The 230,777-nt window shown below is 30.9% G+C and overlaps 20 protein-coding genes, 7 long non-coding RNA genes, 1 other non-coding gene and 2 pseudogenes across 51 annotated transcripts in view; 11 read left to right on the top strand and 19 right to left on the bottom strand.

Moving 5' to 3' along the window:
• Nucleotides 1-3,565: 3,565 nt before the first annotated feature.
• On the bottom strand, nt 3,566-5,243 carry LOC112703899 (uncharacterized). Of its 2 annotated transcripts, none has more exons than XR_011863402.1 (3): nt 5,089-5,243; nt 4,142-4,420; nt 3,566-3,778 (listed from the first exon to the last, which is right to left on the bottom strand). It is a non-coding gene; the product is annotated as an uncharacterized lncRNA (long non-coding RNA). The 2 variants fall into 2 exon arrangements; XR_011863403.1 differs by having other exon boundaries at nt 4,142-4,405.
• A 2,185-nt stretch (nt 5,244-7,428) lies between these two features.
• LOC140174186 (uncharacterized) lies at nt 7,429-10,705 on the bottom strand. Its single transcript, XR_011863401.1, has 2 exons — nt 10,584-10,705; nt 7,429-7,884 (listed from the first exon to the last, which is right to left on the bottom strand). It is a non-coding gene; the product is annotated as an uncharacterized lncRNA (long non-coding RNA).
• A 2,189-nt stretch (nt 10,706-12,894) lies between these two features.
• On the bottom strand, nt 12,895-15,819 carry LOC112703898 (uncharacterized). Of its 2 annotated transcripts, none has more exons than XR_011863400.1 (2): nt 15,499-15,819; nt 12,895-13,525 (listed from the first exon to the last, which is right to left on the bottom strand). It is a non-coding gene; the product is annotated as an uncharacterized lncRNA (long non-coding RNA). The 2 variants fall into 2 exon arrangements; XR_003154705.2 differs by lacking the exon at nt 15,499-15,819 and adding an exon at nt 13,890-14,680.
• Nucleotides 15,820-18,474: 2,655 nt separating this feature from the next.
• On the bottom strand, nt 18,475-19,521 carry LOC112703897 (uncharacterized). Its single transcript, XR_003154704.3, has 2 exons — nt 19,400-19,521; nt 18,475-18,761 (listed from the first exon to the last, which is right to left on the bottom strand). It is a non-coding gene; the product is annotated as an uncharacterized lncRNA (long non-coding RNA).
• Nucleotides 19,522-21,289: 1,768 nt separating this feature from the next.
• On the bottom strand, nt 21,290-23,223 carry LOC112701974 (uncharacterized). Its single transcript, XM_025752805.3, has 3 exons — nt 23,043-23,223; nt 22,575-22,901; nt 21,290-21,659 (listed from the first exon to the last, which is right to left on the bottom strand). The coding sequence occupies exons 1-3, from the start codon at nt 23,128-23,130 to the stop codon at nt 21,475-21,477; spliced, it is 600 nt and encodes a 199-aa protein (XP_025608590.1). The 5' UTR covers nt 23,131-23,223; the 3' UTR covers nt 21,290-21,474.
• Nucleotides 23,224-25,761: 2,538 nt separating this feature from the next.
• On the top strand, nt 25,762-27,420 carry LOC112701975 (signal peptidase complex subunit 1). The gene is made up of 3 exons (XM_025752806.3): nt 25,762-25,959; nt 26,200-26,258; nt 26,943-27,420. The coding sequence occupies exons 2-3, from the start codon at nt 26,220-26,222 to the stop codon at nt 27,222-27,224; spliced, it is 321 nt and encodes a 106-aa protein (XP_025608591.1). The 5' UTR covers nt 25,762-25,959; nt 26,200-26,219; the 3' UTR covers nt 27,225-27,420.
• Nucleotides 27,421-27,942: 522 nt separating this feature from the next.
• LOC112701972 (uncharacterized) lies at nt 27,943-29,735 on the top strand. Its single transcript, XM_025752803.3, has one exon. It carries the CDS (start codon nt 28,059-28,061, stop codon nt 29,448-29,450), a length of 1,392 nt encoding a protein of 463 aa, XP_025608588.1. The 5' UTR covers nt 27,943-28,058; the 3' UTR covers nt 29,451-29,735.
• A 36-nt stretch (nt 29,736-29,771) lies between these two features.
• On the bottom strand, nt 29,772-32,625 carry LOC112701973 (purple acid phosphatase 18). The gene is made up of 5 exons (XM_025752804.3): nt 32,222-32,625; nt 31,002-31,670; nt 30,579-30,767; nt 30,402-30,490; nt 29,772-30,316 (listed from the first exon to the last, which is right to left on the bottom strand). Exons 1-5 carry the CDS (start codon nt 32,378-32,380, stop codon nt 30,097-30,099), a joined length of 1,326 nt encoding a protein of 441 aa, XP_025608589.1. The 5' UTR covers nt 32,381-32,625; the 3' UTR covers nt 29,772-30,096.
• Nucleotides 32,626-35,238: 2,613 nt separating this feature from the next.
• Nucleotides 35,239-49,706, top strand: LOC112701970 (uncharacterized protein At3g06530). Its single transcript, XM_025752800.3, has 39 exons — nt 35,239-35,651; nt 35,761-35,974; nt 36,184-36,279; nt 36,376-36,493; nt 36,576-36,749; nt 37,042-37,212; nt 37,545-37,600; nt 37,695-37,784; nt 37,878-38,026; nt 38,321-38,403; nt 38,494-38,622; nt 38,731-38,805; nt 39,243-39,411; nt 40,164-40,303; nt 40,450-40,539; nt 40,904-41,084; nt 41,308-41,402; nt 41,507-41,659; nt 41,784-41,940; nt 42,182-42,315; nt 42,517-42,598; nt 42,685-42,847; nt 43,088-43,163; nt 43,341-43,514; nt 43,600-43,665; nt 43,755-43,859; nt 44,035-44,124; nt 44,304-44,518; nt 44,639-44,792; nt 44,899-45,081; nt 45,407-45,502; nt 45,601-45,668; nt 45,756-46,101; nt 46,636-46,851; nt 47,137-47,799; nt 47,894-48,297; nt 48,544-48,799; nt 48,896-49,066; nt 49,207-49,706. The coding sequence occupies exons 1-39, from the start codon at nt 35,492-35,494 to the stop codon at nt 49,441-49,443; spliced, it is 6,399 nt and encodes a 2,132-aa protein (XP_025608585.1). The 5' UTR covers nt 35,239-35,491; the 3' UTR covers nt 49,444-49,706.
• A 642-nt stretch (nt 49,707-50,348) lies between these two features.
• Nucleotides 50,349-54,639, bottom strand: LOC112701971 (DEAD-box ATP-dependent RNA helicase 32). The gene is made up of 8 exons (XM_025752802.3): nt 54,152-54,639; nt 53,386-53,661; nt 52,706-53,029; nt 52,226-52,417; nt 51,964-52,119; nt 51,335-51,765; nt 51,020-51,177; nt 50,349-50,878 (listed from the first exon to the last, which is right to left on the bottom strand). The coding sequence occupies exons 1-8, from the start codon at nt 54,518-54,520 to the stop codon at nt 50,526-50,528; spliced, it is 2,259 nt and encodes a 752-aa protein (XP_025608587.1). The 5' UTR covers nt 54,521-54,639; the 3' UTR covers nt 50,349-50,525.
• Nucleotides 54,640-58,295: 3,656 nt separating this feature from the next.
• Nucleotides 58,296-61,827, top strand: LOC112701969 (1-acyl-sn-glycerol-3-phosphate acyltransferase). Of its 4 annotated transcripts, XM_025752799.3 has the most exons (7): nt 58,321-58,621; nt 59,173-59,540; nt 59,838-59,871; nt 59,962-59,987; nt 60,209-60,307; nt 60,383-60,475; nt 61,111-61,827. In XM_025752799.3, the coding sequence occupies exons 2-7, from the start codon at nt 59,220-59,222 to the stop codon at nt 61,345-61,347; spliced, it is 810 nt and encodes a 269-aa protein (XP_025608584.1). In that variant the 5' UTR covers nt 58,321-58,621; nt 59,173-59,219; the 3' UTR covers nt 61,348-61,827. The 4 variants fall into 4 exon arrangements, with proteins under 4 accessions (XP_025608583.1, XP_072055066.1, XP_025608584.1 ...); XM_025752798.2 differs by having other exon boundaries at nt 58,296-58,621; nt 59,838-59,987; XM_072198966.1 differs by having other exon boundaries at nt 60,209-60,475.
• Nucleotides 61,828-69,776: 7,949 nt separating this feature from the next.
• Nucleotides 69,777-73,294, top strand: LOC112701967 (uncharacterized). The gene is made up of 2 exons (XR_011863586.1): nt 69,777-70,624; nt 73,096-73,294. It is a non-coding gene; the product is annotated as an uncharacterized lncRNA (long non-coding RNA).
• Nucleotides 73,295-74,203: 909 nt separating this feature from the next.
• LOC112701965 (serine/threonine-protein phosphatase 7 long form homolog) lies at nt 74,204-77,178 on the bottom strand. Its single transcript, XM_025752795.2, has 4 exons — nt 76,971-77,178; nt 75,652-76,376; nt 75,466-75,547; nt 74,204-75,390 (listed from the first exon to the last, which is right to left on the bottom strand). The coding sequence occupies exons 1-4, from the start codon at nt 77,031-77,033 to the stop codon at nt 74,488-74,490; spliced, it is 1,773 nt and encodes a 590-aa protein (XP_025608580.1). The 5' UTR covers nt 77,034-77,178; the 3' UTR covers nt 74,204-74,487.
• Nucleotides 77,179-77,183: 5 nt separating this feature from the next.
• LOC112703910 (heat shock 70 kDa protein 16-like) lies at nt 77,184-81,356 on the top strand (annotated as a pseudogene).
• LOC112703909 (heat shock 70 kDa protein 16-like) lies at nt 80,885-82,637 on the top strand (annotated as a pseudogene).
• Nucleotides 82,638-83,080: 443 nt separating this feature from the next.
• LOC112701966 (uncharacterized) lies at nt 83,081-85,757 on the bottom strand. The gene is made up of 6 exons (XM_025752796.3): nt 85,144-85,757; nt 84,509-85,017; nt 84,136-84,395; nt 83,684-84,053; nt 83,547-83,609; nt 83,081-83,461 (listed from the first exon to the last, which is right to left on the bottom strand). Exons 1-6 carry the CDS (start codon nt 85,478-85,480, stop codon nt 83,378-83,380), a joined length of 1,623 nt encoding a protein of 540 aa, XP_025608581.1. The 5' UTR covers nt 85,481-85,757; the 3' UTR covers nt 83,081-83,377.
• A 675-nt stretch (nt 85,758-86,432) lies between these two features.
• Nucleotides 86,433-90,364, bottom strand: LOC112701963 (uncharacterized). Its single transcript, XM_025752794.3, has 3 exons — nt 89,604-90,364; nt 88,947-89,075; nt 86,433-88,436 (listed from the first exon to the last, which is right to left on the bottom strand). Exons 1-3 carry the CDS (start codon nt 89,994-89,996, stop codon nt 86,874-86,876), a joined length of 2,085 nt encoding a protein of 694 aa, XP_025608579.1. The 5' UTR covers nt 89,997-90,364; the 3' UTR covers nt 86,433-86,873.
• A 5,568-nt stretch (nt 90,365-95,932) lies between these two features.
• On the bottom strand, nt 95,933-98,836 carry LOC112701962 (peptide methionine sulfoxide reductase). 5 transcript variants are annotated; one of them, XM_025752791.2, is made up of 4 exons: nt 98,641-98,836; nt 98,392-98,419; nt 96,691-97,214; nt 95,933-96,394 (listed from the first exon to the last, which is right to left on the bottom strand). In XM_025752791.2, exons 2-4 carry the CDS (start codon nt 98,408-98,410, stop codon nt 96,143-96,145), a joined length of 795 nt encoding a protein of 264 aa, XP_025608576.1. In that variant the 5' UTR covers nt 98,411-98,419; nt 98,641-98,836; the 3' UTR covers nt 95,933-96,142. The 5 variants fall into 5 exon arrangements, with proteins under 5 accessions (XP_025608576.1, XP_029143670.1, XP_072055068.1 ...); XM_029287837.2 differs by having other exon boundaries at nt 96,691-97,267; nt 98,641-98,763; XM_072198967.1 differs by lacking the exon at nt 98,392-98,419 and having other exon boundaries at nt 96,691-97,247; nt 98,641-98,829.
• A 14,530-nt stretch (nt 98,837-113,366) lies between these two features.
• LOC112701959 (OVARIAN TUMOR DOMAIN-containing deubiquitinating enzyme 2) lies at nt 113,367-117,760 on the bottom strand. Of its 5 annotated transcripts, none has more exons than XM_025752786.2 (9): nt 117,596-117,760; nt 116,932-117,023; nt 116,771-116,816; nt 115,210-115,318; nt 114,826-114,917; nt 114,656-114,718; nt 114,134-114,252; nt 113,951-114,026; nt 113,367-113,697 (listed from the first exon to the last, which is right to left on the bottom strand). In XM_025752786.2, exons 2-9 carry the CDS (start codon nt 116,994-116,996, stop codon nt 113,641-113,643), a joined length of 627 nt encoding a protein of 208 aa, XP_025608571.1. In that variant the 5' UTR covers nt 116,997-117,023; nt 117,596-117,760; the 3' UTR covers nt 113,367-113,640. The 5 variants fall into 5 exon arrangements, with proteins under 5 accessions (XP_025608571.1, XP_025608569.1, XP_025608570.1 ...); XM_025752784.2 differs by having other exon boundaries at nt 116,932-116,997; nt 117,596-117,705; XM_025752785.2 differs by having other exon boundaries at nt 117,462-117,686.
• A 1,736-nt stretch (nt 117,761-119,496) lies between these two features.
• LOC112701958 (reactive Intermediate Deaminase A, chloroplastic) lies at nt 119,497-122,305 on the bottom strand. The gene is made up of 6 exons (XM_025752783.3): nt 121,953-122,305; nt 121,676-121,791; nt 121,273-121,317; nt 120,771-120,844; nt 120,505-120,554; nt 119,497-119,907 (listed from the first exon to the last, which is right to left on the bottom strand). The coding sequence occupies exons 1-6, from the start codon at nt 122,140-122,142 to the stop codon at nt 119,813-119,815; spliced, it is 570 nt and encodes a 189-aa protein (XP_025608568.1). The 5' UTR covers nt 122,143-122,305; the 3' UTR covers nt 119,497-119,812.
• A 2,464-nt stretch (nt 122,306-124,769) lies between these two features.
• On the bottom strand, nt 124,770-128,185 carry LOC112701957 (NEP1-interacting protein-like 1). Its single transcript, XM_025752782.3, has 5 exons — nt 127,866-128,185; nt 127,631-127,782; nt 126,800-126,880; nt 126,304-126,468; nt 124,770-124,992 (listed from the first exon to the last, which is right to left on the bottom strand). Exons 1-5 carry the CDS (start codon nt 127,960-127,962, stop codon nt 124,846-124,848), a joined length of 642 nt encoding a protein of 213 aa, XP_025608567.1. The 5' UTR covers nt 127,963-128,185; the 3' UTR covers nt 124,770-124,845.
• A 14,403-nt stretch (nt 128,186-142,588) lies between these two features.
• On the top strand, nt 142,589-147,405 carry LOC114924201 (calcium-dependent protein kinase 2). Of its 3 annotated transcripts, none has more exons than XM_072198961.1 (9): nt 142,589-142,975; nt 143,083-143,951; nt 144,786-144,929; nt 145,055-145,207; nt 145,345-145,460; nt 145,808-145,975; nt 146,065-146,192; nt 146,502-146,601; nt 146,997-147,405. In XM_072198961.1, the coding sequence occupies exons 2-9, from the start codon at nt 143,156-143,158 to the stop codon at nt 147,069-147,071; spliced, it is 1,680 nt and encodes a 559-aa protein (XP_072055062.1). In that variant the 5' UTR covers nt 142,589-142,975; nt 143,083-143,155; the 3' UTR covers nt 147,072-147,405. The 3 variants fall into 3 exon arrangements, with proteins under 3 accessions (XP_072055062.1, XP_029143668.1, XP_072055063.1); XM_072198962.1 differs by having other exon boundaries at nt 142,621-142,975; nt 146,676-147,405; XM_029287835.2 differs by having other exon boundaries at nt 142,598-143,951; nt 146,676-147,275.
• A 466-nt stretch (nt 147,406-147,871) lies between these two features.
• On the top strand, nt 147,872-152,128 carry LOC112703908 (calcium-dependent protein kinase 2). Of its 2 annotated transcripts, XM_029287836.2 has the most exons (9): nt 147,872-148,014; nt 148,898-149,545; nt 149,849-149,992; nt 150,125-150,277; nt 150,615-150,736; nt 150,839-151,006; nt 151,124-151,251; nt 151,412-151,511; nt 151,612-152,128. In XM_029287836.2, exons 2-9 carry the CDS (start codon nt 148,951-148,953, stop codon nt 151,657-151,659), a joined length of 1,458 nt encoding a protein of 485 aa, XP_029143669.1. In that variant the 5' UTR covers nt 147,872-148,014; nt 148,898-148,950; the 3' UTR covers nt 151,660-152,128. The 2 variants fall into 2 exon arrangements, with proteins under 2 accessions (XP_029143669.1, XP_072055064.1); XM_072198963.1 differs by lacking the exon at nt 147,872-148,014 and having other exon boundaries at nt 148,812-149,545.
• Nucleotides 152,129-152,212: 84 nt separating this feature from the next.
• LOC112701956 (AUGMIN subunit 4-like) lies at nt 152,213-155,851 on the bottom strand. 2 transcript variants are annotated; one of them, XM_025752781.3, is made up of 13 exons: nt 155,677-155,851; nt 155,534-155,581; nt 155,279-155,398; nt 154,593-154,943; nt 154,401-154,506; nt 154,243-154,291; nt 153,948-154,041; nt 153,726-153,797; nt 153,594-153,652; nt 153,266-153,334; nt 153,128-153,179; nt 152,727-152,804; nt 152,213-152,520 (listed from the first exon to the last, which is right to left on the bottom strand). In XM_025752781.3, the coding sequence occupies exons 1-13, from the start codon at nt 155,794-155,796 to the stop codon at nt 152,455-152,457; spliced, it is 1,284 nt and encodes a 427-aa protein (XP_025608566.1). In that variant the 5' UTR covers nt 155,797-155,851; the 3' UTR covers nt 152,213-152,454. The 2 variants fall into 2 exon arrangements, with proteins under 2 accessions (XP_025608566.1, XP_072054699.1); XM_072198598.1 differs by having other exon boundaries at nt 152,213-152,804.
• Nucleotides 155,852-159,966: 4,115 nt separating this feature from the next.
• On the top strand, nt 159,967-175,617 carry LOC112701955 (uncharacterized). Of its 4 annotated transcripts, none has more exons than XR_011863585.1 (5): nt 159,967-160,393; nt 161,552-161,718; nt 161,900-161,959; nt 162,040-162,124; nt 173,311-175,617. It is a non-coding gene; the product is annotated as an uncharacterized lncRNA (long non-coding RNA). The 4 variants fall into 4 exon arrangements; XR_011863582.1 differs by lacking the exon at nt 173,311-175,617 and adding an exon at nt 166,581-168,078; XR_011863584.1 differs by lacking the exon at nt 173,311-175,617 and adding an exon at nt 162,213-162,477.
• A 1,282-nt stretch (nt 175,618-176,899) lies between these two features.
• On the bottom strand, nt 176,900-179,733 carry LOC112701954 (uncharacterized). Of its 3 annotated transcripts, none has more exons than XR_011863581.1 (4): nt 179,598-179,733; nt 178,547-179,006; nt 178,338-178,435; nt 176,900-178,157 (listed from the first exon to the last, which is right to left on the bottom strand). It is a non-coding gene; the product is annotated as an uncharacterized lncRNA (long non-coding RNA). The 3 variants fall into 3 exon arrangements; XR_011863580.1 differs by lacking the exon at nt 179,598-179,733 and having other exon boundaries at nt 176,900-177,954; nt 178,060-178,157; nt 178,547-179,417; XR_011863579.1 differs by lacking the exon at nt 179,598-179,733 and having other exon boundaries at nt 178,547-179,413.
• Nucleotides 179,734-186,036: 6,303 nt separating this feature from the next.
• LOC112701953 (syntaxin-61) lies at nt 186,037-189,035 on the bottom strand. Of its 2 annotated transcripts, none has more exons than XM_025752780.3 (7): nt 188,830-189,035; nt 188,260-188,370; nt 187,738-187,855; nt 187,368-187,561; nt 187,103-187,193; nt 186,869-186,934; nt 186,037-186,461 (listed from the first exon to the last, which is right to left on the bottom strand). In XM_025752780.3, the coding sequence occupies exons 4-7, from the start codon at nt 187,550-187,552 to the stop codon at nt 186,351-186,353; spliced, it is 453 nt and encodes a 150-aa protein (XP_025608565.1). In that variant the 5' UTR covers nt 187,553-187,561; nt 187,738-187,855; nt 188,260-188,370; nt 188,830-189,035; the 3' UTR covers nt 186,037-186,350. The 2 variants fall into 2 exon arrangements, with proteins under 2 accessions (XP_025608565.1, XP_025608563.1); XM_025752778.3 differs by having other exon boundaries at nt 187,738-187,851; nt 188,830-189,003.
• Nucleotides 189,036-198,536: 9,501 nt separating this feature from the next.
• On the bottom strand, nt 198,537-202,229 carry LOC112703896 (aconitate hydratase 1). The gene is made up of 5 exons (XM_025755522.3): nt 201,731-202,229; nt 200,318-200,412; nt 199,761-199,910; nt 199,620-199,687; nt 198,537-198,770 (listed from the first exon to the last, which is right to left on the bottom strand). The coding sequence occupies exons 2-5, from the start codon at nt 200,384-200,386 to the stop codon at nt 198,668-198,670; spliced, it is 390 nt and encodes a 129-aa protein (XP_025611307.1). The 5' UTR covers nt 200,387-200,412; nt 201,731-202,229; the 3' UTR covers nt 198,537-198,667.
• Nucleotides 202,230-217,348: 15,119 nt separating this feature from the next.
• Nucleotides 217,349-217,456, bottom strand: LOC112704853 (small nucleolar RNA R71). The gene has a single exon (XR_003155454.1). It is a non-coding gene; the product is annotated as a small nucleolar RNA R71 (small nucleolar RNA).
• A 13,297-nt stretch (nt 217,457-230,753) lies between these two features.
• LOC112701952 (uncharacterized) overlaps nt 230,754-230,777 on the top strand; it is a 1,740-nt gene continuing 1,716 nt past the window's right edge. The window contains exon 1 of the mRNA XM_025752777.3: nt 230,754-230,777. This exon is cut by the window's right edge and continues 123 nt beyond it. The gene's annotated coding sequence lies outside the window, so the exon portion shown is untranslated.

The following is a 230,777-nucleotide window of genomic DNA, read 5'->3' as shown; positions in this document are numbered from 1 at the left end:
TTATTCTGTTTTCATTAATACGTTTGTCATACTATGCTTTATACATTATATTACATATGACAATCTGTTAATTTCTCAAGTTATACATATTTAGAGTCCATTAAGTGATCCTCATTTCACTCAGATATTACATGAATTTGACAGTCCAGTTCTTCTATCCATGAATTTTATAATATCCCAAGTTAAATCCACATAGAAATTTCTGTTTAAATTTTATTTCTTTTAAGAAGCCTTTAATCTTTCTCTTAATGAGCCATCGAATGAAACAAGAAAATCTGCTAACCATATTGTTTACATATTGTGTCATTTCCAACGTTGTTTAGTGCTCGAAAATCTGCTTTGGCTTGCTCTTGAATATTGGAAAGTCACATTTTGATTTAAGCTATGATTTCTAGAATGTTAACTCAGCTTTCTTATAATTGTGATCAATAGGTTCCAGATGTGTCCTACTTATTGATGGAGAGAAAATACTTTTAACATTTTCAATTAAAAGATAAAAGAACTTTTCAATTTAGGTGGGATTCTTGTTGTCCTGCGATTTCTGTCTGCATGGTCTTTCTTGGGTGACAGAGATTCTTCTAGAGTTTAAGAGTGACTTTTGCAAATGGATGATTTGAATAATTTGGGAATTGTAATCCTGCAACTGTTTGGGATTCTGATTGCTTATCTGTTTGTGTATCTCTATTTGTAATTGCATGTTCACATAATTGTGTATTTGATATTAAAGCGATCCTCCTTTTCATTGTGTTTAACCCCCTTTTATGACATGAACATTGCAGATAAACCCTTTTGATAATGGGCTTCAATTCAATATATAGGAGTTTGCAAAGATATATTCCCACAGGTATAGCTCTTTAGATTTATGGAAAAAATGAAAGTGTAATTGAATTATAATAATCACTATCCTGTGATCTGGTGTTATTTTATGACATAATCTAGCTGCGAATTTGAACTGTGGGATTGAATCGACACTTAAATATGTAACTAATTAAAAAAGTATTATTAAATATTGGAGATTCTAGCTGCGTACTAAACATATAATAGCTGCATGTTTTTGGATGAATGATTTGCTTTATATGTTGTGATTTTCAGTTGAAAATTTTTACTGCACACTACTAATTTCACTTGAACAATTTTTTGTTCTTATTTGTTTAACACTGTGATTGGTAAATAAGTACTTTCCCTTACAAATTTTCAAAAACCGACACTGGTAGTTTCCATTTATTTGAGAATAAGCTGGAAAGCATTTTTTGTGTGCATTATTCTATGCATGCGATCAACATGTAAGCATCAGTCTTTCTTGGTGTTTTGCTCTTTTTGGACTATGTTTTGTTAGCATTATTGTGATTATTTCAGTTGAAGCTTGATATGTTTTGTTGTTATGTTCTTGGTGGGTTAAGTATGAGATTATAAAGAAAGACGTTATATTGGAGTTGAAGTAGCTAAAGATGACCCAAAATCACAGAAAATTTTTTAGACTTGATTTCACTTACAAAACATAAATGTTTCAGCTGTGATGATATAGAAGCAAGCCAAAATTCATCTATTGGTCAAATTATCTCATCATAATTTAAATATTTGGTGCATTGCGTGGATTAAAGGTATGAAAATCGAATACTAATCAACCATTTTTGTAAATATGAAAATTGAAAACTAAATTATTTTTATTTAAATTTCAGTAATGAATCTTATTTAATTATATATGTAAATTATGACCATTCTTCCATGTCATGTCATGTATGACTATGAGTTATGACTATTCTTATTTAATTATATATGTAAATTATAACCATTCTTGCATATGTAAATTTGGAGGACAAATATATAGACTATCAAATAAAATTGCATTTTGATTTGGTACATTCAAAATTTCACATCTCGAGGTTGTTATATAAAAGAATCTTGCATCTTATTTTTTCAAAAAAGAAAGATTAATTTATTTACCTGTTTTCTTTTCTTAATTAGTCATCCTTAATTTAATTTTAATTGACCTCTTAGATATATCGAATTGTAGGGTTTTTTTTTTCAATTATGCATTTAAACTTTCATTATCAACTATATATACTAAAAAAAGCGTAGTTTGGGATGATTAGAAAATTATTTTCTCTAATCCTTTTACTTTTATTTGCTACCATAATAGATGGATAATGTTTGATTTTTTATTAAAGAATGCATGTAGTTTTTGAGTCAGAGTGTGAAAAAATTGTGGTCGCAGTATAGGAGAAACTAGAAGGACAAAGATAAATGATAAACATGTCATGACATGTAGAAATACGTTTTATATAATTCAGTTTGTGGTAGCATTACGGCAGTGTTATGCAACTGTATCTCCTTTGTAATCTCAATGAATCTAATTTATGATTTCAGGTTGTAGATGCTTCAAATGTGGTTCAACAAATTATATTGCTAAGGAGAATATAGTAGGAATTTAATAAAATAACTTGCTAAAATTTGTCTTGAAGGATAACAATAATATATATAACAAAATATAGATAATATCAAGTCTGTATATATAATTGTATATTCTTATCTAATATTTTGGTTCTGTAATTACGTTTATTCAAAAAAGTAACAAATTTCAATGTGTGGATTATGTGATGGTTTTTGATGAAAAAATAAAGTTTTAATATTAAATCTTTTTAATTGTTGTTATATTTGCTCCTAAGCTATGTTTTATTAGAGTAGCTATTTTAAACTTTGTTAAATGCATTTTTTATTAGGGCCAATAAAAATAATTCACGAATAAATTTTTGTTAAAAAAACACTTAAAAGATGATTGATATATATAGATTAAAAAATTATTTAGAGATTAAATACATTATCCATGCTTAGCCATAAACTTGGATTAAATATACATATAATTTTGTAAACAAATTATAATAAATATAATAAAATAGATTAAACATATGATCTGTGCTTAACTATATATTAGTGATCTAATAATTATGACTAAATATCATTTCGTTGTTTGTGTAACTATATTTAAATATACAAACATAATAACTTTTATATTTAAATAGAATCTATTTATATGGACAAGATTATTTGGCTTTTAAAAAGTAGATAATATAACAATTTTATACATTATACAATGAATTTTTATACACAAATAAAATTTTTTAAATTAAAATTAATAACTATTAATATTAATAAATAAATATTAATAAATATATTTTGAATGGATTAATATTTACTTCGAGTGTAACCTGGGTTTTACCCTAGTTAGATATAATAATTGATGACTTTTTGTTTCAGAACTTATTTGTTCTTGTGAAAATGTTTGGTTTTGATGCTTATGCTAGATTTTATTTGAAGTTACTTGAAGCTGTTCTCAGAATTGGAAACCAAATGAATACTGGCAATTGGCATCAATCTATGGCGGTATGGATGATTTTGGGTTTTAAGTGATATTTTTTTTCTCTCTGTTGAAAATTACATGTGATGATTATTGATAACTAAAAAATAATAATACTACGTTCTAAAATATATCATGTTATACAGTTACATGTAGCATAATATTTAAATATTAAAGGCCTTATCATATTATCTAAACAAGCACAAATAATTATGAGTATTATCAAATTATTATTGTATTTGTATTTGTATCAGGTACTTATCCAAAGACTTAGAATTCTTATCATGACCAAGCACACTTCGCAAAATTCACATCATATATAAACTTGCAAATTGCATTGCATATTGTCTCCGTAACTTATATATTTTTATCTTTATATTTAATGCCTCGTAACGCTTCCATCTTCAGTATTGCTCTCTGTCTCTACAATGTTATTTATAATCGTAATTAGAATAATCAAATTTAAATACCTAATTATGAGAATTTTATAACAGCAAAAAATGAAAGCAACAATTATTTTAAAATAGATACAGTAATTCGATAAACGTAAAAAAACATTTATAAATTTTAGTCATTTAAACATAAAACAAATTTAGTCATTCTTGAGAATCAAGTAATTTAAACAGAACATATACAGTTGTCATTAAAAAAAAATAAAGGGACAATATTTTCTATTGTGTTTAATTGATGTGGGCTGTGAATAATTTCTATGTCTAGTTTAAATTAAAAAAATTTAGTTAAGTTGTTACATAAAATAAAAATTTTTAATCAGCCGTATCATCTCACCTGATATAAAACCATCATTATTGTAATAAAATCCAAATGAGTGAGTATAGTAATCCATTTTTATTGGTGGTGGAGAAGAGGCGGCGTTGTGTTTATTCTTCTTTGGCCGTGCATGAAGTGGCGGCGAGCCAAAAGAACGATCAGGCCAAGGACTAAAATGCTGCGACCAAGGAGGAGAAGGAGGAAATCGACCCGAACGTGGTCGTAGCACCTTATATCTCCGGGCAGAAGGATCATACCAATCAACATTTATCATAGAATTTTCTGAAATCATCTCCTCTAAGAATACACACAAAAATTGCAGATGCATATATTGTGTTCAAATGAAAATATACAACCCAATGTAAATGCATTTTGTTACATGATTATCCAATAAATAATTATCTATATAAAACTTTCAATTTATAATAAGATTAAAAAATAAAGTTCACTCTAATTAATAAAAGATCAATTTTAAGATAATGAGTTATATAATTTACGGGATATGAGATAACAAAAATATTATTTATATATTAAAATTAGCTATTAAAATTAATTATTATGTATTTATTATTTTTATATAAATATATATATAATTTAATTTATTTTTAATGTGTATTTTTATATTTTAATACATATTCTATATTAGTAATTAATTTTGATAACCGATTTTAATATATATATATATATATATATATATATATATATATATATATATATATATAACATGGTTGATATATATATACCTAACATGGTTGATGAAATAATTAGCTTATAGCATATAATATTTGCTAATTAAAATTATCATGGCTTACAAATAATTAAATTTTACTTATAATTAGTATTTTAAATGTTGCTCCTATATGAACTATAATTTGCGGGGAGGGGGAGGTGACAATAATAGAGAAGATAAAAATATATAAGATGGAAACAATACATAATAAAAGATATGGAAACATAAATCTCACCTTTAAACAGTTCATGAGTCAAAACGTGTGAAGATAAGAGAAAAATAAAAGAAAGAAGAAAAGAAATATAGGCCATGAAATTAGCCATATTAAAAACCAATTAGGATAACAAATACAATCACAAAGTGCAAGCTAAGCTAAGGGTTTAATACTGAAATAAAATTTCATTTCATTTTTAATTCGAAAAGATTGTCACTTGGTCGGTATAGAGAGCCAATACTCAAGAGTCAATTAATCTTACACACAAATAAAATTTTATTTTATTTCATGAGAAGTGAACCAAACGGTGCCAATAAGTAATAACTCAAATAACATAATTTTTACATACTCAATTAAGAGATTGCGGATTCGAATCTCCTATCTTTGATTAAAAAAAATGAACCAAACGATACTTAATTTTAAATCGAGATTACATAAAAATACATTTACAAGAGTTAATATTAAATTATTATCACTAGCACATGATTTTTACAACAATTAAAAGCTTATTTCACCCCAAAGCCAAAAAAAAACTATAGATTTCTTTTCCCTTTTTTTTTAATCAAAGAGAAGGGGTAACTAATAAATTATACTTTAAATGACATAATTTTTTTATATTCACTTAAAAATTTAAGATTTGAATCTCACTTTTAATTTTAGAAAAAAAATAAAAAGAGGGAGTTGCGGAATTATAGGATTAATAATTAAAATAGTTTTCGAAAAATTAAATTTGTGTTTATTTTTTCAATAAGTTAAATAGTGATACTTGACATAATTATTTTTTGATCGGTTATATTAGATAATCAATAATTTTTTTGAACAGTGTGAACAATAGACTTTAAAATTGACCTAATTCAAATAAAATACACTACACTCCAAATTACTTATCCAAATCTTAATATTAGAATAAATATTTATACACTTAATAAATTGAACATCTAATATATCTATTATTTATATTATTTAACATTTTTATTGTCTACCTATACTTTTCTTTTTGAACATGCACGTCAAGAATTGGATATCGGAGGTTGTAGTTATACGTTACGGTATTATAGTCACACCAAAAAAAAATATCAATTAGCTATCTTTAATAAAAATAAATTTTAATTAAAATATTTATAAGATTTAGTGGTTTGAAATTCATAACTTAGCAGTATTAAAAATTACATATGATAACTAAAAATTAAAAATACTATGATCTAAAATACAATATATTATACAATTATATTGGACATAATATTTAAATTTTACTAGGCCTTATTATGTTTATTTGACCTATCGGATATACCAAACAACCATAAATTATGAATATTTTAAAATGATTATTGTTTTTGTTTCAGGCGTTTATCCAAAATCATATAATTATTTTACGTGCAAATAAAAAATCAGTCATTAAATTAAATATTTATATAAAATATATACAAAAATAAATTAAATAATATATGTATAAATATATAATAATTAATTTTTAATGTATTCAAAACATTTTTTAAAGTCTTATATATATTACTCAGAATTCTTATTATAAATTTTCAAAATTCAAATCATACAAATTTGCAAATTGCATATTGTCTCCATAAGTTATTCTATCTTCATGTCCATTTGGCTCGAAAATTAAAGCATGAAAATTAAGAGAACATCTATAATTAATTTTTAATTTTGAAGGCTTCATCATTTTGCGATGCCTCGTAACACTTGCATCTTCAATATAACTTTCTGCCTCTACAGTTTTATTTATCATTGTAATTAGAATAATCAAATTCAAATGCCTAAATATGAGAATTTTATAATCGAAAAAAAAAATGAAAACAACAATTATTTCAAAATAGATACAGTAGTTCAATAAACGTAAAAAAATAACTATGAATTTTAATCGTTTAAACAAAACATATACAGTTGTCATTAAATAAAAGAAAATGACAGGGGTAGAATATTTTCTATTGTATTTAATTGATGCATGCTACGAATATTTTTAAAAGGGTAAATTATATTTTTTATTTTAATATTTGTAATTTTTTTCAAAAATATTCTTAATATTTTATTTCATTCAATTTTGTTTCTAATATTTTTAATTTGTGTCAAAATTATCGCCAAAAATTTTTAATCTCGTCCCTAATATTTTACATAAAATTATCATCCAGATCAGAGATATAATTTTAATATAAACTGAAAATATTATAGATAAAATTAAATACAACTAAATATTAAGAATAATTAAAAAAAACTACAAACATTAGAAATAAAAAAAGTGTACTTTACTATTCAAAAAAAGTTATATTCTTTTATAATAGCAACAATTAGACTGGAGTAAAAATATTTTATTTAATACTTATTTTTAAATAAAACATGATAAAATCATAAAGAACTACATAGTAATTAAAACTTTGAAATATTAATGTCTCACATTTGTAGCTAACAAGTTGGGTATAGTGATTTATTGTACTAGACTAACCAAAAAAAAAAAGTTAAAATTTATTTTATTTAATATTCATCTATTCATTAATTGTTATAATAATTAATGAATATTAAATAAAATAAATTTTAACTATTTTTTACAAATATTTTTTATTATCAAATATTTTCATTCATTTTATTAATTAGTTGATGGAGGAGGCCGCGGAGGAGCAGCGGCTTTGTTTTTATTCTTCTTGAATCGCGGCTGAAGAGCTGGCTTTTTTGAAGCATGACCGGGCCAAGGATTGGATTGCTCTGCCCAAGGACGACGACGATGAAACGGATCCGTACCCTTTCGACCCACGTGACCTGTCCTACCCGTGGAAGGATTATACCAATTTACATTTATCATAGTATTTTCTGAAAAGAAAAGTACAGATAGACAATGAAAATATTAAATAATGTGAACACCGGATATATCGAATGTTTAGTTCACTAAGTATGCAGATGGTTATTCTAATATTAAGATTTAAGTGAATAATTTGGAGTGTAGTGTGTTTTACTTAAATTGAACTAATTTTAAGACTTGTTGTTCATGTTATTCAAGAGAGTCTTTGGTTATTTAATATAACTCTTTTGAAATCATATCTTCTAATGAATTTACATACAAAAATTGCATAAAAATAGTTAATTTAGGACCATGAAATTACATTCTAAAATTTTTTAATGAGTATGAAAAGATTATATTATTTAAGCTATAGTTTAACATCAAATAACTAACTTATATCTAATATACTTAGTGTTTGATATATTTATCTTAATTTACTAATTAAAACTATCACGAGTTATAAATTTTTAAATTTTACTCATAATTAGTATTTCAAATTTTGCTCCTATACATATGCAATGAACCATAACTTAAAAGAATATACAAAGATATAAAGATGGAAATTGTATATAGTTTGGGTGACATTGAAGAAGGAAAGAGAAATCTCGCGTTTAAAGTTTAAATAGTTCATGCGTTAAAACGTGGGAAAATAAGAGAAGAATATAAAAACGAAAAAGAAAAAGAAAAGAAATATAGGCCATGGAGTTAGCCATGATATTAGAATAACTTAGTATATAACTATATATAGTATATCTAAAGATGAATGAGTATAGTGATTATTTGTAAAATAACTTAGTATATATAGTATATCTAAATCCATTAAGCTTTGATGGTATATAGGCCCGTTTGGATAGGTTGAAAAGTAGCCTTTTTTATTTTTAATTTATAAAAAATTATAGTATTATTATTTGGTATAAATTTTAAAATTAAATTGTAATTTTTTTAAAAGTTATTTAAGTAGTTATAAAAAAATTAAAAAAATGACTTCTCTCATAATAAAATATTTTTTATTATTTTTTAAATAAAATTTTTTTAAACTAAAAAATTAAATACAAAATAACTTATTTATAAGTTATTTTTAATATATAAATATTTATTGTTTAAGTCCTTTTTTCAAAAAGAATTTAATTAAACTATTTACTCAAACTGGACTATAATAGTGTATGCTTAGATTGGTGTGATAAAACATGTAATTACAAAAGGTTGACATATAGTACCACTATAGTTGTGTTTTCTTGTAATATGATCTCTTTTGTCTTTATGTTTCTTTGTTGCACAATTAAAAAAAAGTAAATTAAAAATATAGAATTTAAGTAGGGTGTTCATGGATCGGATCGGATCCGCAGATTCGCAGTAAATATTCGCATCTGATCTGAAAATTGCGAATATCCAATCCGTAAATTGATCGGATTGTGAATATTTATTTTACATCCGCATATTCGATCTTCAGATCCGTCCAATAATAATTAAATATATATATATATATATATATATATATATATATTTGGTATTATATTTACTTGTTTGTATGTTTTAGTTAGTAATTATTATTCATATATTGTATAATTTTATTTTGGTTATTTAAAAAAAGTTTGAATAAAAATATTTTAGGAATAAATAAGTTTAAAAGTGTGAAAAAAAATTTATTGAATTTTTTTACATAGAAATATGATTAAAAAGAGAATGTTCAATTATGCGGATATATTCGATATTTGATCCCGCACTTAAAAACACGGATATCATATCCGATCCGATCCGCGTACACCCTTAAATTTAAGTTTTAAATTAGGTTAATTATTATTCTATAGGTGTAATTTTACTAAATTATTAATTAGAACTCTATGTCTAGTTTAAATTAAAAAAGAATTAGTTTAATTCTTATATAAAATAAAAATTTTCAATTAATTATATTGCCTTACCTGATATAAAATCATCATTGTGATAGAATGCAAATAAGTGAGTATAGTAATCTATTTTAGTTGGTGGAGGATGTGATGAAGAAGAGGCGGAATTATGTTTATTTTTGTTCGATTGTCCACAAAACGGTAGCAAATCAAAAGAACGATCAGACCAAAGATTAATTTGCTCTGATCACAAACAAAAATAATGAAAAAGAGAAAGAAAAAGTTGACCTGAATATAATGATAACCTCTTAAATCTCCCCTCGAAAAGATCATACCAATCAACGTTTATCATAAAATTTTCTAAAATCATTTCCTCTAATGGATACAAACAAAAATTGCATAAAATCAAAATGTATATATTGTATGTGTTCATGAAAATATATTACCCAATGTAAATGCATTTTGTTATATGATTATTCAATATATAATTATATGATCTATATAAAACTTTTAATTTATAATAAGATAAAAAAAAGAATTCACTCTAAAATAAGAAGGCCTAAAATGACAATTTTTTTCCATGATAATCAGCAACAGTGGGTAATTATTAAAAAAAATCAATTTGAAGATAATGAGTTATAATTTAGGGGATATGAAATAATTAGCTCATAGCATATAGTGTTTGATATTTATCTTAATTTGCTGATTAGAAACTATCATGACCTACAAATTTACAAATAATTAAATTTTATTTATAATTAGTATTATAAATTTTGCTCGTATATGAACTATAATTTAACAATAATAATGAAGATAAAAAGATGTAAGATGAAAATACACTATACATAGTTTGGGTAAAATTAAAGCCATGGAAACATAAATCTCACCTTTAAATTGTTCATGTGTCAAAACGTGTGAAGATAAGAGAAAAACAGAAGAAAGAAGAAAAGAAATATAATAAACCATGGAATTAGCCATATTAAAAATCAATTAGGATAACAAATACAATCACAAATTAAAGTGCAAGCTAATAAGCTAAGGGTTTAATACTGAAATAAAATTTCATTTCATTTTTAATTCGAAAATAGATTGTCACTTGACCGGTATAGAGAGCCAATATTCAAGAGTCAATTAATCTTACAGAAAAATAAAATTTTATTTTATTTCATGAGAAGTGAACTAAACGGTACTTAATTTCAAATCGAGATTACGTAAAAATAAACATTTACAAGAGTTAATATTATTAAATTATTGTCACCAACACATGAATTTTACAACAATTAAAAGCTTATTTCTCCCAAAAGGCAAAAGAAACAATATATTTCTTTCTTTTTTTTTTAAACCTAACCAAAGAACGAGAATCGCCAATAAGTTATAACTGAAATGACATAATTTTTTTATACTCATTTAGATATTTTGGCTTTTGAATTGCATTTATTTTTTTCAATAAGATAAATAGTGATACTTGACATAATTATTTTTCGATATGCACGTCAATAATTGGATATCGGAAATTGTAATTTTTTTTTTTTTGGTGATCTAAGGGGGTTAAAGAACCCAGCAACAAAAAGGAGAAAAGCAAATAGAGACAAACAGGAAAAAACTAAGACCCTCTAAATCTAAGGGTCTCTATGCAGTCACATAATATGGCATACTCGATGTTCGGAGGAGCTTTATCAAAAAGGTGGAATCAAGCTAGGGGGAGGTCTTATCCCTTCTTCGCGAATTGGTCTGCTACCGTGTTTGCTTCACGAAGGGCGTGCTTCCAAGAGGTTTGTTGAAGGCGAGCAGATAGATTCCGGATGTCCTGAACCAGAGGGGCACAATGATGTGTAGGGAGCATCCATGCTTGATGAAGTTATCGCAGCAGCCGAGTCAGACTCAACTATTAGATTTGTATATCCGTTTGTTGCAGCAATAGTCAGCCCATGGACGACTGCCCAGAGCTCTGCATGCATAATTGAACAGTTACCTAAATTGCCTGAATATCCTTTCAAAAATCTTTTAGTAGAGTCTCTGAAAACTCTCCCACAGGCGACGTTATTTTGTTGGACAAACCAGGATCCGTCCACATTCAATTTGACACAATCTCCCTCCGGTCGAGACCAGCCAATTAGCTATCTTTAATAAAAATAAATTTTAATTAAAATATTTATAAGATTTAGTGGCTTGGAATTCATAACTTAGCAGTATTAAAAATTATATATGATAACTAAAAATTAAAAATACTATGATCTAAAATACAATATATTATACAATTATATTGTACATAATATTTAAATTTTACTAGGCCTTATTAGTTACTATACAATTATACAATTATACCGTACTTTTTCAAAATTCAAATCATATATAAATTTGCAAATTGTATATTATTGTCTCCATAAGTTATTCTATCTTCATGTCCATGAATGTATCATTATTGACGTTTTGGCTCGAAAATAAAGCATGAAAATTAAGAGAACATCTATAATTAATTTTTTAATTTTGAAGGCTTCATCATTTTGCGATGCCTCGTAATAACACTTGCATCTTGAATATAGCTTTCTGCCTCTACAATTTTATTTATAATTGTAATTAGAATAATCAAATTCAAATGCCTAAATATGAGAATTTTATAACCGAAAAAAAAATGAAAACAACAATTATTTTAAAATAGATACAGTAGTTCAATAAACGTAAAAAAAAAATTATGAATTTTAATCGTTTAAATTTCTACTTATCTATCACTTAAAAATTAAAAGAAAACGTAAGATAAATTTGGCCACTCTTGAGAATAAAGTAATTTAAACAAAACATATACAGTTGTCATTAAATAAAAGAAATTGAAAGGGGTAGAATATTCTCTATTGTATTTATTGATGCATGCTACGAATATTTTTAAAAGGGTAAATTATATTTTTTATTTTAATATTTGTAATTTTTTTAAATATCCTTAACATTTTATTTCATTTAATTTTGTTTCTAATGTTTTTAATTTAGGTCAAAATTATCGCTGAAAATTTTTAATTTCATTCCTAATATTTTACATAAAATTATCATCCAGAGATATAATTTTAGCATAAACAAAAAATATTATAAATAAAATTAAATACAACTAAATATTAAGAATAATTAAAAAAAAAACTACAAACATTAGAAGTAAAAAGTATACTTTACTATTAAAAAAAAAGTTATATTCTTTTATAATAGCAACAATTAAACTGGGGTAAAAATCGTTTATTTAATACTTATTCATAAAGAATTACATAGCAATTAAAACTTTGAAATATTAATGTCTCACATTGGTAGCCAACAAGTTGGGCATAGTGATTCATTGTATTAGGCTAACAAAAAAAAATGTAATTAAAATTTATTTTATTTAGTATTCATTAATTGTTATAATAATTAATGAATATTAAATAAGACAAATTTTAACTATTTTTTACTAATATTTTTTTATTATCAAATATTTTCATTCATTTTATTAAGGTGGAAATTCAGGTGCAGTCTACTTAATGTGAAATTGATAACTAAAAGTTGTTAGATGATTTAACTGATTTGACTAAATTTTCATCTAATGATTTTCGGCTATCAACTTCACGCACCTAAATTTTCACCTTTTATTAATTAGTTGGTGGAGGAGGCCGCTGTGGAGGAGCGGCATTGATTTTATTCTTCTTGAGTCGCGGCTGAAGAGCCGGCTTTTTCGAAGCATGACCGCCAGGCCAAGGCTCGGAATGCTCCACCCAAGGACGACGAAGCTGAAACGGATCCTTACGCTTTCGAAACACGTGACTTTTCTTACCCGCAGAAGGATTATACCAATCTACATTCATCGTAGTATTTTCTGAAATCATATATTCCGATGAATTTACATACAAAAATTGAATAAAAATAGTTAATTTAGGACCATGAAATTACATTATAAAATTTTTTAAGTGAATATAAAAAGATTATGTCATTTAAAATTTAGTTCTTAACATCAAATAACTAACTTATATCTAACATACATAGTGTTTGATATATTTATCTTAATTTGCTAATTAAAACTATCATGAGTTATAAATTATTAAATTTTACTAATAATTAGTATTTCAAATTTTGCTCCTATACATATGCAATGAACCATAATTTAGAAGAATATACAAAGATATAAAGATGGAAATTGTATATAGTTTGGGTGACATTGAAGAAGGAAAGAGAAATCTCACCTTTAAATAGTTCATGCGTTAAAACGTGGGAAAATAAGAGAAGAATAATAGAAAAACGAAAAAGAAAAAGAAAAGAAATATAGGCCATGGAGTTAGCCATGATATTAGAATAACTTGGTATATATAGTATATCTAAAGATGAATGAGTATAGTGATTATTTGATAAAAAAAAGTATATATAGTATATCTAAATCCACTAAGCTTTGATGGTATATAGGGCCGTTTGGTTAGGTTGAAAAGTAGCCTTTTTTAATTTTTAATTTTAAAAAATTATAATATTAATATTTAGTGTAAATTTTAAAATTAAATTGTAGCTTTTTTTAAGTTATTTAAGTAGTTATGAAGAAGTTAAAAAATAATTTTTTTATAATAAAATATTTTTTATTATTTTTTTAAATAAATATTTTTCAAATTAAAAAATTAAATACAAAATAAATTATTTATAAGTTATTTTTAATATATAAGTATTTATTGTTTAAGTTCTTTTCTAAAAAAAATTTAATTAAATTATTTACTCGAATTAGACCATAATAATGTACGCTTAGATTGGTGTGGTATAGTACCACCATAGTTGTGTTTTCTTGTAATAATCTGATCTCTTTGGTCTTTATGTTTCTTTGTTGCACAATTAAAAAAAGGAGTAAATTAAAAATATAGAATTTAAGTTTTAAATTAGGTTAATTATTATTCTATAGGTGTAATTTTACTTAATTATTAATTAGATCTCTGTGTCTAGCTAGTTTAAATTAAAAAATTTTAGTTAAATTTTTATATAAAATAAAAATTTTCAATTAATTATATTGTCTTACCTGATATAAAACCATCATTGTGATGGAATGCAAATGAATGAGGATAGTGATCTATTTTAGTTGGTGGAGAATGTGGTGGAGAAGAGGCGAAGTTGTGTTTATTTTTTTTCGATTGTCCACGAAGCGGCGACAAATCAAAAGAACGATCAGACTAAGGATTAACTCGTTCCGACCACGAACGAGAATAATGAGAAGAAGGAAGAGGAAGCGGACTCAGACGTGGTGGTAGCCTCTTAATTCTCACCCTAAAAGGATCATACCAATCAACGTTTATCATAGAATTTTCTAAAATCATTTCCTCTAATGGATTTACAAACAAAAATTGCATAAAATCAAAATGTATATATTGTATGTATTCAAATGAAAATATATTACTCAAATGTAAATGCATTTTGTTATATGATTATCTAATATATAATTATATGATCTATATAAAACTTTTAATTTATAATAAGATAAAAAAAGAATTCACTCTAAAATAAGGAGGCCTAAAATGACAAATTGTTTTCACATGATAATCAGCAACAGTGAGTAATTTAAAAAAAAAAAAAATCAATTTGAAGATAATGAGTTATAATTTAGGGGATATGAAATAATTAGCTTATAGCATATAGTGTTTAATATTTATCTTAATTTGCTGATTAAAACTATCATGACCTACAAGTTTACAAATAATTAAATTTTACTTATAATTAGTAATATAAATTTTGCTCGTATATGAACTATAATTTAACAATAATAATGAAAATAAACTATACATAGTTTGGGTAAAATTAAAGATAGGGAAACATAAATCTTACCTTTAAATTGTTCATGTGTCAAAACATGTGAAGATAAGAGAAAAACGGAAGAAAGAAGAAAAGAAATATAAACCATAGAATTAGCCATAATAAAAACCAATTAGAATAACAAATACAAAGAGTTTAATACTGAAACAAAATTTCATTTCATTTTTAATTCGAAAATGGATTGTCACTTGGCCGGGATATAGAAACAATACTCAAGGGTCAATTAATCTGATCTTACACAGAAATAAAATTTTATTTTATATCATGAGAAGTTGAGAACTAAGAAGTGAACCAAACGGTATTGAATTACAAATCGAGATTACGTAAACGTCTCTGTTAGATAGATAACAAAAATTATGAATAATACAAACAACATACAGACTGTATATTTTCTCTCACGCAAAATATATAAATACAAGAGTTAATATTAAGTGTGTGTTTGTAAATAGGAATTTGTATAAAATTAATTTTTTAAATTTGATTTTGATAAAAAAGTAAGTTTGTATTAAAGTGATTTATGTTTGACTATCTTTATATCAAAATGAATTATAGTAAAATAAATATTGTTTAAATTATACTATTCAAAATCACTTTTAGATAAAAAATTACTAAAATAGATATCAAATAATTTTTTTATATTATCCTATCATTTTAATTTAGATATTTGAATAATTTTTTTAATTAATTTTATAATAAAATTAATATTTATTTATTAAAATAAAAATAACATATAAAAATTAGTAAAATATATTTTATATTAAAAATAAAAATATAAATTATATATATAAGAGTATTTAATCAAATATGTTATATTTTTTAAAATTTTAAATATTAATGTGAAAATATTAATTTAGTATTTTTTTACATCGTATTTTTGTTTTAATATTCTCAATAATCTTATTCTTAATATTATTTTAGAATCGAGCGTTTATAATTTTATTAATATTTATGATTAATTTTTTATTTAATTTATCTTTTTTAATGGGATCATAATCTATATTATAAAAAAATTACAATAAAAATTGTATATACCAGAATTATAATTATAAAAAAGAATACTAAAAATAATAAAATGAAATATTTATATTGGTAGTGATGGAAACAAATCTAAAAGTTCTTGATGATGTATTTTATATAGTATATTTTTAGTTATTTTAGTATTCTTTTTTAGTATCTATAGTTTTTACTGTTATTATTATTTATGGTTAATTTATTGTTTAATTTACTCTATCTAATAGAATCAATAAATCATATTATAAAAAGATAATAATAAATATAATATACAAAAATCAAAATTATAAGAGTGTATAATGTCAAATAAAAATTTAACAAAAAAATAATAAATAATAAAAAAAAGAGCTTATATAAAGATAAATAATAAGAATTTCATAAATAATATAATAACATATCTAAAGAATAAAATTGGTAAAAGAAAAATAGATATTTAGTGTAAATGGCTAAAAATCCGTTAGTAAAACGAAAGCATTAAAGTCCCAATAGAAGGGTTGAAATGGGGATAAAAAAAAGAATGGTACAAAAAGACACACTCCTAAAGACATAGCCGAAACATAAAAGGATAGATAATGGATTTTTTTACTAGACCTCTAAAAAATATATTCTTAGCAACCTAGGTCACCGGAAGAAATTTTATACTAGACCTTCAAAGAACCTGTTCTTGACATCCTAGATCAGAAGGATGAAAATTAAAAGAGACTAGCACATAAAATTACTTTAGTGTTGGATCTTTCAATCTTCTTCATACAATAAGCAAAACAAATCACTCACTTCATTTAATCACACTAAAAAAATATGCGTAAAGTAATTGAAAATTTTAGTAAATGCAGAAACTAAAAATTGTTATTTTTGGTAAACGGAATTTTGACTATAAAATTACTTCTACGATTGCCAAACCAAAAATTAATCAAATAAAAAATTAAAATTTTCAATAAATTTAAACGTATTTTTTCTTTTCAGACGAAACACATCCTAAATTATTGTCACCAACACGTATCTTATAAGTAGAAGGATTAATCTAGTTCACTATTATAGATAGAATTGAAATATATTGAATCAGGGTGATTATTAATTAAGCCCTGCTGTTTATTTTACTTAAAAATGTTAAACTCTTCAATCAAATAAAACTTCAAGGAGGTACTTTTTTATTTTCTTTAAACAAACTAAAAAATGCAATATAGAAGGTTTGATGTAGTCATTTTATCCAAAAGCAGACAATCAATCAAATTTCTTTGAACAAAATGTTTAATTAAATTTATTATCTTATAGGTTAATATATATTTTACTTTTAATCATTAACTAATTAGAACCCGTATCAAAGCCGCTAAAATTTTGCGGCGGATAATGTTGGATATCGAATTTATATTATAGATCTCTTATTTTATAATTTTTTATTTTTTTATGTGAGATTAATTTCATATATTTTTCATACTTATAACGTTAACATTATATATCTTTAAAGAATTACGGCTGGGTATTTTTTTATTGTGGTATACGAAGGTTTATTATTAGTACGTAGTTAAATACTTATTAGATATTTATATATTATTAAATATATGATTGAATTCTTGAGTTTATAGTGGTTAATCACAACTATTTTGAGAAAAAAATTGTAGACATAGTTTATTTCAATAAATATCACAAGATCGACATAAATTAAAAATAAATAAAATAACTTAAATAACTCATTTTAATTTAGTAGACTCAAATATTTTATTTTAATTTTACATAGAAAATTATATATTTTATAAATAGAGATAAATAAAATATCATTCAGATATCTCATAAAAGAAAAATAAATATATGTTTGGTTTTTGTTTTTATTTTTTGTTTTTATTTTCAGTATTTTTATTTTTTAGATTTTATAAAATAAGAAGTAAAAACAAGAGGTAAAAATAAAAAATAGATTTTTATTGTTTTTACTTTTTTTTATAAAATCTAAAAAAAAAACTGAAGATAAAATTGCAAACCAAATACTCCAAACATTTTTTCTACTATTATTTTTTCAAATTACATACTAATAAGTGGAATAACGGTAAATGATCAAGAACGTAAGAACTATATATGTTGTGGTTATGGATGAACAGGAGATCAAGGACGAAGATGAGGATGAGGATGATGATGATGATGAAGATGCTGAGAACCATGGCGAGGTGACTTCTTGGTTGGTTGAGGAGGAGAAGGAAGATGACGAAAATTGGCCCATGGATCATATATATAAGCCGGCGGCGGATCGTTATAATTAGCGGCGGGATAATAACCTATTGAACAAGTATCATAAAAAAATCTCTTTCAACTTCATGTAACAGAATATAATGATGAGTCGTCTATTTTAAATTATGAAAAATTATAGGGGATGAGCATTTTTATTGAAATTTGGCCAATATTTAACTATAAAAAAATGAGTAATTTCACATTATTAGATGATTTAGATCTAATCTCACATTATTAAAAATATTAATAATGATTAATTAATGACTACAAAACATAAAATTTACTGATCCATAACACTCCTCCTAAATTATAGAGATATTAATCAATTGAATCACTTGTTAAATCTTCCAACCCATCATCATCCTGAGCCTTCAACATAGAATGCATATACGGGAAAAAAAATATTTATACAAATATAATAGAATGCAAATTCAATTTGTTGGATGATTGCGCAGCTGTCTTTAAAAATTTTTAATTAAAGATTAAAAATATATATATTATCACTTTAAAATGGCAATTTTTTGCACTAATAATTAACAATTAATGGGTATGGAAATCAATTTTATGCTTAATAATAATAATAATAATAGATCAGAAAAAAGGAATATACAAAGATAATAATATGGAAAGTGGAAAGCATATAGTTTGGGTTATTGGTGATGAAATAAGGAAAGAGAAGACTCACCCTTCATCAATTCATGTGTGACGACATGTGAAGGTAAGAGAAGAACAAAAAGAAGAACAAAGGAAACAATAACCTTGGACCTATCCATGTGATCACACTCATAGACATATGCAATGCAAGTCCAATTGGCTATATATATATATATATATATTTGGCCATTATTGAAGGCCAAGAGTAAATAATACTATTAACTATGGTTATAATTGGAATTAAATTTTTTAAATTAAAGAGTAATTTTTTTATATCTCTCATTTATTTATTTATTTTATCTTTTTTATATATTATTATCAATAATTAATTATAAATTTGACAATTAAAATGTACAACATAACATTATCTAATTGTAATTAAAACTAAATTAAAATTAAAATTAAAATATAATTATATTATATTATTAATTTAACAATCAAATTGTGTCACATGACACTCTCTCACTACAACTAAAAAAAAAATTTTCTCAAAAATTAATAAACTCCTTCTTGCATTTTCTTAGCTTATCTACCTCTTTCCCTTTATCTTTCTCTTTTTTTTCTCTTTCAATCTCTATTTCTCTCAATCTTTTTGTTCTAAACAAAAATAATAAAATAATATAATTTAAATAAATTCATAAAATTATAAAGAATATATTAAATTTATAATTAATTATCATTAAAAAATATTTCGTAATATTATTCACATAAAAATATTATTATATATATATTATTTTATTTTTTTATTAAATTTTAAATTTTTTACTGTTATCTTTTTAATATATATTTTTATTTTTCTTCTTTTAAATATTTAATTCATATAATTTAGAGAGAATATTAATATTATGATCAATAATTAAAATTAATATTCAATTGTTTAAAAAATTTGATTTTGTATTAATTTTATAACTATCAATATAATTTTTTATACTAATATCTAATTATATTTTTATTTTTATATAGATAAAGAGAAAAAATATTATCTTTAAATAACAAACATGAAAATTGATTGTTTTTATTTGTGTAACAAATTTAATACCTAATCAAATATAAAAGTATATACGTTAAATTCTTTTAAGTTTTAGATAATGAATGTTAAATTAATTATTAATAAATAATTAAACTCTTTCACATGAAAATAAAAACAAAAAATTTTATTATTTAAATTTTTTATCTACAAAAATTCTAATCTTCTTAGTTGATGAAAATTTTTATCCCTTACGACCTTTTTATAAAAATAGTTTGAGTCTATAAATATTTTTGTATCATAATTTATAATGTCAGGACAAAGTAATGTAAATTTAAAAATATATATATTTTCGTAATATTATTACAAGTAAAATACTAATTTATTATTAAAATTACAACAACAATCAATCATATATTGTCATATTAGCAAAAATAATTCATCTTTAAATTTACTATTTAAAAGATCATATAAATACATAAATTTAATTACATGACTATTAAAATCAAACTCTATGATTACCAGGGACAAAGCTAGAATAGTTTTTTAAAAGAGGTCAATATAAAAAAAACTTTAAAAGGTAAAAAAAAATAAAATTAGAAAGAACTAATATAAAAATTAGAAGATTATATACATGAAAAATTTTGAACGGGGTCATTGTCCCTTAAAATATATGAGGTTCCATCCCTTTCTTCTTTTTATTATTGTCATCGTCGGTCGAATGAGAGATTAAGAGTTTTAAGTCGTCAAAGATATCCAAAAGCTGCTCGTTTCAAATTAAATAATTGTTTTAAAAACAAGTTTGATAACATGTGCTATGCACAGAATAGAAATAAAATTATTAATTATTAATTTGTTAAATTGAAATCAATAATGAGGTAATTATATAAATTATTATAAATTTTTAAATTAAAAAATATAGAATTCATATATATATAATTACACGACTCAATATAAAAACCAACAACAAATTAACATATATATTTATGCTTTTATTTCAACACTGCTGGACAATTATATGGCCACAAAAGATCAATAATATTATTTAAATAGGGCATGATACATAATCATATCATATATATTATGCATTTGCCATAGACAACATAACATGTAAATGTTTAATTTATTGACGGCATTAATTAGTTCATTGTCTCCTTATTAGCAGTGTCTCCATGACCCATTTTACCACCATCTATATATGCATGCATGGTGCTTGAAGTTTTGAGTGGAAAAGCATGAAAAAATCTCCACTTAATTTCTGAAGGCCTCGTCAGTTTCCGATGCCTCATAACACTTCTACCCTCATCATAGCTTTCTTCTGGCTCTACAAATTTATTTATTATTTACCATATAATAATAGTTAGAAGAATAATATTCAAATATTTTATAATAAGATTTTAGGAACGTTATAACTAATTAAGTTTTTATATTGTTTATATGATACTTTAGTAAGTGTAAAGAAAATAATAAGTGTAATATACATATATATAACAAAAACATGAGATGTGTTGTTTAATTACTTCTTGATAGACAAGTAATTCAAATTAACAATTTTTTAGGTAGTGTTTGGTGGAGAGACGGAAAGACTGAGACTAAGAAACAGAGATTAAAATAAATCTCAATATTATGTTTGGTGCAAAATAGGTGATAAAAATTAAAACAATAATGAAACTCTAATTTAATTTGTACAAATGGTAAAATTTAAAATGATGGTATTTTAAGTATAAAATATTATTAAAGTTTCAGTCTTCATCTCTAAAAATTTTAGTCTCCTGTGTCCTCATTTTTTGGAGGTAATGAAATACTGAAATTTTGAAAACAGAAATAGAAATTTTAGTACCTGAACCAACAAACATAATATTGAATCTCAGTTTCTCAGTCTCTCAATCTCTATCTCAATATCTCAAAACAAATGCTACCTTAATTAACCAATCACCCTTTTTTCACTTTCATTTTCAAAAATTAAAGAGAGAATAATATATAGTTATGGACAATTTTTTTTGTCATGTTAACTACAAAACTAATTAATTTCGGTTGGTTTAGTATTAGTTTACTGGTCCGTTTAAACAAGTGTCAGACGTTCGAATTTTGTCTTATACACACAATAAATTTATTAGTCGGCGATAACTCTTAAATAGAATTCAAATACACTATAATTAATCCTTAACTTGCCAGATAAAAAAATACTATAAAAAAATTAATTATAAAACTGTTAGTCATTAAAATGCGTATGTCTTACCTATATCTTTTATGTTTAAGGGTTGGTAACCAAATGAATCACCAGAGAAAGACATCAATGGAGTGTGCATAGGAAGCAATGGAGTGTGAAAAGGAAGGAGGAAGCCCATCATGCGAGGATAGTAATTTGAAGGAGGAGGAAGAGGAGGAGGGCCACCGCGACGAGGTGGTGGCCTTTTCGGACTATACCTCGAACCAGGAGGGGGATGAGGAATACTACCCCATTGATTTGGATAATAATAATAACCAAAACCATTGTGAATTGAGTCACTTGTTGAACCTTCTAACCCATGAACCTTCATAGCACGTAGTGTTGAAATTCTTTCCTCTAATTAATATAGAAAAAAATTCATTCAATCAAAATGTGTTATTCGTGTTCAATGTAAATTCATTTAGAAAATAGAATATGCAAAAATGAGTTGGAAATTAAAAGTTTGTGCAAGAGAAATAGAGAAATAAGAAAACTCACCCTTGGATAATTCATGTTCCAAGGCATGTGAAGATAAGAGGAAAACACAAAGAAGAACAAACGAAATATAGTCCTTAGAATTAGCCATTGATAATATAAGACAATTTATGTAATAACAATCCTTTATATAGCTTAAGACCCTATATGATAATAAGTTAATGACATACACAATTGCTATGTTTAAGGGATCATATCATTTGAAAATGCATGGTCAACTTGGCCTTTATAGAAACCTAACGAACTGTCAAGTAGTATACACTACTAGACCTATAAGGTTGCATTAATATGACAGAATAAGACACTGAAAACAATAGGAATGGAGCTAGATAAAATATTGGAGGGGCAAAAAATATTTACACAATAAAATAAGACTAAAATAAAATTTTAAAGGGAGTTAAACTAAAATTTACATATAATTTACATATAAAAAATTAAAATTAGAGAAAATTATTGCCTCCTGTCAAAATAGATACAAAATACACTAATTCAATATCTTTACACACATTGTCTCTATCCATATTTTTTTTTGTCAAATACAATTTTGTGTCTCAATACCCTGTCTTTATAATGCAGCCTAATATATAGTACCATTATAAAAGTTCTTACGTAAAAGTCCAAATTAAAAAAAAAAACATATACAAATAATTATATTTTTTAATATATCATTTACATAAAAAAAATTTGTTGAGTTTGAGTAAATAATTTTATGTAAATATTTTATTTTAACTTTTTTTTATTTATCTTATACGTATCATATTCTTTCTTTTGAGAATTAACAATGATTAAACTCTAAATATTTTTTCTCATAAAAATTGTACATGTTATGAAAAGATTTATTTTAAAAACTTAGGTTAAGTAATAAAAAACATAAAAATTATATTTTAAATAAATATTATTATTTAAATATTATCTATGCTATCTCGAGTCTTATGTTATTTTATCCCTTTTTAAGATAAATAAAAAAATAAATTATATGATATTTTTATTGTGATGCTTAAATTATCTAATTTATCTTTTAAAATAAAAAATAAATTATTTAAAATTTATTAAATATTGATATTTTTTTGTGTGTATGGAAGTAAAAGTAGTGATATACCTTAATATTATAATTTTTGATGTTTTACAAAAGTGTGGAAGATACACAAATCGTAGGGTTTAATTTCTATACTTCAAATTTTTTAATTTTTTTTAACAAAAATTTCTTGGTCTGATTTATGTACTCTGACAAATCTCTCAGTCCGATTCCTTTATTTTCACAAATTGAACGGTCCGATTTTTGTACTTCTCACAAATTGAATGATTCGATTTTTGTTTATCTAATTAAATAGTTTCACATTTGAAAATAACACTCCATCAACCCACATTTAAAAAAAAATATCGTTATTATTCTAATATCAAAAACAAAATCTGTTAAATATTATCTATTTATTTTTCTTTTAATTTAGACACAATATTAAAAACATTATAGTACTCCTCGAAAGAAAAAGTGAGAATGACACAAAAGGTGGGGAATGCAATAACTAATGCAATATTCCTCCTGTACATGAATAGTAAAGACATAGTAATAACTGCTAACATGCAAGAGACAATTATTTGAATATGCATAGTCACTTGGCTAGTATAGAAAGCCAATAATCAACTACATTATTGGAAGAGAAATTTTATTATTTATTTCAATATATATATGCAGATTTGCCTATATATGGCCTATGAAGCACGGATTCTCTCATGGTGCCGGCGTATCCGTGTCGGACACGAATTCGATACCGACACTCGGTGGATACTTCAAACGAGCGTATTGGTGGCGTGTCTTCTCGCAGTGCAAAATTTTAATGGAGCAGTCACCAATCTGGACGAGTCTAACCCGAATCTTGGTGGAGCAGCCATGAATCCGAACAAGTCCGACCCGATCCAGATGTTCATGAGACGGATCTTTCTGCTGGACTGCAAATCTTAAATTAATTTTGTGATTTTATGGCCCGATTAACCAATTTTTTTCTTTATAATTGATTCATGATGGACTTGGAGGGGAAAAATTGATACATTTTCTGCTAGCAAGATGGCAAGAGTAGATTAAAATTTTTTATTTTTTTTAATAATTGCATAATTTTAAGACTTTTTATGCAATTATATTTACTCTTATATTTACAATATAATATTTTATTAATTTAATATATTATTTAAATTTTAATTCACAACGTATCCTAAACGTGTCGTATCCATTTTTTATAAAAAGAACGTATCGACGTATCTGTGTCGTGTCGTGTCCGTATCGCGTGTTGTATCGGTACTTCCTAATATATGGCACCATATATGAAGACCAATGGAATTAATGACTTAAATGTAATTGAAAAATTGAAAAATTTATGTAGATAAATTAAATAAAAAAATTATATCGATATTTTAAATTAAATTTCATTATATACATATCTCATTTCACTTTTGATGTAAATTAAATTTATATGTTTTTAATATAAATTAAATAAAATTAATTCGATTTATATATATATATTTTATATTAATTTCGATTTATTACTAATACAACCTATATATATGTAAATCGAATCAACTTAATTTTATTTATTATTTATACCGATTAATAATATCTTTTTAAGTTAATTTATTTTATATTTATATAATATATAATTTGTGAAATAATTAAAATATTATGTTAATTAAATTATCATTGTATATAATAATTTAATTAGTAAAAAAAGGTAAAATAAAATATATGAAATTAGGGTTTGTTGACTTCTTAATCCTTATTTCCCTCTGATGCGCCGCCACGGCTTTCTGGGTTCTGCTCCATCCGTCAGCCTCACCTCTCTTCCGTCCGTCACCGCGAATCGTTGGCGTCACCTCCTCCCCCAGCTTCCCAGCCTTGCTTCCTCCTCTGCTCTACGCCTCTGATCCACTCGTGAGCTTGTTTTACTTTAATTTCTCAATTTTCAATTTTTTTATAGCTTGATTCTTGTTTTTTTAATTATCTGGATCTTCCCCTTGTTCAAATCTCTAAATTATGCATGTCTCTCTGTCTAAAATCCAGCTCTCGATTGAACTACTTTGGTTGTGTGTTTTACTTTAGATTTTTTTGATAGATTAATCTTCATTTATATTAATTTTTACATAATTGAATAATATGTCACTCGATTTTTAGGTTTCAAACTTGACTATCAAATGATTAATGATGATGGAGAGATGGAAAGTGAGCAAAGGGTGATGAATTCAAATCTTATTAATATGATTTAATTATGATTTGTTGCAATATTGCAACTTCTTGAGTCTTGTGTTAATTTGTTTAGTGACTACTGACTTGACATTAGGTTTGTTTTTGTGAGTATGTGGTTTGAATCTTGGTTTTTTTAATCATTGTTATATAAATTTTGAAGAGTAGATGATCAAATTAGTCCTGAAAGATTACTCATTCTTCGAATTGGTCTCCGAAAGATTTTTTTAATCAAATTCGTCCTTTAATCATTGTTATATAACATGAAATTTAATTTTGTATGTTGGATTTTAGAGGTTAAAGGGGCGGGGCAGGTACTTGCAGGGCGGGTTAGGGTGCAAGGTTTTACTACTCGCGGAAAGTGTTAGGCGGATTTTTTTTGTCTAATTAGGATGTGGAGGGGTAAGGTAGCGTGAAAACCCGTCCCATTGCCATCCCTTCATGATAGGTTGGACCTTCATGTTCTTCTTGGCTGTTGGCCTGTAATTAGATGCAATATTATCTGTAAGGACACAAGAAATTAAGAAAAAAATAAATAATTCTTTAAAAGATTTTGAAAGTTTTTGTTGTAACTTCTTGCAAATGTTATGTTTTCTGGTGTGGTAGCTTTCAATCTTTTGGATTCAGAGTGTGATTTAGTGTTCTTTGTTTAACTTTTCTTTGGCTTTCATTAGATGGATTGGCAAGGACAAAAGCTAGCAGAGCAGCTGATGCAGATATTGCTGCTTTCCTTTGCTGTGGTTGCATTCACAACTGGATATTTTATGGCTTCTTTTCAAATGATGATCCTCACATATTTTGGTGGTGTTGTTCTAACTACATTGGTGACCGTCCCTAATTGGCCGTTCTACAATCGCCATCCTCTCCAGTGGTTGGACCCAAGCGAGGTAGAGAAGCATCCGAAGCCGCCACCGTCTGCAAACTCAACTTCAAAGAAGAAAGCTGTTAAGAAGTAAGACTTAGAATAGCAAAAGAAAATTTCACTTATTGTGGTTCTAGAAATACATGATTTTAAAGTTTAATTGTTTATACTTTTGACAGTAACTTGCATCCTATTTTAGTTTAATGATTTAATCTCTTTTAGATATTGATAATATAATTAATGGGGTTAGAGGAACATTGTCCTCTCGGTGATGGTAACTTAGTATACAATTTTAATCTTTCTCATGAACTAAATATGCTGCGTCGAACTCTTATGATTAAAACGACCAAATCGATACATATTCAAGTTGATGCGTATATTTCTAAAGACGAAGTTCAAACTAGTAATGCTCTTCCACTTCCCTGGGCTCATTTCTACGTTTTAGTTTGTTGTAAATGATGTGTAACATAGAGCTAGGAAAAATGATTAAAATTATACTTTTATTTATTTTTGGTCTAAGGATTTATAGCTGAAATAAAGTAATAAACTTAGTTTCACAGGTCAAATGACATCTTTTTTTATCACTTCAAATTCGTATTCAAACACACGAATAGTACTTTTATTACAGAAGGCCAAGAATCAACTACATTATTGGAAGAGTATTTTTATTGATTTATTTGAAAGGTTTTATTTCATTCTTTTTTTTTTAGAAGAAAAAGTTTTAATGGGTTGTTGTTGGGATCTGAGCTAAGTTAATCACAATAAAAAATAAGTATAGTCATAAATAAATTTAGAAAATAAGATTGTTTAACACAAAAATTATTTATACGAATTTAGAGGTTTATATATCTTACAATTATATGTCTCCAAAACTAAGGATAGACGATGAGCACACAAACCATTAACCAAAATCCTAAAACAAAAAACGATGCCTTTTCTAGGAACCCGGATCCAACCCAAAACCCGGTTCGGCTTCCTCTTCAACCGCCCTCCTCCTCCTTCTTCTTCTTCTTTGCACTCACGCAAGCTCTTTCATCGAACCCTTATCATGTCTTCGACTATGACGCAGTCCAACAAATCAAAAAGACCGATTTGCCCCTCTTGCTCCAAACCCGCTCGAACCTGCCTTTGCTCTCGGATCCGGGTCTCTGGAATCGAGAATTCCGTGAAAGTAACCATCTTGCACCACGCATTGGAGAGCAAGCATCCCCTTAATTCCACTAGAATCGCCAAGCTGGGACTCAAGAACCTCACTGTTGCAACAGTTTCAGACGTTAATTTCGGTGCCCGGTTTGTGATTCGGTTAATTGACCCGAAGTATTGCAAATCGGGTTCTTCGGTTCGCAATGTGAGAAGAAATGGGTTGCTTTGTCGTCAGTTTGAAAAAGCTGGAGGGACCCGGAAGCTGTTTTGCGAGAAAGATTGTAACTTGGTTGATTCTAGTGGTGGAAAGTGTGGTTTGGAAAATGGTGTTTGTGAGGATGATGATGATTGTGCAATGGTGAATGGTGAAGTTGGGGAAATTTTGGTTCATTCGGATTCTGATCCAAATTGTGGTGTTTATGGAGAAACCAAGAAGTTGTTTGCTGAGGAAGATTTTAACTTGGTTGATAGTGCTAGAAAAGTTGGGCTGCAAAGTTATGGTGCATTGGTGAATGGTGAAGTTGAGAAAAGTTCCAATATTCCAAGTTTTGATACTGATTGTGCTGGAACGCCTGCTATTACTTTTAACATTGGTAAATATGGTAAAGTTAGTTCTCTATCTCATATTTGGATGTCAGATTCTCAATCCAGCTGGTTGTCAAGTTTTGACTATGTTTTGGATCATGATGAAGCTTGTGAAGCACTCTCAAAAGGGTTTTTGGTGAAGAAGTTTCAAAGCAGGAAATTGGATAATAGGGGCATTGATTTGGAAGAATTTGAGGAATTTGAGATTGAGGTTCCACCAGGATCAGCATTACTATTTCCTTCTGATAAGGCTGTTACTATTGGTGAGCTTGATGCTATTGGTTTTGAGGTGAAGAACTTGATTGTTCTGGATGGAACATGGTCTAAGGCAAAGAGAGTTTATAGTGAAAACCCTTGGTTGAATGTCTTGCCTCATTTGAAGCTAGAAGTGAATGAGATGAGCTTGTATAGTGATGTAAGGCACCAACCTAAAGCTGGTTATTTGTCCACCATTGAGAGCATTGTGCATGCATTGAAGGCATTTGGGGAGGAGAATCATGAGGATTTGGATAGACTCTTGGACACTTTTGAGGCCATGGTTGGAGACCAAAGGCGTTGTAAAGATGAGAGATTGAGCAAAACTCTTCCCTAGTTGATGAGGCCTTTTCTTCATTTGACAGAACAAGAAACTGTTTAACCCAAACTAGAAACTATGTTCAATGAATTAAGAATCATTAAACCTATGAGTTTTTAGCTCTTGTATCCCAAGTAGAGATAGAACTATTCATTTTTGTGTGACTTCTACCTTTTGTGACTCAAATTACTACAAAAAATAGTTACACAAACATTTTACCTGTATTTTTTAGCTGCAAACAACATGGAAATTCTACTAGATTATAATATGTATGGATAAAATTATGCTCCATTTGCTATACAATGATAGACCAATCATGCCATGCTTTAGACACAAATCAATACAAAGACTCACATTTGCATTGGTTATATAAGCAGTTCTTAAACTTCTTATGTACACAAATCAAGCTAACAAGTTCTCACAATACAAGTAACACCATCCAAGAGAACATCATCATTACACTAAAAGTTGATGACTTAACTATATTTCTCTGTCTTTTGAGCATTCAAATATACAACTATACAATCTGAACCAGTTTCAATATGCTAAATGCTTCAGTATCATCAATCTATATTCTATATAGTCCTTTCAAGCTGCTAGTAGTGTCATATATACTATTGCTAATCCACCAAGTTAAGGGATGGCGCCGGCGGATCTGAGGCTTTTACGGTGTCATAAGCATACTCCGGAGTTCATGGCTCTTGTCATCAACACATCTCGAGCTAACCAAAGAGGTTATCCAGAAATCATCAGCTTTTACTGACTCATCATCATCATTCCTGTGCCAACTCCAGTAAGCATGAGTCGAGTTAACCATTGTCAGCTCACCATGTCCGAAACTAGCTTCGCGAAATTCCGACCAATTTGGTTGTGGATTTATATACCTGTCAAAGTACAATTATGTAAGGATACATCCAACAATAATAATGAAAAAAAAAAGGTTTCTAAAGAAGTTTCTGGCATACTAACCTATGAGCTAAGCCTTCTCTATTTCCTCCATCACCAACAGTTATATGCACAGCACCACAAGGATCCGGTCTTCCGTCGTACACGCGCTTCTGTCAGTCAGACAAAACAATACTTAAGACCGCAACGCCATAAATAATGATTAAAAAGAAAATAAAAGACTAAAGCATGCAAGCATACCGAGCGTTCATAAGCATGAACATGCCCAGCAATAACTAAATCAACACTAGCAGCATAAAGCAATGACTCCATAGCTGCCTTCATATCATCTCCTTCACCTTGATGAGCCTTGTTACTATTATACCATGGTACATGAAACAACACAACCAGCCAAGGTGTCCGTTTCCTATCCACCTTTGATAGATCTGCCTGTAAGCGAAGATAAGATCGAAAACGATAAGGGGGTTAAATGAGTTATTAGTCTTTGCTAAATTGAGTCCAATTTCACTAATTTTACAGATACCAAAATCTTATTTAAGTGAGTGATAACTATCAATATATCCAAATAATGGTGGAATAAGATTTCTCTTCCATAACTGTAATCTAAGATGCTATTTACTAGTTATAAAAGTATATCCTTGATCAATTGGGAAAAAAACAAACCTTTAGCCATCTGTATTGTTCTGACCACTCATCATAATCTGCATAGGAGCCAAGCATAACAATATGAACACCTGCAACTTCAAAAGAATAGTAGAGATTTGATGTTGATCCACTCTCTTCAAATGGCATCTTCCATCTGGAATTATAGGACACAAAACCATCCTTCAACAATGGTATATTCTCCTCTTCATGGTTCCCCTCAGTTACCATCCATGGCCTTGAACTAGCAAGTGGCTCCACTAGCTTCCCAAAGGAGTCCCATAGATGCTGCATATAATCGGCATAGGAAAGGTCTCCCGGAAGCAGGTACACGTGGTGTTTACACTGATCTACATGATCTAATGTAGATTCGGTCCAGCCAGTCTGCCCCAAATCCCCGGCAACGGCGAATGTAATTGGGAATTGAGCTGGAGGAGTCTTAAGCTTGAACTCTGGACCTTGTCCGCCACATCGATAATAGTACACAGTGTTGTATTCCAAAGGACCAATCACAGTATGGTGTATCTTTCCTGAGCTATATAGCATATAACTATAAGAAGTGAAATCTCCTTCGGCTACTAAATCATATATGCCAGGTGATTTTCCATATTCTACATAAGAAGGTGAGTTTTTATCATCAGTTATCCATGAAACTCTCATGTGCTTCTCTCCTGCTAAAGAAATGTGCACCTGGAATAGAAATTTCAACATCTTAGAATCTGAAAAACTTAATAAGCAGCATAAGTGAGCATGCATGAAGAGATTGATGTGAGTGCTTCTACAAAGAATGAAGTCATTGTTCATGAAAACATTATCATAAAGAGAGAAAAAAAAATATGTTGAAAAATACAATGGTCATAAAGCAGGAAGCACAATCTGGAAGATTAAGAATCATTCTATTTTGTAGGTGAATTCCTTCCTTTTTTTTTATAAAAAAAATGCATATATATAACATATGAAAGACTATCAAGTCTCAACTTTACCCTCTTTCAGCTATTTATTTATTTATTTTGAATCCATGATCAGAAACTATAGGAAGTTATCAGTATTACAGACAATCGTTCGATGTTACCAACAAGTCAAGTGTGATGTTTACTCAACCAAGATTTAAAACTTATTCAGAAACAGAGAAACAAATCAAATACTATAGGGGTGATAATAAAACCAAATATTAATAAAAGGATGATATAAAACAGATTAATAATAAAATATGAAGAGGATGAAAAAAAAATGATTTTGACCTGTTGGGGTTGAGAATTGGTTTTTGAATCCCATGGCCATCTGAAGCCTCCTCCTAAGTCCAAGTTTTTCCGAGGAAGAGGCCTAACATATGCTTCTGGTGTGGCAGTTGAAGAGAGTAACACAGCAACCACCAACCTTAGGAGTTTGAGGAGTTCCATGTTTTGATATGTGAATGAATCTATGGTGGAAAAAGGAAAAGGAAGGACAAGAATCCACAGTGTTGTACTTTGTGTTCAACCGTTGACAAAAATCTTGTATGCATCATAAGATATAAGAATCCATTTCACCGAATGATATCACCTAATTTGTCCTTTCTCTTTCAATGTAATGTGTCTTATCTTAAATGAGAAGTTTGTATTTCTTGTTTCTGAAAACTAAATTCAGTGTATTCAGATTTTTCAGTGTAACCGTGACTATTAATATATCTTTTTATAGATTAAATATATAATATAATAATAAATATAAAATTAGTTAAGATAATAAATATTTAATATTTTAATAAAAAGGATTTTATTCTTCAAAATAACAAGAAAATATATCTATTAATAAAAGACATTTTAAAAAAATTGTGCACTAAATTTTTCCAATATTCCTAGATAGATTTTTGTATTTATGTTTAATTAAAAAATAAAATAGTTTGTTTCTAGACATGGATTGGTTTAAGCTAGGGGTGTTCATGGATCGAGTGAAATCGCGTTTGTCCAGACTCAAATCCAATCCTAAATATATATCGGATCTACTTTTTAGTATTTGTTTGGGCACCATTATTTTATTAAAAAAAGATATTTTTTTAAAAAAAGATTTTTTTTTATTTTTTAACTGTTTGGCAAATTTTTAGTAGTAAAAATAAAAGCACTAGAAAAATAAAAAAATATTTTTTTGAAAAGCTGTAATTTATATCTATTTTTAAAGATGCTTTTCATGTAATAAATTAACAAAAAAGTATTTTTATATTGTTATACCCAAACATAATTGATAGATAAAAAGATCTTTTTGCATGAGATATCCAAACATAAAATTAATTTTATTTTTCCATAAGATCTTTTAAAAAAAGATAACTCGAAAAAATCAATTTGGTGAGTGGTTATTGAAAGTTGGTGATGGTCTAATAGGTGACAATATGGATGGTGAATCTGAGATATATCTTCCAAGAGATATTGTTATTCCTTCTTCGGACCAGGCATTTGATGAGTTAGTTCATTTTTCTTATCCAAATATTTTGGAAAACATGTCCTCAAAAGATTTTTTCAAAGCAAGAACTATACTGGCTCCCACACTAGACATCGTTGAAGAGGTCAACAACTATATGATGGCTATCATTTCTTGAGGGGAAAAATTATATCTTAGTTCGGATTCCACATGTATGGATGAAGGAAATATGGAGAGTCAACTAGATCTCTATGGCTCTGAATTACTGAATAGCATAAATTGTTCTAGTTTGCCTCCACATAAAAAGGTTGGTGTTCCGGTGATGTTACTGAGGAATATTGATCAATCTAGTGATCTTTGTAATGGTACAAGGCTACAAGTTAGGAAGTTTGGAAATCATGTCATAGAATGTGAAGTGACAATGTTTGTCATATTGCTTTGATTCCAAGAATGAATATGGTACCAACAAATGAAACCGTCCCAGTTAGATTCCAACGAAGACAGTTTCCCATAATAGTATCGTTTGCCATGACAATTAATAAGTCTCAAGGACAAACTTTATCTCATGTTGGATTGTACTTGCCCAGACCAGTTTTTACACATGGCCAATTATATATGGCACTTTCAAGAGTTAAGAGTAAGAGAGGTTTAAAAGTTTTACTTATAAATCATGTAGGAATGTCTGCAAATTCAACTATCAATGTTGTTTATAGAGAAGTGTTTGAAAAAATAGTATTCTAATGTAAATATTTTATTTTTTTTAATTTTGTATTAGTGTATAATTATTTTACTTTAAAAAATATAAAATAATTATTACTCCATTTTTTAAGTTAAATTTTGATTTTGATAATAATTTTATATATTTCTTAAAATAATAATTATTTTATATTTTTGTTTTAAATATCGAAGCATATAAATTTTTTTCTTACTTTTATAAATTTTTTCGTGCTGAGCACTGGTTTATACACTAGTTGATAGATAAAAAGATTTTTTTGCATGAGATATCCAAACATAAAATTACTTTTATTTTTCTATAAGATCTTTAAAAAAAAAGATAACTCGAAAAAAAGATCTTTTTCTTAGAAGTTCACCCAAACAACCTCTTAGACCTTAACCCGGCTCTAAACTCGATAAAATCTAAATATTTTCGAGCCACAATTATATCGGGTCCAAACCAAATCTTTAAAGTTTTAACAATAATTTATAACGATAAGCTTATAATTAATATAATATAATATTTAAATTAATTTAAAACATATATACCTTTTTTAATTTTTTTAGGATGCACATGGATTGGATGAAGCCGGATTCGTTTAACGAATCCGACCCGAAATAATAATAATCGGGTCTATTTTTGAGACATTTATCGACTCTAAATCTGGTAAAATTACACTAAATTAATAACTAAAGTATTCAGAGCCAAATCGAATTTTCAATCAGTTGAACCATGTGCACCCCTAGTTTAAGCAATAGATTTAGCTGATTTTAATTAAGAAATTTGCTTATTAAAATGGTTATTAATTTTTATGTTAATAAAACAATCAATAAACTAAAATAATTCTCTATATATTATAAAATCAAAATTAATTCTAATATACTTTTTCATCTTTCATAATTTTATAATTACCGAACAAACTAGCTTTATTTATATTATATAAGCTTTAAAAGAAAAAAGAATTCTAATTCCATATATATATATATATATATATTAGTGTAAATTATTATGAATTTATTGAATTTATTTATCATTTTATTAAAAATTATTAATTAAATAAATTTTCAAATAATGAATATAAAAGGTCAAATTAACTAATTAATTAATTATAGAAAACATTGTATATATATGTAACAAATTGCATGTGAAAACGACGACGTTTTACATAACAATTTGGCGGTAACAAACCTAATGTCCAAAACTAGCTTCAGCTCCATCAAGTAGTTGCTACACTCAAAATCCAAAACCCTAAACCCCTGTGTGTGTGCGGCTAAGTGTGCATAGCTTCCTCTCCCTTCTCTTTTTTTACCTTCTTCTGGAGAGAGGCACGCACAATCAAAAATCAAAGCAATAAGAACCCTACATCTTCTGTAAACCCTAAAAAGTTAGTTACTGCAAAAAAAAAATGGCTACTTCCATAGCATCTCAGCTCGAAGCTATCAAGTCCTTCGCCCGACCCGACATCGACCCCCTCAAGCGGCCATTCACCCGCCCTTCCATCCTGTTCGATCCCAAAGAAGCCGCTGACATTGACATCGACACCATCTTCAACATCGCCCTTCAAGGTTCCCCAAAAATTTAAATTAATTTCGAATAAAGTTTATTTATTTACTTTTTGTTTGCATTGAATTTGAAAATTGGAATTTTGGGCATCTGTGATTGTCACTGTTTCAGGTTTAGAGGTACTTATAGGCAATGATGAAAAGTTTGGGCACTATAAGAACGATTTGTTTAGCTACCGGAGTAAAGAGTTGGATAGGGAGTTGATGAGCGTAGAACAGAACAATCAGCTTAATGTTACCATTGCTTCGTACTTAAAGCTTCTCTCTGGATATTTTCTCATTCCCTCTGCTCTTAAAACGCTCGAGTATTTGGTTCGTAGACACAAGTAAGTGACTTGCTTTTATCAAACTCTTTTTCTAACTCGTAGACTGTTTACAAGTTTGTAAAATCAACTTGACAATTTTACAGTGGAGCTTTATCATTCTGGTTTACCTTAGCTCCATGAGCTTGGTGAACTCTCTAGTTTGATTGCATTGGTGTGGGGAATGTGATGGGTTGTCTATTTTATTATGTTGCTTATCGAGTGTTTTACAGGGTTCATGTGTACAATGTTGAGGAGTTGGTTCTATGTGCTTTGCCTTATCATGACACGCATGCATTTGTTCGAATAGTACAGATACTGGATACAAGGTTAGTGTGATATGATTGTTTGTTATTTTGTTTGGTTATGATGTAAATTGCTTATTGGAATGGTTTCTGATGTTTGTCTTTAATTTTTTGGTAAAGGAATACTAAATGGGGGTTTCTTGAGGGGGTGAGAGTCTCTGGTGCACCGCCACCTAGAACGGTCTTGGTGCAGCAGTGCATCCGTGATAAAGGTGTATTGGAAGTTCTATGCAACTATGTGAGTGCTCAATTCATTTTTGTTTTTGTATTTGATTGTTGTCTAATGGAATTGAATAGTTAGATAAGAGTTTCAATTGCAGGCAGCTCCAACAAAGAAGTTTCAACCTTCAAGACATGTAGTAGGCTTATGTACTGCTGTTTGCATTGAAGTTCTGGGTAGTCTTGTGACGGTTAATGATGATATTGTCAAGAGAATACTTCCTTTTGTAGTTTCCGGTCTTAATCCTGGTGTTAAGGGAGTTTCAGATCACAAGGTTAGATTCATTGAAATTTGTTTTAGCACATGAAAACTTATTGGGATGAGCACATGGTAATATTTTTGTGATTACCTTTTGGTTTATATGCAATGTATTGCCCTTAAAATGTTTGACTGTCTGAAACGAACTTGAAGTTGCCCTACAATGTCCAGTAATGAAATATATTAATTAGTGATAGTATTTCTCTCCCATTCGGATAGAACATGAAACTAATGTTGTCTTGTAGTACAAGTTATGTTCCTTGTTGCCTTATTATACATTGTTTCATGCAAATTGTGCTTATATGCAGGCTGGTTCTCTGATGATCATTGGTTTGCTTGGAAATAAAGCTGTGTTAGCTCCCAAACTTACTAATAGTTTGATACGTTCAATTGCTGAGGTTGCTCATGAGGAGGCAAGAGAGTTGACTGATCTTCATTGGTTTCGATTATCTCTTATTGCCTTAATCAATCTTGTTCAGGTACCACGCATGTTCCTCTGTGCATAAGTTGCATTCCAATCCCTTTGAATACCAGATATGTTTATTATGTCTTACCAGTTACTTATACCTTTTGTATCTTTTTGAGGATCACTTATCCTCTTTTGTATCTTCTCTTCCTTTCTTTTTTTTTCTTTTTTTTTTTACTTTATTTAAAAATAAGTGTTAAGTTACATGAATTGGTTTATTGATGCAATTTTCTTTTTGCTCTTCTGTATGTATTTTTGAATTTGGTTTGAAACATAGAAGAATTTTGTCATTATGATTTCTTAGTATACATTCTATTCTGATATGTTCTATTGGATTTTTTTTAGTCACAACATGTTGAAATTTTCCCTGTGAAGGCCTTGGATATATTGAAAGAAATAAGGTAGTTTTCCAAAAGCTACTCTGCTTATCCGTAATTTCTGTGCTTTGGCTGTTGATTTGTAATATTTATGATTTATAATTCTTTTTATATATAGGGACTTGGCAGGGATCTTATTTGAATTGTCTAGGGAATTCAATATTGAAAAGTTTCTTTTTGTGCTTTTGGGCTCCCTGATAGACTCCAGGTGAAAATTTTGTGATTTCCTTTATGAAGAGTATCCTATAACTCATAGTTTTTGCTCCTTTGTGATTTTGTACTGATTGTAACACATTTGCAGTTCTTCTGATGAACACTGTCAGCTGGCATTGCTATCATTGATAGAAAAGGTTCCCATAAATGGTTTTATTAATCAAGTGGTTACCAAGATCCTATCCACTTGTCTGAGATTGTCACAGAAAGTCAGTGACTCAACATCTTCTATGTCAGGTATATATTATTTAGAATCTTAAAATTTTGTTCACAGTGATATTATTGTTCTTCACACATTTATCGGATCTATATTCCCTAAGGCTTGTCAAATCAGATTGGACATTGAAGTATTGAACTCTCCTGTTATGTACGTTTAAATGTGTATAGTTGATTATTGTTGTTAGGTTGTGCCCCTCAATAGATTTTTGCTGCTTCTCAGCCAAACTTCTTGTTCTCAATAGAATATGCAACTATTATTTGATGCCTAACTGATTTTTTTTCTCAAACCTTGGTTTGTTGGATGTCAATCAGCTGGTTGGGCAAAAAAGATTCTGACTGTTCTTAATACAAAGTATCCTTCTGAACTGCGCAAAGCAGTTAATCATTTCCTTCAGGCAAGTTCCTGTTTATCTTAGTATGCATGTATCTATCGATGCCTTTGTGAGGAAGTTTCAAATGGTTTGAACTTTGAACTTGTTCAATAGGATAACAAAGGACGTTCTAAGAAAGACCACTCGGCATATAAGATTTTGTGTAAGATGCTGGATGGGAATTTGAGTTCACCAGTTGATATCTCAGATTCAAAAATTTGGTTCGCCTTGCATCATCCAAAGGTATTTCCTGAATTCTAGTTTCCCTCGGTCTTAGTTGCGTGAATCTGATTTGATAGTCTTCAAATTTCTCAGTATGTACAGGTTCACTTTTCTTATTGTGTTGTATAGGCTGATGTTCGGCGGTCCACCCTGCTTGATTTAAATTCATCTGGAATTCTGAAAACCAAGGTCGTTGTTTCTGAGGTATTCCCTCTGTTAAACTCCTCCAATATCAAGTCTGCATCTTTCTCATTTTTTATTTATTATATGTTTCTGTTTCATCAATATGTTGAAGAGTATCCTTGATCAGTCTCTCCTTTTGGTTGAAACAATTTGAATATTGTTGCTTGTTATGTTTTTGTTTCGTTATTGTGTAAACTCTTTAGAACTTTCTGAAGTCATTGGGGTTTGCTTTGAAGTGTTTCTTTCATCCATTAGTGAGATTTAATTTATATGGACCTTGATGTTGTGTTGTATGTAATTGGTGGGGCTTAATTGATCTAATTTAACAGTGCACATCATTCTGTGTGTAATCCCTTCTTTTATGAATGATTAGCTAAAGTAAATGATTTTGGTACTGTACTTTAAATCTTGAAGGCTTATATCCGTTTTCCACTCCCTATTTCTGTCCTGTTGAACAGAGTCTTGTAGACATCGAAGATGCCATATTGAGACAGTTTGATGATAAAGATCTGACAGTTGTTCTAGCAGCTTTATCAGTTGATGGCTTGGAAAATGTAATAGGTTCTTCTAAGCTATTTGATGCACTGCAGAATGTGCTGAGGAGATGTAGTAGCCAGCTGCTGTCAGGTAATGTATGGCATATTTGACACAACTTAGTAAAATATAGTATTTAGATTTACTTTATCTGATATACTAACTGCTATAAACTTGTTCGTTGTGATTATATATGAGACAGTAATTGGTTCTATATATACACATTTAGAACACAATTGATAGATGACGAACATACATATTTTCATCCAATCAGATGTTTGGCAAAATAATCTGTTTCTGAATTTATTCTTGTCAGTGATGTCTGTTAAATGCGGAGTCGTTTAGAGATTTAAATGAGAAAATCTAAGTCTACATGCTTTGGCGATTGGTAATTGCTTTTTTCTCAAAATAATGCAACCAATTTTTGCTTTAGATAAAACCTTTAATCTATACATATTCATAGTTAAACCCTTCTTGGATTGTATACTTAATTATCATACAAAAACAATGACTTAATCAAAATTGAAATTGAAGAGAGATAATTTATTAAGGGGAGCAGATTCAACTCAGCCAAACATTTATTGAGTTTAAGGCATGTATACTAATTCTGGAAAATTTGTACCCGGGTAGTTGTTTCATGTTAAGTATATTCTATTTCACCTTTGGATAGGGATAAATTTAGCTTCCTCCGTATGTTTGTGTTTTGGATTTATTTAAATAAATGCTCTTTGCTTGGGGCCTTTTTCATTGAGAACTTGTTCAGGGAGAATACATGGCAGGTAATAAATAATTGTGTAACTGGAATAAATTGTGACGTCTGTTGCCTTGTTCTCTATTTTCTGTAGGTTCAATTGATAATGTTCGTCTAACAAATGAAGTTGCTGTCTCTTGTCTAAATAATGCTATATCATACTTTCATGATCATACTGATTACTTGAAGAGACTTGCTGGCATGATCTTCCCATTACTCCTTGTACTACCACAGGTTGCTTTGCACCTCTTCCCTGACTTTGGATTTAGTATTTATCTTTTTTGTTTATCGACTTTATTCTGACATGGTGTCTTTTTACCTCAGAATTTAAATTCTCTTTTCTGATTAGCATTACATAACCACCTTTCTTCCACTTGCAGACACAAAGCTTGAATTTAAAGGCTCTGGGATCACTCAACAAAGTAAATTGGCCACTTTATCAGAATATCACTTCCTCTTCTATAGAAGCGGTAAATATCTGTTTAAATTTATTGCCCACTTATAATATGAAGAAACATCAGTCTGTTGTTTAACAAGGCAAGGCTGTCAAACTACAGAGGTTTATCCAAGGTTTACTATACTGAATGCATCATAAGGTTTTACCACCATTGGGAAAAGCAAAAATTGCGAAGTAAAGTGGACATAGCTAATAAGCCTATCCCTACCACTTGAATGTATTCAAATTTGAATAGAATACGTGGAATGGGTTGGGGATTACTTATCTTTCGGTTTCATAGTATTTCTGAAATATTAATCCCAGTAACTAGCTAATATTTTTTGCCAAATGAAGATCCATCAGCTTTCTGATTCTTTAAGGATAAAATACAATTGCAGGCATCAATAACTGGGCGTTTATCTTCAATTAACTTGAAGACGATCAACAATTTGGCTGATAATTTCATGTCCCATCCTGAAGATCATATTGCTTGGTTTGTTGACAGCTGCAGTGATTTGGAACTGTCAAAAACACTCTTCTTTTTTGTGCTATTGCAGTCTTTTTTGACAAAACTAAAAGGTTTGTCTCTCTCTTTTGTTAATTTCTTTTTTTCTGTGATACAGTTCTTCTATATATTACTTGTTTCACGACTGAAGCATGACCCAATACTTGAGAACTTTTTATTTGGAGAATATCATCCCCACACACTATTTGCACTTCCCTTTTTTATATTATAGTTCTTTGTCGGGATTTGTTAAAGCAGATTAAGCAATACTGATTGTGGGCTTCTTTTTGCTCAAAGGTGATGACTGTTCTACACTTTTCGATATTGTATTTCCTGTGCTAAAGGCTGAATGGGAATCCTTAGTGACTGCTGGTGATGTTCGTTTGGAAGAGGTACAAGGATTTGATAGTATATGAGTGCTTTTATGTTTGTTAATGTTTTATTGAGGAGAAACTTATATTCCACTTTCTCTTTTATCTTCGGTTTCATTGTACAGTTCAATTCTGAAGTGTTAGACTGGGATTGCAGTGCATTCTTTGATCACTTTTTGGTTACCCATCTGAAACCTCTAAATGGCAAAATTATAGTTTGCTTGTTTTGGAGGCTGCTAAAAGCACTAATATCTGCAATGCCTTCAGATCTGCCATTGGTGAGTAATTCCTTCAGTATTTGAGTATTGTAATCCTGTAACGATTTTGTTACAAAAATCTGCTTGGCCTCGTATAATTTGTCGGTTATCACTGTTGGTTGGATTAACATTCTACCAATTGCAGGATGATAACAATAAGTGGGTCTGTAGGATAAAGGACCTGTTTGTCTTTTTCGCTGCCTCGCAATACAAGCATGCTTTCCATGAACACCTCCATTACTTAGCAGCACAGTGTAGTATATCACCTGCATGCCTCCTATCGAAGTTTTTCACCGAGGAAGGTACATTTCACTTGAATCCCTATTCTTTTATTTGCTCCATATGTCAATATTTGATTCCTTTTCACATATTGTATATCAAATAAATTCACTTGTAACTGACTTCCAAACCTTTTTCTTTTCCTATTATTATTTTCTAATGACTATATTAACATCTCTTTACCATTCACATGCTTCCAATTCCTATAAGCTCAAGTTTAAATTTGCTTGACCTTGACTTTCTGTTGGGTCTTGCATTCTGCAGGTGTTCCTGCTGCAGTGCAGGTTGAAAGTCTTCAGTGTTACGCTTTTCTTTGTAATCTATCGCAAGAGAGATGGCAAGTTGAACTTTTAGCTGAATTTCCGTCTATTCTTGTTCCATTGGCTGCTGACAATCAGGCATGTTCTTTTGCTTACCCCCCTTGACCTGGTGTATATATTTTTCATACTTAATTTTTCATATGGCAAATTTTTGAATATTAACAAATGATATTGCTCACGGAGTGGATACTGCTTTTTATTGTGTATGTTCTGTTTTCTTGACTTCAAGGAAATGCCGTTGGGTCAAACATTTTTTGTATCTTTTGAATTTCTTTTCAGGCTATAAGGGTTGCTGCCATGAACTGTATTGATGGGCTATATGCATTGTGGGGTCGTATTGCACGTTCTGGCAAGAAAAATGGTACTTAACTATCAGAATAATTGGACTTGGCCATTACTTCCTAATTAATATTACCTTGATATTAAGATTTTCTAAACTGGTAACAGGAAGCAATGCAACGTCGATCCATTTTCTAGGTGAACTTTTATCGTTGATGGATCAGCAAAAAGCACTTATATTATCTGACAAGAAATTCCTTCCTTCATTGTTTGCATCCATGCTGAGTTCAACTTTTCAAAACATCTTAGTACCTCAGAATATAGGAAACAGGTATCTTCATTTCTCAATTCAATGGCACTGTTTTCATCTCCACAGAACTGCATAATATATTTGTTGACGTGCATCTTGTAGCTTTCTCCTTATTAATCTATCTGTTCCTCATTTTTGATAGTTTTTTCACTATGTCTGGAGTGGGGTTCATTATCTTTATTGAAAATTTAAGAATATTAGTTTCAATTGTCCTTATTGAACCCTTCTTATTCTACTTTGTTCCCACAAACATCTTTTCAGGTTTGATCAGTCCACAAAAGAAAATATTCTTGGCGTGATTTTGGGTTCTTCTATGAAATTCTCTAATTATGGAAAGGTTTGTTATCTTCACCCTAGATTTCTTCTATTTTGCTTTCCTAATACTTCAGATGCAAAATGGTGATAAAAATTCGTTTTTGAATGGTCAGTTTCATATTTACTCTATTTTTAATATATATATCCAAAGCTATGATGGAGATATCAACTTACTTTTGGACATTGTTACCCCTGGCAGCTAATGATTTTATCCTTGCTCAAAGAAATCGGGAATCTAATTGTGCAATTTGAAGGAGTGATGTCATTATTGTCCTCTCTTATTATGAGGCGGAGGCAATATTCTAATGAGCTCGGGAAGTGTTGCCCGAAAGTCTCAAATACTGAAATTCAACTAATCTGCCTTCTGCTGGAGGTATGCCTATTATGCTGTGCTTGATTTAGTTGATAGAACCTTCGGTCTCATGTTTGGTGTGAACCTTCTTTCTGTTTTTTTTTAGAGCTTTGTTATGTCATCACCTTCTGGTGGGAATGATCACCAGGATCTCTTACTGAAGGCTTTGCAGGTCAGCTACTAGGTCATGCTTCTCTTATGCCATATCATCATTCTATTTAAATTAACTGACTTACTGCAATGGGCCATTTCCTTTTTCAGTTGGATGCTGTGTCATCAGATGATCCTGCCTATGTAAAGCCTTGTATCACTGTTTTGGACAAACTTAACAATCAATTCTACACAGGGTTGAAGAATGAAGTGAAGGTCCTAATAACAATATACATGATTCTTAACAGTTTTTGTCATTCATGATAACTAGATCTGTTTATTCTCTTAACATGGTGTACTAGAAAGATTATTTTGTGTATTTTAAATGGGAGCGTTGTCACCTACCTAATACTTACTTTATAGCCTGAAAATACCTTTTTTGGTCCATCAGGAGCATTTATTTTGTGAGCTTGTGCTTTTGTGTCATAATGCTAATGGGGACATACAAAATGCAACCAAAGAGGCCTTGATGCGCATAGATGTAAGTTCCTTGCTGTTGAGTAAATGTTATCTATTTGTTCTTTCAATAATTGTACTTGGTGTGTGGTTGTATAGATTCTGCTCTGTTTATTTTATCATGCTGTGGGTCAAGTTTTTATTCCATAGAAGAAAAGGAAGAAATGAAATTGAAAATCATTGGTGGTTCTCATGGAATTGCAGATTAGTTTCGACACAATTGGCCACATACTTGATCTCATACTTAAGCAGGAAAGTTGGATAATTAGTTCATCACATGAAAAGACCACAAAGAAGCAGAAATTGAAAATACATGAGGAGGAGGTTCTCACTAATGACATCTGTAGAAGAGAAAATCCAGTCTACATCCTTAGTTCTCTTCTTGATGTTTTGCTGTTGAAGAAGGAAATAACAAACAGGTGAATGATTGCTCTAACTAATTAATCGTATAACTGCCCGGAAGAAGATAACATCTTTTATCATGTTAAAAGATAAGACCAAGTATTTTATTGTGCTAAATTCAGTTTTTATTTGTTCAGGCATTTGTTTTTAGGTCCCTTATTTAAGCTCCTTCGCAAGTTATTTTCATCAAGTCCCTCAGAAGCAAATACCATCATATGTCATATTCAACACACACTGTTGATAATCCTGGACGATATAATCATGTCTCTCAAAAGCATGGCTCTGCCAAATGTATGTCCTAATCATGATAGTTTTGATTTACTTAATACCAGTTTTATTGTCTACCTCTTTGCTATTTTGGCTGATTACTAATGTTCAGTTTCACTATCTTCGACAGAAACAAATTACAAAAGAAATTAGCATTAAGCTGTTGATAGAGTGTGCCCGCACATCCAACGATGTAGTCACCCGCAACCATGTATTTTCTGTGCTTTCTGCTATTACCCGAATCTTCCCAGAAGAAGTTTTGGGATATATACTTGATATTCTTGCAGTCATTGGAGAATCAGCTGTGACACAGGTTTGTAAGGATAAGGTTTCTTTTTATTGGGCACCCTATGAGTAGGATAGTTTATTAAATCAGTTTCTTGTCAGCGTTGAATGTTGTTTCCCTACTTGTTTTCAATCATTGTTTTTTGAGGTCACACTCTTTGAGTTGATTTTGAAAGTTTTGAGGAACTGTCCTGCATGCTTAGTTTTATGTTAACACACTGCAACTTTTATACATTGAGTTACAAGTGTTTGAATTCTTCATGATTATTATTGGTGACTTCTAGTTACTTATTTATTATTTTAAAAAAAAAACTTTATTAGGGATGTGATCATTTGTGTTTATATACCTGTAGATTGACAGTCACTCGAAGCATGTGTTTGAGGATCTTATATCTGCAATTGTACCTTGTTGGTTGTCTAAGACAGATGATGTGGAGAAATTGCTGAAGGTTGGTTTTGTATGATGTTTTTGTCTTTCATACCTTCTATATTATTGCATTGCAAGTCACTCTTTGCAGATCAACATTCTGATGTGATTTTTCTTCAGATTTTCCTGGATATCTTGCCTGAAATTGTTGAGCATAGAAGGTTATCTATTGTTTTATATCTGTTAAGGTATTTTTGTTATACTTGTTATTGCCTTTAAACTTTTTTCACCTTTGGTTTGTGATCCACATCCAATGATGGTTTCCCATTTTGCAGAACCCTAGGTGAGGGTAAAAGCTTGGCCTCATTGCTTACCCTGCTTTTCCATTCATTGGTTTCAAGGAAAGAAGCATGTTTCCTTGACAGTGAGACTCCAGATGCTTTAACATCTTATACGAGGGAGTGGGAATATAAATTTGCAGTGCAAATCTGTGAACAATTCACAAGTAAGACTTGGCTTCCTTCTCTGGTTTTGCTGCTTGAGCAGCAGGAAGGACATAGTAATATTGATCAGGAATGGTTTCTGGAGTTGTTTCTTGCAATGCAATTTACTTTGCAAAAATTGCAAGATCCTGAATTTGTGTTCGCACTGGAATCTGGAGAAAATACAGTTGTCATTCAGGTATAAGTTCACAGATTGGATAAGAGATGCATTGATTTTTGCATGCCTTTTTTAATTTCTCACGTTATTCAAAAAGGTTAGGCAAGTTCTCAACATCACCTTATATCGTAATTCTTCCAAAGAACATCAATTTTTTGCAAAACCAATGACCAACAGCCCAACAATCTGTAACGATTTGTATTTCAACATATATGTAAGGGCGGGATTGATGATCTCATTTTTTGTGCTACTTCATTGCTACATTAAATGGATGAAATTGTTTGCTTAATATAAATCTAAAAGTTTTGGGATATCTCGGGCTTATGTCAAAGCTAAAGTGAAATTTACCATTGTGAACTTAAGAGAGCATGTATGTGTTTTTTTGTTGCTTTCGTTTCAGATCCTTTTTACTTTGTTGTGTATAATATAACTGGTGTTCTACACGTATATTTGGCAGATTGCGCCTAATACTCGAGTAGTCTGTGGTTGCTGCCATTTCTTGCTGAAAAAAAAATTCGCTTTACGACAGTCATGATACTTTCTTTTATATTGCAGAGGGCATTGAGTGAGCTTTTGGAGCATGTTGTTTTCCTTGTGCAACTTGTAGATGCAAGTAAAAAACAACTGAATTTACCTGTTGTTATGAGGAAAGAGTTGAAGGAAAGTATGCGTGCTGTTCTGAGAAATATAACCATGGCCATGATGCCTTCATCTTATTTTAACAGCATAATTAACTTGCTCCACCATGCAGATAAAAGTGTGGGGAAAAAGGTATTGTTTTTCATGTGTTTGTGTAAGATAAGAAAGTTCAATCATGATCTTGCATATTACAACTAATTATTTAGTGCCGAAAACTCGCATTATTGTTCATCAAGTTTTCTCATGAGTAGGACATTTCTAAAAGGACATTTATTTCTGAAATATGTCACTCATGTACGATTGGTCCTATGGCTACTTTATTTTTATTTATTTTTTTCTGTTAGTTGTTCCTTGACTGTCTTTCATTAACTGGAGAGACCTAGAACTGTTGTTTGATACTGTAGTACTTGCCTGCAGGCTCTCGGGCTGTTAAGTGAGACCATAAGAAATAATAAAAAGGACTTGGTGAAGGTTAAAGACACTAAAGGTTCAAGGTCAACACCAAGTTTCTCTTGGCTTCATATGAGTAGAAGTTCTCAAGAATCAATGGATAAGATGTGTTCAGAAATTGTCCGTGTACTTGATGATTCATCAAACAACTCCCTGAAAGTTGCAGCAGTTTCAGCATTAGAAGTTTTGGCTGAAAGCATCCCATCTGATAATTCCATCTCCAATGTATGCCTTGGATCTGTTACGAGATGCATTATGTCTTGCAACTTGACTTTCACTTCTAGTTGCCTTCGGACAACTGCTGCCTTGATCAATGTTCTAGGTCCAAAGGCACTGCCAGAACTTCCTAAAGTTATGGATGGTGTTTTTAAGTCATCACAGCAAGTATTGTCTGATGTGGATAATAAACCCAAAACCAATGAAGCTTCATCAGCCTCGCATGAATCCTATTTGTTTGCTATTTTCTTCACTCTGGAGGCAGTTATTGACAAGCTTGGCGGGTTTCTAAATCCATATCTTACAAATATCATGGAGCTTCTCGTGCTTAATCCTGAATACGTATCGGGAATAGATGCAAAGATTGAGACTAGAGCTAATGCAGTACGAAAGCTTCTTGCAGTGAAAATTCCTGTAAGGCTTGTTATAATATGAATTATAATACTATGGCAGCTAATGAATATTTCTGCATTATATTTACTTAATATGCATTTTAATTTTGTTACAGGCTCGACTTGTTCTGCCACCTTTGTTAAAGTTATACCCTGCTGCCGTTGAGGCTGGGGAGAAAAGCTTAACAATTGTGTTTGATATGTTTGCAACCTTGGTTGGCACGATGGACAGATCAACTATTGCGGCATTCCATGTAAAGATTTTTGACCTTTGTTTGGTTGCTCTTGATCTTCGCCGTCAAGGTCCCCCTTCAGTTCAAAACATTGATGTGGTAGAGAAAGGAGTGATGAATGCAATGGTAGCTTTGACCTTAAAACTTACAGAGAGCATGTTCAAGCCTCTCTTCATAAAAAGTATTGAGTGGGCCGAATTTGAGGTGGATGAAACTGCATCTGGAGGAAGCATTGATAGGGCCATATCTTTCTATGGCATGGTAAATAAGCTCACTGATAACCATCGGTGAGTCATCTTCTCTATGTACCCCGTTGAATTACTTAATAATTATTTTTATATGGTATTCTGACAAATTAGTGTGGTGATGGCATAAATTAAAAATAAGTTCCAACGAGATTTTGTTAATTTATATTTTATATTCACCACCAATAAATACAGCAATATAATTAGTTATTATGATGTTACTTATGCTTTTGTGAAATATTGAAGGACAACCACCTAAAGCGAACACTGATGTATTCTTTGTTGTAGGTCATTATTTGTTCCTTACTTCAAACACTTGCTTGGTAGCTGTGTTCATCATCTCACTAATGGTGGAGATGGGAAGGTGTCTAATTTCAGTCGGAAGAAAAAGAAGGCGAAGATTCAGGATGATGGGGATGTAGAAGACAGGGATAGTGTGTCCATCAAGGTCTGGCATCTCCGGGCATTGGTCTTATCCTCCTTACACAAGTGTTTCCTTTATGATAATGGGACCTTGAAGTTCCTAGATTCCTCAAATTTTCAGGTTAATGAATCATACCATTTGAGTATTTGGCCACTTTATTTTCAGAACATTTTTCTTTTTGCGTATTGACCAACTTAAGTGCTATCCTTGATGCAGATGCTGTTGAAACCTATTGTCTTGCAACTTGTTGTAGATCCACCGACTTCTCTGGACGACAACATGAATATACCAAGTGTAAAGGAGGTTGATGAACTATTAGTTAATTGTATAGGTCAAATGGCCGTCACTGCCGGATCCGACCTTTTGTGGAAACCCTTGAACCATGAGGTATGGTTCTTGTTCTTCTATATATACCTATTTTAGAAAAATAAGATAAATTTCTCTGACCATCTTTTTCGCATTCATTTCAGTGATAAACATAACATTAAGCTAAATATCTGTTTATATTTTTTTTGGTTCTTGTGCAGGTCTTGATGCAGACGCGGAGCGAAAAACTGAGAGCCAGAATTTTGGGACTCAAAACCGTGAAATATCTTGTGGATAAGTTGAAAGAAGAATATTTGGTATTCTTGGCTGAAACAATCCCATTCCTTGGTGAACTTCTTGAGGATGTGGAGCTTTCAGTTAAGACACTTGCTCAGGAAATTCTGCAGGATATGGAGTCTTTGAGTGGTGAGAGTCTTGCTGAGTATCTACGCTCTTAATCATCAATATACCAGTTTTGTACACTTAGGAGGGTAGCATTATGGCATAGACATGTATGATCCTCGTGTATGCAATTTTGATCACTAGTCCAATGTATATTATATGATTGTGAAAGGAAAAGTAACATTTATTTGTTTGTTTAATCGTCGAAAATGAATTTCTCTCTTCTTGGAATGAAGTCTGAAACATTTGTAATAGTTCACGATATTTGAGATGCAAGTCTAGGTAATAAAGAATATTTATTCTTTTACCCTTTAAAAAACTCATCATCTAGCAAACTTATGGTTCTAAACCCCAGAAAATAGTATGTTTAGGATTTTAAACCCTACCAGAAAATTATTTGGAAGCTCACTGAACACTATATAAAGTAGTAAAAAAGAAACATAAGCTTTGAAGGGGGGAGGGGGTTACTAACTCAATAGTAGAGTACTCGGCTTTTAAGTGCAGACTCCATTTTTTACACATTTTTATGAAGCAATTGTTTCGTCCATAACCTCGGTAGGGTTTGTAAGACAATTACGGATTGGATGTCTAATTGTCTAAGCGGTAATGATAGTTTCTTGTACCTGAACCGGTGGCTCACTTTTTCTAAGTAATGGAAAAGAGGATCGAAACATGCCACTGAAAGATTCTAAGGTAGGGTTTGTAAGACAATTACGGATTGGATGTCTAATTGTCTAAGCGGTAATGATAGTTTCTTGTACTTGAACCGGTGGCTCACTTTTTCTAAGTAATGGAAAAGAGGATCGAAACATGCCACTGAAAGACTCTAAGGTTTTATACGTATTCATCTTCGTCCGGGTTTTTAAACACCTATCATAAATTTATTTGGGATTTAAAGCTCAAAAAGATGAATCAATTTACATTGTCTTATAAAATTTTTATATAAATTCAATGCAATAGATTTGTAAAAATAAACTTTCATAAATACGAACTGGTTGAATTAATTAGCTGTTACAAATAAAAAAGCCGCAAGAACCTATGCTCACAAAAATGCTATTCACAAAGTTCCACAAAACTGCTCTATTTTTCACCCGCTTCTGATATGAAAGAAAATGTGTACTAATGCATATCCTTGTGACTATGATGAGTGCATGGAATTCAATAATTTCAAAGCTAGAGCTTCTTGCTCCTCCAAACTAACAGAACCAGCACCAACGGCTCCCTCCCCTGTGGCTTCATTTCTTTCACCATCATCACTGTCACTGTCAAAATATACTTTACTCTTTTTATTCGGTCTTGCCGTGGCTTTATCTGATTCGGACCCAGAAACATCATCATCTTCATCTCCATCTTTATCCATGTTTCCTTCCTTCCACTTCATCTTCTGTTTGATTCTTTTTTCTCTACGCCGTTGTCGCTCCAGAAGCTTGTCTTCCTTGTCTGCCTTCTTCAAATCCTCGCGCATCTTTCTATAGTATTCAGCTTTTTGTTCTGCAAAGGATGCAAATTGAGATAGCAGAATATATTAGATTCAAGTGAGATGTCAAACCAGAAAAGCAATTCATAATTCATAAACACACATGAAAAGTGAAACATAGTTCCTATCACTTCTAGGTTAAAGCGGTGACATACCTGGGTCAAGCAGCAATGATTCCTTGCCGCTTTGCGTATCAGCAATCCTGGCTAGAGGAGGAAGTGTGTGACCTTCATCATCAAATACAACCCTAGTCCCCAGTGGCCGATGTACATTGATTTTGAGCTTCTTTTTCTTCAATATACGAGTTGCAGGCCTGCACCAGAATAAACCAATTAAAATTACAGTGGTTTCAGTAAGGACAACAATGGAGAAAGAAACTCCCCAAGACTTGACACAAATAGAACTGCCTAGAAACAACACTATCATGAACTTTTTAAGTACTACCAAAATCATATTAATAGATAACATACATGATTTCTGCATCTTCAGATGCCTTTCCTTCTTCTTTCGGGTTATCAGCTGCCAAAAGAAGATCATTTTCTGTTTCCTCACCCTCAGAATCACTTGAGTCTAGCTCCTTTATGGATATCTTCAATTCATTTTCCTCTTTTTGATGTTGTGGTTCATCTAAAATTGTTTTTGCCAATGCACCCTTAGATTTAATTTTTTGGTTTCCTTTTTGGTTCAGGAAACGGATTTTGGGGGTCATTGGTAAGCCTAATGATGCTGAATATTCATCAATAGGTAGTTTCATAACATCAAATATCTCTTTATCCTTCTGTATATGTATGGATCTCAAATATGTGACAAAGGCCCTTTGAGCCCGATGCTGCAGATCTGGATACTTGACCAGTAAAGATGCCAACAAAGTCGAAACTGGTTGTACTAATTCTTTCTTTGGCTGAAAAAAAAAACAACAAACATGGAAGTATTGTAAGCCTATACTTTTCTTGGTTTAAAAAGAAAAGTATTGTCATTATATAATATAGTGCATATACATATACAGTGCATTAAGAAAATGGCATCTTTCAAGCAAGCATGATGTTCAAACACAAATTGGAAATTATTTCTAACTTCTTATTTATTCGAAGAAGAGTACCTTATTAAAGTGAACAGGAACTTTTGCTGCTTTTAACTTCTCAAACATTTGCATTTCTGAAGGCAACAGAAATAAAACTGACTTTCCAACAGATTTATAACGAGCAGTACGGCCAACTCTGTGTATGTATGATGCTACATTTTCAGGACAATCCACCTGCAGATAGAAGATAAAAGTGAGGCCCTCACCGTAAGGACAAACATTTTTCGCACATAAGTTCAACACCCCTTTAGTGCCGCTCCAAGGCCTGCAAGAGATTTACCTGAACAACCCAGTCAACTGCTTTATTAAAATCAAGGCCTCTTGCTGCCACGTCAGTCGAAAAGAGCACAGAGCGCTTCTCACAAAACTCGGAATAGATTGCCATTCTTCTTTCCTGCTTCATCCTCCCATGTAGACACTTCAACGGAATGCCAGGGTGTAGTTTTTTAAATGCTTCAAACACGAATTTTACCTATGAAAAAGGGATGTAGATGGATGAAATTGTGTTAAAATCAACACATTCACTCAAATTGAAATAAGTTTCGGCTAGTTAGGTGTAAGAATGTAAAGCACATGCAACTAAAATCCTTTAAAAGCTTACTCATTACAGTGACCACAATAATGACATGCCAAGCACTAGCTAAGCAACAATAGACCCAGTAACATTTAAGGTGGCATAACAAAAAAGTAATATGAAATCCTAAAATATAACATTCCCACCAAGAGAAAGAATTGCTTGACTCAAGAGAAGTAGTGATACCTGTTTACAACTTGAAAGAAAAACAAGTATTTTCGACTGAAGGTGAGTCTTTATGAAACTCCACAGCATGTTTAACTTTTGGTCAAGTGCAACCTCCATCACAATTTGCTTCAAAAGTGTAGGAGTGGCAGTCACAGACTCCTCATGCACACTCAGATACTCTGGGTCCTTCAAACTTAGTCTTGCAAGATCTTGAATTGACTTTGTCTGGGTTGCTGAGAAAAGCAAGGTTTGTCTACGCTTTGGTAGTTGTGAAATGATTGCATTTAGTTCCTTCTTGAACCCACTGTCGAGAATACGATCAGCCTCATCTAGTACCAAAACCTGTATCCAAGCCACCTAAGCATTAGCATATATCGATAGATGCTAATGACAGATCAAGTATGTCCCCAAAAAGCTTCAATGTTTTGGAAGATAAAGTCAAAGTCAGTATCTAAGACTTTAAAGAGACATGTTAAAAATTAAATCTTTTTTCGATCATTGTTACTCAATCACTTAGGTAGCTTCTCAAAACAAAGCAGAATCTTCTGAAGCTTAGAGCAGGCATCTTGGCATACCAAATTGTTGCAATTTAATTTAAAACACAAGAAACAGATCTAAAGGTAATACAAAGACTTATACTAATTATTAAGTTGGAAGTTTCCACATAGAAGGGGGCAAAGACAAAAGAATATATTGACCTGCATCTGCGAACATTCAAAATTGGGAGTCTCATCCATGTGTTGCAGTAGGCGACCGGGAGTGCAAATCAATATGTTGAGCTCATTGACTCGTTCCTTCTCCATGTCAACATCCTTGCGACCACCAATGAGAAGACCAGCACTGAAATTATGGAACTTGCCAACAGACTTCAACACATCAAACAACTGACCAGCTAGTTCCCTTGTAGGAGATATTATAATACTCCCAACACCATCCTCAGGTCCCCATCTCTCTCTATACAACGTCTCCAACACCTACCATTCATTCACACCAAATTCAACCATCAAAGAAAGCCCCAAATCCAACAATTAAAAAAATAAAGAAAAAATAACTCTTTACACTGTTATCACCAAAACTCAAGCATCAATAGGAAAACAGATAATTAATACCTATTAAATTGCCCTTTAACAATATAAAGGAAACCGAAAACTAAACAAAACCAAGAACTTCATCACATACAAAACATGCTACATTTTTAGTTCTGTCTGAACCAGCCCTACTATGATAGCGATGAAGTGCTAGTTTTGTTAGTTATAGCTCAGCTGGCATTTAGTTAAGTTTGTTATGTAATTAGACATGTGCTCTAATTAAAAAAAAAAAGAAAAAAGAGAAGACTTTGCTTAAAGAGAACTAATGTAGCTAAACGTAAGTTATTAATATTGTTTTTATTAAAAATCAATGGGAACCCTAAAATCTTAAATTAATTCCATAAACCTCAGCATTAAGCTGAAGCAGAGAACTCACAGGGATGATGAAAGCAAGAGTTTTTCCGGAACCCGTTTTGGCGGCGCCGAGAATATCTCGGCCACAAAGAGCGTGGGGCAGCGAAGCCCTCTGAATCTCCGTCATCGACACGAACTTCGCCGCTCTCAACCCATCCTTCGTCTTCTTCGAAAGCGGTAACTGCTGGAACCTACCAACACCAGCGTACCGCGAAAACGCGGTGTCGTCTACGCGCCCCACTGGCGCGTTTTTGGGAAAAGGAGGAAGGGACATTGGGTTGGAACCCGACTCTGGTTTCTGGCTCTCGATCCATGATTTTAGAAGCTCAATCTCGCTCTCCTCGGAAATTCGCTGTTGCTTCCGGAAATCTTTTGATTTGGGTCTCCGCATTGTTAACGAAGGTTGAAGCTTGAAGCTTGACGATAGAGAGTGAAAAAAAAAGGGGTTTTAGGGTTTAAGGTTGAAGTGACGTTGAAGGTTACGTTGTGATTTTGTGACAGTTTTTCCGCTGCAAATGGCGGCGAATTCAGCTTTGATAATTTCGCACGTTTTTTTTTTTAATTATCTAATGGGCCAAATTAGTTAATTATGTTGGGTATCTACTAGTGTTAATGGGCTTGACCCAATTTTTTTAGGAGCCTTTTTTCTTATTTAAAAAAAATTTATTATTTATACACCAAATATTTTTAGTTATTAGTATAAAAATACAGTCATTATTAATTAATTATGTATTTAAATTATTTTTTAATTAATAAAACAAAAAAAATGTGTATTTAGTTAAGAAAATATTAGTATCAAAACTATTTATTATAAAAAGTGTAAATGTAAGGATATTACTTTTCGAATGACATTATCTTTAGATGAATTTTAAATCTATGAAGTTAATAAATTGTTTGTAATAAGCGTATTTATTAGCCATCATAATCTTTTCCGTCAACAAATCCATAAACCAATTGTCCAATAATCAAATCACTTGATTGAATATGCAAATAAATTTCATCTCGAGATGATGAAAAAAGGTGAATTATCTTTATGTGAAATTAAAAATAAAAAATGTTAGATAATTATTTAGTCAAATTTATTAAATTATTTAATTATTTTTAAATATTAACTTCATATGAGAATAATTATATGAGTTTTTACCTTAAAAAAAATTTATAGACTTAAGTCTTAAATGAAGCTCGAATACTTAATTGACAACTACTCAAATGATTAGGATCAACATTTTTTTTAATATTGGACTTAAAATAAATAAAAATTTAAGTACAGTTAATTTTACGTAAATTTAATAATTAATAGTCGTTAGATAAAAATTTAATCAAATCAATCAAATTATTTAACCATTCTCAATTATTGAAGGTGGGCGTAGAATAAAACTAAGAATACATGAGATCTATTATATTATGCAGGAGTAATAAGGTCGGTGTTTTTAATACTTGATCTTCAATTCCTTTTATATCTTTAATCTTTACAAAAAAAATTACTTCTAAATTCTCTTTATAATTAAGTGAATGTCATCAATAATTATTAAGATATTTGAACATTAGACAAAAAAAAAAAAATTATTTGAACATTCAATAATCGTGGTCATCAACACAAGAATTATTGAAATGTTTTATTTCTTAAGTAACTTTTAAACATGTCTCAATTGCATTATTTTTGTTAATTATATAAATTTAGCAATTTTGTGTCTTAAAGACATATTTTAATAGTATAATAATATTTTTTTAAAATTTTTTAATATATTCAATGTATTTAAAAGTTAAACAAAAAATATTCTTTTAGTAAAATATTTTTTATAACATTTTTAAAATGTAAAGTTATGTGCCACGTATTTGTAAAACTCTTAATTATATTTATTAGAAACTAATGTGTAAAAATAAAGTTAATTCTATAAATGTAGTAAATCATATAGTAATAGTGGCTAAAAAATTTATATATGATTAATTTTAATGTGAAATACAAAAGTATTTGATTATTTTAGTGTTTTACATAATTGTGATAATAGCACAAAACGTTATTGACTTTTTGTAATAAAACAATTTTTTAATTATAAAAGAATAAAATGTCACTGACGTTTTATAATAAAAAATATTATTTTAATTAGTAAAAGACAAAACGTCATCGACGTTTTGATAAAAAAAAAATTATTTTAGTTGTAAAAATACAAAACGTCATTGACGTTTTGTAAATAATCATAGCAATGTTTAACACATAATTTAGTCCATCATAGAGAATTTCACACTTAATAATACAATATAAAAAATAAAAAATTCTAGTAATAATCAAAGAAGAATATCATAAATAACATATATCTCAAAATAATAGAATTAACACTTGATTTTTGTAACCAATAATATCAATTTTGAATACCTAAAAAGTATTGTTGTTGCCGAAGAATCCAAAACTCATGATCGAGTTTGACTGAAAATAAATTCTCTCAATTATTTTAAAAATAAAATTAAAAATATAAAATATAATTTTTTATTTTTTATTTTTTTATATTTATTTTTCATCTTACATATAAAATTTATAAAAAATCAAATTTTACTCTCTTAACTATTAGAAAAAATTGAGAAAATTTATTCCCAGTTTGACTAGTTGACCCAATTGATTAATGAGAATTTAATACTACTATATGACTTGCTATGGCATTTGATTTATTGGCAAAGAAAAATTTAAAAATTTTAAAGCATTAAATCTCGCCTATTTAGGACAGTAGACAAAATATTTTCAATAAAATTATTATCAACACTACAATATTTTTAAATGGTATTCATCTTTATATATTATACAACAATGTTTTATCTACATTAGTCAACAAATCAGATATATATTAATTGAATTCTTACTTTTTAACTAAATAATTTACCATAAAAGACATAATCAAATCTATCATAATAAAGTAATTAAATCTGTAATAAATGAATAATTAGACTTATTTATAGTAGTTATTTTTTTATATAAAATATTAAGTATATATTTCTATATACAATAACTAATTAATAGTTAACTTTTTGTGTATACATAATACTATCATCTATTACACTATAACAATTGCAATAATTTGGTCTAAACCACTCACTATTTTATAATGAAAAATTATTTGCTCCATCAAATTAAAGTAAGATTAGTTGGAAATTGTAAAGAGAAAATGATTCGTAAATAAAAACATATTAATATAAAGGATCAAATTTTAAATAAAAGTAATTAGTTGAAGGTATATTTTGTTCGGCCCAAAACCTTTAATAAAAAGAATTTAATTTAATGTATTGTGAGTATAAAATAATTTTACACCTATATTTAATTATGTAATATTACATTATAAAAAATAATTATTTTTTATATTAACTGCGTAAATAGTAAAAAAATAAATATAATTGTACGATTATTATAAATAATTTATATTATCGATGTATCAAAATTAAAATCTAAAAAAAATTAAAAATAAATATTCTCACTAAATTTTTCCACGAATAGAGTACTACTACTTCTTAAGGGTTGAAATTGTGAATAAATAATAAAAGTTTAATTACTCTATTGATTCTATAGTTTTGCAAAATTTTTAATTAGGTTGTTGTACTTTTTTTTCTTTTCAATTAAGTTCTTGGACCAATTTTTTCTATTTTAATTGAGTTTTTACATTTTTTTTTTATTTTGGCCATTGCACTAATATTTTTTTTAGTTGAGTCCTTATGAATTAAACTAATTACTATTGAAAAAGACCTAATTAAAAAAAAAATAGTACATGAATCTAATTAAAAATAAATATAAAAACATAATTAAAAATTTTACAAAACTAGAACAACAAACCAATAATAAATTGTCAAATGAGTTGGAAAGCGAAACACAAAAGTAAACAAAGAAGAATTGACACATGATGTTCAATTTTCAATTGATGTAGTCCAAGTGCATGTGGCTCAAAAACAAAAACCAAATTCTCATAACAAAAACAAGTCAAAAACAATAACACAAATCTCATCTCATCTTAGTTTCTAGTACAATCCAATGATCCAGTCCCAATCCAACACAAACCCCACATTGCATTAAACAAACTTACACACAAAATAATACAATAAAAAAATTAAATATAACGAATTGATAATTAATTAATTAATAAAAAAAAGTGACCGAAAATCAGAAGCCAAGCGTTTCAACTTTTAAGGCTCGTGATGACTGATGAGTTGTGTATGTTTGCTTTGTTTTGTTCCATTCCTTCAACAATATATATTTATAAATAAATTAGATATACTATATATAGTGATTCATCATCTCATCTCAGTTATGAGACACACACAAATTTCAGTTTCCTTGATAGCGTTATACTATACGTTTTATTTTCTTGACACACTTTTTCTGTTCACAACAAACACTTTGAATTGAAAGAGAATGGCTTGTGCTGGCTTTGCTTCATGTTTTCCCTTCTGAGCTTTTCTCTCTGCTGCAGCTTTTGGGATTAGAGAGAAGGAAGTGAACTTATTTATTTACTTGGTGAGAATGGGTTTTGTTTGGTGCCTCTTACTCTTATCAATGTTCTTATTGAATGTGTTTGGCAACTGAGAAAATGAAAAAAAATAAAATCTGAAAAACAATGTGTTGGTGACATAATAGAGAAAAATAAAGACACCCCATTTGTTCATTTTTCATGGTCATGGTAAAGTTTGAGTCTTTTGAAGTTTATTATTTTCCCGGAACTGATGGGAAATTTTATGCTTTTGGTTTTAACTTATATCCATTCAGTTTCATGATAAAGGAACAGAACTATATCGGTTCCTTAGAGTATGTTTTTGGTTTACTTTTAATTCACAGAGTCTTCGCATTGAGCTTTTTTTTTTTTTTATCAAATTATTTTATGGTTTTTTCCGAAGACTTGTGGAATATTCAGGAACTTTCAAGTCAAAGGATGTTTGGTAATAGAATAATAGATTGTAGCCAATGAAGTGTGTTCTATGTGAAGTGCATGGTTTCTCCAACCAGCACACTGAAATTGAATTTTTGAAGAGAAACTATTTTCTGAATTGTTCTGTTTTTGCCCTGTTCAGGTGGATTCAATTAGTACCAAAATTTTCAGAGATTTTTTTTTTTTGTGATGGAAAGTAGTGGTGGTGGTGCCCTTTTGAGGAATAGAAGGTTGGAGAGCTTCTTAGATACAAGCTCTGGTCTAAGAGTGGAAGAAGCTCCAAAAATTTTGGTTAAAGAAAAACCGGAACTCTGGCTTAAGAAGGATGTATATATGGATGACAACGGGTGGGTTTCGTCAATCATTTCTTGGATCAGGATTGTGACATGTTTTGTGTCTATGATGGTCACAACATTCATATGGGCATTGATCATGGTTGTGCTTATACCATGGCCTTACGAGAGGATTCGGCAAGGCAATATTTATGGCCATGTCACTGGTAGAATGCTGGTAAGTTTCAATGTTGTGCATAGCTGCTAAAAATTTCTATGTTGTTCATTTTGTTGATTGATTCTTATAATATATATTTTGAAGTAGCATAGTTATGTTTGTTCATAATTTTGCACCAATATTGGGTTGGTCGAGTCGTAAGAAAACTTGTTGCCTTCCTAGTAGTCTTGTTTCGAGTCCTAGGGACGAATAAAAACCCCCATGCTAGGAGAGGCAACAACAGTTTCTTGTCGGATTAGTCGAATTACTAGTAATAGATGTGGAAAATATGACTGATATTTCAGATTTTGGTTGCAGATGTGGATTCTTGGTAATCCTATAAAGATTGAAGGTGCTGAGTACAATAACGAAAGGGCGATTTATATCAGTAACCATGCTTCCCCAATTGACATTTTTCTTATAATGTGGTTGACTCCTACAGGCACTGTTGGTATTGCCAAGAAAGAGGTATGTTTTGATGCTTGAGGTTCAAGAATGTTCCTTCGGATCGATGAATGCATGGTCGAAAATAGCTAAGATAAGTGGCATCTTGCAGTGCATCACTTAGAATTTGTGAAATCAGATGTGCATTAAGACACTACGCAGTATTTGAAAAATGAAACTATTGTCATCTAAATTAAGTTTTCTATTAAAAAAATTGCATTCAAAGTTTCAGAAAATATATGCAGATAGTATGGTATCCTCTATTTGGGCAACTTTATGTTTTGGCCAATCATCTTCGAATAGACCGATCCAATCCAACCTCAGCTATTGAGTCCATGAATGAGGTAAGTATTATTTACCCTGCATCATTTTCCCCACATTTATATAAGGTTTCAATTTCGAATCGTTGCGATTTTCAGGCGGCTCGTGCAGTTGTAAGAAACAATCTGTCCCTAATAATCTTTCCGGAGGGTACCAGGTCGAAGAATGGACGACTACTTCCTTTCAAAAAAGTAACTAACTAACTAAATAACTAACTGCTCTAACCTCACTTTCTTTTCATTCTAATAGCCAATTTTGGTGCTACTTTTGGCCTCTATTTACTTGGAGGTTTGTTCTTCTTAAACTTGACTTGGTATGTCAACTTAAAAAATCAATTTTTCTTCAGATAGGGATATAGATTATGGTATTGTAGTAGTTGCTATCAATGAGTTGGATGAAGATTATGATTATGATTATGATTACCATGTTGTCCTTTTATGCACTAGAAGGTATAGTCTTACATAATTTATTCTCAAGAAAGAGACTTCAATATATTATAGAGTTTGTCAATCTTAAAATGTTGTTTTCTCATCTAGAAGTTGATTCATGAGAAGGTTATCATCTATTGCTGAATTTTGATAAACAATGATTTGGACAATTTGATGCTGCAATGATTTGTGGTTGGTGAAAACTCAGGTGCAGTCGACTTCACGTGAAGTTGATAGCTAATAGTCGTTAGATGAAAATTTAGTCAAATCAGTCAAATCATCTAACGGCTTTCAGTTATAAACTTCACGTGAAGTTGACTGCACTTGAGTTTCCACCTTTGTGGTTATGTACTTGTTCTTCAGAGTTCAGACTCATTTTTCCTTGAAATCTTTTGTAGGGTTTTGTCCATTTGGCCCTACAAACGCGCCTTCCTATCGTTCCGATGGTCCTCACCGGTACTCATCAGGCGTGGAGGAAAGGCAGTTTACATGTCCGACCGACACCTCTCGCCGTCAAGTATCTTCCTCCGATAAGCACCGAAAATTGGAAGGCCGAGAAGATCGATGACTATGTCAAAATGGTTCATGACTTGTATGCTGCACAACTTCCTGAGACTCAGAGGCCTTTGGCCTAAAAAGGTTCATAGTCATAGTCCACACCAAATCTAGAAATGATTGCATGTTTCTAAAGAAGATTTATTGCGCGCTCTAGTAATATTTACACTCACTTATTTTTCGTCTAAAATAGTTTAGAGTTAAACAAAGTATTTAGAATAAGCGAGTGTAAATGTTACTAGAGCACGCATTAAATATTATGTAAGAACATACAAATATTTCTCGCATAAATTCTTAGGTGAGGTACCTCTTTTCATAAAAGCATGAGTGTGTTCCTCTAAATTATAAGAAGTTATAATATATAGTTATAATATCTTTTACAATAAGCTTAGATAGAAATCCTTAATCTTAGGATTCATCTTCACATGTAAATTAATTAAATGTTTTTGAGCAATTTGGTCAATGTGTTGATTCTTGTATATTGTATAACGCTTGTTCAACCAGATTCCATATGTTCAAATCATGCAATACAAGATTCATCTCCCTTATGAGTGTATTTATCATGGTTTTCTCTTATTTTTTATTTTTATTTCAGGCCTAATTCATCACAGAATGAATATTTGTTTTTAAAATCAAGTGGCTCCATCACTTTATTTATGTCTTCAATCAAATTATTTTTCTAAATTTAAAATTATTCTTTTTTTTTATAAAAAAAAACTTAAGACATCATAATTTTAATGTACTAATAGTGTAAATAGGTTTATACTATCATTTAATTAATTTATTGTATTTATATAGTTTTTAAATAATAAATTTAAAAATTAATTATTTTTTATAATGTAGTAACATATCTGAGTAAATATATGTAAAAATTTAAATTTATATTATATTTCATTAAAAGACCACTTGGACTGGGTAAGCCAAATGAAAATTTAGGGAATAAATATCATAATTTCATCAAAAAATGCCTTGTGATACAATTATTATTTGTTAGGAATAGGTTTGATTATCGACAATTTACATAAATAAAATAAATGAAAGAAACTGTTACGTAAATATAATATTCTAAAAAATTAGACATAAATGCAACAAACTCAATGATATATAATTCGCGATACTCTAACGCGGAATCTGAATACACGTAATTCATTATACCTTGTCGTGAATTATGTTGAGAAGCTAAAAACACATAAACTGCTACACCCTGTAGCGATTTATGAACAGATGGGCCCAAAGCGTATTCCGCTACACCCTCTAGCAGATTATGAAGAGAATGGAAGGGTATACGGAATCTTTCGATTACTATCTTGGTGAAGTCATGGTCGGCTAGCGGAGTTGTTTGTAATTCGTGATCAAATGGCATAGGCTTAGTTGGCCAGTGGTGCCAAATTTTGCCAGTCTTTTATGAAGGCGATGGAGCGCAACTTGAGAGACTCCAGGACTCCAGGTGCTTCACTGTCACCCTATTCGAAAGACACCAGTCTGAGTATATAGTTGCCGAGACGGCACCGACCGGGACCTTTTCACTTGGGACGTATCGAGTTTTTCTTCAGGATCGTACATGCGACTGTGGATACTTTCAAACTCTCCATTATCCATGTTGCCATGCGATTGCATGTTGTGCCCAGTCACGGCTTGATTGGTCTATCTATGTCGACGAAGTCTACACCATACAGAAAGTATTCAGGGTGTACCAGATGGGTTTTGTGCCGCCAATACCAGAGAGACTTTGGCCACCTTATGATGGTCCGACTGTTACTCCGGATCTTAGCTTGAGGCGTTGTCGTGATGGGCGACCGAGGTCTACCAGAATCCGGAACAACATGGATGAGGCCGACCCTAACCGACCGAAGCGATGCGGGCTTTGCAGACAGCCTGGGCACACGTGTAGATCTTGCCTCCAAAGAGGCTCCACCGTAACTGGTAGTTCGTAGGACTTGTAGTGTTTGTACTTCTAGTTTTTTAATTTTATTTTTTCATGTAGTTATTTACGTTTTTGGGTGTTAGTTTAGTGTTAGTTCTGACCTATTTGTATGACTTATGACTTATTTATTCTCTATTAGTGTTAATGACTTGTGACTATTATATTTGTATGACTTATGTGGTAATTTATTTTGTGTTAGTGTTAATGCCTGGTGGCTATTATATCTGTACGACTTATTGCTTATGACGAGTATATTTGTATAACTTCGTATATTTTGCATCATGGGTTGTTATTATTGTACTGTATTCGTGAATATGTTCCAAAACTTTCACTCTCTTCATAATCCACTATAGAGTGTAGAGGAATACGCTTTGGGCCCATCTATTCATAAATTGCTACAGGGTGTAACAGTTTATGTGTTTTTAGCTTCTCAACGTAATCTGCGACAGGGTGTAACGGATTACGTGTATTCAGGTTCCGCGTTAGGGTGTCACAAATTACATATAATTAGATTTGTTGCATTTATATCTAGTTTTTCATAATGTTATATTTGTGTAATAATTTCTTTCATTCATTTTATTTATGTAAATTACTCTTTGATTATTATTTCCTTAAATGCACAAGATATAATAAATAATTAAATATTAAAATGAATTGTGAACTTGGGTGATGGATTAGGATCCATAGAAAAGGAGTGAATGATATTGATCTTTTTTGGTATTTGATTTTGATGTGTTTTGTAAAACAAAACAAAATGATGTGAGGAACACGTGGGATGCTAAGAGCACAAAAATGGGAAAAAGGAGAATATACGGTATCAAGTATATACATAAAATGAGTAGTGATTAATAAATCATTGAAAGTGATTGGTTCGAACTTTAAACATGATAAGATATTAATCAAACGTCAGCATTGAGGAAAAACCTACTAGATTTTCAAGTTTGATAGATACTATGTATGTGTGGGGCAACACCTATGTACCTAAGTGTACAACTTAATTAGTATAAGGATTTATTCTAATGCCACATAATTTTAAAAAATAATAAACATAGAAATAATTGTTGAATAAGATAGAGTATTATTCTGTGAAATTGTATTCTTTGAGAATTTTTTAGAACAAATGAAGTCCTCAAATCTTTCAATAGATTTGAACTTATGCATTTGTGAAGAAGAATGAGCAAAGTGAGTAACATTAATAGTATATATTGTCTTATAAATTAGTTTATTTGAGAGTTAATTATCAGTAATTAATTTGTATAGAACTCTAGATTACTTGAGATTGATCTTAAGATAGAAAAATTAAGATTTATATGAAAGTAAAAAATATTAAATATTAAATTCTAATAAAATTTAAATCGTAAATTTAAATGTTAAATAAAAATTCTGACTATTATATTATTAAAAAATACACGCCTTTATTTATTATTAATTACATCAAATTATTTTCTTTTCTTTAAAATATATTTTTTTTAAAAGAAAAACCTTTAGCATCCTCGTAAAAAAATGGACTTATCACAAAGATTATAATTTCCTTGAACAATAAATTAAAGAGGCATGACACAATTTTCTTTTGGTACAAAGACCTCAAGAAAAAGAACCCCTTTATAGTGAACCAAAAGTACAAAAAAGGAACAAAATAGAGAGAGTCAGAGAGTACAATTATATACACTTCTATACATCAAATTTTAGTGAATTTAGCTTTGCATTATTCCATTATGATTAGGGTATATTCTCTTAGACTTTAGTGGGTTTTATTATTTTATAGTTATTAACTGAAGAAGAGTTCACAAGTCACAACAAGCAATAAAAGTTAGTGTTTTTTAGCATATGGACCAACTTTATAGATAGCAATAATCACAATAATGTCTTGCTTCAAATTGGGTTGCTCCATACCCAACCTTAGTTAGGAGGTAGTTTAGAAATCCTTCCTATCGTAGTGTGTGTGAGATGTTTGACTAGAGAAAGAAAGGGAAAGAAAAGAAAAGAAAAAAAATGGAAAAATATTTAAGAGTGTCTATAATTATTACTCTTTTACTCAAATAAATAATTTTATATTTAATATATTTATTTTTTATACAAATTCTTTGATAATGCACAAATTTATGAATAAATTAAGCTAATATTCAAACATTTAGTTAAAAGAATAAACACTATAAAATTGTATTTTATTTTTTTTAATCATACAAATTTAATATATTATGAAACTATCTCTCATAAAATGACTAAACTACTAAACATATTTACAAAAAATAAAAATATTGATAAAATTAACTATACAAGATAAAATCCGACCGTATAAAATTGTCTTTAATTTATTAGTTTATTTACCAAAATTTTCTTTATCAAATAAGATTGTTAAATATCTTGGGCATCTATCATATGTAATTAATTTTTTTGTTTATTTATTTATTATTATTGATTATGTTTTTTGATTTATTTCAGAATTTAAAAAATATAGAATCAAGACATCTTCATTGTGATTCAAATTGAAATTAAATTACAGAATAGTAAATTCTATCAAATATATCAGATTGAAAAATTTACTTTACACAATACACTTATAAATGCCTTGATTGAATGGTAGCTTTTAGAAATTCATAGGTTCTATCTTTCACACGGTAGCATCCAGAAAAAATATTATATTATATAATCTACATTTAATATATATATATATATATATATATATATATATATATATATATTCAATATTTCTCTAACATTAAATAAATAAATATTTAAATAATATTACATATATATTATTTACATATTAAAATTATTATTTAAATAATAATATATTAAATAACACATCAAATAATATTACAAATTACTAAAATTTAAAGATATTTAAATATATGTTTAAAATTAAAATATTTTAAATACTTGTAATATTACATATAAAATATATACTTAAATATATGGGCAATTTATCTAAATAAAATGGATGGGAGAAATCTTTACTCAAATGCAACAATTAAAATTCTTTTACTTGCGTGTCCTGTTATTGTTTTATGTAATCTGTGGTAACATACCACGTTTTAAAGGATTACACATAAACTGTGGTAAGTTACCACGTTTATGAAGAGAGTTGTTTGATCATAAACCATTGTAACTAGGCACGGTTTATGAAGAGATATTTGTATGCATAAATTTTTGTTACTTGGCACGGTTTATGAGGAAGAAAACTATATACACACTGGTAAAAATTTATGCAATATTTTTACAATATTTTTTTTAGTTCCAATCAATAAGCATTTAAAAAATTATCTTTGAATCCTAAGTCATGTAAGTCAAAGATCATTGCATTCATATTTTTTAAAATTTCAAAAAAATAATTTTTTTGTATTATTATAATTAGTTGAACGGAGAAATTATAACAATGACATCGTAATTTTAATTAATAAAATAAAATAATTTATTAATTTATATTAAATTATTAATTTTAGTTAAACTTAAAAGTGAATAACACTTTAAAAATAACTAAAAAAAATTCAAAAATGTTATGTGAATCAATATGTACATAAAATATTATGTGAAGATAAGTATAAATATCAGGATAGTCAATAAGTAATTACCGAAGAATAAAAAAGAGCAAAGATTTCTCCTATCCATTTTATTTAGGTAAATTTCTCAATCGGTGCATTTGAGTAAAAATTTCTCCCATCCATTTTATTTAAGTAAATTGCTATAAATATATTTAAATATATTAAAATTTTCGATTCTATTTGAAATACACAACATACTTACTTTAATATATATTCAATATAAGTTTTAATAATACATTAAATAAAATATATTCAACATATTTAAACAATACATGACATCAAATATTATATTTTATATACATGTAAATAATATATGTAAACAATACATATTAACATATTGTATTAAACATGTTTATTTTAATTTTAAATATATAAAATATATATTTAAATATGTTGAGTTAAGTCCTTTGTCTATAAAAATCAGAGCTCATTACTATTTTTTTACATTGCGAGAGAGGTATTTTCTCTACTATTGGTGTCATGGAGGGCACTGCAAATATAGTGGTTTACCACGACGGTAATGTTATACGCAATACATATGATGGCGTGAGCTTTGCTTGTGAGAGTACATTTTTGTTTGTGGTTCCATGTATTATAACATTCGCAAAATTATAGCACAGGCTTTGTCAAAGCATAGAGCGTGATATTTTAAAGAGGATGAGCAACATTCTCTATCATAGTCCGGTTGTCATATTTGGTGACCTGATACAGTTTGAGGTTATGCCGATCGTTGACGAAACAAGTATTCACGGATGATTCATATTCACCAGCAAATTCAGGTGCAACATCTAAAGATTGACTTGTATGTTGAGTTTAAACATTTAACTATGGATGAAGTTTAACATGACCCAAATGTGCAAGATGACAGAATTGAAGCGTGCGAAGGAATGAACAATGATAGCAACGAGGAGTTTAAAGCTACGTATGAAGCTGGTGACGATGGGGGAGATGAAGCTGTTAGTCAACCGATGGATGTTCCACCTTTTATGTGTAGTTTGGATCTTGACGCCATGCATGCATCGGAGTTTTCCGAATATACGAACATAGGTACGTGAGCAGTGGTTAGTATGTTTCATTAATTTTGTTTTGACGGATCGATGGGCAACAAATTATTCTTGTTATAGTTGTTGTTGACCCTAAGGACGGGGAGTTGAGGATCGGAATGGAATACGATTCTAGAAAATTAGTCGTTGCGACAATTCGGAGTTATATTATCTCCAGAGGAGTCGATTACGTTGTTTACGAATTTGAGCCATGGACGTTCTATACAAAATGCAAGAGTTATGGACGTGGGTACGATTGGCTTGTTCGAGCCAGCTTGATACAGAAGAAAGCTCGCTGGGAGATTCAGAGATATAATGAGAGGCACACGTGTTCCATGGGAACAATCTCACAAGATCACTCCAAGTTGGACTCGAACACAATTGCTGAGCCTATGAAGCCATTGGTTGAATTCGACCCATCCATAAAGGTGAAATCTATAATTGTAAAAGTCTAGGCAAGATTCAACTACACTATTAGTTACCGAAAGACTTTGTTGGTGAAGCAGAAGTCGATAGCGAAAATTTTCGGTGGATGGGAAGAATCTTACGGAGCTTTGCCATTGTATGTGGTTCTCCGCAATGATTCAAAAGATGCCTGATTCGCAAGTCCAAATAGAAACACGACCCATGTATAACGGGAGTGAAGAGGTGGCGGGTGTTAGAATACTTCATTGGATATTCTGGAGTTTCAATCCATGTATTAGAGCCTTCAAATATTGCAAGCCGCTAGTTCAAGTTGACGACACCCACCTATACGGTAAATATAAAGTTGCCTTTTGGTTGCAGTTGCGCAAGACGGGAATCAGAACATTGTGCCGATTGCTTTTGCCATCATAGAGGGTAAGACCACTGATGCGTGACACTTTTTCTTAGTAATTTACGAAGGCATGTTGTAAGAAGAGACGGCGTGGGTATAATCTCCGATCGTCATGAGTTAATCCAGGCAGCAGTAAATCGTAGCGAAAGTGATTGAAAACCTCCGAAAGCATGGTGAATGTTTTGTATTCGGCACATTGGTAGCAACTTCTTAAGGGAGTTCAAGGTCCCGTATTTGCAAAAATTTGTGGTCAACATTGGGTATTCAAGAACGGTGGAAGAGTACAACGTCAACTATAAGAGGTTGCAAGAACGAGGTGAGGCATATGCATGTTGGTGCGACAACATCGAACTACCTCAGTTGGTATTGGGATTCAACGAGGGACATCAATAGGGTCACATGACGACAAACCTTGTCGAGTGCATTAATTCAGTGTTGAAGGGTGCCCGAAATCTGCTTATCTTGGCGCTCGTCCGAGCAACATATTATTAGTTGAACGAGCTATTTATGCGAAAAAGTACTGAGACTTGTAACAACCCAAATTTTCAGAAAATTAAATAATGAGTTATTTACAATTTATTATAATTGTTCAAAATTTTATTTTAAGAAAATTATTTTGTTGAGGATAATTAAATAGAGTTTCATAAATTGAAGTTTAAATTAATTAGAATTTTTATATCATTAAATATTTGGTATAATTAAAATTATAATTTTGATAATTAAAAAATAAAAAAATTGTATAATTTAATTTAAATAAATTTTATTATGAATGAATTATATTATAAATTTAAACTCTTAGAAATTAATTTATTAAAAATGATTAGATTAATATTTATAAATATTGTAGATTTATGTCAATTAATATTTATGTATAATTTTTATTATAATTAGTTATTTTATAAATTAAAATTAATTTGTTAATAATAAAAAAATAATAAAAAATTATATAATTTAATTTAAAATATTAATATTAAATTTAAATTATATTTTATAAAATATAATTAATATATTTATTTAATAATTTAAATTAAAAATAATTAATTAAATTTAACAATATATTAATAAATAATATTTTTAATAAAATATATTTAATTTTAAAATCATTCTATCATCTAATTTTATCAAAATATTTATTAATATCTATTTTTTTTTATAAAATTCTTAATTTTTAACCTTAATCCCCAAATCAATCTCACAAACCTTAATTCCCAAATTGAAAAACCTAACCCTCGAACCCTTAACCAAGCCACCGAAACCCCTTCCCCAAACCCAGCAGCATACACGAACCGGGAAACAGAGAGAATGAGACCGAGAGAGGGAGGCGCATCGCCGGTAGGGATTGAGCTGCCGTCGCGTCGTCGTTGAACTGGAGGGAAGAGCTGCCGCCCCGCCGCCACGCCTCACCGTCGAAGCTCCACGTTGTTGTTACCGCCGTTCGCGAAGAGAGAGGAAGCCCGCGAAGTCGCTGCTGAGCCACCGCCGCTGTATCCTACCTGCGCCACCGTTCAAGCCCATCGCCGTCCATAGAGTCGCGAGGAGCGCCGCCGTCATCGTCGTGATGTGTGGGCTTATCGCAGAGAGAAGAGACAGAACGCGACGGGAGAGGGAGGGGGACCGTTCCCGGCGCGGTCGTGCCGTGAACGTCGTCGTGGCCGTCGTCGTCGCCGTGCGTTGTTGCCGCCGTCCAAGCCATCAATGAAGGGAACCTTACCGCTGTGTGCTAAGAAGAGGAAGCAGCGCTGCCTTTCCATCGCCGCTGTTGCCAGGGTTTGTGGAGGAGAACATCGCCGTCGCCGTGGGTGGAGTCCACCGTCCGAGCTGCCAGCAGAGGAAGCCGCTGCTACTGTGTGTACAGAGAAGAGTAGCGTCGTGAGAATCAAGGGAAGAAGACGCCGTTCCGCCTCTGCTTCTGGTTTCTGGAATCTGACAGAGGACCGCTGCCGTCGATCGGAGATGCCAAACCTGCCGCTGCTGGTGGTGGATTCGGAATACTGGGTTGTCGCGTTTAAACTCTGCAATTTCGATACTGAGGTAGGAGATTTATTTTAAAATTAATCGCTTTAAATTATGAATGCCATTGAAGTTTAGTTACTAACTGCGAATAATTTTATAAATGTCTTGTTTGATTAATTGATGAAAATTGAAGAAATTGAGATTGTGGGTGATTTTGAATATAATTGAATGTGATGAAATCACGATTAATTTTGTGTTATTTATTAAATTGGTTGAATTGTGGCTATGAATGGTGATTAATTTGATATTGTTTATTAAATTGAAATATGATGAGTTAATTATTGAAGAACTGTTGTTTTGATAATTGATGAATTGACTTTGGGTTATGGCTGTGATTATGACTGGTTTTGTTGTTGTGAGTGATTAACTGTTGAGATCAATTTTGGTTTGAGGCTGTGACCGATAGTGGTTTTCTGATTTTGATGGAATTGTTGAAAATTCTGATTTTATGAGATTATGTTGAATTGGTTGAGTTATGGCTGTATTCTGATTATTGAGAATAAGTTTGTTGTTGTTTTTAGTTATCTGATGTATCAGAATGGCTGTGAAATTGACTTGTGACTGGTTAGAATTGGTTTTGGTAGTTGTTAATGTTGATTTATGATTAATTAGAATTAAGTTTGAGAACTGTTAAAAGATTAAAGTTTGATTATTAAATTGACCTTTTTATGAAATCTGAATTTAAAGATAATAACCGTAACTCTAAAAAGTATAAGGATAACTTGTGGTAATTGGAAACTATATGGAGCTGAATTTTTGGGTGAATATAGTAGTTGGTTGTAAGAGAAGTGGGATTTTGTGAATAATACATACTTTGTGTGTTTTGCTGTCAATATTGCTAAGATTTTGGTAAAGTTAGGTGATAATGTGTTTTGGGTATTTGGAAACTGAAAAACTGTTAGTCCTTTGGTTAAAATAATTTATGAATTGATCAAATTGAAGTTGGATTGGTGGATTATGTGGGAATTGCGGATTATGATTGAATTATTAATTATTGCGAATTGTTAAATTTCTGATTGATTGAGAATCTGTTGTGATAATTGTTGAGAAAATGGCTGGTGAATTGTTGAGAAAGAGGGAACCCGTAAAGGTGGTTAAGTCCGAGTTTTAGGGGAGGTGTTGCCGAAATTTTATAAAATTCGAGGTTTTGTTTGAAATGTTAATTTATAAAAACTTGGATTTGGGAAACTATACTGTGTGACTTTGAATTTATTGAAAAGAACAGATTTTGTTTTGGGTTTTATTTATCATATTTTGAGTTCAATTTATTAAGAAAAGAATTATACTATTTTGAATTCGATTTATATAGAAAAGAATTATGTTTCGATTTTAATTTATTTAAGAAAAAGAATTGTTTATGAAATTAAAAAGTGAGTATCCTTTTAAAAGTATTAAGGGTAGACCAAAGTGCTTGAAACATATTTGATTCAAAATTTCAAGGGTAGAGATTATGAAATGATTTGGTGGTTGAGGTTTTTGGGAAACAATGTCTAAGAAAGTTAAGGGAAGTTTAAAGAATGGAAAGAGGATTTGGTTTTAAGTAATGGTTAATATAGGAAAAACCCACGAATTGATAATAATTGATTACGGGAATAACTCATGAACCGTTGATAATCTTTGATCTTGGGGAAATCCACGAAATGAGGATCGTCGTTTGTTTTGTTGATTCGGGATAACCCACGAACTGAGGATCTCTGTTTTGTTGTGTATTTATCTCGGGGAAACCCACAAACTAAGCATCTCTGTTTTATTGTATGTTGATCTCGGGGAAACCCACGAACTGAAGATCTCTGTTTTGTTGTGTATTGATCTCGGGAAAACCCACGAATTGAGGATCTCTGTTTTGTTTGTGTGTTGATCTCAGGGAAACCCCACGAATTGAGGATCATTGTTTCCCCTTGTGCGTATATTATGGGGTCGAGCTTTGCGCTGACTGCCGGTAGTCACAAAGGAGTGGTATTCTTACCACCGACACATATGTACTAAGGACACAAAGGGAAACCATATTTGGGACTTGTTCTTAGGTAATGTCGGGCTGCAGGGTGTAAATCGACACGTGAGCTCATGGCCTGCTTAGGACAGACATGCATCATATTGTTTGTGCATTTGCATTTGGTTGTGTTTGCTTGTATTACTTCTCTGTGATTGTGTTGTTTGACTTGTTTGTGTGTTGGTTTGGATCTCTTACTTGTGCTATTAGTTGACGGATGTATTGAGGTGAAATGTTGTGGTTGAGAAATGATTTTGTGGCTGAGAGATGGTTAATATGACTAATTTTGTGATTAAAGCTTGTTTTGAGTTTAGAAACTTAAAGAAAACTAATTAATCATCTAAAGTAAAACTAAAAGTATTTTCAGGAATTCGATAAAAAATAGTTTTTTTGAGTAAAGTTAATTATTTGCATTTTATTTCATCACTTTTACGGCATTTCCATTCCCTACTGAGAACGTGTGGTTTGTTCTCACCCTATAAATTTTTCACTCTTTCAGTTACACAGGTCCGGAGACTCAGTTTGAAGCCGCGGACGATTATTAGACTTATTTATGAGTTAAGTTGTTTTCATAAAGTTCTTTCGCCTTTGTTGATTAAAATTTTATTTTATACAGAGGGATAGGAGTTGTATCTGAGTTTCATTTGAATTCTTTTGTATACTATTTATTATTATTAATAATTATGTGATTATTATTACTTGGTGATCTTTGATATATGATTTTAATTAATGAAAACAAATTTTTTTTGTATTTTCTTAAAATTTGAAATGCGATATCGAACTAAAGACTCAATATTAAATAGTTAATAAGGAGAACAGGTTAGTAATGCCTTACTTTTGGTACGATCATAACGTATTGGAAGTTGGGTCGTTACAAGGCTTATCAGTGCAAGCGCCCTGGATTTACTTACTCTGAGTTTGCCACTCAGCGGATAAAGGCAAATATGCAGTGTGCAGAAAACATAGTTGTGCATCGGTTTGATAGAACAAACGAAGTGTTTTAGGTGCGCAAAATTCCAAGCAGATGAGTGTTAGTAGTTGATCTTGCGGGATAGAGATGCAACTGGGGGCGTTTTCAGGTGGAGCGACTTCCATGTCGCCATGTTATTGCGTGCTGCGCTAACCAGCACCTCGATTGGCAGGTGTATGTGGGTGATGTGTACGAGATATCGGAGATTCGTAAGGTTTACAGAATTGAGTTTGTCCAATTGGGCGACACGGAGACATGGCCTAATTACCTGTGACTGATGATGGTTGCGAATCCTGCCTTGAGACGAACGTCAAAAGGTCGTCCCAAGTCGACTCGCTATTTAAAAGAAATGGATTCATGGGAAATTTGTGATCCACAGGTATGGTTATAGTCGTAGTAGATATCTGCAACATGTTGGACCTAGTGGGGTTGGTGACAATGGTGGTTCACAGAGATTATTTTCAGTTATAGAGGTCAATTGTTCGTTGTGGTTGGATTCTGAATTTTCAAGTTTATGTATTTTTAAGTTAATGTATTTTCAAGTTTATGTATTTCTAAGTTTGCTTATTGAATGTTAATTACAACTAATACAAAGATTAAATAATACTACGTTTGAATCAACTAAAGATGATTGCAACTAATACAGAGATTAAATGATATTTAGTTAGAGATTAAATGATATTTAGTTTGAGTCGACTGAAGCCGCATACAACTAATACAAAGATTAAATAGACTAAGTTCGACTAAATTGAAGATGAGTGCAACTAAAACAAACTGTAAATAGACTAAGTTCGACTAATCAACTCACGGCTTTTTCTTAAAAAATCTTATCGTTTTGTTTACTATCTTGTTAACACTTGACGAAATAAACCTGTTCAATGGACGGACATCTGTCCGTAGGTTGTACTGATGACCAACTGTCTATCCCTCGACTGGACCTGACCCACCTGCTTTTGCTGGAGCGGAAGGACCAGGGATATACTCAGCAACAACCTCCTGCTGTGTCGGCGCATTCAAGTCCAGACCGCTTGGAGCTGCTGCTATTACATTCATACGTCCTGTATTGATCCCAACATGCGGATCGATGGAACCACTCGCTCGACTATCGGGTGTGGGGGTACGATGGCTCTGACGAGCCGATCTGTCCACTGATGCTCGGTGTGACTGCGGCAACTGCTGTGATGGCTGAGGTAGAAGCGGGCGATGATAAGGAAATGGCTGAAACACTGCATATGGCTGCTGGGGTGGCTGTTGGGGTGGAAAATGGGGTGGCTGTTGGGGTGGATAATGGGGTGGCTGCGGCGACTGCTGTGATGGTTGAGGTAGAAGCGGGCGATGATAAGGAAATGACTGAAACACTGCATATGGCTGCTGGGGCGGCTGTTGGGGTGGAAAATGGGATGGCTGCTGGGGTGGATAATAGGGTGGCTGCTGAATCAACTTCGACAACCTCAGGTACATCCAGAATAATCCACCGTACCAACTACGGTACTCGGCAGACGGGATAAAGTCAACGATTGGTTGCAGATTCCTATCTCGCAACCGACTGTTGCGGCGGTTCCCCCACTGTTGAATCCATTCATTGAGTATGGTGCTCCAATCATGGCACTGTACTCCCCGAAGAGTGTAACAATGATGGTCAAGAGGGATGGCCTGTGCCGGCAGAGGGGGAGACTGTGCATACCCGTACTGACGAACCACTCGGTCCACAGGATGCCATTCGACACATTCGAATGAAATCAATGGCCCTACCGTGTCACACACATCAAGGTGGTGATGTAGTTCGGCCGGGATGATGATGCCGAGGTATGGCCGCCAGACAAACTGCAAAATGTTGCATGGGCTAAGTAAGATTATTAATTCCGTAAATTATTCTTGTAAATTAATACCGATACTGACATCTTCCTTGAAGTCTATGTCATGCCTTATAGACGCCACGCTCTTCGATATCCACGCCCTGGTTCGTGGATGATGACTCCACCTGCAATACACAACGTCATAACAGAGTTTAAATTACATTTTGTCAGTAAAATATAAATAAAATACAAGTCAAACTCCAATAAATTATGTACTATACGGTGTTACCTGCGTGCAACCGGTATATCAGCGAGTGCAAGCTGCTGTCTTGGAATGGGGGCAAGAAAGGGCATTCGTTCCCACGCCCAAACGAACAACAAATCAAGCGGACCATCCATCTCTTTGCAATCATACCGCGATGCACGACACAGTGACCTATAAAGATGTGCGAGAGTTGCTGACCCCCAACTGTAAGTGCTGATATGCTCAAAGTTTTGAAGCAGTGGTAGGTACTTCGCGTGGGCATATGTTGTTGACTTATCCGCGAAAAGGGTGGTTCCTAGCAGACAGAAGATATGACACCTAACGTATCGTTGAACAGACTCCGAAGTATCTAGAGGCTGTGTATCTCTGATATGGCGAACCCAGGCTAGCTTTATGTAACTTTTAGATGAACTACTCACAACGGGTTCGCTGCCAAAAATCGCCATGCTGTGGTTGACCAAGAAGTCCTGACTACTATCGGTCCAACCAGTCACAACCTCTCCCTCAATCGGTAGGCCAAATATGTGTAACACGTCCTCCTGGGTTACTGTAACCTCGCCGACTGGCAATACGAAAGTATGAGTCTCCGGCCTCCATCTTTCTACAAGAGCAGATAGTAAGGCGGAATGCCCTCTGATCTGTCCCACTCTCGATACATGGTAGAATCCCGTTGTTCGTAAAGCCTGATCAACCGCCGGGTGCCACAATTCTGGCGGATCAAGCTTACGGGGCAGCAGATTCCTGTTAGCCTGGTACAAAAAATAAAAAACAATTTCATAGTCATCCAAAATTTAAACTCAATTATTTTCATAAAATATAATATAAATTACAATAAAATTACAAAAAATTAAGACAGAAATTCAAAATAATTATATAAAACTCTAAAAATTACATTTTTTATTTTCTATATTTATTAATATTAATAACTAACAACTAGTACAAAATATAAATATTATAACATAAAAGAAAGTAACACAAAATTACAAAAAGACCAAAAAATCATTTTCATTTATATTATTTATTAATTTTAACAATTACATTATAAATTATGTTACTTACTGAGTTGAAGAAAAATAATTTTTAATATAAAAAAATATAAAAATATCATAACGGAAGTAATTAAAATTATTTAACTTATTTCTAATAATAATATCACAGAAAATTATTTAACTTACTACTAATAATAATATGCAAACGATAGTAATTAAGATGATTAAAATTGTTAATATTATCACAGAAAATTATTTAACTTACTACTAATAATAACATCAACTCAACTAACCACACTAAATATAATACATTCTAAATAGTAAAGATTAAATTAACAAAGATTTTAAACTTACCACATTAGGCTGTCTCAAATAATTAGTAACATGCTCTGCTGGATTAGCATAATCACGAACCATAATTGCTAAACACACTCCTTCCTCTCACTAGTCACTAACACTTATCTTCTTCAACCAGACCAGAGCCTCTTCCTCCACGCTACTCACCCTCGCTCTCACTCTCACTCTCACTCTCACTCTCACCACTGCATATGGAGAATGAGCTCCACTATGTTTAAGCTCCCTGCCCTCCTCTCCTTTAAAGGCAAGGCACCAGCTCGTTGTGCCGTTGGGAACACGCAGGGTGCGTGTTGCCACGTGGCGACGGATGCTCAACACGCAGGGTGCATGTTGTCCACGTGGCGACGGATGCTCAACACGCAGGGTGCGTGTTAGGGGGTGCTGCTTCTGCTATGATGCACCCCAAATCCAGAGTGTCTCAAGTGAATAGATTGATAGGGAGGAAATTTTCGGACCCTGATGTTCAAAAGGATTGCTGTTGAAACTTCTGAAGGCCCGGATGTTGGTGTTATGATTCACTTGAAATACTTGAAGGAGAATCATAGATTTACACTGCTTCAGATATTAGCAATGCTTTTTGCTCACTTCAAGATTATAGCTGAAAAATTTGGGGATCTCTGTTTAGGGTTGTGTTATAGGGGTTCCTTCATACTTCTCTGACTTGCAGAGACGGGCCTATCTAAATGTAGCAGCGATTGTTGGGTTGAAGCCTTTGAGATTGATTCATGGTTGTACTGCAACTGGTATTGGTTATGGAATTTACAATACGGATTTTTCCATTGCAGCCCCAATTTATGTTGCATTTGTTGATGTTGGTCATTGTGATACCCAGGTCTCTATTGCAGCATTTCAGGATGGGAAAATGAAGATGCTTTCGCATGTTTTCGACTGGAGCTTAGGTGGCCGAGACTTCGACAAGGTTCTGTTTAGTTATTTTGCAGTGAAATTTAGGGAACAATACAGCATTGATGTATATTCTAATGCCAGGGCTTGTATCAGGCTGCGGTCACCATGCGAGAAATTGAAGGTTTTGAGTGCAAATTCAGATGCTCCTCTGAACATTGAGTGCTTGATGGATGAAAAGGATGTTAAGGGGCTTATCAAGATGGAAGAATTCGGGAATTTGGCATCAGGACTATTGGAGAGAATTTGTGTTCCTTGCAACAAAGCATTAGCTGATGCAGGCTTGAGTGTAGAAAAGATTCATTCTGTTGAGCTAGTTGGCTCTGGTTCGAGGATTCCAGCTATAACTAGATTATTAACTTCTCTGTTCAAAAGAGAAGCCGGCCGAACGCTGAATGCTAGCGAGTGTGTAGCTCGAGGTTGTGCTCTTCAGTGTGCAATGCTGAGTCCTGCTTTGCATTTCAAGGAATACAAGGTTAGTATGTTGCAAAATGCAAACAATACAGTGGAAATAACAAATGAGCTGAGTTCAAGTGGTTACCTAGCTTTATTAGTCTAATTTGGACTTTTTTTTTGTTATTATTGCTTGATATCTTGTATCATTCTCTATGAAATTAAATGAATGTAAAATTTTCATGCTTGTTTCAGGTCCAGGATTCTATGCCTTTTTTCAATTGGAATTTCATCATCAGAGGAAGGTCCAATTTCTGCATAACCAAAGGATGTGATTTTCCCTAAAGGCCAACCTATTCCAAGTGTTAAAACCCTTACGTTTTGTTTCAGTAACTTGCTACGTTTGGAAGCATTCTATGCTAATCCAAGTGAACTATCTGTCACGGTAAAATTTAAAAGATTAGATTTAATAATGTTTGTATAAAACGTTCTAGAAGGTCAAGGAATATTCTAGAAGAGTGTGGATGTATATAGGAGTATAAAGAGTAGTATGGAAAAATTAGAAGTATTTAGAAAATTGTGGTATGATGGATATTTGTAATGAAGGTTCTAGATGATTAATCTAGACCGTTGATTAGATTTAATCCTAACCATCCATTGAGGAAGGGGATGGCTACAAATAGGAGATGAGAGTTAGTGTGAGTTGTGTGTAAATCATTTGTAACAAACACTTGGGCAATAAAGTGTTCTTTCACCAAAGCTTCTTTTCTCTTGTGTTCTTAACTTTCTTGCTAAGTATTTGAGGGTTAGGCTGACTTGGTCTTAGCTCAAGAGGTTGAGTAAGTCCGAATGCTGGTACAGTAGTGTTGGAGTGTGTCCAAGGCCGTGACAATTTGGTATTAGAGCAAGATTCAAGAGGGAGCACAAGTCGCTTGTGGGTATGGCTTCTAGTATCACCATGGAGTATGTTGAGTCTTAAAGGGGAAGGAATGTTATTCCTTCTCAATGGGGAGGCAAGAAGGTCCGTTTTTCAAGTGAGTCTAGAGGTAAGGACTCTAACTTCTTAGAAGAGAGAGTTTCTGTGTTGCAGAATGTTCTATCCTCTATGGAAGAGCCTTTTCAAAGGATAGAACATGATAAGGAAACCCTCGAGGCTCACGTGTTAGAAGAACTAGATGCTTTCAAAGAAAGCATGCTCCAAATCGAAGAGAAGCTTGAGAGTTCCTTAAAGCTATTTGGGGAAGTTCGAGTTTTCGAGGAGGCAAAAAAATAGCTTTAAGGAATTCTCAAGCTTGAGAATTTGCCTTCTCGAACCAAACTCGAACTTCCTCAAATAGCTTTAAGGAATTCTCAAGCTTCTCTTCGATTTGGAGCATGCTTTCTTTGAAAGCATCTAGTTCTCCTAACACGTGAGTCTCGAGGGTTTCCTTATCATGTTCTATCCTTTGAAAACGTTCATCTATAGAAGATAGAACATTCTCCAACACAGAAACTCTCTCTTCTAAGAATTTAGAGTCCTTACCTCTAGGCTCACTTGAAGAACGGACCTTCTTGCCTCCCCATTGAGAAGGAATAGCATTTCTTCCCCTTTGAGACTCAACATGCTCCATGGTGATACTAGAAGTCATACCCACAAGCGACGTGTGCTCCCTCTCAAACCTTGCTCTGATACCAAATTGTCACCCTAACCCTCAAATACTTAGCAAGAAAGCTAAGAACACAAGAGAAATGAAACTTTGGTGGAAGAAAGTATTTGTTACAAATGATTTACACACAACTCACACTAACTCTCACCTCCTATTTATAGCCATCCACCTCCTCAATGGATGGTTAGGATTAAATCGGTCTAGATTAATCATCTAGAATCTTCATTACAAATATCCATCATACCACAATTTTCTAAATACTTCTAGATTTTTCCATACTACTCTTTATACTCCTATATACATCCACACTCTTCTAGAATACTCTATGACCTTCCAGAGTCTTCTAGAACCTTCTAGAGTATGCCGGGACCTTCTAGGACATTGTAGAACGTTCCGAAACCATCTAGAGTATTCTCAAACACTTCAGAAAATTATACAAACATTGTTAAATCTAACCTTTTAAAATTTACCGTGACATACTGCCTAGGATATCTCCTAAAATTAGCAGATTCACAGTATGTCTTCTCTACAACCCTCTTTTGATTTGAAAGTGTTTTTTTGCTATTTGTGTGTGCGCGTGCGCGTGTATGTTTCCATGAATAGCATCAAGTATATCCTTATGACATGATCTTCTTAGCTTTTCTGTTTGGTACTGAGCGATTCTTATATAGTAATGTCTAATTTCAGATTGGTCCTTTCCATGTATCCCTTCATATTAGTACGGCACGAGTTAAAGTTGGAGTTCAACTCAACTTGCATGGAATTGTCAGTATCAAATCAGCTAGAGTAAGTAAGAACACTCATTGTTTACCTCCCTACTTCACACTATTAATTTTCTGAGAGATTGCCATGCATATTAACCTTTGTTCTTTTCTTTTTCTTTTTTAAAAGTAATTTAATGTCTTTAGTTGATCGAGAGTCTTGGATAATTCAGTTACAACAGCTAATCATCGTTCAGATTCCGAAGCAATGGATGTTGAACACATTTCTGGGACAGCCGATCATTACAGAAACTCAGAGCATAGACATGAAGTATTATTCCTCTCCATATCTCTCTCTCTCACACACACCGAAGATATTAGTTGTTAGATATTGCTTGCAATCTTACCTTGAAGATAAAATTTTTATAGCTAAAATCGATTATCCAATCATTTCTGCCATTGAATTTTGTAAAATGTCTGTTGAAATTTGTTTTCATGATCTATGACATTGGATCTGTACATTTTTATATTGTGGAGATTGTTTTGATTGCAGATATGATTGATGTTGGTGATTTGAGTGAATGAAAATGTTACTATCATGCTTTTTTACAGGCTGGTGGTGCGGGAAAAGATAACGCTAACAAGTTTCATGTACTAGTGAGTACAAGGCCAAGATATCAGAAGCTGAAGAAAAAGAAATCCGATTGGCGCAGCAGGACACTAGAATGGAGCTAACCAAAGATAAGAGGAATGCCTTGGGGTCATACATCTATGAAACGAGGACTAAGGTAAGTGTCTTATATCTTAGGTCCTGTTTGGTATCTTAGGTCCTGTTTGGTAGCTGTGCTAGGACAGAAATACAAACACATTGAAAGACAAACATGTTTGGAGAAAGTGACAAAGGCAAAATATCCGTCTTGGGAAAAAATTTGCCTAATTTTCTATCCGCTAAAATTAGGAACACAACTGTCTCTGTCTCCATTGTTTGTGTCTGTATTTTTTTTTTCTGAGAAGATGCAAGTGGATTTTTCTGTGATTCATGTACTTTGTTTATACAGCCACAAATTTTTAGGACAAAGGCGCTCGATTTCTTTGTTGATTGGCACAAATTTATCTCTGTTTGTTGAATAGCTTTTCAACACATATCGGAGCTTTGCAACCAAGGAGGAGGGATGGCATATCTAGAAGCCTGCAAGAGAGTGAAGAGTCGCTTTACGGTGACGGTGACGATGAAACCATACGTGCTTATTCTGCTATACTGGAAGATCTAAGACAGGTTATTTTTCGCTTCCAGGACCTCCATGTTTCTCACTCCATACTTGTTAACATTCTTCATCTTCATGTAGCTTGCTAATCCAGTTGAGAATTGGCACAAAGATGAAGCAGCCAGAGTGGAAGCTACAAGAGATTTGTCAAGTTACATTGTTGAGTACTGCATGTCTGCAGATTCTCTTCCACCTGATCATAAAGAACAGGTACAATAACAATAGTTGCAGAAGTATTGGGGTTCTTCCTTTAACATCAAGTTTCAAGTGATTACTACTTTCTTGTTTCAGATCATCAATGAGTGCAATAAAGCAGAACAGTGGCTAAGAGAACAGATGCAGCAACAAGATACCTTGCCTAAGACCTCTGATCCAGTATTTTGGTCAAGTGATATAAAGAGCAAGGCAGAGGAGTTGCAATTGTATGATCTTCCCTATCCATTTTCCTTTGCAGAAGTGTACACCTTTTTTATTTGTTATCCCTTGATTTTATCTAAAGAGTTGAATGTTATGGCTTTGTTGTTTTCAGTGTGTGTCAGCGGATATTGGGATCCAAAGGTACTTAAGTTCCATTTGACAAGAGTGACAACAAGCAAAACACTTCTAATCTCCATGAACAATTCTCATAAATGTAGATTATTTCAGATAGACATAGGTAACATGTGAAGGATGCAAATCTTTGTATTTTTGAAAAAATTGTTAAAATGAAGTTAATAGTAAGAAAAATGCCCAATCATTTATTTGTTTTTCGTTTTATTTCCCGAGCCTTCATCCACTTTTTTTGGCATATACTTTATGCACTGTGTACTTGCTGGTTCTTATAGAAACGTATATTAAGGTCTTCCCAATTTTCGTATAAGATTTGTCCATACATATAATCATGTTAATTTGGTAGCTTCACCTCTTACTACTTGATATAAAGTTGAACCAACCCTAAACCTTTGATTATCTATTTATTGGGAATGGAAGGTATCAGTTACTCAATGATCATTCACTTGAACCTAGTTTTTTATTTTTATTTTTTAATCTTTTATCTTGTATTACATTTCAAGTCCAGACAAACATTCCCGAAGAAGAAAATGTTGGAAAATCAACTAGCTCACAGGGTATTAATTTCTTTCCAAATGGAGATAAAAAAAAATGCAAATCTAACATTAACATAAACAATGAATCGAACGGAAAAGGAACCAAAGCATCAATTTGGACCACTTGAAACAATATCTCAAGTTGACTTCATTTCATGGGAGCAATTGATATCAGCTCAACACATTGATCACTTGTGATGATTATTTTGCATTGAAACTTCAGAAGCAACACAAGAATGAAGGGTGATGCTGCATTCTAGATTGCTAGTTCTCTTGCCACCATTTGAAAACATGACACGAGAAGCTTATAGAAAATTTAACACAACCAAACCTATAATTGGGTAATGCTAATTGGATCTACAAAGTAATATACAGGATGTGAACCATGTTGGGAAGAAACATATTCCGCTATCAATTGTTTCGGTTTCTCTTCTTGGAATTTTCCCTTTTGACACTAGTTTTCTTTTTTGACTTCCTGGATCCTGCACCACTCTCCTGCAAGATTCAAAAGCATTATTTCAAAGCCATAAAACATCCAAAATGACTATTCAATGTGAAAATAGTATGTAAGCAGATGTACCCTCCGATACTGTCTATATGCAGCTTGGCCTGTTAGCTCCTGTCCACTTTTGTTGACATAAACCTGCGGTTCCAAGATACGAGAATCAGATTCTGAAATGTTCTTAAACATGTTTGAACTACTACAAGCACACATACCTTTCTTCCTTCAGGTGATGTAAACCAATGACCAACGGATTGACCACTTGCTTGAACACGCCGTTTGCCCGCATCCTTTGGCATACTGGTGCGACTCTTGGGTTCCACCCAGTTTGTAGTAGTATGCGAAACATTCAAAGAACTTGATTTGTTTGTCTGGTTCTTCTTAGAGCCATTCCTCTTTGTTGCTTTCTTTCTAGAAGATTCTCCATTGCTGAACTGCGAAACACCTCTGGCTCTAGGATCCACCCAGCCTTCGGAAGCACCTAAGTTTTCCTCAGCAGAAAAATTTCTTGATCTGTTATTGCCCCTTGTCGAGCTCTTAACAGGACCTTTCTGGGCAGAAGCTCCCCCATTGCCAAATTGTCCCCTGAAACCGAAAATTACAAACAATTCAACATAACTGGCAAAGTGTTTCTTCTTTAGCCATCAGCAAGCATAAAAAGTATTACATGTAATCGATATTTGACGCATTAGCTTGTTGATTCACTTTGTTGATGCCTAGCGGAGAAAAATTACTGAGTCTGCTGCGGACCAATTGCTGAATCCTTGGATCAGCATGGAAAAAGTACCGGTGAGCAGGAGGAAGAGGCCCTTCAGACTCCCAATGCTGCTGATCACCTTGGCAGCTAGAATTAATTCCCGTATGCCCTGTTCCGCAACTTCCAGCCACATGAATCCCTGAGCTCTCAGATTCCTTGTTTTTTGCTGTCTATACTACGAATTCGATGTTAGTAATTCTACTTATTCCCATTCGAGAAAATCATAAATGAATGGTGTTAAAAGGAAATTTTCTGAATTAAGAGGTTAGAAATTGTCACTCACATTAACCCCAAGAGACCTCTTGGAGCAACTTCCAGCCACATCAATCCCCGAATTTGCTACTCCCTTGTTCTTCACAGACTGATAGTACTCCTCACAAAGCTCATCAAACGCAGGTGTGGGAATCGAAAATTTCTTTACAGGAGAAAAATCCTTCCACAGGTCATGATCTTGGTCCACACTACACTTCGATTTCGTTGTACTTTGCTGAACAGGAGCAGCTGCATTCTTGTTTTCTTTACTCGCCACAATTTCCTCTACATCCGAATCAGAATCGGAATCAGAATCAGAGAGCAACTTAAACCTTCGGAGAGGACTAGTTGTTAATTTGGGAAACATCAACCCACGATAACCAGTTTCCATTTTAGCAGAAACCGGAACATCATCAGGACAAGGTTCCTTCCGTTTTGTAACCCTAGATGACGAATGAGGAGTCAAAAATCCAGAACCACTCAATGAGACCTTGGAGCTGCTACACACTGGATGGCTCCTTGTTGATGAATGTGCATTTACTATTGCCACAAAAAAAATAAATACAAAATTTAGAATTGAAAACTTGTAATTAACTGAGATGATGTATTTTATGTGTCGAACTTCAATATTAGCCTTTTTTTCAGTTGAGAAGTGCAATTTATAACCTCGAAGGCGATCGTGGTCATTGTCTTGTGAGGAGAACTCTTCGATGTCTTCGTCATCGAAATTGAAAACAGGTTCCTGCTGCTGCTGCTGCTGCTGCTGCGGCTGCTGCGGCTGCGGGGGGAGGCCACGGCGGAGGCGCTTGAGGATGCGGCGAGGTGGATCGGGTGCGGCATCCGGATCGGAATCGGGTACTTCCTCTTGATTCAAATCGTTGCCATCGTTGATTGGAGGAGGATGGATTGGAGAAGGTGGTTCTGGTTCAGGTTCAGGTTCAAGTTCAGGTGGCTGGGAATCGAAAGTGAAATCGAGGCCCAAAGAGAAGGATGGAGCTTCCATGAGTTGCAGAGAGAGATTGAGGGAGAACGAGAGAATGATTGAGAAAGAAAGAGGATTGGATATTAGGGTTTAGAGGGTTTTTGAATTTGGGGAAAATGGAGGGAATTGAAATTGCAGTGTAGTAGCTGAGAAAAATTGTGATAATTTTGGCGGGTTATTGATCCAAAGACATGATTTTTCAGTGCCATTCTAGACACTAGAAGAGACGGCGAGGATTTTCCGGAAAGCTACACCTTCCCCTTCCCTTGTTTCTCACTTGTTTTTATTTTTTTTAATTATTATTTGCTAACAATAAACAATTTCAAATAGGATTCAGCTGATGGAAAAATATAACACTAATGGTTATATCTCTAATACTCCATAAACTTCCATTGTATACATTGTATAAATATTTCATTGGCTCCTCATACTTTCCCTTTCAAATAATATAAACCTTTATACAAATAGCATTTTGTAACTAGAAAATAAAACTAAAAACTAAAAATTTTACAATTTTAGGTGGATTAAAATCCGCTACTAATATAAAATATATAATAAAAATAAATTAAATAATATATATTTATATATAAATATACAATAATTTATTTTAAGAGCTGATTTTAGTTTGTAAATAATATTTTTTAAATTTTAATATGTTTAATTTTAATAGTATAATTCTATACAATCGTTATTTAGTTACTCACATCCGTTTTATATGACCATTTATAAATTATAATGAATAATTAGATGCACATGTAATACTTGTAATATATCGAAATTAAACTCTCAAATTACTTTAAACTATGAAAAATTCATATGCTTCTAGTAACTTCACTTTCGCTACTTGTAAGTTGTAACACAGATGTTATAACGACACTTGGCTATCAGAATGAACATTAACAAATGGAACGAGGAAATGGTCCCAGCATTCAGGTATGAAGTATGAACTATGAAGTTCTTTTACTTTACCGAGTCCAGAAATTATCTTTATTATTATCTCTTACTACAATAGTACAATCTACAACAACTCCTAAGCGACATCTGCAACAATAGAAAATCAAAATCCGGAAAATAAAAAATAAAAAAAGATATTGCCAACATCTATATTTTATCATCTGTAATTTTCTTCCCTTGACTAAAATTGATACAACAAAAGATACATGCTTCTCATAATCTCCCTCAAGATCCTACATATTACAAAGCTATTTTCCAAAGACGATTATTCCATCTTCTTTTGAGATACATTTTCTGCTCAATGCTTAGTAAGAATGATGTAACGAAGAACTGAGACATGAACTATAAGTCTGAAGCGTAACTTGTGCAATTGATCAAAGGCCCCTCATCATCTTCTGAGCAGTTTTTCCATATTTGTACCTGGCGGATTTCTTCATGCCAACATGTGCCTTGGTTGCACCTAAATCTTCTGTTTAAGAACATGGCGCAACTGAACCTTCTGGCTTTCCATCCTAGCTTCCAAAAGTTTGGTTTTCAAGCTATGCTTCTGTCCAGTGCGCGGAATGCATCCTTTCATGCCTCGATGCAGATTTCCCGAATCAGGAGGACTCAACTGGTATAGAATGTCTTGGGGGCTTAAACCTCCTTTACCTGAACCATGATCTGGAGACATGATTCCCACATTAGATAACCTTCCATTTGAAAGCCTTCCATGAATTCCCTCCAAAGAGATTATTTTGTAATTATCGCCGTTGGTCGGGCCCGACTTCCAAAGCCTTGCTATAGATGATACCTTCTTTGATTGCTTAGCGGGTATAGAGCACACTTCACTGATTTCAGTGATTGGTGTCTCCTGGCCTGCATTTTCTTCCCATTCGAGCACACTCCTCCCCGAGACATTACTCTGTCGATGATTCTTCTTGAAAGACTGGACACTCCCTTCTGGCGAATAACTTGAGCCTTGATCTTCAACATGACTCACAGTCTCCCATCCACTTTCATCTTCATCCATATCACCATTATCATCCATGAATACATCTGAATGTCTCTGAATGTTGTTCTTACTGAGTACTTTGGCTTCAGGACTCACTCTATGGATCTTCGAGGCATGACTACCAGGGCTGTGAGAAACACAAGGCTCAATCTCCCTCTCATTGGGTTCACCGAAATTCATATCCTCAAAGATGGCAAAAATATCTTCTGAATTGGGTGGCTCGTATGAGAATCCTTTGATGTCTTGAATGTTCATTGCAGCTGCAGCCTGCTGCAGTGACTGTGCCTCTTTCATCTCCTTTGGAGTTATGCTCACACCTTTTGACTTAAGAAGTGCTTCCAATTCAGCTACAAGTATATTCATCTGTGAATACTTATCTTCAAGTGCAACTTTTGCATCTATCAGTTTCATTTGAACACGTTCTTCACGCCATACTTCAGCCATCTGTAACATCTTTCTCTCCTCTTCGACCTCTTCTCTAAGTTTCATAGACTCCCTCTTTAACGCTTCAACCTCAGCCTTGTCATCTCCAATTTCCTTGGCAAGCTCATCACACACTTCCTCAATCAATTTTCTTTCCTTCTTCTCCTTCTCATATTCCTGCATGTAACGCTTTGCTGCTAGTTTGACATCTGCTAACTCATTAACCAGCTTTGAATTGACAATTTCAAACCTTTGCCGACTTTTCCTTTCACGACTCAACTCGGCTTTAATGTCATCAATGTATGCACGGATTTTCTCATGCTCTCTGCTTCGCCATTGGGCCCTTTCCTCACTGACTTTCTTCAAGAAATGCTCAAGTTTCTTTTTGGAGGAGCGGCGTTCAGTCTCAAGCTCCTGAATTCGTGTGCGAGCTTGCTCTAATTCAGCTTCAAGGGCAGATACCACAGATACAGCACTTACCTTTTGATCAAGAAATTTCATGTGGTTGTAGATATGTTGTGCCTCATCAGATGTTTTTAAACATAAAGGATCCCACTTTGTTGCACCCTCCATTTCAGTGTTGGAAAACTGGAAAGAAGGTTCAAGCTGAAGAACACGAAGGATTAGAATTAGTCAATTAGCACTTCAATTGCTTACTCTCTTCTTAGAAGTAAAAGCAATATGCTTTTAAAACCTTTCCTCGGCAAGGAAAAAAATTCCTCCTGTTCCTGATATTTTAAGAGCTACTTTCACCATGTAAGTGTAAATGAAAAATGTAAAAAGTGTTTTGTCCAAGCCATTCTAAAAAAGCCTCTAACATTGTACACAGCATGGATGACGGATCTATGCAACAATCATGAACTACAGTGTTGCTATGATTGTATTGTAGGTTGAGATGCTTATAGTTTGTTGCTATTTATAGCCAAAATGAATTTGCTTCCTTCCACACATAGCATAGACGTATGATTAAAACAGGCATGTGCATGACTAACCACAAGTACAACCAGGTAACAAGATCACAATGCATGTACATAAGCTCCCCACACTATTCTTCAATTGCAAAAGGCTACTAGCACTTCTAATAGTTCGTATTAAAATGGGGAGCAAAAATCATACCTCACAGAAGTGCCCGCTCTTTGGCCCAGAGATGGAACGAGGACTTTGGGATAGATTCTTCAGATCAGAAGCATGAGCCATGGCATTTGGACGGCCGGGGAATGGGAGGCCTACGTGGCCGATTCCATGCTGCAGATGAGTGGCACATCAGGACCAAGAACCAAAAACAATGCCAACCACATGGACAAAAATTACGATGCAGTAACATACAAACAATAAATCAAAGAAATGAATCCACAGTTGCCAATGTACACAGAAGAAAACCTAATCAACTTATATAAAATCAATCATTAGAAAGAACAAAACGAAAAGGTGCCGAGTAAAACTACATCAGTATTCACGAGTAAGCTACACAAAAACTTTATAGGCTAGAATCCTGCACAATGATGATAAAGAGCGGAATCTCACACAAGTCAACATTACTCCAGAATCAAGCAATAATAGCATTGAACAACAACAATATACTACACATTTTACTGCACAATGAAGGACTCTAGAAAACAGTAAACGAAGCAGTAACTCTCAGCTGAGAAAAAAAATAAAAAATAAAATCAAGTTTCCAAAACCAGAAAGAAGAACTAACACGTCAAAGCGACTACACATTGAAAAAACGAAGCAGAAAAAAATCGAAATCCAAATCGAAGAACTGTTTTCTACCTGAAGCCTCAACCGATCCTCGCTCCTCCGTACCACCATTGGCATCTCCGGCAGGTGCAGCCGCCACAGTCCGGCAGCGAGCTTCCTAGCCGACACCGTCTCATTCTTCCTCCGGCAACTTCTACGGCCAGCTCCGACGACTGACTTCTGGTCCTCCTCGACCGGATCATCGTCTCCAACTCCACCAACGTCGCCGCCGTCGTTCCTCTCGTGGATCTTCCACTTCAGCAGCGGCGTTTCCGGCCTGCTCCGCCTCCCGTTCGGAGCTCCTATTTTCCTCAACCTCTTCCCCGGCGTCCTCGGCTTCTTCCGGTGAAACAACTTCGGCGGTTGGAGATCTGAGTCCGGCGTAGGGTTCGGCGGTGCGTGAAGTGACTTGCCGGAAATCTTCATCGTCTCCGGCGAACACAAGCGAGAGCCATTCAGGTACACATCAACACACTCACTCACTCACTCTCTCTCTCTCGCTCTCTCACACACACACACAGTGAGCTCAGTTTTGACCGTGAGAACAATGAACCAATAAAACAAATGCTTAAAAGATAGAGAGAGAAAATGAAAGAGAGAGATAGAAAAAGAGAGTGTGTGATTGTGATGAAGTTCGTGAAGTGTGTGTGAAAAGTGAGGGCTTGTAAGAGAAGAACACGAGGAACGTACAGTAGAGAGAGAAAGTTTAGAGAGAGAGAGTGAGAGTTTCAGAGATTTTGATGATGAAAGAAAACGACGAACACAGCGTGATACAAATGCAGACATACGAACTCGTATGTACGTATTTGTTACGTATTCTGTATTATTATACGGTCAACGTATTCCTCAGGGGCGGTGGACCAGTTATACACTTATACGACGTCGTTTTTCACTGGTTTGTGACAGAGAGACGTTGGGATTTTGGGTTTCTTGTTAGTTGTTGCAGTGTAAGAAACTAAACTAAATTAAAAATAAAAATATAATATTGAGATATTAAAAATAGTAAGTGCATGTAATTAAAACTACACAAGTATGCACATGAACCCCAAGAAAAATAAAATAAAATAAAATAGATGCTCCAAAATGCAATTTACTCTTTCCAAAGAAAAAAAAAAATCAATGCAGTGTTTGTTTGCTGTGGCATTCGAAATTTTTTATATTTTTTTATGAATCTTCCAACGTATTCTACGTGTTTTCACTATTAGCTAAGTGACAATTATTGTGGTTTAATTTACTGTTGTTGAACTAAAATGAATAAATATATTTTTTAAAAAATGGTTCGGAGCTAAATTTTAATTCCAAGACACTAATTTTGTTTTATAAATAATCGCTATGGATCTCTGTTTATTTTTTATACTGCTAGAATAATTGAATGTCCTGTTTTTGGGGTACAAAGTTTGTATGAAAATTTAAACCAAACTCAATTATTGAATTGGTGTCTTGGTGAGACTTCTTTTTCTTTTTATTTGACCAAAAACAAAGGAAGTAACACATTATCTTCCCTTCCCCATTTTTACCCCATTGTCATCACCTCAAAAATCATGGCTTAATAAGTAAATACTAAATCAAAAATATTATTTATATATTAAAATTAATTATTATATATTTGTGTATAAATATATATTATTTAATTTATATTTAATGTATATTTTATATTAATAATTAATTTTAATAACTGTAGATTTGAATGTGTATAAATAGTTAAGCAAAAGTGGCATTGAGAATTTGCGATAACCATTAAAAAATGCCAGCAGTTTATTTGTATGATTAATGGGAAACACTTATTATATGAAAGAGAAAATTCAAATAAAACAAAACATACCATAAGCATTTGTTACCCCTTATATTACTATAAACTTAAAAATGGAAACAATTGAAATATATATTCTATTGTCTAAATTATTTGGCAAATTTCCTTATACAGCTAACAATGTCCTGGCTCTAATTAGATTAGATAAACATATATTATATGATTATTAATTAAAGTAAAGATCTTTGTCAACTAAAGTGACTGGTAAAGTGCTTAAATCAATCATGTATTAATGTTACAACAAATATTATTATTGTTGTTATATATCTTAAAAAAAGTACACATACATAAAAAAATTAAACATTATAAGTTTGTGTATATTTATACGTGTTATTTTATATATTTTTAATATATGTTATATATTCTAACATATATTATACATGTAATTATATACATAACATGATTGATAAAATCTTTGATTTAAAATATGAAATTATTTAGTAGTTTGACTATTAAATTTCTAATATCATAATTTATTACCAAATCTGAAATTTAAAACAATTTATTTACGGGAATCACTAAAACTAAAGTAAAATAGAAACCATTGAAAGAGAATTTGATGCACAATCTTAAACCAACATTTTAAGTTTGATAATAAGATGTAGCATTAAGTGTTATACAAAATTGAATATATGAAAATTTCATTCAATACTCAAATATTAACAATATTCCTTCCATTCCATTTCCATTTCTCATCTCCCTACAAAATTGAAATTTGGAACATACTGCCCATGAGGCTATGAACTTTAGTTTAAAAAAAAAAAAGTAAAGTATTTTTTTAAGTTTTATTTTATTTTAATTTTATTCTAAAATTTTTTATTTACATTAAATATATTATTGACAGCTATTTAAAAAATTTATTACCAATTCAGCCATAATTTTATAAAAATAATTTTTAACTCAAATAAATTAGATATAATTATCATTTATTATTATTAAATTATTCCTAATTTTTTTAAAAAAAATTAACTTTTAAAAATATATTTAATATAAATAAAATTTTTTAAGATAAAATTAAATTAAAATAAGACTTAACAATTTTTTAAATAATTTTAAAAACAAAAAATATATTTTACTTTTTAAAAAGTTATCATGGGTTAATAATTTAAACTAAAATTTGCTCAAGTATCAAGAAAAAAAAGAGAGAGTATCCATTTCTCCATACTTGATAAACTCGAATCAGAATATTTTTATTTTTCTAAAAAGAAATTATATAATTAGCAAAATAGGACCACGCGCCACTACCAAAGCGCGTAAGATCACGCGCTGGTTATGTTCAGTGTTCACAATCACAGCCTCACATGGCATCATAAGAATGTCCTCCCTATTTGTTTTCTTACACAGTTTAAAACTTTAAATATCCCAGCTACAAAGGCATCCGAGGGAGCTTCCACGTGGCCTAACCAGAATCTGCCACGTGGAATAAACTCCAAAATTTGTCCTCCAATTTTTAAGAACTGCAATCACATGGTTTTGGCATTCTAATAACATTATCACTTATTTTAATTATTCGGACCATACCATATGAAGTAATATAATAAGCAACAAATTTTATATTTATTAGGTGTTTTTTCACTTTTAAACTCGGGTTTAGATCTGGTTACCCTTATAATAATCCTAAGACCTAAGCTATGGAAAAGTTGGCTAACGGCTACTAATCTTAATTTGATAAAGATTCATTATGATGGTCAACTTATTATATATTTTATTTGTTTATATATTAATTAATATGAAAAAAATTATAATATAAACAGTGTTAAATCCCTTCAGGAGGTTACACGCACTCTAAGATGATAAGGTAGATAATCGATAATTTTAACCAATAAAAATGGAATACTAGTAAGATAATTAAAAAATTTGTACATGGGATTAAGTTAAAATCTCAACATCATATCATCATCTATATTGTTTTTGTTAAAGAAAACATAGTAGTTTGCCTTGAAAATTTAAAATACTTTGCCTTAAAAATAAAACAATTTAAAACTTTATAACATGAATAGTAGGCATCAAGATCCTCTAAACAAACAAAATCGATAAAGTGATAAAGTGATAAATTAATTATTTTTAAATTAAGACGGTGAAGAGCACATTTTATAGAAATTACAAAATTAATAATAATTAATCTTTTATTTTATTATTTTACTAATTTTTTTATTTTAGATGATCTAAATTCAAATGATAAATATGTGAAAAACTTAATTATTATATTTAATCATAGATTTTAATAATTAAGTTAGATTAATCAAATTATTAATTCAAAACTTTTGTTATGTATGTAAAAATTTATTAGTCGATAATAAATTTTTAAATAAAATTTAAATTGATAAAAAAATTAATTTTTAACCTATTTGGTTAAAAAATACTTGAGAAACTATAATAGATATCCTATTTTTTGGGGGAAAAAAAATCATATTTTAGAACCTATAAAGTATAAGGGTTCACAAAAAGTACATAATTCCCAACCTCCCCCCATCCCTCTTTTTTTTTTTCCTTATCTCAATATAAAATCATATCAATGTAGTTTATTACATTAATGCATGAAAAGCCAAGGACCCACCCCCACCCAATACATGAAAATCCATATAATATAAGGTTCTTAGTTGGCCCACTTGACTAAGCAAGCAGGCCATCACCATCACCATCATGGGTCCTAATTTTATGTGGTAATCCCTTTGGAGCGCTCATCATACTTGTTGCACCAAAAAACTATTATCTTCAAGTACACTATAAAGTCCTTAATTAATCATTTCCTTAAACTTTAATAACATGCATATCCTTAGATTATAGTATATAAGTTTTGGATGGATTATAGTAACCTTAGAGGTTAATTCTGTGTGTTTTAAGGGAACTAAATCCATATTTCACACAATAATAATAATATCTTTTTAATTTTACTTTATTTTTATTTGGCTTACCTATAGGTATGACCACAATTTGAATTGAACTTTCTAAATGAGCTTTGTCATCAAGTTCATATTGACCATTAAAAAAAAGGTTCTTAATTATTCAGTAACTAATTGTATCCAATATTATATTGTATATGAAGGACACAATAATCCATCATACTATAAACACATAAAAAATCAGTTATTTGTATAGAATATATAAAAAATGTAGAATACATATTAAAAATATATAAAATAATACATAAAAATATACAAAAATATATGATAGTTGTTTTTTTTTTTTTTGTCTGTGCATATAGAATTTTTTAACAATAATTTATCGTAGAATATGTAGCATTTAGATAACTAGACCCACCCAAATAATTGAATAATTGGACATACTATTGTCTATCGTTGTCACGAATTCTTCTCCCCAAAGGTAATAGGACCATTTTTTTTCCCCGCAAGAAATAAACACCTCATATTTGTCATTGTTGCCATACTTTTAACTTTTAAACTATTTGTAGAATGCTTTAGGTTATCACTTATCATGTGTTAGAGATTCTTGAAGAGAGTGTTTCCCAATCTCTTTCCCTTTTAAAAATAAATCTCAAGAAGGCAACTATCAAATTGATGGAGTTATTTTTTAGCTTCTATATATATTTCATTTTGGTTCAGATCAATGACTAATCCATCATGAATTGTAGCTCTATTTAAGGATTTATCATCGTCTAATGAGTTGTTGCATGCACAATGTTAAAATTTAGGCATGAGTTTAAAAATTAAGTAGGCTCATGATAAATTATACTAAGAAATTAAATGTGATATAAGATAGTAACTACTAATTAGTTGGCAAAGGATCATAGACGAGAGCATATGTTGTCTGTTTTCATTCTCGAAAATGACAAGAGCCCACGTTGTGTGGGGTTTTCATGTCTACAATCACCATCCATTAAATAATTGACTATATGCAAAGTTAGGTTAGGCACCATCTTCACCATATTCATAATTTCATATTCATCTCCTTAAAAGCAATAATAATAGTTGCATGTTGATTTAACTAAGATAACTATTCACATAAAGATATCTTCATATAAAAATTGAGAATGGTCAAACAATTTGACATTGTAACTAAATTACTTAATATATGTTAACATCTTAACTATTATTTTCACACAAAGACATTTCCAAAGTCTTAATATAGGCTTATATTTTATAGTTGGTTACGGAGGTTTGGACTTTTCAAAAGTGAAAATTTGGACTTCAATAACCCAAAACAAGGTGCTCCTAAGGCACCCTTTTTTCCTTATAGAGATAATTTTCACAATTGTATTATTTTATCACTTCTCATGAATCCAAACTGAGAAAATTTAGCTCATCAATCAATTCAAAACATACTATGATTTCAAAAATAACATTCTCTACTTTTACTTTATTGGCTTGTAAGGTCAATTTCCATACATGCTGGCCCTCCCCTTTTCCATGTTTGAGACTAATCAAAAAGCAAAAAAAGCCAAGCAGCATAGAATGCATTGGAATAGATACAATGCTTATGGAGGATGAAAGAAGGGCTACCTTATCCCATTCTATTTGTATTTAGGGTCTCTGGTTCTCTTTTTGGGCTTATAGCCCCGTATTAATACCAAAAAAAAAAACAATGCTTATAATTATCACTGTAATACTCCCCACTTCATAGCAAAATCATAAATATAAAATCAAGATATACAACTCTAAAGCTCAAATTATAGCTATCTCAATCTTCAACTTACAAAAACAGTGTGAACAAGCTATGTTGACATAATATTAACAAAATACTTACCAAACAAACTATGAGCTTTTAACATCTATTAAACTGTGACTGTTATTCACTCAACACTTTAACCATAGCATCGAATCGGGTCGTTGCATCCTTTGGCAGCTGATTGCTTGAAACCAAATCGACCCCCTTTTGCAAGGTACTGCTGATGGTACTCTTCTGCGCGGTAGAACTTCTTGGCAGGAAGGATCTCGGTAACAATCTTCCTGTTCAACTGCTTCTGCCGTTGCTCCAAAGATTCCTTGGCCGCCTTCTCTTGTTCGGGAGTGTAGAAGTATATTCCGGATCTGTACTGTGTTCCAACATCATTTCCCTATCACAAAGGAAGATCAAACTGTCATTAATAATAAAAGAGAGAATTCAAGAAACAAATGAAACCAGAAATTTAAAGACAAGAACCAAGGAGGAAAGGGAGAAAAATGTAACAAAAGGAAGCATATTAAAAGACGCTTATATAGATGTAATATGAATTAAATCCTTCAACTCTAACAATCAAAGAAGAAGCTTCACTGATGTGTCTCCCTTCTTGGTTCTTATCTCCTATTAGATGACAATATGAGTTCTAACTTCTAATTAACATATCATCTTAGCTTAAAAAATCGTATATACCTGTCGATTCGGTGTAGTAGGATCATGTTTATCCCAGAACACATCAAGCAGTGTGTCGAAGTTACATTCTTTCGGATCATATTGGACCCTTACAACCTCTGAGTGGTTTGTGGTCCCTGAACACACATCCTCATAGGTCGGGTTATGCAAAAACCCTTGTGTGTAACCAACCTCAGTCTTGGATACCCCAGGCACTCTTTGGAAGGCCAATTCGATACCCCAGAAGCAGCCAGCGCCAAACTGGGCAAACTGCTGCCCTGGTGCCGGGATGTCATCATCCGGTCCCTGAGGAATTGTGGAATCCATGTTCTCTGGTGCCCTTGTGCTACCAAATCCAAGTCTGTTCAACAGGTTCATGGAGGGTTTGATGGTAATATGGGAACGAGTTTGGGGGAAGAAGCAGGAGCGTCCAACAGAAAATCTAGAGAGTGATGGAAGGAACTTGGTTTTGGAAGGGCTGGAAATAGACGAAGAGATATACACTAAAATGGAATTGGATGTTGTAGCAATGCTGCTGCAGCTTGCTGCTCAGAATTTTAAGTAAAATGTGAGTCCTCCTATCGAAGAAATTAACAATCTACCATTTCCAAGAAAATAACAACATCACAGCTTAAAAATAAACATTTCAAATTGACCAATTATCAGTAAAGAAGAGTTCTATACTACCAATGAACTATATATATTGCTATAAAGAAATGGAACTTTTGCAAAATTAAGTGGACAGCATTTATAGTCTAACATGATTATGAATGAAGAATCACATTCATACGTACGTACATACATATATGCATACACACAAATGGCATTCACTCTTGTACTGGATATCTTCACTATGTGTGTGTTAACACTTTGCAGGTACCAAAGCTATAGACTAAAAGCTGCAAAATCATCACATACAACAATGATTAACTATCACAATTCACAACCTTAATTTGAAACTCGATGATGCTACAATACCTTTGTTCATGTAACCACCCTCTCTTTAAAAATACATGTAGGTATAACCAATGTTTTCCCTTCTATGCTTATAATCAGACAAATGGACAAAAGAACCTTGTTATTATGATGTATATAAAAAGTGCCTTATGGTTTGACTATTAGTATTCAGTCAGTGAAAGACAAAAACCTAAGACATATATATTATAAGCTTCTATGTTCATAGATTTTCCCATCTGGCCAGCTGTAATAACAAATCCATATCAATTGCTCAAAATTTGTGTACTAATAAAGTTTATTTATTTGTTAAATTTTGTCACTCAGACAGCTGGACTAATCCAATCTCCATGGTCTATACATCATTGCTTTTATAAATAGATTATTATAGATGTTGGGGAGTGGAAGACGCATGTGCACTAAACCTTTTTTCTAGAAGGAAAATTTTGTTTTTTCTTGTTTCTTTTTTTCAATTCACTCTTTCTCTTACATTGAGCCAACTCATATAACATAACTCTTCTATAAGTGGCAAAATGAGAAGTATATCACTTTTAAATCAATAAAATGCATTGTTTATAAATTCAGCTAGATGATACTCAATCACTCAACTAACATTTAACAATCTCATTTAAAGTATTTAGGATCAACAAAATACATATAAATAAATAAGAAATTGATAGAAACTCACATGACAGAGAATTGTTAAAAGAAAGTTTCAACCAAATGAAATGAAAGAGGGAAAGAGGGAAAGAAATTAAATATCAATACCTGCTCCACAAATTCTCATCTTCCAACCCTTCAACAAATTATTTGAATCAATCACCATACAATAATAACAAAAATCATACAAAAAAAAAGATGAAAATTTGAACAAAACCCGCAATTCCCTTTCCCTTAAATGGTAAATTGTAATCGGAAAGATGTTAAATTGAATTGAAAAAATGATAGCAAATTAACAAGGGGCAAAATTGAAACTGAATAATGGAGAAAAACGAACAGAATAAAGAAAAGAGATACCTGAGTGAGAGTGAAGAATGAGGAAAATGCTTGAATTTGATGAATGAATGACTGAGAAAGAAAGAGAAGAAGATGAGGATCCTAATTCTCTCTCACTGCAACATAAAGTTTGAGTTTTGCGTTGGTAGCAGAACGATGACGTTTTGCTCTTTGTGCTTTGGACAAGTTCAAAAAGACTAAAATGCCCCCCAAAATAATAGGTATCAGAAGTAAGAATTTGTTTAAAGCTGAAGGATAATAAGGTAAATTCAGATTGAAAATAACACATATAATTAATATTAAATTAAATTTGGCACGTAATAGGAGTGTGTAGAACATTACAAAAATAGTGCATGTAAGATAAACACGTCATCATGGATATTTATCCACTCTTTCAAGATTCAACCTAACCATTTACGTAATTACGTTTATCTAATCTAATCTAATCTATAATCTTATTATCATCAAAAGTTACATTAATCTAACATAAATAATCAAATTGAAATTATTATTTGGCACAAACATCTTCCAAAGAACACAAATTTGATAACATGTTCAAATGTGATGAATTAAATTATTCTTTTAATGAGACTAAGTCTCATCAGTCATAACATAACAATTTGTCGAAATCTAATCTAAATATCTTTATAACAACAACAATTTTATATGAGTCACCATAAATGGTGAAAGGGACACTAGTATTATTTGTTGAAGGATATTATTGTTGGATTAAGGAATTGAATTTGACCTGAAAATTACAACCATCCATTGCCATGTCCTAGCATAACATTAATTTTGTGGGCCTTCATAAATACATGAACTATATAGTGACACTTTCTTTTTTGTTAAAGCCCATTGTGTTAAGAAACAAAGCCCACCCCCACATACTAATATAAAGCTATGACCTATTGGTATTTTTTGTCCATCTATGGGCTTTTGTTATAAAAAACAACTATGAACTTTAGAATCTACTATCTTCTTTGTCCACCATATAATTTCACCCAAAAAAGCATGCCTAAAATAAAAACATCCAAGGAACTTGGGTTGGTCGAGTGGTCAGCTCACTCGTCCGCTTAAACAAGTGTTGGGAGTTCAAACCCTACCTTGTGCATGCAGTAACTCATTGGCCAACAGCAGACCCTTAAATGAAGCTCAGATCCGCGACGGATTAGTCCTTAACCTGTCGGGTTGAGAGATACCGTTTGGATAAACCAAAAATAAATAAATAAATAAATAAAAACATCTAAAAAAATAATAACTTAGAGCATAAATAATACTCTATTATAATTAACTTGAGTTGGTCTAATAATTAATTTATTAGTTCGTTTAAATAAATGTCGAGAGTTCGAATCTGTCTTGCGCATGCAGTGACCTATTGGCTAGTGACAAACTCCTGAAGCTTAGATTCGTGACAAATTAGTAATTAGTAAATTGGACGGGAGATTCCATAGAGAAAAGAAAAACCACCCATTATGTATTATTTTATAATAAGGTTATTTTATGTATATTTAACACATAAACTGATTATGTTTTTAATCAATCCAATAATCTAAAGTTAAAGTTTGGACAAAAATAAGTTTTTAGAAGATACTCTATAAAATTGCTTAAGTATTTATTACTGTTTATACTGTTAAATATCGTACACAATTAAATTTATTATGCAATAATATTAATAGAGGCTAAATTACTCTAGTTTTGGAGGGTACGCAAACAATTGGAAAAAAAAAAAGAAAAAAAAAAGAAGGGTGTCAATACTGAGGTTAAAATTAAAGAAGGGAAAATAATACTAAATAATATATTGAAACCCTTCTAGAATAGGGTTAAAATAATACTTTATTCTCACATTATCTATAAAAAAAATAAAATTAAACCATAACATATATGCTAGCTACTAGCTCCATATTTGAATAATACTTCTGAATTTCTGTAACGTCCTCGTCATACTGTGACATGATGAACATCTTATTAGGATTCAAATATTTTTCGTCAACAGCGGTACTAAAAGCAGTTTTATTTTGAACACAATTTATTATGGACTAGTACAAACATGACCAAATTTCTAAGTAACAAAATATATACTTTTCAAATTCATAGTGTTGCTACAACTTATTAGGATATGCCGCCTTATGCGAAAAAAAAAATGTTCTTGCATATTGTTGAATTATTTAGAGCTTCTTCAAAAAAACATGAATTCTTTTGGCAGTCCAACATAGTATATATCCCACTGAATAATAATATAATATAGTCTAATAATATAATATTAATGTTGATATTCAATTAAAAATGTTATTATTGTACGCTTTTATTTCACATTATCAACAAGCGATGCATAAAATATAATGAGTCGTACGTTTATTACTTTGATATATCTCATTCAAGTTTGTTACAACTGATAAACTTAACCCTATTGACAATGGAAAGTTGAAAGTAGAGTCTTCTTATATGTAACACCATGCATAAAATTCTAGTTATTTTCTTTTGATTGTATTCATTTTTCAGTCAAAAATTAAACAACCAAAAAAAAATTGACATGCATTCAATTAAGACTTCACTAAGATTGAACCCAGTTTATTCTAATTGCATGTGTTAAAGATATAATTATTTATACATTTTTTTAAAATTAATTTCATAACATGATATTAAAAATTATATAATCTAAAAATCCAAATTTTAAATTTTTTTATACCAAAAAAATAATTTATCAAAAAGATAAAAAACTAAATGTCTATATAAAAAATTTAAATAAACTAAAAAAATTTTTTGCGTATGTGTGAGAGTATATTAAAAATATATTCATATATATTGACAGAATCAGTATTGAACTAGTCTAATTAGAGAATTATACTGTAAATATGAATATGATACAATGTAATAATGTAAGATAACCATAATGTAATTAAAAATTCTATTTTCTTTTTTTTGACCCTAATTTTAAAAGAAAAAAATTATTTTTTTAATTTTTTATCTAATTCTTTATTTTTTAATACAAATTTGTATCACATATATTTTTTATTAATTAAAATTTTTAAAAAGAATAATTTCATGAAAAGTTAAGCTGTAATATAAGTATATAACACAATATAATGCTCAAATTAAGACCCATGATTATAATAGTCAACTGTAAGATATAGTAGTCAACATTGAACAAATCTATACATGTGATGAAATTTAAAAGTTATAAAATAAAATAAAACAAAAGGAGCCATAAAAGAAAAGACATTTTCTTAGATTTGATTTTTACAATTTGCTTTAGGACCAAAAGAGAAAGAAAATCTGACGTGGCGCCCAACATTTGCATGCATAAATTGCTGCACGTATGTCATGGCGGTCTTAAGTAAACATGTGATATAATTTTCAGGCTTGGCAAGTAAATGAACCAATAGATTAGTGCCACGTGGCTAAACTGTTCAACAAAGTGGAAGAGATTTGTTCAACACCAAAGCATAATGCAACCACAACTTTTGTTTAAATGTTTTCTAAGATTTGAACACACAATTTTATAGAAAAATTAAAACTCGCCCAAAACTTAATTAATCTCTATTTAACTCTCATTAATTGGGTATTACCACAACTACTCTATATTATATATATTCATTAGTTTTGTAATTTCGTTGCTAAAAATAATATTATCCAAGGTTATGTTATGTTATTGTATTGCAATAGGTTTCAATTATACCCTAAATATATATTGTCACAGACATAAATATAAAGTTAATTAAAAAATAAATAAACTACTAAAATAGTATCTGAAATATTTTATCGTTGGCAAAAATTAACATTGAAAAACACGAACAACAAAATTTGATTGTTCTTCTAGTTGATTGTTGATAAAAGGGCTTAAGATTGAATATATTACTGATGATGTACTTTTCTAATTGTTAGGGTTCTTTTCAAATTATAAAAATAAAAAATATGAAATAATTTTTATAATTATAAGATTTAATGTCGTGTCATAATTATGTTTGTTGTTTTATCACAAATGTTTAATTTGTTGCGTCAATCTTTTCATCCACAGAAACAGGATTAAATGATGGATGATCATTTTTATTAAATTTAATTATTTTTTAGTAATTTACTCTTCAAATAACACATCGATCATAGAAAATCGTGACTATACATAGAGAGATATATTTTTTACTAACAAAACATTCTTGTTGCAAAAAGTTGCTAATTAACAAATATAATTTCTTGTGGTGTTTATTCATTGAGTGTTTTAAATTGGCACTTATTTTTAAATTTTCAATAGTTCAAATGACATATTATAAAAAATTATAGATTTAATTAAAGAATTAACTATTTTTTAATTAATATTAATTTGTAATTTTTTTGAAATTATCTTTTTATCTTATTAAATTTTAAAATTTTAAAATATAGATTCTAAATTCTAAATTTTAAATCTTAATTTTTTCAAAAGGTAAGGATTAAAAAATAAAATTTATAATAAAAAATGAACTAATATTAATCATCACTAATTAAAATATATTTTCGTTATATTTATTGAAAAAGTATTTATACGAATTAATTATCTGAGAAGAAAAAGGATAGATTACTATTATGTGAGAATGTGAGAGTAGAGTTGGGTGAAGGAGCCAACTTAGTTAGACTCACCAACCATTTTTCAGAAAAAGTGTGATGTAGTGTAGCTTTAGTTTTCGGAGTTTGCAAAAGTGCTACTTATGTTCACTAATTAGTAATTATAATTAATTTGGAACAACAACTTTTAACTCCTCATGAGCAAGTGAGCATGCGTGCAATTAAATAATATCTGCCTTTCATTGTTAAACATCACATACAATGGAAAATGAGTTGTTGTATCAACCATTTTAATTAATTTTTCTCATTCTTATAATTAATATATATATATATTTAAATTAAAGTTAAAGAGTGAGATTTGAACTCGTAACCTTTAGATGAGTACGAGAAGACTCTATTATTTAGGTAGCGTTTGTTTTAAAGTACTGAGACTGAGAGACTGAGACTCAGTATTATGTTTGTTAGTTCAGAAATTGGTACTAAAATTTTAGTATTTCAGTACCTCCAAAAAGTAGAGACACAGGATACTAAAATTTTTAGAGATTGTGACTGAAACTTTAATAATATTTTATACCTAAAATACTCTTATTTCGATTAATTAATTCTAATTTTATCCTTTGTGCAAATTAAATTATAATTTTATTCTTGTTTTAGTTTATATTTCCCATTTTGTATCAAACAGAATACTGAGATTTATTTCAATCTTTATCTCTTAATCTCTATCTCTCAGTCTCTCAGTCTCAATCTTTCCGTCTCTATTTCTCCACCAAATGCTACCTTAATTTACCTAGTTTTTAAATATATAGTACTTATTTGAAATCAGCTAAAAATTCCTTAAATAAAAAATTGGCAACTAATGAGCGATGCAACTTTTGAATAATCTAGATGGTCCCAAATTCCATGCATATATGCCGGTGTGATAGACGTTAAATTTTTTTATAAAATGAATTTTTTAATAGTTTTCTAATAATTTTTTAATTAATTAAATAACTTAATTAAATTTACTTTTTGTTATTAAAAATGAAAAATTAATCACTATAGTTAAATTAATAAAGGTATATATATATATATATATATATATATATATATATATATATATATATATATATATATTAATCAAATTAGGTTAGTCGAGTTCCAGTTCATTCTGTTAAATTGAATTGTGATTCTAGTTGGTTTGCTCCTTTTGGCTATGCTGGTTTTGGTTGTATCATTCGCAATCCTGATGGATGTTGGTTGAAAGGTTACACTAGAAAAGTCAAAGAGTGCAGTGTTCTTTTTGCTGAATTGTATGCAATTTAGAGAGATTTACTTCTTACTTGGGAGAGTGGATTTCGTGAGGTTATTTGTGAAAGAGACTCTTTAGAAGCTCTTTTCTTGGTAAACCAAAGAATGCTTGTTAAGGATATTCCGGAATGGAATTTGACAAAGCATATACAGGAGGTTATGAATTGGAATTGGAGAGTCTCTATTCTTTTAATTCAGAGGACTGCAAATAGTGTTGCAGCTTGTATGGTTAAAGCAGCTGCTTCTGGTGCGGACATTCACTCGAATTAGAGCCAATCATGGAGTGAGTTTCAACATCTAATAGATTTAGATATGACTTTAGCCAATTAATTTAGTTTTGTCTCTTTTTTTTCTTTCTTTTTTATTTAGTCACTAAAAAAAATTAAGTTAGTCGAGTGATAAATTCATTCATCTAATTAAACAAGTATTGAAAGTTCGAATATTATCTTATACATTAGTAATTTATTAGCTAACAGTAGACTTTTAAATACAACTCAGATTTACGATAAAATAATTCTTGGTTTGTGCGAGTAAAAGATACTATAAATGAAAAATTAAAAGTGTATGTATATATTATTAGAAAAATAATTTATCTTTTGAAAAGCGATAGATATTATTCCAATCTCGTGTTAACCTTTTTTCATTGTTTTTTTTTTTCTATGTTGCATAGAAAAAGTGAGGACAAGGATTTCCAACATATAATTTTTCCAAAGAAGGGAAAAGAGAGATAGAAATGGGTAAATAGATAAAGATAAGAGTATGTAAAAGCTTGATATATAATTAGGAGTATGATTATGGTGGAGAAGAAAGTGCGTTTGGGTCAGTGGAATCAACAAGTTAAGTGCACGTGAAAAATTAAAATAAAATAAATAAAATGATAAACCATACAGCACCTTCACTACTCACTCAATTGTATTGATGAGATTCTTTTCAAAAATTTGTGTTCACACTTAGCTACTTTAATTTGAAAGATGCCCTAAGATTCCGGGGTTACCCTTTTCACACCTAAACCCCAACTACTAATTCCAATTTTCATGACCCCACTTGAGTTTTTTATTTTTTTTATTGACAATTTTGTTTATTATATGTTTGGGACAAATTATATGATTTTATTAAAATTATATTAGGACACATTTTTTTAAATTGTCTAATTTGAATAACGTTTATATAGATTATTTTACCATTGTGATGTCAAAAAATATTTTCTTTTTTGGTGAATAAAAAATAATTTCTCATCAATTATATCTTTATATCACTTGCATTAATTAATTGTATTATTGTATTAGGAATTATGCAATAAACGGAAGCACTACAAAATGTGTCATACATGATAAAAGTTAATTAAATTTTCACCACAAGTTAATTAATTAGTAGAAGTGAATGATAAAACTAATCTAAGTTCATTGCACTTAATTGCAACTTATAGCTTTTTTACTTTCCACGAAAGTTATATAATTTTCAATAAATTTAAACTATTAAATATATTTTACCATCTAAGGCAAATGAGATATTATTATTATTATTATTATTATTATTATTATTATTATTATAAAATACATAAATTTTGGAACACTTAAAAAATATAGCTAAAATTAAAATTACACATTTTTATTATTTGATAATATTTTTTTAATTTAAATATTGACAAACAATAAAAAATATGACTTTAATTTTTAACTAATTTTTTTATGACCAACATGATCATATAATTATGATAAAATTCACTTACTATAATTTACTTGTGAACTACTAAAGTTTATGGTAGATTCCCACTAATCCGCGTTCACACCTAAACAATAAACTAATATTCTAATAACACTATTCATCAAAATTGAATTTTGGTGTGTAATACAAATTAAAGTAGTAGTTGCACTCCTTATCCAAGTGCTTAGCTTGGCCTCATATTACGGTTGTTGTTACACTTACATCATCATCATCATTCTCCTTATTAATCTTTTTATACAAATTAATTGATTAATTAATTAACTTAAATAATTAAGATAATGTAATCATCGCTACCAACTACTATATATATAGTTGACGCATCAATTATGCAAAAATGGTTCAAAGCACGTATATAATTGATAAGTATGAAAAAATAAAAATTTTCCGATTTTTTATCTAAATAATTAATCATCTAACTCAAATAATCTATCGTCACATATGGATCTACTATCTGTTAAGAAATAAAGACATTATTTACTATTGTTATTATGAAATTAAACTCATTTAATAATTGTTAATATTTTGTTTTTCAACTCCTAAATGAAACTCTTGCCCTACTTTGATCAACCCAATGGTGACATGCATGGGACAACTTAGACCTACTTGAGGTTGATATACAATGCACTGATATGAGACACGATACCATACGAGATACATTGATATACGAATTCTAAAATTTTATAAGATATGGGGACATACATATATATATAAAATATAAAGTATTTTTTAGATAAATTATAATAATATTTTAATATTTTATTAATATTAAAATATAAATAAATTTTTTAAATTATTTTTAATATTTTATTTTAATTATATCAAATATTTAAAATATTTTTTTATTTGAATAAATAATAATATATTATATCTAAATTTATTTCAAAAATATATGTTAAAAATAAGATTAAATACGCTGACACGTGATGTATTTATATGTATCCAAACGTGTCTTTGAAAAAATTTTTTAATTTTTTATTAAGATACAATTGGACACAATAAATACGCATATCGAATAAGTGTCGGTGAATATTATGTTCGAAATGTGTTCAACACGTAGACATGATAACTCAGACAAGTATTAGTGCTTTATAGTATATAATAATTTTTTTAAATTTATTATTATTATTTTAAAAATTATATAGTTTGCACTTATTTTGACTCCATGATGGGTTAGTGACTATGGTCCAATTGCATGCAACATTGTGGGACCCACCGCACTCCACAATGTATGGTACCCCACCTGGCAGGAAATTTTTAGGTTTGACCATTACATAGTCATTTCATTTATTCATTCTAATCCTATCATTATTAAATTAAATTAAATTGATTCATTCAACTTTTATTTTTCCTCTCCTATATATCACCCACTTCTCTTCCTTCTCCCAAACCCCCCTCTCTCTCTCTCTTTCTCTCTTCAAAACACAATCTAAGACATAATGGGGAATTGTATAGCACATGAATCTTCCTCTTCCACTACCATGTTCTCCGATGATGTTGAATGGGACGAGGATGTTGTTTCATCTTCATCAAAGAGCAACAATGTTAAAGCATCATCAAAGGAAAGTAATAATCATCATAAAGAAGTGAAGATAAAGATCACAAAGAAGCAGTTAGCTGAGTTGCTTGGTAAAATGGATGTGAAGGAGTTAAGAGTTGAACAAGTTTTGTCTCATTTGATGGATCATAGTACTCATCATCATACTCACCATTATTATTCTCCTTGGAGGCCTGCTCTTCAAAGCATTCCTGAATAATATTCACTACTAGTTTATATCAATTAAGGATCGAAATAACGACGTCGTATTGGCCCTGTGTTACTAGGTCAATCATATCGTTATTCTATCCTTAATTGATAGATTTATTTCGACGTAGGTTATAATATGGTTATTAGACTTTTGAATTGATGATTTCGTATGAGTTTTGGGTTAAGAGTTATGAATTGAAATTTCTAAATTTTGTTGTAGAGAATTTTAATTTAGATAAAATATGGGGTGCTTCAAGTTTTTGCTTTAGTTTTCTTGTATATAGCCAAGCTCAAAAGAAAACAAAAAATAGAAAAGTTAATTAATGAAGTACCCTTAATTTTATGCTAATTATTATGAATGGAGTTGTTTATCTCTCTTTTTCTCTCTCTCCACTTGAATCTTAATTTGTTTTTGTCATTTTCATCGCTTTATTGGGAGAAAGTAAGGCTCAAAACGAGATGCTTTTTTTTTTTGTAAGGCTCTTATAATTAATAAAATAATGATAAATAGTTAAATATTATTATTTTTATTTAAAAATAATTTTAAATAGTATAATTTGAATAATATATAATTTATTATAATCTATTTTAATATAAAAATAAGTTAAATTTAATGGTATGAATTAAATTTTTACATAATTCATAACATTATTATGACTTAATAATATTGTTCGATTCATAGAGTAGACTCACCTAATGCAGCAAATTTTGTTGTTTTTTTTTATTTTTTTATTTTTGAAGTACATAAGTTTTACTATACCTAAAATGTGGAAGAACAATAAAGAGCAAGAATATATATAACAAACTAAAATACAAATAAGTAAAAAAAACTCAAAACAAAACGGTTTTTTTTTGTAAGGCTCTTATAATTAATAAGACAATGATAAATAATTAAATATTATTATTAATGTGACACAATGTAATGTGATTAAATTCACAAAATATATAATGGTATTTTGAAAACATAGATATAGATATAGGTGAAATTATTTCTATATATATATATATATATATATATACAAATTTGTAATTTGTATAAGTATATAATTTCTTTAAAGTTGACATGTTGAGGCTACCGACACATTGATGCCATGTTGACACATCTTATTATAATATAAAAGCAATTTCAATTTAGTTACTATATTTATTATTTTCAGAACTTTTTTTTGAACTGCTGCATCATCAGATTTCGTTATCGATCTTGGAAAAATTTGAAAATGACATGATGAAAGGAATTTTTCCCCTATCATAATTGACCTAGCTTTATCATGTTTCCGAATCACTCCACACTAAAGCTAGCCCCATAACCTTTATTATTATTATTATTATTATTATTATTAACACCAATCATCAGTGTATATTGGTGCTATTTCAAATGAACGAAGAATTTATAATTATTAATATTTTGGTCAAAACTACAAATACAATTTTATGTTTGATATTATTAAGAGTATATATCCATTTTGGTTCTCAAAAAATTTTAGATCAGATACTTTAGTTTTTAACTAAAATTAATTATTCGATTGGTTCCTAACAATTAATTTTGTCAGACACTTAGGTCCTTTGTTCCATCAACTTTAACGGAGGATAAAATGGTCCCTGGTAATTCTAACATACAGAGGTCAAAATAATCTCCGATCTCCTCTATTCGAAAACGACATTGTTTTTTTTCCAATTTTCATTATATCTCGTATAACTTTAACATACATACTCTCCTTCTTCACCGTTACAGTCTTCTTCTCCATCTTCTCCTTCCTCTTCTTTAGCTCCAAGATCAAGTCATGATGTAACTGCCACGCGTGTCACACTTACCTCAACATACCATGGACCACACAGTTTCCAAATATATGTGACTAGTATACCCGCCTCCTCTTCACTTCGCCCACCAAAAACATACACCTCAACATCTTCGATAACATCATCACTTTCAACCACGATAACATCCACCACATCCTCAAGATCAAGTTCTACAACTACCTTAAGAGCATGTCTTTCTCCACTATCTGCCAAGCAATATAGATTGTTGGAAACTAGGACATCACGAGAAGATTCTCCTTCGACATCATATGCAAATTCTCATTTAGAATGGACCCAAAATGTTTCATTCCTTCTCTCTCCGGGTCCAAGCTAGTAGACAGTTTTAACCTTGTATCCAAGCTATCAGTATAGTAAGCAATGTCATCGTCACCACTCATATGGAAACTGAAGTGATTACTAAACATTAACTCGGAGAAGAAGATGAAGGAAGCGATCGGAGTGGTAGACAATGTGGTCATGGAAATAATAGGGGAGGGGAGGAGGGAGGTGGTGACGACAACGACGGATATTAACAAATGGACTTACTGTCTAGATTTATGGAATCCATCGAAAACGATAAGTATTTGAGAGATATAGTCATTAGTTTCCTCAGTATGAATTGGTTGAAAATAAGTTGAGGATTTTTCTTCTTGTGAACATTGAAGTTGCAGAGTATGCACATGTAGCTTGAAGTTGCAATGTTAGACTGTTAGGATTATGCGAGATATGATGGAAATTGGGAGAGAATAGTATTATTTCTGCACAGAAATTGTCAGGGACCATTTTGTTCTCTATTAGAGTTGTCAAGAACCATTTTGTCTTTTGTTAGAGTTGACGGAGCAAAGGACCTAAGTGACTGATAGAGTTAATTGTTATAGACCAATCAAGTAATTAATTTTAATTGAAAACTAAAGTGTCTAGTCCAAAATTTTTTAAAGACTAAAATAGATATATACTCTATTATTAAAGATTTTACAAATTAAAGAGACACGATTTTTTCATGTTAAAAAAAATATCTATCACTCATATCGAGTTTAACATTCAAATGATGAACATTCGAAATTCCACTAATTAAAATAAGCATCCAAAAATAAAATAGAATATCCAAAATTAGTGACGATTTTATTAAAAATCATGAGAGATATGAGTAATACGTGTTTAGAACCGAAGGTAGATCTTGATAAATATAGGTAAAGAAAAATATGAATAAAAAATATTTACAAAAATTAAAATTAACTATTAAAAAAAATTAAATTAAATCTCTATACTTTTTCACTTTAATATAATCCACATATATTTATAGTTACGTTTATCTTTTAATTATTAACTTGAAGACAATGCAAGTTCTAATAATGGATGAACGGTTCTTTGAAGTTTGAATAGAGAATACTTGAAAATAATAGTGTGCATTGCCAATCTTGAAATAAGTTTATCTTTATATATAATTTAAGCTAATTTTCCAAATCAAATAAAGTAGGGCGAAAATTAAATTAAAGTAGTATCACACATCAAATAGTGTTACTGCCTAACATTTTAATTTCTATTGAATCATTGTTCCAACTTTAATACAAATGTTTGGAGTTGGTAAGCAATGATAGCTAGTAAACATTACGTAAATTTTCACTATTCTCTTAGCTTTAATTTGTGCCACTAATAATATAAATACTGAAATTAAATTAAAAAAATAAAATCATATAGGGCAAAATATGTGGCAACTAAATCTCTCCATCGTCACTATCGAAATTTGGTAGTTGATCAATCATGAATTAATATTTCATAGAAAATAGAAACAAGAAACCTATGAAAATTTTGTTATTTAATTTATTCAATGACTTATATGCATAGAATAGAATGCTGCTCCAACCACATATATGTGTGTCTTCCAATCTACCGCCCTTATTTTCAACTAATAATAATAATAATAATAATAATAATAATAATAATAATAATAATAATAATAATAATAATAATAATAATAATAATAATAATAAATAAATAAATAAATAAAAAGGAAAAATTCAAGCGTTGATTACTCATAATTTTTTATTGATGTAGTGTGTGTACAATTATTTCTAATACTTTAATTATTTTATATATATAATTGAATTACTTTTAAATATAATATCTCTTTAATTAGTATTAAAAATATAAAATGATTACTTACGTGACCGTACTTGAATAATGACGTAGGCTTAATATAGATTAGTCATTTTGTGATTGAAAAGCAGGGTTTTTTTTTCAGATAAAGATGATTCAAACGTGTAATAATAATGTTCATCATCTTAATTAATTCATTTGATGTTGTATGCATTTGTCTTGTATATTGTATCCTCTACTATAATTAATTATCAACGATTAGTAATAGGCTAATATAGGAAAATTACTAACACCTATTAACAAATCTTCTATATATAACCTAATTAGAAATTCTGAAAAAAAAAAGAAAAGAAAAGAAATAACATTATGATGTAGAAACTGTTGTGCTGGTGGTGTAACATTGTGTTCATTTGTATATGTTTCTTGTTAATTTTTTAATATATGCCTTTGACAGGTTCTTTCATTATATATATTTATAGATTTAATCTTTTCTTTCTTACTTTTTATTTTATATAATAAGTGAAGACAAAACCCAAAATTTAATTTGCATATCATTTGTGTATTTGGCGAATTTTGAAAAAATGGTGCAATTTTGTTGTTTCAATTCATGATTTATTAAGTTATAATATATCTCAGAATTTATCGGGGACGATTTTTTTTTCTACCATATTATGATAATTTATTTCAATAAATAAAAAAAAGCACAAATTGCCTTCAGCAAAATACTTTTTGAAAATTAAAAAAAAAAAACAATTTTTTTGGCAAATTCAATTTTTGAAAATAAAAAAAAAATCAATTTGCCTTTAACATTTTGTTATTTTCGAATTCATTCGCCTATATTTTGAAAAAACACATATAATCTCTATTTTTGGGGATTTCACTCTCATTTAATGTATATTCTATATAGAAATTTTTTAGCTGATAAAATAATGTCATTCGTGTATTAATTAGTTTTATTTTATATATATGGTAATGAATTTTTAAGAAATTGATAACAATATTAATGAAAAGAGATAATATATAATGTAAGTTAACAAGTCTCAATCTTTAATGAGTCAGCTTAAAATAAAGATGAGAGCAGATTTTCTTGACTTATTTTTTGTATTATGGTCTCATAATGCCAACCAATTTTGTTTCAACATGAAAACAAGGGCAATATATATATTAAAAATACAAAAACTCAAATTTATATAATTTCATTACTTTATAACAAGTATGTTAAATATCTTCTTCTTCTTTTTTTTAAATAAGAATTACATATTTAACCGCCCAAAACGATTAACATAATGATCTTTCTTTCTTGTGGGAAAAAAAATATTTTTAATATATTAATCTTTTAGATACTAATATATGAAACATTTCCTTGATAAAGGGATTCATGGGTATGATGAAATATTTTAACTAAATTATTATGTGAATGGATATTATTATTCCTATTTTAATAATATATTTTATATATAATCATGTATAGAGTGACATAATAAAAAATAAAACTGGTAATATCATTTTTGACATTATCAAACATTTCATGAAAGAAGGGAAAAATAGAATGAAAAAAAGGGGATTACGGCTAAAACAGATCTTTTATCTATTATGGTGCTGAAGAAATACTAACTAATATTATTTTTGTTACAATAAAATAACAATGGATTGAAACTGTGGCTATAAATAATTATTGTTACAAGTTACAACACAACTTGCTACAATATTTTCAAGGCATAAACAATTTAGTTTTAACTTTAATCAGTTCATAATAAAAATGAAAAAGAAGTTTGCACCAATTAAACATTGTTCTTGATACAAAATTCACATGTGAGTTTCTTCTTCTTAGATCATCATCATCTATACTCTTGGAAGTTAACATGACCGGTTGCTTGTGCATGCTCCACAGCTTCCTGAATTTGTTCATAAAGAAAAATTACACCAAAATTACTCAAAATCATAAGAACTATAACAAGAGATTGATCCATAATGTTGGTATTTGTGTGCTTCATGATATTAATCATAGTCACTTATTTTCATTTACAATGGTTAGAAGTTATATCTAAATCAGGAATGAGTTGTTCTGCATGTTTCTGGAGCGCGCATTAAATATGTTATACGAGGATGCAAATATTTATCGCGAAGCGTAAGGAGATGAGGACTGACCTTCTGACCAACAACTCCGATTTGACATACACCACAGCGCAAGGTGAAGTTGGCGGTGTCGGTGAATCTCCTCTTCCTGTTAAAGTGCAGCCATAAAAAAAATGTTACATCAACTTTGCTCTGGTTTCTTTTTTTTTTTTTAAACACTTTCAACATTCAAGTTTTCAGAATATTGAAGATTACCTCTGTTGGTCCTTAACAAAATTAAGAGCAAGCCCCTCAACAGGTCCAATGCTTCTGTCTTTCTGTACGGCAAATATCGTCTGATCGAAGTCCTCGGGAGCACCCTCAAAGGGCGACACCTGAACCATACAAGGTGTAAACACCAGGCTACATGGAAATGGAATGGAAAATGCATATGAACCTTAATTCTGTAGAGCTATGTGATTGTTAGATAATAATGGAATTACCACATACCATTAGTTTCACAATCACAATAAAGTAGAGTGCGTTTGGTTTGCGTTTTTATTTTCTGTTTCTAGGATTCTGTGAAGGAAAAAGAGGAAACAGTGAAAATAATAAAACCCTGCTTTCCGTTTTCGCCTCTTGTTTTCTCTTTTTTCTTCACAAAATTCTAAAAACAGAAAATATTGAAAATGAAAACGCAAACCAAGTGCACCCTTAAATTTTGATGAGTTCATGAGAAGATACAATGCAATCATAGTGGCAGAGGAAAAGTAATTTCTGGCCTAAGAAATGACATACAGCTAAAGCATCATAGTGGAGACCATCATAAATAAGCATCACCCTTTCCGAATAACCCTTTTCCTGTCGACATTATCCACAAATGAAGAGAGCGAAAAAGTTAAGCTATAAGAGGTTGAAAAGAAAACTTAAGACCTTGTGAGAATGCAAAAATAAAAGATTCTCTTTACCTGACCATACAAGTCACATCTTGATGTTTGGATATCATATGCAGCAATCTCGCGTCCATAATAATCCGCCAATATTGAAAGTTCAATCGCACCTTCACAAACGATCATAGGTCAATTAATAACCATTACCCCTAAGTATGCAAGATAGGTCGAAATACACTTTGAAACTAGTGGTGAACTCATCAACTAACCGACCGGAAAAATCTTGACCAGAAAAGCATATAAAGAATTACTAACTGTTGTGGCGTTTGTCACGTTAATTTAATCTTAGCAGTTATTACCACTAAAAATTTTCAGGGTAACACGCCTTTTGCTTACGTACGCTTAGTATTTTGCAGAAACAAAGTAACAAAACAAAGGTTAGAACCACATAGCACAACTGACCTCCCCATTTCTCTGTGTCAAGAATCCAGTTACAGTACTCTGCATTCGGCTTCCCAAGAAATGCTTCAGAATATTTCTGCGGATCACTTGCTACTGTTGCAGCTATAACCTGTAGCAAACCAAACACCACAAAATACTCAGATAAAATAAATAAATCAAAGATGTCAATAACACGGTGAAAGTGATAAGATGTTAGACAATAATACAGGGCACACTGGTAGAAAACTACCATCTTGGAATGAAAAGTAAAACAACTAATTGCAAGTTATGCAAACTATCGTGTGCCTACACTCTTTTGTGCATCGTGCCGACAGCTTGCCGCCTAATAGATTTCATGCTTTTGGCTTAACAAAGAGAATATTAGTGTGTGGCTTTCATTCAGTTCAGTTAGGCTGTTCATTCTGGTTTACAAAATATCATGTTTTTAAATATTGATTGCTTGTCGCAAAATAATGGCCTGAGAAAGTTAGGTTTGCGATAGCGAGATTGATTGCTTCTTACATAATATTAGCCAGTTAAACAATTATGGTACAACTCTAACTGAACTTGATTGTTTCTCACCCATTCAAACTTGATTTGATTTTTTTTATGGTTATCAAAACATGATATACAAATCCATGATACCCTAAACTCCTTTATTCAAATAATTCAAGTCATTAAATTTCAAAAAGAAAACGAAAAAGATCGGCAAACAACTACAGAAACAAATGAAAGTTCAGAAAACAGACAAGGAATCTAAGGAATGTAATTCTTGGAGTCCAATTGGAGTAAGGTTTCAATAAGAAAACGAGAGTCAGTGCGGAAGACAAGGAGCAAAGATGGATGCAAGAAAGTGAGGTCCTTGAAACTAAGAAACAGGGAGAGTCTGCAAAAAGGATGAAAGTGGATGTGGAAAGGTCACTCAACCACACACTTAATTAGTTGTTTTAATCTCATCCGTTGATTTCTCTCCAAAATCCATGTGAGCTTTCTCTCATCTTGCAATAAACAAGCCCTCTCAGGTTTCACAAATTTGTATAGAACTATGTATTGGAAAGGAATAATTGTGCCGAAAATGGGAATGAAAAACATCAGAAGTATTTTTGGTTGTCCCACAAATTCAAATCAATACAAGAAAAGTAATATGAAAGAAAAGGTAAATTCAATTAAGAACACATTTATAAGCATTTCCAAACCTCCTTTTCAAGCTACTTTTCCCAGCTTATCAGGGTGAGCCTCGGCGTAACTATAAGGTTGCTTATTTGTGATCTGAACGTCACAAATTCAAATCCTAGAAGTAGCCACTCCACTTGTGGACTTGTTGGGGTAAGGTTAATTGGATGATTGTATACACATCGTATCGCATATTTATAACCAATGAATAAAATGCAAGCAATCAATAGCGCATATAGCTCAAATGGCGTCTCCTTTGGTGTCCAAGGTGACGTGGCTTTCGGATACAAGTTCGATCCTCCAATCGAACATTCCCGCCATTCTTCCCGTTTAGCCCCTCTAGGGGCCAGGGGCTCCAAAAAACCAAAACATATATATAAATATAAATGTATAACTATAAGCAAATCACCTGTCTCAGCTCAGCTGCTTTCGTTTGATCACGATCCATCACATATCTGAAATAAGCAAACACAATCAAATCGACAAATCGGTAAATAACATGACAAGTTGAATCATTGCAACCATACTTTCAAGATCACATGAAAATAGAGACTGATGTTCATTGCTTACCCAACTGCATTAAAGAGGCAACTGTTATCCGAGGGAATGACCCTTCTCACCACAATACCTTCCATGCTGTAGATTGTAAATAAATATCAAACCTAAACAGAAGAATCAAATCCTTGATCAAATTCTATAAGTGCTACTACATAATAATAACCTAAGACAAGAACAAATCCTAGAATTTATTACATAGCCACAGAACCAAACTAAACAAAACAATGGAAAATTATGAAAACTTCAGCTAGCTGTAGCAAAACTTTGAAATTGAATACAAGGAACAAAAAGGAACCCAAATAGAACAGCACATAAAGATGAAAACTTTACGAATTGTAAGAAGCTAGAGAAGCTCAAATCAGCAACAACACAAGACAATGAAACAGCTTCTCAAAGAACAATAGAAAAACAAACACCCAATTGAATTTGCAGATCTATGGGAACTGGGAATTGCTTCAAAGGCAAGAATTAAAAGCAAAGATAGCTTTTTTACGCAAGGAACATGGAATATAGAATTGGGGCAGTGACAACAAAAATCTTACTCTGCTTTTTTGCTGATGCTGCAAATTGTGGATTGGATTTGGGAGTGTGGGGGAAAAAGGAATGGCTTTTATATATATCTATAAATTTCAAAAAAGAATGAATGAATAAATGAATTTAGATTATTGAAGGTTACCTTTTGGGGATGCCACCGTCTTTCTCAAGTGGTATCTGATTTGAAACAGAGAAGCCTTTATCAACATTGTAACATAAAAACATGTGAGTTCAAAATCTAGGAAACGTGTGTTTCTAACTGTGTTTTATCTTTTTTTTTTTTTTCATTATCTTATTTTTTAATAGGCAAGTAAATATATCTATTAATTGAACCTTGTTTTTTATTATTTAATTTAAATAATAACATTATAAGAATAATAAGTAAAAGGAATAAACTTTTAACTAGCTCAATTTTTATTGTAAAATTATTTTTTTAATCCTTATTTTTTAGGAGAATTTAAATTTTAGATTAGGATTTAGAACTTTAATTGAGCTCTAAGAAAGGTGATATTAGTCAAAATATAATTATTTTGATATCTTAACTAATAGTTTTGAATTCAAATCTTAACCATGATATTATAATTTGTTATTAAGAATTTATCCCACGAGTTTTATCTTCTTCTTTTTTTATTATTATTTCTTTGATTGCTTCTTATTTTGTTTCTTATGGTTCAATAATTTAAGAGGTGAGTGCCAATAAGTTGAACATACTTTTTAGGTGACAATTATCTTATAATTACTAGTAGCAATAGCATCATATCTTATAATTTATTAGATCATCACGAATCTTTATCTTTGAGTGTGACATAATCAAAGTTGTAATTTTTTAAAGAATTACTTTATACTTTTTTTTTCCCATAATGACTTATAATTCATTAGCAAAATTTTTTGAAAGAGTAAGTATTTGTTTGGATGTTATTATCTTAATAAAAAAAACTTTTTTTAATAAAAAATATATTTTTTTATTTTTTAATTTATTTGACAAATTTTTAATAATAAAAGTAAAAGTACTAAAAAATAAAAAAAAAATATTTTTTTGAAAAACTACAATTTATATCTTTTTTAAAAGATATTTTTATGTAATAAATAAATAAAAAAAAATTTTTATATTATTATATCCAAATATAATTAAGATAAAAAAATATTTTTGCGTAAGATAACTAAATATAAAATTATTTTTATTTTTTCATAAAATCTTAAAAAAAAAAGATAACTTAAAAAAAAATTATTTTAGAAGCTCACCAAACAAACCATTACTTTTTATTCCTTTAAGAGCTAGAAGTTAAAGCAAAAAATATCTTTGCAAACCTAGTTCTCTTTTTATATTTTAGATTAAATTTAGTGTGAATATAACATCCGACATTACTCTTGCAATGATAACTACATGAAATTCCTTAATTGCTTGCTTAATATGAGGTATGATATGATGATCATGTGTTACAAAACGTGGTAAATGTGGTTTTGCAATAATTTTATCACTTTAACTCACGATAAGTAGATAACATCATAATCAATAAAATAAGGACTAGGGTATTCATCTGTATCGACTTGCATTGGTTGAACAGATGTTTATTTTATGATTTAATTATTTTATTAGTCTCTATAATTTTACTAAATTTTTAATTAAATTTTTATATTTTTTAATTATTTATACTATATAAAATTTTGTTACTAAATTTCCATCGTAATAAAAACATTAAAATTAACAGAATATTCTGTTAAACTACATAAAATATTTAATTTTAGACATTTATTTTGTTTAACGAAATATTCTATTAATTTCAGCATTTTTGTTACGACATAAACTTAATTACAAAATGTAATATGATATAAGAACTCAATAAAAAAAAACTAATTAAATATTCAATGAAACTATATAGACCGATAGAGTAATTAAATCTTATTTTATTTATTTATTTATTTTTTGTTCATACATGCAACATATTTTTCTTAATAACCAGATAGTAGCTACTTAGCTGAAGCGCACAATTTCAAGATTCCAATAAATTGATTGTCTCTTACATTTTTTTTCTTCACTTAGCATTAAGACAAAATGTTTTAAGACTATTATTAAGAAGTGATACATCATTGCATGTTCTTTCTTATGTGATAAAATTCTACAAGAAGCTGCATAACAAACAACATGTTTGCTTAGTTTCTTTCACTTTTAATGGCCGCATAATCAAGTAACTAGAACAAATTGTAATGACAAGAGCATGATAACTCAAAAGAGGTGGCAAAAAAATCCAAAATAAAACTCCAACACTAGGATATATATGCACCCTTTTGAATTATTAATTAACTGAACTTTGCTTAAGGGCCAAGGTTTATTATTATGAAACTGGTGCTTCAATTTTGCTTATAGAGCTGCTATGCACTCAATTTCAATCTTTGCATCCAATGGCAATGCAGCTACCTGATATGTTGAACGAGCTGGGGGAGTTGATGGAAAATCTGAAACCATTTGAAAACACAAAAGTCAATGAATGAAGATTTATTGAATATCTGAAATTAATATGGAGAGTTGGAGACTGAAAAAACCTTACTATTTCAAAATCAGTTTAGTTTTTAGTTTCCAGTTTCCACTCTTAGCATATATGATGATGTACTATTTATTCACTATGGCAAGATATTAGATGAATCTTCAAATTTAAATTACAGAAACCACAAAAATTTGTACTTTAGTTCTTGAAATTTTAAAATGTGTGAATTGAGCTTTCCCAACTATGTAGAGATTGACCATGTTGATGCTTTTCGGAGAAAACAAAAAAACACACACACACACACTTTCAACAAATTTAAGGTAATAAAGTTGCATATTTAGGAAAGTTTAGGGGGTCAATTTGCACATTTTCAAAGTTCAGGGGAGTTAAGTGCCATTAAACCTCAGAGCTGCTTATTTTCATAACATGCAATGCAAAGTGAACCAAACGGAAAGTCTTAGAACGGAGCTACTCGTCTTTTCACCTAGACATGCTGTTGCAAGCTTAGAATTCGCTCAAACATAAAATGCGTCAAGCAAACATCGAAAATCACTACAAAAGAACTCACATTTAGCATAGATCTCGTTGACTTTCTTAAAGTCCTTCAAGTCAGCCAACCTGCAATAAATAAATCATTAAAACTAGTCATCTTGCCAAAGACTCACATGATCACCAATTCAATCTGTAATGAGCTACAAGACCTTCTAGCTATTATTGTGGGAGAGCCATAGGTCTTATAAGGCTCTTTTTCCCCAATGTGTGATTCTTTTTCAGGAATTAGTCCCGTGAGACTCATAACAAATCTCAAACTATAGTGGAGCAAGGGATTCTTACATGATTGTTGTCTTAACAACCGATGAGTAATTGGCACCACCGGCTTTAAGGATTTCCCCCATATTTTTAAGGATCTGCAATGCAAAATTATTTAAATGGTAAGCATGTGAATCAGTTCAATGCACTTGGGAATATTACTAGTGTTGAACTAAAACGTAAATGTTTACAAGAATGCAACAACAACAACAACGTCATCGAAGTCCTTTCTCATACGATAAAAGCCACCTACATGAATCAAATACCATTGTGTCCTAATACAAACCATTTCAGTCATTTGAAGCTAAATCACTATCCATTGTTTATATTCACATTTAACACAACAATCGCATGAAATTAAGAAATGTAAGCCTTTTAGAAAGGGGGAGAACACATACAATCGAAGATTTAAAGTTCATACACACCGAACCATTAGAAAAGTAACAAATCACCAACAAAAGTACTAAACAAATTATGCCTATATGATAATAACAATGAAATGTTGCAAGTGCAAAATTTCTGGTACCTGCTCTGTCTGATCTTCAACATTATCAGAGACAAACTTCCCTGTCTGCATTCAAGACCAAAACAAAAAAAAAATCTCAATTACGCAGCACAAATGCACATATACGCAAATGTTGGGGAACACTAAGCCTAGGTGATTCTACAACTAAAATAATCTAAAAGATAAAGAAGATGAAAACTAATTTATCTGAGAATCTACTATCAGGCTCATCATAAATGCACATATTCACAACTTTTGGGAGACACTAAGCCTAATTGACTTATCTAATTGACGCTATCCTTATTATTTCTAATATTTATTCAACCACAGGTAAAATTGAACATTTTTAAGTACAAAAAAAAGGCTTTTCTAACAAAATAGTAAGCTGAAACAAACGCATCATTGCTAAGAAAAATTGACTAACCTCAGGAACAAGGCCAAGAACACCTGAAACAAAGAGAAGGTTGTTGGATTTGATTGCTTGAGAATACGGTCCCAATGCAGCTGGAGCCTTCTCAGTTTTAACAGCTTCCTTTAAACCTACACAAAAATCACAGTCAAAATAAATTAAAGAAAAAAATGGGGACAAGTTAAGATGACCCAGGATTTGGAAACACATCAAAATGTGAAAAAGAGTATAATTTTAACGAAAAGTTTGAATTTTGATGAGAAAAATTTGAAGGGGTTTTGTTGTAACTAACTGGCATCAGTTGAGATGCTTAAGCAGGTGAATGGCAAAGCGCGCTTTGATTTTGATGAGCGGAGGAATGAGGTGCCGGCAATGGAAGCGCACCCTACGCTGGCGGCGGCGGCGATGGAGGCGCGGTTGCGGAGTGCGGCGACGTCCATCGCCGGAATCTGAAAGCACCTCGAAGCACACCACGAAGCCATATCTTTGTGTCTGTCTCTGAGCTGAAAAGTGTTCCAAACAAGACAATAGTTTCAGTGGACTGTGATTTTGTTGGTGGTGTTTTTCTGGTTTCCCGAAATGCCCCCATATGATCTATGAATTTACCAATTTGGGTTCTTTTGAGAAAGTTTCCTGGGCCGGCCCGGTTGAATTGACTAGTTGCCCTTTTAGGCCTTAATACCATCTCTAATAGGAATTCATTCCAGTTTTTGTTTATGGCCCACACGTGATAAAAAGTAACTCCACATCAACTTTTACGTTATAAACAGTAAATAAAAGCATCTCTTTCTTCTCCATTAAGAGGAACTAACTTTAGTCCTTGTTGTAATCTCATTTAATTAATTAATTAAAATATTTAAAAATTAATATAATTAATTTTTTTAATAATGTAATTTAAATATTTAAATTTAAAAATAATTCACTATAAAAAGATATTAATATTAAATAAATTCATATATAACAATAATACACAATAGATAATTCGGGGTTACACTAATTTGTAAAATTACTTAATACAAAGAAAAACATAATTAAACTCTACAATTGACGATAAGCATTGTGAAATTGTCATATGTGTTCAATCAAGTCCTCCTTCAATTGTCTATGCTGCTGCCTATTTCGAAGTTTACCATTTCTTTAAAGAAATTGATGGTATAGTACAAAATCTTCCTCTCCCAGCTGAGGTTGTGATAAGCCATTTTCAACATTATCATACTCTAAGCCTTGAGCAAAATTTCCTGCATAAGTGTCTCTTTCATCCTCAACAATCATATTATGCAATATAATACAAGCTCTCATTATGTTGGCAACCTTCTTCTTTTCCCAAAAACGAGCTGGACCACTTATAATTGCAAAGCGTCCTTGCAACACTCCGAATGTTCGTTCCACATCTAACGGCTAGTTTCTAACGGCTATTTTTAGAACGGCTAGTTTTGCAACGGTTAAATTAATATAATAATATAAATATAAATAATATTTAATATTAATTAATATAAATTATTAATTAAATAGAAATTTAATTATTTAATTTATTTAATTATTATAATTATTAATAAATTAATTATAATTTAATTACTTAATTAATTATTAGTTAATTAATTAATATAAATTATTAATTAAATAAAAATATCAATATTTAATATAATTAGTCATTATAATTATTATTAAATTTATTATTATTTAATTAATTAATATTTTATATAATTTTTTATTTTACTTGCCATTTGGCAATTGTGTATTGGTTAATGGGAGTCGCCATTTAAAAGGACTCCCTCGTTTTGAATTGCGTGAAGGAACTCAAGTGAGTTTCTCTTCAACCGCCCATCTCTCTTTTCTCTCTGACAATACAGTAGGAGAGCTCCAAAGTTTTGCCCGTTGAAGATGCTCTAAGAATATGTTTTGGATTTTTAGCGAAATTAATCATACTTTATAACCAATAGAGGTTGATTGAGTAGTCAGCTCACTCGTCCGCTTAAACAAGTGTTGTTGGTTCAACTTCCGACTTTTATATGCAGCAACCCATTAGCCAGCAACAAACCCTTAAATAAAACTCAGATCCGCGACGGGTTAGTCCTTAATCTATCAGGTTGGAAAATAACATGGACAAAAAAATTATTATAATTTAAGTAAATTATTTAATATAATATACATTAATATTTAAATTATTATTTTATATAAAAATATCTTTATACGAATAGTTTTGCATAATAATAATGATTATCAATGGATTAAATGTATTAATTTTATTTAAATTATTGTTAATATGTGAAATAATAATTAAAGAAGAATAAAACTTAAGTAAGAGATCAATAAAAAATACCTCAATTTTTTTATTAATAAGAATAACAAATAATATGCAATAAATTATTATTATTATTATTATTATTATTATTATTATTATTATTATTATTATTAAATAAATTACAAATTATTACCCGAAAAAAGTAACAAATTCTAATTCTTTCAATGAAATTTTGAAAATCTATACTTACTAATTAGTATATTTTAACCTTTAACAGTTAACACCTTAACAAATATTTATCAATAGTAACACTCTACTAATAATGATGACCTTAGTATTATAGAGATAAAGATATTTAAGGAAAGAAGATAAAAGGGAATTTGATATTTTCTTTGTTTGCATTTAAATCCTAAAAAAAAAAAAAAACCTTTGAGTAATTTGGTTGTACTTTTCAATAATCTTCATATAATAATAACTTTGGACCATTCACTTAACAATACTATATATATATCAATAACTATAATTTGACAACTAAGGAAAAAAGAGATTGATGCATCTCAATCTGTATACATATAATTTGCTCTATATTGCTCTTTTCTTTTTCATTAGCTGTTAATTGAGGTTGTTGATATATCATTATTACTTACCTAAAAAAAATTATGGATGAAACAAAATTAAAAATGTTAGTTGGAATAACCTAAATCTTAAGCCTTCAAGATTTATTAGAAAGATAAACTAGATACAATTTCTTAATTATTTAAAATAAATAAAAATAAATAATTCAACATTCAGTCTCTCAATTTTGAAAATTAATGTTAAAAATTGTATAGGAGATAAAATTTGAGTAAAGTCAAGAAGAAGCACTAATTTGTCATCACTACTAATTAAGTAGTAATTAATATATTATTTACGAACTTTTTGAGTATGAAAAATGGATGAGCCACTACAAGTCATGAATGTGATAAGAAGAAACATGAGTTCTACAGATAGGGCATGATCCTTGTTGGATTAACCATTTGTCTATACATTGTAAATGAAAAATGTGGCCACATTTTGGAAGTATCCTAATCAATTCTTCATCCTCAAAATCCTGCAACAAATCCAAATGTAAAAGAAAAGGCATTAGCTAATTTAGTTTGGTGATCAGATATATTTATTAATTAATAATAATATAATGGAATGTATGATGCATAAGTTTCATCATCATCCAACAATGAAATTTAATTCTAAAATATTATAATCATTTGTTCATTATCCTCGTATACAACGAGATATACATACATCATGATATATTGATATATCATGTTTTATCTTTATAATTATTATTTGGATAGGTACAATATACCTTAGATAGTTAGATTCCTCTATTATTATTATTATTATTATTATTATTATTATTATTATTATTATTATTATTATTATTATTATTATTATTATTATTATTATTATTATTATTAATTTAACTTTTATACACGTTTACAACTTAAAAGAATTTTACACAAATAACCAACATATGTTGCTACGTCATGTTGTTACATAAAAAATAATAAAATTTTAAATTTATTACTTAAAAAAATCTAAACGTATAAATTTGATTAAAAATGTATTTAATCGTATGAATTTGATTGAATGGTTATATAAAATTTTTGACGTACATAATTAAAATTAGGAGACTATTTTAATAAAGACACTAAAAATATATTTTTTTAAAAGCGTTTACATGTGTTATATTATTATTAGATATCTTTATTAAATTGATTAATAATTTATTTTTTAATAAATTAGAACTAAATCAGTTTATTATAATAACAATAATAAACTTAATTGTCTGCATTATAATATTAGATATGATTTAATCCGATGAAATTATACAATTTAAATCGAATGTCTTTAAATTTTTTGATAAAAAGACAAATATATCATTGACTTTTTGTTTTACGAACATTTAAATCTTTAAACATTTAAAAATACAATTAGATCCCTAAAAAATTGAGTTTATTGTTCTTATTATAAAAAAAATCAGTTTTTTTCTAATTTGTTAAGAAATTTAAAAATAACTCATTCATTAATACGTATAATAATAATATGGCACGTAACCATCTTTACAAAAAAACGTTTTACACATGTTTATGGACATTTCCTTAAAATAAAACATTATTTTTTATGTCTCATTCATGAACGTATTGTATAAGTTTTGTTATGGTAATCAAAGCTTAATACTATAACAATTAAACTCCACATTAAAGTGCAAAGTGTAGTAACAAGAAAAATAAATGAATAATTTTTAGTTATAGAAATTTTGAGTTCTTATTTGTGAAATGCAAAAAATTTCTCTACTTTTGTTGTCCTATTCTATTTTGGGAAACAAGTGCATTAATTGTTGAAAGAGATTTTCTCTCACCTGAAAGCAAATTGAGCAGCTTGTCATGTACATTAGTTTCTTATTGGATTTAAATTTCTGAAATGGAAGCTTCAGAATTACACTCTGTGCCATCCCTGTAACTCCTTTGTTTTCATAAATATTTGATGATACTTCTCTCTGTGAACTTGTTTCTGCTGTGTTCATCTGAAACAAATTCATGAGCAAAATTTTATTTGATTCCAACAATTTTATTTGATATTTTACAATATTAATGTACGGTAATATTAGAGAAATAAAAAAATATATCTTATTTAAAATTTATTAATTTTAATAATAATTAATAAATATTAAATAAGACAAAATTTTAAAACGATAGATATTTTGAAAATAGTAAATATATAAATATAAAAAATATTTAATAATAAAAAATAATAGACTAAAAACAATTAAAAATTATATTATTTAATATTAAATAAAATAAATTTTGAATTTTTTTAAATTTTTTTAGCATTTCCGTATAAATATTAATGCTTACATGCAAGTGATAGGCTTGAGCAACAGCTGGACATATCCATTCCATAAAGATTTTCCCATTTAATAAACTGCTCATCAGTGCCTACAATCACACCACAATTATAGGGTTATACAATTCAAATCAAATATTTAAATAGTACATTTAAAAATTATTTATTTTTACTCATGTGACAATATCTGATTAATTATCTAGCTAAAAATCTTTTAAAAATTAAATTCTATAACTGTTTTAAACTTAGAAAGAAATGGAAACATTATACCGTTTATTTCTTTTAAATATTAGTAAAATTTTGGTGCTTCATCCAATTATTGAATTTTACCGTATTTTTTAAAATTCTGTGCGCAGAATTATTAAAATACACCATAAAATCTAATAACGGAATGTTATGCCAAATAAAATTTGGGTTTAATTATTTGGTTGGTTATTATAATTTTGTAAAATTTTTAATTAATCTTTATATATATTTTTTAATTAAGTTATTGTACTAATTTTTTTTAATTGAATTTCTACTTTTTTTTATTTGAGTTTTTACACTAATTTTTTTTTAATTGAATCTCTATACAATTAAGTCAATTACTATCAAAAGGGACCTAATTAAAAAAAATAGTGCAGAGACCTAATTAAAAAATAATATAGGACCTAATTAAAAATTTCGTAAAGTTATAGAAACCAATAAAATAATTAAACCTAATTTTTTTCCATATCCAAAAAAATTAGCCACACTACACTATGGCCAAATGAAAAAAAAAATTAAAAGATAAAATTTGATTTGCATTATGATATTGCTTTGTTATTATTATTAATTAGAACTAATTAATAGTAAATACATACCTTGGTTAAAGGGTCATCAATGGCTCTAAAGTTCAACAATTCAATGGCAGCAATGGCTCCTGTAACTGCTCCTTTTCCAGCTCCATCAAGAAAACCAGCTTCTGTTGTTTGCCCTTTGATTCCTCCTGCTATTGTTCCTACTATTGATCCTCCTACAATAGAATCAATCTCAAACATTATTATATATAATATTTCCATTTATTATTATACAATAATGCAAGTAATTTATACATACCTAGTGCTAGAATAACAGTGAATGCAGCATAAAGAATTGTTTCCATGGCTTCCATGAATATTCCAAAGAAAACCTCCTTACACCTTGTTGCCACCATTATTGAGAGAAGAAGAAGAAGAAGAAGAAAGAAGTGTTGTTGAGAGAAGATCAGAGAAGAAAATATATAGTCTTAATAAGTAACAGTTTTTGAATTATATAGTGCAAGAGGAAACAAATTAAATTAAACCAATACATGTTGATTAAATTAAATAAATATCTTAAAAGATTGTATCATAAATGTGTATATCTTCATATACATCAATGGAATTAGAAGTGTCAGATATAGTGCTCAATTTGGTCATTAATTAATAAGTGAATGCCTCTTCTTGTCAAGTTGATAGATAGAATTAATTGAAACATCACATGACTTAATTATTATTTCAAAATAAAATACATTAAAATAAAGAAGAATGTTTTTGTGGTTTTCACAATTAATTGGTTATTTAATTATTAGAATGGTTAAAATTAAAATAATAATAATTAAAAAAAAAAAACAGAAGAAGCTAAGCCACATGGTTTGGTTAAATTATGCCACCAATTTTTTTTTGTTGGTCACCTAAAATGTTATATAAATAACTGTTTTCATTTTAGCGTGGTCAAGAGACCGTTTGGATAAACAACTTAATTAAATTTAAAAAAAAATTTAAATAATAAATGACTATATTAAAAGTTGTTTATAAATAAGTTATTTTGTATTTAGATTTTTAATTCTAAAAATATTTATTTTTTTAAAATATGGTAAAAAATAATTGTATTAGAAGAGAAGTCATTTTTTTAATTTTTCTATAAACTCCTAAACAGCTTTTTAGAAAGTCACAATTTAATTTTAAAAATTATACTGGATATTAATACTACTATTTTTCATAAGTTAAAAGCTAAAAAAATTATTTTTAAAACTTTTTAAACGAAGGGTAATTCAAAATGTAGATATAACATTATTATCCTTTATCATAATTAAAAAATAAAATAAAGTTGTAAAAAGAATGTAACATCACTTCATAATAATTATTAATTGATAAAAACTACACTACAAGTTAAACCAAGTGATCATGCTTCACTATTGTTGTATGAGATTCATCTTGTTCTCATTGGTCAAAATAATGGAATCTCATAATGAAACCAACGAATTAATTCATTTTGGAATTCTTCTATTTTTGTCAGCTATCCGTAAATATCTCAAAACAAAAAAATAAAAAATATGTAAACTAGAATAATTTTATCAAAATTTGTTTCGATATATTTTCATATTTTATATTGAGAAAATTATCAAATACCCAAAAGAAAATAAAATTAACTGTAATAATGGTGATGATGGTGGTTGAATTGGCCATTCAACTGTTTTGTAGTTGATATTTCTTGTTCTTGGTCACAAAAAAGGAAAAAATAAACTTTTTATTTAGATAGTAATTTTTGAGTGACATGAAAGGCAGTTTTGAACAGCCACAAAGTGAGAAGAAACAGGAAACTAACTAAAACAAGGTGCTGGAAAAGTGGTTCCTGGTTATATATTTTCTTCTGTGGGCTGAGATTTTATTGGGTTTAGTGGGTTCATAAATATAATATATTTTTTATTTATGCTGTCTTATTAATTGCATTAACTCATGGTAGATATGCCTTTCATATTTAGCACGCCATCTTCTCCTTTTATCCTTTAGCAAAGTTTTTAAATGTATCTAAAATATTAATAATTTTAATAATTAATTTTAATTAATTAATATATATTATAGATTTTTTATAATTAAAATCAACCGTTAAAATTATTAGAATATTGGTGTATTTAGTATATTTGAAAAATTTTTTATCCTTTAATATATAACAAATATTCAAATAACTTATTGAAAAAAAAAACTAATGTTTTATTTTTAATAAATTTAATGATTACATTAGCTTTTTTTTGTTTTTACTTATTGATAAATCAATGTTTATATTAAATTGTTTAACACAAAATTTTATCCTTAATATCAATTAAAAAAAGGAGAGAAAAGTCTTTGTTATTTTATCTCTTGACCATATAATTTATTTTGCAATAACAAGTATATATTATTGTATAATAATGAATTCATTTTAAATATGATGTCTTGTAAAATATGTATTAATTATTTTAGACAACAAGATTTTGGTAAGAAGATATGATGAAGAAATGAAACAAGATTCTTTGCTTGTTAATTAGCACTAGAAAGGAAGATCAGACAAAAATTTGAATACTACAAGTTAAACCATAAATTAAAGGACATTTCATTCTTTCACTATTCAAATCACATAAATAAGTGAATTGTGACACAAAGTTTGGTGTATAAACTTCCAACTTTGTAATACTTCTAAAATATCATTAGATTGTATTGATATATAATTAATTTTTGTAAAAGAGTTAATTGTATGACCATTTAAAAAAATGATGAAAATCATATTTGACTTTGAAGTGTATATATATATATATATATATATATATATATATATATATATATATATGAAAATATCAAGTTATTATTTGTGAGCATACAATAATGTATATAACTTTTTTTTATTGATAGATAAAATGTGAGATTTAATTTAGTGGCTACTATAGTTAAAATAAAAACAATATTATATATATACATATATATATATATATATATATATATATATATATATATATATATATATCCACAGATAGTAAAAGCTAATTAGGTTAATTATTTGTGTACCAACTTAATTATGGACATATATCTCAATGAACATTTTGATCAGCCACAAGCCCATATTTATTGCTTCTAATATCAATCATCAACTCTATTAAAATCCTATTCAATATCGCAGTTGAATTATAAATAGGTGTAGAGCCAAACTAGACTAGCATAGATAATTTTTCAATAAATTATTATCTCATTTTTCATGAAGTTTTCAACCACAGATTATATTATACTTTTTCTTTCTTATTTTTATATACATAAAAAAATATTTAAAATTTTTTCTAATTTTTAAAAACTTTTTGTTTATATATATAAATTTTACTATACCAATAAATGAGAAATGTTAAAAAATTATCAGAATTTATTGATTTTAGTCATCACTTAATCATCAATTTAATTTTTTAAATTTAATCATCTACATAACAACATATATATTTTATTCTATATTTTTAAATATTAATAACTAATTAATTGATAACTAAAATTAATAAATTCTAATATCCTCTAACATTTCTCCCGATAAATTAAACAAGTACTTATGAAGTCTGATTCTATCAATTCTTAGCTTATGTTATATACATAACCAAAAATATTATTTGTACACAAAATAGCTATAAATGTATTTGTATTTAATATATATATAGTTTAATTTATTTTTAATGTATATTTATATTTTAGTATGTATTTTATATTAATAACTAACTTTGATGACTGATTTTAGTGTACACGTAGCGTAACTCACATACAACACTCAATTTTCCTAATAAATAGTTAGTCTTCCTCATGTTTTTTTATTTGACTATGTGAAGTGTGAATAACAACTATTATCATTAACTAGTTAGTTGAGATTGAAGGACTATTGTATTCATTAAAATGAAAAACTATATTAGGAGTAGTTAGTTAGAAAAAATTCTGTTTTTGTTAGTTGGTGTAACTTTCTAACTGATTTCAACATTATTTTCTAACTCTCTCATGTACAACTCTACATTATTCTAATAAATAACTCTAGGTTAATTTTAGTAATATGGTTTGAATAACATAACATAAAAGAAAAATATGTCTCATCATATGTCATGTTATTAAAAAGAAATAGTATAATTTTTTTAATTTATCTAAATCCCAATAGCAACTATAATGAACACAATTTGATGGAAATCATTTGAAAGCAAATAAAAAAAATTTAATTATTCTATTAATCTTTATAATTTTGTAAAATTTTTAATTAGGTTTCTGTATTTTTTTCTTTTAATTGAATCTTTACACTAATTTTTTTTAATTAGGTTTCTTACATTTTAATTTTTTTTATTTAGGTTCTTGCACCAAATTTTTTTTAGTTGTGTCCTTATAAAATTAAGCCAATTATGGCTAAGAATGATCTAATTAAAAAAAATTAGTATAGGGACCTAATAAAAAAAATATAGAGACCTAATTAAAAATTTTGCGAAACTATAAGGACCAACGAAGTAATTAAACCATAAAAAAAAGTATATATCCAAAATTAAAAGACAAAGTATGTGTCATTACTCATTAGATATGAAAGGATTTGGTGAGCTCCTTTCTTTACATAAAGATGCAGTTAAAACTATGAAAAGATGTGGTTCCTTAAAAACAAAATCTAACACAAGAGAAGTTATATAAACGAGGAGTGCTAGGATCCGACAATCGATCCGATCAAGTTACTGGTTCAACCAGTAGGTCACAGGTTTAATCGGTTAACTCGGTCATAATTAATTAATTATATAAAATTTAATTTTTTATATCAAATTAACTTATTTTTTAATTCATTAATTAATTAGTATCTATTACATTATTCAAATATATGTTAAAAAATATTAGTATTAATAGATGTTATATAATTATCAATAACAAAAATATATCATTAATTAATAAAAAATTTTTGCTTATCTTTTTTAATTTAAAAATATTTAACAAAGTTTAATTTTTATTTTAATAATTATATATAATTAAAAAATAATTCTTTTTTAAAAAAAATAAGTATAAAATAAAAAATAAAATAAATTAATATGAATACTATTCACTAGAATAAAAAGATAAAAAATATCTTAAATTTATATTACTAAAAGAATTAATACATAAGTAGTTAATTAGGATATGTTTAATAGTTAGAAATATATTTATTAAAACACATTATATAATATAAAGAGAAAACTTGCCCGTGGTTGCAAGGGCCTCTTTGCAACTTGAATTACTCAAGTTCGAACCCCAGCAGCGCCTAGTGTATATTCTCAATTTTTGAAATTGAGTGACGCTGACATCAGCGGTTGACCCGCTCCGGTTTGAGTCTCGGTTTAGACCGAGTTTGACCATGTTTTCCAAATTTGACTGGTTTGTTTATTTATCCAGTTCAAATGTTAATCTGGATCGGTTTAGAGTTCGGTAACCGATCGAACCAACCGGTCTGGTCCGAATTTGATAACTATGGTGTCAGGGTCATTAATTTTTGTTATTTGTAATCATTAAATAGTTATCAATGATATTTTTAATGGTGTGAGATTTCTTCAAATAGTGTAAAATTACTTCCTTTTTTTTTATTGGTTAAATGCTAGCCCGAATTTAATAAAACTGTTGGTCTCTAGACTTTTCCTTATTTTTTCCTTGCCATATGTAGGTTCCAGGTTTCACTTACTTGCTTTTGATGATAATGTGTCTAAAGCAACAAATAGAGAAAATGAATTCTATTTTAATTTGAAAGATATTATTCTATTTTATTACTAGGTTAGTCATTAGTCTAAAATATAAAAAATGGTTTTATTTTATGATAACTAATTAGTTGTAATAGTTGTGGTATTGAATATATTTAATACGAATGACATGAAGATTTTATTTTACACTCAATTCCTTACATATGGTAGCTATGGTATTAAAATGTATTTGTTTATAAATATTTTTTAGATTGTATTTAAAAAAGAATATTAATTATCTGATATTGAGCATCTAAGATTAAATTATTTTTTTATATTGTGTTTGATGTAAAATATATAAGATTAAATTATGTTTTAATATTATATTTAATTTAAGATAAATATAAAAAAGAAATTTTTGCATGGGCTCCAGAATGTCTGGAATCTAGATTTGAGAAAGATCATGATCGAAATGGACTCAAAGACATAATGGTAGGCTGGTAGCAGTCTTAGAAGCTACGTAAACTTAGAGCCACTCATTAAAAGATCAGTAATCGCCAATGAGCTAACTCAAAGACATAATGGTAGGCTGGTAGCAGCCTTAGAAGTTACGTAAACTTAGAGCCACTCATTAAAAAGATCAGTAATCGCCAATGAACTTTAGCTCACATGGCATGTCTTCTCCTCTCCACCTAAAAAGTCTAGGGTTCAAATTTTACATAATACAATTAAAAAAATGTGATAAAATGTATGAGGAATATGTAGGTGTATTATGTACCTAGAATTGGAGATTCTCCAATCCACTAACAAAAAAAAAAAAAGAAGATTAGTAATATGAGAGAAATTGGTCCTTTAAACTAACACACATGTTTATAGAAAGAGTGATAATAGGAGAGATTAATTGTTGATGATGGTTGTAGAGGAGTTATCTTATTCCATTTTATTTTATTTTTTCTTGTAGTTTTTTATTTAGGTTTAAAATTTTTTTTAATACAAAAAAATAATATAGAGATTGATTAGTAGATGTAGAATTTAAAAAATTAAATGAAATTATCTTAAAAAACTATTATTAACATTTTAATTTTTGTCACTAGTTATTTCAGTTTTTTATGTTCTCATTTTTTGGATTTTTCATTTCAATCTCAATCTCAAAAAATAAATGCAACTTTATCAACTTTGATATTTTACTCGTACAATTTTAACATGATATTTAATTTATAGAAAAAAATAAAATAAAAAATAACAATTTTGCCATAATCTTTAGTTTTTTTATTCGTATTGTATCTATGATTTTATAAAAATTATTTTTCGAATAAATAATTATTTTTTACCATGAAAAATTTGGACGCCAGCATTTCTATCTAAGCAAGATGAAAATTAAAGTTATACCCATGAAAAATGCATTTTTACGGACAAAATTATCCAAACTCTAAAAAATTAAGTAAAATTCTCAAACTATCCTCTAATATAACCTAACTCTAACCTCTAATTTTAGTTCACACCACCACTCTCCCGCCCCTACCACTACTTTCATCCTCAATTAGCACCATCACTGCCACCACCACCACCATCACCAACTAGAGAAAGACAGAGAAAAGAGAAAAGAGAAAGAGAGCACTTAATATGTCAAACACAAATCTATAAAAACCAGTCCCAATTCAATGACCCATCACCGCACCCCTCATTACTACTCCTACCACACCCTTACCCGCCACCCACACCACCACCGCAATGTCTTCTTCGATCGTCTCCGAATCGCTCCACTACTGTCGGTAGCATGCTGCGCGTTGAAGACGCACGCCAGCAAAGCAATCTCCATCCATCCCTCTCTGCCCTCACTGGCAACACTCTGGCAGCCCTACGACAATGATTCTGACATCAACAAACTCATCGACGGCTCGACGCAAAGCTGCAGCACATGGTGTCGGCGGATTGCCTGTGGAGGTTTGGGTGACGAGAAGCCCACAAGAAAATAGCGGCAGAAGTTAGAAGCGATCAAATTCCAAAGTTCTATTTTTTCTTCTTTTTTCTGTTTTTGTCCTCCACATGCAAATTTTTACTAGGGTTAAGATCGATCAAATCGAACCCCCGAGGCTGAGGCTAAGAGCACGAACAGTCCTAAAATTCTTTTTCATTGGCAAAAATCAACGCGAAATCTTAAACTTCATCGCAAAAGAGAAAAATCTCCATCGAAACCCTCTATAAAATAGAAACCACCATGGCACCGGCACAATGATAGTTAAGAGTAGTGATGTAATCACTGAATCAATAACAAAAAAAAAAAAACAGAAACATTTTCTGACATCGCATTTCGATAGTCAACACAATTTGAGAAAAAACGTGGAGGGAGTGAAATTTCAAACTCATTTTCATAGCAAGTCTTTGATGAGATCGAAACTCTCGAATGAGAGAATTGTCACAAACAACTTCCCCCACTATTACAGAGGTGGAACGGAGATTGGTGGTGGAAGATTGGAGAGGAGAAAAATTGGTGGTTAGAGAGATTGCAACAGCATAGAAATGAGGAGTGGGAATAATGATTAATTCGCGTTATGATTGGAAAAGGTTTGTTTTTGGGATGTGGAAAGAGAAGTGACGGTGGTGCTGATGGTGATGGCGGCAATGATGGTGGTAGTTGAGGATGAAAGTGGTGGTAGGATTTAGGGTCGGGAGAGTAGTTGTGTGGAGTAAAATTAGATGTTAGAGTTAGGTTATATTAGAGGGTAGTTTGAAAATTTTATTTAATTTTTAGGATTTGGATAATTTTGTCGGTAAAAATGTATCTTTCATGGGTATAACTTTAATTTTCGTCTTTCATGGATAACAATATCCGCGTCTGAATCTTTTATAGTAAAAAATACGATGATGACGATAACGACGGCAGTGTTGATTGTTTATATATCTATGTGTATATAGTTTTTCAAACATGCTAGATAACAACCTTAGTGTTAAGAGAATAATTAGAATAAAATTAGATCAATTAGTATCATTTGTATTTATATAGCGTATCTGTATATTAATTGTCGGATTCTATGCGTTTATTACTTTGATTCCTCCAACAGCTATATATACCCCTTGTACATTGTATTTTTCCCAAACTGAATAATACACAAAACACTTTCTTTAGATTAGTCTCTTGTTTCTAACATGGTATCAGAGTTTAGATTATTTTTTTTACATCAAAAGAGATATAATTATTTCGAATTTTATTTTCTAAAATTATCAATGCAAACACAAACAATGCCAACACTTTTTCTCCTTTTTACAGTAACTCAAAATTATGCAAAAACACGTCTCTTCAGATTTTTTCTCTCTCTAGGATCAGATTTTCAGATATCTTCTTCACCTTTTGCCCCTTAAATTTGTTACATGCATTGATTGCATTCTCTGGTTCGTCGCCTAATTGCCTTCTGCCAGCCCCTCTCCTCACTATCCTGCTCTTTTTTTCTTCCAATAACCTCTCCTTTAGTATCTCTTCTTGTTACATGATAAATGCTTTATCCATGGCTGTCCTTCTCAAGTAAAGCAGCCAACTACAAAAACTAAAACCCATAGACATAGATGAACGAAATACAAAATTATTAGAATCAAATTAGATCAATTAGTATTATTTGTATTTATATAGCGTATCTGTATATTAATTGTCGGATTCTATGTGGTTATTACTTTGATTCCTCTAGCAGCTATATATACCCCTTGTACATTGTATTTTTCCCAGACTGAATAATACACAAAACACTTTCTTTAGATTGGTCTCTTGTTTCTAACATGGTATCAGAGCTTAGGTTATTTTTTTTACATCAAAAGAGATATAATTATTTCAAATTTTATTTCCTAAAATTATCAATGCAAGCACAGATAATGCCAACACTTTTTCTCCTTCTACAACAATTCAAAATTATGTAAAAACACATCTCACTCTTCAGTTTTTTCTCTCTCAGACTTTCAGATATCTTTTTCACCTTTTGCCCCTTAAATCTGTTGCATGCATTGATTGCATTTTCTGGTTTGTCGCCTAATTGCCTCCTACAAGCCCCTCTCTCCTCTGTCTTGCTCTTTTTTTCTTCCAATAACCTCTCTTTTAGTATCTCTTATTGTTACATGATAAATGCTTCATCTATGGTTGTCTTTCTTAAGTAAAGTAGCCAGCTACAAAAACTAAAATCCATAGACATAGATGAACGAAATAAAAAATTATTAAAATCAAATAGGATTCTATGCGTTTATTATTTTAATTTTTCTAACAGTTATATATACTCCTTGTACATTGTATTTTTTTTAGACTGAACAATACACAAAATACTTTTTTTAGATTGGTCTCTTGTTTCTAACACTTAAAAAAGTAACCAAAAGAAAATATAATAAGAATATGATGATGGTCTTGGCTAATTTTTTTAGAAATAAAAAAAATTATATGTAATCTAATATCACAGTTAACTGGTATATATATAATTTTAAATAACAATTCGATCTTTATATTTGAAAAATTTAAGGGTCGAATTTTATATTGCACAAATCGAAGGATCTAATTTATGGTGAAGCGAATTTTTTTTGTTATAAAACAAATCGAACAGTCTGATTAACATGTTTAAAGGTTTTTCAACATTCAAATATAAATTTAAAGATTAGAACTATATATTTAAAATAATTTAAAATAAAAATATAACCCTTAGATTTACATATTTATGAAAAAACAAATTAAAAATTATAAATTTAACCTCTAAATTTGTGATATACAAAAATATATTAAATTTTTATATTGTTAAAAAAAGATCATTGAACCACAACATTAAAAATAAAAAGCGGATGGTCATAGTCGCCATGTCATATTTAACGTGCATGTGCTGTATATATATAGCTAATAATAGCTCCATTAAGTACGTGGCCACACTAAAATAATTTTTTTTTTATAAAATAGAATTGTCTAAACTTTTGTTTAAGATATACGTACCGACTTATTTTTATCCTATCAAAATGATTATTTATTATTAGAATCATATTATTTATACAATGCTTATATTTATTAAAAAATTTTAAATCTATTGTTGTTAAGAAGAAATAGATCTTTTTAATTTTTTTAATTTTTTATAAAATATAATCTTTTATTATTTAATATTAAAAAAAATGTGAGAGAATCCATTTTTGATGCTTAAATTACTTTGTTACTTTTTCTCATATTCTCGAATAACTTAGGTCTCCCTTAGCTTGCAGTAATAATTTAGCATCTCTTCTATTCTTTAATACCCTATAGGAAGAATTTCAAGTATATAAAGTATATTGGTTTTTCAATAATTTTAACCGTTAATCTCAATTATAAAAAATATATATTAATTAAAATTATTAGGACGTCGATATTTTAGGTAAAAGTTTTTGATGACCTAGAGAAAAGAAGTTGAATCTATGACTTTCTTTTAACTTTGATTAATTGTGCATCAAATCAGAAAATGAAACTTAACTTTTGTTCTGTTTGTGAGATGAATTATATAGAAGATAATTTTATTTTGTCTCATAAATTATGAAAATTAAAATAAGTGCGGGAAAGAAGAAGATGACACAACCATATATCATGTTTCATTTGTCTTATGCAATGCAACCTACATACAGTCTCCACTACAATGTTGGTGAAATTTTTAATATTATTTTCACTATCATTTCAACCATATAACCTCAGCACACTAAGTGCTTATCCAACTTAACAAGGGATGCATCAGATACAAAATACAAAATAGAAATACAATCAAAAGATACAAGAATTAAATCTTGGCCTTTCTCTCCAAGTTTCTCTGTTTACCTTTTCTCTCAATGGCTTTTTTTCTTAATGCCTCACTTATATGCCTTTTATCACTGAATAGAAATAAAGAAGGATATAACGTACAAACAAAATATTCAATGATAAACTATGAATGAGATAATGTTTAACAGCCTTGACACTATAAGATGAACTGGATTTAGCACTCTCTGATGAAGCTCTCGATCTTGGCGGAATGTTTCTTTGTTGTAGAAACACTGTCCAAAAAGTTGAACTATTACAAAGAAGTTCTCAATGAAACTCAGATTTTGGTTCTCTCCCATTGAGTAGAAATGAAGATAATTTTTCTTTTTCTATGAGTTCTGTTTCCATACCTAGGGCTTGCGTCACAAAGTCAGCTTTTTGAATCTTGAGCTAGCTGAGGTTTTACTTCCTTATGCTTTATCTTTAATCAGATCAAAAAATAAGGGATTTTGAATCAGAGTTAATCAACGCAGCTTTCTTGAAAACAGATCCTCAGTGGGTTTGATAAATCCAAACCATTAACCTTGTACTTTGCCTTTAAATTTCATTATCAATCATTGATTCACAACAGATTAAAGTAACTTCCATTTTTTTTGTTTTCCGAATTGCATGTGCAGAAAGAAGATGAATTCCACAAGTAATTTGCTTGCCTATTAATAGAAAATTTTTACCTTTTTCTTTTGAAATAGATCAGTTGTTTGAGTTGATTTAAAGCTCCATTGATTTGATGTAACTTTCGAGATTTACTTTTCTTTCTTCTTTGATGTTAAATTGAAAAAGTAAACTCCTCTTTTTTTTTTCTGTACAATGCCCGAAACCCTGTAACACCACCAGCTGAGAATTGCTTTCCATTTTCCTAAATGGCAATGAACTGAATTTCGGATTCTTTTTTTTTAGGTCAGATGAATTAGACAACTTCTAATTCTAGACATTATTCATGTATTACACACCCATACACACTACATAAATTTATTTAAAGGTTCATTTTTTTCTTTCATAGGACTTAAACCTAGGTGCAGCTTCTTGTGAAGCAGCAGATACTGCCACTAACTCCAAACCTCAACTGCTTGGATTCGTTTTCATTTAGCAACCTTAATCGAAGTAACTATGGCTCAGATATATAATTTCCTTTCTTTGGGTTGCTTCATGATTTTTGTGCCTACAACATTAACTAAACCATCAAAACACCTTTGGGCTATTATTCCAATTAATATTATGTTTGTCATTACCAAAATATTATTGTTGTTTGCTAAACTCAACATCTGGTACATTTAAAAATTTTCTTATACTATATTATAGTATTAACTAGAACATCATATACAATAAAATAATTTTTTGTGACAACTTTTTTATTATTTAACGACAGTTTTAATGGTCACTAAAATTCTTTACGACGGTTATAAAATCATCGTCAATACTATATGCAATATTGACAGGTGAATATGTTCGTTACTTAGATGCATCATTTCCAATGAAATTGTTGGCTTGTTGAAAGGATACAAATTCAAATTATTTGCCTCTACGAAAGATTTGGTTTATTTTGGCTTTTTCTCTTCATATAATTATTCTCATTTCTCATCAACATAGTTATAAAAAACAAACATTTTGCATTTAATTTTTCAAAAAAAGACAGTAAGAATTTATGCTTGAATATATTAAAATTAAAAGTGATACCTCTCTTTTATAGTTCACTAACCAAGATGAACAAGTAATAAAATGTATTGATAGTTAGTTGATAAATATATATAAATCCAGGAATTTTTGAGTAAATATCCTTTTCGATCCCTAATAATTTGTTTGATGGACTTTTCACTCTCTAAAATATCTAAAAACTTAAATCGGTCCCTATTTATTTTGATATATGTACGTTCCAGTTCCTATTTATTTTGAGTAAATACTCTTTCCAATCTCTAACTAAGGATTGGAATGTACACATATAAAAGTAGATAGGAACTGATTTGAATTTTTAGATTTTTTAGGAAGTGTGAAGTCCATTAGACAAATAATTAGGGATCGAAAACACATTTATTCGAAATTTTTTATATCGTAGAATATCACAAATTAAAACAGATCGAATTTGACTTTGAGTGCTCCAATCCTTGATTTTGATGAAGCAAGAAGATTTGAAAAACGAAAATAATATTCTTTTCAGAATGAGAAGGTAGATAAATGAGACGAACTAGGGTTAGAGAATTGGCATAAAATGATAGGGTTTTCTACTTTGACTAAAAAAAAAGATAAATGAAGGGTTAAAGTAATTAAAAGTTGCTTCCTTAAGCTTTATTACTTGCAAACACGTTTTCTTTCTTTATTATTTTAGACAACAACTACTTCCAAATTAAAAGGCCAAATCAAAAGTAAAGTACATGTGTGAACACTTCGTGATTTAGAGTCAAAAGGGTCCCATTTTTATTAATGATCTTGTTTTTGTATGACATCAATATGGTTTATCAGTTTATCATGATTGATTCAAACCCTTCCTTTAAAGAATTAGCTAACAGGTAGGGTCTTAACCAAAATTGAAAATAGGTTTTAGGTTTTATGTATCTTTTATTCTCATTTTGTATTTTTATCCGTAAATAGATATGGTTATTTTTATTAAATATGTATTTTTTAGCACATACTACAGAGTAGTTTTTTTCCAAGTAAATATCTAAATACATCTTAAAAAATTTTAGGTAGGATATTTTGCTTTTCAGTTTTCAACAAATTTGTATTCGCTATAAATTATTGATAATTGTTTTTGTTGGATAGATTGAACCTATTATAATTTTGAAAGAGATTTTTTTTATACCGAAGATAGAAAAATTCGAATCTGCAATTTTTTAGATGAGTATAGAGAGATTATACTATTTGAACTATAATTTGTTGGCATAATTTTAAAAGAGATTAATTTATCTTATAATAATTTTTTTATCCAGTTATCTTATAATAAAATTTATTAAGAATTTATTTATCTAACACTCATTAAAAATATGTGAATAAATCTTCTTAAATTTTTCTTCCAATTATTTTGTCAAGTATGATTTTTATCATTCATTCATTCAATATTTTTTTTTATCTCAAAGTGTATGATGAGATATCATACTTTATAAAAATAATTGAGAAAAAATAAAAAAAGTCTATTTCTATTAAAAATTTGATTAAAAGTGATAGAAAGGACAATTTGTGTATGAAAATATTTCTTACAAACTTTTAAAAAACAAAAAATTGTTAAAATCAAAATATCTGATCTATAATTTATTAGGAATTATATATATATATATATAAATTAATTATTTAAGAAAGTTACTCAAGAGAAAATATATCAATGAAATATACTTTCTACATACTTCAAAATATTATTGTAATAATGCTTATTGATAAAAAAAATTATGATCAAACCTTGGCTAAAAAGGGTTTAGTACATATAATTACCATTTATATAAAATCGAATAGTTCCAAATTGTATCATTTCACTTTCATTTATAAATCAATATTCTTATGTTATATAATATATCATTCATTATTAAAAATTAAAACAGACAATCAAACGTGATCATTACCTAATAAAATGTACTTATGTCTTTTTTTTTAAATAATAATAAAAAAAACATTAATGGGCTTGAAAACATGGGTGAAAGCAAAACACCAAAGTGGTTCATGTTGTCTCCATCTATCTCTGATTCGGTCCTTTGGGTGTGTTTGTAACTCTTACAAGGAACCTTCTTTCTCTATCTAAATTCTAAAGTTCTAACCTTTGTTCTGGTCGCACCATTTAACACTTCAAATCAAACTTCTCACTAATACAAATCCAAATCCAAATTCAATAGTTGACCAGCTTGTCCCTTATTCCCATCCAACTTTTCACAAAAACCCAGATTCTCTGATCCATTTTCTCATATACCCTTTTGCATATATTATCAAAGTTTCAGACTTTGCTTAATTTTTCTGCATATTCTTCTCTTTTCCTTATCTGGGGTCTCTTCTATTATCTTCACTTTCAAGGTTCCTGATCCAATTCCAAAGCTTTATTATTATATTCATTAACATCTGTTTGTATAGTCTTGTTGAATTCTCATCTGGCTTTTTTTTATATGCGTTGACTGATTCAGCTTCAAGTATTGTATTGGTGGTGTTTGTTGAATTGTCTGAACCATCTTTACTTTCTGTTTCTGTGACACAATCATGGGTGGTTGTTTGAGTAAAAAAGGATCAGAACATGAATACAATGGTTACAGACATGGACATGAACCCTATGTGAACCAATCAAAGAACCCTCCTCCACCTCCACATCATCATCATCATCATCATCATCATCATCAACAACAACAACAACAACAACAGCAACAACAACAGCAACAACAACAACAACAGCGGCAACCTTACAATATACCTGAGAAACCTGCTGCACCTCAAGCCAATTGGAACAAGAACACTGTTCCTGTTCCAAGTCCAAAACCTGTTATCAGGTCAGATACAATTCTTGGGAAGCCATTAGAGGATGTTAGGCAATACTATACCCTTGGAAAAGAATTGGGGAGAGGCCAATTTGGTGTGACATATCTCTGCACTGAGAATTCAAGTGGCCTGCAATATGCTTGTAAATCGATCTCAAAGAGGAAGCTTGTTAGCAAATCTGATAAGGAGGATATAAAAAGGGAGATTCATATTATGCAGCATTTGAGTGGACAAGCAAACATTGTTGAATTCAAAGGTGCTTATGAGGACAAGCATTCAGTTCATGTTGTCATGGAGTTGTGTGCAGGTGGTGAGCTTTTTGATAGGATCATTGCAAAGGGACATTACAGTGAAAGAGCTGCAGCTTCAATATGCAGACAGATTGTGAATGTTGTTCATATTTGCCATTTCATGGGTGTGATGCACAGGGATCTTAAGCCAGAGAATTTCTTGTTGTCCAGTAAGGATGACAAGGCACTTCTCAAGGCCACGGATTTCGGCCTGTCGGTATTCATTGATGAAGGTAAAAATTTTGATCCTTTTTCACACATTGGTTCTTTGAAATTTTTAGGTTCATAAGTTTAATCATGACAAAAGAGTGAACTGTTCTACCATACTCATGTACTGTTCTGTAATTGTGTGTCTGAAACTTATCTGATGATTTTCCTTGCTGTGGGAGTGGGAAATTTTTGTAAATTGTTCAACCTTCCAGATCAAAAATTAACCGGGGTTGTTTCTGTCAATTTGTTGACAAAACTTGTCGTTAATAGTCCTGAATCTCCTGATTTGTTACACTTCTTTGCTGTCCAATTTATGCTAAGATTTGCATATATGTTTCTTTAAATATGGACATGTAAATTAATTAACTTTGAATATATATTAGGATGAATATTTAAGACTTTGTGAGGATATCAACTTTTTCCTTTGGCTTCCGTAGCACTTCTGCACGGTAGACATGGTATAAAGTAGAATTAAAGTATGATAGCACATAAAGTATTGATGTGGTCCTTCATGGTGACTTCACTTGATTGATCAAGTTGACCAGATTCTATTTTTTGATTTGCATTCTATCCTTAGGTTTCACGAGATTCTTGAACTCAAGATGATTAGGAAATGTTAATATCTTGTGCATAATTTCATTTTTTTTCAAATGACAAGTTTCTTACTTATTTTAGTTCCATCATAATCCACCAATATCTGTTCAGATATAATCTTTCTGCAAGAATGCAATTTCACCTTGTTTTTGTACTTTCTCATATTTCTAAAGCAGGACTTGTTTTGTCTAATAAGATAGTAAGATTTTTCCACCTTGGAAATGGAATATATATTAATTATCTTTCTAACTAATTCTTTCTAGGCAAGGTGTATCGTGATATAGTTGGGAGCGCTTATTATGTTGCCCCGGAAGTTCTACGTCGTAGATATGGAAAGGAAATAGATGTATGGAGTGCAGGAGTTATATTATATATCTTACTCAGTGGTGTGCCTCCATTCTGGGCAGGTAAAATGCGACTTTGATATTAATAACAGGATAATAATCTCGTGTTAGAGCCTATCATTTTCTTTTCCCCTGTTCTTCATTACAAATTGAGCTTGATGACTTTGTTTCATTAAAATGTTATGTAGAGACGGAAAAGGGAATATTTGATGCCATATTGGAAGGCCATATTGATTTCGAAAGCGCCCCATGGCCAAGCATATCAAATAGTGCTAAGGACCTCGTTCGTAAGATGCTTACACAGGAGCCAAAGAAACGCATCACTTCGGCTCAAGTTCTTGGTAGGTTAACCTTGTTTCCGATTCCTATTGCTGATGATTGAATGTATAAGTTGTAGCATCATCCTTAAGAATCTTCTCGGTTGAAGTATTTTTAATTTTTTCTTCTAATTGAGTCCATGTATTGTATGAATGATTAGAGCACCCATGGATTAGAGAAGATGGAAATGCTTCTGACAAGCCAATAGACAGTGCAGTCCTTTCCAGAATGAAGCAATTTAGAGCAATGAATAAACTAAAGAAACTTGCACTCAAAGTAAGTATTTTAATTGTTCTTTGATTCTTATTGTATTCAGTGGCATACTTAGTACCCCTAATTAGAAATTATTGGGGGAAAAAAAAAGAAAATAAGAGATGGAAACAGAAAATATGATTTTGTTGTTTTCATTTTTTCTTTCACAAAATTCTAAAAGTAGAAAATGCTGAAAATGAAAGCAGAAGTTGAACGGCCTCTAATGGTTAAACATTGAGAAATATAAAACATATCATTCTAGTGTTCTTGTTATGACATCATCTCCCATCACTCTTTCTAAACCATAGTATAGAGGTATGTAAGTCTAAGTTGGGAATGATAAAACTGATTAGATTTTGATACAATTTTAGGTCATAGCTGAAAATCTTTCTGAAGAAGAGATCCAAGGTTTAAAGTCAATGTTTACAAATATTGACACTGACAATAGCGGTTCAATCACATATGAGGAACTAAGGGCTGGATTGCAACGACTTGGATCGAAACTCACTGAAGCCGAAGTGCGGCAGTTGATGGATGCTGTCAGTAATTCACAATGTTTATTATTATTGTTGTTGTTGTTTTGTTTCTTTTGAATCTTCTAAGCTTACGTTCTTATTCCTTAAACCAGGCTGATGTGGATGGAAACGGCACGATCGACTACATAGAATTCATCACTGCTACAATGCATAGACATAGGTTAGAAAGAGATGAGCATCTCTACAAGGCCTTCCAATATTTTGATAAAGACAACAGTGGGTTAGTCCTTCTATCTTGATTTTAACTTTGAATGTTAGATGTATGACACTGTCAATGAAGTTTCATGTGCATTTCTATATTTTTAAGTAAGGCAAAATTAACAGTGTGTTTCTTGTTTATTATTTTACCAAATTTATATGTTATGGTCATTGGTAAAGCCGCGTTGTATCTTGTAATTTCTAAATATTGTCGGATCTCTGAATCCGTATTGTGTTGTGTTTGTGTCATGTAGCAGTATTTGTGCTTCATATGAAGTATCAATTGATGAATATTCCAAACTTGATTGCATTTTCTTTAATATTGACTCAGGTTTATTACAAGAGATGAACTAGAATCAGCCATGAAAGAATATGGTATGGGTGATGAAGCCACAATCAGGGAAATCATATCTGAAGTTGATACAGATAATGTAAGCCTATTTTCTTATTGAGTTGCTACAAGTTTCTAATTTAATTCCATCCTCCAATTCATAATAAATAACAGACAGTTGGTCGAGTAATTAGCTCACTTGTCCGCTTAAGCAAGTGTTGGAGGTTCGAATTCTATCTTGTGCAGTAGCAATCCAGTGGCCAACGACAAACCCTTAAATGAAGCCTAGATTTGTGAAGGATTAATCCTTGGTCTATCGGATTTGGGGATATCGTCAGCAATCAAACAATAAATAAACAGACAATTTGGACGAAGTAGATTATGTATCACTTTGTCGAAATTGACAAATAATTTTGAAAAGGAGGGAGTAGTTTTTTTTATATGAGATTTTAGTTATACATTATTAATAGATTAATCTTCTATTTTATTTTTCAGGATGGAAGAATCAACTATGAAGAATTTTGTACAATGATGAGGAGTGGAACAACTCATCAAGGCAAACTATTCTAAATGAAATAATTTCACTAGTTTTGAGAGTCTGCAGCTGCTAGGACCCCTCTAGTGAAAAGGCATCATGTACTTGTAATGTTCTTAGAAGGTTTTCCAATATTTAATAAAAATAAATAATATTATCTAACAGGGCATGTAAAGATTATAAATTTTAGATTTGTTTTTGAGTTTCAAAATTTCAATGCCCTGAGTGACTGATATCAACTTTCTTTGGTTTCTTTTTTTTTTTTTTCCCCTCTCCACTTTAAAACATTATTTTTTAATCTCTCATGTAATTTGTTGCTTGTTGTGACTTCTAAAGTCAGCTGAAATAAAATTTTGTTGAATCATAAAATTTTATCTAATGTTTATAGCATGAATAAAAAAGATAAAATAAAATCTTTTGATATTAATATTTAGACCATAATATTAGAAATCCAACTAATAAGATTTGAGAAACTATTGTTGTCTCTTTTATGAGTTACTTATTTTAATTATTTATTTTTGGGATTCAAAAATTAAGACCATTTAAGGGACTAATTTTGAATAAGAAGTCAAGTTAGACATATCGCGATTTCATTATTTTCCGATATTTTAGTTAAACAAAATTAAGACGCGTTAACTATTTATAATGAATTTGAAAATGAAATTGAAAATGAAAATGTTTGTTGGAACAGTTGGTGTTGAATCTATTTATAATATGTTGATTTTGAAGACCCTATTTTACTATATTGAGAGATTGAAACCTATATATTTCCTAATGTAGTCACATTTTCTTATTGGTGAAGTTGTCATTCTCTTGTTCACTTGCCTTTTATATTGTATAAAGTCACATTTTCTATCTCCTTTTAGTCTTTTACATTGCAATCAATTTTCAAAGACTGCATTTGTTTATTGAGAGTTCAAAATTGATCATTGGTAATCAAATACAAGTTAGAGAAACATTTAAAGGTCTACATTGAAGGTTAGTTCCTTTTGAGTCATGAAAATGTTACCATTAGTTTAATATATATATACATAGTTTTTTTTTATCAACTATATCTCATGTTCTTTTTCTGTTCTTTTTTATTTTTTTTCAATTGATTTACTTCTCATGGGTTCTTATCATTTCATTGTTATGGATTCTAGTTGATAGTCTTGATTAAAAATAAATAAATAAATGAAAAACTAGTTGAAAATTGTTACATGACATTTGTATCAATGAGAAATAAATTGTTCTCCTTATTCATATGATATGGTTAGTATTTATGTTTAATGACATTATTAATTCATTTTGTAACTGATTGAATGTTATGAAATGAAAAATTTGAAAAGCACAAATAACCCAACATTATTAACACTATAAGAAATAATTTCATGTATTGCATCCAATTCATTAGTAAGACTTAAGAGACAACAAAAACAAAAATGGAAAATAGAAAATGCTGTCACTAGTTAAATATGTATATTGTTTTAACTGGAAATTACAAATACATAATCTATATATAAACCAACTAAAAGTAGTTATTTGAATTAATTCTTTTCTTTCATTAAATAATATTTGTCCACAATTATTTGTTATTTGACAGCCCTATTAAGGAGGTATTAACTAATTTTTTTCCTCCATAATTTCAATCCTACTTCTATTCTCTTATTTAGTTGTAATGATTATTTTACAATGATTCTCTGTATTGATGTATAAATAACATTTTCCAATAATATTTCTAGACTCAAATCCAAATCTTAATTTAACATTTATTTTTGGAAACATTATGTAGGACAAAATAGCTTTTATGTTATAACTAAGTTTTCTAAGATAGTAATTAAGTTATTATCAAATTAGTCTCATAGTTACAAATTCTTTGCAGCTATAATTGTTGTGTGACAAATCACAGTCCATAATCTCAACATTCTCAAGTATATGGGTGCTTGTATAAGTAAAAGCCAAAGTTCAAAAGCAAAAGCAAAAGCACATGCACCCTACCCATTTGATGAAAGTTCTGAATCAATTCTTGGGATACCATTTGAACACATTGGTAAGTTCTACACTTTTGGGAAGGAATTAGGGAGGGGCAATTGTGGTGTGACACATTTGTGCATTGAGAGATCAAGTGGCTTGCAATATGCATGCAAATCAATCTCAAAGAAGAAGCTTCTAAGCAGAGGTGGTGATTATAAGGATGCCTTAAAGAAGGAGATCCAAGTTATGATGCATTTGAGTGGCCAACCAAATGTTGTTGAGTTCAAAAGTGTTTTTGAGGATTCTCTTTATGTTCATATTGTTATGGAGCTATGTTCAGGTGGCCATCTTCTCCATAGGATTATGCAAAAGGGTCATTACAATGAAAGAGATGCTGCTTCATTGTGTAGAGAAATTGTTACCATTGTTCATCAATGCCATTTCATGGGTGTTATGCATAGGGACCTCAAACCAGAGAATCTCATGTTTTCTACTAGGGGTGAAGATGCAATTCTTAAGGCCATTGATTTTGGCCATGCCTCTTTCATTGAACAAGGTAAGAATTGATCTTTTGTTTGGTTTTTCAGTCTATTTGGTTAAATAATGAAAAGAATAATGTTATTTGAACATCTAAAAATAAATGTTTATAAGATACCGAACAAAATAGGATAGAAAACAAGAATTAGAGTCTAGTAAAAAGGACAGCACTAAAACCTAAAGACGATGCAATGAATGTTTAATGTTTTTCAAGATTCTGTAAAGAAAAAAGTGAAAACGATAAATGAAAACAAAAAACATGATAAGAGTATCTTCTTGAACTTGGAATATGTAATAAACTTTCATTGATTAATTCATACAGGAGAGAAATATGCTGATGTTCTTGGGAGTCCATACTATATTGCTCCAGAAGTTCTAAAAGGCAAACATGGAAAGGAAGCAGATATATGGAGTGCAGGAGTTATATTGTATGCCTTACTCAGTGGTATGCCTCCATTTTGGGCAGGTAAAGTTTGACTTTGACTTTGACTTTCACATTAAGAATCATTACCTTGTATTAGAGCCTAACACTTGAACTTTTCTCTGTTGCATTCTAGACTTGAATAACTTTTCCATTTACACAAAATCTGTGCTGCAGAGAAAGAAGAGGGAATATTTAGAGCTATACTACTAGGTCGTATCGATTTTGAAAGTCATCCATGGCCAAGAATATCAAAGGATGCTAAAGACCTTGTGTCTAAGATGCTAACACTTGATCCAGAGAAACGCATTACATCTGCTGAGGTGCTAGGTATGTAATTTTTAGCATATATAAGCATTATTTTATAATTTGAATTTTATTATAAAGACTCCGTTTGGTAACTATTTTAGAAAGAACATGATCGATATACACAACTATTCTGTCCTGTCTCTGTCTTTTATTTTTATATTTGTATTATCTATCGTCACAAGACTCTTGCGAAACATAAACTAAGGGTGTTTTAGTTGGACATTCCTATTTGTGGATACTAATTTACACTCAAAAATCACTTATATAGAATGGTTTTAGCATGATTAAGGACTTAATTTCCCATTTAGTGCATTTAATTTCTCTACTAATTAAATCATTTGAATTGTATGACTTGTAGAGCACAAGTGGATTAAAGAAAATGTGAAGGCTTCTTCTCATCACAAGCCAATGGACAATGCAATCCTTTCCAGAATGAATGCATTCAGAGAAATGAATATGCTAAAGAAACTTTCCCTCAAAGTATGTTGTTCAACCACACAAGCTGCATGAAGAAACCACCATATTCTTTATTGCCTAAGAGTTAGTTAACTCCTTTTATTGTTTATTTTCTAATAATCGTAGGTTATTGTGCAAAATCTTTCTAAAGAAGAGGTCCGAGGTTTGAAGACAATGTTTGCAAATATGGACACTGATAATGATGGTGCAATCACCTCTGAAGAACTGAAGACAGGAATGCAAAAACTTGGTTCAAAGCTTACTGATTCCGAAGCGAAGCAGATTATGGATGCTGTAAGTGTTGCAACCTATTATCATTGATTTAGCATCATTTATTATTATAATCTGTTTATCTTCATTTTTTATATATGTCTTCAAAATCTTTAATTACATTTTATTGTCAAATCTTAGGTTGATATGGATAGAAATGGCACTTTTGACTGCCTAGAGTTCATCACTGCTGCAATGCACAGGCATAGATTAAAAAGAGATCAAAATCTTTACAAGGCCTTCCAATATTTTAATATAGACAAGAGTGGGTAAGATTTTCTACATTAATTTCTTTTCCAATAATATATAACACATGAATAATAATTTTAGTTTGATTTTACAGTTACATATTTTGGATTTTTGCTTTTTTGGCTTCAGAAACATGCAAGTATTTCTCCAAATTGACATATTTACTCTGGTTCATTACAGGTTTATTACAAGAGATAATCTGAACACACTCATGGCAGAATTTGGTGCCAATGATGAAGTCACAATCAATGAAATAATCTCTCAAATTGATACAGATAATGTGTGCATATTTTATCTTTTTGTATTGAGCTGCTATAAGATTCTATTATAGTTCCTCAGCTTATACTAAACTCAATATTATTAATCTTGTGGTATCACAGGATGGTAGAATAAGCTATGAAGAATTTTGTACAATGATGAGCTGTTAGAGTGGCCAAAATGAAGATGCAAATAATCATACTCGTATAGACACCCAAAAAAAAAAAATCATACTCGTATCGACAGAATAAGGAATAATGATTTTGGAATAGAAAGTTGGAGTAGCACCCATTGTTAAAAAGATGGTGAAATCTCATCTAAGGTGGTTTGGATATGTGGAGAAAGCTAGAACGATCTTTGTATGATCAATTTTACTACAGATATGATATATGATACAGCACAATAACATCATTTGATCCATATGACCGACTCCACCCAGTGGGATAAGATTTTGTTGTTGATGATGAGCAGTTAGAGTAACCTAGCAAGAAGGCAATGCCTATTCTAAATCACAGAATATCTCTGCACAGAAAATTTGTTACATCCAATTGTTTGGTTTCTTCATTCACTTTTATTGGAATGTAATTTCAACATTGTATTAGAAAGAAGTTAATGTTTAAAAAGTTCCCCTTAGAAAAATACTTCTAATAAAGAATAGCCTAATGAAATAATGTTTAAACTTTAAACTTTAAAGGCAAAAAACAAAGAATAGTCACACTATAATTTATTAAAAAGGACTTCATTTTCTATTACTTATAATATGAAATTCATCCTCATATAATAGAAAAGAAAATAACGGATCATTTGCCAAGGTTGCAATATAAACTATAAAAAGTTTACTAAAGCTCAAAAAAATCTTAACTACAACATATATTTTGCTTCCCCTCATTTAGCAAAATCATGAGGCTGGAACACTTAATTTTTTCACAAGCTTCGTTACTAAACTCTTATACTCTATGCTTTGGTTATCTAGCAAATGATTTCAGATCCATCTCAACTTGTTGAATTGTCCATTGCATATTTTCCAATTTCTGCAAAACATCATCAATATAAGGAATAAATAATAATTCAACAAAGCCAAATACTTGAGAAAGTTCATATGCTAGGTGGTTTATCCCATACCAGAGTTTCAAAGCCAACTTCAAAAAATAAATAAATAAATAAACAAAGAGAAAACTAACGTTGCATTTACAAACGGCCTAAAAGGCCTAAAAACTAAGGAAAGAAATATAATCACCTCTAAAATATCCTCATACTCCCTTGCCATGTCCTCAAATTCATCATCAAGACCTTGGTATTCCATCAGGCGAGTAAACTGTTAAAAAGGTTGAAATATAAAAACTAAAACATTATCACAACCATAAATATAACCATATAAGTATTACACATTTGCACTTGATGTAACTGGAACAAGAACCACATTCTGAAATTGCTTCGAAGCTAGAGACGAAATTGGATCATGTCTCATGTAACAGATACAATGTCAGTTGTCAACCTTGTCATTGCCTTAGCTTTTTCAAAATATAATACTAGAAGTAGAAGATGAAGATGATTATTGCTCAATCTTTTCTTGTGTTACTATCATAATAACTAATCACTGAAATACCAAGACATGCATGAGTAAACATAAAAACATACCGCTTTATTATAAGTATCAGAAGCTTCTTTAGTAGCCTCAACAATATATTCCCTAAGAACAAAACGGGTAAGGAAAAAACAAAGCTAAATTAAAACTAAAACAGATCTACTTACAAACTTAGGATTCAATGGTTGTACCTTATCTTATATAGGGCAGGTACGGTTTCTTCATTGTAAGTCTTATAAAGGAAAAAATGCTCTAGGACCCTGACATGCAATGGAAAACATGAATTTTATCAGATAATGTCACCTGGAAAAAACTTAAAGATGCTGCTAAAAAGATAATTTGAAGTAGATATACGATGCATATGACGTAAACCAACCGATGTTTGGAATTCATAAATTTGTTATAATTTCAGCCATATAGAGAGAATCATATTTAAAATAAAATAAAATACAGATATGATTTGAATTTTAATTATTAAGAAACATTAATCATAGCAAAGGTAACAGATAAAAAACCAACTTCAATTTTGCATCCATTGCCTCACATCTTTGACAGAGCCATGACTTCTTCACTTCATCCTAACAAATACATCGGGGGTAAGTCGAGAATATGCAGCCTTAGCAATTATAATGGAATTTGTTAAATACTCACATAATCATGTTGATGTCCCAACTTAAAATTATTAAATAGTTCAATAATCACCCCAAGTATCTGCTCCAGGACCTATTAAAACAGGTTTTAGTACGTAAAATTGTGAAGATGATGCAAGAGATGGAAAAGAATGTAAATTGCAATGCCTCAACTTGCATACACAGAAAAAAAAAGTGTGCAATTTCGTAGGGAGGTGATTATACTCAGTGTCTATGCATGTACATTATAGTATTCAGCAAACTTTCTATATGCAGAATAAAGGTTCTCTCGCAATGCTGTTTCTTCTCTTTCAATCTGCTCAATCATTGACTTCACCCTGTTTAGATTGAGACACTGCAGTTAATAGCTATGTATTCAAAAGTCAAAACTATTAGAACTGGAATTATCTATGCTCTTTAACTCTACTTCATATTACAAAAACATGAATATTTGCTCTATGACATGACAATTTTCCATGTTACAAGTGAATAAGAACTTTCAAACAATTAAAGATTACGTTACTGGAATTAGCTCATACCTTTCTGCAAGCAACGAACTCGTTCTTAGACTTGGAGATGAAAAAGAATCTAGATCAAGAACCAAGGAATCAGTTAGCAAATATTACAAATGATAAACCAAGGTAAAGAATCAGCATCACACAGTTAATTAGAATAATAATATGCAGATTACACTTACTATTTTCGTCGACATCCAATACAAAGGCACTTAATAGCATATCACATTTCAATTTCAGGCGATCGTCTATCTCACGGGAAAGAGACTTGCAGTATTCTCTCATATCCTAAAGATTTTTGTTTTTCTTTCTTTAGGTTTCAATGATGAAAGTACACATTTCAATTCAAATTTAAAATTATGCTAAAAGTATACCCCAGATGATGGTGTTTTTTGAATTTGACTTTGCCACAAATAAGCAGGTGTAATTCCCAAAAAGCGATCAGGGACACCAAAAATTCCTGGTTCCGCCGAATCTACTACGCCAGAGAATGCAGAATTAACCCCACTGATGGAGCTTCTTGGAGTAGCATAATTTGCAGCATTGCTTGAATAGATGGTGGCACTGGGACTGGAACTGTTACTATCAATGAAGCTTCTAGACACCACACTCAACTTCTCAATATCTTCATGCTCATGAAGTTTCCCATCTTCAGCAATAAGTGGAAGTCTCAATCTTTGAGCCGCCTCGGCCACAGCCATCCGATGCTCTAAAGTCTTATGCACCTAACAGAATGAGAAAATGTAATTTTTGTTTATGTCAATCAACCTAAGCCATAACCAACAACCATATGTAAACACATAATGCAAATCCTTACATAGTAATGTACCAAAGATTATAACCAACAAAAAGGAAAAGAAGTTAGCAGGATAACAAATACGAAACCCTATCATGCTACGTGTATACTAAAAATCAGCTACCAAATCAGCCACTTAATACATATTGGAATATAAAATACACATTGAAAATTATTTAAACAACACATGTATTTATTCAAAAATACATAATGGCTAATTTGGTAACTGATTTTTGGTGAGTACATAGCATTTTTGTACAAAACCTGAGAAGAGTTCATCGTTCCAAGTGGCGAATGAAGACCACCAGAAGAATCGGTTATTCCGCCGGAGCTCGATGATTCATGATACTCTTCCACCATTGCAACCACCTCGGAGTATATTGCCTTCAATCAATGCAATTCACCACATGGATACATCAAAACTATCACACAATAAAATTGTTCTTAAACTAAGCATGCCATGCAATTAATCAAATCAATAGTTTCATGTCCATGAACAAGGTGATTGTAACTTTGTACCATGGCTTCCAGGTAGCGTATTCTCTCCCTGCACATTTCCTCTCTTGCCTGCGTAGAATTCAATTAATGAGAATCAAAATTGAATTCAATGAACACATAATTTGAAGGAGAATTGTTATTATTATGATGATGATTATGATTACAAGGTGGAGATCGTTGTAAACATTGATGGACATGAGAGATCCATCGGGTGCCATGCAGTAACGCTCCAGCTGATCAATAACATGTCTCAATTCGCTTGGTACGTTTTGTCCCTTCACCATTTCTTCTTCTTCTTTTTATTTCAAGAGTTAGACGTCACTCTCTCAAATCTCAATCAAGCTTCCATCGCCAACTTCCAATAAAAAATTCAGATAAAATAAAGAATTTAAGCGTGCAACCAATTATATACGGCCACATTAACAAAAATAAATATATTTTATATTTGAATGGTAATAAAAAAAAGGATATAATTGTATGATTATGTAAAATACGCATCAAATACATTTGTCAGCTTCACAAATTTTTTTGCCCTAAAATGTCTTTGTTTTTTTTGGGTAAACTACCAAAAATTAACTCGAATAATTTTGATACTGACAAAAATGCATCTGAATTTTGCTATCAACAAAAATGTCCTCAAATAATTTTAAAAAATGACAAAAATATTCAACATTAAACATACATTTTTTAAAAAATACTTTAGAAGTTAAATTTTGTTGTGATTTTTTACAAGCATGATTAGAAAAATGAAATATTATTATCTTAGCAAAAAATCACCAAATTTTAAGAATAATAATATCTCATTTTTCTAATCATGTTTGTAAAAATTTGCATCAAAATTCAATGTCTAAATTATTTTGTAAGAAATATATATTTAATGTTGGATATTTTTGTCGTATTTTAAAATTATTTGAGATTATTTTTGTATCAACGTTAATTTATTCAAGTGTTTTTTTAGTGGTTTACCCATTCTTTTTTTTGGACTATTTTTGTAATATCAATATATACCTTTTGTTTTTTAAGAAACTTTTTTTGTTTTGCACCAAATATTACCATATATTAAGACAAAAACATTATAATCGGTGAATTCATCTAGGAAAAAGGTTTAATTGCTATAAATAACTGTGCAATTTAATTAGATATTTGTATATGTAAAATTTTATAGTTAAATTAGTTAACATAATGTAATACTGCATGAATTAATATCTCTATAAAGTCTATTTTGAGTTTGATAAAAATTAAATAGAAAGAAATAGTGTATAATTTTCTTTCCCACCAAACAAAAAACAGTATCCAATATAATTTCATAATGAATGAGACATTACCAACTTTTATAAGATTCTATCTACATAATAGATATGCACCAAATAAACCACCAAAATTAATGACGGTAAATAATATATTTTTTTACTACTATTACAACTAATTATTGTAAGGGTAGTGTTAAGGAGCCAATGGCCTAGTGTACAATGTGTATAATGGGCTAAACCATCCGAATACCAGGAATAATAAACATCTCATCCTAAAAATTTAAATTAATTTTGGACTTTAATATCATGTCATGAATCCCCACTCATCCCAAAAGCATAACTGACAGGACAATGTAACACTAATGGTCATATCTCTAATACTTCCTAAACCTCCATTGTACACATTGTACGCTTAGACCATTGGCTCCCTATACTTTTCCTTATCGTAATCCCAAAATTTTCTCAATTCTATTATTTCTCATATCTGTATTTCTAAAAATGTAGCTTGATAAACATAAACGCTGTGTTTGTGTTTGGAGACAAGATAGGACATGACATGACATGACATTAAGATAGAAATAATAAAACAGAAATATTAAAAATTATTTTTTATGTATTATGTTTGGATACGATAGACAAGACACTAATGTAATATCCTGTATTATGTTTGAATAGATATGGACAAAACTAAGATATTATACGAAATGACTAAAATAGCCATGTGATTCCAAATTTTTTACATCAAGTACAAATTAATTTAATAAAAATAATAATATATAGAAGTACAGGAAATTACAAAAAAGAATTGGCCTATAAACAAATAAGATAAAAATGGTATTAAAGTAGCAAAATTAAGAATAAATAAAGTAACATAGAGTAGAAAAGTGAATTAAGTCTCCATTAATACAGCATGCCTAAGGGTGGCAAAACAGGTTAAACCCGTCGGGTCGACTCGCTAAACCCGCCAAAGCGGGTCGGGCTAGGATTTGGGGCCCGCTAAATTGGCGGGTTTTGGCGGGACGAGGCGGACCGATCCGCTAGGCCGAATATTTTTATTTTTCTTTTTTCTATTAAATAAAATAGTGATTACTATTATAAAATTAATAATTATAAAAATTTCAAACACTTTTTTGTTTTTATTTTTATTCTTCTTTTAGTTATTAACTTTATTTATTTTATTTTACAATTTCGTATATTTGCTTAAATTATGTGACTTATTTTTTAAAATAAAGATGATTCTATTGACAAATATTATTTTGAACAATTTTATTGAAGTTAAAAATTAAAAAAATATAGTGAAAAAATTATATTATAATTTGACTATTTTTTATTTGTATTTGATTTTTTAATTATTATTTTTTGATTAATTTTAATGAATTTTATTTTTAAAAAAAAAAAAGAGTCAAGCGGGCTAGTCCGCCAACTCGCTAATCCGCCATAAAGTGGGGCAGGCTAGCATTTTGAACCATATTAGTTGGCGGAGCAAGCCGACCCGGCCCATTTATGAAGCAGGTCTAGGCGGGTTGGGGCAGGGCGGCCCGCTTTGCTACCCCTAAGTATGCCATAGAGAAGAGAATGAACGATAAAAATAAATAAATTAATTATCCAGTCACGTAAAAAATTCTATCAAAAAAAGAGAGTATTTGAAAAAAAACACAAAAAAAGAAGAGATAGAAAAAAAGTTAAAATTAAAAAAAATAAGAAGAGATAATAATAAAATAATAAAAAATATTTATAGATAGAAAAAAAAAATTGATAAAAAAGTTTGTCTCCACCTTTTTAAAACAATTTGACCACACATTACATTACATGCAAATCGATTTAAAACGAATAACCCCAAACATAAAACTCTACTGCCTTAAAATACCAAAATAGCTTCCATTTGATGATTTGATTAAGAGACACTAAAACATGTCCAATAATTTTGTATCTTCTCACTCTACTGTCTTGGAATACCAAAATAGCTTCCATTTGATGATTTGATTAATAAACACTAAAACATGTCCAACAATCTTGTATCTTCTCGCAAAATAAACATGATTTAATTATTTTTAAATATACTAAAGAAAAACTTTAAAATTACGCTATAAAATACAATCCATTAAAAAATATCAAGGAATAAATATAGTTTGTCAAAATTACATTATAGAATACAATCTACTAAAAAATATTAACAAATAAATATAGTTTGTCCGAATAATTTGTTTAAGAGATTAATAAAGAAAAAAATAACTACAATTTCTTCTCAACACTCACATTATAATTGAGATATTTAAACATTTAAAAAATAACTTATTTGAGTTAGATTCTGTTATGGATTAGTGAAAAATAAGATATCAATTATACCTATATTACTACTCTCACATATCTAATTCGAGTGGGTAGAGTTGTCAATTTGATCTGCAACGGATAGAATTTTTGTACTATCCAACCAACCTGCACCCTATATATGTATATGTTATATACTTATATAAAAATATATTTCAAGTGGATGTTGAACCAAAAATCTCTCATTAAATGCAAAAGATTTTTAATCAGTAAGAGAAGATCATTAATTAAAAATTTAATACATTTTTTTAAATAAAAATCAATTCTATTTTAAATTATAATAAAGTTATATAATAATATTGCAACGTCATGACCCTTTTCACAAATTAAGAACGAATAAGATTAAGGTTAGGATATTATCAACTCGTAGATAAGATAGAGTTAAATTTGTATAAAAATCTCAACCCATCGATAAAGTTAGGGTTAGATTCAAATCCTACCTTACTTTATATATTACCACCCCTAATTAGGAGTGTACACCCCCGGCCTAAAGCATTTATACATACTCTCTATTGTCTTTGAGTCTCTCTAGTTTCCGGTGGAAATTTTAAGTTCTCTAACTTATTAGTACAAGGTATCTCTCATGAATAACAATAACTTATTGAAAAATTACTCAAATCATTCGCTAAGTTTTAAAATATACAAAATACTCTAAAATGGTTCTAAAAATTGAATCGAACTGATCGATTCGATTAAATTAACCGAAAAACAGTCTTTTAATCGATTCGATTGTTGTGAAAAATTGTCTGACAAAAAAATCAACAAAAACTCGGTTGAACCGGCAATAAACCCATAAACCGATGTTCAGAGTTTTAATTTTTTTTAAAAAAAGGAGAAAATTGAGCATATAAATACTTTCGCTGTCCCCCTCTCTCAGACAGAAACCCTAATCCACTGCCCCTCCTTCTCAGCCAGCAGCCCGTCTCTCTCAGCCAGCAGCAGCAGCCGTCACCGCTTCCACCGTCGCCGAACTCTTCTCGTCAGCCAGAGGGTGCCTTGCCGCCGGCAGTGACAGAGAGAGGGTCAGCTCGAAGCTTTTGGCCGTCGATCCTCTTCTCCTCCACGTCGTCGCCTCTGGACTTGCAGATCGAAGCTTGTGGTCGTCTTCTCTACATCGTCGTCGTATTCATCGTCGTGTACTTGCAGATCGAAGCGCGGTCGGTTGGATTCCTCCATCGCTGGTCAGTTTGCTCGATCCTCGTCTCTGTCTCGTCGTTCCTCCCTTGCCGGTAGTCGAGTTTCGTTCCTTCCTCGCCGCCTGTTCCATTCCTCCATCGACGTCAGTTTGGTTCCTCCTTCGTCGGTCGGTAGCTCTGCTTGTGCAGTTTTTTTTTTCTTTTGTTAATTTTTATGATTTTGAGTTTCTGTTTTTTAATGATTCAAATCTATGTTTGCTTCAATTTATGGTTGTTTATTTTGTTAATTTGTCTGAGATACTGAAATCTGAAATCTTATTCTTGAGTTGCTGTTTCTTTTTCTGTTTGTTGTGTTCTAAGTTGGGGTGAGTTCTGCTGTTTGTTGTGTTCTGAGTTGGAGTTGGTGGTGCCGTGGTGGTATGATTGCTGAGTCTGGATTAATTGTTTAATTTTTTTTTGTTTTTGGATTCTCTGATTTTTCTCGTTTTGAATGATAAGAAATTATTTTTGAAAATGTTCTTATTCTGTATTTCTGTTGCTGATTGATGAGGATTGCTGATTGCGCGTGTGGTGATTATTTAGTTAGAATTTAAAAGTTATTTAAAAAATTTTTACTTTGTGAATTTTTAAAAATAAAATATGAATAAGGTATTCTGTAAAATCACAAAATTTTGATTTTATTCATTTAAAAATGATTAAATTTGAATATTTGAAATTTATATATTAAATTTTTAATAATTTTATTATATTTTATATTTAATTTTTGTTTGCGAGTATTGGTGGTTTGATTTAATTCTTTGTGTTTCCAATTCTTTGGATTTTATTTTGTTTTATCTATTTCCTAGCTTGATGTTTGCAGTTTGCACCGTTTTATTTGTTGGCTGTTCCTCCATTATTCCATTACTAATAGATTCTAATTGATAAGAAATCAAAACACTACTGCGCTCATGTTTAGTCTTTTATCATTCATAATACACAATTTAAGTGATAGAAGCAGTTGCATCCATTGCGAGTTTCTTATAAAAGGAAAATAATTTAGCCTTTATTATTTTGATTAAATTGTTTGCGGTGTTAGTTTTTGCTTTCAGAGTTTAAGTGTTAGTGTTGTAGTTTGAAGATTGTTGATCCAATATGCATATATTAAACTGGGGTTAGAAAGACCAAAGTTACTATATTATATATTGAAAATATAAACTCATTATTAAAACCCTTTTGGAGACATATGTTATGTATGGAAAGTACAAAAATTTCTATATGTTCATCATTATTGAAAACATACTAACTTAATTATAGAATACTTATTTTATATATTCTTTAATCTGCAGCTGCCATCCACCACCACTCCCACTCTTCCCTCTTTCTTGTTATGCCTCGCCTCCCTTCTCCTTTTGCCAATAACCCATCCCCTCCCCTTTTGCGGCCACCCTTTCCCTCTTTGTCGTTTCTTCCCTTTTCGCTCCACCAGCAACCCTCTGTCCACCATATTGTCAAGGTAAAATTGGGGTTTAATTTTTATTTTATTTTGTTATTTTTTTTCACAATTTTTTATTTCCTGTTATATTTCATGTTTTTTAATATTTAGTTAAAAGAAAAATTATGTCACTTGTTCAAATTAATTTATTGCTTTTTTTATTTTACTTAGTTGGCTACTTATTTTATTTCACTCCTTTCAGGTATTAAATTACTTCGATTAAGTTGTGCAGTTTTGACACACGGTTGAAGTTATTTCAAAGGTAATTTAATTTACAGGATTTTTTGGGAGTTGTTACAGTATTATATAATTTATCAATGCTTAATTGGATATAAATTTTAGGATGTTGGTGATTTTTGTTTGTTCTATTGGATTTCGGTTCGTGAAGGACTTGAAGTGTTTAGCTTTGTTGTTGCTTGGAGTTGAGGTTAGTTTTCTATCACTTAATTGTTTAAGTTTAAGAAACATTAGCTTTATGTTGGATTTATTTTCATTAAGATATATTTGTAGGACAGAAGCTGGAGAAGGATGTCTAATGGCACCTTCTCGATCCTTTGTTTGTTGGAAATTGATTATTAGCTCATGCTTTCGAAATTGTTTATTCTGTGAAAAATGATTATATTATTTGGTGGGATGCCTTTACTTTATGGGGATATTTTGTAGAATTTTTTTAAAGTTATGATGTCATTAATATCTTGATTGCTTTATTTCAATTGGATGTTTTGTTGAAATGTTGAAAAAAAAATTGTCATATTATTGAAGTTTAGATTGTTAGTATTTTGGGACATGTTTCCAATTCATCATTCATGCAGCTCTTTACTATTGCTTCCGTTGCTCCTCTTCCCTTTTGATGATTTACCAGTTCTGGCTTGTTGATGCCTTTTCTTTTTTCCTGGCGTCGTTATTGTTAGAATCATCCAGGTTTCCAGACGGTTTTGTAGTTCATTGTCGGTTTACAGATTGGATGATTTTTTAAAATTTGTTTAGTAGTGATTTAAAAATAAATTTTGATCACAAGATTATTTATATATAATATATTTAAATAGATATCAATTTTATAAAAATAAAATTTCAATTATTTCTCATCATATTTAGCATGAGATCATTAGATAGTAAGAATTATTTTTTATTTAAAAAATTTAAATTCTGTTACACATTACCGTCAAATTCAGAGTAAAAAAAATGACGGTAATATTTAGATAAATCATCAAATAAATTATTTTGTTTGCGTTGTATCCAAAAAACTGATGGTAATATTTTCCGTCGACATTTCTGTCAGTAGTTTGCATTTTTTCTTTAGTATCAACACTGCAAGTTGCTCACACATTCCTCAAACACGAAGCCCTCCACCCTTGTCCTCGCTGCTGGTGGTTCCTCTCTTTGCATCTGACACTGCTTGTCTCTTGTTCGTCATCGCCTTTCTTCCCCTCTTGTTTACCATCTGCCTCTGCTCGTGTCTAGTTTGCCACACCATTTGCCTCCGCTTGCTTATGTTCGCCTTTTTGTTTCGACAAGGATCACTACTTCCACTCCTTTAGGATCCCCTATCAGCAAGGGACTTTTTTTTTATGTTGTGATCCCTTTCATTCTCTTGAAAGATAAGCTTCAAAGACTTCATTTACAGCAATAAGTCTTCGGTGGTCCTCCATGTGGTTCTGTTTATCTTCCAAGTCTGGATCTTCGTCCAAATCCTCAACCAACATGAGTATACAGTGTTTCATCTTATAAACATGGTCCTTTGTCAATAGTTGAAACCTCCCCACATTTGAAGCAAAGCCGCCTTTCTACTTCGCTCTTGCAACTCTGTTTGGGAGAGATGGCGCCCTTCACTTCTATTCTCCATTCTCCATCAATAGTTGTCTCTGTTGAGTCCATCAATAGTTGTCTCTGTTGAGAGTGCAACCTACCTTGTTGGGTCATGTTCTAGTAGCATCAAGCTTGCTTCGAAATAGGTTTGACACCCTTTGAGGCCTAATTCCCTTCTCTGTACGATTCACTCCTCTTCTCTATTCTTTGTGTCTTCTTATAAGAGAATAACCCTATCTTTGATTTCAAATAATGAGCCCAAGTAAGCTTTTATCTCCACTTTTTGGCCTATGTGCATTAGTGAATATAGTTTTTAGTATTTCTCTTTGCATCGTTAAATTTTTTCAAACTGGTCTATGAAATCCATCATCGATTCACCTTGTTGGAGCTTCAAGAGTGAACCAATTCAAGTCCTTCTCCATTGCAAGCAGTACCAAATGATACGTTTGTCACCCTCAACTTTGTTCAATACAAAGTGACGCGTTCAATATTCACTAATCGTACAAACACGTCTTCACCCATGAAAATGGCAATTCATCTTTCGATCTTGGTCGTGTCGCTGATGGTGAGGGTTGTCCAGTGACGAGTGTCGTGGAGCTCTTTGTAGCAAACTAGCAATGTGGGGAGTCACTCCCCTCCTTTGAACGCCTTGGACCCAATTACATTGGCCCCTTGAGTTTACCCTTTTGGTCGCCTTCTCACCCTTCAAGAGTCGCATAATCTCAACGAACTCCATCTTTAACGTATTTATCCTTTCCTATATGGCAGAATTAGAAGGAAGGCTCACAAACCTTCACAAAGCTTCAAGAACAAGAATTCTGGTCCAATAGAAATTGGACGGAGTAGTATAATAGTATTATTCACCCTGATGAGTCTGGATCTCAACAAGAAGCCAATGGAAATAGGAACCTATAGCAACCCCACTCTCCTGAGCCAATTCTCGAATTCAGCCTGCCTTTTCTTTCTTCCCCATATACCGTCTTTCCCATGATAGCAATTACACGTGTTAGTATGGTAGTCCTTTTCTCTCAATTTATGCCCAAGGCAAATACTTTGGAAACCCACTCAATTTTCCACTTTCTGATTCAGCTTAATTCCAAAACTGTCCATGCACCTTTTGCGCATATACACCTGTCGTGCTTTGGAGTATTTATCCGTGTTATAAAATAGTGGCCTCGACGGTGCTATGGTGATATGCCGTTGTGGATTTTGAGCTCTCCGTAGCAAAGTGTTTTGTCTTTGCAAGGTGGAAATTGCGGGTAATTTAGAAAATCATAAAATCGGATCGAGAGTTTATCTTATTCTGAGGTTGGTGTTAATAAATTGAAATTTTTTTCGTTAAGAAGGTTTTTAATTATGTTAACTAATTAAAAAAATAAACAATAAAAAATACCTCGAATAGACTCTTAATTGATTCAAACATAAATCTTTAATCTCCGTTATGTATAGAGTGCCTTCTTTAAATGATAAATTTAAAACCTTACTAATAATATTTAGTAAGGTGGTAACATCAGACGATAACTATTCTTTTTTATTTTTTCTTGCTCTTTCATGTCAGTTATAATCCCACGTCTCTGTCCATTACATATTTGAACCTTGATATCATCTTTCAAACTTAAATTTCCGTGGTATTCACCTTTTAAATGTAACATTTTTAGACCTTCACAGATAGGTTTAAAGATTGATATAAAATCTTCTTTTATGTTTTTTCACCAATCTCCATCCGTCCATTCAGCCTTCAAACTTTTTTTGGTCTCTGGCCAAGAATCCAAATCCGAATCATAATATTCTGAAATTATCTTTTGTTGTGATAAATGCAAAAAATACATTCTCAAAAATAATTTTCATTGAAAATACTCCACTCGACTTATCTTGTGTATCGACGATGTAGTTCATCAGCCTTATGGTCTTCAGAGAACTGATTAACCATCACCCTATATGGAAAAGGGGAAGGCAAATCTGAAAACCCACCATTACCAGACCTGTGCATATAATTGTAACAAAACTGGTTTTTTTCAGATATTTCAGACATGACGTCTTTTTTCCTTAAGTTAAAAAACATCAAAAGAAAATTACAAACTTTAAGACTCAAGCAATTTTCTAATTTGTAATTTAAATACTTAGTAAGCAAGCAAAATTGAGTTTTGTTTGTGATTAGAAAATTAAAAAATTACAAATTAGAAAATTGCTTGAGTCTTAAAGTTTGTAATTTTCTTTTGATGATGTTTTTTAACTTAGGGAAAAAGGTGCCATGTCTGAAATATCTGAAAAAAGGTCAGGTTTGTTACAATTACATGCACGGGTCGGTTATAGTGTGTTTTCAGATTTGCTTTTTCCTCTTCCTTATAGGGTGATGGTTAATCAGTTTTCTGAAGACCATAAAACTGATGAACTAGAGCGTCGATAGACAAGATAAGTCAAGTGGAGTATTTTCGATGGAAATTTATTCTTAAGAATGTATTTTTTGCATTTACCACGGAAAAGAATAATTTCAGAATATTATTATTCGAATTTAAATTCTTGGTCAGAGACCAAAAAAAGTTTGAAGGCTGAACGACGGACGGGTGGAGATTGGTGGGAGAACATAAGAAAAGATTTTATATCAATCTTTAGACTTGTCTGTGAAGGTTTAAAAATGTTACATTTAAAGGGTAAATACTATTGGAATTTAAGTTTGAAGGATGGTATTAAGGTTCAAATATGTAATGGATAGAGACATGAGGTTCTAACTGAGATGAAAGAGCAAGACAAAAATAAAAAAGAACAACTATCGTCTAATGACCTTACTAAATATTATTAGTAAGGTTTTAAATTTCTCATTTAAAGAAGACACTCTATACATAAAGGAGGTTGAAGATTTATGTTTGAATCAATTGAGAGTCTATTCGAGGTATTTTTTATTGTTTATTGTTTTTAATTAGTTAACATGATGAGAAATCTTCTTAGCTGAAAAAAATTTCAATTTAGTGACACCGACCTCAGAATAAAGTAGACTTTCGATCCGATTTTATGGTTTTTTAAAGTAATAAATTACATCTCAAATTCAAAATAATTGCAACTTAAACCCGCCATTGCAGATCGCCGTGATTACCGAGACAAAACAGCTTTGCTACGGCGGAAAGCTCAAAATCCGCAACGGCATGAAAGCGTGGCAGGTATATAAGTACAAAAGGTTCAGCGACTGTTTCAGAAGGTGGAAAAATTGAGTGGCTCCCAAAGTATTGTTAACTTGGCAAACATTGAGAGAAGGGGAATGCCATGCTAAGACATGGGTGTGCACATGGCGCGTGTATAAAGGGGAAGAAAGGAAAGACAGACTGAATTTGGGAATTGGCTTAGGAGAGTGGGGTTGCTATAGGGTCCTATTTTCGTTGGTTTCTCGTTGAGATCCATATTTATCAGGGTGAATAACTATTATACTACTCCATTTAATTTCTATGTTTGGTTTCTTACAATTTGGACTAGAGCTCTTGTCCTTGAAGTTTTGGAAGCCTTTCTTTTAATTCTGCCATGTAGGAAAGGATGAATACGTTAAAGATGGAGTTTGACGAGATTATGCGACTCTTAAAGGGGCAAAGGGCAACCAAAAGGGTAAACTCAAGGAGAGACGTGATTCCCTCACTGCTAATACGCTACAAAGAGGTGTTTGGGCGATTAGTGAATATTGAACGCGTTACTTTGTGTTGAATAGAGTTGAGGGTGACGAGCGTATCACTTGGTACTGCTTGCAATGGAGAAGGCCTTAAATTGGTTCGCTCGTGGAAGCTCCAATAAGGTGGGTCGATGATGGATTTCATAGACCAATTTGAAAATATTTAACGACCCATGCAAAGAGAAATACTAAAGACTATATTCACTAATGAACTTAGGCCAGAATTGCAAGCGGAGATAAAAGCTTAGTTGGGCTCATTATTTGAAATAAAAAAGGGTTATTCTCTTATAAGAAGACACTAGAGAATGGAAAAGAGGAGTGGATTAGGCCTCAAAGAGTGTCAAACTATTTTGAAGCAGGCTTGATGCTATTAGAACATGGCCCAACAAAGTAGGCAGCACTCTCAATAGTGATAACAGTCATCTATCTATCGAGCAGAATGGGGGAAGGGCGCCATCAGTTGCTGCAAGAGCGAAATAGTAAGAGGTTTTGCTTCAAATGTGGGGACCACCGATGACTTATTGCTTAAATGAAGTCTTTGAAGCTTATCTTTCAAGAGAATGAAAGGGATCACGACAGAAAAAAAAGTCACTCATGTTGATTGGGCTCCTAAAGGGGAAGAAAGGCGATGACGAACAAGAGACAAGCAGTGGCAAATGCAAAGAGGGGGAACCAGCAGCAGCGAGGACAAGGGTGGAGGGCTGGAGGCTGTTTGAGGAGTGCATGAGCAACTTGCAGTGTTGATACTAAAGAAACAACGCTAACTACTGATGGGTATTATCTGACAAAGAAAATCTCGATGCAAACAAAATAATTTATTTGATGATTTATCTAAATATAACCGTCAAATTTTTCCCTCTCTAAATTTGACGGTAATGTGTGACTGAATTATTTTTTTAAATAAAAAAATTCTTATTATCCAATAATCCTACACTAAATCCAATGACAAATAATTGAAATTTCATTTTTATAAAGTTGATATATATTTAAATATATTATAGGTACATAATGTTGTGATCAAAATATTTTTAAATCACTATTAATCAAATTTAAAAAAATCGTCTGATTTTTAAACTGACGATGAATCACAACCATTTGAAACCGATGGATTAGACTGAACTGAAAACTGGATGGTTCAGACAAAAATGACGCCGTAAAAAAGAAAAGGCATAACTGACCAGATCTGGTAAATCATCAAAAGGGAAGAGGCAGATAGAAAACACATAGTCAAGTAAACAATGACAACATGAGCAACGAAAACAATAGTAAAGAGCTGCATGAATGATGAATTGGAAACATCACTGCGTGCTAACAATCTAAATTTCAATAATATGACAATTTTTTTTCAAAAATTCAACAAAACATCCAATTAAAGTAGAAACAATTAAGACAATGACATCACAAGGACTTCTAAAAAATTCTACAATCTACATGAGCTAATAATATAATCATAGAACCCTAGTCGAAAACAATTTCGAAAACATGAGCTAATAATCAAAGCATACAACCCTAGTCGTTCTATTGCACATCACCTTATTACTCCACAATTTCTAGCAAATAAAGGATCGAGAAGGTGCCATTAGATATCCTTCTCCCACTTCTGTTCTACAAATATATCTTAATAAGAATAAGTCCAACATAAAGCTAATGTTTCTTAAACTTAAACAATTAAGTGATAAAAAATTAACCTCAACTCCAAACAACAAAGCTAAACACTTCAAGTCCTTTCCGAACCGAAATCCAATAGAACAAACAGAAATCACCAAAGTCCTAAAATTTATATCCAATTATGCATTGATAAATTATTTAATATTGTAACAACTCCCAAAAAATCCTGTAAATTAAATTACCTTTGAAATAACTTCAGCAGTATGTCAATGCTGCACAACTTAATCGAAATAATTTAATACATGAAAAGAGTGAAGTAAAATAAGTTGCCAACTAAGTAAAATAAAAAAGCAATAAATTAATTTGAACAAGTGACACAATAAGAAATATAACAGGAAATAAAAAATATAACAAAATAAAATAAAAATTAAACCCTAGTTTTACCTTGACAATATGGTGGGCAGACGGTTGCTGGTGGAGCGAAATGGGAAGAAACGACAAAGAGGAAAGGGGTGGCCGCGAGAGGGGAGGGGATGGGTTGTTAGCAAAAGGGGAAGGGAGGCGAGGCATAACAAGAAAGAGGGAAGAGGGGAAGGGGTGGGAGTGGTGGTGGATGGCGGCGGTAGATTAAGGAATATATAAAATAAATATTCTATAATTATGTTGGAATGTTTGAAATAAAGATAAACATATAAAAATTTTTGTACTTAATATGCATAACTTATGTCTCCAAAATGGTTTTAATAATGAGTTCATATTTTCAATATATAGTAACTTTGGTCTTTCTAACCCCAGTTTAACATAGGCATATTGGATCATCAATCTTCAAACTAGAACACTTAACTCGGGAAGCAAAAACTAACACCGCCACACAATTTAATCAAAATAATAAAAGCCACATTATTTTCCTTATAAGAAATTCGCGATGATTAATGGATGCAACCGCTTCCATCACTTAAATTGTTATTATGAATAATAAAAGACTAAACATGAGCGCAGTAGTGTTTTGATTTCTTATCAATTATAATCTATTAGTAATGGAAGAACAGCCTAGAACCAACTCAACAACTTATAAAATAGGGTGCAAACATCAAGTTAGGAAATAGATAAAACAAAATAAAACCCCAAGAATTGGAAACACCGAAGAATTAAATCAAACCACCAATACCCACAAGCAAAAATTAAATATAAATAAAATAAAATTATTAAAAATTTAATATACAAATTTTAAATATTTAAATTTAATCATTTTTTAACGAATGAAATCAAAATTTTGTGATTTTACATAATACTCTATTCATATTTTCTCTTTAAAAATTCACAAAGTAAAATTTTTTTAAATAACTTAAATTTTAATAAAACAATCACCACATGCGCAATCGGCAATCATCATCAATCAGCAACAAAAGTATAGAACAAGAACATTTTCAAAAATAGAAAAATCAGAGAATCCAAAGACAAAAAAATTTAAACAATTAATTCAAACTCAACAATCATACCACCATGGCACCCTAACTCTAACTCAGAACACAACAAATTGAGAAAAACAGCAACTCATCCCAACTTAAAACACAACAAACAGAAAAAGAAGCAGCAACTCAAGAATCAAATTTTAGTAATTCAGTAAAATTAACAAAATAAACAACCATAAATTGAAGTAAACATAGATTTGAATCATTAAAAAACAAAACTCAAAATCATAAAAATTAACAAAAGAAAAAAAAACTGAACAAGCATAACTATCGACGATGGAGGAACGAAACTCAACTACTGGAAGGAGGAACGACAAGACAGAGATGAGGATCGAGCAAACTAACTAGCGATGGAGGAATCCAACCGACCACGCTTCGATCTGCAAGTCCACGACGACAAATACGACGATGATGTAGATAAGACGGCCACGAGCTTCGATCCGCAAGTCCAGAGGCAACGACGTGGAGGCGAAGAGGATCGATAGCCAAAAGCTTCGAGCTGACCCTCTGTCTGTCACTGTCGGCGACAAGGCACCCGCTGGTTGACGAGAAGAGTTCAGCGACGGTGGAGGCGGTGGCGGCTGCTAGCTGAGAGAGAGGGGTAGGGGGTTAGGGTTTCTGTGTGAGAGAGGCAGAACGAGAAAGTATTTATATGCTCTTTTTTTTTTCATTAGAACTCTGAAAATCGATAAAAACTAGACTGTTCTATCAGTTCATCGGTTTATTGTCGGTTCGACTGAATTTTTTTATTTTTTATCAACGGTTTTTCACATCAACTGAACAAAAGGACTAGTTTTTGGTTAACTTGATCGAACTGGCCGATTTAATTCAATTTTTAGAACAGTTTTAGAGTATTCTGTATATTTTGAAACCTACGGAATGATTTGAATAATTACTCTTTAAGTTAAAGTAAACTACCATTTCTACCCACAAATTGAAAACGCTGACACATCTATCCATAGATGAAGGAAATTATCATTTGTACCTATAAAACATTAGTTACGCACAACAAAATTATCTCTCTCTCTCTCTCTCTCTGTGAATCGGCGCAACCACATCATCACAAAAGAAATAGATCCAAGGCCACAAATTCAATTTGCAAGGTGCAAGTCCACCATTTTGTCTCAGCTTCTTTTCACATTCTCCAACAATAACAACCGCACCAGCAACAATGATGAAGGGATAACTGAAAATGAGAGAAGATATGAAGGGTCTGAAGAGTACCATTGCAGAACTAGGCGTTAAAATCATCAGTGATGGTCCTTAGCAAACTCCCTGCCCTCTGATTCTCCAGCAACAACAACTAGTGGATGAAGTTATCCTCTTATCTTCTTGCAAAGTCATGGAGTCTAGCCTCGTCGGATACCACGTCCTTGCGCTCTGCAATGTCGGCTCGTTCTGGCTGATGGAGGTTGCGCGGCGGTGTTGATAGTTGGTGATTTGAAGTCTATGAGATTCCAATTGCACCATATTAGTCCCTGATCCGTTTTCTGTTAACGATGCGCTGACGTGGCTTGATGACGTGGACTTTTGGTGACACATGTCACCTCATGGTTTGGCCACGTGTAACGGTATGATGACGTGTCGGTCAATGACACGTGGATGGTTATGCCACGTGTCACAATACTATTTGTCCACGTGTCATCCACTATGTCATCGTTACATGTGCACCAAATTGGTCCCTTACTTTACATCAAATGACTCATTTTAGTCTATGAAATTGAATGTCGTGCACCAAATTAGTCACTTCATCAGTTTTTTCTCATTTTTTATAAATTTAAAATTTTCACTATATATTTGAATACACTAATTTTAATTTTATCTTTTCAGAAGTAATTTAAATACAAGTTTTTTTATAAAATATTTTTAAAATTTTAGTTTTAATTATACAATGTTTTTCTATAATATTTTATTAAAAAAATTATGTGAGATATTGATATTAATTTAGTAAAGTGTGTAAGTTAAGAGTATAATAATATTTTTTAATTCAATTTTTTTAATATTTAACACTTTAATAAATATTTTAAGAATATTTGATAAGGCACTAGTTAATTAATATAAATTCATTATTTTCATCCATTTTAAGAATGTCTGATTTTTCATATAATTGACTTCTCACAAAATTAATAAGATAAATTTATACTATCAATTATAATAATTCATACAGGATAATGGAGAGATTGAACAGGATGTAAATCATAGGATCCAAGCAGGTTGGTCAAAATGGCGGAGTGCATCTGGTTTTATATGCGACAAAAATGTGCCTTTAAAACTTAAAGGTAAATTTTATCGCACCGCCATAAGACCGGCTATGCTGTATGGTACGGAGTGTTGGGCGGCTAAAGAGGAGCACGAACATAAGCTGAGTGTGGCAGAGGTGAATATGTTGAGATGGATGAGTGGTCATGCGCGATTGGATAAAATAAGGAATGAAGATATAAGGTAGAGAGTTGGAGTAGCACCCATTGTGGAAAAGATGGTTGAATCGCGTCTCAGGTGGTTTGGACATGTGAGAAGAAGACCGATAGAACATCCAGTTAGGAGGGTGGATGAGATGGAAGATGGACAAAGGGCGAAAGGCAGAGAAAGACCTAAGAAGACCATCCATGAGGTGGTCAAACGAGATCTACATGTAAACGGTCTCTCTGTAGACATGATACATGACAGAGCACAATGGCGTCGTTTGATTCATGTAGCCGACCCCACTTAGTGGGACAAGGCTTTGTTGTCGTTGTTGTTGATTATAATAATTCATTTTATCTATAACTTAGCTAGGCAGCTTTTTCATATATTACACTAATAATCAATATAAGTACTTATTGTAATTATGACTTGAACAACATTAAAATAGATACAAATAAACACAAGAGACAATAATAAAATTTTGGTTTTAATTAACATGTGCTCTAATGATACAAGTTAAAATTATTAATTACAAAAATTATTATAAAAATTTGTATAATAAAAAATATAATTAAATTAGTGTATAAAAAAATATTGAGAATTTTAGATTTATAAAAAAAATGAGAAAAAACTGATTAATGGACTAATTTGGTGCACGACATTCAATTTCAGGGACTAAAATGAGTCATTTGATGCAAAGTAAGGGACCAATTTGGTGCATATGTAATGATGACATAGTGGATGACACATGGACAAATAGTACTGTGACATGTGGCATAATCTGACACGTGGCAAAATAGCATTGTGACACATGGGTTAGGGACTAATATGGTGCAATTTTTCTAATCTCACGGACGTAATTGGTGCTATTGGAATCTCACTGACGATTTTAGTGCACGACGTCAATTTCAAGGACCACTATGGGAATTTAGTCAGCAAGTTTAACGTTTTTGGAGGCAGAGATAGGGTTTTCTTAATGGCGAAGCAGATCGAGAGTGGGAGGTGGAAGGAAAGGTGTAGTGGTGGTGATTGTGGGTTTTTTTGCCGTTGCGGTAGCGTTGGGGGAGGCCGACTGCGGAAGTCCAATGTGAAGAGGGGGTAAGAATGAGAAAAAGGGGGAATGGAAAAAATATAAAAAAGGGAATGCAAAGAGAGAGTGGGGGTTGATGGTAGTAGTGGTGAAAAGAAGGGTAATTTGGGATTTTTTGGTGATTTTTTAGTGTTTGGATAATTTTGTTGTGAGGAATCCATGTTTCATAGGTACCATTAGTAATTTCCTTCTTCTATGGATAGATATGTCAGCGTTTTCAAATTTTGTGGGTAGAAATGGTAGTTTACTCGTTTAAGTTATTGTTATTCATGTGAGATACCTCATGTTAATGAGTTAAGAACCTAAAACCTCCATAGAAGACCACGGAAAGAGAGAGCCAGTGAAGGTGGAGTACGAGATGGCAAAGGAGAGACCCAAAGGCAACAGAGTAGAGAGACGGCAATGCAGAGTAGCAGAGAACGAGAAAGTTAGGCACAAAGAGAGTGCCAATGAAGATGCGAGTAGCGGCAACAGCGAGAGTGGAGGGTAGGAGAATCCGTGTTGTGAGAAGTGCGTGAGCTTGTTGTGATGTGAGTGACGTGGATGGGACAATTAGTTATGCCATTAAGTTTTTTTGCTGAGTGAACGAGCTTGTTGTGATGTGAGAGTGAAAAAAAAGTTCAAAAGCATTACCAGAACCAGCGTCGAAAAGAAGAGGAGCGACTGAGCAGGGGTTTCTGACCTTTATCATGAGAAGAGCACCAACTCCGAAAAGAAGATAAGCAACACCGAGAAGAAGAGGAGCAGGAGCAGTGACCTTCACACTTTGTGGCTACTGCTGGTGGCACTGTGACTGAGGTTCACCAATGACCAGTACGGCGGGAAAAAGCTGTGCAGCAAAAGCAGAGCAGCACCGATTTCGAGGAAGAACTCCATGAGGCTAGTGACAGTGGCCGGTGGTAAACGGTGGCACTGGTTCCTATGCATGCCCTAACATTGAGAAAGAGAAAGCGCAAGAGAGGAGACTGCATGTGTGGTGAGATGTGGTCTGCTTTGTTCAATGTATTGAAATTGACATGGCAATATTAAGAACTTTCACTAGGCCAGGCCGGGTAAACCGACTCTGACCCAGTCTCGGTTGAGTTATTTTTCGGGTTTTTTTTTTTCTCGAGCCAACTTCATGCTATTTCGGAGGCGAGTCTAAATGCTTCACGTTGGGCCGTAGACACTCCTAATTAGGGGTGGCAATAAGTAGGGTTGTGTCAGGTTTGGATCTAACCCTAACTCTACCCGCGAGTTGAGATTTTTATACAAATTTAATCCTATCCTACCCGCAGGTTGAGAATATCTCAACCCTAACTTTATTCTTTCTTAACCCGCAGGTAGGGTCAAAACGACGCAACATTATTATACAACGTGATTATAATTTAAAATAGAATTAATTTTTATAGGAAAAAAGTATTAATTATCAATTAATGATCTTCTCTTAGTGGCTAAAGATCTTTTGCATTTAGTGAAAAGTCTTTGGTTCAGCATCCACTTAAAACATATTTTTATATAAGTATATAACATCTACATATATAGGATACGAGTTGATTGGGTACTCGAATATGGTTGGGGGTACAAGTTGGTGATAGAGTTAAGAGTCAACTCGCACGAAAACCCTACCCATACCGTACCCTATATGCTGCAGATTGAGTTGATATCCAACCGAGTTGGATCGGGTTCGGTACCTACAGTTATTACATGTGAGAATAGTAATATGAGTGTAATTGATATCTTATTTTTCGATGATCATAACAAAATCTAACTCTAATAAGTTATTCTTTAGATGTCTCATATACAATGTGAGTGTTGAGAAGAAATTGTGGTTATTTTTTTCTTTTTGTTAATGTCTTAAACAAATTGTTTATACAAATTATATTTATTTATTGATATTTTTCTATAGATCATATTCTATAGTGTAATTTTAAAGTTTTTCTTTAGTGTATTTAGAAATTATAAAAAAAAAGTTAGAAAAAAATGTGTAAATAATATTATAAATATATTTTATTAATTATAATACATACATAGTAAACAGATGTTGTGTCATTATACATTTTAAATATTTGTAACAAAAAATTATTATTATTATAATTTTAATGTAGATATTAGTTATATTTAACAGTTATTTTTTAATTCAATTGGTAATTATAAGTATTGAATTTAATCACTTTTGTATAAATATTATATAGAAATCTATTATTTTTATTTTATAAAATTATAAAACTGTTATCTATGCAAAATGACTGACGTGACACAATAAAAAATTAATATATTATAAGCTCATTCAATAATAAATTTATATCCTCTCTTATATAATAAAAATAGAGACATGTATTCAAAACTACGAGAACTAATGCAAACACGTAATACAATTATCTATGCTCTTTAGCTCTTTACTTCATATTATAAAAACATGAATGTTTTGAGTTAGCTAAGTCGCCATGAATTCAGAATATAACTTAGAAGCCAAAATGGCTATACTAGAAATTAGAAAATTGAACCTAGTATTTAAGGTTATAAAGGTTGCTTACACACAACCCTTAACCGTTAAAGTATAATTTAATTTGTTCTTTGTATCATATAAAAATATATACATCTAAATCTAAAAATGCAGCTTGATGGACATGAAGTGTTGGACAAGGCACTAATAATAATAACAATCATAATAGGTTTAAAACCCCATGCTATCATATTCTAAAAAGATGTTAAAAATAAGTTGACATCACATTACATTACATCTAAGAGAAAATTTTAATCCAAATAACTCTAAATCCAATCATATTTGTAATCCAAATGTTCAATTTAAATCCTTACATTATCCCTTTATCATCACGATCATAAAATTCTAATGCCTTGAAATACTAAAATGGCTTCCATTTGATTAATAGACACTGAAGCATGTCCCAACAATCTTGTATCTGTTCGCAAAAACTCAGAAATCTCTCTCTTCATGTAAAAAACAAGGGCCAATCTCAAATGAGTTTAATTGTTATACATAACAGTGTAATTTAATTAGATATTTGTATATGTAAAATTTTATAGTTAAATTAGTTAAACATAATGTAATAATGCATGAATTAATATCTCTATATGGTTTATTTTGAGATTCGATGCATAAAAAAATTAAATAGAAAGAAATAGTGTATACTTTTCTTTTCCACCAAACAAAAAACAGACTATCCAATATAATTTCATAATGGAGACAATACCTTTTATAAGATTCTATTTACATAATAGATATGCACCAAATAAACCACTAAAATTATCGACTGTACACTATTTTTTTACTACTACTACTAATTATCGTAATCCCAGAATTTTCCCCACTATTATTTTTCATATCCATATTTCTAAAATTGCGGCTTGATAGACATAAAGTGTTCGACAAGGCACTAATAATAGTAATAAGTTTAAAACTCCATGCTATCATAGAGAGGTTAAAATAATTTGACCACACATTACATTACACGCAAATCAATTTAAAACGAATAACTCCAATTCGAATCATATTTGTAGTTCAACTTGTTCAGAGAATTTAAATCCTTGTATTTTTCCTTTATCATCATAACCATAAAATTCTACTGCCTTGAAATACCAAAATGGCTTCTATTTGATTAATAGACACCAAAGCATGTCCAACAATCTTGTATCTTCTCGCAAAAACTGAGGTATCTCTCTTTTCATGTACAAACAAAGGCCAATCTCAAATGAGTTTAGGTGAAGAACACCAAAATGAAGAGAAAAATAAACAATTCTTGATCTGACCCTTAACACTAGCCTTCTTCATCACCATTGCTACTTTTTTCAGAAATCATAATCAAATAGAACATTCCAATATTCATCAATATACAGAGGCATGTCTAATGAGAGCCTTAACTTTTCATGAGAAGTAAATATTGACTGTGATACCAATATCAAAGTTATTTAAAGGTCACATAACTCTATAGATGAATTTGAACATCAAAACAAATTATACCAATCAAGGTTTTGTGAGAGAAGGCTTAGGTGTTATTGTTGTATTTAAATTCTAATATGCAAGACTTCATCATGTCTTTATTACAGTGAATCCTTTGCTCACTTGACAGATATTCAATTAGTTAGTGACAGCAATCATGAAGGTATAAAAACAAAAACTCCTCAACATGATTAAGAAAAAACTAGATGCAGAAACTCACTTGTACAAAATCTAAATGATTGGATATACTGTCCATCTAATTACCCAGTTCATCTATAATCTTTTCCTGAAAAAGCATCAACGTTTTGACAATTTTAGAGCAAGAGACTTTTCATATGAATAGAGTGAAGTATGAGAACAAGTTTCATTAACACAACCAAACAAGTATCACCTGGGCTTGCCACTTAGGCTCCTAGTATTGAATCAGAGAAGAAAAAACCCTCACAAATACAACTTAAACTAAGCTCATCCAACTCCTCATCCTGCTTCCTACCAGTACCAAATAAATCTAATTCAAAATCCAAAATAGAATAGCAAGAATACTACGAATGGTTTTCGCATGGGGAGATGCATTCTCATGAGGGATGCCAAAGTAGGACAAATCACATGCTTAATCAAGGCTATACGCAAGATAGAGAGAATGAAATGAAAGACAGGGTAGTTAAGTACCTTCATAAGAAGCATCTGTCTGTCAGATTCTGATTCAATGAAATCATGGTTATGGTTGGCAGCATACTGGTTGGATCTATCTCTATTCGACTTGGCAACTACAAATAGTTCAAGTGGCACAGTCAATGTCCACTTGCTGGTTAATCCAAAGAAAGAAAGAAAGGTGGGGCATCCAAAAAGCCACAACAACATTAATTGAGAAGATATACCTTAAAAGTATAGCCAACTTCCTCAAAAACCAATAATCTTCCTCAATTAAGCTCTAATTAGAGTGTAACACTTGATTGGAACGCAAACATGTTTAAACCCTTGTACATGTTTCATAGAATCAAACATGTACATTCGTGTGGATCCTGAGAAAATTCAAACCATCGATCCCATACCAATATCATAATAACTAATAAGAATAAGTGGATCAAGCCTACTTTCCACGTTTTGCAGCAAACTGAAATTTAAGCAAATATCAATATCATAATAACTAATAAGAATAAGAACCACGTAAACTTCTAATTGAGACAATAATTAGTAGATCTCGTAATCAATTTCAACATTCTTCTTGTGTCATATATCAACAATTTCTCATTTCTTCTTTACCCAAAAAGAAATGCTTACTCTATGCATATGACTGACACATTTGCTTTCTCAAGCTCTTCCAATTTTTCCTGCATACTTTAAGAAAAAACACAGGAAATGAATTTAAAAGAAACATGGGTAGCAAGAAACTCTGACAGGTAACAGAACAATTCAGAATTTGCAAAGAACTTTGCTTGCAACAAAAGTAGATTCCGCTTTCCTAATAAGCAAATCAAAATTATAAGAAAGAAAGAACCTGAAGGTATTTGATCATAACATGCTTAAGGTTGCGTTTGTTTACAGAGACAGGACACTGAAACATGGATATTGAGACACAAAATCGTGTTTGGCAGAGAAGATATGGACAGAGACAATATATCCAGAGACACTGAATTAGTGTATTTTATGTCCATCCTGACACTAACAAGAGACACAATTTATTTTTTATTTTTTCTTTTATTATTCTTATTAATTTTTCATAATTATATTTTTTATTGTTATATTTTTCATCTCAAATTTTTGAATGAAAAAAAAATGAGAATAAATTGAATTTTCATAATTTGTTCTAGTTTATCACCAAACAGAATATAAGAACACAAAATTTTTTGTCTCTATCTATTAGTGTCTTGTTCTATCCTATTTTTAGAAACAAATGCAGCCTAAGTTCTGCATGAATCCTCAGCTTACCTATTTTCTCAGACACAGTAACTAGTGGGTGGAGTAATAATCAAAAGGCTCGAAATCAAGCAAATGTCAAAGATGATCAGATAATCACTTCAAAAGTTTTCAATGATTCCACCACTATCATGTTTGCGCACTACATTTGCTACACTCAAAACACTTTCCTTTCTCCTTTTTTTGTTCTTTTGGCTGTATTTGGATCTTCTCATGTTATTGTCTTTTCATGTTTCAATCTTTGTCATTGATTAAAATTGAATGTTTATCTTTTAACGGTGGAGATTGAAACACAACTTAAAACATGAGAAAATCCTTTTGCATCTTCCTAACATAAAGAAAGCATAATTTCTTAAGGAAGAGACAATGATATCTCCTCTTTAAGAATTTGACTTTGATCTACTAATACAAAATATGAGTGTTTTCTCTCATAGGAGGTGGTTTTTTGTGTGTTATTTTTTGGCTGGTCTTTTCTAAGACTATTCAATTGACATTAAAAAAGTAGTAATTGAAATTGTCCATAATAAACGGTAGTTTTTTTATTATTAGAAAGTTAAACAAGCTTAGACATTTTTGAAGAATATTATTGAATGAGGTGGCTTATTTAAGGGTGAGGAAGGGAGATAGCAGAGGAAAAGGTGGTGAATAAGTACTACTAACTTGATCTGTTGAATTATATATTGGTAATATAAAATGAATTTAATTTCATTGGTATCATCTTACACCCATTGAATTTTTTAAACGATGTAAAATAAAAATAAAGTCATTGAGTTTGGGGTTTAATTTGAAGTATTTTGGTTATTAATGTATTTTCTATGAGAAGTGTGAATCAAATATGTGAATATTTTTTAGATACTTAATTTGTTTTTGTCCTTAATTTTTAAATACTGAATGGTATCTAAAAACTTGATGTTTGGCACCTATATTATTTCTGTCACCACCTTTAACATTTAATATAAACAAAGAAATTTTGGGATCAAAACCGATCTTCTTGTATTGTTTTTTAATCAAAATCTAAATAAATATGATAAATTACATGAGTTATAATTGAATTTTAAGTGAACCAAAAAGTTATTTAACATTTTTTGCATTTTGGTTAACTTAAATAAGCATGTTAAACCATAGAATTTGAAACTTCTTGAGTTTTATGTTTGATCTTAGCAAAGTTTAAACTTTTAAGATATTATGGTTGTAATTGCTCCACTACAATGTTGCTATTTTATTATGGTGGTTATTATTTTGACAATCTAAAAGTTCTCCAATTTTTATGGGAACTAATAAAAGTGTATCTTATAATATTCTTTCTTACAAAAAATAAGACCTCTTTTTTTCTCTGTTACTAATGTAAAATTTTTTATTATTTTACATGATTAATAGTTGTATTAAACAATATTTACACGATCAATTTCATTAGTAGGGTTTTGATTGAGAAGAAAATCTGCAAGCTATTTGTGGTGGTGACTGTTATGATAATTTGTTCTCAACTTTTGGTGCTAATGAGTAGCCCGTGGTTTTGGATTTGGCGATTCAATTGTGGTGGAAGTCTATTACTTTTAAGTAGTAGGAGAAATGGGAAAATCATGATATTTTACTTTTTTTGAATTACTTGCTGCCTCTGGATTTGTCATTTTATTTTAAGTTTAGGACTAGGTGTAGCAAATCATGAGAAACTATGCAATTTATTATCTACAGTTCGTTAGAAAGCTATATCATTTGACATTATGTAATGACTTTAAAAGCTTTGACTCCAATAATATTATATTTCTGATTTCAAATTGTTCAACTTGCAGTTAAGTGAGTTTGTAATGGAATTTTTTGGCAATTTTAGAGCAAGGAGGATTACACAAGAAAAAATATAGAGTAAAGAGGATAATGTATTTAAAGAAGGTTACTCATGCACAATTTTATATCTAAATTCCATGCTTTTACAGTTTTTATCGTATAGAATTTGTCAGATTTTTACTTTTCTTTTTATTTTGACTAGAAACGGTTTTTTTTTTTTAATTTTGAATGATTTTCTTTTTTATTACTAGCTTAAGTGATTGAATATTTACCTAATTTACTTTTAATTAATCTAAATTATGAATAAATACTTTGTGCAAAGAGATCTGTTATTATGAATAAATTGTTCATAAGATGGCTACAAGGGACTTTTATAATGTAGCAATGAGATTAAGTAACAATTTAGATCTTCAGAATAGTTTTACATTCAAGTGGGTTTCTGTTTTCTATTATTATTTTTACTATTTTGTACTGGACAACAATTTCCCTTCAAATACTATTTAATATACTTTTTTAGATTTATGATTTAGAATATAGTGTATTTACTGTTTTAAACCTATAAAAATAATAGACGGTTGAGGACAACTAGGCACTAGCATAAAGTGGTGACTTTAATTTTTTGTAACTATGATGAATGTTACCCATGTCTGTACAAACTAAAAGCACTAGATTCTTTTTATAAATTCATCTTCAATTAATTTCAGGTAAGCAACAAACTATATAACTTTTGTTGAGATGCTGATAAATCACGTTAAATGTGAAGGTTATTGTTTCTTTTAGTTATGAATTTCACATATGATGATGCAAATAGTCAAACACCATCGAATATTTATTATTCAAGTAAAATATTATTTTTGTCTCCAACATTTGGAGTAAAGTCTTATTTGTTTTTTAACATTTAAATTGTCTTATTTGTATCACTAACGTTTATAAAAGTGATTTAATGTTATCCTGTCGTCAATTATACATCATGAATTATAGTTGGGGTTTTGAGAATCTCTTCTTGAAATTAGAAATTTAGAATACAAATGTTTTGGATAGAACTGGTAATTCACTCTGAATAATAGCTCATTAAAAGTATCCCTAACTTTTAAAAGTCGCAAGTATAAGCACATGAGCTTTTGATTTATCAAACACAAAACGAGGTGCTTATGCTTTTGAAAAGCAGAAACATCTCTTCGAAAAATTTTACTAAACTAAGCCTAAGTCTGTTTAAAATTATATCTTCAAAAATTTCACAAATACAAAACCAAATTATTAAAATAAGTATTACGTTATATTATCATATGTTCAGATTCTTCCTATGATAACAAATGGATCTAGACAAGATATTATTAATGCATCAATTGATTCTTTTATCTATGGCATGAATAGAAATTATTCACTTTAACTCAGAATATGAGATTAAGGTCTTCAATAGAAAATGAAAGCGCCAGAGAACGAAGAGAATCTGTATAATGGATCCTTGATTTGAGAGATAAAAAGCTTGCACATTCAAAAAATGAATACAACGTAGTGCCTATACTATCTGAACTCTTAATTATAAATTTTGATTACTCAATTCATGCAATCGTTGAATTAAGCATGTTTAATTAATACATGATTTAGAATTATTAGTTACATTATTGTGATTATATTTCTAAGTTCAATAAATGTATATAACAAACATATCATTATCCAATTTCTATATTTTTTTATATTTTTATTATTAATTTCATAAACTCAATCACCCACCCGCGCATGCCTCTTGCTAGTTATTACATATAGAGAAAAGAGAGATAAATAGAATAGATGTTTTGAAATTGACACTGCATAATTAGGAACTCTCATCAGGCCGGGCCGTGCAACTCGAATTCTGACCCAGACTCAATTGAGTTGTTTTCTGGGTTTTTCTCGGGTCAGCTTTGTGCCATTTCATGAGGTGGATCTAAATGCTTCAGGCTCGGATCGTATACACTTCTAATTAAGGATAACAATCAATAGGGTAGAATTTGGATTTAATCTTAATTTTACTCGAAAGCTGAGATTTTTTATTCGATTATAATTTAAAATAGGATAAATTTTTATGTACAAAAAATATATTAAATTATCAATTAATAATATTTTTTTAGCGGCTAAAGATTTTTTGTATTTAATGCGAAGTCTTTAAGTCAACATTCACTTAAAAACATATTTCTATATAAATATATAACATATAAAAGGTGCGAGTGCGAGTTAATCAGGTAGAATTGAGACTCAACTTGCACCCGACCGATAGAGTGCATGTTGCCAACTACAATAAATCTTTAGATGTTTACAAGTCCAGTTACAATGTGAGTGTTGAGAAAAAATTGTGGTTAATTTTTTCTTTTTGGCTAATGTCTTAAACAAATCATTCGCACAAGCTATATTTGTTTGTTAATAATTTTTAGTGAGTAAATAGCTAAAATTGTTTCTAAAAAATATCCCGATTTTCATTTTGGTCTTCGAAAGATAAAGTTAATCAAAAACGTCTCTAAAAGATATACGATTGGTCACGTTAGTCATTCCGTCAGTTAAATGATGACGTGTCACGTTAAGTGCCACGTGGCATATGATGACGTGGAGGGCTAATGCCACGTGTCACAAGATGATTGGTTGACGTGTTAAATTAGTGACACGTGGTATGCCACGTGGCACTTGACATGTAAAAAAATTATTTATAATTAAAATAGTCCTTAAAAGTTTATACGTAAGTCATTTTCATTCCTAAAATTTTAAAAATTAATCAAATTAGTCCTTATATATTTTTTTATTTTTTTTTATAATATTAAATTTAAAATATTTTTTGATACTACTAATTTTAATAGAAATATAATTGACAATCAAAAAATTAGTAATTATATCTTTTCTTCTTAAAAAATTTTTCAATAAAAATCTCTCTCCTTTAATTCTTGTCAAAATCTCTCTTATTCTTTTCTATTCTAAAACATTTTTCTTACATTATTACATTTTGCTGGAATATATATATATATATATATATATATATATATATATATATATATATATATATATATATATATATATATACTCAAAATTAAAATGTAAGTATTTGTTAGCCTAAACAAAATTATATGCTCAAAATCAAGTTTATGTATGTTAACCTAAATGAAAGTAATACCGTAATTAAAAAAAAAAGATGTATAAATTTTTATTAACTTTGTTTATGGTATTATTATTTTTTTCATTACGGTATTACTTTTATTTAGGTTAACATACATAAATTTTGATTGAGCATATAACTTTGTTTAAGTTAACAAATACATACATTTCAATTTTGAGTATATATATTCCAGCAAAATATAATAATGTAAGAAAAAGATTTTAGAATAGAAAAGAATAAGAGAGATTTTGACAAGAATTAAAGGAGAGAGAGATTTTTATTGAAAAAATTTTTAAGAAGAAAAGATACAATTACTAATTTTTTTATTGTCAATTACATTTCTATTAAAATTAGTAGTATCAAAAAATATTTTAAATTTAATATTATAAAAAAATAAAAAAATTATATAAGGACTAATTTGATTAATTTTTAAAATTTTAGGAATGAAAATGAATTGCGTCTGAACTTTCAAGGACTATTTTGATTATAAATAACTTTTTGATATGTTAAGTGTCACGTAAAATGTCACGTGTCACTGACCTGACACGTGGCATGCTAGGTGTCACTGATCTAACACGTCAACCAATCATCTTGTGACACGTGGCATTAGTCATCCACATCATCATATGCCACGTGGCATTTAACGTGACACGTGATCCAACTGACGGAAGGACTAACGTGACCAATCGTGTATCTTTTGGGGACGATTTTGATTAACTTTATCTTTCGATGACCAAAATGGAAATCGGGGTATCTTTCCGGACGATTTTGGCTATTTACTCAATTTTTAGTAGATTGTATTTTATAGTGTAATTTTAAAGTTTTTCTTTAGTGTATTTAAAAATAATTAAAAAATAAGTTAGGAAAAAATAATTGTGAATGAGAATAAAAAATGTGTAAGATAATATTATAAATATATTTTACTAATCATGATATATACATAGTAAACAAATGTTGTGTCATTATACACTTTAAATATTTGTAACCAAAAATGGTTATTATTATAATTTTAATATAATATTAATTGTATTTAACAGTTATTTTTTAATTCAATTGGTAATTATAAGTATTGAATTTAATCACTTTTGTATAAATATTATATAAAAATCTATTATTTTTATTTTATAAAATTATAAAACTGTTATCTATGCAAAAAAAACTGACGTGACACAATAAAAAAAATTAATATATTATAAGCTCATTCAATAATAAATTTATATCCTCTCTTATATAATAAAAATAGACATGTATTCAAAACTACTAGAACTGATGCAAACACGTAAAATATAAAAACATGAATGTTTGAGTTAGCTAAGTAGCCATGAATTCAGAATATAACTTAGAAGCCAAAATGGCTATACTAGAAATTAGAAAATTGAACTTAGTATTTAAGGTTATAACGGTTGCTTACACATAACCCTTAACCGTTAAAGTATAATTTCATTTGTTCTTTGTATCATATAAAAATATATACATCTAAATCTAAAAATGCAGCTTGATGGACATTAAGTGTTGGACAAGGCACTAATAATAATAACAATAATAATAGGTTTAAAACTCCATGCTCTCATTCTAAAAGGATGTTAAAAATAAGTTGACATCACATTACATTACATCTAAAGAACAATTTAATCCGAATAACCCTAAATCCAATCATATTTGTAATCCAAATGTTCAGAGAATCTAAATCCTTACATTGTCCCTTTATCATCACAATCATAAAATTCTACTGCCTTGAAATACCAAAATGGCTTCCATTTGATTAATAGACACTAAAGCATGTCCCAACAATCTTGTATCTTCTCGCAAAAACTGAGATATCTCTCTCTTCATGTACAAACAAGGGCCAATCTCAACTGAGTTTAGGTGAAGAACACCAAGATGAATAGGAAAATAAACAGTGCCAGCAAACCCAATATCATCATGATCTGACCCTTTGCACTAGCTTTCTTCATCACCATTGCCACTTTTTTCTGAAATCATAATCCAATATTACATTTCAACTCTCACATCAATATTCAAAGGTTTTTCCCATTTATATACAGAGGCATGTCTAATGAGAGCCTTAACTTTACATGAGAAGTAAGTATTGACTGTTATACCAATATAAATGGTAAATATTGAAAGTTATTTAAAGATCACATAACTTTATATATGAATTTTGAACATTAATACAAATTATAACAATGAAGGTTTCGAGGGACAAGACTTGGGTGTTGCTTTTGTATATAAATTATAATATGCAAGAGTTTATCATCCCTTTCTTACAGTGAATCCTTTGCTCACTTAATAGATATTCAATTAGTTAGTGACAGCAATTATAAAAGTATAAATCACAAACACTATAACATTATTAAGAAAACAAGAAGCAGAAACTCACTTGTACGAAATCTAGACGATTGGATGTACTGTCCATCTCATTACCCAGTTCATCTATAATCTTTTCCTGAAAAAACACCATCATTTCTACAATTTTAGAATAAGAAACATTTCGTACGAACAGAGTGAAGTATGAGAACAAGTTTCATTAACACAACTAAACAAGTGTTACCTAGGCTCCTAGTATTGAACCGATATAGCAAGAATCAGAGAACAAAAACTCTCACAAATATACCTGTGCAAGGAGTTCTTCATGTATCGTAAGTCCAACACCTCCAATTCTTTGTACACTTAAACTAAGCTCATCCAACTCCTCATCCTGTTTTCTATCCGTACCAAATAAATCTAATTCAAAATCCAAAATAAAATAGCACGAAGAATGGTTTTTGCATGGGGAGATGCATTATCATTAGGGATGCCAAAGTAGGACAAATGACATGCTTAATCAAGGCTACATGCAAGATAGAGAGAATGAAATGAGAAAAGGGGGAGTTAAGTACTTCATAAGAAGCATCTGTCTGTCAGATTCTGATTCAATGAAATCATCATTATGGTTGGCAGTATACTGGTTGGATGTATCAGCTTGATGTGAATTAGGAAGCCTCATCAATTCCCTGCGCATCCCATTCACACTTGCATGGTTCGCCACATTCGAGGCCTTTCCGGCTTCCACTGAATTCTTCATTGTGCGCACCTAATTGAATACAAGAATCGTTTAGGATTGCCACAGGCATGAAAAGCCGGGAATATGATGTGAGGAACACTAATAAAAGAAAGTAGTGGTAGATGAACCATTAACATTAGGTTGAGAAAACAATTTGACTATAATCCACCCTTCTCTTACTAAAATCTGGAATACATCATGGATACCTGAGTGCGAGCACTGCTGGTCCACCTTCTCCGGTTTTCAATCTCGACCTCATCAATGCCATACCAAGAAGGATCTCTAGATGCAACAGAAATCGCTTTGTCCAATTCATCCACCTTTCTATCAAAAAAACCATATGTCAGCACTTTGCATGGTTTGTGTACACAACCATAATACAGCAAAGAGAGGATTCAATCCAAATATTAGCCTTGCTTATGATGTGTACCGAACACTATGTTCCCACAGAAACGAAAGAACTTAATAACCCTCTTGTGTTTTCACAATCGACAGAGTAAAAACCAAAACAATTCTACATAACTCCAAACGTCAATCCCATCCTTATTTTTAACCTTTTCTAGCATCCCCCGCCCAAATAGCATGAACAAAATCAAAACAAACCTTAAGCATGCCACATATAGTTCTCAAATCCGAAATCATGTAAATGATTACAATACAATATAGGAAAATAAGGAAAAACTTTACAAGGTAGTGTGTGCGTGGTTCTGCATATGCAATAGGTATACCTGCCATTCAATGCTCTCACAAGCAGTAAGAACTTCCTTTGAGAGATTTGTTCGATCCCCACCGTCAGAAGTGCTTTCCCATTGGTGATAAGAAGATTGCAACTTATCAATCTAACAACACACAAAATGTTTTCGTATAATTAAGAATATCCTGCTCTACGAAATAGAAGAATCATATAACCATTAAATAAAAAAAAAATGATCCTCAATCCTTTCATTTCTTTTCAGTATTTTTCAGGTATAATTACATGCAATACCATAAGATCGCAATTGTATTGGGATCTGTTCAAAATCCAGAATTCAAATTCAATAATAGCATGATCAGTTCAAAAAATCCCAATCACTATAGTAACCATTCACCCAAATAGGTGTTATCACAGTTCAGTGATCAGATTTGAGTTGGTGGATCGACAAAATTCACGGATCGAGTAATACGAGCGACAGAGAAATCATTTGGCAGTTTCAATTGTTGAATAAAAATTGCAAAATTCAATGTCGAAATTGTACAGAAAAAGGAAAACCTAAAGGATTTGAAGAAAAAATCAAAATAGCAAAACGATGCGAACTTACGGAATCTTGAATCTCCTCTTTGACAACGTAGAATGGATCTTGAGCTGAGGGCATATTATCTTATTGTTATTGTTGTCTGAACTCTCTCTCTCTCTTTCTCTCTCTCTCTCTCGACAGAGAAGATAAATGGCGAAAGAGTGACACACTGTTGCTTTCTCTGTTCCCTGTAACTTCGCTTTATTTTCAATTTACCCTTTAACTTTCTTAAATTACAAATTGACCCCTTTTAGTTTGCCTCATATTATAATAGTTAATACAAATTTCCTTTTTCTTTCTCATTGATACTTACAGTAACACTCTGAACTATGATACGATCACTTCTATAAGTTATCGTATTATTGTGTAAACCGTAAACCGTATGTTAATAAAAAAATAAAATATTTTATTTAATTTTTAATATATATTATTAAAATAAAATATTAAAATAATTAAAAAATTAATTAATATTTTAATATTAATAAAATATTATTATAATTTATCTAAAAAATATTTTATATTATATATGCATACTCTCATATCTTATGAAATTTTAAAATTTGTGTGTTACATCGTGATAGTGCATCATAGTTCTAGACCACTATATTAGTGAGAGATAAATTCAATCTAATTTCTATTTTTTTCATAATATTTTTTAGTTTAATAAATTAAAAATTAATTTGTTATAATTTAAACTTTATTTAAGATTTTATTGGTTGTTCACATTGTTAATTCATAGATTGCTGTATATATAATATATATTTTAAATTTTTATACTTAATTAAATTATGTAAGCTAATTATTAAATTTTAAATTTTTGATACTTAATTAAATTATATGAATTAATAATTCAATCAACTCAAATAAAGAGTAATTTTTTATTTTAATTAGCTAACTAATCTAACAATTACAAGTTTTTAGTTTGATGGCGATGGTTATTAGTTTAGTAAAGATTGTTCAATTTTTGAAAGAAAATTCAATTGATTTAAACTACAACATAAAACTTTTATAGTTAATTTTTAACTTAATTAAATTGAATGAATTATTTGGAATTTAATAAAATTATATAAACAAAAAATCAAACTATGTTATAGTAATGCTTAAAAGAGACCTAAACTAAAAATAAAACATCATTCGAATAAATATTACGATAAATATATTCATATAAATAAAAAAAATGGATAAAACGCACATATAAGCCAATTAGATACTCAGTCAAAAAAAAAACGAGACATGAATCAATCAGGAGAATGTTTTTATGTAGTTCGAATTAGACAAATTCGAACTAGACCAATAAATAACAATTCGAATCAGTCTATCTCGAATTAGACATGAACATGGTAATTCGAATTGGTGCAATTCGAACTAGGCATGCATGAAAGCATCATAGTAATTCGAATCAATCTTATTCGAATTACACACACAAATAAACACATATTAATTCGAATTGGACTGATTCAAACTAGCACCTGGTATATTAGTTCATAGTAATTCGGAGCATGCTGATTCGAATTATAAAATATTTGCCAAAAATATTAGAAAAAATATTAGTAAAATATTGACCAAAAATATTAGAAAAAAATATTATATAATATAAAAAATATAAGGTTAAGTATTGTTTTCATCCCTAACGTCTTGGGTCAAAATCAAAATCGTCTCCGACATTTTTTTGTTATTAAAATCATCCTCAACGTTAAAAAACGCTTTAAAATCGTCCTTTTTACCAAGGAAAAACAACCATTTGTACCCATAAACTTTACGAACGCTGACAAAAGTACCCATTAAAGAAGGAAACTAACGTTGTATCCATCAAAGATGGATTCCGTACGACAAAAGTATCCAAATCATAAATTTATGTTGACTTTTTAATAAAATTCCAGAATTACCCCATCCTTTATCTTCAACCCATCATCTCTTCTTTCCCAAATCTCAAACACCTCCAATGCCACTACTTTAACCACCTTTTATTCTCTACTACTCTATTAACCACAACAGTCACCTTTTTTCACGCTGACGATGACAAAGACAACAACAGGACAACTAGGCAATCCATCCGTTTCCACGTAACACTAGATGGAAAAGCTCCGGAAGTGAGACTGAACCGAGATCCAGCACAAGGTCCTGTGGTGTGATTCAACTCCTCCTAGATCCACTTCAAGTTCATGGACTCCATGGAAAAATGTACTATATTTACAACAGTACAAATTACAAATTTATTATATAATTAACGAAGTTGAACTTTCTCACTCTCCCAAATCACCATCATCATGTGCAAGATTCCTGTGTTACTCACATGCGACCCCACCAAAGCGATCTTGCCAAAGTTTCAATTTTTAGCATCCAAAGGTGCTTCTCTTTCTGACATTGTAAGTGATGGAGGAAGGGTTGTGATAGTAATGGTGGTAATAGAGTGTTGATAGGATTTGAGATTGGAAAAGTGATGATGAGAAGTAAAATTAAAAATTAGAGTGAAGTTGTTTTTGTTTATGGCTGTGACAGTGGAGAAGGAGGAAGATGAGGCTGACGGTTAGTGACGGTGGCGGTGATGATGGTATTAGTGAAGGAGATGGTAAAATTGATGAAAAGAATAAAGAGATGGTTAAAATTTGCTGAAAGGTGTATTGAGATTAGGGTTAGAAAAATGGTAATTTGGGGTTTTTAGGTATTGAGATTAGGGTTTTTAGGCAATGGAGGTGTTTGAGATTTGGGAAAGAAGAGAGGAAGGGTTGAAGATAATGGTGGGGGTAATTCTGAAATTTTATTAAAAAGTCAACATAAATTTAGGATTCGGGTACTTTTGTCGTACGGAATCCATCTTTGATGGATACAACATTAGTTTCCTTCTTTAATGGGTACTTTTGTCAGCGTTCGTAAAGTTCATGAGTACAAATGGTTGTTTTTCCTTTTACCAATTTTATTTTTTTTATTACCAAATTATCCCTTATTAAAAAAATTATAAAATAAAATAAATATAATTATAAAATAAAATTAAAAAAAAAAGAAAGAAAGGGGGATACAGAGAAGCGGGGTGGGTGGGGAGAGAAAGAAAGAAAAAGGGGGGAGGGTGGAGCGGGGAGAGAAGAGGGACGCCATGCCGCTGCACCGCCGCACCGCCGCACCGCCACCCGCCGCTTCTTCTTCTTCTTCTTCTTCTTCTTCCCTGTCTCAGACTCCTCGAACAAGAGCTCACCGCCGGCGTGCCTTTCCTGCTTCACCATCGCGCAGCAACATGGAGCATCTCCTGCTTCACCACCGCCAGCGAGCCTCCCTGCTTCCCCTCCCTCAATTCCTGTCACAGAAAGAATCAGAGCTCACTGCCGCCCGTTACCCTCCCTCCAACCCCTTTCTGTCATGCCCAGACCACCGGCGCTCCACCACTGCCTTCCCTGTCCCCTCTTTTCTGTTTTCTATTTTCATAATCCAGTTATCATTTTGCTTTCAATTTTTGTTTTTTGTTAGTGTTAGATGCTTGATTTGATTCTGGATTAGTTTAGCTGGATTTTAATTTTCTGTTAGTTGATTTTAGGGTATTGAATTGCTTGAAAATTGCTGCTAAATTGTTGTTGTTGTTGAACTTTTGTTATTGAATTGCTAAAAATTGCTTCTGCTGTTCTTCCGCTTCTGCTTGATGTTCTGTTTTTAGTTGATGGTTCTTCTGGTTTTCAATTTTGTTGATGGTTCTGATGATGATGATAATGATGATGATGACCATGATGATAATGGTGGTGGTGGTGGGTTCTTCTGCGTTTGTTCATCTGCTTCTGCTTTCGTTAATGTTGAGGAAGAAGAGGGGTGTTGAGGAAGAAGATGGGAGGGGGTTGTTTTATTTTTTTAATATTATTTTTATTAATTATAAAGGGTAATTTTGTCAAAATAATAAAATCGAAGTGGTAAAGGACGATTTTATAACGTTTTGTAACGTTGGGATGATTTTAATAACAAAAAAAGATCGGAGACGAATTTGATTTTTGTCCCCGACGTTAGGGACGAAAACAGTACTTAACCCAAAAATATACTATAAAAAATATTTAAAAAATTATAAATATTAGTTGAACGTGAATTCTATAGTATAAATCTAATCTATGTAATTATTTTAATACACCAACAATTCTAAATCGAATTTAATTAGTTTGATAATACGAATCTATGAAAAAAATTGCATTTTATAAAATTTAAAATTTTTTATTATATGATAGATTAGTAACGAGTACATTACAAATCTTTTATAGTACTCATCATAACAATGTTTAATTTAATAATTGTTATTAAAATTTTAGTTGTACTCATTACAAAATAAATAATCACAATAAATTTTTTTTATAAAACTTTCTTAAAAGATTCCATCAGTATTATAAAAAAAATACTATAAATCGATTTACATAAATTGACTTATAAATTTCTAGTACTCAAAAAATCTTCTAACAAATTTTCACATTTTATAAAATTATTTACAATGAGATAATAATAATAATAATAATAATAATAATAATAATAATAATAATAATAATAATAATAATAATAATAATAATAATAATAAGGTTTAAACATACTTTATTATATTAGATTAGACAAAAATTAAACTATTTAAATAAATAATTCGGTATTTAGAAGTCAAGTGTTAGAATAGATTTTTGGAAAGTATTTATCATATTATAAATTCATAATTATGTAAGTATGTGAATGATTTATTTTTTAAATTACATTTTTAAATTAAATGACTTTTAATATTATTAAGAAAAAACTACCATTTGTAACCATGAATTTTGCGAACGCTAACAAAAGTACCCATCAAACAAGAAAATTACCGTTGTACCCATGAAAGATGGGTTCCGTGTGACAATAGTACCCAAACCGTGATTTTTCATTGACTTTTTAATAAAATTTTCAAATTACCCCTTCTATCTTCTTCCCCAAATTTTAAATTTCACAACCCTCATCCTTCGTCTTCCTCCTCTGCTGCTGCCAGCCACCAGGCATGAAGACGTTTCCTCCCTCCGACACCTTTTACTGGTACAAGAATGAAGACGTTTCCTCGTACCGAAGTGGCTTGGAGCTGTGGAACCATCATCATCATCATCACCAACCGGAACACGACCTCATACCTCAAGCAAGGCCTCTCTTCCACCAAGATCTTTACAGCTTCGCGGCTGCTCTAGGAGTGGGTCCAACCACCGTGTCCGACGATCAGTCACCCTCGAGATCGGCCTTCCTGGTGACGGCGTCGGCCGTGGGGAGCGGAGCAGCAAGTGGAGCAGGTGGGATTAGCTGCTAGGACTGTGGGAACCAGGCGAAGAAGGATTGCCCTCACATGCGGTGCAGGACATGCTGCAAGAGCCGTGGCTTCGATTGCCAAACCCATGTGAAGAGCACTTGGGTTCCCGCTTCCAAGCGTCGCGAGAGGCAGCAACAACTCACCTCTATCCAACAACAGCTTCTTGCTGCTGATGTTCCCAAGCGCCAAAGAGATCATGCCTGGTGGCTGGCAGCAGCAGAGGAGGAAGACGAAGGATGAGGGTTGTGAAATTTGGAATTTGGGGAAGAAGATAAAAGGGGTAATTTGGGAATTTTATTAAAAAGTCAACGAAAAATCACGATTTGGGTACTATTGTCACACGGAACCCATCTTTCATGGGTACAACTCTTGTTTAATGGGTACTTTTGTCAGCGTTCGCAAAATTCATGGGTACAAATGGTAGTTTTTCCTATTATTAAACTACTCTTCCACCTTAGTCCATGACAATAATAAAGAAATCTTGTGGCCCACAAATTTAACTCAATAGAATACATAAATTCAATTACAATTTTAGTCTTTATTATCTTATCTTTTCTTTTTTTTATCTTATCTTTAGTTATTCTTATCTTATCTTTATTTGCTTTTATCTTTCATAGGACAATGCTCTATATATATTTAGTTTTATCTTCATAGTTTACAATTCAATTCAATCAATCAACAATCAATAAAAATTTCTTCTTCTTTTCTTTTCCTATTCTTTCACAATTTTATTAAAGAAGAAGAAAAAAAACGTGTAACAGGAGATACGCGTTGTGAACAAATTCGTGAGAATAAGTGACATTGGAGCAGTTGCATCCCTCAAAAGAGGAGCAGAGGGTACAGAGTGCCAAAAGGAAAAAAAGCAGAAGATGAGAAGGATCATGGATTTGAAAGCATCTCGCCAATGTTCTACCATTCTCAATGTTTTGTCCACTCACAAACATGGGTGGCTTTTCAATCAGCCAGTGGATCCTGTTTTGTTTCAAATTCCTGATTATTTTGATATCATAACACATCCCATGGATTTAGGCACAATTAAATACAAGCTCGAGTCAAATAGCTATCCTTTCATGGAGAATTTTGTGGCTGATGTCAGATTGACCTTCTGTAACTTCATGATATACTATGCCCATGGTGAGAAAGTTTATAAAATTGCAATGGAGCTCAGCCAAATATTTGAGGGTAAATGGGAAGAGTTTGAGAGAAGTTTAAAGTGTGAACAAGATCCTAAAAAAAGTATAAATCAAGAAAATGATACTTTGTCCAACAAGCCACCTCAAAGACTTGCGAGAATTTGTTACACACCAACTCTTAGTGCTACGTTCAGAGTAATTTCGAGAGGTATGCACAAAGGATCAAAAGGACGTGTACACAAATCTGGTGCTGATAAACTAGAAAGACGAGGTCATCGCAACTCACATTTGCAGAAGAAATCTGATGCTGATTCTGTTGAAAAAGAGTTAGGATTGAGACCCAAACTAAAGCTGCTGAAAAAGAGCCTAAAGAGACAGAAAAACATAGAAAGAGAAATTGCCATTGGATTAGAAAAGATTAAGATAACTGCGGATGAAAAAAATAAAAGTCTGAAGGAATTTGAAATGCTATCTTCTCAATCCCCAAGCAGTAAAATTGTAGCCAAATTGGGGCAGCTTAGTTTATTTGACAAAGATTATAATAATATGCAGATGAGTAGGTTTTGAATGGAAGGAAGAGATCATCCTTAGTTGAAGTACTTTTTAGCCATTTTATTTATTTGTACATTTTTTTAAAGTTTAAATTTAAAGGTTGGTGGATTTGTGTGTCTATGGATATGAGTAAAGCATATGCAAGTTTTCATGTGTGACTTGCATTTAAATGCATCTTAATCAAATAACATACTTTCCTTTAATAAAAAAAATCACCCTACTTCTTTTTCAACCTCCTCCCATTGTGAATAATCAATCTTTTAATTTAGCTCAGAATCCAACCATCTCTATTACGTCTACCCAAGTAAAAATCCAACATCAAGTTCCGCCGCAAGCATTTTTTGAAGATCGCTGCTCAAGCACAGCATCTCCTTTTACATTTTTACCGCCGGCAGCTCAAACTCCGCCGCACGCATTTTCCTCCGCGTCACCATCAGACGCTCAACAATTTCATCGGAACTTATCCAAGCTGTGGATTATTGACATCTTTCATCCACCAGTTTGCGGGGGCGTATTAAACTACTATTTTACTTTAGAGCATGACAACAATAAAGAAGTCTTGTGGCCCACAAATTCAATCCAACAGAATTACAATTTTAGTCTTTATTATCTTATCTTATCTTTTCTTTATTTTATCTTTAGTTGTTCTTATCTTATCTTTATTTGCTTTTACCTCTCATATGACAATGCTCTATATATATTTAGTTTTACTTTCTTAGTTTACAATTCAGTTCAATCAATCAACAATCAATAAAAGTTCGCATTCTTTTCTTTTTTATTCTTTCACAATTTTATCAAATATTATTAGATTGTGCTATTTTTAAATCGGTCAATTCATTTTATATTTATATATTGTAATTATTTATTTTGTAACGAGTACAACTAAAATTTTAATAATAATTATTAAATTAAATATTGTTACTATGAGTACTATAAAAATTTGTAATATACTCGTTACTAACCTATCACATAATTAAAACTTTTAAACTTTATAAAATGCAATTTTTTTCATAGACTCGTATTATCGAACTAATTGAATTCGATTTAGCATTGGTTCTGTAAGGTCCCACATCGGTTGGAGAGGAGAACGAAGTATGCCTTATAAGGGTGTGGATACCTCTCCCTGGCATGACGCGTTTTAACGAGTGAGTGTGGGAGGCTTCGGCTATCATTTCTATCGTCAAAGGCAAAACCGTGAGGCCTTATGCGCCAATCTTCCTAATTGATTGATGTCTCGTTTTTCTTTTTGACTGAATTGTGTATCTAATTAGCTTATATGCGCATTTTTCTCTAAAAAAATTATAATAAAAATGGAAATTAGACATAGAATAGATTCAAGGATTTGACATTATCATATTCACATAGTTTTTTATACCACAGTTAAATACAAATTTAATAATAAAAAATAAAATGATAAAATGATAAAAAAATACTTAAAAAGAATATATGCAGTAAGTTGTTCAAATGCAATATTGTCTGAAAATGATGGTAAATGATCAATACTTCCATCATATTAATCATTACGTGAAAATGGTGAGGTTTGGAACATTGCGTGAGAATGATGGTGGAAGACAATACTTCTAGCAGACCTTGCATGAAAATGGTGGTGAAAGGTCAGTATTTTTCACAAAATGAATAAGAAAAGTAGATTTTTTTGCTTTGAAATTAATTTTTTTAAGTAAGTGGTAGAATGACTTATCAAAAAGTAAAAAGTCATATATTTTTACTTCTTCAAAAAGTTACAAATTAACTTTTTGAAATGTTAAAAACCTTTTTTAAAATGGTGCTAAACACACAAATTGTAACTTTTTATAATTCAAAAATAAAAAAAAATAACTTCTACTATTTCCTAAACGGACTCTATATATGCCAGTTCCATCTGCACCACATGTTTCAAAAATTAGTATACCAAATTCTCCTGCCACTCGTATAAAAAATACAATTATTATTAATTAATTATACATTTATATTATTGTTTAACAAGATAAAGATAATATGTATTAATTAAGAAAATAATAATATTAAAATGATGCATACCATAATATTAAAACAAGGTTGCTACGGTGGATTCTGTCAAAGCTCTTAAGCAATTACTGCTTTCTCGCCCTATTCATTATCTCTAATATTAAAACATGACAATTCTTGGATTTGTAAAATCATACACTAACTTCTCTTAATATTTAAGTAAGTAAAAAAATTCAAATACAGTTACCTATATATAAAAAGGAAAAGTATAGGTAACTAATAATATTTTTGAACAATGTGTAAACAATATAAATTAATACGATTAAAAGAATAAATTAATCTTAAATTTAATTAGTAACATTAAATTAGAGTATATTGTATTCTTATTTAATTGGTGGTTGTTCATATTGTTTAAGATAGTCATTGTTTACCTAGTACTACCCGTAAAATCATAATTAAAAACCATTAAATATATAATTTCGCTATGTTACCGACAACATTTCTGCCAACTCTTATTTATAACTGTGTTTAATAAAAATATCTTTATAAATGTGTCTAATAAAATATCTTTTTTATGACTGTATTTAATAAAAATGTCTTTATGGATATATTTTTTGAATGTATCTTTTTATATATGTGTTTAAAATTTAATAATTAATTATTGTTGGTAATAAGTTGGCAGATTTCCAATGTAAAAATGTGTGTCCCGAGATTCTAAAACAGTCGCCAAACGCAGCCTAAATTCATTTTTTCCATGATTTCACTTTTCTTTTTACCTATGAGACCTCTTTAGTACTAGGCCATATATCTTTTAAGTAGACATTGTTTCCATTTCCAATTGGCTGTACTAAAATCGATGTCAACCAGAAAAGCAAGTTATCATTGTAGTTAAAAAATAAGCATGTTTAACATTTTTTTTGAAGTTAGTTCTTTACATCTGCTACAAAACGGATGCAGAAGACATTCTCTGACCGTGCCGACTAGCAGATGAACACGCCCTTCGAAGTTTCTGTTTCCGGGGAGAACAGAAGCAGCAATAATGTCTGCAAAATTTTGCATTGAATATTGTTAAATTTAGACCAATCGGGTGAACAATGTTATGCAGATTGACATGTACTATATATTTTTTCGCCAAGTACCCTTATTCAAAATTCCCAATGCAAGTTGTGCATCCATAGCCAACAGTGTGAAAGCCTAGCTGGTTCAAATAATTTTGCAGGCCACTGTATATAAAGTTTAATATAAATATGCTATGCACTTATACTCAAATATAAACGCAACTAATAACAAACGCATAGGCAATATGTATCAAAAACCTTTGTCTAAGATATTCTGTAACTACCCTTGATCCAGGAGCTAGACTTGTTTTAATCCATTGCTTGATCTTATGATCAAGAACAAGTGTGAAACATAATCATAAGATTGAATCAATTAGAGATTAATTAACCTCTAGTATATACTCTTTCATCATGATACTGGAAAACCAGCAAAGATTTCGTGATCACAGAAATCCGAAACTTCTGTTAAGTACTAACTTGACTTGTTTGCTTGCAAATATGATTCGATCATTGAAACCAGTAACCAAGTAAACTTGGACATGTAATCAATTTCAGAGTTTTATAAAGATCATAGTCATTGGCTGTCACACCAAAATGTGAGTGCACTTATCAGGATCATCAAAGCTAGAAAAATGTGAAAACAGACATGTAATTCACATTTGATTCAAATATTAAAAAAGCCAACTTAAGATAAGCATTTGAAAATTCAGAGAGATGTAATTCACAATCAGATTATACTACTAAAACTATAAGCTGCATCAAATAGTTCATAACATGGAACTTTTATCTTGATTTATATCTAAAAACAAACCACCTTTATTATATATACTTAACCTGGCCAAGCATTGCTGCCTACTCCCATCAGCTTCAAAAACCACCAGTCGAAGGTATTCAAGATTCACCTACAAATTAAGTTGAATCTCTCATTTATGAGTCCAACTATGCACAGAATTCTACAAATGATATATATCTTACCTGATGGACTATTCCAGAACCTGGAGGAACAACAATCATGTTATCGAGAGCTGACGAACCCCATTTAAGGAAACCAAATCTCTCTCTATTCCTATGGAACTCACATTCCATATTTGCTTGTAATGCATCATCTGATCTTGCTACATCAACCTGAATGAAATAGCTAAACCTAATTAACCAAAAACATGTTAAATGCATTTACTAGCAAAGTGATTAAATAATTGGATGGTGAAAACTCGCATGCAGTTGTCTTAACGTGAAGTTGATAACTGAGAATAGTTAGGTGACACTTTAATCAAACATATCAAACAATCTAACAATTCTTACTATCATCTTTATATGAACACAATTGCACATGAGTTTTTACCTATTTGGATTCATAACAGAGGACAAATCTTATTAGGATCACGGCCAAGATTCTTCATGGCATCCCTCAAAGAAGTAAGATCAACCAAAGCCGGAATGCAGTTACCATCCTTGTAACAAAATCAAAAAGCTAAGGAAACAAAAAGTTCAATCATTCAAACTAGTCCTTGATTCATGGAAATGGAACAAACCTGACGTAGAACACGAGCCGGCATGAAAGGAATCTCAGTTTGCTTAGTAGAAGTGTTCTTCCAATCCATAATCAATTCAACATCATTCTTAGGTCCTGTTTGGGTAAACAATTTAATTAGATTCCTTTTGAAAAAATAACTTAATCAATAAATGTTTATATTAAAAGTAACTTATAAATAAGTTATTTTTTTATTTGTTTTTTTTGTTCTAAAAGTGTTTATTTTAAGAGAAAAGTAATAAAAAAAATTTTATTACAAAAAAAATCATTTTTTTTTAACTTTTACGTAAGTACTAAAATAACATTTTAGAAAGCTACAATTTGATTTTAAAAATTATACCAGACATTAATACTATATTTTTTCATAAGTTAAAAAAAAAAAAGTAACTTATGATCTTATCCAAACAGGCACTTAGTAACTTTGAAGTTGTTGCAATTTCGAATTGCAGATTATAGGAGAATCCTTATGGAATATGGCAAACTATCTTGAATGTAACAAAAACACAATGTAGTTAAATTTTATTAACATAAGTAACATAATCCAAAAGAAAGTGACCGTTTGTATAAATTTAATTTTGTAGAATTAATTTTGATTGAAAGTAAGTTAATATTAACTTGGTTTATGTTTGGTAATTTTTATTCAAAATGGATTATAGTAAATTAAATATTGTTTGAATTATATTATTCAAAATTATTTTTAAATAAAAAATTACAAAAAATGACATGAATTTAAATAATTATTTTATGTTATCTTATAATTTTTTTTAAATATTTAAATAAGTTTTAATATTTTTTTAGTACTCTCAATATTCTTTAGTACTCTAATAGGATTAATAAAATTATATTATAAAGTAAAAAAATATTCCATACAAAAAAATAACAATAACAGTAAAAGAACTCATCTAAAAAAATAGAAGTTTTATAAAAAATAATAATATGCATAAGAGAGTATTAGAAAAAAATATTATAAAAAAAACATAAACATATGAATAATGAAGTACATAATTGGTACATAGAACATATTAAATCCAACGTGAAAAGGTGGATGGAAAAACTAAAATTTTTAGTTTGTTTACAGTATAAAAATGCTGCCAAACATAAAAATGAAGCGTTCAAAGAATTCAAATGGACTTCTCTTTTTTCCAACCCAAATTCAAACACATTCTAAGACTTGTAAAAATTCCCTTGAAAACATCTTCGGAAGGTGGGGATATTGAACATTGATTTCATTCTTCTATTAAACTAACTGAATACTAATGCATTGAAGATTTGAACCAATACATTGTGAGAATACAATGTAACATTTTAAAGTGAATCCAACAAGTTACAAAGTTGTTTTACTCAGGTTGCAATTTTTGAATTTGAGTTAATTTAGTAATTTAGAAAACCATAAAACCAAAAGAAAAAAACTCACCAAACTTCTTCAGAATCCCTCTGTGCTGTTGTGCTGCCGGAAGAACCACTGGCCGGCTCCAATTCTTTTTTCTCCTTCTTCCCACTGTGTGAAGTTCTCTTTACCAAAAACAAGTAAAATGTAGCATCTATAACAGTAACATCTTGAGAATGCATTTATTGCATTTTTTAAAGAAAAGAATAATTTCTGAATATTATGAATGAGATTTAGAATCCTGGTTAAAAAGCTAAGTTAAGTTCGAAAGATAACGAGGATGTAGATAGTTAGTAGCAGAGAATGATAAAAAAATTTCAAAATGAAGTCTTTCTTTTTTTTCTGTTACGGTCTGCTACCAAGTATCTACATTCTTCGAATTTAATTTGGCCTTTAACCAAAATGTCAAATCTCATTCATAATAATTAGAGATTATTCTTTTTTTCAAAAGTGCAACAAATCATCTTCAAGATGCCGTCATAAATGCTGCATTTACTCTCTTTGAAACAAACGCTTTAATTTATCAATTAACTTCTGCCATATGTCAATGCTGCACAACTTAATTGAAGTAATTTAATACTTAAAAAGAGTGAAATAAAATAAATAGTCAATTAAGTAAAATAAAAAAACAATAAATTAATTTAAAAAAAAAGTGACATAATTTTGTTTTTAACTAAATATTAACACAACAAGAAATATAACAGGAAATAAAAAATTATGACAAAAAATAATATAAAATAAAAATTAAACTCCAATTTTACCTTGACAACATGGTGGCAGAGGAAAGGGTTTAGGCAAAAGGTAGGGAAACGATGATTAGTAGGGGTGGCAAAGCGGGCTGGCCCGCCCCAACCCGTCCCGTCCCGCCTAGGCCCGCCTCATAAACGGGGCGGATCGGCCCGCCCCGCCAACTAAAATGGGTTCAAAATGCTAGTCCGCCCCGCTTTATGGCGGATTGGAGGGTTGGCGGGCTAGCCCGCTTGACTCTTTTTTCTTTTTTTTTTGAAAAATAAAATTCATTAAAATTAACCAAAAAATAATAATTAAAAAATAAAATACAAATAAAAAATAGTCAAATTTTAATATAATTTGTTTACTATTTATTTTTAATTTTTAACTTCAATAAAATTGTTTAAAATAATATTTGTCAATAAAATCATCTTTATTTTAAAAATAAGTCACATAATTTGAGCATATATACGAAATTGTAAAATAAAATAAATAAAGTTAATAACTAAAAGAAGAATAAAAACAAAAAATAAAAAAAAAGTGTTTAAAAATTCTATAATTATTAATTTTATAATAGTAACAACTATTTTATTTAATAAAAAAAAAGAAAAATATAAAGTTTCGGCCCGGCGGACCGGCCCGCCCCGCCCCGCCAAAACCCACCAATTTGGCGGTGCGGGTTTGGCGGGTTTTCTTAATTTGGCGGGTTCGAAATCCTAGCCCGACCCGCCTTTTTTAGCGGGTTTTGCGGATCGGCCCGGCGGGCTCGACCCGTTTTGCCACCCCTAATGATTAGTGAGGGTGGCTGGTGGGGTTACAATTGAAAAAAAAAATAATTTTTACGAACATACATTTTAATAATTCTAAAAATGTTAGTGTTTAAATAACTAATGAAAAATTTTAACTAATAAAAAAATTTGTTGAAAACTATAAACTTTTGTTAAATTTTTATTTGTTATCTTTTTTTTTCGAATATCTACAATTGTTCTTTTATTTATCTTTAATTTGGTCTAATTATTTTATATTGGTAGTCTTCTCTAATTATTATGGAGATAAAGATTAAATAAATAAAAGAAAAAAGAAAATAAAGAAGAAGAAAAGAATATTGATACATAGACTGATAATTTATTTATTGTTTAATTCAAATGATGATATAATCTTATTAAAATTTCATTCGACGATAAATGAATTTTAAGTTAGCATGTAAGTCACTCGAAATAGAAATAAAATATCACGACTCATTTAATAATGATAATAAAAAAATTAAATATCAAATAATAAATTTATTTGTAAAAAAATAATAAAAATTTTAGTATTTAAAATTTAATTAAATAATATTATTTGAATTAAAATATTAATTGAAAATCGAATTTCAAAAGACACATAACATTTTTCATTGTGACATAACATTACAATGACTTATTGTAAATGTGGCCTCTGATTCACATTCTCAAGATATTACATTTTCCAATTTCATCCTCGTCGTTTCTATTTCATGGCTCGGAAACGTAATTCAAATAAAAGAAAACGAGAAAAATTATTATTACTCTTAACATTTTCCCATGTTCAAGATAAAAAAGGTTTTTTTATAGAAAAAGTATAGGGTACCAACATATTATCTGCCAACTTATTATCAACAATGATTAATTATTATATTTTAAACACATATAAAGAGACACATCCAAAAAATATATCTATAAAGACACTTCTATTAAACACAGCCATAAAAAAGACATTTTTATTAGACACATCCACAAAGACACTTCTATTAAACACAGTTATAAATAAGAGTTGGCAGATATTGGCAGAAATATTGGTGGTAACGTAACAGGATTGTTTTTTATATATAAGACCTTTTGCACACCTTTTTTATTGTTATCGTTATCACTCATGTTCAAAATTATTAATACCCTTTTTACACACTTATGTAACACCCATCGTTTCTTCTCATTTATAGTTTCTTTCTTGTAATTGGGTCATTTTCCATGTTTGCAGTTTTAAATCTTGTTGTGTGGTGGCCTCACTTTTCTCTCTTGCATGGGTCGGAGGGGGGATTGTGATTTGTAATTCTTGCCTCATTTTTCTCTCTTGCGTGGGTTGGAAGGAGAGATTGTGATTTGTAATTCTGATTTGTAATTGGAAACAAGTGAATTCAAATTATATAGATATGTATACTAATGGTAAATCAAAACTACCTAATTCGATTTATCTTAGCCTCCTTTTCTTATAAATAAAATGTAATTATTTCTTATAAATCAAATTTAATTGTTTCAATTTACTATGGACAGGTCAAAATCAAAGCATTTTCCTACTAAATCGACGCTAGTTAGTTTGATTTACCACTATCCATGCTAATTCAAATCCCATTTGATTCGATTTATATAAATATGAAAACAAGACATCCATATAACCTGTTTAGATTTAGGACATTGGTGCAATATTGGAATCCATATCGTCTGTTTATGTGAATTATTCTAAAAAATACACATATTTTTTGTAGTTCAAAATATATTTTCTATTAGTATATTTCTATAATACATCTTATATAATTTATTTGCATAAATCTTATTTTAAAATTATATTATTAGCCCCATAATAATATTCTGAATCCGTACATGTGTTTTTTTCATTCTCCAAGGTAGAATTGGTCAAATGTTAATATAGCTCAATTCTTGAATAAGGGCTTCAAAACTAAATGGTATTTTCCTTTGCTTCCTCATGATCCCAAACAAGGTGCATGAACAGAATAATATAGTTTATTTCTTTCTTGTCAAAATGGTGAAATGCAATTGAGATATAGTTTAGAGGGAGTAAATTGTACTTAACCACAACAAAATTCAGAAAAGGAATCAAAAGAAAAAGCAAAAATGATCAGAAATCAGAATTGAACAATAAAGTAAAAACCATAACATCCTCATCAGTTCAAGCATTAGTCAAAACAACAAAGATTCTTTTCAAACCAAAACATGAACGAAAATAACATCTTATCCTTAATGATTTTATAACACTAATGACCATATAACAAAAAAGTAAATTAATTCATCCTTCTAATGAGCTCATTTATGTAAGCTTCCCTGTTACCTGCATCACCTCCTTCGAGATAATGATTCCTTTTCTTTGTCAAACCACCCAATGGAGCCTTCAATTTGAAGGGCCATAGAAAGTTGTTTGCTTCTCTAAAGTGATCACCAACCGTCATTATCTCGTGGACCAGATCTTCAATGCATATAATTTCGTGCTTCCCCAATGTCTAACATTGAATATTTTAATCATATAAGGGCAATTGAACATATCAATACAACAACAATCACTTAATTTGTTTCCTTTTTCCGTCACCATCATGGTTTAACACCATTGGATCAATGTACAAGTATGTGAAGAGTGATGGTTTCAGTGGCTAAGAGAAGGGGTAAGGGTGCATATGGGGCGGGTAAAATCGGATTTGATGTGATCCAAATCCGGCCCGAAATATACACCGGATCTATTTATTAGACCCGAACCCGGCTCTAGACCCGATGAAATCAATACACTTTCGGGCCACAATTATACCGGCTAAAAATTGGGCCGTTAACATTACATTACGTTGATACCTTCTTGTAAACTAACATGTAAAAATATCCAAATTTCCAAGGCTCCAACCATTAGTTAACATGGTAAAATTCACTTAGAAAAATATAACAAGAACCAACCATTCTTCAAAATTAAAGCATAACCACAATCAATATTAAAGCATAACCACAATCAATACTAATATTGTCTAATAATACCAAATATTTAAATCAATACAAATAACACAATCTTATGTATTAGTCTAAAATCTTATGCATTCTAAACATAAAACATTAACTTATAGTCTTATAATGACTAATAACACAAAATATTAAGGTTTATAATACTTAAATTCCACGTAAGAATAGTCATGATTCATCACTAATAACACAAAATATTAATTGTGTATGATGACCGGGCCACCGGGCCGACTTCGGGTGACCCGAGCTATGGCCCGGACCCGACCCGAAATAATGACCGGGTCTATTTTTGAGACCCGTACCCGACCCTAAACCCGATGAAATCACTCCAAATTAGTTCCTAAAGTGTTCAGGACCGGGCAGGGCCTTCGGGCCGGGCCGGGTCTGTGCACCCCTAAGAAGGGGGGTTAAATCTTAACCCCCTTTTTGCTTGCTAACACTTGCTGGACTTAGAGGAGACTTTTCTGTTTTTAACTCATCTCTAGCCACAAGACATTTTCATTTTGTCTCGTCACTTGGCACGAGACATTTTTGGATTTTGCTCCTATGCCGTAGAAACATAAATGGAGTAGGAGAGAAGGAAGATTACACCCAGATATATCCTGATTCAGCTGCTAAGTGCAGTGCAGCCTACATCCAGTCTCCATCACAACAATGATGGAAATTCACTATAATCAACTTGATTACAAATTGTAAAGCGCTAACCCAACTTACAAGGGGATTCCCACAGAATCATGAAACACAACATAGATGAACAAAGGAACTCTAAGACATCTATGGCTTTTTCTTTTAATTTTGCACTCTCTGCCTTTTTTCGCTTTATGGCTTTTCCATACAAACCTCACTGTTTGTCTTTTTTCCATGAGACTCAAGACATGACAAAATTAAACAGAAAAATACTAAATAGAATACATTGAAGGTGAAAAAAAACTGTAAACTTAAGTAGCTATGAGACTTCTGTGCCTTGCACTCTCAAACTTACTCCTTGCTTCAAACTATGATTGTTCACCCCTTTTATAGAGAAGTAAAGCCTTCACAGTTGAAATACAAAACCAAGCTTAGCTTCTTTTCCTTCAAAACAAAACCGATTCGACCATAGAGAGAGAAGAGCTAACTCATGCAAAACCCAACATGCAAATACCTCTAGTCCTTCCTTGGTCATCACTATTCATCAATCCGAGCTCTCCATCCTTGGCTTGCTCTCCAAGATGGATTTCTAGCTCTTGATGCTCCATGATGATGATGGCTTCATCTGCTCTAATCTCTGTCTCTTCTATCACTTCTCCACTCTAGCTACTTCCTGTGGGGGTTGAGCAGAATCAGAGACAAGCCATGCCTCCAAGAATCTCACATTGCTGGCCGAATCTTCTTCTTCCTTTTTGAGCATGAAGAGCTCAATATTACCTCACCAAATCTAACCATATTTGGTGAAAATCTCAACCACAGCTCATTTTTATTTTAGTATGATTTCTTGCCATTATTGTGATGGTCTTGTAAAGTGTTCTTCCTCCACCTCGGTAGCTCCATTTTGCTTTCATGGTTTCCTGGTTAATGACCGAAGAAGAGAAAGAGACGGATGAGAGAGAGGAAAGAGAAATTATGAATAGTGGTTAATGAAACAAAAGATAGAGAATAAAAGTGAAACAATTTCCCTTTCTCTTTGCTGACAAGCATGTAGCCTTGGTGCTTGCAATCAAATCAATTTGTCAATTTCTCTCTCATAGTTCCCATGCAATAAATGATAGTTGAGTGTAATTTGAAATCCAACACAAGTTTAAATTTTTGGATCCGTTGAAAGCAATTTTGCTTTCTTTCTTCCACTTGTTTCAGATCATGCATGAGGAATTAGATTGGGCTTAGTTGTTTCAATCATTTAATTCTGGCCCAATAGTAACATTTGCTTTCCTGGTAAATTTTTGAAACATGCATAAAGCAAATAGGAAAGCATTTTTAACTTGAACTTGTAACTTTTAATATATTAAATTTGGCCTAAGTAACATAAAGAATCAATTCAGCATATTCATCATATATTGTCAAAACCAAATGCTGAATGTAATTGGGTTTGCACCAGAAATTTGTTTTTCGCCCCAATATTAAAACCTGCAACAAAATTATTTAATCAATATATGTTAAATAAAAATCAGATTAATAATTTTGTAATTATTATTTTTAATAATGTTTAGTCATCACAAATATTAATTTAGAGTTTTCCAAACTCATCAATCTCCCTCTTGATGACAAACATTATTAAAATTGAAATGGAAAGAAATTTAAAGATTGAGTAAATAATACTCCCTTTGAATTTGAATTTCTCACCCTTTCAAATTGTCACATGGCTCTCCCTCAATATATGTCATTTTTATTAAGGGAAGCACTAACCTGTAACAATTTAATCAAGCTTCAAATAACAATGTTATTCAACATATAATTTTTGAAATGTTAAATGCTTGATTTATGAGCAGAGTTTGGTGATATACAAAACTCATTTGTTATCAATAATTTGATTATCTACTCAATCTTTACACACATCAACTGAGCACAAAACAATGTTGTTCAAAAAATTTCAAATATTTTCCAGTCAAGATATCATAGTCATATTATTCAAGTAAGGAAAATATTTTTGAATCACACATGATCAAAACATGGCAGCTGTTAAATATCATAGTTTAAAGGAACTGCCAAAAATAAGTTTTCAAACCAACATGTTTACCAAATGCCAAATGCATTTTCAGCAGCAGTAACCATAGTGAAACAAATGCAATAACAACATGCATTCTTTAAAAAAAGGTGATCATAAATTTTCAATTGAAAATTTCATCCCCTGTTTCGGCAGATCCTCCCCTGTTTCATTAGTTTCAATTTCAATTTTGAAAACTAATTTTTCTCCCCCTTTTGTCATCAAGGGGTACCTGCACAAAATATGAAAAACATAACAAAATATCAAGCATAAAGTAACAAGAGTGTATCAAAGTATCATAGAGCAGTGAGTATCAAGTCATGCTCCTACAAAAAAAAAAACAGATTGAGCCTAATGGAGCCAATATCAAATAAAAGTAAAGAAACAGTCATTAATCATCAGAAAGATTGAACTCTGAACCGGAATCTTCTTCGTAATTCCCTGTTCCCATTTCATCATAAAAGCTCTTAATCATGAAGCCAACTCTTTCGTGACATTTCTTCCAAGCCCTTTCCTATTCATATTCCAATTTCCGGGCAGTCTTGTGGGATTTGAACATCAACTTGGACATGTTGCGAAACTCATTGAGAACCTCCCGGATTGATGCAGTGACATTTGAGGGTTCAGGACGGCTCTCCAAATCGCTGAGAGATGGTTCAGAGTGAACAGACCGTTTGCCTTTCTTGCTCAAAACTCCTCCTCTTTTAATCATTGAAACCTTGTTCTCAACAGATTCATTAGACAAATTAACCTTAAAATACTCAAATATACATGTGAGGAACATGCCATATGGAAGATTAGCCTTTTTAGTACTTTTTATTGCTTCCCACATATGACGTATCATAATGTAAGCAAATAAAATTAGAGAAGAAGTAATGAGAGCAAATAGGATAATAGAATCAGAAACTGTTACTCTATGGTGAGAATCGCTTTGTGGAGTGAGGATGTGAGTGATGATACGGTGCAACAGAGAGTTCTCAAGGCCGAGTGCTCGATGAGTTGGGATTAGTCCATCCAAACCAGAGAGATTTGCACAGATGTGTTCCAAAACTGTTTGCTGTGCGACGCCAACTTGATCATCTCACTTATCAATCATGTAAACTTTCGACCCTTCATTTTCATACCCAAGAGCAGTGCCTATGGTTTGAGGAGTGAGGGTCATGTAAACACGTTTGATGTAAGAGTGGATCGAGCCATCAATCAAGCGCATGTTTGCATAGAACTCCCGGACCAGTCCCGGGTAAACAAGTTTCTGAATCTGAACCAAGGGGGTCCATTTCAGAGCATCAAACAGGGGAGAAAAGTTTTCAAGATTCACCAAGTAAGAGGGGCATAGATGACGTTTTATCAAAACATCTTTGTGAAACTCATAGAAAGCACATGAGTAGAACTGAGAAGGGTCAAAATGCATATATGAAATAAAATTGATACAAGTGACATGTATTTATCTCGTTTACAGTGTAAATGAAATATATATATTTTTTAAAAAAAATTAAAAATAATAAAAAATATTAATAATATCAAAAATCTAAACTTTTGGCATGTAATTAATACATAAAAAGATTGGTAGAAGAAATTAAAATTGATATGTTTGATCAATTTTAGTCCATTTTAAATGATAGGAATTAACACGTTATTTAGAAACTATTAAATTGTTGACTGTTAACACGGTTACCTCTTTTCTAACTACCCACTGTTTAAAAATTTAAAATATAATTTAAATACACGTGATTTATTTAATATGTGATTTATTTAATGAGCCAGTTAATACATGTCACTACTCTATTAATATATAATATGAAATTCTTTTTACTTAAATTATATTTCAAATTTTTATGTACTCCTATGTAACAAATAAAATTTATATATACTCCACGATAACAAACAAAAAAATAGTGAATATAGAAGAAACAAATATATTAATAATGTATAGTTAAAAATATATTTGTAACGGTCTATTATTAATAATGTATTAAAAATATATTTGTAACTATCATTATCAATAATAAATAGTATATTTGTGTTTTTCATATTCACTCATTCCTTTTTTTGTATGGGAGTACAAATAAATTTTATTTGTTATATATGAATACATCAAAATTTAAAATACAATTTAAGTAAAAAAAATTTCAAAACCACCTGCGGGTTCCAACTTTTTTTTTTCTCCTTCTTCTTCTCACTTACGGCTGGAGCGCAATTCGAAGCAACCCTAACTCCGGTCCATTCCTTTTTTTTCTAATTGGAGTCTTTTCTCTATGTTTTCGTTACTTTTTATTTGTTCTGTTTGTTCTTTTTTTATGTTTTTTTGTTGAATTAATTGCATGTCTTGTCGGTAGAAAATTGTTTATATTAATTAGATTTTTATATTTATTACATGTGTAGTTTCTTTTCATGTTTTTTGTACATATATATTTTTTATGCCATAATTTTATCAAATTTTTTATTTTAACAAATAATTTAATTATAATAATTACTGAAATAAATAATTTAAAAAATATTTATCAAAATAAATATCACTCTTTTATCTCGTTTATAATATAAACAAGATAATTTTGCATGTATCTCACTTACGGTGTAAACGAAATAGATGTATTTGTAAATATAAAAATATATTTTTTGAAAATAATAAAAAAATTAATAATATCAATAATCCAAATTTTTAATATGCAATTAGTATTTAAAAAAGTTGGTAAAAAAATTAAAATGAATATGTTAATCAAATAATACTCAAAAAGAGTACATAACAATTTTAGATTAAATCGTAGATCGAATTGGATTAATTTAAAAATAAAAAACTTGTACAATGGTCAGGTTCCATGATGAACTTCATATTTTCCATCCTATAAATATATTTTCATATAACAAACGAAATTTAAATATATTTCAAATTTTTATATACTCTCATACAACAAATAAAATTTTTTCTCTTAAAAATAATTACTCCTATATATAATTATATTTTAATTTTTATGTATTCCTGCAAACAAAATTTAAAATATATATAATTTGAATTTAAAAATTAATATTCAAGAGAGTATATCAAAAATTTAAAAATTTGGTCCGTTAAAAACAATCATTTCTATATATTTTTTGGAGCAATGTTAGCAGCAATTTTTGTGATTGTTAGCCATCAATTAGTCATCAATGATAATTTGATGGTGTGAGATTGGTATGAGATTTCATCCAATGGCTCACCTTCCTCTGCTGGTTACATGCTGGCCAAAATTCAATAAAACTGTTGGCCCCTAGACTTTTCCTTTTTTTTGCTTTCACTCATCACTTGCCATCGGTAAAAAAAAAAATTGAGTTATTCTCGAAACTAATAGATACTTATTTGCTAAATAGTTAAATTACAAATTAAAAAATTGCTCGAGTCTTAGTCCTTGTAATTTCTTTTATGTATTTCTTTTTAAACTTAGGGATTGTTTAGAGAGAGTACATAAAGAGTACATAGTGCATAGGGGTAATAATTCAACAAATATTTTTAAAAATGAATTTTTCATTCTCTTCAACAATGAGAAGAAATTATTTTTCTTCCTCTCTTAATCCATTCTGATTCATCAAATCATCAACGTCACAGTTTGAACAGTTTAGATATGAGATTTTCTTCATGGTGCGGTGAGTATGGAGAGCAATCAAATTAAAAAAAGGTTGTGAATTGAGATCCAATCCAATTTTGTCATTTTCTTTCTATCCCTAATTTTTCTTTCAACATTTTCTTTCCCCATTCTTACCTCTTTCAAACTCATCCAATAGAGTTTGATGAGAGGCTATTTCACAAGATTCTTTCTTGATGAACATAGTTGTTCCTATCAACGAGTTGGAAGGAAGAAGATCCGACTCATTATTACTTTATGATTTATTGATTTCTCAAAATGGTGAACATGGTAAACAGATCCTCCCATTATAGAGGTCGTGGAACTACATTAGCTTGCTCTCATTGTAACAAGGAAGGCCACACAGAAGATGTATGTTATAAGAAGCATGGGTACTCCTCCCATTTGTATCAACGACAGCAACATAAAAATACCATCAAATAATTGCAGCTCAATTGTCTCTAAGAGAACACTGGAGTATCAAGATCTGGGTTCACTCCAGAGCAAAGATTTACCTTGTTAGAGTTGATTAAAGACTTCCATTTAAACTAATTCCATTTAGACTTTCACTCCAAGAAAAACTATTACATTATATTTTAATGCGAGAATTATGAGTATTATCACTCCAAAATATGCAATATTGGTCATTGATTCTGGTGCAATAGATAAGGTGACTTTTGACTTAAAAGATTTTGCAAGTTTTCAAATATTACTCCAATCAATGTGATATTGCCAAATGGGACCAAAACTGTTAGCACTATCATGGGTACAATCACATTCTCTAAAAAATTTTTTCTAAAAAATGTTTTATACATTCTTTCTTTTGATTTTAAACTAATCTCTGAGTCAAAGTTAACCTCAAACTTACATTGTCAACTGTTAATCAATGATAAGTGTTGTGAGATACAAGATCGATCCACATCAAAGATGATTGGCATTGCTGAGTGTATAGAACGATTATATACAATGAGTAAGGATTCTCTCACTTTCCCTCTCTTCCAACAAAGCAAGCTTCATTGGCGGCAACTACGACTACTACTCATCCCATCACACCTTCACATAATAAGCACAACAACATTTGACATCTTAGACTATGACACATACCCATGCATAAATTGATTTTTCTAAAGAAGTATTATCTTTTTATAGATTGTATTGCTTCAAAACTTCTTTGTGATTTATGTCATTTTGCAAAACAAAAGAAATTATCTTTTAATCTTAGTACAACTGAAATAAAAGATTATTTTGACTTAATTCATATGGATATATGTGGTCTTATTTCTGCCCCTTCTAACAGAGGACATAGGTATTTTTTGACTGTGGTGGATGACAAGAGCAGATTCACTTGGATTTTTTTTATGAAAACCAAATCTGAAGCATCACAATTGGTTATTAATTTTGTGAATTTTTTCAGAGTACAATTTGAAAAACGAGTTATGTGTATAAGGATTGACAATGGACCAGAGTTCACTCTAAAATCCTTTTTTACATCAACTGAAATTTTACACCAAACTTCTTGTGTAGAAACACTAGAGCAAAACAGGATTGTAGAGAGAAAACACCAGCATATTTTAGGTGTTTCTAGAGCACTGCTATTTTAATCAGGAATTTCACATTGTTTTTGGCAATACACAATTGCTCACGCCATTCACCCAATTAATAGGCTGCCCAGCACTAACTTGGATAATGCTAGTCCTTACAAGCTTTTGTATGGTAATTTACCTAACCTTTCATATTTAAGAGTATTTGGTTCTCTTGCGTATGCCTCCACATTAACAAATTCAAGAACAAAATTAGACCCAATAGTCAGAAAAACAGCTTTTCTCGGTTTTAAATTAGGAACAAAGGGTTTTCGACTTATTGATTTAAAATCAAAGAAAATTTTCATATCTAGAAATATAACTTTTTATGAAACTCATTTTCTATTTTTACATTCTACTAGCACTGACATTTCTGTAGTACCTACTCGTACTCCACAATGCATTGATCTTTTTCAATATGATACACCATTCACACATCATTTGCAATCACCCACACATACCATACTCACAAATTTAAATGAACATTTCTCAAGCTCAATACACTCACCAATTTCCTCACACACTATTGCACCCATTATCATACCACACACTAACAATGCACCTGCATTACAACACTCTGACATCACACATGATTGCATTACTAGAAAATCTGAAAGAGTCAAAAAACCGCCTGCTTATTTGAAGGACTATCATTGTATGACAACCCACATAGTTCACTCTAGCAACTTTGCCAACTCTAACTCTTTATATCCTATCTCACAACATTTGTCATATGATAAACTAACCCCAAAATATAAGTCAGGCCATCACCTCAAATCAAGAACCTAGCGCTTATGAAGAAGTTGATGCGTGAGCATCTTCTCTATCTTTTCCTAGTGAATTTGCACTTGAATTGCTAAGTTTAATCAAGATTTTATATATTTTAGCCACTATAGACGCTATTTTGAGTTGTGTGCAATTTTGTTTATTTCAGGTAGCATTTTGGACGAATTTAACAGAGTTTGAGCCACGGATGGAGCAAGGAGAGATTGGAAATCAAAGCTGCCAACTCCACACCAAACTTGGATCCTCCAAGTTTGGCACCACAAAAAGAAATCAAAGCTGCCTCCTCCACGCCAAACTTGAGGAAGCTCAAGTTTGGCGCCACTTCAAAGAGTCCAAAGGAATGCATGCTGAGCTCTCCAAGCCAAACTTGGATCCTCCCAAGTTTGGCGCCAACTCCATTATCCAAGAAGACCATTCAGCCTCCTCCATGCCAAACTTGAAGTTTCTCAAGTTTGGCGCCAGCTCAACGCTCCAAGGGAAGCTCCGTGCACAACCTCCATGCTAAACTTGGACCCTTCCAAGTTTAGCGCCACAACCCACGCACTAAGGAAGAACCCAGTGCCATCTCCAAGGGAATATGTGCTGTCCACTCCACGCCAAACTTGGATTCTTCCAAGTTTGGCGCTAATGCAAGTGGTGGTCCCCAACCTCGTCCAAAGGCTCACACAAGTCATTCATTTAGTTTTAATTTAAATTTTATTATTATTAAAATTAGGAAAAGATATTATTTAGTTTTTAGGAAAGATATTTTACATTAATTAGGATTAGATATAAAAGGGAAAAGAATCAGCCCTTTGGGCTATTCTCTTCTCTTCTACCTCATTCGACAATTTACAGTTTACCTGAATCCTAGTTTTCTATCCGAACCATGAGCAACTAAACCTCCACTGTTAAGGTTAGGAGCTCTGTCTATTGTATGGATTGATACTATTATTTTTCTATTTTAATTCATGTATGGATTTATAATTCAAGAATTATTTTCGTTCTTTATCTTATGAATCTGGGTGTAACGGAAGTATGACCCTTGTTCTAATTGAGTTCTTGTATAACTTGGAAAAGCTCTTTACTTGAACAACAGCTTGAAAACAATTTCTCCTAAATTTCTAATTATCTGGACTTAACGAGATACGTGACATATAATCCTCTTATATTTGGGTAATTAGGGTTTTTGTGGCATATAAACTAGAATTGAACTTCACCCTCTAATTGGAATTAAGCGATCAAGGAATTGGCGGTTGATGAAGGTTAGAGGAGACTAAAAAGGTCTAAGGAATTAGAGTTTAATCACATATAGTTTACCATGAATTAAATCTTGCATGATTAAAATAGTTAGAAAGAAAAGTCAATTCGAAAGATAGATATCTCTGAAACCTTAACTGTTTCTTCATATATTATTCACTACTTGTTTACTGCTTGTTTTTCTGATATTCTGAATTTACTGTTAATGCGTTTGAACTCTCAAAACATCATTTTCTGTTTGTCTGACTAAGCAATTCACTTGACCATTGTTGCTTGATCCATCAATCCTCGTGGGATCGACCCTCATTCACCTAAAGTACTACTTGGTACGACCCGGTACACTTGCCGGTTAGTTTGTGGACTTTAAATTCTACACTAAGTTTTTGGCGCCGTTGCCAGGGATTGACTGTGATTGACAACTATTAGTTGTTTGATTACTTAGATTAGGCGTTTTAGCTTTAAATTTATTTAATTTTTGCACATTAGTTTTCGAATTTTTCTAGCTTTATTTTTCCTTAATTTCTGAAATTAAGTTTGGTGTTCCCTAGTTATTTTTATTTTAATTTTTTATTTAATTTGCCTAATAATTTCAAAATTTTCTAGTCTTAATTTCAATTACAGTTTTCGAATTTTAGTGTTTATTTTATTTAGTATTTATTTTATTTGATTTCTTTACACAGGTTACCTCACTGAAAATTCTCTACACTCTGACGTAGAGAATCCTATTTTTTCTTGTCTTCTGTCTGTTTATGAGCAGGAATATGGACAAAGAACCTCTTTTAGACTTTGATCCAGAATCTGAAAGGACTTTGAGGCAGCGTTTACAACAAGCAAGACTTTACAAGGCTGTAGAGTCCACCATGGATCATAATAATATTGCTAATGCCAATGTGGCAAATCCAATTGGGAATGAAGAACGTAGAAGAGTGCTTGGCTCATACACTGCTCCCAATGCAGATCTTTATGGAAAAAGTATTATGGTGCCTCTTATAACTGCAAACGATTTTGAATTGAATCCTCAGCTTGTCACTCTTGTGCAACAAAATTGCCAGTATCATGGACTTCCTCATGAAGATCCACATCAATTTATCTCTGATTTTTTGCAGATTTGTGATACGGTGAAGACCAATGGAGTGAATCATGAGGTGTACAAACTCATGCTCTTTCCATTTGCTGTGAGGGATAGAGCAAAGGTGTGGTTAGATTCTCAACCCAAGGAAAGTCTGGATACTTGGAACAAGGTGGTCACTGGATTTCTGACTAGATTTTTCCCACCACAAAAGCTAACTAAGCTGAGGGTGGAAGTTTAGACTTTCAGACAGAAAGAGGGTGAGAACCTTTATGAAGCTTGAGAGAGATTTAAACTACTGACTAGATAATGCCCTCCAGACATGTTTTCTAAGTGGACTCAGCTGGATATCTTTTATGAAGGCTTAGGCGAAATGTGCAAGATGAGTTTAGATCATTCTGCAGGTGGTTCATTGCACATGAAGAAGACACCATAGGAAACTACTGAGCTCATTGAGTTGGTTGCTAACAATCAATTTTTATACCCTTCTAACAGGAATCCTGTGAACTCTGAGGCCCCTCAGAAGAGAGGCGTTTGGAAGTGGAAGCTGTTGATGCTCTTCTTGCTCAGAACAAACTTTTGTCTCAGCAAATAAGTCTAATTACTCAGCAATTGGGTGGAATGTAAGTTTCAGTTGTTAACACTCAGAATGCACCTCAAGAGGTCCCTTATGACATGACAGGTAATTTTATGCAAAATGAGAATTATGATTATGCTCAATCTTCTTCTGAACAGGTCAACTATATGGGGAATGCTCCTAGACACCCCAATAACAATCCATACTCTAAGAGCTACAATCAGGGCTGGAGAAATCACCCAAATTTTGGATGGAGAGACCAACCTCAGAGACCTCAGAATTTCAACAATAATTCTCAAGGCGATTTTCAGCAGAATAATCATAATAACCGCCAATTTCAATTTTATCAACAATAACCACCTCAGCAGGCAAATTCTCAACCTCAGTAGAATACTAACTGGGAGACAATGATGAATAGTTTTATGCAGAAAACTAGAGCTTCCATTAGAGACTTGGAGGTGCAAACAGGCCAGTTGAGCAAGCAATTACCTGAAAGATCTCCAAGTACATTTCCTGGTGATACATTGGTGAACCCAAGAGAAGATTGCAAGGATATTCAATTGAGAAGTGGTAAAGTAGCTGGTTCTGAGACCAAGGTCAATGAAGAGCTAGTTGAAAAAGAAGCTCCAGAGGAAAAGAAGGAAGAAGTATAGCACGCCCCTCCAAAGCGTGCAGACAACCCATTCCCAAACTCTCTTGACACCTATCCTACATTGCCCAAGGCTCCTGAGTACAAGCCAAAAATGCCTTACCCTCAAAGGCTTCAAAAGGCTTCCAAAGACAAGCAATTTTCTATATTTTTAGAAGTCTTCAAGAAGCTGCAGATCAACATTCCTTTTGCAGAGGCTCTTGAGCAAATGCCTCTCTATGCTAAATTTATGAAAGAATTGTTGACTAACAAGAGGAATTGGAAGGAACAAGAAACAGTGGTATTGACCAAGGATTGCAGTGCTATTATTCAACATAACCTTTCTGAGAAAATGCAAGATCCAGGGATCTTTGTAATTCCTTGCACCATTGGAGATATCACCATTCAGAGAGCTTTATGTGATCTTGGAGCTAGCATCAATCTCATGCCACTTTCAGTGATGAAAAAGCTTTAAATCGAGGAGGTAAAACGCACTCGTATTTCTCTTCAACTTGCTGATCTTTCTATTAAATTTCCTGTGGGTGTTCTTGAGGATTTACTTGTGATAGTAGGACCATTTATTTTTTTCTTCTGATTTTGTTATATTGGATATGAAAGAGGATGTAAAGTCTTCTATCATTCTTGGTAGACCCTTTTAGCTACAGGTAGAGCTTTGATTGATGTGCAAAAGGGTAAATTAACCCTGAGGGTCAATGAAGAGCAGGTGTTCCTTAATGTATTTGAAGCTCTCAAACACCCGAATGATTCTGAAGGGTGTATGAGAGTTGATATTGTTGAACCACTTGTTCAAGAGGTACTGGAAGCTAAGGTACTTGATGATATTCTGGATCCTATTTCTGAGTATGAATTAGTTGAAATTGATGATTTACCACCCCAAAAGGAGCTAATGAACACGCTTAAAGCAGAGAAAGAAGTCCCCAAGCTTGACCTCAAACCCTTGCCTCCTTCTCTGAAATATGTATTCTTGGGTGAAAATGAGTCATATTCAGTTATTATTAGCTCTTCCTTGAAGCCTGGAGAGGAAGAGTCACTTATTACAGTGCTTAGGAGCCATAAAATAGCTCTTGGGTGGACCATTGGTGATTTAAAGGGGATTAGTCCAACCAAGTGTATGCACAAGATCCTTCTTGAAGATGATGCTAAACTGGTTGTGCAACCACAAAGGAGACTAAATCCAACTATGAAAGAGGTGGTCCAAAAAGAGGTAATAAAACTATGGGAAGCCGACATTATTTATCCTATTTCTGACAGTCCTTGTGTGAGCCCTGTGCAGGTAGTTCCCAAGAAAGGAAGGATGACAGTGATTAAGAATGAAAATAATGAGCTTATTCCTACAAGAACCGTCAACGGAGAATGTGCATAGACTACAGGAGGCTCAACACTGCTACAAGAAAGGATCACTTCCCCTTGCCTTTCATTGATCAGATGCTTGAGAGGTTAGCTGGTCATGCTTTTTATTATTTTATATATGGATATTCTGGATATAATCAAATTGCAGTGGACCCTCAATATCAAGAGAAAAAATTATTCACATGCCCTTTTGGAGTATTTGCTTACAGAAGAATGCCATTTGGACTTTGTAATGTTCCAGCAACTTTTCAGAGGTGTATACTTTCTATTTTTTCTGATATAGTTGAAAAGTTCATTGAGGTATTTATGGATGATTTCTCTGTTTTTGGTAATTCTTTTGAATCCTGCCTTAAGCATTTATCTATGGTCTTGAAACGGTGACAAGAATCAAATCTTGTTTTAAATTGGGAAAAATGTAATTTTATGGTTACAGAAGGTATTGTTCTTGGACACTAGATTTCAAGCAAGGGGATTGAGGTTGATAGAGCAAAGGTGGAGGTAATTAAAAAATTACCACCACCATCTAATGTTAAGGCAGTCAGGAGTTTCTTGGGTCATGCAGGATTTTATAGAAGATTTATAAAGAATTTTTCTAAAATTGCTAAACCATTGAGCAACCTGTTAGTTGCTTATGTGCCTTTTATTTTTTATGCTGAGTGCCTACATGCTTTTGAAACTCTTAAAGCAAACCTTATCTCTGCTTCCATTATAACTCTCTCTGACTAGGATTTACCATTTGAATTAATGTGTGATGCTAGTGATTATGCTATTAGAGCTATTTTAGGACAGAGGCATGGCAAGCTTATAAATGTCATTTACTATGCTAGCCGTGTGTTAAATGATGCTCAAAAGAATTCCACAACTACAGAGAAAGAATTATTAGCTATTGTGTATGTTGTTGATAAGTTTAGGTCCTATTTAATTGGTTCTAAGGTTATTGTTTATACTGATCATGCTACTTTGAAGTACCTTCTAACCAAACAGGACTCTAAACCAAGATTAATCAGATGGGTGTTACTCCTTCAGGAGTTTGATATTGAGATTAAAGACACGAAAGGTCAGAAAACCAAGTGGCTGACCACCTTTCCAGAATTGAACCTGAAGAAGGAATACAACCACCCACAGCTATAACTGAGACATTTTCGGATGAGCAATTGTTTCTTGTTCAGCAGGCTCCATGGTTTGCAGACATTGCAAATTACAAAGCCATGAATTTCATCCCAAAGGAGTACAGTAGACAACAAGTGAAGAAGCTACTGATTTATGTAAAGTACTACTTTTGGGAGGAGCCATACCTTTTTAGAAGATGTTCAGATGGTATAATCCGGAGATGTGTCCCAGATGAGGAAGTATCCTTAGTTATTTTCTGTTAAATTTATTTTATTTTTTATTTTATTTTTATTGAGTTTTTACTATTTTCTGTTTGGTTTACATGTGTTTTTGTCATGCAAAAATTTTAGAATAGGAATTCGGACACTTAGAAAAATTCTTGACCACCCTGGAAGTGCATGCTGCGAACTATGTGACGCCAAACTTGGGATCCTCAAGCTTGGCGTGGAATATTGCGTGCAAAATAGATGAGAGGCTCTGGAAGGTCCACGCCGAACTTGGAAATTCCCAAGTTTGGCGTGGAAAACGGCGTAACAATGAGCAAAACCAGCAAAAGCTTTGGCGCCGAACTTGCTTTCCTCAAGTTTGACGTGGGAGTTACGAAAAAAGGGAGTAGTACGCTCTGCCGGGGTGACGCCAAACTTGGCTCCCCTGGCGTTTGGCGTGAGGAATGACGTATTATGAGGAGCAATTGGAGAAGAATTGACGCCAAAGGAGCATCACGTTCTGCCAGGGGGACGCCGAACTTGGCTCCCCTGGTGTTTGGCGTGAGAAATTGCAAAAAAAAAAAATAGCATTGACTTTTATTTTCTTCTGTTTCAATTTCCGCTCTTCTATCTTCTTCCTCTTTGTATTTCTTTATTTTGCTCGAGGATGAGCAACAGTTTTAAGTTTGGTGTTGTCGCTTTGCTGTTTTATTCTATTATTTCCATGGCACCAAAGACCACCCAACCTTCCAAGAAGAGAAAAGGAAAGGAACCAGCCACCGGTTCTCATGATTCAAGACACTTTCGCTCTTAGTTGCATGAAGAGCACTTTTATGAAGTTACTAGCAAGAGGCCGGTTCTACCGGAAGTGCGGTTCAATCTCCAGCCGGATGAATATCCAAAAATTCAGCATGAAATTTAGAGAAGAGGATGGCAGCTTCTGTGCAATCCGCACACACAAGTGGGACAATTAATGGTTCAAGAATTTTATGGAAATCTATGGGTCACATATAAGGATGTATCTGGAGTCAATGAAAAAGGAACCACAAAAGCTTTGTAAGAGGAAGAGTCATTGATTTCAGTCCAGAGACCATCAGACAGACCTTCCATCTACCACATAATATGCCCTCACTTCGGTCCTACAATGAGAGGGTAAACAGAGACCAGTAACTAGAGCAAGTAATCGCTGACATATGCATTCCAGATGCACAGTGGAAACTGGGGGCAGAGGGGAAGGCGGGCTATATCAGAGTCGGTGACCTGACGCCTTTGGCTAGGGGATGGCACCATTTTATTCACCGGTCTATTATACCCACAAGCAACCGGTCCGAATGCATTGTGGACCGGGCCATTATGATTCGCTGCACTATGAGAGGAGACCCGGTAGACGTAGAGGACGTTATTACCCAGCAGATTTACCATGTCGCCACCGCCACCAAGGAGAATGCCAGGTTGGGCTTCCCACATCTCATCTTTTGCCTCTGTGAGGCTGCTAGGGTGAAGATAGAGAATGATTTCCCTATCCCAGTCGAGAAGCCCATAACGAAGAAAACTATGAAACTGACAAGGGAATATCAGAGGCTCCCAAGAATAGAACAGGATGAAGAAGGAGCTCAAGAGGAGCAGCCACTGCCTCAGGGACAACACTTTCCTCCTCATAAATACTGGCAGCAGCTCGCATCCTTCATGGAACAGATGAGGGTCACTAATGACAGCCGCTGGCAGCAGTACAATGCGTCTATTGAGGAGATCAGAGCGATACAGCACAATCATTGGGCGCATCTCTGTACCAAAAGAGTCAGAAACAACCATCACAAACATAAAAGATAAAAATAAAAATTGTTCAAAGAAGGGCCCACAAGCCGGGCCCTAATATAGCTAAAATCACTGGGAAGGTAGATTAGGGACATCCAGAGGAGAGGAGCTCGGATTCGCAGCAGGAGTTGGAAGGGTCAGAGCAGTCTCTTCGGCAGCGGAAGTCAGAGCTTCTGAAGATGTCGACAGGAATCCCTCTTGTTGCTCATCACGAGGAGGAGACTCAATAAGCCTTTGTTCGCGAGTCTTCAGCTCAGAGTCTGTCTCCGGGCGAGGAGGGGAGTCAATGGCTCCATCAATAACGACCTAGTCGGGATGGAGGGGAGAAAGGTCCAAATCAGGAGCGATAACTCTGACTTGTTCCTTAAATATCCTCCAAGCCTCCTCCGAGCTCTCCGCTACGGAATCCTCCAAGTCCTGATAGGCCTTCCGGTTCAACTCCAACTGCTTTTGAAGATCAATATTATCAGCAAAGAGCCTGACATAATTTTGCTCTGCTTTCTTCTTTAACCCCTCCGACATGGCACACTGGCTCATCAGCTTCTTCTCCCTCTCCTGAAGTCAGGCCAGCTCCTCCTTCATCCAGGCAACCTCCTCATGAAGCCGCTTCTCCTCCTCTTGATAAAGAACAACCCTCCCCTGAAGTTCCTCTATAGATTTTTTAGAAGAGCTCAAAGAACTCAGGAGAGTTTTGTCCAAAATATCAAGGAGAGCGGTGCAAATCCCAACAGACCAAACCCCTGCCCGAACCAAGACTTGAAGATGACTATGAGGAAAGATGTGCTTCCGAACGAATTGAGGACCATCGAAGCCAAATTCCCCAGCAACAGAACTGGACTCCAAGGTCTTTTGTTTCTTGTTTTCCGGTTCGAAAAGAGGTCTGGCTGGAGGGTTAGAGGCAGGAGGAGGGAGAGAAGAAGCATAGGTAGAAGTCACCATGATGGGACGAGAGGAGGACCCTAGATTTCGAGGAGGAGGGGGAGGAGGAGCGCCAGTAGCCTTCGTAGCATCAGCTCGGGCCCGAGCCGTCCTTTTTGCCTCCAGGACCTTTTGGTAAGCAGCGCTAGATCCACTCTTCACCATTTCTGGAAAGAAGAGATAAATAATTAGTTAACAAATCGGAAAACACCGCAAGTCAGAATCTCCAGAAACCTCTACAAAAAACAAAAGCTACCTAATTGGGTTCGCACGAAACTCGGAGATCCCAAAAGAAACTTCTTAGTATCCAAGTTAGGGGCCCTCTCCCAAACTTCTCGAAAAAATCCCACTATGGTCTCCTCCACCTCGTCCAGGCCATACTTTTCTATAGGGGAGGCCTCTAACCAATAAAGAGGAAATCGGGGGTTGGAGTTTTCGTCAAGGAAAAAAGGGATGGTGACCCTCTATAGCTTGGACTTTGAAGAAAAAGTTTTTAAAATTATGGAAGGATTCGTCAAAAATAGAAAAGACTTTCTAACCTTGAATGGCCCAGAAAGAAACCCACTGTTGTTTATTATTTTGAGCGCTAAAAGGTTAGGTTAGGAGAAAAACATAGAAAAAGATCTTTAAAGAGGTCGAAAATTCTAGCTCGCGGCTTACAAGTTTGTAAATTTTCATAAAACCCCAAGAGTTGGGGTGGAGTTGGGTAGGAGCAACTTGGCAATGAGATAACACGCTCATCTCAAAATCAGAAAAAGGCAGAAAAACCCCCAGACGGGTGAAGAGGCAATCATACATAAAGAAAAAATAAGGGTCAACATCAGCAGCCTTCCCGAAACAAATCCGGTCTTCAGGACCCGGAGCTACCATCTCACATTTGTGCTCGTCAACATCAGTGCCACAAATCTTATGATGGGTGCGGAGGTCGGCAATATAGTCAGTATCTACTAAAGAATTTTTCTCCAATACTGTATCGTCTACCCATCTCGAAAGGGACTCAGGGATATGGGAAGACATTTTTTTAACAAAGATGTAGGCACAAAAGTAGAAAGACCTACAAAGAAAAATGAAAGGGCATCAAAAACAAGGCTTCCCCAAGACAAAGCAGCATTTCTCTAAAAAAGAAAAATCGCTAGACCCACAAGCAAACGTGCGAAAGCACTAGCAGCACAAACAAGGAATCGTAAAAACGCAAAAGCCTCCTTCGACACGTCAAGAAAAGCACAACTTAAATGATAAAGAAAGAAAGAACTAACCTTTATCCGCGAAAGTGAGAAGGAACAGACACAGTGGCAACGAAGCACTCCTAGAAAGAAGGCTCAAGGTTTCTTTTGAGTGAGAAAGAGCAAAGAGTGTAGGCAAGAAGCTTCAGAGGACGAAAGAAAACAAAGAAAAGAGAGGAAAAAATATTTATAACACGTCAGAGGCACAGGAATAAATTGACGTGATCATTAAAGAAACGCGCTGTTACCACTTACCAATGTAACTGCTCCCACGTGTAAATACGAAAACTCCAACGGACGCGACCTTTGATTAGACATGACGGTTGAGAATTTTAAATCACGTCGGTTTTAAAAATCACGTCAGCTGCAAACCCGAGTTCAATACTCGAATCCAACTCATAAGTAAAAGATATTGGACTCGAGTAGGGACACTATTCATACCCTGACCCAGCACTATGGCCCAGGTCTAAATGAACCGAAAGGCCCAATCTAAAGATTGGCCTCCTCTACCCACCGACCTCCTTAGAAGAGGTCGGATTCGACACAAATTTCTTCCCAAAGAAGTCGGGCTCGAAGGATAGGTGGCAGATAATACTTATTCAAATAAGTAACTGCCCCTAAAATCTCTCAACCCACTTCTGGAAGCCATATCTCAACAATCCTAAGATAAAGGGATGGTTATCCACTTTCAAAAGTGAAACTACTCCAACAGTGGTTATTGAATCACCACTATAAATACGCTGACACCCTTCAGATATCTCTAAGTTCCAATACTCTCTAAACCTGCTTAACCCCTTGCTGACTTAGGTATCAGAGTGTCTTTACAGGTATCACCCTCTATTCTTTCACATACACAAATCGGACGGCGGTTTCCGGATGTAAACCAAATCGGAGACCACCTTCTGCTGACGTTTGGGTCAATCCTTCAATCACAAATTACCAACTTTAGGTTACCCTCGTAACAATTATTATACAATTTATTATGATATATATATTTTTTAAATTATATAAGAAAATTATTTTATAATTAATTATAAAATAAAAATATATCTATTATTTTTAATTATCTAAAAAATTATGAATAAAAAAATTTATAATATTATTAGTGCACATATCTAAATCTTGTTTCTTCTAAATTTGACTGCATTGTATTTATTGTTCTTTGCTTGACACGTTGTCATACACCTTTGTTCTATTCTATCCACGTTTTCATTAGTCATGCTTTGTTCACATATAAAGATACACTACCGAAGTCATTTTTTCAGCATTTATAAACTAGGCCATAGTTTTTTATTCGATATTATTTCTATATAAAAAATAATTCATTAATCAGTTATATAATATATATATATATATATATATATATATATATCATAATTAATTTAATAATTGACTTTTAGTATTATATGATATTTTTACTTTTTAAATATTTTTTTAAACATTTAAGAGCTAGAAAATTTGTGAAATAATAAAGGCGTAATTCTAGTCTTTAAGTAATACATGTTTTGTGGTACTAGGTTTATGGTCAAAGCGTAAACATTTTTTCTTTCTTTCCACAAAAGTCAAGATAACACAGAAATTCTGCTGATTCATAACTTACGTGGATCCAAATAATATTACATATATATATGAAATGAAATTACTCAAGAACCTGCTTCTGATTTTCAGCTGCTTTATATTCACAGTTCAGAAAACCAGTAGAAAAATCAAAGAGCATATTGCTTTTACTATAATGTTAAATAATTATTATTCTTAACGAATTTTATTCGGTAAAAGCTTGATTTTAATGTAAATAAATACCATGGAAAATTTGGAAGAAATAATTAACTGAAATTTATATATAAGTCAACATCTAAAATAGAGAGAGTTAAACAAGTAAAATAGATTGTTGATCACAGCTTTGGAATTTCTGGTCAATTATAAGATTACACAATATAAAATATATATTTTCTAAAATTAAGAGTAAGATTTAAATTTGTAACTTTTAGATAAATATGAAAAGACTATGTTATTTGAGTTGTAATTTATTAATATATAAAATATATATTTAAAGTATATAAAATAAAATATATGTATATACAAATATATAATAATTAATTTAATAATTAATAGTATATATATAATATTTTTATTTCTATTATATATATATTATGTATTTAAAGTATGATTGTTTCTGCAATTTCAGTTGCATTATTGGTTTTGTGATTGAATTGAATTGCCCATTTTTGTTTGAAATTTAAAAATGTTTCATCAAAATAACTACTATTTTTCACAGACAATGAAGCCCCAAAAATTAAATTAGTAATGAGACATTATTAGAGGGTTTAATCCATACTGTTTTCTTTTAGTTATTTTATTTAAACAAGTAGAATTGACCATTTTATCCTTATTCTATTACATAACAAGTTACATAATGATACTTCATGAGTTTTGGTATACAACTTGTAAGGAATGACAAATGAGCAGCACAAGAATGTTGACTTTTCTTCATGTTTTTTTGTCATATAAAATACATAATAATGACTGAGAATAACTCTATTCACTGAACAAACATTTACCATATGCCCCACCACAAATTTATTACAATGAAAAGAACTTGCTTGAATTGAAATAATTGTAATGTAATGTAGCCTCCTTAATTCATGATACTATTTTGTACTATGTAACTTTTGGCCATACATGTGTTGATGTGTTCACTTATTACTAAATGTTCTTTGTTACCTACCTTGGTTTTAAGATATAATGGCTTTTGTTATGGATTTCAATAATTTTGTGATGTGGTCCAAGATAGAATAACAAGAAATTAAATTAGTAAAATTATAAAACATGTTTATCTCATTATTGCAAGACTTTTGTTCCCTCTATGTTTTGGCAATTGAGAGAAATTTTTAAACATTGTCATTTTCAAATAATACAACTTGTATGAATAAATTAAGAACTTACATTAATTTCAACTTTTTTATAAATTATTTTATATTATGAACTTTATGTACAAAATATGATGCACATTAGACAAAATAAGGTTTAATGAAAATAATGGGTTCCTTGATTAGGTGAGACTGCTTTCATTTTCAACCATATTATTGCTACATATTTAAATCTTAAAGATTAGCAAAAATAAAATAAAAAATAAAAAAATTTATAAGTCACAAACAAAAATAATCCTTAATTATTATAATGCAGTGTCCAACTAAATATTTAATTAAACATTTGGAATTTGGACAACACAATTCTATTAAATTACTCTTTTATTTTAGTTTATGACAACAATAAAAAAAATTTGTAGTCCACAAGTTGATGAATAAAAAATGTCAATAATTTATAGCTTGAATAAATTCTGATAAAATTATTAAGGAAGACGCGTCTGATATAATATTATAAGATTTTTTATTGTTGCTATAAATTAAAGTGGAAGAATAGTTTAATAAATTTAAAAGATGCAACCATATACTTTGAATGTGTGTGAGTCACATTCTTCTTTGTTCAACACCTGAAGCTTCCTAGAAGCTTAACCTTAAATAGTTAAATCTTATTAACTTAGGATATATCTTAATTATGAATATATCTTGTTATTTTATTATACATTAACAGCACTTTGTGACATAACATAATTGTGCATTTTCCGTGTGCTAGTTGTGTTTCTCACTCATGGAATCATGGTACAAGATTTTTATTTTTTTAATATTATTGATATTATTTTACTAGGTGGTGGAGTGTTATATGACACTTTCATAGTTTTATACTTTTATCAATTATCATCATTTGATGTGCGGCGTGCCATTTAACATGAAAACAGTTTAAGAAAAAATGTATGAATTTATATTATAAAGAGATTTTATATATTCAATTTATATTAATAAAAGAATTAGTTTTATCATTATTTAAAAAATAAATATAATTAAATGGATATGTAAATAATTTATATTATTAGTAATGCAAAATTAAATTAAAAAAACAAAGAGAAGAGGAAAACAAAATGGTTATGCAACTTTTGAGCATTGGATGATTATTTATTTATTTATTTATTTATTTATTATTATTATTTATTAATTTCCTAGCTTTTGTCATTTTGTTCTTGTTGAAAATTTTGACTTCTTTTGTCTGTTCTTTGACAATAGCCAGTCTTTATCTATTAGCCGTTCAATCACGTAGGGAATAGTAATTCATAATTTTTTGAATTCATAATTTTTCGTAATTCAATTTCATCTATCCATTTATATTATATGTTAACCTTTATTATTAATTAAGAAAATTGGCGCTAAATACAAAATAACAAAAAATTTTAATCAATTGTAGAAATTAATAAGTAATAATATTTTAATTTCAGTTATGCTATGCATATCTTATAGAGACACGAGTTACAAAAAAAAAAGGAAATATTATATATATATATATATATATATATATATATATATATATATATACTTTATCAATTAATTAATTAAAATGATGCAAAAAATTAAGAGGACAATTAAAAAGAAGCTCCCATTGGTGAGACGGATTGTGGAAATATTTAATTTTATTATTCAAAATAGTTTTGGATTTATTGATCTATTAGTGTTTAAAATAAAAAATATCATGCGTTGGAATTAGCGTGTTGATTTTTGTTTAATTATGAGAAATACAAACACAGTGACAGATAATATGGTAAAGATAACGATGAAGTTACAACTTTCGTATGTGAAACTTCTTTCATCTTATAAGGAGTTTAAGAATAGTCTTAAACGAAATTGTCCATCTATTTAAACAGTTCTTTATTTTATTTGTTTTTATTTTTTTTATTTAATTTATTTCAGTCACCAACAAAAAAAAAACTCCCATTATATATATATATATATATATATATATATATATATATATATATATATATATACTTATCAAGTAAGATCGTTATTTGGTGAATTAGGTAAAGTTAGTCCAAGACTAAGCATCCACTATGTAACATAATATTAAAATAATTTAAATGAGCCTTTTTACCTTTATACTATTATTCTCTGTTGAAGATTCCCATATGCTTATGAGTTTGTAAAAGTTAGTGAAACGACTCAGTAAAAAAGAAAAATTACTGCCTCACACAGCTAGCCAAAAGTTAGTGGATTTTTTATTTTAATAAATAATTTAAAAAATATTTATCCAACGAGATAAGAGAAATGTATTTATTTTAATAAATATTTTTTAAATAATTTATTTCAATAATTATTATAATTTATTTATTTATTAAAATAAAAAATCCAAAAGTTAGTACTTAGCAAGAGTTAAAACTTACCATAAAAAATAAAAAACAAAAGAAAACAAATAAAAGTTAAATACATGGTAAAAAAAAATAACTGACACAGCCGATAAAAAAAACCTTCAAATTTCATTAAAATCTAAATTCATTTTCATCATAAGAATATTACAATTAGAAAAAATAACAAAGTAAATATTAAAACTTAAATATTTTTATTCATTTAAAATATAAAATCAAATTTTTTTACACTCTCTTAATTAACATTCTTAAGACACTTTTTTTATTATTTCTTATTATAGTATTATTTATTTTGTTGGATAATCATTCTACAAATATTTAAAGAATTTTAAAATGTACCTAACAAAATTTGATAATATATATAAGAGAGATACAAAATACATATTTCTCTAAATTTTTTATATATAATTATCTAGTGTAAATTAAAAAACAGTTGTTTAATTTACTCAGAAAATTTTCAAACTTTAATTTAAATTAAAAAAATAAAAATAAAAAAAGGAAAAGAGTGCAATTGATAGGTAGATGCATCATAATCATAGTGCAAAGACAAAGC

Source organism: Arachis hypogaea, chromosome 7 (genome assembly GCF_003086295.3).
Source record: "Arachis hypogaea cultivar Tifrunner chromosome 7, arahy.Tifrunner.gnm2.J5K5, whole genome shotgun sequence".
In the NCBI taxonomy this organism is placed as follows: Eukaryota; Viridiplantae; Streptophyta; class Magnoliopsida; order Fabales; family Fabaceae; genus Arachis; species Arachis hypogaea.
The sequence above is the reverse complement of the archived record's forward strand: the minus strand, read 5'-3'. Positions and strand labels throughout refer to the sequence as shown.

What these genes read in the sequence shown, in the direction of transcription:
- LOC112701965 (XM_025752795.2), bottom strand. Translation starts at nt 77,033, where the DNA reads ATGGTTCGTGATTATGCTAATCCAGCAGAGCATGTTACTAATTATTTG. An exon ending in ATTTGAGACAGCCTAATGTG is followed by an intron (nt 76,377 to 76,970) that starts GTAAGTTTAAAA and finishes TTTTTGTACCAG; the next exon opens with GCTAACAGGAATCTGCTGCC. An exon ending in GATATACCGGTTGCACGCAG is followed by an intron (nt 75,548 to 75,651) that starts GTAACACCGTAT and finishes TGTGTATTGCAG; the next exon opens with GTGGAGTCATCATCCACGAA.
- LOC112701975 (XM_025752806.3), top strand. Translation starts at nt 26,220, where the DNA reads ATGATTAATGATGATGGAGAGATGGAAAGTGAGCAAAGG. An exon ending in AGATGGAAAGTGAGCAAAGG is followed by an intron (nt 26,259 to 26,942) that starts GTGATGAATTCA and finishes GGCTTTCATTAG; the next exon opens with ATGGATTGGCAAGGACAAAA.
- LOC112701953 (XM_025752778.3), bottom strand. Translation starts at nt 188,883, where the DNA reads ATGCCCTCAGCTCAAGATCCATTCTACGTTGTCAAAGAGGAGATTCAA. An exon ending in AAGAGGAGATTCAAGATTCC is followed by an intron (nt 188,371 to 188,829) that starts GTAAGTTCGCAT and finishes GTGTGTTGTTAG; the next exon opens with ATTGATAAGTTGCAATCTTC. An exon ending in ATCGTCTAGATTTCGTACAA is followed by an intron (nt 186,462 to 186,868) that starts GTGAGTTTCTGC and finishes TTATGATTTCAG; the next exon opens with AAAAAAGTGGCAATGGTGAT.
- LOC112701958 (XM_025752783.3), bottom strand. Translation starts at nt 122,142, where the DNA reads ATGGCTTCGTGGTGTGCTTCGAGGTGCTTTCAGATTCCGGCGATGGAC. An exon ending in TTCTTGGCCTTGTTCCTGAG is followed by an intron (nt 121,318 to 121,675) that starts GTTAGTCAATTT and finishes TCTTGAATGCAG; the next exon opens with ACAGGGAAGTTTGTCTCTGA. An exon ending in GTTGTTAAGACAACAATCAT is followed by an intron (nt 120,555 to 120,770) that starts GTAAGAATCCCT and finishes TATTTATTGCAG; the next exon opens with GTTGGCTGACTTGAAGGACT.
- LOC112701971 (XM_025752802.3), bottom strand. Translation starts at nt 54,520, where the DNA reads ATGCGGAGACCCAAATCAAAAGATTTCCGGAAGCAACAGCGAATTTCC. An exon ending in TTCTTTCAAGTTGTAAACAG is followed by an intron (nt 52,418 to 52,705) that starts GTATCACTACTT and finishes CCTTTTTCATAG; the next exon opens with GTAAAATTCGTGTTTGAAGC. An exon ending in CAGTTGACTGGGTTGTTCAG is followed by an intron (nt 52,120 to 52,225) that starts GTAAATCTCTTG and finishes TTCTATCTGCAG; the next exon opens with GTGGATTGTCCTGAAAATGT.
- LOC112701957 (XM_025752782.3), bottom strand. Translation starts at nt 127,962, where the DNA reads ATGGTGGCAACAAGGTGTAAGGAGGTTTTCTTTGGAATATTCATGGAA. An exon ending in TTGATGACCCTTTAACCAAG is followed by an intron (nt 126,881 to 127,630) that starts GTATGTATTTAC and finishes GTGTGATTGTAG; the next exon opens with GCACTGATGAGCAGTTTATT. An exon ending in CTCAAGCCTATCACTTGCAT is followed by an intron (nt 126,469 to 126,799) that starts GTAAGCATTAAT and finishes AATTTGTTTCAG; the next exon opens with ATGAACACAGCAGAAACAAG.
- LOC112701956 (XM_072198598.1), bottom strand. Translation starts at nt 155,796, where the DNA reads ATGGTGAAGGGACAAAACGTACCAAGCGAATTGAGACATGTTATTGAT. An exon ending in TTTACAACGATCTCCACCTT is followed by an intron (nt 155,582 to 155,676) that starts GTAATCATAATC and finishes AATTCTACGCAG; the next exon opens with GCAAGAGAGGAAATGTGCAG. An exon ending in CTGATACTTATAATAAAGCG is followed by an intron (nt 152,805 to 153,127) that starts GTATGTTTTTAT and finishes CCTTTTTAACAG; the next exon opens with TTTACTCGCCTGATGGAATA.
- LOC112701962 (XM_025752791.2), bottom strand. An exon ending in CTACTACACCGAATCGACAG is followed by an intron (nt 96,395 to 96,690) that starts GTATATACGATT and finishes CCTTTGTGATAG; the next exon opens with GGAAATGATGTTGGAACACA.
- LOC112703908 (XM_029287836.2), top strand. Translation starts at nt 148,951, where the DNA reads ATGGGTGCTTGTATAAGTAAAAGCCAAAGTTCAAAAGCAAAAGCAAAA. An exon ending in TATGCCTCCATTTTGGGCAG is followed by an intron (nt 149,993 to 150,124) that starts GTAAAGTTTGAC and finishes TCTGTGCTGCAG; the next exon opens with AGAAAGAAGAGGGAATATTT. An exon ending in TAAAGAAACTTTCCCTCAAA is followed by an intron (nt 150,737 to 150,838) that starts GTATGTTGTTCA and finishes TAATAATCGTAG; the next exon opens with GTTATTGTGCAAAATCTTTC.
- LOC112701966 (XM_025752796.3), bottom strand. Translation starts at nt 85,480, where the DNA reads ATGGAAGCTCCATCCTTCTCTTTGGGCCTCGATTTCACTTTCGATTCC. An exon ending in TGACCACGATCGCCTTCGAG is followed by an intron (nt 85,018 to 85,143) that starts GTTATAAATTGC and finishes TTGTGGCAATAG; the next exon opens with TAAATGCACATTCATCAACA. An exon ending in CATCACCTGAAGGAAGAAAG is followed by an intron (nt 83,610 to 83,683) that starts GTATGTGTGCTT and finishes TTGGAACCGCAG; the next exon opens with GTTTATGTCAACAAAAGTGG.
- LOC112701974 (XM_025752805.3), bottom strand. Translation starts at nt 23,130, where the DNA reads ATGGCTAATTCTAAGGACTATATTTCGTTTGTTCTTCTTTGTGTTTTC. An exon ending in GGAACATGAATTATCCAAGG is followed by an intron (nt 22,902 to 23,042) that starts GTGAGTTTTCTT and finishes TATATTAATTAG; the next exon opens with AGGAAAGAATTTCAACACTA. An exon ending in CTTAAACATAAAAGATATAG is followed by an intron (nt 21,660 to 22,574) that starts GTAAGACATACG and finishes ATAAATTTGTAG; the next exon opens with AGCCAGAAGAAAGCTATGAT.
- LOC112701972 (XM_025752803.3), top strand. Translation starts at nt 28,059, where the DNA reads ATGCCTTTTCTAGGAACCCGGATCCAACCCAAAACCCGGTTCGGCTTC.
- LOC112703896 (XM_025755522.3), bottom strand. Translation starts at nt 200,386, where the DNA reads ATGGATTGGAAGAACACTTCTACTAAGCAAACTGAGATTCCTTTCATG. An exon ending in CGGCTCGTGTTCTACGTCAG is followed by an intron (nt 199,911 to 200,317) that starts GTTTGTTCCATT and finishes TATTTCATTCAG; the next exon opens with GTTGATGTAGCAAGATCAGA. An exon ending in GTTCTGGAATAGTCCATCAG is followed by an intron (nt 199,688 to 199,760) that starts GTAAGATATATA and finishes CTTAATTTGTAG; the next exon opens with GTGAATCTTGAATACCTTCG.
- LOC112701973 (XM_025752804.3), bottom strand. Translation starts at nt 32,380, where the DNA reads ATGGAACTCCTCAAACTCCTAAGGTTGGTGGTTGCTGTGTTACTCTCT. An exon ending in CCAATTCTCAACCCCAACAG is followed by an intron (nt 31,671 to 32,221) that starts GTCAAAATCATT and finishes TTTCTATTCCAG; the next exon opens with GTGCACATTTCTTTAGCAGG. An exon ending in AGAGAAGGCTTAGCTCATAG is followed by an intron (nt 30,317 to 30,401) that starts GTTAGTATGCCA and finishes GTACTTTGACAG; the next exon opens with GTATATAAATCCACAACCAA.
- LOC112701963 (XM_025752794.3), bottom strand. Translation starts at nt 89,996, where the DNA reads ATGAAGATTTCCGGCAAGTCACTTCACGCACCGCCGAACCCTACGCCG. An exon ending in AGGATCGGTTGAGGCTTCAG is followed by an intron (nt 89,076 to 89,603) that starts GTAGAAAACAGT and finishes ACTCATCTGCAG; the next exon opens with CATGGAATCGGCCACGTAGG. An exon ending in AGAGCGGGCACTTCTGTGAG is followed by an intron (nt 88,437 to 88,946) that starts GTATGATTTTTG and finishes CGTGTTCTTCAG; the next exon opens with CTTGAACCTTCTTTCCAGTT.
- LOC112701959 (XM_025752784.2), bottom strand. Translation starts at nt 117,678, where the DNA reads ATGTTTTTATGTTACAATGTTGATAAAGGCTTCTCTGTTTCAAATCAG. An exon ending in TGCCTCTTTAATGCAGTTGG is followed by an intron (nt 116,817 to 116,931) that starts GTAAGCAATGAA and finishes TGCTTATTTCAG; the next exon opens with ATATGTGATGGATCGTGATC. An exon ending in TCGGAGTTGTTGGTCAGAAG is followed by an intron (nt 113,698 to 113,950) that starts GTCAGTCCTCAT and finishes GAACAAATTCAG; the next exon opens with GAAGCTGTGGAGCATGCACA.
- LOC112701969 (XM_072198965.1), top strand. Translation starts at nt 59,220, where the DNA reads ATGGAAAGTAGTGGTGGTGGTGCCCTTTTGAGGAATAGAAGGTTGGAG. An exon ending in TTGGTATTGCCAAGAAAGAG is followed by an intron (nt 59,988 to 60,208) that starts GTATGTTTTGAT and finishes AAATATATGCAG; the next exon opens with ATAGTATGGTATCCTCTATT. An exon ending in GACTACTTCCTTTCAAAAAA is followed by an intron (nt 60,476 to 61,110) that starts GTAACTAACTAA and finishes AATCTTTTGTAG; the next exon opens with GGTTTTGTCCATTTGGCCCT.
- LOC112701970 (XM_025752800.3), top strand. Translation starts at nt 35,492, where the DNA reads ATGGCTACTTCCATAGCATCTCAGCTCGAAGCTATCAAGTCCTTCGCC. An exon ending in TTTTTTGACAAAACTAAAAG is followed by an intron (nt 41,085 to 41,307) that starts GTTTGTCTCTCT and finishes TTTTGCTCAAAG; the next exon opens with GTGATGACTGTTCTACACTT. An exon ending in ATAAAAGTGTGGGGAAAAAG is followed by an intron (nt 46,852 to 47,136) that starts GTATTGTTTTTC and finishes ACTTGCCTGCAG; the next exon opens with GCTCTCGGGCTGTTAAGTGA.
- LOC114924201 (XM_072198961.1), top strand. Translation starts at nt 143,156, where the DNA reads ATGGGTGGTTGTTTGAGTAAAAAAGGATCAGAACATGAATACAATGGT. An exon ending in CACTTCGGCTCAAGTTCTTG is followed by an intron (nt 145,208 to 145,344) that starts GTAGGTTAACCT and finishes ATGAATGATTAG; the next exon opens with AGCACCCATGGATTAGAGAA. An exon ending in TTTGATAAAGACAACAGTGG is followed by an intron (nt 146,193 to 146,501) that starts GTTAGTCCTTCT and finishes ATATTGACTCAG; the next exon opens with GTTTATTACAAGAGATGAAC.